Source organism: Sitophilus oryzae, unplaced genomic scaffold (assembly GCF_002938485.1).
Source record: "Sitophilus oryzae breed Bouriz unplaced genomic scaffold, Soryzae_2.0 scaffold_942_pilon_pilon, whole genome shotgun sequence".
NCBI classification, from domain to species: Eukaryota; Metazoa; Arthropoda; class Insecta; order Coleoptera; family Curculionidae; genus Sitophilus; species Sitophilus oryzae.
In genome coordinates, this window is record NW_022147575.1 from 2,481,402 (window position 1) to 2,757,659 (window position 276,258).

General features: G+C 31.2%; 1 protein-coding gene across 1 annotated transcript; it reads right to left on the reverse strand.

The window, feature by feature from the left end:
• Positions 1 to 4,975: 4,975 nt before the first annotated feature.
• LOC115891040 (neuropeptides capa receptor-like) lies at positions 4,976 to 178,342 on the reverse strand. Its single transcript, XM_030911434.1, has 7 exons — positions 178,285 to 178,342; positions 159,907 to 160,052; positions 150,813 to 150,956; positions 137,119 to 137,209; positions 55,443 to 55,662; positions 48,684 to 48,912; positions 4,976 to 5,846 (listed from the first exon to the last, which is right to left on the reverse strand). Exons 2-7 carry the CDS (start codon positions 160,037 to 160,039, stop codon positions 5,380 to 5,382), a joined length of 1,284 nt encoding a protein of 427 aa, XP_030767294.1. The 5' UTR covers positions 160,040 to 160,052; positions 178,285 to 178,342; the 3' UTR covers positions 4,976 to 5,379.
• Positions 178,343 to 276,258: the final 97,916 nt, after the last annotated feature.

The window sequence follows — 276,258 nt, forward strand, 5'->3', positions numbered from 1 at the left end:
AATGAAGCTTAAATTTTATTTTTACGTTAGGAATCTGCTCACAAGAGATGGCACATGTTTTTTGGAGCCTACTCCGTATATTAAACAACAAATTTAAATTTAGATTATTTTATTAAACGTTAACTTTTTTTTTCAAAATGTGTCCAATTTTTTGTGCATACTGTACTAGTGCTATCCCTGTGAAATTACTGAGATATATATACCGTTTATTACCGCATCTGTAGCTTTTTGTCGCAAAAAAACCTTGCCATTTTCAGTTGCTATAACTGTGAAAATTTAAACTAGGACCTCGTTAGGCATTGAAAAACTTTTTAATTTAGCATACCAGCCCGACAGCTTGCCATTATATGGACATAGCCGAATAGACTGGGTATTTTTTATTAAAACGGATCTAGAGATGTACAACTTTATCGATATATTAAAATATCGATATGTGCCGACATCTTAGTAGTATTGCATTATTAAATAAGTCAAACACAAATACAAATACGTCGAGGTTGTCATTTTGAACTTTTGTGAATTCGTCGGGAGTTTTTTTGATTGTATTATTTTTTAGACAGGGTGGCGCACATTCGCCTTGATTGATTACTATACGAAAACGGAAAGATCTAGAAACAAAATATTTTATTGGTATATGTAGAGAGGCAGTGTGCACAATTTAAAATTATTTTGAAGTATACAGGGTGTTTCAGAACTAAGATCCATACCAAAGTTATATTTTTCTCTTATAAAACACCCGGTATTTTATTTCATTTTTGGATTCTTGGGTCAAAAAATGTATTTATTTTAAGGTTTAAAATCTTTCGTTTTTGAGATATTTAAAGACATTTAAATATGCATGCTACAATAGAATAGATTATCAACACCCTGTACATTCCTTTTCAGAAATAATTTTTGTGCTGACTTTTAAGTCAGAGAAATCAACCTTACTGAAAAATTTGATTGCTTCTTCTAATGTATACAGGCGTATATCAAAAATTGCTGGTCTATTTTAAATATTATTTATTTTACACAAAAACTTCGATATTCCAAATGCAATACTCTGTATTTTTTAAAACAAGTCGGAGCAGGCGTTGATGTTGACAATTTTTTTATTATAGCAAGCGTATTTAAATATCTTTTAATATCTTAAAAACCACGGGTCCTTTGTGCCCACGGGTTCAAAAATGAAATAAAATACCAGGTGTTCCATAAATACAATATCGATATGTTTTCGAAATACTTGTTGCATTGACTACAGTGGTTGGCTAAATTCATGGCAAAAAAAGTTGATGTGGCGCACTCCTTTTTCCATTCAAAAAATTTAATTGAAATAAAAAAAAACATTCAAAATAGACAAAAAAAATATTGGTGGTTACAAGTTTCTGATATTGCCGTTTTAGCGAACCTCTCACAAACACAAATATATCGAAATTTTGAATATCGATACACGTTGTAAATATCAACATCCCTAAACTGATGTGCTTGAAACTTGACTGGCGCATTGGAAACTTGCTGTGCAGTTTTGTTTTAAATAAAACTGAATAAGCTTCAGTATCAAGTGCTTTCCTTTGTATTCGTCCCTGCTATTTTAGTTGTATATGACTAGTTAACTAACCCTATGTTAATTATAAATAACTAACTTTTATTGTACAGGGTGAGTCTTAAATAAGTGCAAATATTTTTAGGTGTGGTATATTTCGATCTCAGGTAATATCAGAAAATTTGGATTTTTTTGAAAAAAAAATAGACTTTTTTAATTTTAGTTAAAAAACATAATATCTTCATAATATGGTTACATAGATATTAGGTTAAATTTACAAAAACGAACACAAAGAAAAGATTATGCGGTTCTCAAAACGTAAGCAAAAAAATCACATTTTTTAACGGTTAAAGAGAAAATATTTTTCTTTTATCGAGATCTACCAGCTCTGAAAATATTTGCACTTATTTGAGACTCACCCTACACCCGTTCTATATTAACAATAAAGATTTAGGAGCATTTTTTATTTATTAAAAGATGTTAAAAGTTATCCATTGGATAATGTGAAATGGTACTTAATATAATTATAATAATCTTTTTGTACACAATGACTTATAAATACTCATTAATATTTACAGATATTTGTTAAATCTATGATTAAAAATGTGATAATATTTACAGTAGAAATAGTTATACCATCCTGCTCACTTCACCAGCGTGGTCTGTATTTTAATGCATGCGAGAGATACATATAAATAACCGGTTGGCAGGCAGAGAGACAAAATAAAAAGCGGCATACAGTGTTGCCGGTTTTTTCGTGTGTAGCAAAAAATAAACGATTTTAAAAACTTTCCTGTATACTACTGAAATAAAGATAATATATCCAAGCTAAATATAATCTATTACAGCTGTAGTAAAATGAGTAACTAATTGTCAAAAATGAAGTTCCATCCCGAGATGCAACATATTTCGTAAACGCCTACTTGTGCGGTTTGAAATTTTGATGCAAAATCCGGCAATACCGCATAGAAGAAATGTATCAACCCAACTTTTGTCTCTTTTTAATACATTTGATTTTCCATTATGATGTCTACATCACTGTCTTACACGTTAAAATCCAGACCAAGCAGTTTCGGTGGCCAGATCGGTATACGTTTAGTTATTTATTGTACCATGGCTATTTTTTTGGGTTTATTTACAAGGGAGATATTCGAAACCTCCCTTCAAATATATACAGTGTGTTTCAAAACAAAAAAGGGGTCATTCCTTGTTAAAAATAAAAGATTTTTTGTTATATAAACATTGGGACAAAAGTCAGCCATTAAAGATATTGCAGTTCAAAGATGGAGAAAAAATATTACTTTTACCTATATCTTAATAATGAAAACCGAATATTATAATAGAATAATGTAATTTTATGGGAATATTGAAATATTGGAATTTTGAAAACATACAATTGGACTATTTTTATTTTTTTTTAAATAACTGGAAGGGTTTGAAATATACTCCCCCAGTTATTACTGTCCAGTGTCGGGACAAAAAAAGTATTTGAGAAATTAATAAAATAGTTGATTTTTGACACGTTCACATAACAAAATATCCTATAAGTAATTACCCCTTAATTTTCCACAACTGTTTTAGTAGAACCCTGTAGAAAATTCAGTAAAACACTTAATAAAAGTCTCTTCTATGTAAGCATTACTCTTAGACCATATATAATTAGACATTAACTAAATTTTTTGTATATATATTCACACAAAACACATAACATTTATAAAAAAAAACATCTATTGTTGTTCCGCTTAACCATATTTGCAAAGCTTTAGAAATAACGAATATTAACATGAAGTCTACAACTGCCTCTACACTATTCGCGAAATAACCAGGTCAAGGCCGAATAAGAAATAAGCCTATTCAACATTCGATTTTGACCTACTTCGGCCTATTTCGCGAATAGTATACTGGCTGTTTATAATAAAAAAATAGATATACTTTTTCCAAAGCTTATAAAAACTTACTATTATAACATTATAGCGTATTCGAAGCTGGTGGTATCTGTTTTGCGATTTTATATGCCAAATTCTGAATGATGTTGATAACAACTAGATAATAATGGAAAAGGAAAGTGTCTACTTATGATATGGTTTATGGTTTTGTTTAAAAGTTTACTTTGAATGCATAATTTAAATGCTCAAAACAATATTATTGGAAAAGACAATATCGATTATATTTGGTTATTACGACATAAAAATCGATTTTTTTATATTTACAGTTCTTTCCATCTGAACATTGTGATATTTTGAGTGATAATCACACTATGCTTACTGAGCGAAATATCCTCTTCTGGTACATAATACTGATGATTAAAGTTGGATTAGGTGTTACCTAATCCAACTCTCTCTAGAATTGTTTCTTTTAGAGTTCTTCTTTGGTTTAATGCCACAAAATACACTGTTGGTTAATTTATTTGCATTGATACACGTAGAATGTTGTACAGTTTGGTTTTTTTACACAAAACACTTAAAACATGTCCAATTAATAATCAAACTGATTCAAGATATCATTATTTATACATTTGACGGTATGGTATATATCAATATTGTAGCTTTATAATGATGAAGATTCTCTTGAGGAACTTATATTATGGTTTTATTTTGTAAAATATCCCCTCAAATTCTTTTTTTCGTCTTTCAACAGTTAGAATATTATACAGAATGAACCTTTGATAAGTGCAAATATATTTAGGGCTGGTATATTTCGACCCCAGGAACATGTCTATGAGTTTTTTTTGCAAAAAAAGTTGGAAACTATGCATTATCTTTTAAGTTTTCCTGTATATTTGAGAAAACTTTTTAGAACTGCCTGTTCACCGCAAATCTTTCCACGGTGTAATTTCTTAATCTATGATATTGCCATGGTAACGGCACTAACAAATGCAAATACAGAAAAAAATTCGGTGGTTCCCAAAATTTTATAAAAATAAATCAATTTTTTTAAAAAAATTTCAAACTTGAATAACTCAGTTATTTTGGACTTACTTGAAAAACGGTAAAGAGAAAATTATGTTTCTTTTATCGAGACTTTCCAGCCCTGAAAATATTTGTACCCTGTATAGTTTCAATTTTGTATATCAAACGCTATTTTCTTAAACATCAGTCTTGTTTAGTTCCTTTTTTATACTTCCTCTTAGTATATAGATATTTTTTTCTGTATTTGAATGCCTGGTATTTCGGCAAATCGTCTCATTATTTTTACTGAACGTGATTGCCTCCTGGAAATGGAAAACTCTAATGGTGATGACTGGAATTGGATTGCATCATAATACAGATGTAACTGAATTCCAAAAGTAGATTTCCTGTGACCTAAATACTAGCTATTAGACAGCAGTCTTATTTAGGATCTTATTCTTTATACTTCCCGCGTTGTAGGTATATCGATATATTTCCGTTGTTTATATGCTTGATATTTTGACTGATCAATGTCGTCATTCTTAGGTATTAAGGTTCCCTTCTCTGGAAAACTATAATTATGGTGAATGGAGTTGGATTACATCGTCACCTAGGTGTTACTTTACTTTAGAAGTATTTCTGCTATGGTTTAATGCTTATCACTTGTTCTTTAATTTTAAACACTTAAAAAATGTTGTATAGTTTAAGTACTGCATACGATCGGTTTAAAAAACAGTCTCATTTAGGATTGCATTTTTCATTGGACTAGCTGATATTTTGACTGATTGTGTGCTCCCCTGGAAATTTACAATAATTATCATTTTGGTTGGATTGATTACATCCTAGCTGTTACTAGTCTCTTTAGAACTGTTTTACTTAGAGTTTTTTTTATTTAATCACCATCATTTCTTGTCTATCAAACACTTCGAATGTTATATAGTTCAGTTATCTGCACTAAACACTTTTGCATTAAACACCGGTCTCATCATCATTTAAGATTTTACTCTTTATACTTCCCGCCTTAAATATCAGCATTTTCCCACTGTTTGAGTGTCTGGAATTTTGACTGATCAGCATTGTCGCGCTGTCCTTACTGAGAAAAATATCCTCCTCCGGTAAACTGCTGCACTGATGGTGGTTGGAATTAGACTGCATAGTAACATACGTGTTACTGGTCTCTCTGAAAGTGCTTCTTTTGGTGTTCTTTTTTGCTTTAACGCCGCAAAAGATCTCTTTAAACGCGAAACGCATTTTTTCGGACATTACGTTGTACAGAATGGGGTTGAGGGTGGAGGAAAAATAGTAGCAGATCCCGGTGATAAAGTACATCCAGTAATTGACTTCCTCAATTAAGTCGCTGCCTTGGAAATAGATGGTCATGAGGCGTTGAGCGTGGAACGGAGCCCAGCAGACGAAAAATCCCAATACTACCAAAGCTGTAACAAAAGAAAACGAAATAAACTTCTTTTTATAAAAATTGATATACAGGATGTCTTAAATATGTGCAAATACTTGTAGGGGTAGTATATTTCGACCTTAGATTTCGACCCCAGAAATATGTCTGAGTTTTTCTTTTCGCAAAAAAAATTGAAAATTTGGATTTCTTGAAAAAAAAAATTGTTTTTTTTTAAATTTTTGGTTTAAAAACATAATATCTCCATAATATGGTACCATAGGCAGTAGATTAAGTTTACAAGAAAGCGAACTCAGAAAAGATCCAATGGTTTTCAAAATTTATAAGCACAAAATAATTTTCTTTTTGAAATTTTCAAAGTAAAATATCTCGATTTTGGACTTATTTGAAAAATGCTAAAGAGATGTTTAGCATTTAATAATGCTAATAATATGTTTCTTTTATTGAGATCTTACCAGCCCTGAAAATATTTACACTTATTTAAGATTCACCCTGTATATTTTACACACCAAATCAAAGGGTTTGTGTTTTTTTTTGGACAGTCACATTTTACAGTACGTCCCCGGATTGTGTTTACGTGAGAAACCCCTTTTTTCTTGTTAACTTTTTGAGAAAAATGCATTTTTCATAAAAAATTTGCTTGTCTAAAATGGTTTAATCCTGTTTATACTTTTCCAAATTTCCATACCTTCTTATGAAAAAATTGAAAAAGTATGAAAATACCAATGACTAAAGAATATAAGGACATGTAACGCCCATATACGGGCTGCAGCAGAATTTGTGACCTTAGACGCCATTCTTTTGATGGCAAACAATGAGTCATCATCTGGTCACCAGCGACAATTTTTGCGATTTTTAATAGTTTGTGTGTAGTGAACTTTGTATAAACTTTATTACAATGGTGATTAGTTGTTCAGCTTTCAAGTGTAGAAGCAGCAGCGATAAGAAAAAGCCAGGAGTTACGTTTCATAGGTAAATAAACAGTCCGCTCCACCTTTTTAGCGTTTTCTTAGTTTTCTTATTGAATTTGATAATTATTTTTCTGATATTATATGTACTTGATGTGTGTTATACGTCGATACTATAGTTTTGTACCATTTGTTAACATTTTAATATGTTTTTTTTCGGAATTAATTAGTATGATACCACCGTATACACCATAGGCGTAGTCGAAACATTTATCAACAAATATAAATATCTCTTCAAACAGCTAGGTTAAGAAAAATATGTGCCACGGCACTGTTTGGTGACAACAAGATACATAGAAAGTTTGGCGTAGAATTTTGAACATCCTATATGATTTACGATTTCCTTATTTATAGCAAAGTAAGTACAGACTATCTAAAGTAAATATCTAATATAGTTTTGATTTCAGGACAGTTCTTGTAGTATTAATAATTTTTTTAAGAAAGACTTAAAAATATACAATTTTTATTTATTTATTAATATCTCTGAAATTATCAAAATATATTTACTCATGTCTTAGGATTATGTAAAGTCATCTGAAAGGAAGCAAAAAATGCAATAATATACAGGGTGTTCCGTTTAAAAAAAATCATCCCGATCCACTCACACTTTTTTGAGCCACCCTATAGAAGTTAAAATATTTTCCTGAAATAGATCCTAGTACATACTTTAGGTGTGCACTTAATCAAAATTCCCAAGTATTTTATTCTAGGAGCTACAGATGCCCGACGCACTATTGCCGGGCCCTTTGAATAAGAAGACTAAGGAAGGAGCATAATGCTATCCATGTATTCATGCATGCTGGGCGGAAAAGCCACCATAAAAGCTCTCTAGGGTGGGGATCCTTGAGAGTTCTGTTTGACGATTCATTTGACACATTTGAATTTGATTTGAAATTTTGTGGATTTGTCAGTCTTTACGGAGCTTATTTTATGTTATTTATTATTTATTCTACTACTGATAGTTGTATAAAGGTAGTAAATCTAGATGGAAATTGTGGCAGAACTTAAATTAACAGTGACACTATCGCGATTTATCGAAAAAGACTCTAAAATAGTTGGTTGTGTGGCGTGCGGTAGATCTCGGCAAAAATTGAGTGAAATAATGGAACAACTTTTCGCTAGTAAGTGACTATATAATATACATACGTGTAGTAAACCGATCATTCATGAAATTCACTTAAATTAACTAAATTATATATTTTTCTTGCATTTTAGCTTTTATTTATTACTTGTCAAAGATTAGATGTCAAAGAATTTAGATACGTTAATTTGACTTACCTGCTTCAGTAGCGTATCGGATGTTTGTGTTAATAAATACTTATTATAACTTATCTATTTTTATTAGAATTATATATTTTTATAACAATTTCAATAACTACCAACATTTATTCACAACGTAAAATAAAACAACAAATTATTGAGTCTACCCCACGTCTACCCTACACCATAGTTTTACATTTTTTAAATAAAATTAAAACGATACTGATAAACCGGAATTTAAGTCGGCCATATTTGAGGCCCATCGCGGTGTACCTAAGATTTTTGATATGCCCCTTCCTTAGTCTTCTTATTCAAAGACCGGGCCCTATATATGATCTACTATATTTTGTATACGATTGCAGTCATTTCTGATCCAACCCTGGTAGTTTTGAACTACTTTTCCTAGTTTTAACAGAAGTGTCTAGTTCTAGCAGTCAACTATTAAGCTTGACCAATCAGGTTGGTTAGCGTGGTTATTTGGAGTGTGTTAATTCATTCGTGTTTGTCAAAAACTCTAACGTGATTGGTCGGGCTTAACAGTTGCCTGCTAGGGCTAGACACAAGTGTTTTAACTTTCTCTAGTTGGCTACATTGACACTATCGTCGTATTGTCGCGCGATTGTCATTTGGAGATTTGGAGGGCCATTTTTGTATTTCGACACATCCTTGGAATTGCAGCTCTAGGCTTTTAGAACTTCGAATTGTTTAATTCTTTTATGAAAATCTGAATCAATTAAAATTTTAACGCCAACAGATGTTATATTGTCTCTTGTAGATTCAGAATTCTCACTGTATATTTTTAGAATAAAGTCAGGCAACTTAACTAAGATATTTGGAACGCTGATGACGCACATTTTCTTGCGTTTTCCTTAATCCCAGAATGTTTGATAGAAGAAAAGGCGGATGTACTTATCACGTCTCTCGAAATGTCTCGAGGTGAGTTTAGAGTCTTTTTTTAATAAGGATGATGAATTTTATGTTTTAATATCCTACACCTAAGATAGAAATGGTATTTTTCATAGAAATTTAAGCCTACTGTGTTCCTCAGAGGCATATTTAGGATAAGGATTAGTTTGTAGTATTCTTTTACTTCTTATTAGTTTGTAGTATTCTTCTCTTAAGTCTTAGCTTTATCTACTTTAGTACTTAGTCTTCTTAATATTATGAAATTTATATTTACGAATTTTAATAGAAACAGTTCTAAAAAAGGACTAAAAACTCGTTTTACAATTGATTAAATATTAATAAAAGATTCTAAGAAGGAAAAAATGCGCTAATGGACTTATTTATCGGTTCATCTCGAGTGGAAATATAAAAGAAGAAAAAAATAACACTGAAGAGCATTCCCGACACCTAATTAGCGAACTTTAAGCTTGATCTGAATGGTTTCTAGAGATATCAATTAAGCTTAGTCAACTGCGATGAAGAAAACCAGAGCAAAAACCATCTAAAGCGATTTTTAATTATCAGTGCTATGCTAGCGCATAGTTTAAAAAATTTTAATTAGAATTTTTACCTGAGTAGGATATTTATGATGATTTAAATTGGCGTTTATTGACGTAATATTATAATGATTATGATATTTAATTATCAGAACGATGCCAGCGCCAGCGTAGAGTTTAGATAATTATAATTTGAATTTTTAGTAAAGTACCCAGTAGGGTGAGCCAAAAAAACTAACCTATGGAATTTATGGGTTAAAATGAACCTAAATAACACGTAAAAAAATCTTTCACATTAAAAGTACCACAATTGAAAAAAAAGTTTACGATAAAAATGTTTACATCGCAGAGTCTTGTAGAGCATAAAATTTCCTAAAAAATCTATCTCAAAATAATGTAGTTTCTTTTTACTAAATATGAAAATTTTTAACCAATAAACACTAAAACTGATTTATTTTTGATTGAAAATTGATTTTTTTCACTTTTCAAAGCCTTTAAATATTGAATTATTGAATTGAAAAAAAAATACTCTCTATGATCCGCGATGTAATTTTTCTTTATCGTAAACCGTTTCAAAGTTATGGTACTTTCAATGGAAAAATATTTTTTTACGTGTTATTTAAATGGAAAACTTTGAATGTTCACCGACACTTAAAAGTTATCTAAAAATCCTGCCTTCCGGGGATACTTTTTTCTCGGTTATTAGGTTCATTTTAACCCATAAAATTCCAGCTTAGGTTTTTTGGCTCACCCTAGTACCCAGTAGTGATGGGCAAAACTGTTATTTTTAGATAACAGTTGAAACTGTTATAGTTATTTATAAAAAACAGCTTAAAATAACAGCTTAAAAATAACAGGTTTCTTTATTTTATTGCTAAATATCTGAAGGAGTATGAGGCGGTCACCGCCAGGCGTATTAACGCAGTTGCAAGTTGCAACAATGACATGCTCGGTGGTAGTATTTCCAGGGTGTCAAAATATTTCTAAATATCGATTGTTATCTAAAATACCCCTCTAAAAATGGTCGTTGTTTACAAATAAGCGCTGTTTACAAATTGCGATATAAAAAAGCCAAAATTCCGCCACTCGTCTATAGGTATACATTCCGATCTACCTACGCCTTGCCCCTCGATCCGCGTAGATCGTGAATTGCGTAGCAGTGTACAGGGTGCATCTCTCTCGACGGGCGAGAAGCTCTTAGTTATAGTTTTACCATTTGCGGTCAAAAAATAGCAATATAAAAAAATGTGTAGTATATTCTTCATAAGTAAACCAACTACACACTAGAGTTCGAATTAATTTTACACTTAAACTAGCGTGTACCCGCGTCTTCGTTCGCGTCGAATTAATAATTTGTAATGGTGATGATAAAGCAAAACAAGAATTTCTATTAACATACAAACTGGATAAAATTTTCTCACATTTGCCAAAAATAAGCTTTAAACGTCGAGCAGTTTAAGCAAAATCGTGGTTAATCAATTACTCAACTTTTTGGAACACCCTGTATGATTTTTTAAAAAATTTCAAAATATGTAAAAAAACAAAATAAATTATGCGTGTCCAAGAAAGTGTTTTCCCGAAAGACTAACCGTTTTTTAAATAACAATTATTGTAATATTTGAGGCGCGTTTTCACCCTCTTGGAATTTGAGATTCGAGAAACCCCTACTTATCGAATCTCAACCCCACAGTAAATCACTTTGCCAAAAATCAGCTTTAAACGTCAAGCAGTTTAAGTAGTCAAGTATATATTTTTAAAAAATCTGAAAATATGTAAAACAACGAAATAAAATATACGTGTTTAAGAGTTTTTCCAAAAAACTCACCGGTTTTTAAATAAAAAATATTCGAATATTTGAGGGTGGTTTCACCCCCTTAGAATTCGAGTTTCGAAAAATCCCTTCTTATCGAACCTCTACACCCTAAAGTCAATCCGTTTTCCAAAAATCAGCTTTTTACGTCAAGTGCTTTAAGCAGGATCGTGATTAATCATTATTTCAATGGCCAGATTTTTCAAAACACCCTGTATACATTTTTAAAAAATCTTAAAATATTATTCTGAAAATTTTTCAGAATAAATAAATACCTAAATATTGAAACTTAATAACGTACTGAAACATACAGCGCCATAATATCTCGACCTCCGCCCGTTATGCTCGTAACAGGTTGAAAAACAATATATCTGAAACAACTGAAGCGTTATTCTCCAACCTGTTTCGAACTTCCATCGACAATCAACCGATGCAGCAGCGTTCCTTTCCCACTCCGATTATCTCGACCGCCACCCTGTTATGCTCGTAACAGGTTGAAAAACAACGTATCTAAAATGATTGCTTCTCCAACCCGTTGCGAGCCTCCATCGACAATCGACCGATGCAGCAGCGTTCCTTTCCCACTCCTGTTATCTCGACCGCCAGGCGTTATGGCTGTTTCAAAAAACCTGCTTCTTTTATATCCTATTATTTTTAAGCTGTTGTGGGAAGCCCAATACCACCGTCGACGGCATCGACCGAAGCAGCTACGTTCACCGTAGCGCATTCCCCACTCCGTTGTCCGTTGTCTCGCCGCCTGTATCGATGTTTGACGAAATAACATGTTTTCCATCCATACTAGTTGTTTTTTGGAATTGCTTCGAGCAGCAGGGCATTTCGTGGCGGTGCAGACCGCCGACTTTTTCTTCAGTTTCACGAGCGGCCGATCTCTATGTGTCGTTGTTTTATATCTGTTATTTTTTAGAAGTAGTAACGGTTGCGTTATGTTATTTCTAAATAATTGTTATAAAATAACAGATAGTTAAATAACAACCCATCACTAGTACCCAGGTATATTTATAATATTCTAAATTGACTTTTGTTGACCTAATATTAGGCTTTGCTTTAGAATGTGGCTACTCTGAGCAGTTCCTCAATAATATTATGTCAAATTGTAAAATTGTGATGCTTGGTCACTGCATATTGCTCGGTGACAATGTTTTAGCTATTCCTTTCTTAGTTGCTTTAGAATGGTTTGACCGAAAAAAGTTCAGTATTTTTTGGAACTAGATTAGTTCACACTTTATGACGGTCAGTGATATATCTGACAGAAACGGTGTCTTAAACGACATGTTGTTTCCTGGTTATTTATATTCGAATTGAGGATAATATATTTTCTATGTATTTTTATTACACATCGAAAACAAAAATAAATAACATTGAATAATACAAATTAAAGAAAAACTGTTCCAGTTAATTACAGGATGGCGGGGCTGCCATACGGCTAAAACTATTAAAAAAGGTTTAGGAACATGAACATCAACGTCTCCTCATGGCCTTCGCACAGTCCGGGCCTTATAGCTGGAGAGCTGGCGACATGTTTAGAGAACATATTTTAGGCAAGTTAGAATTACAAAAAAAATAAAGTTTAATAACTTGTGAACCCAGAATCTTAAGTCTGGCTGGGGGGTTGGGGGTATTTTGCTACTGCGTAACCCATAACATTTGCAAAAAAAGTAAATCCAAAAAACATTCTTTAGGCAACTTGAAATTTGTTTATTCTTAAATTTTAGCATCTATTTAACCTAGAAATAAGTATGCCAGACTTTTTTTTCGGGTTTAAAGTGTAACCCGACCATTCCAAATATGTCTAATTATTATATCTGGAAAACATAATTTAGGCATTCTAAAATTTTTACAGCGTGTTTATTAGATGATATTAAAAAATATGTGTTAATTGTCAGACGAATTCAATGAGATTTAATACTTGCCATAAATATTTTAAATGAGCGCGACAAAAAAGTCTTATGAGTATCTATAAGCGCGAGAAAGATAGTTTATTGAGACCCGTCGGCAGCCGATGCGGCTGACTCCAAAATGCTGTTACGTCAGCCGCATCGGCTGCCGACGGGTCTCAATAAACTATCTTTCTCGCGCTTATAGATCGATACTCATAAGACTTTCTTATCGCGCCCATTTAAAATCTTTATTCGCGTCTGGTAAGTATTAAATCCCATTGAATTCGTCTGGCAATTAATACATATTTTTTAATATCATCTAATAAACACGCTGTAAAAATTTTAGAATGCCTAAAGTATGTTTTCCAGGTATAATAATTAAACATATTTGGAATGGTCGGGTTACACTTTAAACCCGAAAAAAAAGTCTGGCATACTTATTTCTAGGTTAAATAACTAAAATTTAAGAATAAACAAATTTCAAGTTGCCTAAAGAATGCTTTTTGGATTTCTTTTTTTGCAAGTGTTTTGGGTTGCGCAGTAGCGAAATACCCCCAACCCCCCAGCCAGATTTAGGATTCTAGGTTCACCAGTTAATAAACTATATATTTTTAGTTATTCTAGCTTGCCTAAAATATGTTCTCTAAATATGTCGTCAGCTCTTAGGCTATTAATATTATCGAGACATAGACATACATGGCATAAAACAAAACAAAAATTGTGCTACGATCCCCAAGAAACCGTTGCCCATTTGACGATGATATTAAGTGAATTATGGCAAAATTTTTACTCTGGCGTATGTCAATCATTAATAAAAACAATGCCAAACAGGCTTGCAGTGGCTGCAAAAGTTCATGCCGATGTAACGCCATATTAGAACAGTTATTTTTTAAAGTGTCCGAACATTTAGTTGTCGCGATATTGTGCAATATGTTTGTTTATTTATTGGCCTACAGTTTATTTTAATGTTTATAGAAACTAAACGATTTAAATACTCATTAGAAATGTTGGATTTTAATATATTTTTAATGTATTTCTTAAATGTAAATAATTCAGTTAAATAAAATAAAGGTTTTTAATAATTTTTTGTTTGTCAGAACATTTAGTTGTTAGGGCTCGTATATAGAACTTAAAATTAAATTAGTCAATGTGTTCAAATATAACGCTTAATTAAAAATATATTGAAAATCGTTTCGACTCAAAATATATGAAATAAAACTAAATTACACAGAACTTAGCTTCAGTAATAAATTTTCAATTAACACATTTCTCGTTAAATTTGCTATTTGATTCAAATTATGTAGTTTTAATAAAAAAAAGTAATTGTATTGTATATAAATTATTTAGAAGATGGTGTAATATTACAGCTAAGTAAAATTACTCTATGTGCGGATAACAATCTAAATCCTTATTGTAAATCGTGAGCAATTTATATAGCCATTGAACTAACTGTAAAGCGGAGCTCAAACTCGAATCAATCTTATTTTAAAGAGAAGAAAACCGGATCATTTGGAAAAGCGAATTATTTTAAAGCTAGGCGTTGCCACGCCTAGATTCAAATCGGCCGATTTTATTTAGTTGCAAAAGTGTAAACAATATATTCTTACAAAGGCGCGCACATATGTAAACAAATAATCGCCGATCGGCTTCGGAAGTACAGGGTGGGTCAAATTGGACGCTTTTAAAGAGAAACAACATTTTCTATAGAAGATAGACGAAAACTAAAATCGGTGTCTGGAGCTCAATTTTTATCAAAAACAGGATGGTGAAAATCGCACATCGATATCTGTTACCGTTTCGGAGTTACGGGGTGTTTTTAAAAAATGTGCATTTTTAACAAATCGCTGTAACTTTTTTGCTATGGAAAATTTCAAAGCACCTAATTACGTAGAATTTAATGGTTTAAGTATAATTTTTTTTAGAATTAATAATTTAAGAGTTATCAACAGAAAAATTGATTTTTTATTTGGTACGCCCTGTATATTTTAAATTAAACGAAAAGAACTTAAAATTACGTTTCCAAAAATATAGCACACTTGATATTTTATCTCTGAAATATAGAATTTTTAAAAGTTCGCCACTTTTAACTAGTAGGTTTTGGCCTCTTATTTATGATCTGCCCCTAATGGAACTCGAAAACATATTTTTCCAGCAAGACGAGGCACCACTCAGAACGCTGAAGTTATCATCTAACTTTTGCAGCCAATTTCGAAAATAACTGATTAGCTAACCAAGATCCTAGCCGTTCGCCGTCGAGGACGCCGGAATTAGTGCCTATGGATTTTTATCTTTGCGAAAGAATAAAGGTTCTTATTTTTAAATTGCCGGTATAATCTAGACAAGAAATAGAACTACTTAGTTATGCAAGGGTATCTTTCACCCCCATTGAGTTAATGAGTTAATGAATTCTGCAAGAAATGTTCAAAAATGGTCCCGTCTGTCCATAACAGAAGACGGTCGACATGTCGAACACCTGTAGCAAAATCTCGTGTCTTGCTTTGCTGTTAAATTTTATTGTTATTATATAGATATAGTTTAAATGTGTTGATGTTGCTAAATATAGTTTAAATTGTTATAAAATTCTAAATATCTCATTGCAAATATTATTTTCGTTTTACACACAGCTATAATTTTTTTGCATTACAGCCGGCACGGTTCAAAGCCTACTTATTCAAAGTGGGCGAATTTTTAAAAACTCTATATCTCGAAGGATTCGAGGAGTCGAGCAAAATATCAAGTATGTTGTATTTTTGGAAAGCTTCTTTTAAATTCTTTTCAATGAATTAAAAATATACAGTGTATCCCATATACAAAATCAAATTTTCTGTTTATGCTTCTTAAATTATAAATTTTAAAAAAATTATACTTAAACCATTAAATTCTAAGTAAAAAGATGCTCTGGAAATGTTTTTATAAAAATACAAAATTTTCCATAGCAAAAAAGTGATTTTTTAAAAAAACACATTTTTGAAAAACACCCCGTAACTCATAAACGCTAACAGATATCGACGTGCGGTTTTCACCATCATGTTTTTGATAAAAATTGAGCTCCAGACACCGATATTAGTTTTCGTCTATCTCCTGTAGAAAAGGGTGTTTCCCTTTAAAAGCGTTCAATTTGACCCACCCTGTACATATTGTTGACTCCAATATTGCCATCGCACAGAAACTAATGGTAAACAACGTATTAGAAAGCACACACGTATTATTTACAGAGTTATTCGATTTGAATACAAAACTATTTTAATATAACATAATAAAGTAGAACTTTATTCGAATAAACAGAAATGTAAATATTTAAATTTCAAATCTCAAATATTCATGCCGATCATTGGCATAATAGATATTTACGATACAAGTGACTTAACAGCATCATTAAGAATACGCATGTAAAAGTTGCACAACGAGTGCGTAACGCGAGTTGTGTAACCACTCAAGTATCCTAATGAGTTAACTCCCGTGTATTGCACAATATTTTATCTACGTCTAACTACAAAAACACACAATGAATTTTAAAAATTATTGTATTTAACTATATACCTATCCTAAAAATCATTTACCTTAATACCTTTGTTCAAATAACACCATGCATGGCAATGTCAATATGACAGTAAATAATATTGATGAAACTAGTTTAAAAAATGAGCGATTCGGAAAGTATTCCCTCTGACATTGAAGAAGAGGCATTCAGGGCCATTTCTGGATTGCTTCCAGCAAGATCGAAACAGAAGTATGAATATACATACTATAAGTACACAACTATGGAAATGAAAAGGTACTGATAACATATTTTTCCAATTTATCCTCTACTTATAAGCCTTCGTCTCTTTGGGCTTTCTATTTAATGATACGTACTATGATATCAAAATGCATATATATGCTTCATCGGGCATTTACTTGAAATATTGTTCAAACTGTATCATTAACATTTACAATAAATAAGTTTTCATGTGTTTATAATTATTATCAATAGAACAGTTTATTTGTATTTAGTAGGTATTTAGTGCAAAATAAATGTTTTACAAAATATTTTTTTTCGCTGTGGTAGTCATCTAAACAAGGAGTGCGGTAATGAAAATGCGTGAGTTAAGAAGCTCTTAACTTCTTAACTCACTGACATAGATAAAGAAATAAATGTACCTCATAGATAGCAAAGTTATGAAAATTAAAGGCGACAATTTGAGTGTTCCTTTTTAGTACTATTCAAACTGTTCTTAGTAGCTAGTGTAAATTTCGTTAAAGACACTATCCAGTATTCTACAAAGAAACACAAACAATATGACTGGTTATATAGGGTGGCGCACCTCATTCGCCTCAGTTGATTATACGAAAACGGAAAGATGTAGAAACAAAATATTTTATGGGTACATGTGGGAAGGCAATGTGCATAATTTAAAATTATTTTGAAATGCACAGGGTGCATCAGAACTGAGATCCATACCAAAGTTATGTTTTCTCTTATGGAACACCCGGTATTTTATTTCATTTTTGGATTCTTGGACATAAAATAAGGCATTTATTATAAGGGTTTAATGTGTTTAAAATCTTTGGTTTTGGAGATATTTAAAGATATTTAATTATGCATGCTATAATAAAAAAGTTTGTCAGCACCTCGTACATTACTTTTCAGAGTTAATTCTAGTGCTAACTTTGAAGCCAGGGAAATAAACTTTACTAAAAAAAATTATTGCTTCCTTAAATGTATACAGAGGTATCAAAAATTGCTGGTCTATTTTAAATATTTATTTTAAATAAAAACTTCGTTATTTCAAATACAACACCCTGTATTTTTTTAAATAAATCGAAGCAGATTTAAGCCTGAAGAGTTTATGCTCAAAGATATCAAAATATGAATTTTCTTGACAAGCGTTCCTTTGAAAAACATCTTTTCCTATTTCGCAGAGCTGATAGTGTGGTATATGAAAAACCTATTAGGCAGAAACCTGTCGTTGAAAGTGAAGAAAATGAATTTGCCTTAATTGGTTCTTTTATAGAAAATCCAATATTTCTACAATTCATCGTAATATAAATCAAAAAGAACTACTTCTTTATTTTTCTTTATAAAATAATAAATACTTATTAAACAATTGTAGGTAAATTAAATAAAAGTAAACTGTTATAAATTAAACTAAAGTCAATAAACTAATGTCGATTTTGAAAACATCTACTAACTGTCACTAGCAAATTGCCACAGCGACACCAGAGCCATCTTGATTGCCATTTTATTGAAAAATCGTTTTTTTTATTCAAAATCTGAGCTAGATAGGTATAGGAAACCCTAATATAGTTGAAGAGCATTTAAATCTGCTTCGATTTATTTTAAAAAATACAGGGTGTTGTATTTGAAATAACGAAGTTTTTATATAAAATAAATATTTAAAATAGAGCAGCAATTTTTGATACTCCTGTATACATTTAAGGAAGCAATAATTTTTTTTAGTTTAAGTTTATTTCGCTGGCTTCAAAGGCGGCACTAGAATTAACTCTGAAAAGTAATGTACAGAGTGTTGACAAACTTTTTTATTATAGCATGCATATTTAAATATCTTTAAATACCTCAAAAACCAAAGCATTTAAACATATTAAACCCTTATAATAAATGCCTTATTTTATGCCGAAGAATCCAAAAATGAAATAAAATACCGGGTTTTCCATAAGAAAAAATATAACTTTGGTATGAATCTTAGTTCTGACTAACCCTGTACATTTGAAAATAATTTTAAATTATGCACATTGCCTCTCTATATATACCCATAAAAAAATTGCTTTTACATCTTTTCGTTTTCGCATAATCAATCGAGGCGAATGAGTTGCGCCACCCTGTATAGGGTGCTTAAAAAACATGTGCCATCTCTCGTGGGAAGATTCCTGGGGAAGTTGATATGAAAAATGAATCTTATTTTTACGTGAGGAATCTCCCCACGAGAGATGGTATATGTTTTTTAATACACCCTGTATACGTAACAAAGCGACTACCCTTCTAATACAATAATCTTAATTATATAATTCAGCCAATTAAAATTTAATTACTCCTTATAACACTATAATGAGGAACATCATAAATTTGTTAATTAAAGCTAAATTTCTCTTGCAAAATGTCTCGTATGTCGAAATTACTACTCTCAAATACGTTATTGGTATCTATTGCTAAACAACGAATTATAATGTATGGTTTGTTTATATTTACACAGTTATCTGATATGATTGGAAAACTATATTTTAAAAAATGTATATACCACTGTGGCAGATTCATCTATTCAAAAAAGTCCAATGGGTATTTCGCCCACTGTAAGAAAATCTACAGAATAAAATAGTTATTTTTTGTAAACACTGCTGGCGTTAATCCAACAGAGACCAGCTTGTCTGCAGTGACTTACTGATAAACAAATTTGCCTAAGGGACAAAAAATGCTTAATGTTTCGGGAAGTTGTCTCTTTCCATCGTCGGAAGCAAAAAAAAACAAAAAAACAAAGAAAAAAATATTTAAAATATCTAAATACAACTATTCAAGAACACTTTAGTTTTTTCAACAGATTCGTCTATAAAAACCGTTGATGTTCTGTTAAAATGGCATTCAAAATTAACAATTACTACTTGATAACAACTAGGGTATCCAGTCCCGGGACGGTCCCGGGACTTAGCATAAAAAAAGTGGTCCCGGGATTCAATGATGGTCCCGGGGCCTCAACTTGGTCCCGAAACCGCTAAATTATTATACCCGACAGGCCGACACGGAGACACACAAGGGCGACGCGGCACCGAGCGCCGCCTATTGGTAAGCTGTTTAAAGCTTCCCAATATTTTGGAATAAGGGGAATCTCCGACTCATTGCCGTTTCAGGGTTTCTCTATCTACTACTACTGAAGTTCAGTTAGTTACTTAGTACTACTAAAGTTTAAGAAATCCTTTAGATTTTAATCAGTCTAAGCCAGATACCAAAGAAATCTTAAAGTTCATTGACAAATTGGTGCAAAGATTATCACAATCCAAAGTGCAAGAGCAAGAAGCTGTTTCAGATGAAGACAAAGTTTTGCTGGCCGAGATAAGAAACAGAAATAGTAATCAGGTTGAGAAAGTTCCTTTGGCAAAAAGGTTAGACGGATTTATTGAAAGTGCAATATCTGCTACTACTTTGGACAAAAGTGATGTTTCTCGTTATATCTTATATTTTTTTAGTTTATATAGTTTTTTTATAGTTTTATATTTGCCATGTTCGCATGAGTTCATGTCAATTTGTTTCTGTTTGTTTTGATTTTTGTTGGTTAACCATTTAGCAATATAAATAAACCTGAGTTCTAAGTTAAATTAATTTAATTTCTTATATTTTCTTAAGACAGATCTATGCGATATTAGATAGGTACACTGTGTATTTTAGTTTGGGGACCAGTTTCGGGACTGCCGGGACTTGTCCCGGGACCTAATATTTGGTCCCGAAGTCCCGAAAGCATTTTTGGTCCCGGGACTTGGATTCCCTAATAACAACCACTTAATGCGGTAAAACCAAAAAGCCTCAAATTTTCTGTATGCTTACTTTTTAATTTGTTTTTAATTTTTCCTTATGTTTATTTATGTTATGTTCAATAGAATCAAAGAAGCTATTGTCATACATTACTAACCTTTACCGATGGTTTAGCAATATATTTATTTATATTAGACTGTACGAGTAAAAAAAAACCTGTTAATAAAGTTATCGCTTCTTTCGTAATAATTTTTGCATTGTTAAAATCTATTCTATGTCCCATAAATGCTGACAAATCTTAGATTTGTGAAAATTGCCCTATCTTAATAATCTCTATGTGTTTTAATTCGAACATTAAAGTATCTAGATGTTTCACCAATATAAAATTGATCACATTTACCTAACATTTTTTATATTACATTTTTTGTTTGTTGTCCGGTGTTCAGTGATATAGTGTGGGATAAAATGGATCTAACTGTATTTTGTGTTTTGAAAGATGTTCGTATGTTATATTGTTTTCCTGTCCTTATTTTTTTCCGAAACGTCTCGTACGTGTGGAATTATAAGTTACAATACACAATATATAATATAATTACAATTCCATGCATAGATAGGTACAAGAGAATTATATTTTAGTAGAACATAATATTTTATTTGAATATACAGGGTGTAGAAGTTTCATTTTTATTTCAATTTTTTCCAAATAATTTCTGAAGTAACGTCAATATTTGGATGAAAATTTGTGTCTGGGAGTTTTTTGATATGAGAAATTTGATTTTGATGTCAATATGACTCCTACTAGTAGAGGGCGCCACCTACATATTTTTTAACTGGTTTGAAGGGTAATAACTTTTCGTCCGTACCTGTAAAAAACTGCCGAGTAAAAAAATATACATTTACGACGTTTTTTACGTGAAGAAGGTCTCTTGGTAAAAATCGCTATGAGTTTTCGAGATATTTGGAATCGAAATTATCAATACCTGTCATCATTGACATAAATTAAACATGTTGACTAAATAGTTATTAGACTGAAATCATAAATTTGAAAAGTTTTTGTGCCAAAAGTTTAACAGAAACTGTTTTATCATCAATTTTTGCAGAATAATTTATGATTAATTTAAAAAAATCAAAATTTGCCAAATTTATTATTTCAGTGAAATAACTATCTACTCAACGTGTTTATTTTTCGTCAATAATGTATTGATATGTATTGTCTATTTTCATACTAAATATCTTGAGAACGGTGGCTCGTAGCGATTTTTACAAAGAGATATTTTTTACGTAAACAATCACGGAGATGTATATTTTTCGCTCGGTAGTGTTATACACGGACGAACAAAAAGTTATTACGCTTCAAAACAGTTAAAACACATGTACGTGGCGCCCTCTACTAGTAGGAGTCATTGACACCAAAATCAAATTTCTCATGTCAAAAAATTCCGTCAGACGGCAATTTTCATCCAAATATTGACGTTATTTCAGAAATTATTTAGAAAAAATCGAAATAAAAATGAAACTTCTACACCCTGTATCTCTGAAAGTAAGTATTTTAGGACATACATTTATACGAACTTTTTTACTTATTTTTATCTGCAGAATACGTTGCCGAAGTTTCCGGAATACAGTTCGGACCAATCTGTATATAAATTGTATTACTATATTATTATATTAATAGTTAAATACTCATGCGGATCACTGATATAAATAAGGTATTATACAAATAAATGCGTCCCATGTCTGGCATAGTTATGAAAATTAACTGGAACAATTTGATGAATACTAATATTTACAGGTTAAACATTTTTTAATAACAGGTCTTTTTTGAGTAGCAAAACCCAGCAATTCCTGTTCAGTTTTATATTAATTTGATGTTAACCAAACACCCACTGCTAAATTCTATGTAATGGATATAACCAGTCTAAATTCCGTTAAATACATGTAGCGTTCTACAAAGAGCCGTAAACAAAGTGACTGGATACAGTGGTTACATCTCCGAAATACAATAATCTAAATTATACACTTTGGCCAATTAAAATTTTAATTACTCCTAATAATAAACGTCAGAAACTTGTTAATTACAGCCAAATTCCTCTTACAAAATAATCCGTAGACCGCACTTCTCCCAAATCCAATATTGCCAACGTGCGGAAGAGGATATAATTCTAAACAATAGATTGGGAATGTCTAGTTTATTTATATTTACAGAAATTATTCTAGTAGAACACAATGCTTTATTTGAATATACATGGATGAACATATTTATGCCTATACTTATGCACCGTTTGTATAAACTTTGTTTAAAGGCTAAACAGTGATTAAATATTTTACTTGAACGATTACGTAAACGTTGTTTATACTTATTTATTATGTTTAAACTAAACGGTCATATTTGGGCGTTTAAGTTTTAAACGTAGATTATCTAACTTCAATAATAATTGACAGCAAAACACATTCTGTGTTGAAGATCGGATCGTTTACAATATGTTTTGAAAATTCTGTTTTTTTTTCATTCAAAAATTGTAAACAACCCATCAATATTTACATCAATTATCAATTTACATCAATTACAACCATCATTATCATCAATTTACTTTTAGTGCGTAATAATTTTCAGCAATCGTATAACATTTTATTTATAAAGATTTTTACATACTGTCTGAAAAGAAAACATAGCAGAAATGTTAAGAAAGTTTTTGAAAAAATTACAATCAATTATTTCTAATAGATTTCGAGATATCGATTTTTGAATTCTCGATTTGAGTTCTAATAGCGCAACCACTGTCGAACATCAACTGAATTCAACTTATTTCTACCAAAAATGCAAGTGTTTTTTTAACTTACACTTAAAAATGTTCAAGCTATAGGGAAAATTACAACGACTCGTTAATAAATAAACAAATAAAGTATTGCGGGACGAAATTAAATCGTGAAGCTGAACGCATTATGTACACCTCTTACTAGAACTTTAAGTACTGACAGAGGTACTTATTGGGTCGACCGGTCGAGTGCGACAAATCTGCTATAGTCTGTGAAGCGAATAACTTTGAATTTGACAGTTCCCGCGGGCTTTTCTAGTGTTAATTTTATTAAGTTAGCAACTTGCGGCCCTGCTGACGCAATGCCGTCTCTAATAAAACAGCCTCACTTGACTATGGCTGAAATCGCACTCCATAGTCAATGTAGATAGTTTTAGTGTTAAGAATAATAATTTTAAAAAATATGTGGTCATCTTTTGACAAGTTTATATTAGTTTATTAATTGTAGTAAACATTATATGGTGTGTGGTGTGAATATTTTATATGTAATTTTTTGCATTATATTCGACACTATTTTTTTCATATGACACTACACTGATGAATGCTATCGAAACGTTTTTTTAACCAAATAAAAATAATGAAAAACCAAATGAAAATTAATCAGCGTTTTTCCCGAATCTAAATCCCAAGATTTTTTTTTATGATATTGTATTATTTGCAAATATAATTTTTCGAACATTGATACTTGCAAAATATACATATAAATTTTGTGAATGCAAATAATAATACATCACTATTAGTAGATATTGAATGTTTTTTGTTAAATTAGATCGATTTTCAAACCCCAAAATTTAAAATATGTTTGACATTTTATCCATTATCTGATGTACCTATTCATTATTTCTGTATTGTGAAACATTTGCTGCATTTGTGTGGTTCATAGTTTATTTGCCAAAGTATTTATTACTATAAATAGGTATATGTATTGTATTTATTAACAAAGAGGAAGTCTTGACCGATCAATTATAACAAAAAAATTGTTTAATTTTTGCCTTCAGACCGCTATCCCCAAGAATTTTCTGCTAAGTATTTATTAACTGTATATTATATATATTTCATGTAAACTATATCATTTGTAAAATACAATGTTTATGAATGAACACGTATTAATAACAATGTATCATGAATACATGTCTTCCATGTATTCTGCAACGTATTTATTAATCCGTAGTATCTAACTAGCGCGACGTCAGCAATCTCGCTCCGAGGCTGTTCTATTAGAGACGGCATTGGTCTGATATTTAGAAATATCAAAAGCTGATGACATTTTACTTTTGGCAATTATGACATTCGTTTGATTATTTTCCTTTTCTATTTCACGAAAGTAAAAAGAGTTACCTATCTGATTCGTTCAGGCACTCAGTTTAAAGAATATCAGTAACTTTTTTGACAGAGGGATTTTATATTTGCCATGTTGGTAAAAAATAACTGTCAAAGTTCAAAGTTATTCATTTTATAGACTATATATCCCTTTCTACATCTCTTAGCAATGTGCACAGTTTCTCGGTTTATTTCATGCGTTTGGCAACGTGTTTACCGTTCTCCCTTTGTTCAGTACATTATAAACGCATTGCACTCCTTTTACATACGGAAATCTCGACCCAAGGCTAACCTTTACCAGCCCTTAGTATATGATTTTTTTGGTGAGATAAATCCGCCACATAGGTATAGACATTTTTTAGTGTTATGTTATATTGCGGTGGACCTCTGTATTTATTTTGCCGCTATAACAATAATTGTTCAATGATAACAGTATTAATAACAACAAACGCCAGGAACTTGTTAATTAATTCCGAATTTCTCTTACAAAACATCCCGCACAGCGATCTCAATTCGAATATTGACAGCAGGGGAACTAGGATCGATCTATTGCTAAACAACGAATCGGAATTTGTAGTTTGTTTATATTTACACAGTTATTTGATATGACTATTAAACTGTTTTAATAGAATTGATTATACACGAATGTATATTTTTAAATTTCAGGTCCTAAGTAATAGTATCGAACATTGACACACATTTAAGTAATACACAAATATGTGCGTATCGTCCAAATCCAGCAAAGTTATGAATATTAAATGCCATAATTTGATAGAACTTAATACATGTAACAATAATAATTCTAGTTTATTGAGTACTATTAATATTTATAATACCATATTAAACACAAAATTATAGAGTTGATTGAAAAAATTGAGAAGATAGGCAACCTAATGGGCAAATTCGTGACAAGGCTGATTTGATTTCCCCCTTACGTCTCAAGTGGTGTACGGTGGAGCCACTACTCTTTCTACGGCCAACGCATAAAATATTAATTTTCTCGAATTCGGCCAGCGAAGGCATATCGAAGACGGTGTGGAACTGAAAGCGACAGTGTTGCCATATTAAAATTTAAAATCCGCGTTTATGTATTGAAAATATGTTCGTGTTAAACATATAATAAACAACAAATTTATCTTATAAATAATTACATAATTCTAAAGAATTCATGAAATATTAGAGTACAGTGTGTCCCATTTTGGTTGAAATCATAGGGTATCTCCGTTATTAGTGAAGATAGAAGGGTGCGGTTTGCACAAACCTGTCCCACTTTTTCGTCAAACGGAAGATGCTGCAAACAAAATTTTCATAGCCCTCTTCATTTCTGAGCTAGAGGGTCTTTTCGAAAATTTTGCAATTTGGGACACCCCCTGTATCTCTGTTATTGTTAAAGGTATCAAGAAGGCGAAAACTGCTTATTGTAAACTTTTTACGTAGAATACAGCGGCGTAGTCTGTTTTTCTAACAAAAAAATATTTTTGAAAATATGAACTAAAGTTATGTTTTTTCAAATGGAACACCCTGTATATTTATAAATCATATGATCTGTCTTGCTAAGAGCTTCTCAAAAATATATATCACTCTATATTTATTTTCACTATTTACTGCAATATTTAAAATATATCATTTTCTGATTAGTAGGCCGTGATAAATAACAAAAAATCAAAATGGTATTTACTAAAATAGTCATACACATATTAAAATTTATTTGGGATTGATATATTTTTACTTTTGAAATAACTGTTACCACTGAAACTGTGAATATATATATTTTTTTTTATAACGGGATGGGTTTGCAAATATCTAAATCTTGAATTATTAAAGCATTTTTCAGGTGTTCGACATTGTTGTAGTGCCCACGATATATTTCGTGTTTCAAAAATCCCCAAAATCAGAAATCGAGAACAGCGAAATCCGGGAATCGAGGAGGCTATCAATATGCGTTCATTGGTTCCAATTCATTGATTTGAAAAATAATAATTTGACAGTATTCTAATATTTTCATAGTTATGAGGGGGAATGTTCCCCATCTTGCTGAAGTATATTTCACGTAAATTAGCTAAAGGAATATCTAAAATTTCCGATACGATAGATTATTCTTATGTATACACGTATTCCAAGATTTACAAATAGCGGTAGAGAGTTAAGTTTCCCTAATATATAAAGAATTTATTAGCGGCTCCCAAAATAAAACAAGAGACAGATAGCAGTATACTTTTAATAATTCTTTAGTTTCATTTATTATCAATCATGGCCTACTAATAAATATGATATTGTAATAAAAACTTTTAAATATTGCAGTAAATAGTGAAAATAAATATAGAGTGATATATATTTTTGAGAAGCTTCTGGCAAGACAGATCATATGATTTATAAATATACAGGGTGTTCCATTTAAAAAAACATAACTTTAGTTCATATTTTCGAAAATATTTTTTTGGTAGAAAAACAGACTACGCCACTGTATTCTACGTAAAAAGTTCTACAATAAACAATTTTCACCTTCTCGATAGCTTTAACAATAACAGAGATAGAGTAGGTGTCCCAAATTGCAAAACTTTCAAAAAGACCCTGTAGCTCGGAAACGAAGAGGTCTATGAAAATTTTGTTTACGGCGTCTTCCGTTTGACAAAAAAGTGAGACAGGTTTGTGCAAACCGCACCCTTCTATCTTCACTAATAACGGAGATACCGTATAATTTCAAGCAAAATGGGACACCCTGTACAGAAATTACTTACCAGATATTTTTATTCAAGTTTAAATTAAATCTACTTAGTGTTTCAACGACTGTCTTTCAGTTTAATGACCCTTAAACTGATGTTCGATTACTCTGCATCTGGGATCTATTAAAATTTATTTGAATTAAGTTCTTTTGAGAGACAGATCAAAAAAATTATCCTTTAAAAACACGGTTATGAGATTATCACGTCCAATCACGTAGAAGGAATATTTTGAAAGAGAAAAATGTTGGAATTTGTATTAAGTTTTATCGTTGTGCGAGAAGAGTATCCTTTTTATTGGGTAATAAATATCGTATAAATAAATGGTGTTTTCCAAGAGATTAAAGAAGATGGATTCTATTCGGGAAATGTATGGCGAAATGGAAGATTAGAATAATATGAACAGGCAAATTTTAGTGTAAATATTTTAGTATATAGTTCTTATCAAATAAAATTTTAGTCACATGATTAAGCTTGACCGGCACAGCATTGTCCACTTTTACATATTTTCATTTAATCAATATATTTCAGAAAACTAAAATAAATTAATTATAAATATATAAACAGTTATTATTTACATCAACAAACCTAACCTACTTAACAGCACTTAAAGGACATAAAGGGCCATTACTACCGCTTTCCAGTTCAAAATATTCTAATAAAGTTGCGATGAGTTTCTTACGGCTATTAAGCTAACTTGTACACTTCGCACTAAAAGAAGTTCTAAAAAGAACAATGTTCAACTGCAAGATATGCTAGTAAAAATGTTTAACCTTAGAGTATCAAAATGACAAGTGTCAAAGCGACAAAACGAATGAAAATGTCAATAAATAAATGAATGTGGTAAGTTGATATTTTTTACAGCGGAGCTACCACCTGCATTCTAGTTAATCAGCCTGGCGCCGAATATGTCCATGGTTGGCAACAATGAATTTAAAAATTGCGCCTTCGATAACGTAAATAAAAATTTAATTGGTATCAAATATAGAGAATTTTGTTTTTAATGTATAAACAACGAAAGGTTTGGTTTGGTTTGGTTTGGTTGATGAAGAACTATATCTGTAAATGGCATCTTCATATTTTAGTATTTTTTAGTTTTATATTTGCGACCTTAAAAGGAAAATAAAAATAAAAGTTTTTTACGATTACTCTGCGTATTTCATATCATTTTTTATTTTTCTCGTAATAACGAATAAATAAAAATATACAAAAATATATATTTATTTGATGTCGCATACATGCTTTTAACAGAACATCCTAGTTGCACCTGAATATGATGGATTAGTGTACATATTTCATGCTCTCCGCCCTGAAACCATATAGTTTTTCATCATACAGAGAGAAAAGGCGTATTTACTAAAGGACTATTGACATATCTAATAATATATTTTTCATTGCTCTACCATAAACCTCTACATACAGTGTGACAATTTGAAAACGAACAGTATTTAATGTTACCTCTACCGATGATAGTATGAAAATCTGGAGAGAAGTACGTCAATTTACTTCTCGTCTCAAGGGGGACAATTTTTGAGGCATTTGTTGTTCTGTTACTTTCAACCCTTTGACCCCTAGGGCACCTACGCCTAAAATTTTAAATGGCAACCCCTATTTCTTTTACCATTTTTGTGTTCCTTATAAAATTCTCAAACAAATAATGCAGTTTATGTAGAATTCTATAAGGGGTTGCTATTTAAAATTTTAGGGGTAGGTGCCATGGGCGTCAAGGGGTTGAAAGTAACACGACAACAAATGCCTCAAAAATTGTCCCTCTTGATAATATGTAAATTGACGTGTTTCGCCAAAAATTTTCATACTATCATCGGTAGAGGCAATATTAAATACTGTTCGTTTTCAAATTGTCACCCTGTATAAACGACAGACAAACCGTATTCATTGATTCCTTCTCAACATACAAAAATAAAAAGTAAACAATTCGAAACGAATTTCCGTATACTTGTTTGGTTTTTGTATACAGGGTGGTGCAACTCATTCGCCTCGATTGATTATGCGAAAACGAAAAGATGTAAAAACAATTTTTTTATGGGTATATGCAGAGAGGCAATGTGCATAATTTAAAATTATTTTCAAATGTACAGGGTTAGTCAGAACTAAGATTCATCAAAGTTATATTTTTTCTTATGGAACACCCGGTATTTTTTTTACTTCATTTTTGGATTCTTGGGCATAAAATAAAGCATTTATTATAAGGCTTTAATATGATTAAATGCTTTGGTTTTTGAGATATTTAAAGTTATTTAAATATGCATGCTATAATAAAAAAGTTTGTCAACACCCTGTATATTACTTTTCAGAGTTAATTCTTGTGTTGACTTTGAAGCCTGAAAACTAGACTTTACTAATAAATTTTAGTGCTTCCTTAAATATATACAGGGGTATCAAAAATTGCTGGTCTATTTTAAATATATATTTTACATAAACACTTCGTTGTTTCAAATACAACACTAAGTATTTTTTTAAATAAGTCGAAGCAGATTTAAATGCTCTTTTAAACTAGAGTTTCCTATGTCTATCTGGCTCAGATTTTGAACAAAAAGCGATTTTTTAGTAATATGACAGTCAAGATCGCTGGTATAAAGAAGTTTAGTTCTTTGATTTATATTACGATGATTTGTAGATATATTAGATTTTGTATAAAAGAACCAATTAAGTCAAATTCATTTTCTTCACTTTTCTACCTAATAAGTTTTTCATCTTCTTTTCATTTATGTCCAAGAATTAAAAAATGAAATAAAATACCGGGTGTTCCATAAAAAATATAACTTGGTATGGATCTTAGTTCTGACACACCCTGTAAATTTCAAAATAATTTTAAACTATGCACATTGTCTTCTCACATATACCCATAAAAAATTTTGTATTAAATATAAGTTTTCAGTAGTTTGAATGTCTCATTTTTACACCATTTGACCCTAATTTATATACAAGTTCTATTTTTCTTATGTTCTATAAAAATTCCACTAACTTTATTAAAATATTTCTTGGGTCCAGAAAACATGAAACTATTCGTTTATTATAAAGGGAACGAGGAAAGATATCGGTCAGTTAGTAAGAGATGTCCCTCAAGTATTTCCATAACTTATATATAAAACGAGTTTTATGAAGTCTGGGCTGTGGGCGAAAGTATAGCTATACGCAGCATGATATTGGATTATCCGTTAGGAATTACCAAATAAAAGATAACATTACATTTTTTTGAATTGAATTTCTGCTTATTTGGAAGTTCAATTCATTTCACATTATCAGCATAAAATTTATGTATTATTAATGATTAGCAAAATGGATATGTTGTTGTTTGTAAAACAGAATTCTACTTCTTTCAGTGAATCTACGCACTTTGAAAAATTAAATTTTGCTTTCCTAGTGTTAAATAATCCGGACAATTTTTCATCTTTATCAGAATGGGCAATAATTAAAAAACGGAAAGAAACTCATAAACATGTTTTGTAAAATTTTGGACATGAATTTGAATGAATGAACATATTTCCTCCTTACCATTTTTAAAATAAATTGATTAGAGAGTTATTTAACTTTGAATATGTGATGCGTGATGTTATCTCTCTTCCACACTCCGGACACTCAAGAATCTAATTACTTTGTTGCCTCTTTACTTTTTGGTTGTCGCTGTTAACTGAGTTTACAATTCTTCTCCATTGCGTTCTATTCTGTGCTGCTTCTTCCCAGTCATTCTGCGTGTTTATCTCCTTTAAGTTTCCGTGGAAAATATCCTTGTACCTTTTAAATTGTCCACCCGGTTTCCTCTTACCGTCTACAAGCTTACCGTAAAGCACATATTTTGGTAAGCGGTTTTCTTGCATTCTGCATACGTAACCAGCTCATCTTAAGTGGGATTTTGTAATCATGACTTCAACGCTCTTGCAGCTAGCTTTTTCAAGGACCGATACGTTTGAGGCATGGTGAAATCATTTGATTTAAAGGATGATTCACGGTACCCGAGCCGGGCACGTTCCGTAAAGTAGACACCGAGCCACGTCCGGGCCTTCAACATATGCAACACCGAGTGGACAACGGGGATCATGTCCGTGCCGATTATATTCTAGAAAACAGTGTTGCCGCAGTGGTACATTTGTACCAAATTTGATACTTTTAATTCTATTTGGTACAGTGGTACTACATTTTCAAATCCAGGATGATTCGGTACAATAATTATTTCCCACGCGCATCGAAAATGAATAGATATTTAATAATTATCGTCGTTGATATTGCATTAAACGCGCTTACCGATACCATTCGGAGACAATCCGCATTAATTAACGACGTATTATACACGTTGTAATGTCTATAGGGTTGCCTATAATAAATAACCCGAAGAAAAAACTTAAAAATTTGCTGTTTCTAACATGCTTCTATATTTGCGTTTTTTTTAATAAAATTTAAGTTTTCCAAGTATCGTGTGTACTATTAGAATTACTTACATTTCTTCAACCTATACATACTTATAATTGGGTTTTCTGAATTTCTATTTCATGTTTTTCGTCTCGATTTGTGTCTTTCTCCAGGAAGTTTTTTTATGTAGACGAACGAAGTATTTAGCCGCGGCGGCTCATTTATGTTTGCCGCAACGGGGCCGGAACGTAGCGGATCCGAGGAAAAATGTACACCGACATTTCTTGGACGGGGCACGGACGCGTTCCGGCGAAGCTCGGACCGTGCTCGGCTTAGCATGAATGTATAAGTATAAATAACATTTGACAATGTTTGGCCGTGACTTCACCGTCGCACGGCTCCGACCCGTCACGGTGTACCGTGAATCATCCTTAAAGAGTTGTCTAAGTTGTTGCAGCTTGTTTGCGTTTAGGTGTCAGCGTTACGGCACCCAGGTTTCGCTTCCATATATAATAATAATAATAAATAACGCTTTATTGTACAAAAAGCCAAAATAGCTTCATCGACAAAGCATTTACAAAACAAACAAAAGCACAAAAAATATACAAATAATAAAAAGTATCATACAATTAAAAAAAATACGTCATTAAAATTACTACATGAATACATGGATATTGCAGAACACAAAAAAGGCGTATCAATAAAATTTTACAATAGGAAAATTGTAAATGGATATAATCATTTAAGAGTCATAAAATATTAAATACTAGACTTTTAACCAGTGTGTGAGATGATCAAAATTTTAAAATTCAAAATTTTTCATGATTAAACATCAACAAAAAAGTCGTTTACCGCATATAGGGCTCTCTCCAGTAAGTATGATTTCAGAGCTTTGCGAAATGCGGGGAAGAACGAAAGCGACTTGATATTCAAAGGCAGATGATTGTACATTTTTTGGGCATTGTACAGTATTGAGCCTTTAACTAGTTCTGAGCTCGGGCAGATAAAGATCGTGCTCATTCCCAAGTGGATAGTTATGAGATAGCCTTTCGGGAATAGCAGATATGTGCTTGCGGACTAAGCAAACGGATTCAAAAATGAATAAAGAAGGAAGACTCATTATTTTGAAACTTTGAAAGAAATTCTGGCAGTGAGTTCTACTGTTCAGTCTCAATAAATATCGAACTGCTCTCTTTTGAAGTTTGAAAATACGATCAAATTTTGTCGCGCGGCAAGGGATATAACATGGTGGGGATTATTATTGCTGGGTACACAGCAAATTTCATTTTTGTACCCAATTGTAGAAAACCCTTTTTTAACTTCCAGAATGCTTTTGAGGCGCTGCTAATCCTGTGCTGAATTTCAGAGTCGATATTGGCCTTTTCCGAAATCGAACTGCCGAGGCAAATAAATTCCGCTACATATTCCAATAGTTATCGATGTTCAGCTTAAGGACCAAGGCCTCGTGTGTTCAACATTTCTTGTAATTGCTGTAACGTTTATGATTAGAGCGCACTAAAATCTTTTTAACTCGTTGTATTACAGACTTTATACGGCGTCTGTGTCTGTAAACTACTAATTATTTTAAGACTCTGTAATGACCTTCTTTTATACAAGTTCAGACACGAGTAACCTGAAGTAGTTTCTGTTAATGTTTAACTTTAATATAATCTAACTGCGTAAGATCCTTACAAAAATAAACATGTCAAGATAAATGCTATACGTATGAAGTTAATTGACAATTTTAATGCTTCAGTGAGCTTAATATTATTTTGGGGAGGTAAGAAATAAAGGTAATAATATCTACCATGTAAGTAAGGAATATTATAGTTAGTAAATTCCAGAAAGAAAAAAAAAATTCTAAACAGATAAAACATTTACAATACAGGGTTGCCCATTAGTGCGAGAAAATTTAATATCGTCGCTGTTGTCGAAGATATCAAAAACAGTTTTATACAGATGTTGCATGATTTAAGTAGGGGCATATTCTAAAAATATTTTGTTGTATATAGAGTGTCGTGTTGTATGTAGAGTGTAAATTTTGTATCCCCATTTTTCTGTACAGATTTGTATTCAGCATAAAATTCTATATACCGGGTGCGTCTCAAAAGTGGCTCACCCCTATAACTTTTTTATTTTTTTAGTTAAAAAACGATATTTGGTATGTTAGTATATGACATAAATTAGGATCGACTGACGTATTCAATTGTTTTCGATCACTTCCTGTTTCACCGGAAATGACTACAAGTTTTGATTTTTAAATGGCACTCTCGGTATTTTTTTAATTTATTCGATAGAAAATAAAACTCTGAATAGAATGACATCATATGTCAACTTTTGACATTTTCGCATATGGTTTATTTGAAATTATAACTTGCGGTTCGTAACGAAAATTTGACTCGAAATACCAAGTGTGTGGTATCAAATTATATTATTCGTAAAAAAATGCTTTGTCCAAATATGCTAATGAGCCACCCTCGTTCCATTTGAGAAAATTGAGATATGATTAAAAATACGATTTAAGCATTTTCTAACTGGCCAGGACAAGACACTAAAAACATTAGACGATTAAATCTATTTTTCCAAGGCTCCTTGATTAAGAATCAATTTTTTTAACATAGCCATGGCACTCTAGATTGAATTTAAAAATACAATTTTTTATTAAGCGAGAATGTCAAAAGTTGACATATGACATGTCAATCTATTCAGAATGTCCTTTTCTATCGAATAAAGTAAACTAATACCGAGGGTGCCATTTAAAAATCAAAAGTTGTAGTCATTTCCGGTGAAACAGGAAGTGACCAAAAACAATTGAATATGTCAATCAATCCTAATTTATGTCATATACTCACACCAAATCTCTTTTTATCTGGAAAAATAAAAAAGTTATAGGGATGAGCCACTTTTTAGACGCACCCGATATAGCACATTATTTTTGTTTCTAGCACTATGCGGTGTTGCCATTATATTTCATATTTACTGAAGATTTGGTTAAAAACACTATATCTGAAAAGCGGTTAAAAACTAGAGTAAATTTAACTTAAGCTACAACTTAAGCTTTAACTTAATACTTAGCTATATTTTCCTCAAATACCCAGGATAACAGAATAAACCCGTGAAGGAAAATTTACATTATCTTATACAGGGCAATTTTTAGAAGTTTTCTACGTCCCACTCGTCAACTCACATACCCAACAATGTTGCCGTTTGCTGTCGCCTTATTTTATGAACGGTTTTAAGAATGTTTTGATGGCGTTGTGAAAAGTCTCTAGGGCAAGTTTTCTTTTTGTTTAGATTGTACGCGAAATACCCGACCGATTATCGTTTATGCGCGTGCAGAACTTCAAAATTAAGGGACAACAAACGGCAACGTTAGGTATGCGAGTTGACTCGGACGTAGAAGCTAGTGGCAATTTTTATGGCGTCGTCAACATCGCAATATTTGAAATGTTACATCCCAATTTTTTAAATGCAACACACCGAAAAATAATAATATATTTTTCGTTTTGATGTAGCATTGAAAAATAAACATTTTTTGTACTTAAAATTCGTAAGCAGTCCCAAAATTTTAGTAGTTTTGCAGATATTCGCGGTATTATATTCCATATGGATATAACAGGAATTTAGGAACACTTTAAATAAATAATGGATTATTGTAAAAACTGAATACTAAAAAAGCGAGCTATACTTTTTTATTTAAAATATAATTCAATTATCTTGAAGAAAATGAAATAGATAAGATTTCTCAAAGGAAATTAAACGAAAAAATAAATGAACGTTGGCCTCTGGCATCCATTTTTTCTGCTGCCATTCTTTGCCTGTTTAATTTGGAGCCTACGAGATAAAATAAAAGAGTCAAAAATATAATCAAGGAAAAGACATGAAAACATTTACATATTTTGTTAAAGAACATTTTATTTCCTTATATTTTTGAAAAAGAGGCACCTTAAAATGTTGATGTTATTTTAAAGTTTATAAAAATTACGAAAAAATGATAGTGTCTTCTTCAAAAACGAATATCTCCAACAAAAATAACGCTATTGAGATGAACCAAAAAACAAACTATCGAGAAAGGATGTATTTAGGTGATAAAATAATTTTTAAGTCCATTGCTGTCTTAACATATTCCACAGGGTGTTTCAAACTTTCACCAAATTATCAAAATTTTGTTTTCCCTCGTATAATTGACATACGGAAACTTTCATTTTTAATTTAGAAAGACATATTAAAAATTCAAATAATTTAGCTACATATTGCTTAACAAAACATCAAAATCGGTCCACTAGAACAAAATATATTAAACTTTAAAATACATCAAAATTTTAAGGTGTCAAAAAGTGTATTAAAATAAAAAAAAACTGAGTGAAAAGAGTTGACGAATTTTTATGACGTAGCTTTGGGGTCTAAAAGAAATATTTTATTTCAAAAAAATACAATTTAAATTTGGAGTTTACGCAAATAAAACCAAAGCAAAGAATAAAAATGAAGAAAGTATTTACTTGAGTGACTTTACAAATATTTGCTAAGGATCCTGACAAGGCAAAGTTTGTTTAAACATAACCATTTCCGCAACAAGAAAAAAACGTCTAATAAAAGAGAAAAATATAAATATACTTTTAGAAAAAGAAAAATACATATTTGATTAGCTCTCGGATTAAAAAAGATACTTGTAAAATTGTGTTTTGAAAAATGTCGTTCTAAAACTTTGCTTTACATAAATAGTAAAATAGGTATTGTTTTAGACTAAGGTTTTTGTTGACAAGATTTGGAGATTGGAGAGAATTCTCCAACCAGCTATTTGCATAAGAATATAAAATAAAATTTCCAGCATCTCATAGGGTGATTCTTTAAAATTGTTTTTACTACAAAATTATTATATTATTGGTTGTATATTTATATTTTGTAATTTATTAATACTTCTATACATGTTTTTGTTTGATAATAAAAATGAATTATAAATTCAATCACTGGAATATTTTTTCTAAAAAAAGCATGTACGCCACTGACTTTTCTTTCTCTTGTTACCGAAATAGTGTAAGCAGTTTAATGCCGATTAAAAGTTGCCTCTTGATATTTGGTCGATTTCGCCCTCTTTGATGAGATAAACGCAATTTTATTAATTTGCCTTGATCCAAGTCTAATAGCAACCTTTAAAAAAATTAATATCATTAACTTGCGAAAGTTTTAAATAAGTACTCATTGATTCCTCATCAAAAAATATGAAAAAAAAGTTCCTATAAACATGGGTATGGAAATGCATTGTTTTAGAGTTACAAGATGTTAATAATAATAACTAATAACTAATAGTAATAATATTTAATAATAAATTAGGTAAAACATATAATTTTTTTAATTTTATTTTTATTTTAGTTTTATTAATTGTGATTAATAAAATTGCGTTTATCTCATCAAGGAGGCCGAATTCGACAAAATATCAAGAGATTACTTTTAATTGGCATTAAATGGTCTACATAATTTTATATATATCAAAAGAAAAAAAAATATGAAAAGAAAAAAGAAAAAAAGTCAGTGGCGCACATGCTTTTTTTTAAATATTCCCCATACGCACGTCCCTGATAAATTTACCAACACTTTTTTAGCATAAAAATATGTAGCACCTTTGGTAGCACTTATAGTAACTTTTATCCTCAAAATTTCATTCGAATCACTAAAAAATATTTGGAAGAAAATTATAATAAATCGAAAGATTATTAAGGCTTGTAACTACGAAACAAAGCAGAATCGGGACTATGTTGATATGAAAAATAAATTTTATATTTACGTGACGAATCTCCCCACGAGAGATGGCACATATTTTTTGAAACACCCTGTATGTGATATTAAAATTAAAAAAAAATTGGCTTGAACTTTCGAATTTGCCTTATATTTTAGGAACTAAGAAGGACTGTCCTAGGACAAGTTTGTATGTAGCATCTTTAGTTTCATAAAAAAAGCAACACAATGAACTGAAAACCGCACCTTTGTCTCTCTACTCAAAAACGAAAAACCCCATAAAACACCAAAATGGTAACATTTTACACAGGGATGTACACAGCCTGTACAAATAAGAATATCACGTATATAATTGCCATACGAATAGTTAATTCTTAAATCCACAAGCAGTTAAGTACTAATTAATTTTAATTAATAAACGCACTAGTAAACAAACCGCACGTTCTAAACACAACTTTAAAACGATTTTTGTTACGCTATAGTTCACAAAACTTTATTCATTTAAGTTATCAAAATTGGTTAAATTTAAACTTGAACTTGTTCGGTTAGTTCCTGAACCTTTATCCATTCTTGTCATTAAAACTTTCTAATTTTATTTTATTGATTAGAATATTTCTTTCTAGTATTTTTAAAAATAAGTATTTAAATAAATAAATATCGTCTGGGGATTTACTATTAAGTTATGATGGGTTCAAACAGCTAAATAATATAAAATAAGATAACATAAAAAAGTTGGTTATAATATACACGATCGGCAACACCTTGCTTTGGATGCTGATTTTCGGGTGTACACTCAAAGCTTTCAGTATAATAAGATGTACTGAAAAAAAGAGAGAAGAGCAAGTATTTACTGGTTATAGTTCGACCCCAAAAACACACCTATGAGGTTTTTTTGCGAAAAAAAAACATGTTGAAAATGTTCTATTTTTCTTGACATTTTCCGGAAAATGTCGAAAAACTTTTTAGTGCCACTGTTCATTCTCTGGAAATTTCTTTACGGTGCATGTAGAGACGGTGCAATGTTGCCACTTCCAATGTTACTCGCATTCTGCATACAGTGGCGGATACAGAGGGGGGGCCGATGGGGCCCGATCTTTTCTTTCTTGTAAATTTAATCTACTACCTATGTTGCCATATTATGACGATATTATGTTTTTTTTATTAAAAATTATCATAAAATTTCAATTTTTTTTGCGTCAAAAACCTAAAAGCGGACTGTGACAGTCGTGCACTTGGCAAGTATTTTTTATTGGTATACAGGGTCTGGCGGGAGTACGGCGTTGCTCCTATAATAAATAACTTAGAAATTCTGTATCGATTTAATTTGCTTTGCTATCAAGTTGAATTTTTCAAATTAAAACTTCTTTTAACCCCGTCTTTGACAGTTCTAGGTTATAATAAATAAAAAGAGAAATAAATAATTTACAATATTTTTTGGAAAAACCACAGATGTAGATTTAGCAGATAAATAAGTAAATATACCGTTGGAAGGAAATGTGAAAATAGAATTGGAAAATTCAATTAAAAGGAAGAAGACGCTGGCATAGCTCTAAAGTAAATTAACTATTAAACAAACTGATCTTTTTAAGGGATTCGAATTTAGAGGAAATCTATTTCAATTCATTGTTTTCTGCGTAAACAAATCCAATATGCGATGAATTAAATTCTTTTTATATGTTCTGTAATCGTATTTACTTCTTGCTAGACAAATAAAATTCGTAAAGAACTTTCTATATTGTACAATCGAAAGAAGAAACGACGGAAAATATACAAAATTATTGCCGGGTCGGATTTTTTTAATGTCATTATGTAACAAAAATGTATAAAGTATACACATACAAAAGTGGAGAAGTATATACATGCATTTTGGCTAAATTAAATGTGATATACCATCAGTTTGAAATAAGAATTTTAGAGTAAATGATAATTTAATGCTAAAAGCTTAGTTAGGTAGAGGGTTAATGGAAAAATTTAGTGTTGAATATGTTCTTTAATATATTTTATATGTTGACTCGGTTCAAGCGAAAAGCAACGCTAACATTAATAAAATAAATCCGTAGATAGTATAGACTTCGTGCATTCTCCGCCGGTGCTGCCACCATCGGAGAATACCGTAAACAATCGGTATATGCAAATACAAGGATTTAAAAAGCGTGTATACGAAAAAAAGTTTATATAATTATTCTAAAAGTGTTAAACAGCGTATACACTATGCCAGAAACAACCCGAAACATGTCAATCGCATTTCGTCGCCCAACTTTAACGCATTTCGATTTATTTCCAGCTGTCTTGACCCATTTTGGTTTGCCTCGACCTACTTTCGATTCTTCAAAGCGCCTGAAAACTACTCGTGAGGAGAGCGAGGGGGGATTTTTTTAGCGTTTTTTGCTGCCTCGTTCAATTTTGTTTTGTTTTGAGCTATTTCCAAAACGTGGCGGTATCTGTATCGGAGGCAAAGGATTTTTTTTCATAAATCTCAGCGAAATAAGTAAATCTAGACGTTTCTAAAATAGCTGTTGTTACGATGATATTTCGTTAATTACATCTCGTTTTATGTTATATTGATATACAGGGTGTTTCAAAACAAATGCGAAAAACTTCAGGGGGTGATTCCTAGTAAAATTTGCTCCGCAGGAAAATTTGACTCCTGGAGCGTTTTAGGCGATATACTTTTTATACAGTTTACATCTTTCTTTAAATTAGCCATATCTGTCATTTAAATAGAATATATGTGTACTTTGCCATTTTAAAATCAGTTTTATCTTGGTCACTATACAGGGTGTTTCAAAACAAATGCGAAAAACTTTAGGGGGTGATTCCTTGTTCAAAATAAAGGGTAGTTTGCTTCATAAACGTTGGGTCAAAAGTCAACCATTACGGAGATATTGAGGTACAAAGATGGCGGAAAAATAATGTTTTTATTTTTTATCTTGAAAACGAAAAGAGATAGACTAATAAAATTTTATGGAAGCATTACTTATATATATAATATATATAGTGTATAAAACACACTTTCTGGTAATTTTTTCACTTTTTTAAAATGAGTGGAAGGGGTTGAAATAAACTACCCCTATCATTCTTGTTAACGAAATTTAAAGAAAAATCTTATCAAACACATACAGAAAAATTAATTTGGATAGTTTAGTTTGTTTAGAAACTTTTTTATCTCTTGTATTTTTTTGATAAAACTCACCGATTTGAAATTAAAAAATAAAATGTAAAGCATTACATGTCAGGACAAAAAACATTTTCTGATAAAGAATCTAGTGGGCTGCTGTAATTTTTTAGGAAAAAATCTAGTCGGCCGCTGTTACTTTTTAGGATGTTCCTAATATTATTTTATTTGACATTACTCTACTGCAATACGTTATTATCTAGATGATTATTATTATCGTTATTATCACTAGATTCTTAATCTAAAAATGTTTTTGTCCTGACATGTAATGCTTTACATTTTATTTTTTAATTTCCAATCGGTGAGTTTTATCAAAAAAACACAAGAGGTAAAAAAGTTTCTAAACAAACTAAACTATCCAAATTAAAGCATTTGCATGTGTTTGATAAGATTTTTCTTTAAATTTCGTTAACAAGAATGATAGGGGTAGTTTATTTCAACCCCTTCCACTCATTTTAAAAAAGTAAAAAAATTACCTGAAAGTGTGTTTTCATAACAGTAACGCTTCCATAAAATTTCATTAGTCTATCTCTTTTCGTTTTCAAGATAAAAAATAAAAACATTATTTTTCCGCCATCTTTGCACCGCGATATCTCCCTAATGGTTGACTTTTCACCCAACGTTTATAAAGCAAACTACCCTTTATTTTGAACAAGGAATCACCCCCTAAAGTTTTTCGCATTTGTTTTGAAACACCCTGTATATTCCACAGAATTAATATTTCAACACGCGTTTATTATAGGCATGTATAGTAGATATTTAGGAACAAAGCTTTTCACTTAAACTGCAGAAATAGAATTACAATATTTTTATGATTTTATTATCATGAATTAGTATATAAAATTGTATATGATATGTTTGTTTACGGCCTTAATTGATTAATATAAGAGTAGTATTGCTTGATGAGTAATACTGGTACTCAATCATGTATTTACTCATCATGATGATGGGTATTGCTTGATGAGTAATACTGATAACATTATCAATATATCCGCTTGGGAAAATTATTATTTGACCCGATTTCAACAAAAGTATGGTCCACGGATATTATTTAAAAGCAATGTTCTTTTATTGTTCTTAAGAGAAATCTGTAAGCGATACTTTTACAAGGATTTAGACAATTAAAACTAGAAAAACAAAACCAAATTAGTAAACTAAACTTTGCCACAGACTACAGTTTAAATGTTACTTTACCATAACCAAAAATAATAAATAATTAGACAATTTTTTGGATAATTCTGTGTATATTTTGTTTTTGAGGCACAATACCGTGTTGATTAGATATTTTTTTTAGGAAATTTTATGATCTACAAGAATCCGCGATGTATTTTTTTTACCGTAAACCGTTTCAAAGTTATGGTACTTTTAATGAAAAAAAATTACGTGTGATTTAAATGGAAAACTTTGAATGGTTCACCGACACTTTTTTAAATTAAGCTAAAAATCCTGCCTTCCGGGGATATTTTTTCCTCGGTTATTAGGTTCATTTTAATCCATAATTCCATAGGGTAGTTTTTTTGGCTCACCCTACTAATCAGTGACTGTAAAGCTTCATTCAGAACCTCGCAATTAGTGGTTTCAATTACACTTTATACTTCTTAGTTTGCGATCATTCACAATGTCTAAAAAACACAAAATTAAAATGAATAGAATATCCTAGCAATTAGTGGAAAAGTCAAAAGTTTGTTAACTTTCTTTACTAATTGAAAATGACTACCACTAATTTAGACGTTCTGAATGTTTATATTGAAATTAAAGGAACAAACTTCTACGCTATTTGACACCACTAATTTATTCCACTAATTCCGAGATTCCGAATGAAGCTTAAATCACTCAAAATGAAACATTTATGATACTAGGTTAACATGAAATTTTCTGTTGAAAATTGGACCACTCTGTAAAGTGCCATTAAACGAAAAGAATTTGGGATTTAATTCTTTTTTAAACAAAGAATACACCTTTTCTGAACAGAATTTTGGGATTCTTAATGGCTACTGAATAATTCATTGGCATGGTAGAAAGGTCTCCAAGGAAAATTAATTAAACATAGATAAAGGAATTAGGTGTTCCAAGAAATGTAATTTAGTTAAATGTATATGGCCTGTATAAGTACATAAAAATAGCGTTATTTGGAGGTCGGCCAATGGAGTAGAAATGAAGCCACGAGAACAGACAGGTTTGGACGTGTTCAAAAACATTTAATTTTATAGCATATTTAAATATAATAGTTATTTATGGTACTATGTTACATATAAGTCACGCTGGGAAATGTGTAGCTAATTTTCTCAAGTGACTTATATGTTATAACCAGAGTTGTTAAACTACACGTAGTAATTAATAAACTACATTTACTACATGTCACAAGTAGTTTTTTAAATGTCGAGTAGTAAATGTGTAGTTTATGTAACTAATGTAGTTTTTTTAAATAACAGTGAAAACATAACCTAAAAACTTTGTTTGTTGATCAATTTAATGAAATAAAAAATCTATATTTTGTGAATTTGTTCCTTATTATGTGATATTTTTGATACTTAGTAGTTAAAAATGCTTGGAAGACGTCGATGTCTCCATACCTTCCTTAACCTTGAAAATCATATATTCTGGAGAATGTCTATGGAGAATTTCTCCATAAGAATTTATAGTTTATTTTGTGTTCAATGTTACTTTGTATTTCGTAGAAAATACACTTTTGTTGAAAAAAAATTGTCTTTTTTTCTGATGTTGTTTAACTTATACAAATGTAATATAACTTCATACTTCCATGATAAGAATTTGGCTTGATTTTTGTTTAAAGTCTAAATTGTTTATGTTTTACTATATTTTTGTTGGTAGATTTTAACGTAGTTTTTGTGTAGTTTTTGAAGGTAGTTTTTAAAATTTTAAAACGTAGTTAATACAAAAAACTACGCGTAGTTTTTGGCCTAGTTTTTTGCTTCATAAACTACTTATCAACCCTGCACGTAGTAATTAATAAACTACATTTACTACATGTCACAAGTAGTTTTTAAATGTCGAGTAGTAAATGTGTAGTTTATGTAACGAATGAAGTTTTTTAAAATAACAGTGAAAACATAACCTAAAAACTTTGTTTCTTGATCAATTTAAATAAAAAACCTATATTTTGTGAATGTGTCCTAATTATGTGCTATTTTTGATACTTAGTAGTTAAAAATTAGAATTTATAGTTTATTTTGTGTTTAATAGTTACTTTGTATTTCATAGAAAATACACTTTTATTGAAAAAAAATTGTATTTTTTTTTCTGATGTTGTTTAACTTATACATATATAATACCGTATGATTGAAAAAAAAAACGGCGTCCAGTTGGCTTGGTAATGACGATCTATGACATTTCCCATATAATTTTACATATAAAATGACAGCGATCTTCATTTCATAGCCATCGTTGACGCCGTTTTTATTCGATCATACGGGATAACTTCATACTTCCATGATAAGAATTTGGCTTGATTTTTGTTTAAAATCTAAATTGTTTATGTTTTACTATATTTTTGTAGGTAGTTTTTATGTAGTTTTTATGTAGTTTTTGAAGGTAGTTTTTAAAATTTTAAAACGTAGTTAATACAAAAAACTACGCGTAGTTTTTGGCGTAGTTTTTTGCTTCATAAACTACTTAACAACCCTTAAGTTATAACACGCGAGTGCCATACAAAATTTTATCCAACAGCAGAACTTTCATGTCCAATCTCTAAAGAATAATTGATTTACAAGGATCTACCAGTTCTACTTTCATTGTTGCGAATTAATAAATTATCAGGGCGCGTTTATGTTACAATGCAATATAGATGTGCGTTTTGTTTTTTTGTAAATAATAAATAGCACTGACCAGAGAGAACACTAATAATTAAAGTGAGAGGGCTTGTGGGATAGGGCATTTCGTAGACAAGTTTATTTTGTCACCGCGCATCCCAGACGCGCATAGCGTTTAGGCGGTCAAAAAAGGAAGTTTTCAACTTTGCAAGTTAAACATTTGACAGGATTAATTAGATTGTCAGTAACTTTTCTCTTAGCTCTAGAAGGAGATAACTAAAATCTGTTGATAATCGGATTAATAAATTGATTTTGACTGAATGTACCTGTTCTTTTACCTTGTGAGAAGAGAAGATTATTGTCATATATTGTCATTATTGTTTAGTTGAGATTCCACGATTATTCGGCATCTTTGTAATTTTTGTTGTGGTTGAGATTCAGACAAAACGTTTCCTTTAAAGGTAAGTTTTATCTCGGTTATTATTTAAAAATACCTAATAGTAATAGTGAGTGCACATGATATAGTCTAAGAGCTAGCAACGTTTACGAGAAAGTATTTTAAGATGTCTGGCTCGTTGATATATCTTTTACTATGCTCTCTGGAACAGTATGCCCGTCTGGCTGCCGATATCCGTTGCGTTCACTACTGCGCATCGGAAGAAGATCCTATATATTTTTTAATTTAGTCCTATAAATTCTAGTATTGAATATAAATCGAACATGTCTCCATAGCGCAGTGCGTAGAGTTTCCTACTACGAACCGACGATTCAGAGTTCGAATCTGGGTCAGGGCAAAGACTTTTTTATTTTATTTTCGTATATATTCTGATAGTAAAGTATTAAATAATTCTGGTGACTCAAAAAAAAAACAAATATTTAATACTTTACTATCAGAATATAAACGAAAATAAAATAAAAAAGTTTTTGTCCTGACCCGGATTCGAATTCTGACTCCTCGGTTCGTGGTCTGAAATTCTACGCATTGAGTTATGGAGACTTGGTCGGTTTATATTCAATACTAGAATTTAAATAACAAATAAAATATAGAACCTTCTTTCAATGCGCAGTAGGGAACACAACGTTTACCGGCGGCCAGACTGTTCTAGAGAGCATAGTAAAAGATATATCAAAGAGCCAGACGTCTTAAAATACTTGTTTTCCCGACGTTGCTAGCTCTCGTACTAATAGTCGTACATTGCTAATTTACATAGGTAAGCATAACGTATGGGATAAATCCGATTGTAAAAGTAAAACATAACATTCTTTTCTGATACCTGTGGAACGACTAGGTATTATACCTGGTATTATTACCAGTAATACAAATTATTTTCTTCAACTGATAGGTTCTTGTTATAGAATAAAGACTATCAAAAACATTGAATACCTAAGGGATACCTACTGATACTCTGTGCGAGCTCCCAACCGTGCTTCCCTGTTCACTCCCAACCAAGTTAGATAAAAAAGTTATTGAAGATTGCAGCCTTGAGTTGGAGTATGGCAAGGAGTATGAGCTCCACTACGACATGTACAGAAACGGATTACCTAAACTGGTAAGCATGTAAAATTAAACCTTAATGAAAAATTGAACTTATTTATTTTTAGTTCAAGAAAAAGCGTGACAATCCACAACCCACCAAAGACCTGGGTTGACAAACGGTTCACCCACAGGTCAAGAAAAGCCTGTGGCAAAACATTAGTATGTATCGTTTCGTTTATATTTATTATTAACATTTTTAAGAAATATTTTAATTTATTTTGTGTTATGGGAATATGTTTTTTCTTTTTATTGCTAGATATTTCTTGGAGTTAAATAAATTATTATGTTCCTACACAGTATTTTATTTATAGGTTTTAATGCTTTAAAGTAATAATAAATTTTCGTTGTTGACAAAATAATCTAAAAAAACTACGAAGATTTCTTATTATAAACTTGAAAGATTAAGATTCGGTTCAAATATACAAATTTTAAATTTTTGGCGCCAGTATATAGGTATGAATGCAACCTACTATATCGATAATGCGCTCATAGTTCGGGTTAGACGCCAAAGGCCGCGCCACTAACACAGTCTTCAAAAATTAACGTTGATCGGTCTCTCTCACTTAAGTTATTAGTGTTCTCTCTGGCACTGACATTAAGACGTCATTTAGATAAATCGCGATTTTTTAACGATAAAATAGTAAATAATCAACCAGCAAGTCAGATTTTAAAGAAAAATAATTCATTACTGGCAAATGCAGGAGTGAACATGACAACGTTAAAAAGACACGGAGGATGACGATCTGCAACGGTTGCGGAAGGATATATCGAAGAGTCCATCAACAATAAAATAGAGATTGCAAAAAAGATTCAAGGTGCTGTAAGTGTTCCAGAACGAGCCGTTGTAATGACAGAGCCTATTTCAAGCAGTGGAGGGACAGCATCTGAAGGCATAATGTTAAAGTTAAGTTAAATAAATAATTGAATTTGTAACTTATGAATAAAGCTTAATAATTTCTATAAAATGGTGTGGCTTCAAAAACTCACGCGTGTGTTATTTATTTTATATGCATGTCTACATGTGAGTAAAGTCGAGTAAAGTCTGTATAAGTAGAGGCTGTTGGATAAATTGTTTTTTACTTAACTTAATTAAGTTCTCTATCGTTCATAATTTTCAAGCGTACTAGACACCATTTTTTTTTCGATCATATGGTATTATCGGTTTTTAAATAGTTTTATTTTAATTTGCGTTTTAATATGTTACTTTTTACAAACACTTATAGTACTGTCTCTATCTAGGTCCGAACTGTATACCGGAAACTTCGGCAGCATAATCTGCAGATAAAAAAAATAAGTAAAAAAGTTCGTATAAATGTATGTCCTAAAATGCTTAGTTTTGGAGATACAGGGTGTAGAAATTTCATTTTTATTTCGATTTTTTCCAAATAATTGTAAAGTAACGTCAATATTGGGATAAAAATTGGTGTGTGGGAGTTTTTTGGCATGAGAAATTTGATTTTGATGTCAATATGACTCCTACTTGTAGAGGGCGCCACCTACATATTTTTTAACTGGTTTGAAGAGTAATAACTTTTCGTCTGTACCTGTATAAAACTACTGAGAAAAAAAGTATACATTTACGACTATTTTTACGTAAAAAAGGTCTCTTGGTAAAAATCGCTACGAGAAGTGGTTCTCGAGATATTGGGAATCGAAATGATCAATACTTGTCATCATTGACATAAATTAAACATGTTGACTAAATAGTTATTAGACTGAAATCATAAATATGAAATGTTTTTGTGCCAAAAGTTCAACAGAAACGGTTCTATCGTCATTTTTTCGCGTGATTAATTAAAAAAAAATAAACATTTCCAAAATTTATTATTTCAGTCACATAACTATCTACTCAAAGTGTATATTTTATGTCAATAGTGACATGTATTAACCATTTCCGTTCTAAATATCTTGATAACGGTTCCTCGTAGCGATTTTTACCAAGAGGCATTTTTTACGTAAAAAGTCACGGAAATGTGTATTTTTTTCCTCAGTAGTTTTATGCAGGTACGGACGAAAATATATTACTCTTCAAAACAGTTAAAGCACATGTACGTGGCGCCCCCTACAAATAAGAGTCAAATTGACTTCAAAATCAAAATTCCCACGTCAAAAAAATCCTAGACACCAATTTTCATCCAAGTATTGACATTACTTCAGAAATAATTTTAAAAAAATCGAAATAAATAAAAATAAACTTCTTCACTATGTCTCTCCGAAACAAAGCATTTTAAAACATACATTTATACGAACTTTTTTACTTATTTTTATCTGCAGAATATGCTGCCGAAGTTTCCGGAATACAGCCTGTTCAATGCTTACTGTACCAACAGCCTATTTATAAAGCCTGCTGCTAACTTGCGATCAATGGCATGGGCATCTGCGTATCAATAGAGGTATTTATTCGCTTATCTTATTATGGTACCTATGTAACAAGTGGAGGCAGTCGCGGCATGTGAAACAGGCAGATTATATATTATATATTGAGAATCAAAGGAAGATCCAGATCCGGTAGTGTATATGCAGTGGTGTGACATTGTTTTTGTCTGGTCACATACTAAACAACTAATTAAAGACAATACTTACACAACATTCGTATTATGCTTCTGTTGCTTTGGTTTTTCTTGTTTTTACGATGTATGGAGCCTTTAATCTTGCCGGCTAGTCTGTTCTCCGAAGCCCTGGAAATGGCAATGCCCATGTTGGTGTACAAAACTGCTATTATAACCATGGGCACGATGAAAAATATAATGCTACTCAACTCGGTCAATGGAAAGTTTTCCGGTTGGGATACCATAACACACATTGCAGATTCCTGTAAGAAGAAAATAATACTATGACGTTATTGAATTTTTCTTGATAATTTTTTGTTATTTTATGGCATATATTTAAGTAATATAATATTTATTATTCTTTTTAATATTTCAGGATATTGCTATATAAGTATTTAATGTTTATTGTAAAATACAGGGTGGCGCCTCTCCTGCGCCGTGGAAGCTCGGAGAGAACGGTAGTTTATATCGAAATTAAATTTTGGCAGCATATTATGTAGGTTAACTGAAAGCATTTTATAAAAATATATATATAATTATACAAGGTGTCCCCAAAAAAAGTTACACATCAAAGTTGTGTTTTTTCTAATGGAACCCCATATATATTAATTGATTTTCGTATTCTAGGAAAAAAATAAAGATGAGTTTTATTAAAGAAGCATATACCTAAAATCTAAGGATTTTGTCAAATCAGTGTTGTAAATACATGTCATTATTGACAAAAAATAAAAGTGTTGGGTAGATAAATTATTTGACTGAAATGATAAATTTGGGAACTTTTTGTTTTTATTTAATTTATCATAAATTTTTCTTCGAAAAAATAATGATAAAACAGTTCCTGTTGAACTTTTGACACAAAAACATTTCAGATTTATGATTTCAGTCTAATAATTATTTAGTCAACATATTTAATTTATGGCAATGATGGGAGGTATTGATAATTTCGATTCAAAATATCTCGAGAGCCATTACTCGTAGCGATTTTTACCAAGAGACTTTTTTTACGTAAAAAAACTCATAAATGTATATTTTTTTACTCGGTACTTTATACAGGTACGGACAAAAAGTTATTACTCTTCAAACCAGTTAAAAATAGATAGGTGGCGCCCTCTATAAGTAGGAGTCTTATTGACATCTAAATCAAATTTCTTATGTAGAAAAACTCCTAGACACCAATTTTGATCTAAATATTGACGTTACTTCAAAAAGTATTTGGAAAAAATCGAAATAAAAATGAAACTTCTACATCCTGTATCTCTGAAACTAAGCATTTTCGGACATACATTTATACGAACTTTTTTACTTATTTTTATGTGCAGAATATGCTGCTGAAGTTTCCGGAATACAGTTCGGACCACACTGTATAGTGGCGAGCCACTTTCGCGAAACAACCGGTATAGCGAGCTGTACTACTAATATGCTCTTGCCAGATTTCTTATGTTACACCGTAAAATGTTGCAATCTTGCTATCTTGTTTAGACGAGATTTTATAGCCAAGGTCAGTAGGTACGTTAGAACAATTCAAAATACCACACTCAGGCATTCCACTCTACGAAATGCCGACAGCGCTCTCGAGTCTAAACCTCACAACAAAATTTCTAGCGGTCTTGAACTTTACATGGCTCCAATTCGGACGCATTCCTTTATTACAAAGTCCCCGAATTTCTATCAACATTTAGAATTTAAAAACGTTCTGTTTGATCTAAACTTCTAGCCGAAAATACAATGTAAATGGAATTAAATCACTGGATTCAAATACATTAGGGTGATTTTGTAATAAGTGTTACGTTTTATGTCCTGTACTAATTTTGTAAATAAAAAGGGCATGAAAGAGCCAAGTTTTGAAGGAGCCGTTATTATTTTCACAGTACTTTTTAAATGAATCGTGTATGTCTTACCCAAGTAGCATTTTCACGACTTGCGACCACATGTTTACTAAACACAACGTTGGATTAGTTCCAAAAAATAGTTAGATCCGTAAATTGGATATTAAAATAAATGTAAACGTTGTTGTAACGTTGTGCCGACGTTGCACTAGTACTACAACAAAGTAAAAGCTTCTGCGACGTCGAATAAACGTTGTCTTGCAACCTATTTTGCTTAAGTGATCTTTAGGTGATTCGGACAACGTAGTTACAATGTTGGGCAATAAAGAGTTTTCCGACGTCACTTTCAGGACCTATTCCAACGTTATGCAAACGTCGTCTGTTTTACTAATTCCAACGTTGTTTAGTTTTCCTTATTCTTACGTTGGTAGAACGTCGAGCCACTGTCTTTTTACAACTGTATTGAACCATAACCTTAAATCTTAAATGTTCACTTCATTGTTCTGTATATAAAATTTTCAGTGCTGTTTTTGGTTTTATAAAAAAAAAACTTAATTAAAATGGGTAGTAAGAAAGACACATATAAAACTAAATTTAAATTATACATCGACATATTACCGATACTTTATCGACTCCCTCGGTTATTTAGAATATAGAGGGCGGCACAAGCTAGACTCTAGGATGACTAAATTAGGCAATCTTGCGACTAGTATACTACCTGTTAAGGCTGAACTGCGAATTTATTAGTCCAGTATGCGACTACTCGAACTACTCCATCTTAATCTCCAAAACAACAAAGTGAAAGCCGCCATGTTCTTGAATAAGAAAATGTGTCGTTCCTGAAATAGCAATTCCTGCTTTTTGAATACATTAACTTGAAATATTTGACCCTAAACAACACGCGGAAACTATTTTTTTCGACTGCGAATAAATTATTCTCATTTTACTAAAAAAAATTCAAGAAATTTTCTGAAACTTCTTTAATTTTAAGGCCCATTAGTATTTTTCAAAGTAGAAACAATACATTTATCAATAAAGTTGTTAGCGTTTAACTTTTTTGCCTTGGGTAACGAGTTACAGAGTTGGTTAAAGTGTTTCAATAATTATGATCTTCAAACATCCTCCACACTTAAATAATTTTGTTTTGTTTTCCTTTATTGCCATCTGGCATATGTCTCTAACTAAATCATAAAAATAATATTTTTACTATAATTATCCCAATTTAGGATAAAACGCGACTTAGACGCCATATTATTATAGTTTTGTATTTCTGTGAATTAGGATTTTAAACAACGTTGCAGTTTGTACTAAATTAAGCTGCTCGCCAACGTAGGTATCCAACGTCGTTTCGACCCAAAAATTATTCTCCGAACTAGTGCAGACTAGGGTTGGCACGAGGTTGTGCCGACGTTGCTCTCCGACGTTTGGTCGCGTGACACAACGTTGTCCCGACGTCCAAATGCTGCTTGGGTAATACTTTACGATAGTAACAGCCAGATGTTCACAAACATATACAACGTTTTGAAGATTTCGTGGTCAAAAAGTAAGTTTTTGAGTACATTTTATTTGTTTATTTGTACAAATCTAATAGTTATATGACTATACTATTACTTTATAAATACAGGGTGGCGCACCTCATTCGCCTCGGTTGATTATACGAAAACGAAAAGATGCAGAAACAAATTTTTTACGGGTATATGTAGAGGAGCAATGTGCATAATTTAAAATTATTTTGAAATGTACAGGGTGTGTCAGAACTAAGATCCATATCAAAGTTATATTGTTTCTTATAGAACACCCGGTATTTTATTTTATTTTTGGATTCTTGGCATAAAATAAGGCATTTATTATAAGGGTTTAATATGTTTAAATGCTTTGGTTTTTGAAATATTTAAATATGCATGCTATAATAAAAAAGTTTGTCAACACCCTTACAGGGTGGTCGAAATTGGTCTGTTTTAACAGAGAAAACCTATTTCCTGACTAGATAGAGCAAAACCGACATAAATGTCATGGGCTTGATTCCTGAGAAACGTTTAATGGCGTAATCCGCCTGTTGATATTTTCACTGCCAACTGATTTGAATTTTTTACCATTTTGAAAATTGCCCATAACTTTTTTATTTTGCGGAGTAATAAAACACTGTAAAAACGTTATTAAGGCACTTTTTTAGGCACAATCCAGTGGCGTAGTCAGCTTTTTTCTATGCTTGCTCTTTTTGCCAGAAATAATAAAAAATATAATTTTTTAAATGGAAATCATAGCTGGCTATGAACTTAAAAAAATGCTGGCGTTTTACCCTTTCCAATGATCTAAAGTTATGGTCATCTATTTCTAAGAATAAGAGAAATATTAGGTTTTTGACCTTTATATCGAGGCGGGCCTTGATTTTGTGTTGACCTATTTGCCTAATTATTTTTTTATCACAATTTAATATTCTATATTATTATTTATCTGCATAATTAAAGACTTTTGTAAAGGTAAATTAACATTGTATATTAGTATTAGTAATTACAATTGAAATCGATACAATAAACAAAGAATAAAAAAAGTATTTTTTGAGTGACGAATATAGTTTTCTAAAAAAATCATCAAAGATGTTCAAACTGAGCACCCCTTTGTTGAATACACAATAAACATCTTTTGCCCACAGAGTTACAACAATTTATTAGGCGAACTGGTGTAATAAGTCCAAAAGCTTGTCTAGTAGCCTTCTGTAATTCTTCTCTCGTTCCAATGGTTCTTCCCTTATATATAAGGCCTTTTAATTTCCTCCATAAAAAAAGTCAAAAGGAGTTACATCACAGGACTTAGCAGGCCAAGATATGGGATCCCTTGTTCCAATCCAATTCTCTCTAAATTCTCCATTTAATAGTGCAGTTGTAACCCTGGCTTTTTAATTGTAAATGGTAATACTAATATAGAATATTGATTTACCTTTTCAAAAGTATTTAGTTATGCAAATAAATAATGACATAGAATATTAAATTGTGATAAAAAATAATTAGGCAACTATAGGTCAACACAAAATCAAGGCCCAATACAAAGATAAAAAACGTAATATTTCTTTCATTCTGAGAAATAGATACCCATAACTTTATATCGTTGGAAAGGCTTAAATGCCAGCATTTTTTTAAGTTCATAGCCAACTACGATTTCCGTTTAAAAAATTATATTTTTTATTATTTCTGCCAGAAAGAGCAAGCATAGAAGAAAATTGACTACGCCACTGGATTGTGCTTAAAAAAGTGCCGTAAGAAAGTTTTTACAGAATTTTGTTATTCCACGAAATAAATAAGTTATCGGCAATTTTCAAAATGGTAAAAAATTTAAAAAGACCCCGTATCTCTGTTGGCAGTGAAAATATCAACAGGCGGTTTTGGCCATTAAACTTTTCTCAGAAATCGAGCCCATGACATCTATGTCGGTTTTGCTCTATCTAGTCAGGAAATAGGGTTTCTCTGTTAAAACAGACCAATTTCGACCACCCTGTACATTACTTTTCAGAGATAATTCTTGTGTTAACTTTAAAACCAGAGAAATAAACTTTACTGAAACATTTCTTGCTTCCTTAAATGTATATAAGGGTATCAAAAATTGCTGGTCTATTTTAATTATGTATTTTACACAAAAACTTCGTTAATTCAAATACAACACTATGTATTTTTTTAAATAGGTCGAAGCAGATTTAAATGCTTTTTCAAACTATATTGGGATTTCCTATACCTATGTGGCTCAGATTTTGAATAAAAAACGATTTTTCAATAAAATCAAGAGGGCTGGTGTCGCTCTGGCAATTTGCTATTGGCAGTTAGTAGCTATTTTCAAAATCGACATTAGTTTATGGTCTTTATTTAAATTTAAAACAGTTTACATTTATTTAATTTACCTACAATAGTTTAATAAGTTAGTATTTATTATTTTATCAAGATTTTCAATAAAAGAACCAATTAAAGCAAATTCATTTTCTTCACTTCCAACGACAGGTTTCTGCCTTTTTCAAAGAAACGCTTGTCAAGAAAATTCCTATTTGGATATCTTTGAGCATAAACCATCCAGGCCACACAAAATGTGTGTCCTCACAAAATGTTTGTATGTCCTCACAAAATAAAATTACTAGTAACATATCCATTCCTTCCGCCAGCAAATACTGCTTCATTTTTCTTCATAAATAATAAATACTTACTTATTAATCTTATTGTATGTAAATTAAATAAAAATAAACTGTTATAAATTTAAATAAAGTCCATAAACTAATGTCGATTCGACAACAGCCATCTTGATTACAATTTTATTGAAAAATCGCTTTTTATTCAAAATCTGAGCCAGATAGCTATAGGAAGCTCTAATATAGCTTGACAGAGCATTTAAATCTGCTTCGACTTATTAAAAAAATGCATAGTGTTTCATTTGGAATATGGAAGTTTTTATATAAACTAAATATTTAAAACAGATCAGCAAATTTTGGTGTACACCCCTATAAATTAAAGGAAGCAATAACATTTTTCAGCAAAATTTATTTCTCTATCTTTAAACTCAGCACAAGAATTAATTCTGAAAAGTAATACACAGGGTTGATAGTCTATTTTATTGTAGCATGCATATTTAAATATCTTTAAATGTCAAAAACCAGAGATTTTAAACATATTTAACTCTTATAATAAATTCCTTTTTTGGACCCAACAGTTCAAAAATGAAATAAAACACCGGGTATTTCATAAGAAAAAATATAACTTTGGTATGGATCTTTGTTCTGAAATATCCTGTATATTTTAAAATAAATTTAAATTGTGCACATTGCCTCCCCACATATACCCACAAAATATTTTGTTTCTACATCTTTCCCTTTTCGTATAATCAACAGAGACGAATGAGGTGCGCCATCCTGTATATTTTCAGTATTATTTATCCCTTTCTTTTTAAAACTGTCTCTTTCATGCCACTCTTCCTCTAAATCTAAAACTTACCGGTACTATATCTGTAGAATTAGGCGGATACGTCAGATGAGTAATATTCGTGTTTCCGGCAAAAGGCAGGGCAGAAATGAAAGACACTGCCCAGAGCGCGGCTATAATCCACACTGCCCTTTGAAGACCTGATATCGCTCTCAGATACAAGGGATAGCAAATAGCAATATATCTCTCGGTGGAGAAGGCCACTACCGTCAATACCGAAACGTAGGAGGCCCTGCAAGTAATAAAAGAAACATTTTAGCTGACATTTCTCCTTCATTTCGCTTCTGTAAACAAAGCTACATTTTATTAAAAGAAAAACAACTTTTTCCCTAAAAGTTTTTCAACGAAATTTCATTTCAAAAACATCTTCGAAGTACTAATATTCGAAAACGTTTTCCGTCTTAATTCTGTTAATTTTTTAATAGCTTTTCAAGGTACTAAAGACGCAAAGTAATTGATATTTGAAACGCCTGCTTTTTTAACGAATTAATTAAATTTGTACATATTCATAACTTCGGATTTTACGATTCCCCTTTTGTTATAATTAAATGATAATTTTGAAAAATATTAAGCGAGTTTAATATTTAAAAGTTATTATTATTTTAATTGTTGTATATAGGGTGTCCCAGGCTGAGCGAGCATTAGAAATTTTTCGAGAACCACAATATCTAGACAGGAGATTTTTTACACATCATTGTTTTATAACGAGATCTATCGATTAAAAATATTTCCAATATGGCGGCACTTCCGGAAATACCGGGAGTTGACAGAAACTTTCTTATTTTAAATGGGTGTCCCCATTTTTTATTACATACTTAAATTCTTTGTAAAATTTTATGAATATTGATGTTAAATACTCTATATCTAACATTAACCGTTTTTGAGAAGAAAAAATCATATTTTTGAACGAAAAAAACTATCTGCCAAAAACATTTGTATAGCCTAATTGTCAAATTTAGTGATTACCACAGCCAACGTGACATAAAGAGGAGATATGTAGCTATCTATTTCAAAAATTAAATTGTTAAAATGTCATATAATCATGGCGGTAGCTATCATGAAATTGAGCGATTAAAAAATTATCATAAATAATTTTTTTCAAATGGAAACCCACTTTTTTTATTTCACTAATGAAAAAGCTTTTCAATTAGTTGCTTTTTGACTATACATGTTCCTATACCTAATAAGCGTTCGCTATTTAACGTTTTATGTAAAACTGGCTAGGTATTTTTACATAAATGAAGACGGAAATTAAAGATAAAGGATTATACTATATCCGTATTGTAGCATATGTTTAGTCAACTTCTTTATTTTTAAGATTTTGATGATCAAAAATCAACAAAATATTCCTTATGTTTGGACTAAATTTTCTCAAAAATAAAGCCATAATTTAAAATTTCGTTACAATACGGAAATAGATTGAAGTTTTGTGATTACAGTGATATATAATTTATATGGTTTTGTAACAAACTGCTCGCTATTTTACGGTTGCTGAATGAATGCTGAAGCTCTGCAAACCTTAACCAAAGCACGAGTGTTTGGAATTTTGGGTTTGGCTTAACATGACAGGATCGGGGTAAGCCTTAGGCAGATTTCTGAAATATAATATATATATATATATATATATATATATATATATATATATATATATATATATATATATATATATATATATATATATATATATATCTCCTTCGGCACACGCGCTTTACCCGACCCCTGATAGCGACCCGAATGTACAGCGTAATAGACTAAGTTATTTAAGATTTAATTTGAAAATGTATATTTTTCTTGATTTTATCTAGCTTCCTTTGACATTAAGTGTCAAAGGTGAGTTTTTAACAGTCAGACAATTTATTTCCATCTGTCAGAAAACGAATTATTTGAATTTCCTATATTATAAATACTGCTGCCCCCTTGATAGTTTAAAAAGTGTATTTATAAAAACATATATCTAGTATTTTCGCTCTTTAGTGATATCTAATAGTTGATATTATTAATAATATACCGTATGATCGAAAAAAACAGCGCAAAGTTGGCTTCAAAATGATGATCTATAACATACTGCTTTTTGTACAAAGTGTCACAATATGACATGGCCAGATCTATTGTTTTACATCACTTGACGTTTAAAGTTATAGGCTACTGGTTAAAATCAAGAAAAATATATGCTTTAAAACTAAATCTTAAATAACTTTTATTTTAGGTATAGGAACATGTATAGTCAGAAATATCTAATTGCTTATGCCTTTTATGTGCCTCCCCAGCACCTGTCAAACGTTACTTTTAGAAATAGAACGTCACTTTTAGTGTCACTTTTAAAAGTAGAACGACCAATTTTTCCGATCCCATCTTTGCAAAAAAGTACTTTAAATAAAAACACTCTGCCTCGTGTTCTTCATAATTAATATGCGATTCAGGCCAATTTTGTTCTAATATCATATCATCAACGAATTAATTAATATTTTAAGCTGATCATTTTTCAACCTTTCACTTTTTAGAGCAAACCCTTTTAGGTGCCTACAGCCGAAGCTTTTAATGTATGGAGGGCCGTAGCAAGCTCTTTTTATAATTCAAATATAAAGGTTGATTTGGGTATCTTTCCTTGTAATCGAAAGATTTTTAATTAAATTGTTCTTTTTAGAGATAATTTATTGAGGAATTAATTCGTTATACTTTTTTTTAATATCGATTTCTGAGGAATAATTAAAAATGAATTTATAATATATTTTTTAAATAATAGTTATAGATTAATTCACGATTAATTCATTCGCGAATTTAATAAAGCTGTCTCTTTAGTTGTCAGTTTTGAGTCAATATTTTTTAATTCTCTTTGATGTCGATTGCTGATTGAATTGGAGCCAGAAATGGCTCAAAACGAAATAAGTAAATTACTAACAGATATTTAGGCTGACGCGACAAACGCTATATCCAAACTACTTCCATTTAAATCCTGAATAACTTTTATGAAAAGGAATAAAAAAATGTTCAAAAATGAAAGCAATTAAAAAACGTGCGAGAAGAAATAAAGTTTTTAACCTATCCTCGCTGTTAAAGTATCATTTAATATATCCTAGCAGTTAAGGCAATTTTAACAGTTGCTATGAAAAAAATTAATTTTAATGCATCAAACATGCTTTTATGTACATGATGTTTATACCCGGCTACTAATATGAAAACTCGTGTCTTTGAGGTAAATTCAGCCGTAGAAGCCACCATTCTGAAAGGGTTAAAAAAGTACTTTTTATAAATATTTTTATAAAAATATATTTTATGAAAATATTGCTCAATTTAAATACTTACTTTGATGTTCTTATTTCTTTATTTTTAGTCGTCTTGGAACAATATCACAGACTAAAAATAGAAGTTTGGCTTTATTAAAAAATTATTTTTATATAAGCTGAAACGTAATTAGTAGGAGGTAGGTATAATGCTATAGTCTATAATTAGGTCAAACTGCAAACTTTATTTAGTTTCCAGCATAGTTTGCCTTATCTAATTTTTACTACCTTATGTTCGTCAAAGCATCATACTTTCTTTGACGTATCAAATGTAATTATTTTTATGGTTGTAAGAAAATGTTAGTAAACATTTTTAAAATGTTTATTATAACAGTGTTGTGACATTTTATTAAAATTTTCTAAGCATCATAAATTTACCTTTATTACCGAATAAAGGGACAATGAAGAAAAGTAGGATTTATTTTCAAATATCTTTTCACAAATAACGCCCTGAAAAATTTAAACGATTTTTTATTAAAACGTTATTTTAATGGACATAACTTTCCCCTAGTTCGTATTTTTAATCCTTAATGGCCTTCAATTTTTACTCCCATAAAAGCGCGTAAAGCGTAAAGAAGTTTCATGCCAATAACGCAATGTCCTTAATAGAGAGATATGGCAATACTGCCGCAATTCAGCTATTAGCTCTGACGTTATTTTGACATTGCGTTTGCCGAACTTCGAGTTATGACAACACAAAATAGCGTTGATTGATTTTGACGATTATGCCAACATTTTTAAAAATTTAGCCTCAACCTAGTTTTCTGATTTTGTCAATCAAAAGGGCATCTATATTCATAATTTTTCTTTGTTTTTATAAAAACATAGCTATTAAATATATCAGGAGTTTTAATTAGTGTCTAAAAGAAAGTGTGTCTAAAAAATTGTTCAAGTGCGAGTGGGACTCACGAAGGGTTCCATACCATTCATTATCTATACAACATTAGACACTATATTATTATAAACTTTTTTTCCGATTTAGCTGAAATTTTGAATGCGCGTATAAGTAATTAAAAAAAAATGAAGAAACAAATTATTAAAAATTGTATTAATCAATAATAAATATGTAAAAATATGTAAAAATTAAAAAAAAAACAAGATTAAAACAAAGGATTCGAACCTGCCTTACAACGGCTCCAACGTCAAGGTGCGTATTCATTATCCGAACGAACGAACGAACGAACGAACGAACGAATGAAAGTGCGGTATATTTAGACGGGGACCGAACGCATGCGGCCGTTCGTTCGTTCGTTCGCTCGACCATCCGTTTCGAGTCGGTACATTAAAGGCGTTCGCCAACAAATGCCTCCGGTCTTCTCGTGCGGTCCTATCGTGCGGTCCCCGTCCATACCACTAGCGAACATTCGTTCGTTCGTTCGTGCGGATAATGAATACGCACCTTCATATAGTAAACGCCACGAATGTTTGGGAGTGATTCATCGGTCGCTACCATGTGAACTAATCTGTTCAAGGTCACATAAAACTTAATTCCAGTGCCGTGGTGTTTCAAGTCATATAATAATCAATATATAATCTGTTGTAATTTGTTGTTTTAACTGTCAAAGTCTTGTCAAAACATATATTTGGTTATAAATATAAACTGGAATGCCCCATTGGTCGCACTGCAAGCACACCAATGGACTGACGCACAAAAACGAATCAATCAAAGAAACGCGATATAGTATCGTCTTTGTCATTCACGCTAACATTTTAGAATAAGTAGGAGGAGCGCAGGCAGATGATTAGACCGGGCCTTTAAAAACTTACGTCTGCGGTAAAAATTTACGTTTTTAATGTAAAAATGATAGCGCGCGTGTCGATTCTAACTTCATCAAGCGATGAATCACTCCCAAACATTCGTGGCGTTTACTATAGTAGCGTAAAGTCCTAACGCTTTAACCACGCGGCCACCGAGGACTTGAAAGATTCTATGTAAGATTCTTACTTAAAAGATAATGTTTAGTGAAAGTACTTTTTTATTTATAAACATTTATTTAATTCTGTTTTTAGTATTTGTTCGTATAGCGGCAACATAGATACATTATCTGTAAAAAAATCAACTGTGTAGCTATAACAGTTCATAAGATAGAGCTTTGTGACAGACGGACGGACGGACAGCGAAGTCTTAGTAATAGGGTTCTCGTTTTTACCCTTTGGGTACGGAACCCTAAAAAGAGTACAATTTAACTCAATAAAGAGTTATCTCAATTTTTATAAAAAAATACAGTATTTCAACTGATAAGACAACGTTCCAAAACTGTCAAATTACCGCACGGCGTCTTCTCCACCTAAATACCGGCATGCGGTAACGTTAATAACGCACAAATGCTTATTATGACACTTTAACTGTCATAGTTACCAAAATAACGCCTCCGTTAATATCGCATATCGTTGCCATATATCTCTATGAAATATCTATTTTTCGTATAGGAAGTGCTTAATAAAATGAAAAGATTAAACAAAACTCTTTCATGAAAAGATTAAACAAACTGTTGGATTATGATGCATAATACAGGCTGTTCCATTTAAAATAGTGGAGAAAAATACAATATTAAGTTTTGACTCATTCAGTACATATCAAACAAGATTGCAAGTTTTGGTAGACTGAATTTTATAGTTTATATATTTAAAAAAATATATTTTTCCATAGCAACTGTTAAAATTGCCTTATATCTATCAAAAATAGTAGATAAAATAGTACTTTAACCGCAAAGGTAGACTAAATGATACTTTAACAGCGAGGATAGGTTAAAAACTTTATTTCTTCTCGGACGTTTATTAATTGCTTCCATTTTTGAAAATTTTTGTATTCCTTTTCATAAGTTTTTAGGGATCTAAATGGAAGTAGTTTGGATATGGCGTTTGTCGCCTCACCTCGAATATCTGTTGGTAATTTACTTATTTCGTTTTGTGCCATTTCTGGCTCCAATTCAATCAGCAATCGACACAAAAGAGAAAAAATATTGACTCAAAACTGACAACTAAAGAGACAGCTTTATTTATTTGTCAAATTACATAGAAACTAACGCCAACCCAGCACAATATTTTTTCTACTCGTAATAAATTCCTCGAAATAATAATTTCTGAATATTTTTTAAAACGTAATTCACTATGGAAAAAATTTTAAAAGTGAAACGAATAGAAATATAGATATCTAGCTGTCAGTGTCAGTGATACACTCCGAGACGATAACATACTCGTAGATCGTTACTAGCCAAAAATATAATGATGCGTATAGCACGTTGCGGTTTCTTAGCGATCAATAGGTAATACGATCAATGCTACATTATATACCATACGATAAAAAAACGACGTCACGGAGGGCTTTTAAATGACAATTTAAAATTTAGTATGTCTTTAAAAATATATCAAAAAATACTTGTAACATATACAGGGTGGCGCACCTCATTCGCCTCGGTTGATTATACGAAAACGGAAAGATGTAGAAACACAATATTTTATGGGTATATGTGGGGAGACAATGTGCACAATTTAAAATTATTTTGAAATATACAGGGTGTTTCAGAACTAAGATCCACAACAAAGTTATATTTCTTCTTATGGAACACCCGGTATTTTATTTCATTTTTGGATTCATGGGCCCAAAAAAAGGCATTTATTATAAGGGTTAAATATGTTTGAAATCTTTGGTTTTTGAGATATTTAAAGATATTTAAATTTGTATGATACTATAGAATAGATTATTAACACCCTGTACATTACTTTTCAGAATTAATTCTTGTGCTGAGTGATACCCAAAAAATATTTTGTCTCTACATCTTTCCGTGTTCGTATAATCAACCGAGGCGAATGAGGTGCGCCACCCTGTAATTAGTCTTAAACCATTTGACTAAATTTAGCGTAACAGTATAATAGTAGATAATATATGAGAGATCCTCCTCCTCAAAATACTCCTCCTCCTCCTCATAATACTCCTCCTCCTCCTCATACTAATAATATACATTTAATTCCTACTACTTTCATCCCCCCTTTATTTACCTAGTCATATATAGCTAGTCATATATAGCTAGTCATATATAGCTAGTAAGGTAGGTCTTTAGAAGAAAGTAAAGCGAATCACTCATTCATCGAGAGTGATGCAATACAATAAGAAAAAAAAATAACTAATGTTGTTAGAAAGCTGATACAAAAATATACTGATTTCCGGTCAAACTGTTTCTCATCGAATAGTTTTAATTAATCAAAAAGATTTATTTTTCCACTGAAACAAGATTGTCATAGGATAACTTGAGTTTTGTGCTGATTTTCTATTACAAAGGATTAATCTTTTACGAGTTTGTGCGTGCATTGGGACATACATATTTTGCAAGTGAACTAACACACATTGTTCCATACGTGAGAGTAACGAAGAATTCAAAAGTTATAATAGAAATTTTAAAAGGTGTTCGAGAGATTCCATTTGGATGACGCTAGAGATCAGTTACTGCGAAGATTTGAAGGCAAGTTACAACAACCCGAAGAAGTTAGAAGCACAATATCAAGAAAACAGAGACCTCTTCGTCAATATCGTGCTCGGAAATATTTAAAAATTATATTTTGTTTTAAGGTGAAAATGTCAAGTGAGAATATTGAACTTATTAGCGCAGTAATATGTATTCATCAAGAACTTTATGAATCATTTCATGAAACTTATCAAAAAACTTAGACAGATGGAGAAACTGTATTAAGTGATATGATTCGTAAATATGAAAAAAGGAATGAGTGCGTGTGCACAATATTACGAAAATTATGATACATTAGAATTATTCTCTGTAATGATAGACTTAGGTTTTATAAATCAAATAACATATTTAAATCAATTTGTTAAAAATGGGAAAATAGCCTACGAACAAGTAACAGATGATGTAAACACTAACATAAATAGACACTTAGTTAACCAGGATAATTCATCATCCAATAACTTAGTTGATGTAGAAATACTAATTTAGTTAAAATTATATTTTAATAATAAAAGATGTAATAAATATTATATAGATTTTTATTCATTCATAAAAAAATTATCATACAAATACAATACATTTGATAATGCACACATACAAGTTGACTTAGAATGATGGAAGCATTTTGTGGTGTTCCGATAAATAAAGCTGGTTGTTCATCTATTTCAATCACAGGTTTTTTGGAATATTTCTTACAAACGCAGCTTTTCCAACTCCTTTAACATAAACAAATTCCACTTCTACTTCTTTTCAGTGAGTTTTTCAATTATATTTGAAAAATAATGGTGAGGTGTAAATCCTTCATTCCAGTTGATACAATGATGGTTTTTCATTAACCATACCGCCTGTCTGTGACATTCTGGTGACAGAAAGTCTAATGGATAGGGTTTTTTAAACATATAATGTGAGATTCTATGTCCATCAAAGGCTGCAAGTTCTTTAGGTAAAAAGGTGTTTTTCTCATCTTTAAATCCTTGTATATCCAATAATCAACCTCATATTTTTAGTTCACTAAACTTTTTTTAATTAAACTTTTTGTCTTGAGTAGTTTGCAATTTGTTCTTTCAATTTTTGTATTTTAAAAATAAAATTTTGTATTTCTAGTTGTAGTGTTGAAGACATATCTACTACTACAGACACTATGTTTACTTATTTTATATCAAAACTAAACATTAAGAGAGTGGGGGTAAAAGTTTATAATTGTTTGACAATCTTTGTTAAAGGATTGTAACTAAATAATTTATCATGTAAAATAAGACAATAAGCAGATGTGTCTTTTTTGATCGCACTGTTTGTTTCAAACTCAATTCTCATTACAACAGAACCCGTTTGAAGCGTTTCCTTTTGGTGAGAACAATCAATATATGCAATTGGTGAAATCTCCTTGAATTTCTCAGGATTAAAAATAGGTTCATTAGAAGTACCATAATAAGAATAGCGAAAATTTGCAAACATTTCATATAAAGATGAATATTTGTTCTCTTTGAAATTTAAATATAAGTCGTGATAAGGATATCTTTCGGAATTTAAAAATATTCTAATATTTGTTAAATCTACATTGTCAAATTGACTCATATCTTTTTTAACATCTCCTTTTCGATTTTCTTGAAAGGCAATTATTACATGACGGGGAGCTTCAAGTTTGCTAGTTGTTTTTACAGGCCATGTGTGTCGTGTTGTTTCAGTTAGAGAAGAGTATTCAACAAGTTCCCAACTTCTAAATCCAATTAGTACATCTTTATTTGACTCCAATATTCTAGTGAGAGCTAGTTGTTGTGGTATATCAACTGAAATATGTGGTACTTTCCAATAGACTTTATCGAAAGTAACTTTTGGGGTTTCTAAAGTTGTAGATGGTGGTGTCACATCATCCTTAAAGAAAACTCCATCTAAGTCATTATTAGATCTTATAAGAACCAACTCTTGTTTCATATTTATTATAATTTTTCTATAATCTTCAAAGAATCCCATTAACAGTTTTAATGGTATAGATACGGAGAATTTTCCATTATCATCAACTAAGATTCTATCCTCTTCTTTTCTGTGTGGAAACCAACCTGCATTTTGCAGTTTTAAACTTTCATTTGTGTTACTGGATAGATAACTTTTTAATGTTGATGCTAGTCCTACATTTCTTAAGGCATCAATAGTAATACCATTTAACTCATAACGAATTTCTCTAAATAAGAAAAAGCTATACCATTGTTTGTAAATCGCAATCTCTTTGTATAATTTCCCTCTGTGTTTGTTAACTTTCCTTCGATATAAAGTAGGCTTTCTGATGGTAGAGTGTAAGCATCAAGTTCTTGGATTGGTATACGTATTTCATCATTATAATCAAATTTTGAAGAAATGTAAGGTTGATAGGTATGTAATTCAGAACTAACAATAGAGTTATCAATATATAACTTTTCGTTTACATTTAATATGCTCATTATATTAAGACTTTAAAACCTAGCGATTTTAGAAAATTATGATTTTTTCGTGTTAATCGATTGGTGTTGGATTTGACACTGAATAATTTTTGTGTCAGTTTCTTTTTATAAGTTTTTATTTTTTTAGGAATAATAACAGGAGAATAATTTATATTACCTCTATTATATCTAACAACCATTTTATAAACCGTTTGTTTTTAAATGTAATCTTACTGTAATAGTCTCACCTCTGAAACTGATAAGATCTCCGTCTTGATCAACAATTTTTACTGTAATGTTGTTAATTGCTTTAACGCTGACTGGAAAATATAATATGGGTAAAGGAGATTCAACTATTTTATACCCTGGAGCTACAGCAGGATAAAATTGGTGAATAATATGAACAGGTTTTCCGTTACTAAATGAACCAACACAGATATTACAATCAATGCAAATAGCATTGACTTTACTTATATTAGCAACATTATCTGAATGATCTACTTTGTCTGCTTCTATGACTCTACTTTTAAAACCTAATATTTTTCCTATTGAATCATCTTTTGTAAAATCAATTTGTTTGCTACACATTAAAGTACATTTCAGGGTATTAGTATTAGGTTTTAATAAAAAAGCAACGTTTTCATTTTCAAACACAGTTTTAACTTTATCTTTTATATATGTTTCTATATCAATTATATCATAAGTTCCATCTGGAATAACAATCACTTTATCACCTATATAAAGTTTATTGTGACCCTTTTCTATATTGGGTATAGTCATAAAAGTTTCAAAATCTGCTAAACCTAAGTAATATTGTTTTTCATCATCCAAATATAGGTGGTGGATTGAAATCAGCTGATAAAACTGAACTGTTTCCTGATATTGCTATTGTTGTAGACATTGTGTAAATGCTATTTTATTACATGTTGTTAGCTTATATATTATTTTTTAAGAATTTTAGAGAAAGTTGTCCGCAGTTGTATGAATTATTTTTTTGTTTATTTTCATATGTATAAAATACTTTCACTTTACCTTTTGAATTAAAATACTTTGAAAGTTCAAGAGGTGGTTTTAAATCTCCATAACTATCAAAGTATACAACATGATTATCATTTTTAATGTATGAAGTCCAATGTGTTCCTTTATTTTGCTTCCTATCTAAATTAACAACACCACACTCTTTTAAAGATATTGTATTTGGAAGTTCATCAAGCATAAACACACCCCTGAAATTAGGAATTTTCATTACCTTTACATATTTAATAATGTCAATATTTGTAAGCGGTCTACGTGGAAAACTTATGTTAATCTTTTGATCTTTTTTTTTATACCAAGTTTACCACCTTTATACGGTTTTATAAAAAGTCCTTTTCCCTTATACGGTTTAATAAATAATCCTTTTCCTTTAGAAACATCCTCCATTGCTATATTATGTCTATGCATTTCTTCTAACTGCTGTTTAGATGCTTTAGCATCATTGACTGCTTTAGCAATTCCTGCAGCACCTCCACCTAGTGCACCTAACGCTCCCAATATTGGGAGCAAAAGTGGTAAAAGTCCCCCAATTTTTTCAGGTGTTCGAATTATCCGTTTTTTCTTCATCTTAAGTTTTCCACCTTTTTTTTCCTTTTTCTTCTTTATACCCATTCCAAGCTTTCGTTTTCCCTTCATTATGGCAGCAACAGTTAATGCAGCTACTTTTTCACCGAGAGAAGAATCCTTAGCTTTTACTCTATTCCAAGCCCTGATCTCCTAACAATTTATCTGATGCGTGTCTTTTTTTAATAAATCTTCAGATTGAGAGTATGCTATATCATGCTGTTTACAAGCAGCATCCAATGGATTTATACCAATATCCCCTCTGGCTATTCTCTTTCTCCAATTTTGTACCCGGTCCACAGTAGTTATATCCTGGTATGTGAAATTGAAGGAAGTTTGGTAATTAATTTGTTTACTAACCCAAAACCTTTTTTTTCTATTTATATTTATAGTGTTCACACTGGAGTGATGTACAATCATTAAAAACGAATTTAAATACTAAAAATAAACTATTGCTGCTAGGGTATAAATACTTTTTACACAATGGAATATATCAGTAATTTTAAAATGAAGATCGAAAACAAAAATCTTTCTTTGACCTATTAAGAACCACGATGAAAAAAGTTTCACACAAACAATTTAGGAAACATGGGGCTTTGTTTGGTGGTGGTTCGAAAAGAGGATTAATTGTTGGTTGTAGTGGAAGTGGTAAAACTAATGTTATGTTAACATTGCTTGAACATCCTAATGGTATTAGGTTCGAAAATGTTTATATATATTCAAAATCATTAGATCAACCTGAAATATAAATATTTAAGACAACTTTTTAGAACCTATGAAAGAAATTGATATTTTGAATATGATAATGATGAAAATGTTATTTCACCTCATAAAATAAAAACCAAATTCTGTTATTATCTTCGATGATATTCCTTGTCACAATCAATCAATTATTCGAGATTATTTTACACATGGTAGACATACAAACACAGATTGTTTTTTTCATATTTCAGGGCTACTCTTCTATTCTTAAAACAACTAATTCGTGAAAATTCAAATTTATTGATTTTGTTTAAACAAGATTCTTCAAGTTTAAAACATATATATATATATAATGATCATTGTATGATAGATATGACATTTGATCAGTTTAAAAATATTTGTGCTAAATGTTGGAAGGAACCCTATGGATTTCTTGTAATTGATAAAGATTGTTAATTAAATAATTGTAGATATAGAAATAAATTTGATTCCTATATTTAATATATAAGACGAGTTTTGTGGTTTTTCCTCATTTAAAAATTATCTAACATGGATAAACGTTTAGCTAAAGAGTTGATAAAGTCAAGACAAGCAGTAAAATAAAAGTATCATATGCTAAAATCAGCAGCATCTACAACACAAGCAGAGTTAGAACAGACTTATAAACCCAATAACAAAACCTATACAAGAACTAGTCTCAGCTATTGGAAAATCGGAACATTTACACATAATAAAAGAAGAACCTGTTTACTTAGAAGAATATTTTAAAACTTCAACACCTACAAAAGTTAAAATAACTCCGAAAACTGGCAAAACTCCTATATTACCACCTGAAACTCCATCATTTTTAACAGATCAACAGAATCTATAAGTCAGATTCCCCAATATACAAGAAACAAGTGTTATTGCAGAAACATTTCCTTCACAATTTTAACCATTCAGAAAGTAGAAATTTATCAGATATATTAGAAGAGACAAGACAAACTATTCAAACATATGTTGGGAGTTCGGGATATGATGATTGGTTGGTTGAATGCTTTCCATGAATTACCAAGAACATATATAGATGAAGGTGTGAGAGATACAAAGTCTAAGTTTGATCATAATTATGGAATAGTGCATGATCTCGAAAGAGATAAATTTTTTTTGGGTTTACACACAAAACCTGTGGAAATAATTGGTAAAAATATTCATGTGGAAGGTATAAAATATCCCGGAACGGTTGGTTTATATGAATTACTTTTTAAAAAAGAACCTGTTGGATACAAAAAATGATGATTTAGAAAATTATATGGACATATTAAAAAGAACTAATGCATATCGTAGAAATTTTGATCCCAACGAGCAAGTGCAAAGGAAATAGTTCACACAAATATGTAACAATAATTGGACCTTACTTGCAACGAAAGGGTATTACAAAAACTAAAAACAATAACACCATTGGAAAGGTTGACTGAAGCTTTTGCTAAACCGAAAGCACCATTTAGAACTAGTAGAACGACGGCTGTCCAGAAAGGGAAAAGGTTTAACTTTAAAAATAAATAAATCAAATACAGATTATGTGTATTGGGATAATATAAATGAACTTGTAGATCGACTTCGTCTTTACTACCATCTACAGATGCTGGCAATACAGCCCACAACAATGAAATATTATCTATAATTGAGGAATTAAGAGAGGCTAAAGTTATACTATAAGAATTGATAGTTATAAACAAATCACCTGTTGACCAATATCAAACCATGTCTGTTGATAAATTTGGTTGTCATATTTCTAAACGTAACATTGTAAATACAACAACCTTGGAAAACACAATCTTATCAAATGTTGAAAATAAAATTTTATATAGGTTTAAGACAGATGTAAACTATATTGAAAAATAAAGTAATTGAACATTTTCAAGGTAATATAGACAACACAAACAAGAGATTATGAAATGAATCAAACAATAATAATTTTGCAAAGAAAATTAAGTTTTTTGATGAAAAATTACAAAAACATGAAGATAAAATTATACAATTTAATGATAATATAAAAACACAATTAATAATTTAAAAACAGAAATAGAACAAATTAAAGATTCCATTAACGATACATCACAAATTGAATCAATCAAAAGAAATCTTCAAAATGACATTAAACAAAATTTGAAGATTTCACAAACAACGTTTACGAAAGAGTTAATCAAGAAGTAGCTTATTTTAAGAATGTTCATGATAAAATTGACAGAACTGAAAAAATTACAGCGACAGCATTAAATATGCACTTAGTTAACCATAAAAAAGACATAGAAGAACTACAAGATCTAAGACAGCAATTTAATAATACATTAGCTGAAATTACAAAATTAAAATCAGAAAAAAATTTGGAAAGTGAAGATAGAAATAAAAGTAAAGATGAAATTTCTACAATAAAATCCAGTTTAGAAAAGTTCGATTTAAAATTGGATGAACTTTACGTAAGTCTAGAATCATTGAAAGAGTATGTAAAAGAAGAAAATAAAAAAATTAATGCTCATATTGATGAAATTGATAAGACCATGAACACTCAAATTAGAGAAGTGATAATTAAAAATCAGAAAGAAAGAATTAAACATCTAAAAGATGATATTGATAATATTCATCAAACTAAAAGTAAACTTATAAACGATACTCTTAATGGTAAAAAATTAGTTGATGTACCTTTAGACAGTAGACAATATATAGAAAATCTTTCACAAATTATATATACTATCTCTAAAATATTGCATGAAGAGCTAACAAAAATAGAAACGGAAGTAGAAAATTCTGCAAATAAAAGAAAAGATTTTCTATTAACAACAGTTAAAGAATATCTGGATAACCTAGTCAAAGAAATAATTAAAATTAATGAAATTTTGATTGAAACTAATAAGGATGAACAAATACAAAAATTAAAAGAATGGAGAGAGATGTATAAAAGCTTTGTGGACAACTACTCTCAAAACTAAATATCTTTTGGTAAAATTTCAAAAGTATGACAACCATTAAGGAACAAGTAGTTAATGAGTTGCATAAACAGGTCAGAAAAAAATTTATGCGAAGAAGGGTAATTGTTAAAGGACTAAATGATCTTTTACACAGGCAGATCTAGTAGAAATGCAACCATATTCCAAATTTAACAGGGGTTATAGATATATTTTAGTTGTTATAAATGTGTTTTCAAAATATGTTTGGGCAGAACCTGTAAAAACAAAATCTGGTAAGGATGTTGCCACAGCAATGAACACCATATTACTTACTTTAAAACCAACCCACAAAATTTGGTAAACGAATAGGGTACAGAATTTTTCAACCAACATTTCCAAAGACTGATGGATCGATTTAAAATTAATCATTATAGTACGTTTTCCAATTTAAAAGCAAGTGTAGTTGAAAGAGTAAACCGAACATTAAAAACCAGAATGTGGAAAATGTTTAGTTTGCAAGGAAATTATAGATGGCTTAATATTTTACAAGATATCGTTAAGGATTACAATAACACCAAACATTCAACAATTGGAATGAAACCAAACCAAGTAAATAAACAAAATGAAAAAGAAGATTTTAAGATCAATCTTACTCATGCTAAAACAGTAGATTCAAAACATGCTAAATTTAAAGTTGGAGATCATGTGCGTATATAAGCAAGTATCGCGAGGCATTTTCCAAAGGTTACACTCCAAATTGGTCAAATGAAATATTTCGAATTAAAAAGTTAAGATGACAAATCCCAGAACATATATAATTGAAGATGAAAGAAATGAGGAAATTCAGGGTGGATTTTATGAACAGGAGTTACAGAAAGCAAAAACACTCTGATGTATACCTTTGTTGAAAAATTCTAAGAAGAAAAGGAAACAAAGTTTATGTAAAATGGTTAGATTAGATAAAAAGTTTAATACATGGATTAATAAAATGATGTTGTATAGTTGTTTTATGTAACTTAAAATAAAATAAAGCACTAATTAATATAATATAGTTTTATTTAATATTTGGTTAAATACAAGTATTAGCAAATCGTGTTAAATACATTTTAGTTCTGTGTTCTTTGCTTAGTATTGGATCAAGAATAATCTTTGGTAATTATTAATTGTTTTTCAAAACGAAGTCTATCTAAATAATAAGTTCTAAATTCACATTTTCGTGCTTGTTATAAGCAAAATTACACTGCACTAACACATAAAGTTTATTTTTCTCTTCCTGAAAAATGGACCGATTTCTTCATAATATTTTCTTTTGAGTTCATTCCTCTTCAACCTTTTTTCCAATTCCTCCGGGTACAGTATCAGGAACTCTAACATGGTTGAAACATTTTCACTGTTGGGATTTTGATTGGGTTGTAAATGCGATAAATATTATCAATAGGATCACCTTCCTGAATTGAAATGCTGGTTTGGAATACTTTAAAGTAAAGTGAAAATTCTTGTTTCTTTATAATAGAAATTCTGTAATCCACAACTTCCTTTAATCGCCATAATGTTTCTATAGACTCATATCCTAAATATATATATCTTGAATATTCTTTCTTTAATTTTTATAACAGGAAGACTGTTGACTTTCTCAAAATATAATTTAAAGTTGTCTATATTCAACATGGGTTCGTTAATTTGCTGGGGAGAAAGCAGAAGTAATTTTCAATAACTCCTCGATGATTGCAAAAAACTATTCCAACTTTCTTCACTTAGAGTTATAGAAAACCATTTTTTCCACCGATTATAATTTTCGGTGAAAAGTCTTGATTACTTATACCAACAATAACAAATTTTTGATGAAGATTTATTCAAAAGAAAATTTTTGAATTTAAAAAAGATTTTCAAAAAAACTTTAGAAGACATGGTGAATGAACTAAATAATATTAAGTTCTCCTCTTACTTTAATATTCCTGAACCCCTACCAATTCATAATACCCCACCTATTCATATCGTCAACTCATGCGCATTGCTTACTCGAAACAATATTTTAAATGAAATTGATTATTGAAAGTGTAAATTTCCTGTTTGAAATTTATAATAAAAAAGATAATTAAAATTGTAATATACAAAAATATAGTAAAAGTTAAAAGAGATTAACGATCATTAAAAAATGTTATATCCATTATTTTTTTCATTAATAAATTTAGTATAGTTGAATGATTCATTTTGAAAAATGTGTATATTTTAATTCGGTTCTTTCAATCCAATTAGTATCAAAAATGGTTTGGTTTGAATAATGATATAAAATTTTAAAAACCTACTAACATTTTCTCCTTTGTTGATGGGATATATAAAACTAAGTGTATTATTATTGATTAAACCAACTTTCATAAATTGACAATTTTTATCAAGTGTAATGTTTGTTTCATTCGAAAACATATTTCACATCGGGTTACAGTGGGGGATAATGAACATAAATAACATTTTGAAATATGAAATAAAGGAGAATAAAATGTGTTGAGGAGCCATTGAAACAAAGTAAATATTTTATTAAAAATTTTATTTATCTACAATTTACTTCCATTCAAGATGGTTACCAAATGATATTTGACAATATCTTTTTATAGATGAATATAAATACTTATTAGCATAAGAAATATATGTTGAAAAAAGATGTAAATTAATGAATAATAATATCATCAAAATTATGCATTCCAAAGAATTATTATTAGATTTTTTGAATTTTTGTTTCTTATTTTTTTTTGTTTTGACTTAACCATAGACATTCATTTAAATTATAATGGAGAAATTTTGTGATGTTCTTCGATAGGACAGTCATCATAGGTCCACTCATAAATTTCAGTTCCACAATAGTAACATTTGCATACGTCACTATATTTGAAATATAATAAAAGCCTGCTCCTGCTAATACCTCAGGTTCCAATTTTCCATTCCAGTTTTTTAAAAGTAGAAAGTCGATTTTCAAAGGTTTTATAAGTAACATCATCAATATCTTTATCAAAACTTTCCAAACACATCTTAAGAAGGATTAATAAGAAATGAAATATTGTCAAACATGTATTCTATAAGTAGGTATATTTTTCATTGAAAATGCATTAACTCATATAAAAAGTATATTATTAATATTAGTAATACAATGTAAATAGTATAGTAATACAATGTAAATAGTATAGTAATACAATGTAAATAGTATATAACCTAAAGTACATTATGTAAAAAATATATTTTACTTATTTAACAAAATTATATGAGTCACTTCAAATAAGTTTTATGGTTTCAGTTTTTCGTTACTGTTTTTATTTTGTGTTGTGTCTTGTGCATAGGTAAATATTTGTTTCTGTATGAATCTATGTGAACTATTTTGTGTAAAGTTTGATGTTTCACACCATTAAAGAGTTTTATGACAAATGTTAAAACTAAATAAAAAAATATATTGTATTATTTAAAAAATATTGTAAAACTGAAATACATAAAAATATATTTGTTTCTGTATAAATCTACAACTAATATCTATAAATTATAACAAGTTTAAAACACTCTCATAAGTGGAATTATGAATTAAATTTAAATCATTCCAGAGTAGAATGCTATTTAATACATTATACTTTTTTAATAAGTACAACTTTTCATAATTGTGTAAAGTTTTATGGTAAATGTTAAAACTAAAATACATAAAAATATATTTGTTCCTGTATAAATCTATATATATCTATAAAATATATTGTATTATTTAAAAAATATATCGAGGTTTGGATTATCTGCATTCCACTGGTAAAATGAAATATCATGATGACCCCCAAGTGTTTTAAAATCATGTGGAATTTGATACCTTTTATTATCTTCAGAATTCAATGCAATTTTATGTATTAATTCAGTAAAAATTGAATGTAGTCTAGAACGAAAAACATACATGGAGCAAAAAATTTTAGAATTATTTTCTACTACATCTTTATAATGAATAAAATCTAATTGGTTTTTAATAGCATGTTTTTTTATACCTTTGGCTTTCTTTAATAAACCATTTTCTGTTTTCACGCAATATGCTTTTGCCCCCGTACCATAAAAAGATTCAATGGGTTCTCCAGCATACTCATCCTTAAATTTACCAACAACTGATTGTGTTATAGGCATCTCATGTATATTATTTGGCAAATAATTGGAGGTATCAAATTTATGAATATTTTTATGCATATCATGATAAACATTATTTGTTGTAATTTCAAGTATAAATGAATCAGTGTCTGTATACAGAAGAGCTACATTATCTTTATACAAAGGTTTTAAAAAATTATAAAAAAAATCATACATAACCGTTTTTGAAATATCTAATATGGAAAAAGCCAACATATATTGGTTTGTTGTATGTAATCGATATTTTTTGCATTTGTATGGCTACTAAATTTTCTGAGAAAACAGTTAAATCTTTAAAATACGGTTTTGCAATGAGATTTTCAGCCCCATCTTTCCTTTTTGTTTTTTTTCCCATTCGGTAACAAGTCTTATCATCAATCTCCTATCCACATTTTCCATTGTTTTTCCATATATACTATTGTTTGCTAATTTAAAGGTGTGACGATCAAATTCATTTTTAGACCTCATTACGTAACTTTGTAAGTTTAAATCTATAAATTTTTCAACCAAGCAGATTGAGAAATTGTATCACTCTATGGATTTTAGTTAACTTAAGACCGTTTTGCAAACATTGTTTTAGAAATTGGTAATGAATAACATATTTTGATTTATTGTACAAATTTGGAATTAATTTTGTAGATTTTGAATTAGGTGGTTTATAATTTTCTGGACAAAAAGGGAAATCGTTGTGGTAGTCATGAAGGTGTTCAGGATATTCTAAATCAACTTCTAAACATAACCTTTTAAGCTAGATGTATTAGAAAATGAAAAATATCTAGATCTTTTATTTCTTTTTCTGACAACCATACATCACCTGTTGGCAGATATTGGGACATTGCAAAACCATACAAGTTTGTTGCATCATAGTACATTATATACTTATTAGGTTTTGTTGCATCAAATTTTGAAAGAAAAGGATTATTTGCTTCAGATTTCCGTGTTATGCATGAACTTACTTCCACCACGAACGCTATTTTAAAAAAATGTATCATATCTGGATCTATCAGTAATTCCAGTTCTATGCCTGTAAATCGTAAACAAGCTTCCCAACTTAACCCCTGAAAAGTATAGAAGTGTGCAGGGTCTAGTTTATAAGTAGACAAACATGTTTTTCGAAAATTTTCGAAAATATCAGCCAGCATTGTGTCAGTTAGCAAATATATATCTGAATAATGTCCTATACATTCGCATTCAAATAATTTCCAAACTTTAAGAGCTCTTTCGCATATTCCTCGTCAGAAATATGTTCATCTGTTAAACTATTAAAAAAACTATCTTTTTCAGGGAGAAATTTTTCCTCTAATTTTTCAAAACTATCGATGTAATTATAAGGAAACACACCTTTTTGACGAATAAGTTTAAAATGTTCCTCATCATTAAAAAATTTTCTTATTTCTATACATTGTTCATCTTTGAGGGTATCTGAAAGTTTAGATAAAGAAAATGATAAGAATTGAAATGAGTCGATAAATCTAAGTGATAGATTCTTTTTTTTTAAATTTCTTGTATGTTTATCAAAATAATTGTCTACATGAATATGTTTTTCAAAGGAAATATATTTTTCTTTATTTTGTGGAATTACTGATATTTGTTCTTTATTTGAACACATATTCTTTAAAAATAGGTGGCTGTCGTAATTACGTAAGTTGTGCATTATAACTGGAATAAAATTAGGAATTTTATAATTTATATTACACAAAGAATGAGCTGGTCCTCTATAGTTGCCTGTAATGTGACAATAATCGGCAACTTTATCCCCTAAAAGTGGTTTATCACAAATATGACATTTTGTGGCATTGTTATGTGTAGTTTGTTCTAATTCAGTTAGAGTATTCATTTTCTTAGGAGTCTTTAAAAATGTTTGATATAAATTTAACGCATCTTGTTCTAGAGAATTTATAAAAACTTTTTCACTATCCAAACCTCTATATTTTTCAAACTTAGAATATGTATCATCAAATGAACATTTGACATAATACGCAAAAGAGTATGGAATATGTTCAAAATTTTTTACAGTATATGAACTATTTGGATCTTCTACATTTTCATTATTATTTAATGGTTTTAAAATACATTCAAAGTCTGCATAAATCACAAAAGGAACTTCCATTTGTTTTTGATAATTTGTATATTTTAATATATTTTCATATGCCACATTTCCATATTTATCTTTAACTAGTTCTTTAGAAGGTAAATTAATTTTAACATGATCACAATCATAACTATTATGGTATTGTAATTTTTGTTCTGTATCAAAATATTGCAAACATCCTTCACATAAATATTTTCTACCATTGTGTTTGCTAAGTTGTTTAGAAATTAATTTAGAAAGATCGGAAATGTAGCAATAATGAAGATTTCCATCATCATCGTTTATCAATAATAAATTAACATGAATATTTTTTTTAGCATTTGTGAAATGTAGAGGACCAATTATTTCATATTCTTCATTTTTAGAAATTTTATTATAATATTTTTCTAAACCGTATACATTAATAGAAATATTGTTTTGATTTTCAAATTTTTTAATGTTTTTTAATGTTATTGGAAAATCAATACCTGCAGTGTTCAAAACCGTTGAATAATGAGGGTATGATGATGTAACAAAGTCAACACCTGTTGGAGGATGAAGAGCTGCAACTATGGACCATGCGAAGCAGTAGTCATCGTTATTTCTTATGTTAACTACAGCTTGACGTCGTACTATTTCAGGAGGTAGTTCAATAAATGATGATGCTCTCAAAGGATTGAATTTATTAATGTTAATTTCCAAATGAATAAAATTAAGTAAGATCCATCCTGAAACCAGAAATAAAAATTAATTACATATATATTTTAGATTAAAGTTAAACACTTACCCGAATCTTTTTCTGCAAACTCATCTGCCTTATTGTCAATAACTGTTACAAATTCTTCTATCAAATCCTTTGTTTCGGCACTATTGCAAATGACTTTAAATGGAGTGTTGAATGATTTTACATCATGATTATCAGTACTTGGATTATAATAATAGCCAAAAAGCTCCATATTAATTTTAAGGCATGTGTGTTTTCTTAATTGATCCTCAAATATACGAAGAATCTTTTTTTCCAATTTTATAAAGTAATTTTTAACATTTAAGATCATCTCCTCCATAGATAATCTATATGTTATTATTCGTTCTTTGAATGCAGATTTAATAATTTGTACTCCAGGTTGTTCAATTATTTTAGAATTATTTTTGTGTGTGTTTGATCGCAGATGACCAAACCATAAATTTTGTGATATTGACTCTTTGCATTCTTCACAATATTTCTCTATAAATACAATTATTTTGTTAATTTCAAAAGGTTATAACATAAAAAATCTTACTTTTTTCTTCAGGTGTAGACGTTGTCAACCATCTGTTTAGAAAGGATGATTTGTTGCAGGCACTTTTTAAATGGCGAGATAGGTTGTCTTTACGAGTAAAGTTTTTTTTACAGGATGGGCAAATAAACATCTTTCAATTTTATTCTGTAAATAAATTTATGGTTTTATTATTAAATTTTATTCTGTTATATGAAAGGTTAAATTTGGAAAAAGAATGTATAAATATAATTTAATTAAAAAAATAAATGAAAAAATGTAAATATTTAATTAAATGAATCCACTAACGTATCAAAACATTGTTTTAAAAGTTCTAGTTCTTCAGCATTTCCTTTATCAATTTGAGTTTTTTTAAACTAGCAATAAATTAATTTTTTGATTCATTTAAAAAAATATTTACCTGTAAAAAAATATTTACCTGATTCTGCCGAAAATCGATCTTTTGTCATGTGATTCCCGATTTTCACAAAATCTCTCTGTAAAAGAAAATATTTATAAGACTAAAATTGTAAAACAGTGAGAAAAAGTCTTACCCTTTTTTCAGCAGACTTTCCAAGCCATCAGTTGAAAAACTTGACTAGTTACAAGCTACTCTCATATGATGTTTAAGACTAAAAGATTTAACACAAGATGTATAATTGAACATGTTGGTACTTTAGTTCTATAAAAAATTCTATGTTACAACTCATTATTATGTTAATTTGATGAACTTTAATTTTACTCTAGTTACTGTTGGTTGTGATTTTCTACTGTTCATGTATCCATGGTGAATTAAATTTAGACAGTCAGTTTTGTTAGTGTGTTTGTTGTCTGTTTTGCGGTTTATCTGTTTGTTTATTTTTATTGTTGGTTATAATTTACTATTTATGTGAATTAAATTATTTAGACAGACAGTTTCGTTAGTGTGTTTGTTGTTTGTTTTGCGGTTTATCTGTTTATTTATTTTTATTGTTGGTTGTATTTTTTTACTATATATGTGAATTAAATTTAGACAGACAGTTTTGTTAGTGTGTTTGTTGTCTGTTTTGCGGTTTACCTGTCTGTTAGTGTTGTTTGTTTGTTTTTATTGTTGGTTGTATTTTTTTACTATATGTATGAATTAAATTTAGACAATTAGTTTTGTTAGCGTCTTTGTTATCTGTTTGTTTGTTTGTTTTATTGTGGTTGAGTGTTTGTTGGTTATATTTTTTCTACTGTTTATGAATATTGAATTAAATTTAGACATGCTGTCTGTTTTGTAGTTTATCTGTTTATTAGTATAGTTTGTCTATTTTAATTTTACTGTGGTTAATGTTTAGTTGTGTTTACTATTATTTATTTGATTTGTCCATAGTGGGATTACTGACTGTTTTTTTATCTTTTTTGTTAATCTATTTATCTGAGTGTTTTTATATTATTTTTATTTTTTTATATTATTCTATTAATTATAATAGAATATATGTTATACTATTATATATTATATACTATTTTAATGTTTACTACGAGTTAAATTTGAAGAATGTTATTTTTATTTTAAATTAAATGTAAAATACAATTAAAACTGGACAAGTTTTTGAATAGAAGTCTTAATTTTATTAGATGAATATGTAAAACTATAACTTACCAAAACTATAGATATTAACTTTAACTAACACAAATAATGTTTATCAAAATACCCTTAATTTTATTGCAATGGGTGCGAAATTTACAACCAAACCATCTGACTGCCTTTGTCTTTTATAAGCAACTGGTCGACAGAGGCGAGGTCGATCTGAGATTATATCTGCAGGTATCTTGTTCTCGGTTCTCTCTGAGATCGTTGAACCTGTGATACTGGTTTTATTTTTTAAATTTTATATTTATATTAGAGATGAGCAATGTTTTGAAATATCAATCGGTTTAATCGGTTTTGTGTTAAATCAATAGAATTTTTACATGATGTGAAATAAAACTGCAAATATTTATAGTCACATTTATTTTAATCCCCTTTTTATACTCTGGACAAAGTAATATCTAATTATATCTTTTCGAAACTGCACTAAATATTTATAATGTAAACCACATAGTGGACACTTAGTTGTCATTTTTGAATCGTAACGTACATCATTCCATGTTAATATACAGTTTAAGCAAAAAAAGTGTGAACATGTATTTGGCACACATGTTTCGTAGCAATCAACCATGTCTTGACAAATAGCACAAAACAGTCGCTTAATTTCTTCTATATTTTCTTTTGTATATTGTTCGCAGGTTATAGTTTCTTCTTCTTCCCTAGGAGGAGATTGTAATATACTAAGTATAGATTGATGTTGAATAGTAAAACTGGTCTGTTGAGAGAGGGTTTGTAAATTATTTTCTTCGGCCATTCTGAACTAATACTTTTAGTGGCTTTTACTATATATGACTAGACATTGATATAGTGGGAGTAAAAATAAGTGGGGATAAGAATATCTCTGTTTCTTTATATCACCCTATCTTCCTCGTTGAAGAAAAAGTAGGAATGAATCGACATATTTTTTTAATATCGATTGATATCGATAGTTATTATCTAAATAGAAAGACTTTTTTAATATAACGAAATATCGAAAAGTAGAATATCGAAAAGTAGAATATCGATATTTCTGTACGTCCCTATAAGCGAACAGTTCAATGCCGGCTAGGACCGCTGTATCGGAGTAGGGGGAGGAGGAGGAGTTGAAAATAATTTTAAAATTGAAATCAGTATTTAAAATACATTGTTACTATAAATAGCATACTAATAAATCAAATTACAGGAATCTATATTTGAATTAACGGTTTTTCCCACCAAAAGTTGCAATGTTTCGCCACGTTGATAAGAGACGGTGCTACCGTCTACATCTTACCGCTATATGGAGACAGCGCCGAAAGACTATTGCGATATGATCCGGATGGTTTGGGCGGCTCGATGAAAGATCTCGCCGTGTAGCCTCACCAATCCTTTTGATTAATTAAAACTATTCGATGAAAAACAGTTTGATGGAAATCAGTATATTTTTGTATCAGCTTTCTAACTAGTTATTTTTTCTTATTGTATTGCATCACTCTTGATGAATTAGAGATTCGCTTTACCCTCTTCTAAAGACCCACCTTACTAGCCATATATACCTATGTCTAGCCCCAGCATGGCAACCATTTTGCTCGACCATCAGTGGAAATGTAGTAATATATAGGATGCATTATTTTATTTATTTTTGATATGTATTATGTTTTGTTTTATTATATTATATTTTTAAATTATATATTTTAATTTTTGTAATTAGTTATTAAGTTACTATTTTATAATTTTATTTGTATTGTTTAAATTATATATTTTAGTTTAGTAATTAGTTATTAAGTTACTATTTCTAAAATTTTATAATTTTATATATTAGTATAGTATTTAGTTAAACATTTGTAATAAGTATTTTTTATTTATTAATATGTGGTAATTATATTTTATTAATAATTTAAAATATTATGCTAGATATATAGATTATACTAGATATTATTCTTACTGATGTTGAAACTAGGTATATAAACGAAAATCTTAAGAATAAATATCAAAATATACTGGAAATAAAAAGGAGTAGGGGAAAGGGTAGAATTAGTGGTGGGAGGAGGAGGAGGAGGAGGACGAGGAGGAGTATTTTGAGGAGGAGGATCTCTCATATATTATCTACTTATAATATACCGTATGATCGAAAAAAAATGGTGTCCAGTTGGCTTGGAAATGACGATCGATGACATTTCCCATATAATTTTATATATAAAATGATAACGATCTTCATTTCATAGCCATCGCTGACGCCGTTTTTATTCGATCATACGGTACTAATATATATGTAGATTATGTTGTTTCGGGTTTCTTCTTCCATTCTGCTTTTATACGTCCTTGGCTTTTGAAATCAAACTGGGCCAAATAATAATCAAACTTTTTAAATACTATTCTCTCTGATTATTCTCTTTCTGCATCCGTTTGTAAATACATTTTTTTCAAACTTGTAATAAAGTTTTGACATGTCGCGTTTTTGCTTCAATCAACCAAAGTTGGTGGTCGTTGCAGTCGAAATTTGTCCAAAATTTTGAAATACATACATACATTTTTTATTTCTTTGAGACGCACTGATGTTATTTTGGTTTGATAGTTTGGTTATTGTGACAAAGAATGTTATTAAAGGTAAAGTAACACTAGCGTGCATAGTAAAGCATACAGCTTGGTCTAAATAAAGCATACAGCTTGTGTTAACTAAAGCATATAGATCCTCTTGTAATAGTCTGTGCTAAAGATTTTCATTATTTATTTCATGATAGATATTATATTATATAGCATGTGTATGTATTTGATGGAATAGATTATGCTGTGAATAATTTTAGTTTAAAAGTAATCTATATACAATCGTTTATTGTCCATTCGTGCTGATGTTTTTGGTTCAATGTGACAATGAGCCTTATTGAGTTAAAAAGTGAGCAATTAAAACACTAAAGAATAGAGTGACTCATAGTCTAAAGATATTTGCACCAAACTTTACTTCAACTTCGGGACTCGCAACAAGAGACCTTAGTAGCTGCGAGTGGGGACCTACTAAACTAACAAAAACTTCTTCAAACTTCTTTTGAATGTAATAAATGTGGCCATATTTTGAATACATTAAATTACAAACCTTGGTACGAGCACAGATTATACAGATTATAAACTTTGTTTTTTCTTTATTGTTTTTCGTGGTTCCAATTTTCGGAATCGGGCACTAGTTAGGTTACTAGTTTGCACACATAGCACGCCCACTTATGTCCTCTAAAATTGTGCACAGCGCCTGACCGGTACAGTTATTAGAGAGATATCGGAAAACCGAGTAGCGTCATGCAGTATTGACGCGTACCTTATCATGGTTACGATATGCGCGAGTCAATTTTTAACGCAACACCCGCTAATAACGTTACCGCCTGACGTAATTTGCGGATCAATTACACCAAGTGCTATTTCTAAATAACGTTTAAAAATTGCTTAAATGGGCACGTGCGGGTATTTGATAACCGGGGTCGGCCGGCAAGCTCTTTTATTTTAGGTTATATTTGAATTGTTTTGAACTATTACTTTATTACTTTAGTTTTATTAGGTTATTTGATATTTAAGTAGCTGGGATTAGTTCTAATTAAATAAATATGGCCCAAAATATGGATTCCACCTCTTCCAATATTAAAGAACGTATAAAGAGGCTTAGGTTTACAGCAGATGACGACTTAGCCCTTCTAAGAGAATTTGTTGCTTGTTGCCCTAAACTCACTGGCAGACGTTGAACAATAAAGCACTGGAAATTAGCACTTTAGCCCTTTAGTTTTAAAATACCTAGTAAACAAAACAATTTCAAAGTGTTAAATTCAACGTTAGGTTAAGTTTAAATAGCGGACGCGACGCGAACAGAATTCTTTCCGATCCGATAACTATAAATGAAGAGAGTTAATACCACCTCACGTAAAGGAAATAACACCTGGCCTTATTAACGTCCATGCACGCTATTGGGTTTAGCGATATCTCTCTATTACGCTGTTTATTGTTATTTTACGCCAGTTATTTTTGCGCACAGGAAATTTTACTCGTTTGCACATCGTCATAAAAAACAATTTTCGTACCACGAATTAGGGACAAGATTTTTATCTGTATACTTATAGGATACCTAATCTGTGGTACGAGGACAGATGTATAATTATTATTTCTTTTTTATTAAAGTTCAGAACAGCTTAGTTGGATTTTTTGGAATAGCGATCAAGGTTTTCTCTACCGTTCTGTTTTAATTGTGAATTCCGGGCAGAGTACGGCACTCTTTTGATTTCATTTAATATAATAAGTAGGGCTATTTACAAATTTAGCGTTTGAGGTTCCTATTGACACGCATCCGAGATAAGTCACAGTAAAAAATATTTTAATACACGTAGTTTTCTTTATTTCATTTAAATTGTTTGTTATGCAGTTGGTCGAATTAATAAATCTTCAACTTCGTTGAACGACCCTGGGTTGCTATGCTAAATAATAAAAAAAATATAAGGCTATTATTGAAAAAGCATGCGATAGTTACAATTACCCTTGTATATGACAATTACTTAAATATTGAAAGGTGTATCCGACAAAGTTTCTCAAGTTGCGTTGTTAAAATAATAAACTTTAGCTTAGATGGTAGGTGTTCTGTTTATTAATGCAACCCCCATACTGGGATAGTAATTTATTCGCCATAATATTATTATAGTTTAACCTAAAAAGCTATCCGCGTAAAGTTTATAATTCCGGTCAATTTTCGAAGTTCTCATTAACGTGCTCGTTAGGTTGAATAATTTGTAATAGGTAGTTTCCATCAAAATATCAAACTAAGTAGTGAGTAATATGAAATACAGTAGGATCCCGATTATTGGCTAGTGCTGGGACCATCGGTACCGCCAATCAGTGAGATTCGGCAAATTACCCGGCGGGTATGCGATTTTAAATGATATATTAGAGCGAAACCAATTAAACTTTTAGTTATGTAATCGAGAGAGTAATTTTTAAATTAATTGTTGCCAACAATAGACATATTCGGCGCCGGGCTGACTAACTGGAATTTAAATTTTGCGTTTGGGATTCAGGTTGTAGATCTGCTTTAAAAAGTCAAGTTGCCACCCTAGATCATATATACTTACATGGATAAGTAAATCACTATAGAAACTGTCGCAAACATATCAACGACTTCCATTTATCTTCTCTTTTTGTTGCACACGCGGCGCTTCTAATCTATCTATCCTTGTCGAGGACCTATCGTCTGCGCGCCAAATTTGAACATAAATTTTAAAAATTTGTAAAATGCTTATATTTGAACAATAAATTGAATGTTTACTGTCACAAACATTAAATTATTTAAAAAATTCATTTAGCCACTCCTTACGAATATCAATATTCTTAGGAAATCTAACCACAAAGTATGCAAGTGGCTTAAGATAAACAAAACAACAACTGAATACTTTACTTGCCTATGAAAAAAAAATCGGGGACCTTTATATTAGAACTTTCACACACTAAACACTTTCTAGTTATTTTTACAAGTATTTAGAAAGTTCAACGAAAAAAAAAATAGAAATATAATTGCACAAACTTAAAATTAACTTCTCACTGAATACACTTGCATCCTTGGCTATATAAAAGCGGTCGATAAAAGAGTAATATTTTTAAATTAAAAAACGCAAAAAACAAGCGTCCTTACACAATGGAAATAAGATTATGACATATGATTATAACAATATGATGACATTGAAAAGTTGGTTTCTATAACAATGTATAAATGTATAATTTGTACTTTCTAAATCGTATAAAATTGTGATTATTTTGAAAATACGTGCAACTTTTAATGCGCATGCGCAAACTAAGATCCTCGAGAAAGACAAACCTATTGAACGTTTCATTAGTGCAAAAAAGAAGGTTTGAAAATGGCATGTCGTGATGTTGGAGACATATTTTTTAATGCTAATCTTATGGCGTTGATTTATCCACGTAAGTATAATGATCTAGGGTTGCCACATTTATTAATTTATTTTCTGGCATTGTCACTCGTTTTGACACTTTAGTTTTGTATTACGGGTTTTTGGTTTAAATGAATTGTGTTGTGATACTTTAAGCTTAAAATTTTTTACTAGCAGACCTTGCAGTCGAACATTGTTCTTTTTAGAACCTCTTTTAGTGCGAAGTTCGAAGTGGTACAAGATAGGTCAGAATCGGACCTAAGTTAATATAAAAATAAAGCTTATTTCACAAAACATCCCCCTTTAGAACTTCGTCTGTCATGTTAAGAAATGAAAGTAAATAATAAAGCGCCCCTCTCGTGTTTGTTCGCACTCAAAAAAATTCAATAAATGCCTGTATATATTTTTAATATATTTTTTAAATTTACATTTTTTTTAATTGAAAAGTAATATATATTACATTTAAATGGAATATATTACATAAAGATTATGTCAATTACAGGATTACAAGCTTGTTTTCTAACATTTTTTAAGTAAAACGAATTATAAAATTTCAATATATGTATATTTGTCATAGGTATGAAAGAAGTAAAATATTAAATGGGCAAACGCTTACTTACATTGCAATAAAACTTCCACTTTTAGTTTTGCAATCCAAACGCAATATTTCTATTTCACAAATAAAAATATCCGACAACACTAAAATCACTGAAACTTCCGCGGCTGACGACGAAATCTGAAAAATATAACGGCATTTTTTGTTTTGGACCTGCATATTAACATTACGCTGTACTATTATGTGTTTGTTTTGAAATAATATAAAATATCTAATTATAACTTGTAAATTTTAATATTTTAACATGATTTTAACTACTTTTGACAATTGACAAAAAATTGACAAAATTTGACAACTAACTTTTTACCAAGATGACATTTTAGACGGCAACTAAGATATATGTCATAATATTTGAATCTTAAATATTTATGTAATATAATTTAAATTACTATAATGCAACTTTATACTAAGAAAACATTTATACATTCACAAAATACAACAAAGTCTAATAATATAGTTTGAAAACAATAAATACTGAATTAAAATTGAAAAAGTTAAGCGCGACCACTTGTGTCAAAATTAGATGATTAAATTTTCGCAATTTTTTCACCATTTGATGACCGGTGGCGCCTCTAGTGTTTGTTCGGGCGGTTTGTCTTTTACTCCCGCTTATGGCCATTAAAGAAAAAGTTCTAAAGGGGGATGTTTTGTGGCTTATTTGTACGCGAGGAATCGCCCCACGAGAGATAGCACATGTTTTTTTTTAAATACCCGGTATATTGTAGACACTTTTAACAATTAAACTAGCTACTAACCGTTTCTGAGAGGAAACATCTTATTTTTATTTACAACTTAATTTATTTTTCTGCTGGTATAATTTAATGTAGCGACCAAACGCCAAAATTTTCGAAGTGACTTCCACGCTTATTTTCAACGTTAGCACCATAAAAATTATTTAGAATAATAAAAAAGGCTCCCTAAAAAAATCACGAGATTTAATCGACCGGATTAGATATGGCGGACAGAATAGTCCCATCCGACATCATTATACGTCTTGGAGCAATTCCCTGGCCACGGCACTACAGCCAGGGATCACTGATGCTTCTTAGACCCAGCCAAACTCCTAGAGAGAATTTCCCCTAGCACCTGACTAGGAGCTGCCACACACTAACGAAAAGGTAACGGCAGAGTCAATACAATGGGCTCTTTTATTTTCAGTATATTTATCGAAAAAAAATAGTTCCATAACATTGAATAATTTTTTATAGGCCCTCAAAATTGCTTTAATTTGAAATAATTTTAAAGTGCCAATTGATGACGTATGAAAAATACGCCCAATCACATTGCAGAACCGTGCTCGTGCGCCAGTCAACAACTGGCAACATTGCGATTTGATTTGACCAGCACCACCTCAACTCAAGGCTAGTCAACATGATATGGGCAAGGCAAATATGGCGGCGAAGGCGGCGCATTATTAAATTGTTTACCTTTAACCTGAAAAGCCGGTAGTGGTTTCTCGTTCGTTTAGAAATAATTATTTATCTCTAGTTTGTTGTGCTTCTGCAACACGTTTGTGATAAAATAACAGTGTAATAAAAATCCAAACCAGACATTCCACATAGGGAACTTCAAACTTTTGTGCTTGTCGTACTCCTCTATTATTAATTATTTTAAGGTAAGAACTAGAAGTATTTATCAAGATATTACACCTAAATGAGTAAAAAAAGCCTTCGCCGCCAGTCTGGATAGTACTTTATAATGGTTACTTACAATAATCAAAAGATAGGTATTAAAGGGTTAACATTTTATTGTAGCATGCCTTTTACATGCTCTGTTCCAAATTGTCACGGGAATTATAGAGGGGGTCCCAAGGTTTCTGCTTTTATATTCCCCAAAAATGACGAGCTTCTTAAAAAATGATTGACAGCTGTTAAAAGAGATAATTTCACTCCTACTAGTAGTTCTCGGGTAAGAAGTGCATTAAATATGCCTCAAAAAGGCCAAATGCCAAAGCCTCTGTTACCCTAGTGAGGATGTAGTTATGGCTACTGCTTACACTTACCTCACTATAAGTAAAATATTGGAAGCAGAATCAAGCTTTTTACATCAAAAAGCTCACAGAAAGATATTGACAATATTGACATTTGAAAATATAAATGGCCTGGATGTAAGTCTTTTTTTAGGTCACAATTGCCCCTTACATACGTCAGAATTTGTTATTAAATCCATCTTGTTCAGAATATCCAATATTTTATTGAAGAACTATGCAAAAAAAAGGAATGACGTCTTTACCACAAAGACAATGCCCTATGTAAAGAGAAAGAGTAAAGAAAACTAAGCTAAGCGTAAGTTTTACTTACGAACCCCCAAAAAGGTATTTAGTTTTTTTTCTATATGAAATCTTGAAACACATATTATATTTTTTATTTATCCTCACCTATTATAGTTTAAATTTATTCCCATTTGTGTAATGCTGAAAAACATTATATATGAAAAAATTAAAAATATTATTTTTAATTTTGATGTTTTGAAACTGATGTTTTCATAAAAGTAATAATTCAAAAAATTCCATACTTATGTGGAGAACTTTAGACTCCCTGTATATTAAAAAATTAGTGAAATATTATGTAATCTAACCCGACATTTGTGTGAAAAATGTCTATTTGGAAATAAAACAGGTTTTAAAATACGGGCCAAATAAAGCACTTCTATCTCCGCCATATTGGAAAAGGTTGAATGGTTTTGTGTGGAGGTGGTGGTGGGTCAGCATGATGGCCCGGCCGCGGCCGTGTTGCCGTTTTTCAACATGCCAGGTGTGACGTATTAAAAATAAAGTGCGGATATTTATTCTAGGCTTTTTTGTTTTTATTTATTTTTCTTAAGAACGACTTTAAATTTTTCGAAAGTGAGACACAAGAAAATTCGAGAATTAATTGCTTTATTCAGTTATTCTAATTCCAAAATATAGTGAAAGAGCCCATTATCTAGATATTATCCAGTGTACCCTTTTACTATCTGACAACTCAATTTAGACATTCATTAAACTCATATGCGTAAGTCCCAAATGTCTAAAGTTCATAAAAATATTCTTTAATTAACTTAATTAAGTAAATTATCATTAAAAAAGGTTTATTATTCCTTTGTGTAATATTTACAGGATATATTGAAGTAATTTTGGGTTTCATAACATTAAATATTAAAGAACATTACCGTTTTATATGATAGCTAAACCTACTTTAAGTTTACTCTTTTCTACAGGGTTCGTCAATAGTGCGTCGGGCATCTGTAGCTTTTATAATTAAAAACTTAGGAATTTTGTATAAGTGCAAACCTAAAGTATGTATCAGGATGTATTTTTATTTTTATAGGGTGGCTCAAAAAAGTGTGAGTATATTACGATGATTTTTATTAAATAGAACACCCTTTCTAATAACTTTACAGAATCCTAATATATTATTATACAGGGTGAGTCTTAAATAAGTGCAAATTTTTTTAGGGGTAGTATATTTCGACCCCACAAACACGATTAAGAGTTTCTTTTCGCGAAAAAAAATGAAAATTTGGAATTTTTTGAAAAATTTTTTGGAAACTTATATGACAACATAGGTAGTAGATTAAATTTACATGAAAGAAAATTCAGAAAAGATGCAGTGGTTCTCAAAATTTAAGCAAAAAAGCATTTTTTGTTTAAACTTTCAAAGTAAAATAACTCGGTTATTTTGGACTTATTTGAAAAATGGTAAAGAGAAAAAATGTTTCATTTGACCAGATATCTCGCTCCTTAAAATACTTGCACTTATTTCTGGGACACCCTGTATATCAAAATAGCTTCGATTCGGCTTTGTTTTGTATTTACAGAGGGATAGGTTAGGGTTAGTTAGCTTAATTTTTTTTCGATTATAATTTTCTTCCAAGTGCTCTTAGAGATTTTGAGTGTAAAAGTTGCTATATAAAGTAAGACATATTTTAATACTAAAAAAGTGTCGACAGATTCACCAGGGACGTGCATATGGGTTTTCACTAGAATATTTTTCTTAAAAAATATATGGGCGCCACTGCCTTTTTTCTCTTGAAAATGAAGACTTTAACCCCCAATAGATACAAAACAAATCAGAATCGGACCTAAGTTGATACAAAAAATAACCTTATTTGTACGCGCGGAATCTCCACACGAGAGATGGCACATGTTATTTAAAATACACGGTATATTGTAGACATTTTTAACAGTTAAACCAGACACTTACGCCATATACACTAACAATATAAATAAAATACAAATATTGCATAACAGCGAGTCAGAAATATTAAGTACGGTGTTTACCCGTTCAATATTACAGATTTGCTGCATTTCAGTTGATTTTAAAAATTCCAACCGCAGCGCACTCTATGACAGAAATCAGAAGTTTTCCCAGTTTCGATGTTGATCGCATTAAAATCGTGGCTTTGTCATAGTTTAGTTTTGAATAGGACAATTATTGAAACTATAAAACACTCAAGTACGAACTGTGTGTGATGTAACGCTGTTTCGGGTAGTAAAAATTAAGTGAAAAAAAACAACGGCGTCGCTTTCTGTTGTGACAATTTCAAATGTTTGCAAAAATGTTAACACGTAAAGGAGGGCGTAATTACGTGGTTGTTATGTGCAATAACATTCAATAACTCATCTTTCCCGGATATTCAACTCTCCCTAAACAACATTTTATGCTTCACAACTTCTCACACCGATTTGATCAAAAGCAAAAATGGCTTCAAGCAGCTCGACGAAACAAGTGAGTAAACAAAGTGCTCGTTACATAATCAAAAAATTAAATAGACATATACTAGAGAGGATATGTCAGACGTATTGGTTTTATTATTAATAATGTTAATAAGGAACATCATATTTGTTAACGACTACAAGGAAATAGTTGCCACTATCACTGAATACTATAGAATAGGGAAACAGTTAGCCACTACTGAAAATAGTTGCCGGACTCTCAGTTGTCTTAGAAATAACTTTAAGATATTTGAGATATATTCACTAGTGCAACGCAAGTTCTCAAAAGCATTTCCATATTATATTAACTCTCTCTATGTAGAGAAATTCGTACTGATTTCATTATGAGTTGCAACATCTCAAGAGAATTTTATCTTAATTAATAGCACAATGCAATTTTAGTAATTGAATGAAGAGAACAAAGTTTGGCAAAATTTAAGGTAGTAAATTATACTGGGTGTTTCTCAAAACGGGCTCACTCCTTTTTAGTTTTTTTCAGATTAAAACAAAACGAGATTTGGTATGTTTTGTTTGGTTTGGTTATATGACATAAATTAAAATTGATTGGCGCATTCAATAATTGTTTTCGGTCAGTTGCTGTTTCACCGGAAATCACTACAACTTTAAATGACACCCTCGGTATTATTTTACTTTATTCGATAGAAAATTACGTGAGGAATTAAGGCAGCGGTGTTTACAAAAAATAACAAGGGGTGAAATACCTAGAAGACCTTTTTTTAAGAAATAATCTTTATACAACACATTAGTAATATATAAAAAATAAAACAAATACAATAAAATAAAAGTAAAGATTTCAGTTAACGTCTACTTTTTGCTGCCAGGGCTAATCTGGACGGGCCCTACTTTGTTTACGCGGAATCCGAACCGCGGTCCTCGGCCATATCATGGTCAATGGCCTACCGACTTAGGAAGTGTCTAAATCAACTCTTATTCACGAGATATCCGATCTCATCCGGCCTCGAACTGGCGGGAATGAACAGTGTGTATCAATAGATTTTACACTTTTTCCTTGGACAACAGCACGATAGAGAGTTTCGAACCGGTCACCCGTCCATCTACCAGTATCGCCTTACGTTGCTTAACTTCGGTGTTCTAATGAGAACCGGTGTTTCAACGTAGCTAGGCCGTTGCTACAAATACAATATTAAATTAAAATTAAATTATTGTATTTATTAGGACTAATTAAAATTAACATAAAGTCCTATAGAAAATATTGACAACATTAGATGTAAAAATTAAATTAACTTAATTGAGCGTTTAAGGGTTTTAGTTAAATTAAGATTCAATTTCAATTTCAATTAATGGATTAAATTAATTAATTAAATCGCCTGGTAAAGCCCTCTCTCATGTGGTTTACCTAAATTAATTTGAACTAGAGACTTAAAGTTTATTATGCTGTATTATCGGGAAAACTACAACATAGACACCAGTATAGTTTTAAATTACATTCAATGAATGAATTACTAGTCAATGTCAACAGCAATAACATCAGAATTGTCTTAATAATAAAAATAAAATATACTTTATTGGCAACGTAAAATAAAACAACAAATTATTGAGTCTATCCTACATCATATTTTTACACGTTTTGAATAAAATTAGAACGGCACTGATAAACCGGAATTGATGTCGGCCATTTTAGAAGCCGTCTTCGATCTAAGGTGTTATAACGCCACCTTGGGTGAATAAGTTTATAAAGGGAACTCAGGTTCACAGGTTCCGTTACAAATAGGTTCCAGCTAGCTCAGTAAATAATTAAGTAAAATATATATGCACAGAACAAGAGATATCAAAAGGGAGGTGTATGGAAAAAGTGTACTGATTGAAAAGTCTAAAATGTACTGGATTCGTTTAATAAATATTAAATTTAAAGTTAAAACAAATTACGGTGAAATTACCAAGATCTATCATAAAATGTAGCAAATATTTAAATACGAAATAATGAAATATATATATATATATATATATATAGAGGTAAAAAATCCCCTGTTATACCAAGTTCACATACGATCATATATTTAATGTAATAAATTTTAATCAATCATAAACGCAATAAAATAAGAGATGATTAAAGTCTTATCTGTCATCCAGTGGTCGTTCCAGTCAGTCCATGAGAAAATCCAGGTGTTTGGTCTTCAGTATCCCAGTGGCATTCCTCGTCACAGTGACATTCACGTCATAATGGCATTAGTTGCAGTACCAAATCCAGTACAAAAAAATTGATAAAAATCTTAAGCTAAACCGTAATCATCACTAAGGAGTAATAGCCAAGGAACAAGAACCCTAAAATGTGACCTATTTTAGTGACACGTTCTAGTTTGGACATAGTAAAACACCTTTCCACCATGCGGACCTTCCAAGACAAGATGGCGTCTCAGCGCATGTTACTCCATGGAAAAGGGTTCCTTAACTGTCCTCGTACTCATCCCAGTACGTCCACGCACCCATCTTCAGCACCTGTCCTCTAAAATAAATAGTTATAGAAGAGAACCTTACACCTAAGAATGTCTCTTACCCAACCAACAAAGATATCCCTTTTCAAGGTTTTCCCCGGAATTCCAACTACACAGGCCAAGCTCAATTTCTTGCCAATCGGTCTTCTCGACCCTCAATGAATTCCAAGACCGTAATTCTACTGAACAATCCCAATATGAAACGGCGACCAGCCAAAATTTCACTAGAATTTCTTTCTTTTATTTTCGGCGGAGATCAGAAGGCTTCCCCTGCTTTCACCAAGATGGTTCAAAGTCAAAAAAGGACGCGTGTTTGCAAAATCCGCAAAAGACGCTGGACTCCAAGATACCAACCCAAAATCCAACACTGGCAACCAGTAAAACAAAAGACCCAAAATAAAATTCGATGTAAAATTTTATTTAATGCATACGGATTGAGTGAAACATTTTATTACATCATAATAAAATTATAATAATCCCTATATGAACATAATATCTTCGGAAAATTATTAATACATTTTCCGATCATATATAAAACTGTTTGAAAAGATCGAAAACCTAATTTACAAAGATCAATCTACTTTTATTCCTAAAAATAAGCAAAATAAGTAAAATAAGTTACGGTGAAATTTTGAACCGTAACAGTGTTTATATGCTCCTTCATTTTTATATTTTTATTAAAAGCTTTATACTTAAGAGTCTATTACGCTGTACTTTCGGGTCGCTCTTAGGGGTCGGGTAAAGCGGGTGTGTGGCCGAAGGAAATATATGATATTTCAGAAATCTGCCTAAGGCTAAGTCCGATCCTGTCGTGTCAAACCACACTCAAAATTCCAAACACACGTGCTTTGATTAAGACATGATTAAGGTTTGCAGAGCACATATTTTTTATGGCAAATGCTGAAGAGCATTTGCCATAAAATAGCGAGCAATTTGTTACAAAACCATATAAATTATATATCACTGTAATCATGACACTTCAATCTATTTCCGTATTGTAACGGAATTTTAAATTATATCTTTATTTTCGAGAAAATTTAGTCCAAACATAAGGAATCTTTTGTTGATGTTTGACCATCAAAATCTTAAAAATGAAGAAGTTGCCTAAAAATGTGCTACAATACGGATATAGTATAATCCTTTATCTTTAATTTCCTTCTTCATTTGTGTAAAAATACCTAGCCATTTTTACATAAAACGTTAAATGCCGAACGATTATTTTGCTACTTTTTCCGACTAGTGAAATGGACTCTTAAGAATTTATGATCATTCGCAATATCTAAAAAATGCAATTGAAATTAAGATAATATTAACATTATTACAATTGTGTTCATAGATAAAGCCTAAAACGTGTACTACCCTAAGCGCTGTACATAATTTAGTTAAAAACAATCTTCAGATTGTCACGGGTTTTTAACAAGGCACTGTCTCCTCAACGAATACATCAGCAGATTGAAGCTAAGGAACAACGAATGCAGATTCTGTGGGGAAAATAGGGAAACACCAGAACGCCTCACCACTGAGTGCGCCAACACGACAACTATTCTCTACTAACCTCTGTAAAACCGTCTCAGTTACTAGCTTTAGTCAAAGATCTGAGGCTGTATGATGAGTTATAACTTGTTACGACTGAAAAAAAGGGGGACACAGTAAATCTGTAAGGTTACGGTGATTAATCCTTCTCTCACACATTCTACATTCTCTACATTCTATCTAATATCAGTGACAGTCTGTGTCAGTGTCCTCTTAGGATATTAAACATCAAGAAACAAGTCCCATTACAAAAGACCTATAACTTTTTTAAAGTGTAGACATAATAATTTTATTATAACAAAACTTTCAAGAGGTATAAAAAAGGATAAAATTAAAAAAGTTCTGCTAAAAGAACCTCTTTTAGTGTTTTTTAAACCTTAATCCCGTATCGTTATAATTCTAGTGGATATGAGACACGTTTAGTTTTTTTTTCCATTTAAACATATATTCAGACAATGTCCTTTATTGCTATTTACTTATATTGTCCTTATTGCTATTTCAAATAAATTATTACGTAACTTTTTTTCTAAATGACTATTTGAATTTGATCTAAAACAAAGATTAAATAATGATGATTAAAAAAAAATAAAAAATAAAAAGAAACATATTCCAAATGACCTTTTCAAACTTATACCGAGTTTTTGCTATTTCTTTTTATTTTACTTCAAAGTAAACTCCATTGGAAGTAACTTGTTGCTCGGATTTCCTTTGTTCTTATGGAATATTCTAAATGCTAAATTTGGTTACTTCCTGGACGGAAGTTCTTTTATAAAAACAGAAAAAAATATTTTTTTTTTCAATATGAACTGATTTTTATTATATAGGGTGGTCCGAACTGTATTCCGGAAACTTTGGCAGCATATTCTGCAGATAAAAATAAGTAAAAAAGTTCTTATATATGTATGTTCTAAAATTTTTAGTTTCGGAGATACAGATTGTTGTTTTCTTTTTATTTCGATTTTTTCCAAATAATTCCTGAAGTAACCTCAATATTTGGATGAAAATTGGTGTCTGAGAGTTCTTTGACATGAGAAATTTGTTTTTGATGTCAATATGACTCCTGTTTGTAGGGGGCGCCACCTACATGTGTTTTAACTGTTTTGAAGAGTAATAACTTTTCGTCCGTACCTGTATAAAACTACTGGGTAAAAAATATGGTGGCCTCTCATACGCCGCGAAAGCTCCAAGGAAAACGGTAGTTTATATCGAAATGAAATTTTGGCAGCATATGTAAGTTAACTGAAAGCATTTTATAAAAATATATAGAATTATACAGGGTGTCCCTAAAAAAAGTTACACATCAAAGTTGTGTTTTTTCTAATGGAACGCCCTATATATTAATTGATTTTAGGATTCTAGGAAAAAAATAAAGGTGAGTTTTATTAAAGAAGCATATACCTAAAATCTAAGGATTTTGACATATTTCACATTTTGTGAAAATGAAGAGCAAATTTTAAATTTCGATAACAGCTATCTAAATTTTAGTTGACCTTGTATAGCCTGATATTTAATTACAGTAACCATTGTATGTTAAACCAAATTGAAATTTGACCCGAAAAGTTATACAGAATGAGACAAAATTAATATGTAACATTAGTCACTTTTAAAAGCAAGTTACTCCTTTATTTTAAATGGAACACCCAGTATATTTTTCCGTTGTTCAATGGGGAATTTATATATCTTCAAAATATTATTAAGGTTGTCTACCGCTCAGACAAAGATTTTCCCAGATATTTTAATTTTTATGATTTTGCGTCAGCAAATCTTTATTATTTTAAACCATCTAGGTGGCTGTGCGATATACCTTTTGTTAATTTAACAAAAATTAAAGATTGAAGAGTAAACTACTCAAGGATAATCAAAACGTACACGTTTAAAACATATTTTAATTATTACCGAATTAAAACTATAATTATGCGACAAAAATTAGCTAGATAAAATCAAATGCTCAAAATGCTTCCTTTCCTGTTAACTACATAAAATGGTTGTCTTTTCAATAGGATCTTTTCATTTTAAAAGGCATATGTGGAGTTCTACCTCGAAAAGCAGCTACAATAATCTCTCTCATGTCGACACTAGTTGGTCGAGTTTTGTAAACACTGTCTTTAACATATCCTCATAAAAAAAAACCAGACTAGATAAAATCAGGAGCATTTAAGTATTCTATTAATTGGTGAATGCACACTGCATTCACCAACTAATAGAATCTTAAAAACAATTCTCTCTGATGTAGGATAAGTTTGCATTTTCCGCAAATGTCTGAGAATTTCTTTTGTTTTAACTGACACAAAATGATTGTTGAAGTAACATCAGACATATCACAGCCACCTAGATTTTATCAAATAATAAAGATCTACTCAGATCAAATCATGTAAATGAAAATATCAAGGAAAATCTTTGTTTGGAGGGTAGGCAACCTTAAAAGTATTTTGAAGAGACGTGAATTCTCCATTGAATATCGGAATAATATACTGGGTGTTCCATTTAAAATAAGAGAGTAACTTGCTTTTAAAGGTAATAAATGTTCAATATTCATTTTGTCTCATCCTGTATAACTTTTTGGGTCAAGTTTTAATTTGATTTAAAGTACAATAGTTAATTTAACTACATATTAGGCTATACTGGGTAAATTCCAATTTAGGTAATTTTTATTGTAATTTAAAAATTGTTCTTTATTTCTAGAAAGTGTTAAATATGTCAAAAACTTTACATTTTAGTCATATACTTCTCTTATAAAACTCACCTTTATTTTTCTCCCAGAATCCGAAAATCAATTAATATATAGGGTGTTCCATTACAAAAAACACAACTTTGATATGTAACTTTTTTGGGGGACACCCTGTAGAACTCTCTATATTTTTAAAAAGTGCTCTGTATTAACCTACATATGCTCACGAAATTTCATTTCAATACAAACTGTCGTTCTCCTTAGATCCTCCGCGGCGTATGAGAGGCGCTACCCTGTACATTTCCGTGATTTTTTACGTAAAATATGTTTCTTGGTAAAAATCGCTACGAGCAACCGTTCTCAATATATTTAGAATAGAAATAGTCAATTCATGTCATTATTGACAAAAAATAAACATGTTGAGTAGATGATAAATTTGGGAACTTTTTAGTTCTTTAAATTAATCATTTTTTTTCCAAAAAATTATGGTAAATCAGTTTCTGTTGAACTTTTGGCACAGAAATATTTCAAATTTATGATTTCATTTTAATAACACTTCCACATGTTTAATTTATGTCAATGATGACAGGTATTGATAATTTCGATTCCAAATATCTCGAGAATCATAACTCGTAGCGATTTTTACCAAGAGATCTTTTTTAAAAAAATCTGAGGTCAAAAAACTTCCAGACACTAATTTTCATTCTACACCCTGTATCTCCGAAACTAAGCATTTTAGGGCATACATTTATACGAACTTTTTTACTTATTTTTATCTGCAAAACATGCTACCAAAGTTTCCGGAATACAGTTCGGACCACCCTGTACTTAATCAAACATCTTATGTTTTCATTTTTTTTCACCAGTTTTTCATACTTAATTTAATATTAAATACTATAGGAAATTGTACTATTAATTGATGTCGTTTTTCTGCTGTATTTTTGAAAAATAAATAATATCAATGCAGCTCAAAACACAGCAGACAGTGCGAAACATATGCCAAGAGACAGAACTAATTACATTTAAGGTTATACCTACATGGAATGTGTCAGAGGTGGATGATAGATATAGGATGAATTCTAACAGATGCAGGGACTAATTGACATGCACCAAGGTAGTCCAATTATAACTTTATAAACTTTACCAGGTGTTAACAAAAGTTATTTTTAATTAAGGTAGGTATGAACCTACCTTGATTATGAATACATGTGAATAGGGAATAAACAAAATAAAACCGTCTTTTATTTATGTAATTCATATAATAGCAAAATTGGCAATGAAATCTAGGGATATTTGTGTTTTTAAACTCATCTAGAAAAGGTCACTTGAATGAAGAATTTTAATTTTGGTGCCGTGATATACATAGATTTATTTTTATAAGTATACAGGGTCCGGCAGTAGTGCGTTGGGCATCTGTAGCTCCTAGAATAAAAAACTTGAGAATTTTGTTTAAGTGCAAACCTAAAGTATGCGCCAGGATGTATATCAGGAAAATATTTTACAGTGTGACCCACTCAAGACCGGGCACCCTCCATAAAATCTGTGTTTATAGTCCGATTTTGATGATTTTTTTTTCAAATATAAAGTTTCAAAAAATGTACTTTAGGGCTCAATGTCATGTTATTTCACAAAAAACAAGGCCTACTTAATAAAGTTTTTGTGGTGAAAAATTTGCAAAATCATATTAGCGATTTTTTTTCAAAAAATTTGAGTACACCCCTACATTCGGCATTCCCCAAAACAGTTCTGTACCAAATTTCGTTTAAAAATATTAATTATTAATAATTCTGCAGTTAAATTAAATAATTCCCTATTTTTGCCAATTTAACGATGAGTTATCAAGTAACCCTTGAAAAAAACAATCCACGACAACGAGTTTTATTACAAACAATGATAAAAATACTACAAGCAACACAATAACAGTTCAATACATTTGTCGCATCTTTTTCTTAGATTAACAGTTACATTCCTAAGCTGCTGTGGTGTAATATTTGCAGAAGCCTCTGTAATTCTAATACGTAATTCATCTACAGAGTGAGGTCTAGACTTGTAAACTTATTGCTTTAAGAAACCCCAAAGAAAGAAATCAAGGGGTGTTAGGTCCGGGGATCTCGGTGGCCACTCAATTAGCGGGCTATTACGACCTATCCACTTATTTTCAAAATTTTCATTTAACCATTCCCTGACAACTGCCGCTTTATGCACAGGTGATCCGTCCAATTGAAATTTTAAATTCAAACGGGTTTGGCATGGTAAATTATGTATTGCATCCCAAAAGTCATTAATCAGAAAATTCAAAAACGTTGGACTATTCAAATTTCTCTCAAAAAAATATGGACCAATGATTCTATCATCAAGTATGCCACACCACACATTTAATTTCTGAGAATACTGTCTTCTTGTATTGATCACCCATTCAGGGTTTTCGACTGCCCAGAATCGCGAATTTTGAGAGGATACTACTCCGTTTGTACTAAATGTTGCCTCATCACTAAATAAAATTTCTTTTAAGAAATTTCTATTATTTAAATACTCTGCTTGAGCCCATAAGCAGAATTCTAATCGTCTAACATCATCTCCGTTTTCCAAAGTGTGTAAAATCTTTGGTTTAAAGGGTTTAACTTTATTAGTTCGCAAACATCTCCTAATATTTTCCCTTGGTATATCCAAATCAACACTGGCGCCTCTAATGCTTGCACGAGGATTGTTACGAAAATATTCTAATATTTCCTCATTCCGCCTATTTATTCAATGTTCCGGCCTTCTGTTTTTTAGTAAGTATTTTGACACACAACCAGTTTCATTAAAAACTCTATTTATTCGTTGAACCGTGCTTCTACTTACTGCAGGTCTGTCGGGATGTCTGTTGTTAAATTCTCTGGCAGCTTCTCCTGCTTGAAGATAGTTATCACCCACTAAACGAATCATTTCAATTTTATCCCTAATATTTAATTGTTCCATAATGCAAATAATATTTCTTGATACAACACTTTTCTGCGTGCTATTAAATTAATATTCAATTCTACGCTGCAAGAATTGACAGCTAATAAAACCCATTGTTGTGGATTATTTTTTTCAAGGGTTACGTGATAACTCATCGTTAAATTGGCAAAAATAGGGAATTATTTAATTTAACTGCAGAATTATTAATAATTAATATTTTTAAACGAAATTTGGTACAGAACTGTTTTGGGGAATGCCGAATGTAGGGGTGTACTCAAATTTTTTGAAAAAAAATCGCTAATATGATTTTGCAAATTTTTCACCACAAAAACTTTATTAAGTAGGCCTTATTTTTTGTGAAATAACATGACATTGAGCCCTAAAGTACATTTTTTGAAACTTTATATTTGAAAAAAAATCATCAAAATCGGACTATAAACACAGATTTTATGGAGGGTGCCCGGTCTTGAGTGGGTCACACTGTAACTTCTATAGGGTGGCTCAAAAAAGTGTGAGTGGACCTGGATGATTTTTTTAAATGGAACACCCTGTATATTATTGCATTTTTGGCTTCCTTTTAGATCACTTTACATAACCCTAAGATATGAATAAATATATTTTAATAGTTTCAGAGATATTAAAAAATAAATCAAAAATATATATTTGTCAGCCCTTCTTAAAAAAATTTAAAAAATACAAGAACTGCTCTGAAATCAAAACTATTTTAGGTATTTACTTTAGATGGTCTGTACTTCCTTTGCTATAAATATGAAAATCGTAAATCATACAGGATGTTCAAAATTCTACTCCAAACTTTCTAAAATATAAAATAATTTTTCTTCGTTTTGTTAAATGGAACACCCTGTATATTATTTTTTCAATAGACGAAGAATTAAAAAATGAACATTTTTTGTATTTAGAGTATTTCAAAATTTTTAACGGTTTCGCAGATATTTGCGGTTTTATATTTCATATGGCATTTTCCACAGTAAATTTTTATCAAAGCCACCCAATGATTTTTCTCTAGTATTTTAACATTGAAAGCGCCATATGAAATAACACTGCGTGTATCTGCGAAACCGTTAAAAATTTTGATATACTCTAAATACAAAAAATGTTCATTTTTTAACTCTCCATCTAATAAAAAAATAATATACAGGGTGTTCCATTTAAAAAAAACAAAGAAAAAATATTTTATATTTTAGAAAGTTTGGCGTAGAATATTGAACATCCTGTATGATTTACGATTACCATATTTATAGCAAAATAAGAACAGATCATTTAAAGTAAATACCTAATATAGTTTTGATTTCAGAACAATTCCTGTGTTTTTAATAGTTTTTTTAAGAAGGGCTGAAAAATATATATTTTTGATTTATTTTTGTTATATCTCTGAAACTATCGAAATATGTTTATTCATATCTTAGGGTTATGTAAAGTGATCTAAAAGGAAGCCAAAAATGCATTAATATACAGGGTGTTCCATTTAAAAAAAAATCATCCAGATCCACTCACTTTTTTGAGCCACCCTATAGAAGTTAAAATATTTTCCTGAAATACATCCTGGTACATACTTTAGGTTTGCACTTAAACGAAATTCTCAAGTTTTTTTATTTTAGGAGCTACAGATGCCCGACGCACTATTGCCGGACCCTGTATTTTTGTGTAACGCATGAAGCTACTTATTTATGGCGAACTTTTGGATACTAATTTATTAAGACGATTTATTGCTGTATATTTATTAATAAAAAAAATGAAATACATAGAACAATTAAGAATTCTAATTAACAAATTAGAATTAACGATGAAAAAAAAAATAGAAACTACAATAGAATATCTATAAAGGATTTTTATTCTCAATTGTTCTGAAAATTTTCCAACAACATTAACAGTTTGTAGTCAGAACATTGAACTTGATAAATCCTTTAAAATTTGTTATTAAAAGATGTATGAATTGTTCAACCATATAAGATTATCTTATATTTACTTTAATTGCTAATAAGTTTGTTATTTTTATATTTTTGGTAAAACTTAATTATAACTTATAAGAAACTATAATATATTGTCTTAAACTTTTAGAAAACATTAATGCAATATTAATAAAGGCTTCTGTGAATATTTGTGAGAATCTTAACTATATAAAAAAAATGGTCAAGTGCGAGCCGGACTCGCGCACGAAGGGTTCCGTATCATTCATTATCTACACAACATTAGACACTATATTATTATAAACTTTTTTTCCGATTTAGCTGAAATTTTGAATGCGCGTATAAGTAATTTAAAAAGAAATGAAGAAACACATTACTAAAAATTGTATTAATCAATAATAAATATGTAAAAAGTAAAAATAAATATTTAAAAATATGTAAAAATTAAAAAAAAACGGTTAAAAAATAGTCGCCTTGACTAGGATTCGAACCTGCCTTACTACGGCTCCAACGTCATAGCAGCGTAAAGTTCTAACGCTTTAAACCATGCGGCCACCGAGGATTTAGACTTGAAAGATTCTATGTAAAATTCTTACTTAAAAGATACTTAATGTTTAGTGAAAGTACTTTTTTATTTATAAACATTTATTTAATTCTGTTTTTAGTATTTGTTCTTATAGCGGCAACATAAATACCTTATCTGTAAAAATCTCAACTGTCCAGCTCTAACGGTTCATAAGATAACCTAACCTTTGTGACAGACGGACGGACAGCGAAGTCTTAGCAATAAAGCTCCCGTTTTTACCCTTGGGATACGGAACCCTAAAAATGACTCTAGCTACACAAATTGACTCTATATTTTCATACATTTTACATAAATGCTCTATAATGTTTTAATTATAATAGGTATAATATACAGGGTGAATCTTAAATAAATGCAAATATTATCAAAGCTAGTAGATTTCGAGATAAGAAACATATTTTCCTTTTATTGTCTTTTCTAATAAGTCCAAAATAACCGAGTTATTTTACTTTGAAAATTAGAAAATAAAACGATTTTTTGCTTAAAATTTCAGAACCGCTGGATCTTTTCTGGGGTTACTTGCTTGTAAATTTAATTCACTACCTATCTTGTCATATTACCAAGAAATTATGATTTTTAACTAAAAACTGAAAAAATTTCCAAAAATTTTAATTTTTTTTTCGGGGAAAAACCTCGCCGACTTGTTCCTGGGGTTGAAATATACTATCCCTAAAAATATTTGCACATATTCAAGACTCACCCTGTAGACCTGATAATTGGAGTGATATTTTTATAATCAAAAATTAAATTCAGGAAATGTAAAGTTTTTTTGTGTTTACCTTGTTCCTTATATTTATCTTTATCCTTAATAAGTTGGCATATATTTTGAACTTGTAGTTCTTGTTGTTCTTTATCCAAACAAACATCTAGATTACACATTAAATTACAACTTAGAAACAAACTGTAATATATTATTGAATACTTTTAGAGAACACTAATTCAATATTTATAAGGGTTCGCGTTTTGTTTCTTGAGTGTGTTAAATATTTAAAAGCAACGACTTTTTGCACTCAAAATTTATTCTATTTATTATAGTTTCATATATGTATTTTTACAGATCTATACTAGAGAATCATTGTAATAATAGCATTTATACAGGGTAAATCAAAAATAAGCATATTTCGACCCTAGAAACACGATCATGAGTTTTTTTGCAAAAAAAATGGAATTTTTTGATTTTTTTTTAAACTTTTTGGATTTTTTTAGTTAAAAAACATAATTTCTTGATAATATGATAATATAGTGAGTAGATTTTCAAAGTAAAATAACTCGATTATTTTGGACTTATTTGAAAAACGGTAAAGAGAAAATATGTTTCTCTTACTAAGATCTATCAGCCCTAAAAATATTTGCACTTATTCAAGACTCACCCTGTATAGTTTAATTATAATAGATTTTAATATTATTGGGAGTGATCTTGTTATTATCATAATTCTTTTGTATATGATTCGCCTTTTGTTATTTTGGCAAAATTAATATAGAAATTTATAACTAAATTATGGCTCATTTTCAAATTTCAATTTCTAAAACTTTGGAAAGTCACTGACATAATATTAATGAAGGTTGTTAATAAATATTCAGTAAAATTATTTTAAGTTCAGTAAGAGACAAAAGTCATAAAAAAATGTTCGTAACCAAAACAAAAAATGTTTAACGTTTTCAGAAGGTATAGTCCCTTCCATCAAAATTAGCAAAAAATATTTAAAATCTCTAAATATAACTACTCAGAGAATACTTCAGATTTTTTAGCAGAAAATGCATCTATAGAGAATTTCTAAGGTATTTATTATAGGGACTACGCTGCACTATCACCGGACCCGGAAGACAGCTCCCATAAATTTAAGTCCTAAAATTCTTCGTTTCGGTGATACAGGGTGTAGAAATTTCATTTTAATTTCATTTTTTTCAAAATAATTTCCAAAATAATGTCGATATTTGAATAAAAATTGGTGTCTGTATGTTTTTCGATATGAGAAATTTGATTTTGATGTCAATATGACTCCTATTTGTAGGGGGCGCCGCCTACATATGTTTTAACTGTTTCGAAGAGTAATAACTTTTGGTCTGTACCTGTATAAAACTGCTGAATAAAAAAAATATACATTTTCGTGACTTTTTACGTAAAAAATGTCTCTTGGTAAAAATCGTTACGAGAAACTGTTCTCAAGATATTTAGAATGGAAATAGTCAATACATGTCATTATTGACAAAAAATAAACACGCGTTGATTAGATGTCCAATCAGTAGGAGGGCCATTAAGGTCTCTGCCATACAAAAGGTGGTGTAGTAGTAATTTTTTAATATGTTGTTAAGGTTTAGGTCTTGATGAAAAATCCAAGTTTTCGACCTTGGGGTGCGACCGCTCGAGCCACCATCTTGAATTAAACATACAACAAACCGTATTTTTCAAAATATATCCGCAGCGGTTAATCTTACGATCAAAATGTTGGAATAAAAGTTAGATATCAATATTTTTTCGATGTATCAAGTATAACGGGACATCGTAAAAAGGGCAGAAAAATTTGGGTGGAGTAATAATTTGGGCGGAGGCAAAAAGGGCGCGAAGAATATTTTTTTAACTAATGTTTAAAACATGAAAAAGTAGCTAAGAACATTCTGTTTCTCCATGCTCTTAGTGGCTGTGACACGATATCGTCAATCTTCAACCAACGAAAAATGAAGTTTTGTTCGCTTCTTCAGAAAACAGCAGGACTCAGTGACACCATTGGCATTTTTAAACATCAAGATGCAACACCAGAGGACATCGCAGATGCTGGAGCACGGTTTCTCGTTGCTTTGTATGGTGGCAACTTGGAAGAAGACACCTTAGAAGAAATCCGCCACTAACGTTTTGCTAGATCAACCACAAAAAGTAAATCCAATCTTGCTTCATTGCCACCAACGAAGGATGCTGCGCGGTATCATTTTTTCAGGACATATCATCAAGTCCAGAAATTGTATGGAATCGAGAAAAAACCTGAAGACTGGGGCTGGAAACTGGGCAGTTCCACTCACCATGACAAAACAAGCAGCACCCGACAACTTATTGAAATTCATTTCATGCACTTAGTAGAAAAGTATGCGGCGCAGCATGTGGTTGCAGGAAAGCTGGGTTGAAGAGTTGTATGTGGCTTCTGCAGTGGTCAGTCATGCGAAAATGTCCTGGAGATTTACATCGACATTGAGGACGAAGATGACCAAGACTTAACAATGGAAGAGCAATATATTCCCAGAAGCACCGATTACGATGACACCGAAAACAATACTCAAAACGTTATTAATAACCGACCCGGACCATCAAAGAAAAGAAAACGCTAATAAATCGCCATGGCACTACCTTATTTTTCAGTTTTTTTTATGTTGTGCGTTATATTTTAATGAGACATATGAAGGTTATAATATATTTTTTTCGCTCCGTGGCACCGTGGCACTACCTCACCAGCCGCTGCTGTTTATACCTATGTAAAAATAGCGAGAATTTCGGAAAAATTACAAAATTGGGGAGTTTTTCTATTTTTTTTTGGAAAATATGTTCAACTTTTCATCACTGTACCTTCTATCCAAGATGGCGGCTCGAGCGGTCCCACTCCAAGGTCGAAAACTTGTTTTTTTTGTCAAGACCCAAACCCTAACAACATATAAAAAATTACTACTACACCACCTTTTGTATGGCAAAACACCCCACTGACTGGACTAATAGTTATTTAACTGAAATAATAAATTTGGGAAATTTTTATTTTTTTTAAATTATTCATAAATTTTCTGTGAAAAAATTATATTCACACAGTTTCTATTGAACTTTTGACACAAAAACATTTCAAATTTCTGTATATTTTTTGACTGTTTTGAAGAATAATATATTTTTGTCCGTACCTGTATTAAACTAATGAGTAAAAAATGTTCATGTTATTTATATAGATTAAAAACATTTTCACGTTATTTTACGTAAAAAAGGTCTCTTGGTAAAAATCGTTAGGAGTAATGATACTCAAGTTATATGGAATCGAAATAGCCAATACAAGTAATCATTGACGAAAATTAAACATGTTAACTAGATAGTTAGTTATTAGACTGAAATAATAAATTTGAAATGTTTCCAATGTGCCAAATGTACAACAGAAACTGACTAATTAAAAAAAGTGACCAAACTTTCCATTTCAGTCAAATAACTATCTAGTCAACATGTTCATTTTTTGTCAATTATGACATGATTGTCTATTTCCATTCCAAATATTTTGAAAACGGTTGATCGGAGCAATTTTTACCAAGAGCCTTTTTTTACGTAGAAAATGGCGAAAAAATATATTTTTTTACTAAGTAGTTTTATACAGGTAGAAACGAAAAGTTATTACTCTTCAAAATAGTTGAAGAACATACAGGTATTGCCCTTATAATTAGGAGTCTACTGATCATTCGAAATCAATTTTCTCATGTTAAAAAACGCCTACACACGAATTTTCATCCCAATATCGACTATAGTTCAAAAAATATATGGAAAACATCAAAATAAAAATGAAACTTCTTCATCCTGTATCAATTTATATTTTTATTCAACCAAGGGCTGCTGTAACAAAGGTTTAAAAACTTATTTTGTTAAAGTTTAGTTACGCATGTACTTGATAACGCTGAATAAAATTCCTGTTTTTTTTTCTTAGCACTTTTAGCTTGCAGACAGTAAGCAGTATTTATACTACAGTAAACACCATGGCAGCCATTTTATCTTCATTACACCGACGTGTTGCAGTACGTAGTGGATAGAAATAGAATTAAATGTTTTATTCTTTAAAAGTAATGCTTGCAATGTCTATTTTTTTGTAATACTAATGATAATTAATTGCACTTTACAGTATAAACTATTACAACCTAATCTTATTGCTCATAATTTTTATACAAGGTGTTTCAAAAAACATGTGCATGGGGAGATTCCTCGCGTAAAAATAAGATTCATTTTTTTTTCAATTTATTATAATTTTCTTAAAAGTGCTTCCTGTATTAACATAACTGTATCAACCCTGTATTATTACACAATATTAAAAACGGATTTTATTTTATATTATATGCAACAAAACGAATCTGATAATGATAAATCCATTTTCTCGAACAAATGTTAACAGTAAATTGATGTAAACATTCCTGAATTAAAACGCTGGATTTGCAAATATTTGTGCCAAAAAAAGTAAAGCTAAAAAAATAGAGACTATAATACAGTATTATTTCACCTGTACTCTTAATTACATACCTATGTACATTACATGTGTATTTAACGGGTAACATTGAATTTTTTCGTTTTTTTTTATTGTAAAATACCATTTTGGTAACATTTTTTTTATTCAGCTATAACTGTAATTCAAGATAGAAAAGCATGGTGAAAATAAATAGGAAATATAACATATTATGATACATAAATAGCCAGGGTTAATAGGTCTGTTCTCAGAAGAATCCCTGACTAGTCAGCACGTTTCTCATTGGTTAAGATGCGTAGAAACCTGATTGTTAGTCTGGTTTCTACACATGTCAACCAATAAGAAACGCGCTGACTAGTCAGGGATTCTTCTGAGAACAGACCTAATATTATCCTCTATCAACTACCTTAAATAACCTAACCAACTACATACAGGGTAGTATAAATTGTTGTATTGGAGTTTTAATAATTGATGAAAAAGTCCAATCGTTGTCGGAGATATAATAAAGAATACAAGAAATCCGGAGTTTAACCATAGTTTTTTATTGCAAATAATTAATCTTCATACAATTTTATGACAACCGTATTTTTTATTTTACTTCAATTTCATCCCATTTTATAAAAAAAATTAATCAATATTAAGAATTTCAAATTTACATTTTTGCAATCTCTGACGTCACCTATCAAAAATGGCACGGTTTGCTACCAGGTACAAAGGTAAATAAAAACCATTTTTCTAAATGTATTTTAAAGTAGATATAAAATTAATTGTAAAATACAACTTGAGGAACTTGCGTTAGGACCGTTTGACACGGGACTTAAATTTAAGAACTGAAAAATAGTTTGGGTTATATTTTATAAAATATTGTATGCCAGAAATATGTATGTATGTCACAATACATGATTACAGGTAGTAAATTTAGTACAAGTGCATGCGCAGAAAATATCCGGATTTTTTGACGTTATTATTAATTTCTTGCTGTTGATTGTTGAATACAAAATAAAAATAAACTATACTATAACTATTGAAAAAGAAAAATTGATATTAGTAGCCGGTGCAGTTGGTGTAATTTCGTATAGAGCTCTACCGGGTGCGTCTCAAAAGTGGATCACCCCTATAACTTTTTTATTTTCTTATACAAAAAAACGAGATTTGGTATGTTAGTATATGACATAAATTAGAATTGATTGACGTATTCAATTGTTTTTTTATCACTTCCTGTTTTACCGGAAATGACTACAACTTTTGATTTTTAAATGACACCCCCGGTATATTTTTACTTTATTCGATAGAAAATGACACTCTGAATAGAATATCATATCATATGTCAACTTTTGATATTTTAGCTTTAAAAAAAATTGTGTTTTACGAGGGGTGTCTGTCTCACTGTTGGAATTACATGTACATTTTCTTGGCAGTCGCTGGCAGTCATTGGCAGTCTTATGGCAGTCGCCTATAATAATTACATGGTATTATTATAGGCGACTATTATTATATATAGGCAGTCTTCTACGCAGTCATTGGCAGTCGCTTAGAAATATAATGATATTTTGGCAGTACATGTACATTTTTTGCCGAAGTGAGACACCCCTCGGTATTTTAAATTTCAATCTAGAGTGCCATGGATGTGTTAAAAACACTAATTTTTAAGCAAGGAGCCTCGGAAAAATAGATTTGAGCGTCTAATAACTTTCGTGTTTTGTCCGGGCAGGTTATAAGATGCCTAAATCGTATTTTTAATCATATCTCAATTTTTTCAAATGAAACGAGGGTGGCTCATTAGCATATTTGTTTTTATAAAAGGCATTTTTTACGAATAATTTAATACCACACACTTGGTATTTCGAGTCAAATTATCTTTATGAACCGCATGTTATTTAAAATAAACCATATGCGAAAATGTCAAAAGTTGACATATGATATGTCATTCTAATCAGAGTGTCATTTTCAATCCTAATTTATCAGATATACTAATGTACCAAATCTCGTTTTTTATCTGAAAAAATAAAAAAGTTATACGGGGTGAGCCACTTTTGAGACGCACCCGGTATAAGCATTTTTACCTGCTGCTGAGACCACGACATGTTTTAATTTGAAGCACAAATTACAGTCAGTAAAAGCCTCACAATCGAACATAGACCAAACATAAATAATTAACTTAACAAAAAAATGTAACATAAAACCTTACAAAATCAGAGAAATGAAATTTTGTATTGCGCATGTTCAGCTAATTGCATGCAAGAATTTAGAACATGTTCTGTTTTATTGCATACAATTATGACTAAAATTGCGCGCGCAACAAATTGTATACAATTTAGGCTGGAATATTGTACCGTGTCAAACGGTCCTTAAAATTATCTTCACAGCAAAATATTGTACTTTTGCTGACATATTGTTGTCTTGCCGCTTCAAACCAGGCTCTTCGACGGCTTTCATCTAAAGGAACAGTTATAAAAACTTTTTCTGGAGAGCCTTCAGAATTATTTAGACAGCCTTTCCCAAAACAAACTTTAACACCCTTCATTACAACAATAATAAAGAAGGTACAATAAAACAAAATTGAAAACTCAAAGTATTTAACGCCAAACACAAAATCCACAAAATACATCTAACCTCGAACCCTCGAATGCCTCGAACTACTCGAACATCCGAACAACTTTGGTAGTGTATAGTGCTTCGATAAAAATGGCAGTAACATGTTAATTATAAAGATTTAATTTTTAATTTCTAGTAGTAAAAAATCTAAACGTAAATTTAATATTGGGGTAATAAAGAATAATCCCACATAAAAACGTATTTTTTAACGATCTTAATAAAATTAGAAAATCTTACGTGCTTTTAAGATATATGGTGTAAATACGGTAGCAGAGAACTAGACACGCCATAATATTATTCTTCAGAGGTTCGCGCCCTCTGTCAACTATTCAGTCAAATGCTGAGAGGTGACGTCACAATTTTCTACGCCTCATTTCAAACCAGTGAAATTTGTATTGAATTTGATTTATTATTTAATCCTTAATTGTAACTTCGTTGCGTTTCTTTTTGTATTGAGGGAGTATCTTTAATCACTTCAATTGAATTTTATATTAAAAACTAGTTGAAGCCTGGCGCATACGCCACGACATCAGGAAAAAAAACCTTTTTATTTTTCGTTTAATTAAATGAAAAACAAAAGATCCGGCATCGACAGTTTTTAGAAGAGCCAATTAACTATCTTTTAGTAAAAAAAAGCAACTTTCTAGAGCAAGTCTTTACTTCAGTAGATACGACACAGATTATAAACATTAGCATTTTATATATGTAGATAACAACAATTTACTATGGCTAAACACCGGATTATACAGATTTTGCATAGTTTATAATGGTGCATCTCCTAAAAAAATTGTTGTATACAGGATGTCTAATTTTGTCGGATTATTCTAATTTTTCTGTACGCTATTTTTATTTGAAGCACCCCCATACGGTGTTGCCATTCTATTTCGTATTTATTGGATTTTTCCATTAAAAGTACCATAACTTTGAAACGGTTTACGATAAAAAATTTTACATCACGGATTATTGTAGAGTATAAAAGTCTAGTTTCTTTTTACTAAATATGAAAATTTTAATCAACAAACACTAAAACTGATTGATTTTTGATTGAAAATTCAATTTTCAATTTTTCACTTTTTAAAGCTTTGAAATACACTAATTATTGAATTGAAAAAAAATACTCTCAGATAGATTTTTTAGCAAATTTTATGCTCTACAAGAATCGGCGATGTAAAAATGTTTATCGTAAACCGTTTTAAAGTTATGGCACATTTAATGGAAAAAGATTTGTTATTTAAATGAAAAACTTTGAATGTTCACCGACACCTTTTTAAGTTGAGCTAAAAATCCTGCCTTCCGGGGATATTTTTTTCTCGGTTATTAGGTTCATTTTAACACAAAAATTCCATAGGTTAGTTTTTTTGGCTCACCCTACTAAGTATAAAAGCATAGATGCAAAAGGAAAATTTACATTAACTATTACAGGGAATTTTTTTATGGCAATCAAAGCGAGAATATTTAAAATGCTATATCTCTATTGTTTTAAAGGTAACACCCTGTATATTATTTTTTGTTTAGATCTCGAATTAAAAAATGAGCATTTTTTGTATTTAAACCGCTAATTTTTTTAATAATTTCATTACCCGATTTTTTAATTATAAAATAAAATAAATACAAGAATAATTTTTATATGGATTGTTCAGAGGGTTTCTTGTGACCTCTTATATATTGGACTATAAAAACCGATTGTATGATGATTGTATGTAACAGCTGTCATTATAAAATGTGACATGGGTAAAAGTATATTTCAGAAACATATGACACCGTTATAAGGGTTTACGAAAAGGTTTTAGACTTTTGATAATATATGTATTAAACTTTACATTATAAATCTCTGAACTGTTTTAAACACTAAACGTTTTAATAAACTTTAAGAATGAGTATAATACTTTTGAATACATACATCAGGAAAATAATTAATGTAAGACTTAATTAACTAATGATTTAATTTCATACAAAAAATAATTGAGATAAAAAATTAATAATAGTTACTTATTGTACAGGGTGTCCAACTAAGAATAGCTCACAGCTGTATCTCGGAAAGTATTAGTCGTAGAGCTTGCGGAAAAAAATATGTATAACTAAAGAGAGCATGAGAAATTGCTGGAAATTATTTTCAAGTTTGTAGAGCGGCCGCTAGAGGGCGCAACTGCTATTAAAAATAAGAAAAAAGAGTTTTTACACAATTTTGCCTAGATAACGGATACTATAAATAATAGATTCATAATCTTCAGTATTTTTGCATATTTTTTGTTAGAACCATTTTTCCCTATCTGCTAAAATAAAGTGTTGGGGGAAGGTTAGATCTGTTTTTATTTAAATGTTAATAACTCCGGACTGGTTGATAGGAATCCAACAAGTGAGTGCTCGTTTAAAAGAGCGATTCTTACTCTATAGTATACCATATAAACAATAAAAATACGCTTTTGAACGTAGATGCTGGGGGCGCTGTCTTATAATTTAACAAACATTACGCGTTTTTTCGAAAAAGTTAAATGCGATAGTAGGGGAGAGTCGGCTAAGATGACGCAGTTGGAAAGATGACGCATGTTAACATTTCGGCAACATGACTATATCACCTTAAGCTTTTAGAACTAGTGATAAATTATATGAAAAGTAGATTCGTCCATTTTTTTTCGTCCGTTGCAAATTGGCTAAGATGACGCTTAGCGAAGTGGCAAAGATGACGCGCGTCATCTTTACCTCACTTGCGTCATCTTTGCCTACAAATGCTTTTTGTTCATAACTAATGATTTGTTATTAGTGGTATTTCTTTCAGATGGGTACATACAAATGAAAAACTGAAAGACGGTCATTTATTGAAGAAGCTCTTACTTCTTCACTTAATGCTATAGAACAAGGCCGTAAAATTCGTGAGGTAGCTAAAAGTTTCGATATCCACGAAGCAACTCTAAGACGTCGTGCTAAAATTAGGAAGAATTTTCTAGAAAGCAAGTCTGACTCACTTGGGCGAGCCCCAGTATTTTTAAGAACACGAGAACGAGAAATCGCTCATCATATTAAACATCTTGCTAAATTATTTTTTGGAATAACTGCTATAAAACTCCGACAAGCTGCTTATAAATATGCTGAGATGAAAAATATTAAACACAACTTTAACCGTGAACAAGCCATGGCTGGACAAGATTGGTTTAGAAATTTTCTAAAGAGAAATCCAGATATTTCGCTGAGGAAGTCAGAGGCTACAAGTGTAAACAGAGTATCAGCTTTTAATAAAAGAGAAGTTAGTAATTTTTTCGCCAACTTGGAACAAATTCAAAATAAATATCATTTTGGTCCTGATCGAATGTATAACGTCGACGAAACAGGATGATCTACAACCCCAAAGGAAGTAAGCAAAAGACTAGCACCTAAAGGTATTAAAAAATTTGGTTCTATTTGTTCTTGGGAACGCGGAAAAAAATATTACGGTTATTTGTGCCGTGAGTGCTACAGGTAGTTTTGTGCCGCCATTATTTATTTTCCCGAGGTTAAGAATGAGCCCTCAGTTGGAAAGGAATGGACCATGTGGAGCAATTTATACCTGCACAAAAAATGGATGGAGCAATGAACAAGTTTTCATGATTTGGCTTAAATACTTTCGGGTGAAAGTATCATCTTCTGTTGATAATCCAGTTCTATTGGTATTAGACAACCATACGAGCCATATATCCTTATCTTTATGTGAATTTTGCAAAAGTCACGGGATAGTTATAGTCAGCATTCCACCTCATACTTCGCACAAGTTGCAGCCGCTCGATCTGACTTTTTTTGCGCCTCTGAAGAACGCTTACAGTAGGCAGTGCAACTTATTTTTGAAAAGTGAAATTAGCGATGAGCAAAAAGAAAATAAATTGACGCCTTACGATGTTGCCGAAATTTTCAGGCTAGCATATGAACAGGTTGCAAACGTGGAAAAGGGAGTTTCCGGTTTTTCTGCCGCTGGAATATTTCTACTAGATCCAGAAAAATTCACCGAAGACGACTTCACTCCAGCTGAGAGCTTCAATTCTGGCTCTCAGGAAGAAAATATGTATGGTTCACCACCACGTAATGGGACAAAAAAGTAGGAAAACAAACAAGAAGCTCAAAAGAAAAAGAACAAAGCTACCGGACAGTGACAGTGAGACGAGCAGTTTTGATGAAAAAGAAATTTGCGACGATGACGATCTAGATAACATGAGCGATGTTTCGGAGCACGAAAAATGTGTCATTTGTGGAGATATCGGAAAGAACAGAGAAATGTGGTTTAGATGCACGATTTGCGGTTACTGGGCACACATGGCGTGCACTGACTGCGATTCAGCCGAAGGCTTTGTTTGCGATAGCTGCAGACCCTGAGTTATTTAATAATTTCTCGGATTTTATGTTATTTTGTGTTGTTTATTTCGATTATATCATTTGCATTATAGATGCCATTTATGATAAAAAGTTTTTTATGTTGGTTTTGACGTTAATTTTGTTTCTAATGTCATCTTACTTTTTTAAATCAACTGATGTTATGTTAATTACCTTATATTATATTTGTTTTGAAATTTAAATGAAATACATATACCATTAAGCAATATTTGAGGGTGTTATTAATAATAAATATATTTCATTAATTAAATTATGATATATTATTTGATTTTGTTTCTTGTTATTAAATGCGTCATCTTACCCTTACCTACTGCATAAGATGACGCAGTGTTACTTTTTATGGAATTAGAAATTACACCTTTTTAATAAAGTATTAAATTGATTTTAATAAGTACAATGGTAAATATCGCTCCGAACTTTCTACTGCTCACTAATTCGCTTTTCTATCTTTAATAGCTACTAATATACAAGTCTTTGCCCTTAAGTGCTTCATCTTCGCCAACTCTCTCCTGTATGTAATTTTAGCTGATACTAAAGAGTAATAAAAGTTTAAAAATTCAGCAAAAACCGCATCCTGATATCTTTTTTCAAACCAAAGTTATTGTAGCATTTTTTATTTCCTTTAATAAAATTGAATTTAAAAATCTATTTTTATTTAAATTTCTTAGTATTGGCGCCATCTATTTGCTAGATGCCAAAGATATCAAACTTCATTTATTACAGTTCACTTGTCTTGTTTATTAGCGCCATCTATTCGCTATATGCCAAACTTCCTTAATTGCATTTCACTTGTCCCGATATTTAATTTTTTTATTAGCGCATCTATTCGCTAGATGTCAAACTTCATTTATGACAGTTGGGTTCTGAAACTGAGAACTGAGAAGAAGGTCTTTTTTCTGGGAATTTGGATCTGAAAAAGACGCGTGTTTCGGCGTCCGACAAATTTTCCAGTGAAAAGCACTCTGAATCCACTTTTCGATTTCGATTGCATGGGTATCCGATTTGGAGATTTGAAAACCTTGTAAAGTATGCAATCCAGAGTATAGATCGTATTTGTTTGCTTTCTTTATGGAATGATCACCGTAAGTTTATCCGCCATTTTATATAGTCCTATCTAACTAAATTCTATTTCAGTTATTTCCGTTTGTTATTTCGTTTATTTGAGTATTTAATTACTGGTTTGGATCGGCATATGGTTTGAATATATTTATGTAAAGCGGATTTTCAGACCGTAAGTTGTTTCTTTTATTGAGTATCTGTCCTGAGAACTATTTTTTTATTTATAGAGTAACTACCACATGGTACTCAGTAACTACCACATGGTACTCAGTAACTACCACATGGTACTCAGTAACTACCACATGGTACTCAGTAATTACCACATGGTACTCAGTAATTACCACATGGTATGCAGTAATAATGCGGTAATTATTGTATGTTTCACCCACTTTCATTTTGTATGGACCTATGCAGACCTTAAGACAGTGTTCCTGACATTACAATCGTTCTTTTGGCTGATATCGAAGACTTCTCCTGCCATAGTCATCTGCATCCACTACTTCTGTTAGTCTGGAGAATACCTAACTACCTGTTTACATCATAAGAAACTATATACAGATAAGTCTTAAGTTTGATACACAAGGTACGCTTTTATTTTATAATTTTTGAGACAACAGATTTTATAACCTGGTAAATTATCACTATTTATCCCACATATTGTAGTCAAAATTATTTTTTATTTAACGTTATAAGTTATAATTTGATTCGTACAGTACACTCTTACTTAGCTATGATATTTTATATGAAAATTATTAACACGTATTCATTTTAAAGGTTTTGTACACGACATGTTTCTGAAACATCATCGTATTGAGACATACATAAATTTCACCTGTTTTTATTAAGTAGCTTACTTAGTTCAAAGAATACAGTTACTAAATTCAAATCTATTTAATATAACTTGCGGTTTTATTGGGATCACTGTGACTAATTGATGATACTTGTGTTCGTTTTCAATAAATGTTTAATGTAGGATAGTTATTTCTGACTTTTATTCCTGATAAACATAATAGACCCTTAATGCTGTTGATTACTTTATTTTAGCTATGTTGTGATATAGTATTTTTCTTTTTGGTTTCTTACTTTACCACTCTCATAAACAAAGTACGTGGCGCCCTTTTTCACTGTCTTTGACCATACCTATTTGAATTCTTAACATCATTATTAAAATCTCTGCAGCCTACATATTATCATTTTTTTATTTTTTAACAACATTAGAAAGTCACTGTGAGTCAGAAGCCTTACCTACGAACTCAGCTTTCCTCTAACCTTGAGCAACGGATTCTTTTTTCATTCTATTTGGGTAACGACAGAAAAGTCGAAAGTCGAAAGTCGCAAAATTATAATACATACGAAAAAATAAGCCCTTATGAGGATAATCAAGATGCGGTTTCTGCTGACTTTTTAAACTTTTATTATTCTTTACTATCAGCTAAAATTATATATACTATTGCATTTATTTATTTTTTTTAAACGTGCAATGTTTGTTAAATTGTAAGACAGCGCCCCCTAGCGTCTACATTTAACAGTTATTATTGTTTATACGCTATAATATAGAGTAAGAAACGCTCTTTTAAACGAGCCCCCGTTTGTTAGATTCCGTTCATCCGGTCCGGAGATATTAAGGTTTAAATAAAAACAGATCTAACCTTCTCCCACCACTTTACTTTGACAGATAGAGGAAAATGGTTCTAACAAAAAATATGCAAAATTTACTGAAGATTATGAATCTGTTATTTATAGTATCCGTTATCTAGGCAAAATTGTGTAAAACGCCTTTTTCTTATTTTAAATAGCAGTTGCGCCCTCTAGCGGCCGTCATACAAACTTGAAAATAATTTCCAGCAATTTCTCATACAGCCGAGAACTATTCTTAGTGGGACACCCCGTACAGTATACTTTTGGGAAACTTATCTTGATGCTTATTCACATATTTTTATATTTTATCCTAAAATCCCTAATATATATTTTAATGAAGCTGGTATGTGTTTCCGTTATATAACTTTGCATATTAAATTTCCTTAAAGTAAGAACTTAGCTCAAGTTTTTGCAATTTTCTTAAACACGCATATGCAAAGAATTTCTATGCAAAATTTATAAAGTAATATATACAGGGTCCGGCAATAGTGCGTCGGCCATCTGTAGCTCCTAGAATAATGAACTTGGAAATGTTGTTTAAGTGCAAACCTAAATTATATACTAGGATGTATTTCAGGAAAATATTTTAACTTCTATAGGGTGGCTCAAAAAAGTGTGAGTGGATCTGAATAATTTTTTTTAAATAGAACACCCTGTATATTATTGCATTTTTGGCTTCCTTTCAGATCAATTTACATAATCCTAAGATATGAGAAATAAAAATTATGTATTTTTCAGCCTTTCTTAAAAAAATTATTAATTATACAAGAACTGTTCTGAAATCAAAACTATATTAGATATTTACTTTAGATGGTCTGTTCTTACTTTGCTATAAATATGGAAATCGCAAATCATACAGTATGTTCAAAATTCTACGCCAAACTTTCTAAAATATAAAATAATTTTTCTTCGTTTTTTTAAATGGAACACCCTGTATATTATTTTTTCAATAGAAGGAGAATTAAAAAATGAACATTTTTTGTATTTAGAGTATTTCAAAATTTTTAACGGTTTCGCAGATATTCCCGGTTGTGTATTTCATATGGCATTTTCCACAGTAAATTTTCATCAAAGCCACCTAATGATTTTTCTCTCGTATTTTACCATTGGAAGCGCCATATGTAATAATACCGCTTGTATCCGGACCTCTATTAAAATTTTTGAAATACTTTAAATACAAAAAATGTTAATTTTTTAATTCTCCATCTAATAAAAAAATAATATACAGGGTGTTCCATTTAAAAAAAACGAAGAAAAATTATTTTATATTTTTGAAAGTTTGGCGTAAAATATTGAACATCCTGTAAGATTTACGATTACCATATTTATAGCAAACTTAGAACAGACCATCTAAAGTAAATATCTAATATAGTTTTGATTTCAGAATAGTTCTTATATTTTTAATATTTTTTTTATGAAGGGTTGAAAAATATATATTTTTGATTTATTTTTTAATATCTCTGAAACTATCGAAATAGATTTACTCTTATCTTAGGATTATGTAAATTGATCTGAAAGGAAGCCAAAAATGCAATAATATACAGGGTGTTCTATTTAAAAAAAAATATTCAGATCCACTCACACTTTTTTGTGCCACCCTATAGAAGTTAAAATATTTTCCGGAAATACATCCTGGTATATACTTTAGGTTTGCACTTAAACAAAATTCTCAATTTGTTTATTCTAGGAGCTACAGATGCTCGACGCACTATTGCCGGACCCTGTATTATGTTGATCAGGATCTCACGATATAAAATATTGTGTAGTATTTAAGAATATATTAATACCGTATGAAAAAAAAAACGACGTCCATTTGGCTTGGAAATGACGACTTTGGAAATTACATTCCCTATAAACGTTTTTTTAATCAGATGGGATTCTGGATAGAGTAAAGCTACTTAAGATATAATACAGGGTTATTCTTTACGAAAATCAGATGTGCAATTTAATTGTCTATCAAATTGTATTATACTATTTTTATCTATCTCTTCATGTTTTCGTAGAAAATACATTTTATTATAATTTAGACTTGATCTATCAATATCAGCATTCTCAGCTTATTCAACCATTTCCAATTATGATGTCTTCCTCACATATTTAGATATTGTCTTTGTAGTTGTCTACTGTCTATTGCAGGCTAAGTTCCTAATATCATAGTCCTCTCTCAGGTTTGGTCTTCTTCTAGGTCTCTTAATTCCTCGTGGGTACCATGCTGTAATTTTTGTGGTCCACCCGTTGTCCATCCTTCTTGCCAGCCTATTGTACTGCCCATTGCTACTTAAGGGATTTGATTCTATGGGTGACATCGATTACCTGGGTCTTTTGTCGTATCCACTTTATTATTTTGCGGCCTTTCATAGTTATTTCCAGCATATTTCGTTCCATTGAGCGTTGTGCGACCTGCAGTTTCTTTATAATGTCCGTTTTAAGGTTGATTCTCACTATACCTTCCGTTTCCATAACATATCCGTTCCGTATTTTTATTGTATAGACGCTATACGTAAGTTTCCGTTCCATATCACTTCCATACTTTTTATTGTACGATTTATATTATTACGAAAGTTTTATTTTAAAAATTTGTATCTTTTGAAAAAGGTAATAGATTTCATTAAGAGGTGAAAGAATAAATAAATATCAGCAAAATTTTAACAGAGCTGGTGCAAATGTAAGAACTTGACAACGCTGTTTTCGATACGCTTCAGTCCGTCCGGTCCGTCAAAAAATGTATTGAAGGAAAGGATATGGAACGGAAGGGAAACGGAACGGATACATCCTATTCATTTACATGATATAATATTTTATGTAAACGGAAGGGAAACGGAAGCGAGCTGATATGGAAGGTATAGTGAGAATCAACCTTTAAGTGTCCAACTGGTAGTCTGTGACTGGTAGTACACCCTGGTCGAAGGTTTTCTTCTTTTTATAACTTCTTATCAGTATACCCATGAAATATTGTCATACTAATTAATAAGTATATTTATTCGAAATTATTATAAAAGGAATTAAGAGTGAAATGAAATGGGACGAATAAGTATTCAGACTCAAAATTTTAGTTAATTAAGTTTGATTAACAGCATCAACAACCTGTGCAGAAAATATTTGAAAATGAATTTTAAATTTTCTCAAACAATTTTCATTTGATACGAGTTTCTTGAAATCCGTTTTCAGGCTTTCAAAGAATCTCCTTTGTCATATATAACGGTGGGAATGTTTAAAATTGTAATTTAAAAGGTACTCAAGGATAAAATATTATGTTTTGTTTAACTCTCAAATTTAATACTCTGATTCTAAAAATAGTAAAGTATTTTATCTAAAGGTGGGTTCATACAGCCAAATAAAATAAAATAAGAAATAAGGAATTCTTATTTGTGTGCGTTCATACAGTCAAATAAAATAAAATAAGAAATATATATTTGCTCATGCGCAGTACGATGAGGCTGGATAAAAGTTAACTTTTACGATTGTTTATAGTAATTTTACTATTTATAGTATATTTATTTATTCGTTGCCTACTATATTATACATTTTACTTATGTGAAATTATAAAATAAATTAAATCCAAACTGAAAATATTTGTAGGTTAGAATTAAGCGTGCGCAAAGCCGTTTTCACATAAAATAAAACAAGAAGTTAGAAGATAAAGACTTCTTATTTTATTTGTTATTTTATTTGGCTGTATGAACGCATGTACGGTATCCCATATAACCAACTTTCTTATTTTATTTTATTTTATTCTTATTTTATTTTATTTGGCTGTATGAACCCACCATAAACTTAACTATTTTTTAGTTTATTTTTAGATTCTATGGTAATTTTTTACATACCGGGTGTTTTTCAAAAGTGTACCCTATATAGGGTGAGCCAAAAAAACTAACCTATGGAATTTATGGGTTAAAATGAACCTAATAACCAAGAAAAATTTATCCCCGGAAGGCAGGATTTTTAGCCCAATTTAAAAAGGCGTCGGTGAACATTCAAAGTTTTCCATTTAAATAACACGTAAAAAAATTTATTTCCATTAAAAGTGCCATAACTTTGAACCGGTTTAAGATAAAAAAATTACATCGCGGATTCTTGTAGAGCATAAAATTTCCTAAAAAATACATCTAAAGCCGCGTCCAAGCTACTCGAACAAAATGTTCGCGAACATATATAATTAAACAGATACTAAGTGAAAATTGTGAGATAGGTAGATTTATAAATAATAAAGCCAACAAGTACAGCTAGCCTTGGCCTTTTAAGGGGCGCGGAGCGCGGAGCGCCGAACGGCTAGCTTGTACGCCAGAGCGTGCGTCTGCCTATGCTAGAGCGCGCGCGTTCTTTTTCCGACGGGTGTCGGTAAATCAAAAGGAGCGAACGGCGTCCATTTCGGCAGACATTGTACCGGACACTTGGAAGGGTCTCATTTAATTTCGGGCGTCCATCTGTGATTTTTATTTTTTACCGAGTATTCGACAAGTTATGGGAGACGCAGTTATTGACTGGGGTCGTGAAAAACAATTACAACTAATTTGTTTACACAAAGGAAAGATTTTATCATTTTAATTTTATTGTGGGTTGAGTGTGAATAGCTATGTAGCTAGATTTCGTCTATATAATTTCATTTTTGTTAATAAAGACCATTATGATTATTTTTATTAAAAACCGGAATTATTATGGGATTCTGAAATTAAAAATTACTACTTAATAGGAAGTTTGACACCGGAAATGAAATTTTACCATTACATTTTTAGAAATAAATATACCGGGTGTTTCTGAAAAGTGGTTCACTTCTATAACTTTCTTAATTTTTTAGATAAAAAACGAGATCTGGTATGTTAGTATAGGACATAAATCGGGATTGATCGACGTTTTGATTTATTTTCGGACACTACCTTTTTCGCCGGAAATGACAACAACTTTTGATTTAAATGGTACCCTCGGTATTTTTTTACCGTATATAATAGAAAATGACATTCTCAATAGAATGATATTATTATATGTCAACTTTTGACATTTTCAATTTAAAAATGGCCATAAATAAACGTAACGACAATTTTACTCCAAATACCAAGTATGTGGTACCAAATTATTCGTAAAAAATACTTTTTCCAAATATGCTGATCCAGCGTCGTACCATTTGAAAAATTTGAGTTATCATTAAAAATACGATTTGGGCATCTTTTAAGCGGCCATGAAAGGATACGAAAAAAAATTACACGATCAAATATATGTTTCCAAAGTTCTTTGATTACAAATTAATAGTTTTAACTCAGTCTTGGCACTCTAGATTGAAATTTAAATTGCTATTTTTATTTAATTGAAATTGTCTAAAATTAACGTATGGTATGTCATTCTATTCAGAGTGTCATTTTCTATCAAATAAAGTAAAAAAGTACTTAGAATACAATCTAAAAATACAAAGTTGTAGTCATTTTCGGTGAAACAGGAAGCGACCGAAGGTAATTGAATACGTCGATCAATCCCGATTTATATCGTATACTAACAAACCAAATTTCGTTGTATTATCTGAAAAAAATAAAAAAGTAAAAAAGTGAGCCCCTTTTGAGAAACACCTGGTAGAATCGGCTGAAAATGAATACAGGTCTTAAAAATACACTATAACGAATAATCTACCAAAAGACCCCTGTAACCCTCCGCCTGCTAAATATTGATTCTTCAACGACAAAAGTTCTTAAACTGTTTACCGGTTAATTTATTTAATAAAATGCTTGCACTCGAAATCCGGGCACTCCAAAAAACAGCGACTACCTAAACGCATCCTAGATCTATAGGGCAAACTGGTTGTCGCATTCTTCCCCGCACCACAGTCCTCGGGACCGATGCGATGGGCTGTGCCGTCGTTTACGACCTGCTGCTACGAGTATATAGTGTGAATTATATATGTTCGCGAACGTTTTGTTCGAGTAGCTTGGACGCGGCTTAAGAGTAATCTAGTTTCTTTTACTAAATATGAAAATTTTTAATCAATATACACTAAAACTGATTGAATTTTGATTGAAAATTGATTTTTTTCACTTTTCAAAGCTTTCAAATATACGAATTATTGTACTGAAAAAAATTACTTTCTGATAGATTTTTTAGTTAATTTAATGCTCTACAAGAATCCGCGATGTAAAACATTCTATCGTAAACCGTTTCAAAGTTATGGTACTTTTAATGGAAAAAGATTTTTTTACGTGTTATTTAAATGAAAAACTTTGAATGTTCACCGACATCTTTTAAAAGTTAGCTAAAAATCCTGCCTTCCGGGGATATTTTTTTTATAATTCCATAGGTGCAGTCAACCTTGAGGTTGCCCACTGAGAATGCCTGCATTTGTGCCTTTTATCCGTAGTTGCCACATCGTAGATATTTCCGTACTAGGATTTCTAAGGATATTATTATCGTTTGGCATAAAAACGGTTTCTTTAAATTTACGCTTTTTCCAACGAGGTTCCCTGTGGACAACCCGAGCTTTAAACGTCAAGCAGTTTAAGCAGAATCGTGATTACTCAATGGTCATATTTTTTGAAACACCCTGTATAAATTTTTAAAGAATCTTAAAATATGTAAAACAACCAAATAAAATATACGTGTTTAAGAGTTTTTCCAAAAAACTCCTCGGTTTTTAAATAAAAAATATTCTAATATTTGAGGGGTGGTTTTACCCCCTTAGAATTTGAGTTTCGAAAAATCTCTTCTTATCGAACCTCTACACCCTAAAGTCAATCCATTTTCCAAAAATCAGCTTTTTACGTCAAGCGCTTTAAGCAGGATCGTGATTAATCAATGACCAGATTTTTCGAAACACCCTGTATACATTTTTAAAAAATCTTATAATATGTAAAAAACCAAAATAAAATATACGTGTTTAAGCGTTTTTCGGAAACTTGACCGTTTTTTAAATAAAAAATATTGTAATAATTGAGGGGTGGTTTCACCCCCTTGGAACTGGAATTTCGAAAAATCCCTTCTTATCGAACCTCTACACCCCAGAATCAATCTGTATGCCAAAATTGAGCTTCTTACGTTGAGTGGTTTGAGCAGGATCGTGATTAATCAGTCACTTAAGGATTTTATATAATAGTATAGATTGAAGGAGGACCTCCAAAGCATCTTTTGATTATTAATACTAAATTAAAATCATGTATTCGTCATTTTAGTGAAAATTTTTATAAAAGTTACACTACTCAAAACAATTATCGCATATTTGAATAAAAGTAATTACTACATATTTCTAAATGAAGCGGACATTTTTCTGCCTTTCTCTTGTGAGTATTTTAGGAAAATTAGAGTATGCACTGACATGTAATTTTTAGTCGGCCGACTATTTAGTTACATATTTGTAACCAATATAACCTTATGGCGCCGCGCTCACATGCAATCAAATAGTCGGTCGATCGGCTTCATAAGTATGTATTGTTTTTACTTTTGCAACTAAATAGTCAGCCGACAAAAAATTACAAGTCAGCGCGTAGGCTTATTGTATGGAATTTCCCTTCGCAGTATCCATACTACATATTTAAAATCGTAAGTCAGGGAGTTCAAAGTGTCTTGTTTTTCATATTATTTTTTTTTAGAAAATATGCGATACTTGTTTTGAGTAGTATATTTTCCAAGGAGAAAAATGTATGGAATATTACCGGCTACGATGATTTTTAAATGCTTAACTAAATTTAGTTCAATTTTAACCTGTTAAATTTTTGTATATTTTATTTTTGTAACTTCAAAATTAAACCCTTTAATAAAAAATAACTTTATTGTGTTGGTAATTATTACATCCCCTTGAATTGACGCCACGTTACGCCACTGATGTATGTCATTTATGGTAATACCTATTAAAAACTTGACTATAATTTACATTTTAATTAAATTTGTAGCTCAAAAATTGCAAAAAGGGTTAAAGCATCTTAAAGTAGAAAATAGTTATTTTTTATACAAGACGATAAAATGGTATTTTATCATCGACCGTAAAGATTAATTCACGAGCGATTAAATGGCGAGTGAATTAATTTCTGGAGACGATAATGCAATTTTATCGTCCGCTATAAAACAATATTTTTTCCTTACCAAGTTACGTTTTAAAAAATATTCAGAAATTATTATTTCAAGGAATTTATTACGAGTAGAAAAAATATTGTGCTGGGTTGGCGTTTGTTTCTATGTAATTTGACAGTAATAAATAAAGCTGTATCTTTAGTTGTCAGTTTTGAGTCAATATTTTTTAATTCCCTTTCGTGTCGATTGCTGATTGAATTGGAGCCAGAAATGGCTCAAAACGAAATATGTAAATTACCAACAGATATTCAGGCTGAGACGACAAACGCCATATCCAAACTACTTCCATTTAAATCCCGAAAAACTTATGAAACGGAATACAAAAATTTTCAGAAATGGAAGCAATTAAAAAAACGTGCAAGAAGAAATACATTTTTTAACCTATCCTCGCTGTTAAAGTATCATTTAATGTACCCTTGCGGTTAAAGTACTATTTTATCTACTATTTTTGATAAATATAAGGCAATTTTAACAGTTGCTATGGAGAAAAAAATAAAATTCACTCAAAATAAAAACTCTTAAATACATAAATATTTTTATAAGAAGTTAATAATTTTGATGTTTCAACTGCTGTTCATCGAAACAAGAAAATAATTTAATTTTATTTTAAAAAACTTCACAAAGTCGCAATCTGCTGCTCTAACAAAGTGGCAAATTACTCGTAGCAAGATAATAAATTATTGTTGCTGTAATTTAGCTACAAATGCAACTCTAAACTGATTTTTCTTTGGCAAAATAACAATAGCTTGCAGCTTTTACAGAATTCCTAACTTTTATTATTCCTTTTGGACTGGCCCGTAGTTTGTGGACCTGGTTGGGAACAAATTACTTTGTTGAAGAGAATTGTTTTGTCCGTTTTTGGCATGACTAACAATAAATAGAAAAATAAACAATAGTTCTTAACTTGGAATGCCATGTGTTTGTAACATAAGTTTTTGTAGTAAAAGACAAACTTTCGGACGGACACAACATTTCATATAAAAATTAACCAATTTTATTATTTAACTAGCTGACCTAAGTGCATGTCCATATAGCTGCTTCCTGTTTCTCGCTTTATCGCTGCAGAATAGCGGTAAAAAATAGAGAAATAAAGGTACGCGCACACTGACCAGAGCTGCACTCGCCGCACGTGCCGCACGAGCCGCACTTTTTTTTGTCGCGTACACTGACCCGTACCGAACGCGCCGCACTTACCGCATTAAGGTAAGCGCGCATTTATTCGCATCGGACGGACGTATCGGACACACGGAACGGGCGAAAAATATTATTTGCCTTATTTTAAATGAGATAACGCACAAACATATGTATCGGACGCATCGTAGACACGGAAATCCATTCAGAATAATTAGAAAAGAATTAAATCCGTACATACGATGCGTGCGGATGGCGTCATTCGTAAATTCGATCAAATACGCGATGTAAACAGGAATCGACTTGCAGAATTTGATTGTCGTTTCTAAATTTTTCCTAGGTCATCCAAAAATATTGGAAAAATTTTGCTTCATCTCTTATCAAGTCATCAAACAAGGTATGAAATTCTCCAATTTCCTCTTCATGTTTACATTATGGACCCAAATTCGTTTTTTTTCGTGTTCCTTTGCTCTTCCTCTTCAAATGCACATGCAATTGCAAATAATTCTTCATCAGAACTACTACTCATTTTAAATTTGGGAAGCGAACGTGAAAAACAGATTTTTAGTACTAGCCCGCTTCGAGGATTGCACTAAAATGAAAATGCGGGAAGAAGATCCGAATATAATATGCAATGATAACAAATATATTGCGATTCGTTCGATGCGTCCGGTCCGTTGCGTCCGGTGCGAACAAATGTGCGCTTACCTTTACCTTTTTTATTTTGTTTCTTTTTGTCCCTACTACACCCGTATTTGCCAATCGAATTTCTCATCAGTCGCTTCCGGAGTCCCGTCTGCAGTGATAAGCGTGTTTTTTTTTTAATATTTCTCGACAATGAATGACAACGAACAAGAAATAATTTGAGCTCCTCGCTAATAGAAGAAGAAGAAATCACGAGAAAGAATCGAAAGTTATGGGTTCACAATATTTGCAAAAATTTTACCTCTAGGAGGAGAATTCCACACATTATTACCATATTTAACTTAGGACGAACTAAAATTTTTTCAATATTTCAAAATGAGACATGAAAAATTTGCGAAGTTTCTTAGCATATTGAATTTCTAATCTCCTCTTCGGTTAGTTCGATTCGGAACCCGCGTAGAGTGGAAGGAACTGCGTGTGACGTCAGCAGCACTAGTCGCTTTGATCGAAAATCATTCTGGCCCAACAATGCTAGCCGCATTTTCGTCGATGCGATTCGTGCGGCTCTGGCTAGTGTGCGCACCTTCATTGAAAGCATGATACAAGAACGGTGTGGTTTGTAGTTTGGTTTGGTATGGAGAACGGTTAGATAAGATATTACGCATGTAATTGGCGGAGCTTAACAGAAAATTACTACCCGAGTGACGTCATGCGCGCGGAGAATAGATTTGCGACCGCCAAGGATCTTATGCATTGAAAGTAACACAAACAATATTTTTCTTCGGTCGATGCGGCGCGTGCGGCTCTGGTCAGTGTGCGCGTACCTTAACTGTATGCGCATGGCCATCCAGACATCTCCAGTATGCGCATGGCCATCCAGCCCCCCCCTCTGTATCCGCCACTTCTACTTACATTAACTTATATATTTTTAATTTTAGAACCATGATATAAAAATAAAAAATCTTTATTTCAAACCAAAATATTTTGTAGCAAAAAATAATGATATACAGGTTGGTCCGAACTCTATTCCGGAAACTTCGGCAGCATATTCTTCAGATAAAAATAAGTAAAAAAGTTCGCATAAATGTATGTTCCAAAATGCTTCGTTTCGGAGATACAGGGTGTAGAAGTTTCATTTTTATTTCGATTTTTTCCAAATAATTTCTGAAGTAAAGCCAATTTTTGGGTGAAAATTGATGTCTAGGAGTTTTTTGACATGAGAAATTTGATTTTGATATCAATATGACTCCTATTCGTAGGAGGCGCCACCTACATGTGATTTAACTGTTTTGAAGAGTAATCACTTTTCGTCCGTACCTGTATAAATGTAGAATGTAGAATGTGTAGGAGGGGAGTTAATCACCGCGACCTTAGAGATCTATTGTGTGTTCCCCTTTCTTGAGTTATAACGAGTTATAACTCATCATACAGTTGCAAAGCTTTAACAAAATCCAGTATCCGAGACGGCTCCACAGAGGCCAGCTCTCCATCCTCGACATCAGACGTACCAAGGTTCATGGCACGAATGGTCGTCTTCTTGGCGCACTCAGTGATAAGGTGTTCTGGTGTTTCCCCATTTTCCCCACAAAATCTGCATTCGCCGTTGTTTCTCAGTTTGAGCCTACTGAGGTGTTCGTTGAGGAGACAGTGTCCTGTTAGAAACTCCGTGACAATCCGAAGATTGTTTTTATTTAAATCAAGGAAAATCTTTGATTTTTCTCGGTCATAAGTTCTGAGGAACTTTTTCGAGTGTCTTAGACCGTTGGAGGACACCCATTCCAAGTTACGGATGGAGTCTTCCAGATTCTTCAGTTCCGCTTTTAGTTGGGTCCTGTTTGGAAAACAGAACGGTTCTGGTTCAGTTAGTGGAGTGTTCGCTCCTTTTCTAGCTAGATCATTTGCTTTTTCATTGCCTTCTATTCCTTGGTGAGCAGGCACCCAGGGTAGGAGGACTTTATTTTCTTTGCCTAATTTGTTGAGCTTCTCAAGGCATTCTTTGACCAACTTCGAATTGATGGTTACTGAGTTGATCGAGTGCTGCTTGACTATCGGATAGGATGGCAATTTCCTGTTTTCGATAGTTCCTATCTAAGATAAATTGTACGCATCTTTCGATAGCGCAAATTTCTGCCTGAAGGATACTGGGGTAGGTGCCCATTGGTTCGGAGTATTCAGTTTTCGGCCCAAATACTCCTATCCCTGTCCCTGCTTTGGTTTTGGAAGCATCAGTATACCACGTGATGGTATGGTCTTTTATATGCTGGGTAAGCGTTTCTTTCTTCCAATCCTTTTTATTACTCAATACTACAGTGAGGTGTTTCTCAAAGTTGTAAATTCTTGGTATGTCATCCACTGGGAGTTGGAGAAGGGGAATTTTCTTTTTGAGGGTATTCCAAGCCCCTGACCTGAAAATTCTCCCAGTACTGTTTCCGTCAGTGACCATTCTAATCATTGTCGCATTGGCATAACTACCGACGACAATATGCAGTGGTGTTAGGTCTAGAATGACCTCCATTGCTGCTGTTGGACAAGTTCTCATAGCACCTGTGATGCAGATACATGCCAGTCTCTGTACTTTGCACAGTTTTTGCCTTGCTGTACGTTGCTCTAGTTTTGTATACCAAGCAACTTCTCCATAAGTAATCATGGGTCTTACTATCATGGTATATATCCAGTGCAAAATGTTTACCTATTTCCCGCCAGTCTTCTGCATATCATGAGAGCCTTTGTGGCTTTGCTGGTGTACCTGTATAAAACTACTGAGTGAAAATATATACATTTCCGTGACTTTTACGTGAAACATATCTCTTGGAAAAAATCGCTACGAACAACCGTTCTCAAGATATTTAGAATGGAAATAGTCAATACATGTCATTAAAGACAAAAAATAAACAGGCTGCAGTAATTTTCTGTAAAAAGTTAAGGTAAACTAGGCACTCGCAAGAATGTAATAGTGCTTGTTTTTCATTTTTGCAATAGATGAAGTCATAGTAAAAGTTAAGCGTGCAAGGGAAAAAGATATTAAGGAACCTAGTGACTATGAACTTATTAAACGTTTTGATATGCTTGAAGTAGCGGGTTTGAAAAAACGAATAACTCCCGTTGAAGAAAATTCGGGCATACTTTATTTTGTCCACGATGAAGAACTTTATTAAAAAAACCTTGTATAAATAAGTAATTTTATGTTTATGAATTATTTTTTTAAATTGTGTTTTGTTCCCTTTAAAATGTTTACTATGTTTTCCCTTTTATTTTCTATAATTTTTAATAAATTTACTAAAGAAGTAAATTGTAATTTTAAGATACGTGGATTAGCTTGAATATTGAGGTGATCCAATATTCTTAAAAGTTTGTTTAATTTGTTCTAACTTCCACCAACAATCTTCCTCACCACACTCGCCCTGTACAATCGAATAACTTTTACTGGCAACCTTTAGTAAATGTTACTTTAACTAGTGAATGTTAGAAATTACTAGGAAAAGTCTACAAATCTCTTTAAAATACCACATTCACTGGTCCAATGCGTAATTGCTAGCTTTTCCTAGTGAATGTTAACGATCACTCAATTTCCGTCTTTCACAGTAACATACATAAATATTTTTAGAATATGCATTTTTATAAAACATGCAGCACTTATAGAAAACATGTTTTCGTACAATAACGACAATAACGATGATATTGGACTTCCTCGCAGTAATGGACCACCCTGTATGTACTCAAAAACAAACGTATTCTTCGTAAGCCTTTTTGATTCCCTGAAACACAGTTCACTTCCGCCCACTTTTTAAACGAGACGTGCCCGAATTCGTAAAAAACTTTCATTTGGCTTCCGACAAAAGGAAAAATTTTATGACCTTTTTCGAATCTTCTTCGCGTTAGATTTCAAAAAAGAAGTCCCTTCCCCTTACGAATACAAATCGTGGGAATATCTCATTGCGTTGTTAAAGAAAAAAAAATCTCTTTATGATTTGAGAACAGATGAGCTTTTAATTATTTTTTATACAAGAGGATGAAATGGTATTTTATCGTCGACCGAAAAGATTAATTTCGGAGCGATAAAATTGCGAGAGAATTAATTTCGGAAGACGATAATGCAATTTTATCGTCGTGTATAAAACAATATTTTTTCCATAGCGAGTTAAGTTTTAAAAAATATTCAGAAATTATTATTTCAAGGAATTTATTATCAGTAGAAAAATATTGTGCTGGGTTGGCGTTGGTTTCTATGTAATTTGACAAATAAATAAAGCTGTCTCTTTAATTGTCAGTTTTGAGTCAACTTTTTTACCTTACTTTTTATAAGAGTGTAATAAAGATCTATGAAAATTTGGTTTTGAGGTGTAGGCAACTTTAACAGTATTTTGATAGAGATGAATTCTCCATTTAATATTGGAATAATATACTGGGTGTTTCATTTGAAATAAAAGGGTAACTTGCTTTTAAATGTAACCAGTGTTCAATATTAATTTTGTAAAAAATGCATATGCCTCTGTGGCGGATTCATCTCTCCAAAAAAGTCCTATGGGTATTTCGCCACAGCTTCAAACTTTCTGTAGGATTATTTTTAATTCGTTTTTAATTTTTATCTATCTATTTCTGCGATTACCATACATTTACTAACATCTACAGTATTAAAAAAGCCTCTTTTATTTTTCTTTTAGAGGCTATCGCTTCTCTCGTTATAATTTTTGCATTATTAAAATTTATTCTGTGCCCTGTGTCCCATGAATGCTGACAAATCTTAGATTTGTAAAAATCGCCCTTTTTTAAATAAAATTTATATTCTTTAATTCGATCATTTAAGGGTCTAGATGTTTCACCAATATAAAATTATTTATTTTAGTCCTTTAGTTTTACATTATTTATGATAATTCTAAACCACTAACTACATCATTAAAATCGGCCACATCATTTATCATATTCCGTTCATTTGACACCTCGGAACTATTATTTATTTTTCGGCTTGGCAAGGCTTTAAAAAGACAAAGCTTTGCGTCATGGCAGATGATCGATGCTTAAAAATCTGGATTGCAAAGTAGCGGAGTGTACAGCCTTGAGTAATAGTGTTAAGAATTGTTATTTGTATTCCTTGATATAGAAGAGAAATTAAAATCATTTATCAACACGGAAAAATACAGTGTCATTTACATAAATTGTGTTGTAAATTGAAAAATGGCATTCTTCGTTAAAACTGTTGACTGTTATAAAACTTATTTAACCTGATTTTGTTGCTATTTTAAACTATTAAATCTCGGACAGGTTGACTAGCGGCGACGGTATTGCCACATTGCCACCTACATCTCGGACAGATTTTGAGAATCAAGAAATCGCCCATAAGGTTGTGCATCTTCTTATTTCTCCATCGCTTTTAGGCTATTTTTAGGCTACATTTTTTAACAGGCAGTTTTTTTCTTCCAAAAATTTTAAATATTTTTTCCCAAAAACGGTTAATGTTAGATATACAGGGTGAGTTTCCTACGATGTTCTCTTTGGGTATCTCGGAAACTACTGAAGATAAAAAGCCGGTGAAATGGGGAATGGGGAAAGAATTGCAGTTTTTAGGGGTCATAAATATGCTTTAAGATTTTTGACAAAGTTCATTGCTTACTAGATATTTCGAAAAAAACAAATGTTGACTATTTTAAAAATTATCCCTAATTCCATTATAATCTATTTTAGACAAAAAATTTTAAGATAAAAGTTGTAGATAATCACATCCCTAATGAGTTTGTGTTCTCCGATTTTTTCTAAAGCCTGTCATTTTTGACATACGACACAAACATATATTCTTTTAAATGGAAACCATAGTTGGCCATGACTTCATAAAAAACGCCATTTTTCAAGCTTCTCAGCGATATAAGCTATATGCTTTTTTTCAAAAAAATACTGAGTATAGCCAATTATTGTCATTTTTAAACAATTTTAAATATGAATTTTTCAAACCAAGAAAAGCGTGTAAAAGTAAATGGACGCGTTAGGGGTTCAAGGGCTTCCCCTAGGAGATGCAAGACCTTGTCGTTGGTGGGGAAGCTCCTGGTCAGGTGCTGGGGGGAATCCCCTCTAGCACTTGGCTTGGTCTAAGAAGCATCTCACTCATCGTCTTGTCCCTGACTGTAGTGTCGTGGCCAGGGAATTGCACCAAGACATATAACGATACCGGGCGGGACTACGGACAGCCTCAACCTTGGGGCACCGGGGGTCACCCCATTGTATTTTACCCCTTACTTCTACATGCGGGGCTCTGTAGAAGTGGACCGACTGTCCCTAGCGACTCATAGGAACACTATTTGATCTGATAATAATAGTAATAAAAACATCACCGGTGAAGCTGTGGGGAAACCCCCTAGCGACACTGGGCACAGTAACAATGAAAGTTCCAAGGGGCCAAACCCAAAGAGAACTACAGGAGAGGTGGCTGACACTTGCGTGAAACCATCCTCCGCAAGTGGCATACAAGCTACCACCTCCTCCAAGGGTCGGGAGCCTACCTCCTACCTCTAAACCCAACAGGCGACACAAGCTACCGTTTCGTCTACCCGGCCTGGGTCGTAGCTCCTCGACTGTGAGGGACACGGGTCTCCGTAGGAAGTCCTGGGACTGTATGATGAGTTATAACTCAAGAAAGGGGGACACAATAGATCTCTAAGGTCGCAGAGATTAACCTCCCTCCCACTTATTCTAATTCTAGGGGTTCAAACTTTTCTTGGCCATACGTTTTCGAGGATACGTTGGCAGCTGAACGATACTTACCTACGTTTTTTAGAGAAAGGTTTTGAAGACATGTTAGAAAAATTAAATTTAGATACTCGCGCATCAATAAAATGTATGGCTAAGAAAAGTTGAACCAATAATCCTACACGTTTTTCTTCATTTGAAAAATTCATATTTACAATTTTGTTAATTTTAATTTACAAAGTTTGGATGTGACAGTTTCACATTTCTAAGAGTAACGACGATTGAACTCGTTTCCATGGCTAATTATAACTAGAACTAAGAATTGGCTATAACTAAGTAATTTTTCGAAAAAAACATATTATAGCTTATATCGCTGAAAAGCTTAAAAAATGGCGCTTTTTATAAAGTTATGGCTAAGGTTTCCATTTAAAAAAACATATGTTTGTGTCATACGTGAAAAATGATAGGCCTTAGATAAAATTGGAGACAAACTCATTAGGGATGTGATTATCTACAACTTTCATCTGAAAATGTTTTGTCTAAAATAGATTATAATGGAATTAGGATAGCCAAAATTTGTTTTTTTTTCGAAATATCTAGTAAGCCATGAACTTTTTCAAAAATCTGAAAAGCGTATATTTATGACCCCACAAAACTGCAATCCTTTCCCCATTTAACCGACTCTCTATATCCAGTAGTTTCCGAGATACCCATAGAGAACATCGTAGGAAACTCACCCTGTATAGTGTTTGATATATAAAATCATAAAATTATATAGAGAATTTAAAGATGTAATAAAAATTGGGAGTACCCATTTAAAATAAGAAAGTTGCTGTCACCTTCCGGTGTTTTCGGAAGTGTCGCCATATTGAAAATATGTTTAATCGATAGATCTCGTTATTATATACAAACAATATCCGATCTTGATATTGTAATTCTCTAGAAACTTCTAATGCACGCTCAGCCTGGGCCACCCCTGTATATTAACACTGTTTTCTTAGTCTCTTATTAAACAAATCTATTTACTATTAAAATATAAATAGTTTTTATATAATGTATGATTATTTTTCTTATTAATAATTGTAGTCGCGTTATGTAGGTATTATTAATTTGTAGGCTTAAGTTAATCCTATTTTAATAATGTTCCCTGATTAATAAGCTTTGTAACAAGGTTTTGTTATAGTTATGGATCAAATAAATAATATCTATCTATCTATTGTGTTTAACAAATAATCTCTGTGACAATAATAATATAATATCTAGAGTAATCCCTTCCTCGGTATTTTCAAATAATTGAAACTCATATATACAATGTCACAGAAAACGTCCGCATCTTATGGAACATTTTTTTTATTTATTGGCTTAGGTAAAATTTGACTCTAGCGATAGATCCTCAGATTAAAAATTATATAAGCAAATTAACACTCTGCTGCACTCGGGTATCTGTCATATTTGACATTTAAAGTAGTTCTGGCGAATTGTTGCTCGTAGTGTGGCTTTAATTGAAGATGGCCGAAGTCAACGTCATGTGTCCGATACCCTGGGTATACCTCGAACAACAGACCAGGATGCCTGGAATCTGGTATATGGAAACGGAAAATTTTACCAGGGGAGTGGGTTCCGGAAGAAAACGGAAGACAAATGCAATTGACGACCGCTTTATTGTCCTGAATACTTTATGAAATTGTAGAATTGCAGCGTTTCAGAATCAATATCTCCTACCAGCCGTGCGTAGAACTCAAGTCAGTGAGAGAACAATCCAACGAAGACTAAAAGAAAACAGCTGGTCTGCAAGGAGGCCTGCCACATGACACCAGCTACTTCCAAGATATCGTCGAGCACGTCTTCAGTTTGCGCGTTGACATGTGAATTGGTTCGGTCGCGGTTTCGCCTACAACGCATTTTTCCGAGACGTTCGTTTTAAAGCAGCGTATCTCCAATACAAACAGAGATAATATCGTGATTAAAACAACAAAATGCTCACAAAAGATGAGGCTACAATGTGATTTGATCTAGCAATAGCTACTATAGCTGCTGCACCCTACAGGGTGTCACAAAGTTCGAGCAAAAAACTTCGTCTTATTGTTGTGCCCTGTATATGCTTAAAATAAATTCGGAATAAAAATTTCTGACGTAGCATCCGTTAAGAAGGAATTAATTTACAATTAAAAAAAATCATCAAGATCTAATATATTGTATATTAATATCTATCTAATATAATATATATTATATAATATATATTATATAATATATAAATATCTAATGAGTGGTTCGCAAGAAATCCAACTCTGAAATTGGGACTAGTTTTTAGTGGCCGGTTTTTTTTGCCGGTAGGTGTATTTATTATTAATTCATTTTTATTTTTTAAACTATTTTGATAAAAAGAAAATACGTAATAGACGACAACGCTGTGCCGGTTAAGCTTAATCACGTGCTTAAAAGTTTATTTAGTATGATCTATATATTATAAACTATTTTAAACAGAATATATGCTTTTATATTTTATGTTAAGTTCTTAAAACCAGTGTTAAATACAACTTTTAGAGAAAAACTTAAAAAAACAGCAACAACACTTCGTCTATGCAATTAAGATACTTACGCTTCGGATATTAATGCTCTGAATCTGCAAAAAATCTGCCCCAATGGCCAAGGATACTGGTGCCAATACATTGCCACGTCATTGGGCAGACCTGAAAACCAGATAACAACAAAATTAGATCAAAATATCTGAAGTCACTATCTTGAAAGCAAGAAAAAAAGGCAAACGATATGCCTTTTTTTCTTTTCTGCAGAGCAAAGGATACCTTATTAAATATTTTTCAGCGTCACTGAATTTTTTTCACAGGTTTATGTTACTTGCCTTGTAGAAAATAACTTACTCTACTTACATTTTTACAACAATTTATGAAATATTATACAGACTGCTAATAAATATGTTACAAATATGACTTAAAATAACTAAAAAATGTAAATTTTTATAATTTGGCACTTAGCAATCACGAATTTTGTTCATTTTGGCTTATACGTAGATATGTTGTCAAAAATAATAGTTATTTTTTATACAAGACGATAAAATGGTATTTTATCGTTGTCCGAAGATATTAATTCACGAGCGATGAAATCGCGAGTGAATTAATTTCGGGAGACGATAGTGCAATTTATCGTCGTGTATAAAACAATATTTTTTTCCATAGCGAGTTACGTTTTAAAAAATATTCAGGAATTATTATTTCAAGGAATTTATTACGAGTACAAAAAATATTGAGCTGGGTTGGCGTTGGTTTATATGCAATTTAACAAATAAATAAAACTGTCTCTTTAGTTTTCAGTTTTGAGTCAATATTTTTCAATTCTCTTTCGTGCCGATTGCTGATTGAATTGGAGCCAGAAATGGCTCAAAACGAAATAAGTAAATTACCAACAGATATTCAGGCTGGGGCGACAAACGCCATATCCAAACTACTTCCATTTAAATCCCGAATGACTTATGAAAAGGAATACAAAAATTTTCAAAAATAGAAGCAATTATAAAACTTGCGAGAAGAAATAAAGTTTTTAACTTATCCTCGCTGTTAAAGTATCATTTAATCTACCCTTGCGGTTAAAGTACTATTCTATCTAATTGATTTTTGATAGATATAAGGCAATTTTAATAGTTGCTATGGAAAAAATGTATCTAACTATGGATATAGTATTGTCAACGCGAGGATACACGACAGTAACAGTAACTCTCATATTAATTGACAGATAAATTGTATTTTTTGTCATTTTTTTGGACGCCGTTTATTGAAATCTTTTTTTGTTACTTTGGACAGACTTTAATGTTGTTTACACAGTAATATTATACAGGGCGAGTCAAATAAATGGAAATATCTTTAGGGGTGGTATATTTCGATCCCAGGAAAACGTCTGAGGTATTTTCGCAAAAAAAATTTGAAATTGTGCATTTTCTTTTAAATTTTCCTATATATTTTTTGAAAGCTTTTTAGAACTGCCACAAATTTTCCCACGCTGTAATTTCTGAATCTCTGACATTACCAGGGTTACTGTTTTACTGTATGGTTACGGCACTAAGAGGGATGCAAATACAGAAAAAAACGGTGGCTTTCAATTTCTTTTTAAATAAAATATTTTTTTTTAATTTTCAAACTTGAAAAACTCGGTTATTTTGGACTTAGTGAAAAACGGTAAAGAGAAAATATGTTTCTTTTATGGAGATCTACCAGCCCTGAAAATATTTGCACTTATTTAAGACAATATTATAGGCAATTTATTCAGTAAAATTATTTTTTACTGAATAGATTAATTGATATTTATATTGATTTTTTTTTTAATTTTATTTTTTTACCCATCCCATTATTATTTAAAAGGCCACTGTAATGCAATTTATTTCGGTCAAAGAGCGTTCTCATTATGTATTTTATTTTTTTAAAGAAATATAAATATCCTTTTTATTTTTGGATTTCTACTCGAGTAGGTATTTTTAATTTATTTGAGAAATACAAGTTTCCTTTTGGTTGTTTACATTTCTTCTTACAAGATTATAACAAAACCTTGATATATTGCATATTAAAAATGCAAATGAAACTAATTAAGTAGGTACCTACATAATATGTATAATAATTTCCATAATATAATAACAAAATAAATTATATTGCTACGTATAAGTATATTTTGCAAAATTATTTTTTGTTAGAAATATTTTGAATATGAATATGTAATTTTATAAATTCATACAAATATAGAGATATTAAATAACGTATGGAATTTATGGTATGCTTTAATTTAGATATATATTTTTTAACATTACCTATTAATAAAAGAAATAGTTAATATATCCAGAATAATTAAATGTTTAATACAAATTTCACACTTTCCTTCAATAAAATATAACTGTAATTAATAAATACATTTTGTGGCTGTATTTTGAAAATATTGTCTTACTTTAGTATTTGAAAAAATCAACATTAGATGATATTTCAGACTATTATACAGGGTGTCCCAGAAATAAGTGCAAATATTTTAACTGGTAGAATAGTTCAACCCCAGAAACACGCCTATGAGGTTATTTTTGCGAAAAAAAAATGTTAAAAATTTAAAATTTTTCTTGATATTTTCCGGGAAATTTGAAAAAACTTTTTAGTGCCACTTGTTTATTCACCTGAGATTTCTCTACGGTGTATCTAAACCTTGCAGTGTTGCAACCTCCTATGTTATCCACATTCTACTATAGATTAGATATTATAGTAGAACTATACATTTATAGACAAATTTCTACTCAAAAATTAGGAATGTTAAATTTAATCTTTTATCAGTGCTCATTATTAATAATTATTATAGAAAAAAAACATTAATTATTTTTAGTACTTACCCTTTCAATGAAAACTTAACAAAAACCACCGAAAATTAACTAAAAGGCTGAAACATTACGTTTATGACGTTTACGAAAATGATTCATCATATTATTCACAACCAGGTCACAAAAAAGAAATTCCTAAAATGTTTATCGTAATTTAGAATTCAATATATCAAAAACAGCCCAACGAATACTCGATTAATTTCTGTTTTGTTTGTTTTCTTTCATGTTTCTCTGTTTTATTTCAACCACTGATTTACAAAACACCTTGAAAAGCGCACATTACTTTGAATACCGTCTCTTATCGCCACTTTACGAACTACTTTCAATCTAAGAAAATACATGTTTCACTCAACAATTTTAAATACGTATTTTGTTTTTTCGCAATTTTTTCGATGTATTTCGACAGGCCAACCGTCGCGCGTCGGCCAAGAGTGCCACGTGTGAACTGGTCCTTTGAGCCGCGCCGTCGTGGCGGGCTTGCGTCAGACGATGATGTTAAGAACGTTGCCGTAGTTACAATTTCAAATTCAAGACATTCGAAGCTATCAAATTCGTATTAAATTTTAATAATAAAACAGAGAAACATGAAAGGAAACAAACAAAACAAAAATGAATTGATTATTCGTCTGGCTGTTTTCGATATATTGAATTCTGAATTACGATAAACATTTTAGAAATTGCTTTTTTGTGACCTTATCAATAATCAATTCATTTGTATTTGGTTTGTTTCCTTTCATGTTTGTCTGTTTTATTTTTAGAATTTAATAAGAATTTGATTGCTTCGAGTGTCTTGAATTTGAAATTGTTGAAACTACGGCAACCTCGCATGACGCAAGCTCGACACGCCGGCGTGACAAAGGAGCAGTGAGCAGTTACCAACCAGTGATGCGCGACTGTCTTGGCCGACGGTTGGGCTGTCGACGGAATTGTCGAAATACATCGAAAAAAATAGCGAAAAAACAAAATACGTATTTAAAATTGTTGAGTGAAACATGTATTTTCTTAGATTGAAAGTAGTTCGTAAAGTGGCGGTAACAGACAATAATTCTCAACATTTATTCATTCAGAAAGGTAGTATTCAAAGTAATGTGTAATGTGTGCTTTTCAAAGTGTTTTGTAAATCAGTGGTTCAAATTGTGATGAAGCCTATATGAAAATAATGTGTTAAGTTAAAAATGGGGACTGTTATTTTAGCAGTTTTTATAATAGCATGTACAAGTAAAGCAGCACAATGAAGTGTATACACAGGGTGAGTCTTAAATAAGTGCAAATATTTTCATGGCTGATAGATCTCGATGAAAAAAAAACATATTATTTCCTATCTCTTCCGTTTTTCAAAAAAAAGTCCAAAATAACCGAGATATTTTACTTTGAAAATTTCTCTTAAATTGTGAATAGCACTGGATCTTTTCTGAGTTTTCTTTCTTGTAAATTTAATCTACTACCTATGTTGCCATATCATGAAAATATTATGTCTTTTAACTAAAAATTAAAAAAAAATCCATTTTTTTTTTCAAAGATTCCAAGTTTTCCAAAAAAAATTTTGGCGAGAAAAACCTCATTGCATTATTTAAGACTCACCTTGTATATCTAGACCCGTAATATTTATTTTTAGTTTTTTAATTAAGTTTTATCTGTAGTGTTAGCATTTTATTCCATCCCACTTTTTTAACTGCCTGTAACTTTTTTATTACTGGAGAACTTTTTTTTATTACAAAAAACATTAAGCGTTGTTAAATTTCACAGTAACATAAACTCTATGTTTTATTAAATGGAATACCTTCTTAATTAAACTTAGTGTTTTAAAGAGAACATTTCTTTTAACTTCAAAATATACCGAGTGCGCCTCAAAAGTGGCTCACCCCTATAACTTTTTATTTCTTAATATAAATTAGGATTAATTGGCGTATACAATTGATTTTAGCCACTTCTTGTAACTGTACCACTACTGGTGTCTTGATTTTTAAATGGCACCCTCTGTATATTTCTATTTTATCCTATATAAAATAACACTCTGAATAGAATGACATATCATATGTCAACTTTTGATAGTTTCGCATAAATATGGTTTATTTGCAATTGTAACATGCGGTTCATAACGACAATTTTACTCAAAGTATTAAGTGTATGGTACTAAATTATTCGTAAAAAAATTCTTTTTCCGAATATGCTAATGAGTCACCCTTTTTCTATTTGAAAAACTGAGATATGACTAAAAATACGATTTAGGCATATTTTAATTAAAATACTAGACGATCAAAACTATTTTTCTAAGGCTCCTTGATTAATAATAAAATTAGTGTTTTTAGCACAGCCATTTAAAATATGATTTTTTAAACAAAAATGTCAAAAGTTAACATATGATATGTCATTCTATTCAGAATCTCATTTTCCATCGAATAAAGTAGAAATATACCTAGGAAGCCATATAAAAATCAAAAGTTGTAGTCATTTCCGGTGAATCAGGAAGTGACTGAAAACAATTGAATGAGTCAATCAATCCTAATTTATGTCATATACTAACATACCAAATCTCGTTTTTTATTTGAAAAAATAAAAATATTATAGGGGTGAGCCACTTTTGAGACGCACCCGGTATAGTTATTCTACCATATAAAAGATCGAGTGTTATTTATATGGTTCCCAAAACAAACATGAGTTATGTCGTGATCAAGTGTCGGATCATCATATTTCGCCTATATAATCCGCAGCACGCGTAGCCGCTGCAGCTCAGACAATTTATTAGCTTAGACATTTTTAGTAGCTGAGACAATTTGTATTTCTCATTAGTTATTGTTCAGGCAGATGCCATTTTAAAAAATTGTATTTTTTAATCAATAAATATTTTAAGAACGAATTTGGCTGTTCTAGTTATTTAACTGGCGCAGTCGGTAGGATGTTATGTCGTAATGCTACCCCAGAAGTGCTCGATCATCATATTTACCCTATATAACCCGCAGCACGCGTGGCCGCTGCAGCTCAGACAATTTATTAGCTTAGACATTTTTAGTAGCTTAAACAATTTGTATTTTTCATTAGTTATTGTTTAGGCAGATGCCATTTTAAAAACTTGTAATTTTTAATAAAAAAAAATATTTTAAAAACGAATTTGGCTGTTCTAGTTATTTAACTCATGTAATTCGTATGGTGGCAGTTGCACTGAGGAATTAATTAAAAAAACAGATATTTTTTTTTTCTAATTAGGTAAAACCTTACAATCCTTACATTTAAAGTTTTTTACATCCTTCAATACGCAAGGCTACAAGTATCGCTCCTTAAATCTCTCTGAAAACCTTATACATAAAACATTTTCATTATTTGAAAATTAGGAAAAAATACCAGCTATATTAATCCAAAAATATAAAACAAAGAAATGCGTATCCTATCCTCCACTATAATGAGAAAAAATATATATTTAATTTCTTTTTTGTTATGTTCTTTTATTCTGTACTAATGTTCGGTTTATGCAGACATTTAATACGGTTTCGGAACTAACTACTCTCTCATTTGTTACAGCCTGCCCACGCCAAAAAGAGAGTTTTTCTCCTTTAATCACTCGTTTCCCTTTTTCTACTGATATTTGGAACAAGAAATACGGGTCCTGTCAGTACGATACGTTTATCAGAACCATACAAAATCTTTTGTTCTATTCGTTTTGACTTAATCGTTTAAAAAACTGTGTATTTCAACAACAGATCAAAGGAAAATGCGGTAAAAGATAGATTAAGGAAAATACGGTACAAAAAATGCAAAAACAGTAATTGAGAAGAATGGGAAAAAAGTTCTTTTAAAGCTGCGTTGTCGCCAAACAATAAGATATTAAACTTTATAAATAAAATTGCTTATAATAAGTGTGTTTCAAGACAAAACAGATAATACTGAGATTTAATAATAACTTTGTACGTCTAAAGATCTAATTCTTGTTTTATTTTTAAAAGTTTGGAAAACTTTTTATTAATGCTTCTAGCTACGGTTTTAATTAAAATACATTGATTAAGGATTTTAAAAATAGAAATATAGAAAACAATCCAAGTTATTTAAATATAATAATTAGTATATCGGGTGATTCACGGTAATGGTACATTAGACGTTTATGGAGAATAGGTAATACGATTTTTTTGAAAATTTGGATTTGCTTCATCTATCTAAAATGTTTTCAGCGTTACAATGTTGACTCATAATTGTAAAAGTAGCATCTTTATTACTTTAAACGGAACACCCGGTGTATTTTAACATTTTTGGAAACTACTTTCATATCTCATTATTTTTCTGTTGTACTCATCTATACCCATATAATATACTAACATTCCAAATCTCGTTTTGTTTGTCTGAAAAAATTTAAAAGATATAGGGATGAGCCATTTCTGAGATGCACCCGGTATAGTTTCTCTACCACACAAAATATCGAGTGTTATTTATGTGGTTCCCAAAACACACATCCAATTTGTATGGTGTCAGTTGCATTGAGGAATTAATTAAAAAAACTAATATATTTTTTTCTAATTAAGTAAAACCTTACAACCCTTAAATTTAAAGTTTTTTTTACATCCTTCAATACGCAAATTTGCAAGTATCGCTCCTTAAATCTCTCTGAAAACCTTATACATAAAAACATTTTCGTTATTTGAAAATTAGGAAAATATACCAGCTATACCTATTAAGCAAAAAATAGAAAACAAAGAAATGCGTATCATATCCTCCACTATAATGAAAAAAAATATTTAATTTCTTTTTTGTTATTTTCTTTTAAACTGTACTAATGTTCGGTTTATGCAGACATTTAATAGTTTCGGAACGAACTAACTACTCTCTCATTTGTTACAGCCTGCCCACGCCAAAAAGAGAGTTTTTCTCCTTTAATCGCTCGTTTCCCTTTTTCTACTGGTATTTGGAACAAGAAATACGGGTCCTGTCAGTACGGTACGTTCATCAGAACCATACAAAATCTTTTGTTCTATTCATTTTGACTTAATCGTTTAAAAAAACGTGTATTTCAACAACAGATCAAAGGAAAATGCGGTAAGGGATAGATTAAGGAAAATACGGTACAAGAAATTCAAAAACAGTAATTGAGAAGAATGGGAAAAAAGTTCTTTTAAAGCTGCGTTGTCGCCAAACAATAAGATTTTAAACTTTATAAATAAAATTGCTTATAATAAGTGTATTTCGAGACAAAACATATAAAACTGAGATCTAATAATAACTTTGTACAAGTGTCTAAAGATTTAATTCTTGTTCTATTTTTAAAAGTTTGGCAAACTTTTTATTAATTCTTCTAGCTACGGTTTTAATTAAAATACATAAGGATTTTAAAATAAAAACAAACCAAACCAAACCAAACCATATCAGTTCCATACTTTTTATTGTACGATTTATATCATTACGAAAGTTTTATTTTAAAAATTTGTATCTTTTGAAAAAGGTAATAGATTTAGTTAAGAGGTGAAAGAATAAATAAAAATCCGCAAAATTTTAACAGAGCTGGTACAAATGTACGAACTTGACAACGCTGTTTCCGATACTCTTCAGTCCGTCCGCCAAAAAATGTATGGAAGGAAAGGATATGGAACGGAAGGGAAACGGAACGGATAGTGTTTGTTGTCCTATTGATTTAAATGATATAATATTTCATGTAAACGGAAGGGAGCTGATATGGAAGGTTTAGTCAGAATCAACCCTTTACGCTATATTGTAGATAAAATAAAAAATTATATAGAAAAAAAGTTACATTAAAACATATATGGATTAAAAACTGTAATAAAAAGTCGAAAAGCAAGCGAAATATTAAAGAAAGAAGAAATTTTTGAGCAAATCTGTTATGCCACCATATTGTTCGCTGAAATCGGATTGCATAGATATGTCGAATATTAAAGTCACGTATTTTACCGTGCCGCTGCAACCAGCTATTGAAGCAAACACATATTTTCTAGAATTGGGTAAAAAGAATAGCAAAAACTTTTCCGCGTGCATAAAATAAATCAACATAAATTTGAAAAGAGGCACAAATTTAGGGGCGCCGGCTATTATAAAACCTCGTGGGTGCTCATCAGATATGGCTAAATGTTCAACAAATTTCCAGATTGTTGATTGTTATATTTGTTGTGTTACAGTTTTTACAAATCTAGTATACAGGGTGGTCAGAACTGTATTCCGGAAACTTTGGCAGCATATTGTGCAGATAAAAATAAGTAAAAAAGTTCATATAAATGTATGTCCTAAAATGCTTAGTTTCGGAGATACAGGGTGTAGAAGTTTCATTTTTATTTCGATTTTTTCCAAATAATTTCTGAAGTAACGTCAATATTTGAATGAAAATTGGTGGCTGGGAGTTTTTTGACATGAGAAATTTGATTTTGATGTCAAAATAACCTCTACTAGTAGAGGGCGCCACCTACATGTTTTTTAACTGGTTTGAAGCGTAATAAATTTTGTCCGTACCTGTATAAAACTACCGAGCAAAAAAAACACATCTGTGTTTTTTACGTAAAAAATATCTCTTTGTAAAAATCGCTACGAGAAACCGTTCTTAAGATATTTAGGATGGAAATAGTCAATATATGTCATTATTGACGAAAAATAAACACGTTGAGTAGATAGTTATTTTACTGAAATGATAAATTTGGGAACTCTTTATTTTTTTAAATTATTCATAAATTTTTTCAATAGTTCAACAGTTTCTGTTGAACTTTTGGCACAAAAACATTTAAAATTTATGATTTCAATAACTATTTAGTCAACAAGTTTAATTTATGCCAACGATGACAGGTATTGATAATTTCGATTCCAAATATCTCGAAATCTCTCTAAAAAAAGAGATTTTTTTACGTAAAAAACGTCGTAAATGTATATTTTTTTATTCAATAGTTTTATACAGCTACTGACGAAAATTTATTAGTCTTCAAACCAGTTAAAAAATATGTAGGTGGCGCCCTCTGCTAGTAGGAATCATATTGACCTCAAAATTAAATTTCTTATGTCAAAAAACTCCCAAACACCAATTTTCATCCAAATATTGACGTTACTTCAGAAATTATTTGGAAAAAATTGAAGTAAAAATGAAACTTCTACTCCCTGTATCTCCAAAACTAAGCATTTTTGGACATACGTTTATACGAACTTTTTTACTAATTTTTATCTGCAGAATATGCTGCCGAAGTTTCCGGAATACAGTTCGGACCACCCTGTATATGTTATAGTAAAAGTTGTAAATCGGTGATTGTTAACAATTACTAGTAAAAGCTCACATTCACTGATTTGCTAAGACTACGCCAATAAAAGTTCAACAGCTATTTTTGAAACCAACTTTTACTAGTGAATGCTAGCATTTCCTGGACGATAGCAGTGAGTTTGAAAGATTCAGTTAACATTAAATTGGGCTAAACGTTAGCAACGTTGACAGACATCTGGCGTAAATTCGCTTTTGTGATTATGTATAATTGTTTTGTTATCGTTGTAAAAAGTGCTGTGCGGTATTTTTCCTACGGATGCAATTTTCTGTGAAAAATTAAGGTAAACTAGGCACTCGCAAGAATGTAATAGTGCTTGTTTTGGTCATAGTTAAGCGTGCAAGAGAAAAATATATTAAAAAACCTAGTGATTATGAACTTATTAATATTTTAATTAGGTTTGGATATACGAATAACTCCCTTTAAAGAAAATTCGGGCATACCTTTATTTTGTCCACGATGAAGAACTTTATTAAAAAACCTTGCACCAATAAATAATCTTATCTTTATGAATGTTTTTTTTTAATCGTTTTTTTAAGCCTTAAAATGTTTACTATGTTTTCCCTTTTAATATTTAGAAGGTTATGTCATTATGTTCTATAATTTTTAATAAATATACCGAAGAAGTAAATTCCAATTTTAAAATATTATGTGGATCAGCTTGAATATTGAAGTGATCCAATATTTTTAAAAGTTTTATTTGTTCTAACTCCCACCAACATTCTTCCTCACCACACTCACCCTGTACAATAGAATAACTTTTACTGACAACCTTTTATAAATGGCTACAATTCGACAATAATTGTGCGTCGGGCATATGTAGCTCCTATAGTTATCCACCCTAACTTCTACAGGTTGGCTCAAAAAAATATGAGTGGATCGGGATAATTTTTCTAAATAGAACGCCCTGTATATTATTGCATTTTTGGCTTCCTTTTTGATCGCTGTACATAATCTTAACATATTATTAAATATATTTTGATAGTTTAAGATATATTAATAAATAAACAAAAAAGATCAGTCTAAAAAAAATATTAAAAATACAAGAAATATCCTAAAATCAAAACCATGCTAGGTATTTACCACAGTTGGTCTGTACTTAGTTTCCTATAAATATTCTAATCATAAACGATATAAAAATATCCTTGGAAAAAAAATAAAAAAAAAATAAAAAAAAATATTGGAAAATACAGCTTGGGAGAGAGGAATGAAAGAGGAGACCGTTTAATCGAATTTGCCATCATTAACAGCTATTCCATAATGAACACTAGATTTAACACACAGCCCAACAGCATTTTACAACAGCCCAAGAAATATGGGAAGCTTTCAAAAAATACAAAACAACTGCAACAGGATCAGAAAAAGAAGATCAACCGATAAAACGAAAACATTGGTTATCGAACGAGACATTCCAGATCATCGAAGACAGAAGACTTCTCCACCGGAAAGGCATACATACAGAAGAAGAGAAAGAAGAACTAAAATACCTGAATAAGGCAATAAAGCAAGGAGCAATAAGAGACAAACAACAATTTTACTCTGATATATGCAAAGAAATCGAGGGACACAGTCTAAATAACCAACCAAGAGACGTCTTCAAAAAAATAAAATATATTACCAGGGACTTTAAAGCTAGAAATTGGGCAACCGAAGATCAAAATGGAACTTTAAGAACCAAAAAAGAAGACATTATTGAGGTGTGGTGATCATATTGCAAAGATTTATACAAAGACAGTGAAGAATATAACTACGTCGACCACCACGAAAATTCAGAGAAAGAACCGGACATCCTTAAAAGTGAAGTTGAATTGGCCATAAACAAATTAAAATACCATAAAGCATCAGGTTCAGACCTAATGACAGCAGAAATAAAAAAGCCGTTAAAGAACCTGGATTAAAAATGCTTCATCTGATCAGTAATAAAATATGGCACACAGGAGAATGGCCCGACGACTGGACACATTTCACCATTGTCACTCTCCACAAGAAAGGGAGCATACATATGTAAGTGCAGCAACTATCGTACAATTTCCCTCATCTCACATGCCAGTAAAGTAATGTTGCAAATTATAAATGAAAGACTGAAAGCTTTTCTAGAAAGAGAAATTCCAGCAGAACAAGCAGGTTTTACCAAGGGCAGAGGCACTCGGGAACATCTTCTGAATATGCGCCAAATCATAGAGAAAGCAAGGGAATTCAACATCCCTCTTTATATTTGTTTCGTAGACTATAAAAAAGCTTTCGATAAAGTCAGATGGCATCACCTGTGGAAAATCTTACAGGAAGTGGGGGTACCGCAACACCTTATTTCGCTTATCATCCAGTTGTATCAGCACACTACAGGATCGGTTAGAATACTGGATTCAGCTTCAAAGGAATTTTCCCTCGAACAAGGAGTCAGACAGGGGTGTATATTGTCTCCTCAACTATTTAACATATACGGAGAATACATAATGAGAAGGTCGCTAGAAACATGGGAAGGAGGCATTTCAATAAATGGCCAAAAAATAAATAATCTACGCTTTGCAGATGATACAGCACTACTCACTAGCAGTCAAGAAGAGTTAATCAATTTAGTAAATAGGGTAGAAAATGAAAGCAATCGGCTCGGTCTGGAACTAAATACGCAAAAAACCAAAATCATGATAGTTGATAGGCACCATAACAACCATCCAAATATAAGTCATATCGACCGCTTTGAAGTCGTTAAGTCATACGTATACCTGGGATCACTATTGACAAATACAGGTACATCGGAAGAAGAGGTGAAGCGTAGGTGCAACATGGCAAAGGTAGCTGTTGGGAGACTGACCAAGATCTGGAAAGACCGCCAGATTTCAAGAGCCACCAAAAACCGGCTAGTCAACTGTTTGGTACTCCCAATATTGACGTATGGCTGTGAATCGTGGACTCTCAGGCTGGCGGAACGTAATGCCGCAACCGCACATGCGGCATTTGGCGATCTCCGATCGGAGCTTCGCCGATTTCCTATGTGTGTGGATGGGGAGTCGAAGTTCGGCGACGAGAACGAGTGCTCATCTCTATGTTGTTGCTATCAGAGCCCGCATGTGTGGATGGAAAGGCGAAGTCCGATCACGAGCGCTCGGTAATTGACGAGCGCTCGGAGTTCGCTAAACGCCGCATGTGCGGTTCCGGCATAAGAAGATCGATGGCTACCGAGATGTATTGTTATAGACGTATGCTCCGTATCCCATGGACTGAACGCCGTACAAACGTTTCCATTATAAATGAACTTAATATTACTAACAGGCTTTCCTGTAAAATCCGACTAAAATAACTAAAATATTTTGGACATATAATGAGGAAAAGTCCGGACAATATGGAAAGACTCATAATTCAAGGCAAGGTGGAGGGACGTAGACCACGTGGCCGCTCTCCAACTCGATGGATAGACCAGATCACGACTAGCTGTAGCAAGCCAATGCACGATGTCATCGAGATGACAAAAGACAGAGGCGCATGGAGAAAAATCATCCATGATGTTACGCTGACCACTACACTCCCTAATGGGGGTCAGGACTGAAGAGAGGGAAACGATACATGATGCTCGAAATTCTATGCCAAACTTTCTAAAATATAAAATAATTTTCTTTCGTTTTTTTTAAGCAATACCCTCGTTATTATTCCTTTGTTAGATAGAGAATTAAAAAATGAACATTTTTAAGACACATTTTTATTTTTACTTACCAAAAACGAGAAGCGTTACATCTGATACTGCCAAGTTGAAAAGATAGTAATTTGTTGCTGTATGCAGTGTTGGCTGTTTGATTATCACTATACATACAGCTATGTTTCCTAGCAACCCAGTCACAAATATGATTCCATTTATAACTGAAACAAAAATTATATAATCAACAAAAATTATATACAGGCTGAGTCTTAATTGTAACCATAATAAGTGCAAATATTTTTAAGGGTGGTATACAGGGTGTCCCAGGCTGAGCGTGCATTAGAAGTTTCTAGAAAACTACAATGTTTAGATCTACATTTAGTTTGAAAACGTATATTTTTCTTGATTTTGTCTAGCTTCCTTTGACATTAAGTGTCAAACAGTCAGACAATTTATTTCCATCTATCACAAAACGAATTATTTGAATTTCCTATATTATAAATACTGCCGGCTTAAGAGTTTAAAAGTGTATTTATAAAAATATATCGTATATCATATTTTCGCTCTTTAATGATATCTAATAGTTGATATTATTAATAACATGCCATATGATCAAAAAAAAGCGCTAAGTTGGCTTGGAAGTGTCACAATCCAATGGCCAGATCTATTATTTTACATCGCATGACGTTTAAAGTCATAGGCTACTGGTTAAATTAAAGAAAAATATATGCTTTAAAACTAAATCTTAAATAACTTAAAAACAATTTATTTTAGGTATAGGAACACGTATAGTCAAAAAGTGACGAATTGAGAAGCCTTTTCATTAGTGAAATAAAAAAAGTGGATTTCCATTCGAAAAAAAAATGATTTATGATAATTTTTTAATCGCTCAATTCCATGATAGCTACGGCCATTTTTATATGACATTTGAACAATTTAATTTTTAAATAGATAGCCACATGTCTTCTCTTTATGGCACAGTGGCTGTGATAATTGATAATCACTAAATTTGACGTTTAGGTTATACACATTTTTTTGACAGGTAGTTTTTTTTGTCCAAAAATTAAAAAAAAATGTTTTTTCTCAAAAACGGTTATTGTTAGATATACAGGGTTGTTCACCACATACGACACGGAGTATTGTAGCTAAACGATTAGATTTTTACAAATTGTAAGTTTTGGTTTTTTGAAGGTCTATTAGAGCTATAATTTAAATATATTTTTACAATATACAGAGCGTCCCAAATAAGTAAAAAATATTATAGTTGTATTTTTTTAAATGGAATACACTGTATATTATTCTATTTTTGGATTCTACGATTGAAATAAAGGTAAATTTGATTAAGGTTTATCACACTTAAACCTTACCGTTTTTGAAATATTTTCAATTTTATGAAATTGCAGTAAACAATTTAAGGCTTTATTTTTCCAAGGGTATCAAAGTTTTTAATACTAAATATTTACTGAAGGTTATTTATTGATCAGATATTGTGTTCCAATAATAAAAATGTTACAACCTTATACAGAGTGTCCAAAAATTTATATTAAATAATTGCTAGCTTTAAACCGCAATAACTTGTTTAATTTAAATGGAACGCCCTATATATTTTACGCGAATAAGATGCACAATGTAATTGTCTATCAAATTGAATTATACCATTTTTTACGCATCTCTTCAAGTTTTCGTAGAAAATGCATTTTCTTACAATTTAGACCTCATTTATCACTATATCCATGAAATATTGACATTTCCGATTTTTTTATAGCACCATAATATGTACAAAACGTACAGGTGGTAAATATTGCAAGCCTATTGGCATACAAAAAAACTATTTAAATCTTTGTAAAAGAGTATACCAATTAAGTATACCACCATTATTTCCTACCAAAAACACCAAAAATTAGTTAATTACATACCTTTAAATTGTTTTAATTAATAAATTATTCTAAATAAATGTGGATTTGGCTCAGAAATCAATATAATAATAAGTTATGAAAATGAATGTCTTTGTTTTTATAAATAAGCATTCGTTAATAAATGAAATAAAATTTATAAGATGTTACTTTTTACCACACTGTCTAATACACACACAAAATTCAGTTTTTTAGGATTTGGAGCAATTATTACTACAACGTAAACAGTCAATTAATGTAGTTTGAATACTGGGATCATATTAATTGGTCCTCTTTAACAAAACATATTTAAACAGTTGTTTTTTATTTTTTAATTAAATAAGCGAACTATATCGACAATATTAGTATATGTACCCTTTGAAAATTTATTACATCTTTAAAAATAAGCTAACATGTCAATATTCCATGGGTATAGTGATAAATGAGGTCTAAATTATAAGAAAATGCATTTTCTATGAAAACTTGAAGAGATGAGTAAAAAATGAAACAATACAATTTGATAGACAATTACATTGTGCATCTGATTCACGTAAAATATATAGGATGTTCCATTTAAATTAAACAAGTTATTGCTGTTTAAAGCTAGTAATTATTTAATATAAATTTTTGGACACTCTGTATAAGGTAATAGGTTTTTTTATTGCAACACAATATCTGATCAATAAATAACCTTCAGTAAATATTTAGTATTAAAAACTTTGATACCCTTGGAGAAATAAAGCCTTAAATTTTTTACTGCAATTTCATAAAATTGAAAATATTTCAAAAACGGTAAGGTTTAAGTGTAATAAACCTTAATCAAATTTACCTTTATTTCAATCGTAGAATCCAAAAATAGAATAATATACAGGGTTTTATATTTAAAAAAATACAACTATAATATTTTTTACTTATTTGGGACACTCTGTATCTTGTAAAATTATTTTTAAATTGTAGCTCTAATAGTCCTTCAACGAACCCAAAACTTACAATTTGTAAAAATCTAATCGTTTAGCTACAATACTCCGTGTCGTATGTGGTGAACAACCCTGTAGAGTATTTAATATCAAAGTTCATAAAATTTTACAGAGAAGTTAAGTATGTAATAAAAAATTGGGGCACCCCACTTAAAATAAGAAAATTGCTGTCCACTTCCGGTATTTCCGGAAGTGCCGCCATAATAAAAATATTTTGAATCGATAGATCTAATTGTAAAACGATGATGTGCAAAAAATCTCCAATATATGTAGATATTGTGGTTCTAGAAGCTTTTAATGCACGCTCAGCCTGGCACACCCTGTATTTCGACCCCAAAAACACGCCTATGAGGGTTTTTTTCACGAAAAACTTTTTTTGAAAATTTGAAATTTTTGAAATAGTCAGGTCATCTCACACTGAAGGAAACCAAATTACACTAGGCTGTATTCCGTTGCAAACCAGGCGAACCAGACCGGAAAATTACAGTAAAAAGCGGTTCCTGAAAAACATCGGTTTGATACGGAACGGTTTGGTAAAATACTGGAAACGTCAAATGTTGACGTTTTCTAAATTTCAATACCTCCATTATAAAATTTATCTTTTAAGCATTTTTAATGTACCTATTCTCTGTTTTTACTTTTGCTTCTTCTTTTCAATGGAGTTTAATATTAAAAGTACTTTATTAATAAACTGTTAAACTCGTTAGACAGCTCAAGTGAAGATTTGCAGGTCTTGTATTAAAACAGATCAATAATAAACTTTATAATAAATAAACAAATATGATCAATATTTATATTTTTATAGCTTACAAAACATTCACGATTACTTGGTGTCTTGTTTTTCATGTTTTCATTAAATGTTCCTGACTTTAAGAAACAATGGCTGCATGATAAGTTTAAATGGTCCTAAAAAATCATTCTATTTAGTTAATAAAATTTATTTACCTTTACTGCCTACTTCCATTGCTTTTGGATGTAAATACAAAATATTATTACATATTTTAGAAATTAAATGAGAATTTCAAAAAGAGATTGACAAACAAAACCAGAAAACCCAGTCTGCTCGCACTGGTTAGTTGGGTGACAGTTATAACCGAATTTTTCAGGAACCGTGTTCCGTAATAAGAAAACTTTCAGAAAACCGATAAAAACGGAACATAAAACCATAACCAAGGTAAGCAACGGAATACACCCTAAAACTAAAAGTATTGGGCGACAGGCAAGATACAAAAAAAACACAGTCGTAGTTAAAAATAAAAAAAAAGTTTTACCAAAGAACACTTGATAAACTTTACGAAAAATAGGATGTTTTATGTTTTTGAGAGGGAGAATAGGATTTTTATGTTTTTGGGAGAAAAAAAAGTTTCCCCGTGTTATTTAAGTGGAAAATAGAAAAAAAAATCTCTTAATATTAATATTGTCGAACATAACTTAAAATATCACATTTTATATTAAAATTTAAACATATTCTCAGCAATAAATTATAATAACTGTTCTGTAGACGCAAATAAAAGCGAGTTTCTCGTATTCAGATAGATTAAAGTTTCTACAATTATTCATTGCAGAACTCGGGAAAGAATAATAAAATGGTTTCTTACGTATATTAGTTTCTGTGTGAAGTTAATTTGAATTATTCATTGTTTTCGTAATTATCAAAATGCAAATGCGTGGGTTTATCAATAGAAACGATCCGACATAAAGTATATATAGGTTTAATTACATCGAACAGCGAATATAAACCATGTCAAATTTCTCCTATTATTTTAAATTTTAACTTTATTTGTCCTCACTCAGATCAATCAATTGTAGAAATAATTTGTAATATTAAAATGCAAAAATATACGTCAATTTTAAAATATTATATTTGTTTTATTTATAGTCTTACCCAAGTAGCATCTATCTGACTTCGAACTAAATCTGACCTAAAGCGACGTCAGACTTTGTGCAAATCTAGGTCGGGTGCTGGTGATACGACCTGTGACGTCGCTTTCCTATTAAAAGCGACGTCGTTGGATCTGAGTCGGTAAATCCAACGATCTGTCGACTTACAAAATAACAACGTACCATTTTTATTAATTTCCCAACGTCGTTCCCACGTTGGATTGCACGACGTACATATACTTGAACTAGCCCGACGTCTACCCGTTGTCCGAATAGGATACGTCTCACTGATAATCCCTAAAGTAACGTCCAATTATATTTTGTTGTATTTTATGTTCATATTTATAACCTAATTTACGTATCTCTATTTACGTCCGTAAATACAACCCATTAAGTAGCATTTGCGACCTAATGAACATCATGAACATAACCTAATAAAAAGTTTTTGTAAACAAACTTATGCCTAAAAAACACTAAAAAGGCATTTAGACATTCATCTACATTTTACAAAAAGAGGTCGAGGCTTTTGCAAAATAATAATAGTAGTAGTGATGTCTTGCCTCCACCCATAAATGATTTTTATCCGAAAGAGATGCTGCATGCCGAAAGAGACTGGTGCATCCTAATTTCATTTTTTAGCTTAGGAAACCAGCAGACCCCATCCTCCTCCCACATGTGAAGTTAGGCTTAAAAAAGTGGCTGCCCATTTTTTTAAGGAGGAAACAAAAACTAAAATATAGTTGCACAAATTCACAAATCACTGATACGCAAAGTGAGGTTACATGGCGTACGTTGGAATTATATACGTCATAATACGATTGCCGGTCGTCCGGTTTGATGACGTCGGTCGTGTGAGACGACTAATGTTGGAGACCCGGTCGGAATTGGTATATTGGTAATTCATATTAAGTCGGACACAGAAATCCGCCATGAGTTTGGGGGGGGGGGGAACCACAGTACAGTTTTATGATTAAACCAGCTAGAAAATTAAAAAAATATTTTGCGAGTAACTTTTTGATAGATATTTTTATTTCATAAATCTACCAAATTTTGAAGGCGCTCGTTGTTTTCCGGAGTATTTTAATCAGATATATCAAAAAAGTGACTTCCGTTGACAAAACTGATGTCTGGATTAATGATTCAGAATTATTATAATATGAAATTAGATAGGCACTTATAGTTATATTCGAGAAGTGATTATGAATCCATTTGTAATTAGGTAGTTTGGTTAGATTTTTATGTATTCTTGGTAGCGAATATGAAACCAAACGTAACGTAAGTGTTTAGCGACGAATTATAAGTGATTAAAATCCAACGTAATATGACGTTGGTAATTGGTAGAATTACATTCCCTATTAGGTCAGATACCGACGTCGAGGCGACCCGAATCTGTATTCCCCATTTAGGTGCAAATAAGGGTCGTCAGGCGGTCGAACCGACGTTGGTCCCGACGTCGGGTTTATTGAACGCGACGTATACCCGACGTTAGATAACGTCCAAATGCTACTTGGGTATTTTTATGAACTTTTTAGTAAACTGTATATAAATACCGGGTGCGTCTTGAAAGTGGCTCACTTCTATAACTTTTTTATATTTTCAGACAAAAAAACGAGAGTTGGTATGTTAGTATATGACATAAATTAGGATTGATTGATGTATTCAGTTGTTTGTGGTCACTTCCTGTTTTACCGGAAATGACTACAACTTTTGATTTTTAAATGGCACCTACGGTATATTTCTACTTTATTCGATAAAAAGTGACACTCTGAATAGAATGACATCATAAGTCAACTTTTGACATTTTAATTTTTTTTGTTGAAATAATCGTATTTTAAATTTCAATCTAGAGTGCCATGGCTGGGTTAAAAACAGAAATTTTTAATCAAGTAGCCTTGGAAAAATAGTTTTGATCGTCTAATGTTTTTTCGTGTCTTGTCCTACTCGGTTAAAAGATGCCCAAATCGTATTTTTAACAATATCTCAATTTTTTCAAATGGAACAAGGGTGGCTCATTAGCATATTTGGTAAAAGCATGTTTTTACAAATTATTTGATACCACACACTTGGTATTTCGAGTCAAATTGTCGTTATGAACCACATGTTACAATAAACCATTCGAGAAAATGTCAAAAGTTGACATATGACATGTCATTCTATTCAGAGTGTCATTTTCTATCGAATAAAGTAGAAATTTACCGAGGGTGTCGTTTACAAATTAAAAGTTGTAGTAATTTCCAGTGAAACAGGAAGTTACGGTGAAAACGGAAAACAATATTGAATACTTCAATAAATCCTAATTTAAGTCATATACTAACATACCAAATTTGGTTTCTTATCTGAAAAAATTATAAAGTTATAGGCGTGAGCCGCTTTTGACACGCACCCGGTATAAATATACTGGTAAACTCAGTTTTTAGTTATATTTAAAAGATTGTCAATATGGCATTATGAGAATAGTTACCAAGTCCACCTTGTAATATTAAAAAATATAATTAATCATGTTATGGTAACTGAAAAAATTGCAAATTGCTGGTGGTAAGTTCACTTCGCTCTTAACAATTAACCAAGGCATGTATTGATACGAGCCAAAAAACAAAATCGTCAGGGGTCATGGTTCTGGCCGAAAAATAATGTTTCAGAATTTGCTAACGAAATTATTGCACAGGGTGTTTTGTTGTTAAAGTTTAGGGAAAAAACAATAGAAGAATCAACCCTTCGAGTAACCCTGTATAAAAAGCCAAGTACAAAAGTTTTTAGAAAACTATATACAGTTATCTATACAGGGTGTCCAGAAATAAGTGCTAGTATTTTAAGGGGTAGTAGATCTCGATAAAATGTTTAGGAGGGGAGTTAATCACCGCGACCTTAAAGATCTATTGTGTGTTCATTGTGTATTATAACGAGTTATAACTCATCATATAGTCTCAGGGCTTTAACAAAAGCCAGTATCTGAGACGGCTCCACAGAGGCCAGCTCCCCATCCTCGACATCAGACGTACCAAGGTTCATGGCACGAATGGTCGTCGTCTCGGCGCACTCAGTGATAAGGTGTTCTGGTGTTTCCCCATTTTCCCCACAAAATCTGCATTCGCCGTTGTTTCTCAGTTTCAGCCTACTGAGGTGTTCGTTGAGGAGACAGTGTCCTGTTAGAAACCCCGTGACAATCCGAAGATTGTTTTTACTTAAATCAAGGAAAACATTTGATTTTTCTCGGTCATAAGTTCTGAGGAATTTTTTCGAGTGTCTTAGACCGTTGGAGGACACCCATTCCAAGTTACGGATGGAGTCTTCCAGATTCTTCAGTTCCGCTTTCAGTTGGTTCCCGTTTGGAAAACAGAACGGTTCTGGTCCAGTTAGTGGAGTGTTCGTTCCTTTTCTAGCTAGATAATTTGCTTTTTCATTGCCTTCTATCCCTTGGTGAGCAGGCACCCAGAGTAGGAGGACTTTATTTTCTTTGCCTAATTTGTTGAGCTTCTTTAGGCATTCTTTGACCAACTTCGAATTGATGGTTACTGAGTTCATCGCGTTAAGTGCTGCTTGACTATTGGATAGGATGGCAATTTCCTGTTTTCGATAGTTCCTATCTTAGATAAATTGTACGCATCTTTCGATAGCGCAAATTTCTGCCTGAAGGATACTGGGGTAGGTGCCCATTGGTTCGGAGTATTTAGTTTTCGGCCCAAATACTCCTATCCCTGTCCCTGCTTTGGTTCTGGAAGCATCAGTATACCACGTGATGGTATTGTCTTTTATATGCTGAGTAAGCGTTTCTTTCTTCCAATCCTTTTTATTACTCAATACTACAGTGAGGTGTTTCTCAAAGTTGTAACTTCTTGGTATGTCATCCACTGGGAGTTGGAGAAGTGGAATTTCCTTTTTGAGGGTGTTCCAAGCCCCTGACCTGAAAATTCTCCCAGTACTGTTTCCGTCAATTACCATTCTAGATCTAGATCTATTCTAGATCTCGATAAAAGAAACATATTTTCTCTTTATCGTTTTTCAAATAAGTCCAAAATAACGGAGTTATTTTACTTTGAAAATTTCCAAAAAAAATGATTTTTTGCTAAAATTTTGAGAACTACTGGATCTTTTCTGGATTTTATTTCTTGTAAAGTTAATCTAATACCTACATTGCCATAAAATTATCAAGAAATTATGTTTTTAACTAAAAACTATAAAAATTTCCAAAAAAAAATTCAAAAAATTTGGAATTTTCAATTTTTTTTTCGAGAAAAAAACCTCATAGGCGTGTTCTGAGGTTGAACTATACCAACAGTTAAAATACTTGCACTTATTTCTGGGACACCCTGTATACAGTTTGTTAGAAAATTTATAAAAATAGGGCTAAAAATAAAAAAATGTGGCACTTTAAACTTTAAAAACTTCCTGTCGTGTTTTTTTTGCATCTGAGTGTATATTACCTGTGATTAAAATAGTCATGGGCAATTCCTGGGTCTGCGGTCCATAAAAGCACTCTATATATGGCCATGGATTTTCTGTTACATTGGTTTGATTCATGACTTGATCCGCGCATTCATTGCTATACGACGCCATTTTTCCAGCTTATCTGAAAAGAAATATATATATGTATATTAATTAAAACTATTTTAATAAGCCTGCTTTAATATAAAATATACATTGTACACTCTCCTAAAGAAGCACTATAAATTATTGTAATAATTCTTTATAAGGAGCTTACGAATAGAGTTAAAATAATTCCGGTTTGCTTATTTTGTGAAAATAACTCTTCATTAGTTCTACTATTTTGTTAAAATATTATAAAAGATATCACAAAATCCTGCAATTTAAAATTCAGGTGGATTAATTTGTCCTAAGCACGATTTGCATTTAAAATCAATTTAAATTTGTCTTGTTTAAGATGGTTATAATAAACTCTTCAAAACAATTATCGCATATTTAAAAAAAAACTAATTTGAAAAACAAGACACTTTGAATTCCCTGACTTACGATTTTAAATAGTATGGATACTGTAAAGGAAAATTCGATGCAATAAGCCTACGCGCTGACCTGTAATTTTTAATCGGCCCAGTATTTAGTTGCAAAAGTGAAAACAATACGTACTTGTGACGTCGACTATTTGATCAGCCGACTATTTGATTGCATGTGAGCGCGGCTCCATAAGGATATATTGGCTACAAATATGGCCTAAGGCTACGGAATGTAATCAAATATTGGGCCGATCGACTCCATAGAAATGTATGGTTTATATTTTTGCAACTAAATAGGCGGCCGACTAAAAATTACATGTCAGTGCGTACTTTAATTATCATAAAAAAACTCACAAGAGAAAGGCAGAAAAATGGATGCTTCGTTTCAAAATATGTAATAATTATTTTTATTCAAACATGCGATAATTGTTTTGAGTAGTGTATTATAATTTTTCAATAAATCAGACATAACTAATATTATAAAGAACAAAGTTAAGTTTTAAATATATACTCTGTTTTTTTTCTCAGGTAAGATTTCGACAGACGATGACAGAAGAAAAGCAGATGACGTCCCATACCAATCTATTTATTTTACTAAAAAAAGTTTCTAATCATTTTTAAGTTATCTATGGATGGGTTTAAATATAAATCCGTCATGCGTCGTGTCTTGTTGTTTTTAACCATTTTTATTGGTTTATTTAAAAAATGACAGATCGTATTTCAATTTTATTGGTTTGACGGAACGATGAACGACAAACGGACGCCGATGCGTATGAACTCGCCTTTAGATTTTTGTCATTTTTGACGCTTGTCAAAGTCTTGCCAAATTATAGGTTATAATTTTGTGTCAACTTTTGTTAAATACCCTGCGTTTTGGAAGATGATGCATTTTGATTCGTATTATTACGTGTGTTTTGTGTCTTTTGAAGTCAAGTGGAGGAAAAATCGAGTGAAAATTAACTGTAGACCCAGAGCACAGTTTATGGTTAATATTCGCTGCCCAGGCAGAAAGTCTTATACACCAATGAAGTCGCCATCGATAAAGTTTGTATACCATTTCGTCGTAGATAAGTGCATCTCGTATATGGTAGAAGGATCAAACAAAACATATACTAAAAACTGGAGTAGCTGTAAAATATCGACATCACACGATAGGTAAATAATGGATTTTAGTACTGCAGAAAAATAATGTCAAAAGGTACTGGTTTAAAAAAATTAAGATTAAAGTTAATTAATCAACCTTTAAGGTATAAAATTTGGTAGGTGTTATTATTAATAAAATAGTTTGTTTTATTTACCTATGTTGTTTTATTTATTCCTGTGGAATATTACAAATTTGTATTTGTACATAAGTTATATTGATAAATATAATCATAAATGCGGGTAGTTTCATAAGGCTTGAAAGTACATAATAGTTCTTTTTTATATTTTTTTGGTATGTAGTGTCTTGTTCTTGTTTGTTTTGTATTAACACATACCGTTTTTATTAAATAAAATAACTCGATTACATTTTTTCAGTTTTATACACTTTTTTTCACAATATTTTGAAGTAATCACTTGTCATCTTGTCAATCAAATTTTAAATATATCGCTATGCGTTCCAGTTGTACCAACTTATTTCTTTGTAAAATAAAATAAACTACTTTGAAATTAAAATGACAGACACATCTATCACTGTCAAGGATCTTCTCGTTGGACAGACTATAGCAGCAGTTAGGAGTAAAGTAGTCGTTTATTATTAGTTTATTAGCAGTAAAATATTTATCCTAAGTTCTCCTATACTGGGTGTTGCATCGTCGAGCGGGACATAGGAAATCCCATGTAAATTTTAATGGGGTCAATTATTGGCTTCCCTAATTATTTTAGAGAATAATTCTATTTAGGTTTATCGAAGGGCACTAAAACCCACATTCAAAAGAATAACTTTAGATAATTTTGATTAGCCCGTTTACGAGTTATCGCCCGATTTCTTTTTAAATATTTCTCCTTCTACTTATGAGCACCAGTCAAGGTAAAAGATAACTGTCAAATGAAGTTGTCATTTCAGAAATTTATCTATTTAGTGCTTTATTATTATTATTATTAAAAACTCATACCTACATCGAAAATATTAGCCATGAATTACACTACCGAAGAAAGAGTATTGATGATTAAATGGTATTATCAAGGAAATTTGTCGTTATCAAAAGGTGTCGGACATGTTTGCTGCTCTGTATCCGAATAGACCGATACCTGGAAAATCTACAATCGCAAGGAATATCCAGATATTTGAGACCAAAGGTACCCTAATAAATATCTGCAGATGTGAAGCAAGGCAGGAACAAAGAGAAGATGCAAGAAATGATACCGACTTGGAAGTTTTATTGTGCGTGGAAGAGAACGATGGAAAGATCAGCACAAGGAAACTTGAGGATGAAATAGGAATAGATCACACTACAGCGTTTCGAATTTTGAAACGATATAAACACTATTCCTTCAAATATGAAAAGCACCAAGAGCCACGAGATGGGGAAGAAATACGCCGGCAAGCGTTTTGTTTTGATATGATGGAAAGAGCAAACACGGATAGGGAATTTTTAAAAAACATATGTTTCACTGACGAATGCACGTTTACCTTAAATAATGAACCCAATGTTCAAAATTATCGATACTGGAACAAAGAAAACCAACACAGGTTTGTCGTAACAAAGACGCAATATCCACAGAAAGTAAATGTTTGGGCAGGGATATTCGGACACAATATTATCGGGCCATTATTTCTTACGCGAAATTTAAATGCAGAATATTATTTGGAACTACTTGAAAATCATATTTTGCCTGCTTTATATGATGCCGCTAGGGAAAATTAGGAAGTTTGGTACCAAATGGATGGCTGCCTGCCCTGGCTGTTCGGGAATATTTAGACAATAGTTTTAACAGAAACGTTATTGGCCAAAATCATACAGTAAATTGGTCAGCAAGGTCTTCTGACATTTCGCCAAATGATTTCTTTCTCTGGGGCCATTTAAAAATCAGGATATACAAGGATAAAAAATACCCAAATCTAGACGAGTTAAAAAATGCTATTTCTGCCGAATGCAATAGAATTTCAGTTTACCAACTAGCGAATGTAAGAAGAGAATTTTATGATCGCCTGGGTTGTGTCTAGCAGTCGATGGAGGAATATTTGAACATCTTAAATCCTAAAGTTCTAACAATTTAATAGTACCTAAATTAATAAGTTATTGAATGTTGTAATAATACTATAATTAACCTTGTAATTGATTACTTTATTTTACTTTAATTCATATTAATTTGTATTTATAAATACATCTTTAAGATTTCCGATGTAGGAATGAGTTTTCAATAATAATAAAGCACTAAATAGGTAAATTTCTGAAATGACAACTTCATTTGACAGTTATCTTTTACCTTGACTGGTGCTCATAAGCAAATACAGGGCCATAAGAAAAAAGAAATATTTGAAAAGAAATCGGCGATAACTCGTAAACGAGCTAATCAAAAATATCTAAAGTTATTCTTTTGAATGTGGGTTTTAGTGCTCTTCAATAAACCTAAATAGAATTATTCTCTAAAATAATTAGGGAAGCCAATAATTGACCCCTTTAAAATTTACATGGGATTTCCTATGTCTCGTCCGACGATGCAACACCCGGTATTTAGAACTTAACTCTTTATTCCTTATAAATTTTTAAGTCAACTAGATTAGTTAATTAAGTTGAGAGGTATATTAGCATAGAAACGATGGGTAAAAGGTGGGTATAAAAAGTTATAAATAAAAATGAGCACTATATGATCTAAAAATAGTTTATTACTATTTATAGATATAAAATATGTTTGCAGTGTATGTATTACAGAAAAACATTGGGTGGCTTTGATAAAAATTTACTGTGGAAAATGCTTCCTTAACTGTTCAGTTTCAGGATTTTCTAGGTCTACCTCCCTTTCTTCTAGCCTAGGCAGCAATACGGCCAAATTGAGCCACCATAATGCAGAGGTACTGTTAAGAGCCCAAACGCACTGACGGCCAAGTCTATGCTGCCTGTGATACCATTAAATCAAATTATACAGCGCGCATTAACGACCTGGCCGTTGACTGGTCGCTGCGACCAGTAGACTGCACTAAAATATCATTATTTTCTGTCTCTTGTTGCCGCTTTTCTTCCAAATTAATAATTTTTCAGATGAAATCCCTCAAATTCAACGCAAATTATTTTATTTTCTATAAGATATAGAAAGTCTATAAGTGTTTTAGTGTAGTTTTTGCACACGTGCAGAAAAACCAAAAAAGTACTATACAGACTGGATCAAAGGGAAACTTAATCTAATCCCTTTTTTAACAAGGGTCGATTCTAGTAAAAATTCAAAACATTTTTATATGACATACTCTATTTATGGTTGGTATTATACCTGTATATTATATCTTCGAGTTTCGATGTTAAAAAATAAAAAAATAATATTTAAAATTTCTTTTTGATCTGCCTTGTATAATTTTTTTTATTCCTCTACAGTGTGTGAAAACTACACTAATTACCTTACTGTTATTACCATTAATATTTTAAATGCATTATCTAATATTAGAACATTTAATAAGCTCATAAATAGGAACTTCGCTTTTTAGTTAACTCGGATATTTTAACATTTCTGAAAACAATATTTTCTAATTGGTAAAACGTAAAAAATCGTTAAATCTGACAGCCCCGCTGAAACAGGTCGTTCATCTGGACGCACCTATGCACGCAATTTATGCGACCAGCCGATGGCCAGGTCGCTGCGACCCATATTATAGCTTATATCGCTGAAAAGTCATGGCCAACTATGTTTTCCATTAAAAAAAACATAAGTTTGTGTCGTATGTCAAAAATTACAGGCTTTAGAAAAAAAGCGGTGAATACAGTTTCATTAAGAACGTGACTATCTACAATTTTTATCTGAAAACGTTTTGTCTATAACGTATTATAATGGAATTAGGGACCGCTTTTAAAATAGCCAAAATTTGTTTTTTTCGAAATATCTAATAAGCCATGAATTTTTTCAAAAATCTGAAAGGCGAATGTTTATGACCCCACAAAACTGCAATTCTTTCCCCATTTAATCGACTCTCTATCTCCAGTAGTTTCCGAGATACCCATAGAGAACATCGTAGAAAACTCACCCTGTATACTACCAGTTTAAATACTTGCCCTTAATTCTGGGACACCCTGTATATAAGGCATTATTTAATGTTAGACAAGCAAACACACGGTTCTGATATTAAAAAATTGTGCCTTTCGGCACAAATTTTTTTACGGACACATTTTATGTTATTTTTACGCTTTATACATATTTATATTTTAATATCTGTCGAACGTCATCCCGTAGAAGACTATTTGGTGTTCCGATCTGCGAAATTTCGAGTTCCTTCAATATTTCCGTGACATTGTTTCCGGCTATATTAGTTTAGGTGCTCTGAATTTATTAAACTTTTCAAGGGCGGGCGGCAACCCGGCTTCAGGGGTTGCAAAGGGCGACGAACGCTTTCAAATTTACGATTTGGCAACTTCGACCTAAAGATAATCTGCTTATTCGAGAAAAGCAAATTCATCAAGCCTGATTATATCAGAAAATTGCTTATTTTGGTTTGTTTGCACTCAATTTCTTTACACCCCGTTAAAATTTAATATTAATATTTATAATAATATTTACTATGTTATTTATTGTTTCTTGTTATTTCGTCCACACAAGACATCGTTTTCAGCTTACTCAACCATTTTCAATTATGATGTAGCCTCCCTCGCATATTTAGATACTCTTTTTGTAGTTGAGCCCATTGTTGTCTATTGTTGGCTATGCGGGCCCAAGTTATCCTTGCTAATTTCCTAATATCATGGTACAAGCTCAGGCTCGATCTTCTTCTAGGTCTAATTTCTCATGGTATTCTGTAATTTTAGTTATGTCCTTCTTGCCAGGTGTCCTGCCCATTGCCACTTGAGGGCAATCTGATTCTGTGGATGACATCTATTACCTGGGTCTTTTACTGTATCCTCTCTATTCTTATACGGTCTCTCTTGGTTATTCCCAGCATATTTAGTTCCATTAAGCGTTGTGTGACCTGCAGTCTCCTTATAATGTCCGTTTTAAGTATCCAGGTTTCTCATACATAGGTCATGACTGGTAGTACCCATTGGTCGAAAGTTTTCTTCTTTATATAGAGTAAAATTCTAGATTTGAATATGATTGAGTTTCTTCCATAAGTACTTCATGCTAACTTAATTCTTCTGTTGATTTCTAGAAGTAGAGATCCCGAGCTGTGTATTAGTTGTCCCAAATATACCGGGTGTTGCATTGTCACACGGGACATAGGAAATCCCATGTAAATTTTAATGGAGTCAATTATTGACCTCCCTAATTATTTTAGAGAATAATTCTATTTAGGTTTATTGAAGAGCACTAAAACCCACATTCAAAAGAATAACTCTAGACATTTTTGATTAGCTCGTGTACGAGTTATCGCCGATTTCTTTTTAAATATTTATCCTTCCTTATGGCCCTGTATTTACTTATGAGCACCAGTCAAGGTAAAAGATAACTGTCAAATAAAGTTGTCATTTTAGAAATTTACCTATTTAGTGCTTTATTATTATTGAAAACTCATTCCTACATCGGAAATCTTAAAGATGTATTTATAAATACAAATTAATATGAATTAAAGTAAGATAAAGTAATCAATTACAAGGTTAATTATAGTATTATTACAATATTCAATAACTTATTAATTTAGGTACTATTAAATTGTTAGAACTTTAGGATTTAAGATGTTCAAATATTCCCCCATCGACTGCTAGACAATAACCCAGGCGATCATAAAATTCTCGCATACATTCGCTAGTTGGTAAACTGAAATTCTATTGCATTCGGCAGAAATAGCATTTTTCAACTCGTCTAGATTTGGGTATTTTTTATCCTTGTATATTCTGTTTTTTAAATGGCCCCAGAGAAAAAAATAATTTGGCGAAATATCAGGATACCTTGCTGGCCAATTTACTTTATGATTCAGGCCAATAACGTTTCCGTTAAAACTATTGTCTAAATATTCCCGAACAGCCAGGGTACTATGTGCCGGGCAGCCATCGATTTCCAAACTTTCTGATTTTCCCTAGCGGCATCATGTAAAGCAGGTAAAAAATGATTTTCGAGTAGTTCCAAATAATATTCTGCATCTAAATTTCGCGTAAGAAATAACGGCCCGATAATATTGTGTCCGAATATCCCTGCCCAAACATTTACTTTCTGTGGATATTGCGTCCTTATTTCGACAAACCTGTGTTGGTTTTCTTTGTTCCAATATCGGTAATTTTGAACATTGGGTTCATTATTTAAGGTAAACATGCATTCGTCAGTGAAACATATGTTTTTTAAAAATTCCCTATCCGTGTTTGCTCTTTCCATCATATCAAAACAAAACGCCTGCCTCCGTGTTTCGTCCCCATCTCGTAGCTCTTGGTCCTTCTTATATTTGGAGGAATAGTATTTATGTCGTTTCAAAGTTCGAAACGCTGTAGTGTGATCTATTTCTATTTCATCCTCAAGTTTCCTTGTGCTGATTTTTCCATCATTCTCTTCCACGCACAATAAAACTTCCAAGTCGGTATCATTTCTTGCATCTTCTCTTTGTTCCTGCCTTGCTTCACATCTGCAGTTATTTATTAGGGTACCTTTGGTCTCAAATCTCTGGATATTCCTTGCGATTGTAGATTTTCCAGGTATCGGTCTATTCGGATACAGAGCAGCAAACATGTCTTTGACACCTTTTGATAAATATTTCCTTGATAATACCATTTAATCATAAATACTTTTTCTTCGGTACCGCTTTTCCTTTCAAAATATTCTAATAAAGTTGCGATGAGTTTTTTACAGCTATTAAGCTTGTACCACTTCGCACTAAAAGGGGTTCTAAAAAGAACACTTTTCAACTGCAACATCTGCTAGTAAACATTTTTAAGCCTACTACGGAAGCAAAACAAACATAAAGAACAAATCAAAAAACTATTTAAAATCTATACTAATATATAAAATCCTTAAGTGACTGACATACTGATTAATCACGATCCTGCTCAAACCACTCGACGTAAGAAGCTCAATTTTGGCATACAGGTTGATTCTAGGGTGTAGAGGTTCGATAAGAAGGGATTTTTCGAAATTCCAATTCCAAAGGGGTGAAACCACCCCTCAAATATTACAATATTTTTTATTTAAAGAACGGTCAAGTTTCCGAAAAAACGCTTAAACACATATTTTATGTTGTTTTTTTACATATTTTAAGATTTTTTAAAAATGTATACAGGGTGTTTCGAAAAATCTGGTCGTTGATTAATCACCATCCTGCTTAAAGCGCTTGACGTAAAAAGCTCGTTTTTGGAAAACGGATTGAATTTAAGGTGTAGAGGTTCGATAAGAAGAGATTTTTCGAAACTCGAATTCTAAGAGGGTGAAACCACCCCTCAAATATTAGAATATTTTTTATTTAAAAACCGGTGAGTTTTTCGGAAAAACTCATATATTTAATTTTGTTGTTTTACATATTTTAAGATTTTTTAAAAATTTATACAGGGTGTTTCATAAAATATGACCACTGAGTAATCACGATTTTGCCTAATCTGCTTGACGTTTAAAGCTGATTTTTGGCAAACGGATTGACTGTGGGGTGTAGAGGTTCGATAAGGAGGGGTTTCTCAAATCTCAAATTCCAAGAGGGTGAAAACGCCACTCAAATATTACAATATTTGTTATTTAAAAACGGTTAGTCTTTCGGGAAAACGCTTGGACACGCATAATTTATTTTGTTTTTTACATATTATGAAATTTTTTAAAAAATCATACAGTGTGTTCCAAAAAGTAGGGTAATTGATTAACCACGATTCTGCTTAAACTGCTTGACGTAAAAAGCGTATTTTTCGAAAGTCAAATTGCAACGAGATGAAACTACCCCTCAAATATTACCAAATTATATAATAATATCGCCATATTGTTTTTCTCATGCTGCATAAATGTGAGAAAATTTTATCCAGTTTGTATGTTAATGGAAATTCTTGCTTTGCTTTATTATCACCATTACAAATGATTAATTCGAGCGAACGAAGTCGCGGGTATACGCTAGTATCTAAATTCAACTATTCAAGAACACTTTAGTTTTTCCAAATATCTCTTCAAACCAGATAAAAAATTTCCCGAATACAATTCGGACAACCCTGTATAATAACAAGCAGTAAGAACAGAACATGTATTTTTGAATAAAATTGATATTAACCGAGACTCTTTAATCTCATTTTTTACGCAAGTAAAATGAATTTATAAGTGGTTTCTCTCTTAACGCTAGGAGAAGAAAAATCTAAATTAACTTAATCTGATGCCTGGAACGAGCCGAGAGGAGATTATGAAAAATTTCCGACCATTTTCTATCGTATTTCTCAGTTCGATGAGAATGATCCTATTACATTATTCGCTACTTTTTTTGTTTCTTTTTTTATAGGCTTTAAATAGATAATGCTCGAGCGAGGCAGTCCGTTTATTTTTGAAATGTTTGATTTTAATTCCTTTGCCATACAAGGTGGATTAATTCTGTGGGTAAAAAAAACGGGGAAAAATCGGCTTAAGGTATGTAATTATAATTTTTAGGGTATTGAAATTATGAAAAAAATAAAGTATTTATTTTTTAATTCTTTTCACACATTTTTAAAAATAAAAACGCTTAAGCTTATTTTAATCTGGTTAAGAGATTTTAAGAGGTATTTTTTACTGTTCTACTGGACCTTCTATATACAGGGCGAGTCTTAAATAAGTGCAAATATTTTTAGGGGTGGTATATTTCGACCCTAGAAACACGTCTTTGAGTTTTTTTTTCGCTAAAAAAAATTTTTAAAAAAAAATAAGAATTTTTTTAATTTTTAACTAAAAACATATCTTCATAATATGGCAACATAGGAAGTAGATTAAATTTACAAGAAAGAAATACAGAAAAATCCAGCGGTTCTCAAAATGTAAGCGAAACATAATATTTTCTGAAAATTTCAAACTAAAATATATAGGTTATTTTGGACTTATATGAAAAACGGTAAAGAGAAAAAATGCTTTTTTATCGAAATCTACCAGCCCTGAAAATATTTGCACTTATTGGTGGTATACCGGATGCGTCTCAAAAGTGGCTCACCCCCTATAACTTTTTTATTTTTTCAGATAAAAAAACGAGATTTGGTATGTTAGTATATGACATAAATTAGGATTGATTGACGTATTCAATTGTTTTTCGTCACTTCCTGTTTCACCGGGAATAACTACAACTTTTGATTTTTAAATGGCACCTTCGGTATTTTTTTACTTTATTTGATAGAATATGACATTCTGAATAGAATGACATATCATATGTCCACTTTTGACATTGTTGCTTAATAAAAAATCGTATTTTAAAATTCAATCTAGCGTGCCATGGCTATGTTAAAAACACTAATTCCTAATCAAGGAGCCTTGGAAAAATAGATTTGATCGTCTAATGTTTTTAATGTCTTGTCCTGGCCAGTTAGAAAATTCTCAAATCGTATTTTTAATCATATCTCAATTTTTTTGCAAATGGAACGAGGGTGGCTCATTAGCTTATTTGGAAAAAGCACTTTTTTACGAATAATTTGATACCCCACACTTGGTACTTCGAGTCAAATTTTCGTTACGAACCGCAAGTTATAATTTCAAATAAACCATATGCGAAAATGTGAAAAGTTGAGATATGATATGTCATTCTATTCAGAGTGTTATTTTCTATGGAATAAAGTAAAAAAATACCGAGAGTGTCATTTAAAAATCAAAAGTTGTCATCATTTCCGGTGAAACGGGAAATGACCGAAAACAATTGAATACATCAATTAATCCTAATTTATGTCATATACTAACATACCAAATCTCGTTTTTTTAACTGAAAAAATAAAAAAGTTATAGGGGTGAGCCCAGGGACACGTCTGTGAGTTTTTTTTCGCAAAAAAAGGATATTGAAAATCGTGCGTTTTCTTTTAAATTTCCCTGTACATTTTTCGAAAACTTTGTAGAACTGCCTCTCCCCCGCAAATTTTCCCACGGTATAATTTCTTAATCTCTGATATTACCATAGTTACAGCTTTACTCTATGGTTACGGCACTAACAGGGATGCAAATAGAGAAAAAATCGGGTGGCTCGCAAAATTTTTCCAAAAAATAGTTATTTATGATATAAGTGCTAAAAGTGGTATTTTATTTAATAAAATCACTTTTAGCACACATATCATACACTATTTTTTCTACAAACAAGTTTATGCTCGTATATATCAAGGCATTATTACTTTTTACGTTAATGAATAATTCATAATATGTCATTCTGAAATCAAATTAATTATGAAGTTTATGGTTGCTATGGTAATATTATCACTTCAGTGTTAAAAGTAAATCACGTGACTTACATTTAGCACTAGTGCTAAAAGTAAAAGACTTTTACAATCAGTGACATAATGTTACATTTTAGGCACTGACAGCATGCGTTAAAAATTACACTTTTAGTGACGTTTGTAGAAAAAAAAACAATTTTTTTCAAATTTTCAAACTTAAATAACTCCGTTATTTTGGACCTATTTGAAAAATGGTAAAGAGAAAATATGTTTCTTTTATCGAGATCTACTAGCCCTGAAAATATTTGCACTTATTTAAGACTCACTCTGTATAAGCATCTTTTCATGCGTTGAAAAATTTATTCGCGGTAGTTTAGCAAATCACATAAATTCGATGTGTCGCTGATAGAAGCTGGAAAATATCGGATCACACGATCCATTTGAACTACAACTTATCAAACTGCTATAGACACGCGCTCCTCGCAATTAAAATTACTTCGCATAGCGTATACCAACTCACAGTTAATTTGCTCAACATAATACTAATTTCCATTAAAAGACCGTTAAAGTACAGTATCTATTGGTTTCAGTTTCCACAGGATCGGATAAAATCTATGGAATATAGATAGATACATAAAGACTGTTCACCCATCGTTCAACATTACGTCATCATTATATATCAAATATGAGTTTTAGCGTGTGTCTGAGATCAATTGATATTTTTTACAAAATTTTAAGTACGTTCCTATAAAAAATGTCTATACGTATGTGGCGGATTCATCTCTCCAAAAACTCCTATATGGGTATTTCGCCACTGCAAGAAAATCTACAAAATAAAATAGTTATTTTTTGTAACCACTTCTGGCGTCAATCCAAACGGAAACTACTTGTCAGAAGTTAGGTTTACAATTATACAAATATACGTTTCGGAAAGTTTATCTCTTTCCGTCGTTGGAAGCAAAAAAAATACAAAGAATAAAGAAAAACACTATTTAAATTCAACTATTCGAGAACACTTTAGCTTTTTAAAACAGTTACGTCTACAAAAACCGTTGACGTTCTGTTAAAATGACATTATATCAAGTTAAACTTCAAAATTAACAATTACTACCTGATGACAATTACGTAATAAGGTAAAACCAGGAAGCCCCAAACTTTCTGTATGATTATTTTTAATTTTTACGTATGTTATGTTTACTTATGTTGCGTTCTTTAAAATCAATGAAGCGATTGCCATACATTACTAACATCTATAGATACATGAGCAATAAAAAAAATAATTTTGTTTGACAGCGAGAATCGATTTTTAATTTTGACGTTGACCGATGTCCGTCCATAAAATTATAACCCCAAATCAACTGATAATGAAAATTACTTAAAAGAATATGGAATAATTTAAGAAATGCCGTAATGGCGTCATCAACCTCTTTCATCTGGTTGGCAAGCGATTGAGAGAGTTTGACAATACATGACATGACGTTGGATGATGGTTGAACATTCTATACCGATATACAGGGTGTCCCAGAAATGAGTGCAAGTATTTTAACTGGTAGTATATTTCGGCCTTAAAAACACATCTATGAGGGTTTTTAGTGAAAAAAAAATATTGCAAATTTGGAATCTTTCGAAAAAAAAATTTGAAATTTCTTTTAGTTTTAAGTTAAAAAACATAATTTCTTGATAATATGGCAACATAGGTAGTAGATTAAATTCTTTAGGTAGTAGATAAACCTTTTTTGTTTAAATTTTCAAATGTAATTTAACTCGGTTATTTTGGACTTAATTGAAATTTGGTAAAGAGAAAAAATGTTTCTTTTGACCAGATCTACCACTTGCTTAAAATACTTGCACTTATTTCCGGGACACCCGGTATATTATTTAAAGAAGGCATCCATTTTTCTCCTGGTGACCTGGAGAGACCTGGTTCAAATTAAAAAAGTAGAAAAAAGACTCAAAGTCTCGGTCTCAACGTTTATACAATGTTAAACTGTTACACGTGTTTCGCTCATATACGAGCTTCATCAGACCTAACAAGAAAATATATATATATATATATATATATATATATATATATATATATATATATATATATATATATATATATATATATATATATATATATATATATATATATATATATATATATATATATATATATATATATATATATATATATATATATATATATATATATATATATATATATATATATATATATATATATATATATATATATATAGCTGTATATTATTCACAGCTATAAATCAAATCCATTAAATACATAATACACATGTTATAAAATATAAAAATATAATTCTCAGATCAAATAAATAAGGAAAGGCACGGAATATTAGAACAGAAAAATAAAATATATGCTTTAGTTAACATTAGTTAAATAATTAGGAAATATTATTTGGCTTTACATTGAGTAACATTCTTTGTAGCAATGGCCAAAACTTACGAAGTCTCGAACGGTAGTCTAAAAGCCTATTACCTAACACCTATCATCTCTATTCATTCTGATCTCCCCCTCTCTAGCTTGCGCATAAATATTTTAAAAATCAGTATTTATGTATACAGAGTGTCTCAAAACTTTTTGTTTTGGATTTAAAGAAATATTTTTTTTTTATTAGGAAGGTCATCTCAATATTTTCGAAATTAACGATGTTATAAATAAACAACTGTTGTGACAATTGAATCTTGAAAAACCACTATAATTATTACATAACAATCATACACGATCTTCGGTTCTTTTTAAAGATATATGGCAACCTAATTTTTTTTGTATATTGGTGGATATCTCCGTGTTTTCCAATTAGGTTTTCTTCCGAATATTTTTTGCCTGAGTGGTATATGATTTTTCTTATTCAAAACGGAACATTTTCGGGAGAAAAAGCTTAATTTTGTGTACGTCGTAATTTGTCAATCAAAACCAGCAATATATCATTCGCATACATGAATTGTGCCTTTCGCTAAATAATTGATATATGCTTTTGCCTCTAGTTCAAACATGCTCATAGATTGGACAAAAAGCAAGATAATGGATTTTCCAACGCGGTCGTCGTTCCCTTTCAATGAGGAAATTGAACTGAAAATAATTTTTATTCGTACGTGGAGATGTAAGCTCAGTTCTATCAAATACTGTTCGATTGTCATTATAACGTTCCCTACTTAACGTAAAATCAAAAAAAAATACTAACGAATCAAATAAAATCAAACATATTTTGGCCTCATTAATGGTCATAATTGACTTAATAAGACATCTGTTGATTTTATGCATATACTCAAACATATAATACATTCATGATCATTGTCATTATTAGTGGTATATCAGATTTAAAATAAAAATGCTGCCTATATTTGATTTAAAGAAGTATACAGGGTGGCGCACCTCATTCGCCTCGGTTGATTATACGAAAACGGAAAGATGTAGAAACAACATTTTTATGAGTATATGTTGGGAGGCAATATGCACAATTTAAAATTATTTTGATATGTACAGGGTGTGTCAGAACTAAGATCCATACCAAAGTTATATTTTTTTCTTATGGAACACCCGGTATTTTATTTCATTTTTGGATTCTTGGGCCCAAAAAAAGGCATTTATTATAAGGGTTAAATATGTTTAAAATCTTTGGTTTTTGAGATATTTAAAGATATTTAAATTTGCAAGCTACAATAGAATATATTATTAACTGCCTGTACATTACTTTTCAGAATTAATTCTTGTGCTGAGTTTAAAGGTAGAGAAATAAACTTTACTGAAAAATGGTATTCCTTCCTTAAATTTAGACAGGGGTATCAAAAATTGCTGATCTATTGTAAAAATGTATTTTATATAAAAACTTCGTTATTTTAAATGCAACATTCTGTATTTTTTTAAATAAATCGAAGCAGATTCAAATGCTCTTTAAAACTATATTAGGGTTTCCTATACCTATCTAGCTCAGATTTTGAATAAAAAGCGATTTTTAAATAGAATTGCAATCAAGATGGCTGGTGTTGCCATGACAATTTTCTAGTGACAGTTAGTACCTATTTTCAAAGTCAACATTAACTTATAGACATTATTATTTATAATTTATAACAGTTTACTAAGATTTGCCTATAATAATTTAATAAGTAAGTATTCATTATTTTATAAAGAAAAATAAAGCAGTAGGTATCTGCTGCCGGAACGAATGGATATGTTACTAGTGATTTTATTTTGTGAGGAAAATTGCTTCTTGGCCTCGAGGGCTTATGCTCAAAAATATCCAAATAGGAATCTTCCTGATAAGCGTTCCTTTGAAAAACTACTTGTTCTATTTCGCAGAGCTGGTAGTGTGGTTTATAAAAAACCTATTAGGCAGCCTATCATTGGAAGTGAAGAAAATGAATTTGCCGTAATTGGCTCTTTTATAGAAAATCCATATATCTACAAGGCATCGAAAAATAAATCAAAGAACTACTTCTTCGTTTTTCTTAATAGAATAATAAATACATATTTAATAAATATTATTTATTAAGCTATTGTAGGTAAATTAAATATAAATAAACTGGTATAAATTTAAGTAATTTCGATTTTGAACATACTAACTGTCACTAGAAACTTGTCATGACGACACTAGCCCTCTTAGTTGCAATTTTATTGAAAAATTGCTCTTTATTCAAAATCTGAGCTAGATAGGTATAGGAAACCCTAATATAGTTTGAAGGAGCATTTGAATCTGCTTCGATTGATTTAAAAAAATGCAGGGTGTTGTATTTGAAATAACGAAGTTTTTATGTAAAATAAATCTATAAAATAGGTCAGCAATTTTTGATACCCCTGTATAAATTTAAGGAAACAATAACATATTTCAGTAAAGTTTATTTCTCTACCTTTAAACTCAGCACAAGAATCAATTCTGATAAGTAATGTACAGGGTGTTAATAATCTATTTTATTGTAGCTTGCAAATTTAAATATCCTTAAATATCTCAAAAACCAAAGATATTAAACATATTTAACCCTTACAATAAATACCTTTTTTTGGGCCCAAGAATCCAAAAATTAAATAAAATACCGGGTGTTCCATAAGAAAAAATATAACTTTGGTATGGATCTTAGTTCTGACACACCCTGTACATATGAAAATAATTTTAATTGTGCGCATTGCCTCCCACCATATACCCATCAAATACTTTGTTTCTACATCTTTCCGTTTTCGTATAATCAACCGAGGCGAATGAGGTGCGTCACCTTGTAGATTTGTTTATTAGTGTTTTCCTTTTGTTTTTCAAATACATTCTTTTTATTTCAAGTCTTTCCTTTATATTTTGAAGTGCAATTCTTAATTATTTATTAATATGTCACTTTGTTTAAAGCTTGAGTCGATTTTAATCGAATAGGATCAGTACTAACAATTTAAATGAAATAAATATCAAATTTATTATTAAAATAACTTTATTTCGGAATTAATCTTTTGGTGATAAGTAGGTAAATACAATTGTATTGAATATCTTCCAAAATAAAAAATAATAGATACAAGGGTATCCCGGTGAATTTTGTCTAGTGACCAACAGGGTTCGGAAAACTACATGTTACTTTTAAAAACTACATAAACTACATTACATGTAGTTAATGTAGTTTATGTAGAGGGTGTAGTTTATGTAACATATGTATGTAACTTTCAAATATCAAAGGTTTGAGGTGAGGTTATAATAAGTTGAAGCTTTAGAAAACATAATGTATTTAAGAAAATCGAAGAAATATGGCTTTATATTATAACCATTCACATCATATTATGTAGATTCTTCATACAAAGCTAAATTATGCATAATATTAATAGGTAGTTTATTAACGTAGTTTTCAAGTAGTTAATGAACTGGAAAAGACGTAGTTTTCGAAGAAAAACTATACGTAGTTAATCAGATAAATTACGTCTTAATTAACTACTTCCGAACCCTGGTGACCAATGGTTTTTGTAATGTTCTGGAGTTGATCTCCCTGTACTAGATTCCTTCAAAGGTCACAGAGATTCTAAAAAAAGGAAAAGCAACGTTTAGTTAAATATATGACATACTTTTCTCCATCTTAAAACTGGAGTTAACCTGAAACAGACAAATTTTTCTATACGGAGTATAAAGGATTTGCAGGTTTTCTAAATCGTATAATTGCAAAAAACAGTATCTTTTAGGTTCCTAACTCCACTATAGATGATAAGACCGCGTTATGTTGAATTTAAAAAGTGGGGTTCTTAAATAACTCGAAAGACTCGAAAGTCAATCACTCCTTTAGCGAAAAAATATTGTAGTTGCGTAACACATTAAATTTTCCATCCTGTACAAATTTCTGTTCTGTACAGGGTGAGTCAACTATAGAGTAAAGTCCATTATCTCACTTGTTGCTTAAATGTTAAATACAAAAGTTATAGGGAGGTTAAGATACACATTTTAAAATTATTGTAGAATTTACTGTAATGTTCAACAATATATATTTTTACCTTTTATATTGGTACGAGCTCTAGTAAGTTCCACACTTTTAACGGCATCATTTCCATCACGGCCTGGCATCGTTTTCATTCCTTTTAAAGAAAAACTTTAGTTCTGCCATATTGCTACTAAATTAATATTAACATTTGATTATACAGGGTCCGGCAATAGTGCGTCGGGCATCTGTAGTTCCTAGAATAAAAAACTTGAGAATTTTGTTTAAGTGCAGACCTAAAGTATGTACCAGGATGTATTTCAGGAAAATGTTTTAACTTCTATATGGTGGCTCAAAAAAGTGTGAGTGGACCTAGTTGATTTTTTTTAAATTGAAGACCCTGTATATTATTGCATTTTTGGCTTCCTTTCAGATCACTTTACACAACCCTAAGATATGAATAAATATATTTCGATAGTTTCAGAGATATTCAAAAATAAATCAAAAATATATATTTTTCAGCCCTTCTTAAAAACATTATTAAAAATGCAGGAACTGTTCTGAAATCAAAACTATTTTAGGTATTTACTTTAGATGGTCTGTACTTACTTTGCTATAAATATGAAAATCGTAAATCATACAGGATGTTCCATATTCTAAGCCAAACTTTGTAATATGTAAAATAATTTTTCTTTGTTTTTTTAAATGGAACACCCTGTATATTATTTTTTTATTAGATGGAGAATTAAAAAATGAACATTTTTTGTATTTAAAGTATTTCAAAATTTTTAATATTTTTCCGGATACACGCAGTATTATTTCATATGGCGCTTTCAATGGTAAAATACGAGAGAAAAATCATTTGGTGGCTTTGTTAAAAATTTACTGTGGAAAATGCCAAATGAAATATAAAACCGCAAATATCTGCGAAACCGTTAAAAATTTTCAAATACTCTAAATACAAAAAATGTTCATTTTTTAATTCTCCGTCTACTGAAAAAATTATATACAGGGCGTTCCATTTAAAAAAACGAAGAAAAATTATTTTATATTTTAGAAAGTTTGGCGTAGAATTTTCAACATCCTGTATGATTTACGATTTTCATATTTATATCATAGTAAGTACAGACCATCTAAAGTAAATACCTAATATAGTTTTGATTTCAGAACAGTTCCTGTATTTTTAATAACTTTTTTAAAAAGGGCTGAAAAATATATATTTTTGATTTATTTTTGAATATCTCTGAAACTATCGAAATATATTTATTTATATCTTGGGGTTATGTAAAGTGATCTGAAAAGAAGCTAAAAATGCAATAATATACAGGATGTTCCATTTAAAAAAAATCATCCAGATCCACTCACACTTTTTTGAGCCACCCTATAGAAGTTAAAATATTTTCCGGAAATACATCCTGGTACATACTTTAGGTCTGCACTTAAACAAAATTCTCAAATTTGTTATTCTAGGAACTACAGATGTGCGACGCACTATTGCCGGACCCTGTATTGTAAACAACTACTAAAACAACACATTACCTATAAAATACAATTCTCCTTTTTGTCACAAACAACTGTCATTCACAATAAATACCATTCATAGATAAATGCAACAAGTTTAGATAGGAAAGCCCGTAAAAATTTTAGGTCGCGAAATTATTTTGGGTCGCGACCGTTATACGCGATCTGGTGCTGCTATAGCGGTCGCTAAGAACAACGGCAAACAAAAACAGAAATAATTTTCTCTTGTCAAAGTCAGAATCTTCAAAAATTATAATAATCTTTCAAAATCTAAACCGCTCTCATTAAAGAAATTCCGAAAAGTGTTTATAGCGTCCATTTTCAAAGTAATTATTGCTATCTTGTGAGTTTAATTCAAGTTTTATTTACTTCAACCGGTAATAATTGTGAAAAAGTGGCATTAAAAACTTAAAAAGCTGTGCTGTGAACTGTGAACTGCAAAAACCATCGTGGATCGTGGCATAACGTCGCGTCGGTTTCCAATGTTTCATAGGTATTTCATACATGCGTCCTTATATAAAATAAAGTTTCATGTATGCAACACACTGTCTTTTATTTATAAAATTAAACGAAAATAATAATAAATTTGAATAAACAATATTTGGCGATATAATTCCGAAAAAAGCCGAACCGCTCCGAAATTTTCAAAAGTTTTGGGTCGCGACCGTTGCAAGAATAGCGCCAAATAGTGTTTACATTGTCTTTATGGGCACTTTCCAATCTAAACTTGTTTCATTTATCTATGATACCATTATACTATTAGCCCAGAGCCTATACAGGCCGAGGTTCAACAAATTAGAGACAAGCTGAAATTTGGCATGGAGCTTAATTTTGTAGATCTTTAAACATCCTGAAATCCCAGCGATGAACCGTTGAGCCCGTCACCCTAAAACCACCCCTACAAGGGGTAAAAATGGCCCATTTTTTACTTTTTCTTCAATAACTCTAAAACTACGAATTCTAGGAAAAAAAGTCACGAGTAAAAAATTGAAGAGAAGAAAATTTCCTACCACATAGGCAAAGAAGCAATTTTAGAATTTCAGTGGCGCAGGTTAGAATTCTTTAATTTAGGAGGATTGTTTTAATAACCCACCATTCTGTGTTTAACTTCAAATGAAAGCATTTTTGAGATAAATCTCGAGACCAAAAAATTTATTAGGATACAAGTTCCTATAAAAACGATCTTTTTAATAAAGGTAAGTTACCAGTGGCGGAGATAATTTTTTTAAATGTGCGTTTTTTACATTTTAAAAACATTGAATAAGGAAAATTGCAGTTTTACAATAATTTCCCATGAAATAGGTATATTGAAAAATCTACATGTTTAATAACAAAATAAGAAAAACCTTAGCTCGAAAATAGAATAACTTATCTTAAGGATATTCATCATTCACTTCCACATTTGTTGGGTTCATACATGTAATGCCATTGCATTGACCACATGCCATAGTGCAGGTGAGTCCCATTCGCTTGCATGTACATGTTTTTTACAGCCTCCCGAAGAGCAATTGCAAAAATTTTCTCTAAAACCCATGTAAGAGCAATGGGCTGGTTTGAATGTACCTATTGGATTCGCATCTCTCGATTTTTCAGATTCCAACCCCAATCTTGGTAAATTGTTATTTAACCAAGCCTGTACCTGTAAGTTAAAAATGAGAATTTAGTTTAACATTTGAATGCAACATAAATTTAACTTACCTGATGAAAAAAACTCTAAGTCCATGATATTTCACACTATTGGAGGTAGGTGGTAATGATGCCAAGTTGGTATTAAGACTTCGTTTAGCTACGTACTGTTGATAAAGCATGTATCTGGCACTATCCAAATCTACTTTTTTGTCGAGTTTTTAACATATGCTGCTATAAAAAACTGAGATGTAACTTCTTCTAACTTCTCCTTTGTAGCCTCGGGATTATAAAATTCTTTTAATAGCTCAGATAACTTTTTCTTCTGGATGGTGTTCACTAAATTAATCTTTCCTTTATTGAAGACAGCAGATGTTGTGTCACAACCAGATATAGCGTGGACACTAAGAATCACATTCTTCAGATCCCCCAACTTTTGTTATAAGGCCGATATGTCGATTATTTTATTTGGTTTTGACACCTTTCCCGGACGAATCATAAACAGTCTCTTGTGGCAATAATAAATCAGTAACACTATAATGTCCGTATCTTCGCTAACTACTGCTACGGTCCCTTCTGGTAAATTGTCACTTATTGCGACCGCTGTAGTTACAATAAGAGTATCGGCATCACCATCAGCGAATTTAACATTGATTCCATTTTCCAACAATACTTTTCCGAGCGCACGAATGAAGTTGCTTTTCTTGGTGTTGTTTGACAAAAAATTTGCCTTTGGTACTTCACTGCAGATAAATTCGAGAAAGATACAATTTGTACCATTTTTTTACCTGCAGATCTGCGATTCTGCTCCACAATTTTGGTCTGTATCTCTTCATTCATATACATATTCAAAACAATGGAACGCGACAAAAATCATATAAAAATGTATGGCTGCTCGGGCTTATGCAGTCAATCCCGCCAAACACCATCTTTCGATGTCCATCTCGAATGACTTTCTATTGGAGAGTATTAATCACGTGGCAAAAGCATACCAGAAATGTAAACTGCCCGTCAAATTAAATACCACAGCGATTTTTTTACTCATTTTCAACGAGTTGTACCTTTGAAAAAAACGGACCGATTTTGTTGATTTTTTAGCATATTAAAGATCGTTTTTCGCAGATTGATCCGATTTTCCTAAATTTTGTATGAGATTGAGTTTTCTATGATATACAGGGTATGAAAAAAAGGAATGTAATTTTTGTAATTTTTGTGTTGCTGTCATTTTGGCAAAAACAAAATTTAACTAGAATTATAAGTTCTGGGTATAGCTAAGACTAATATCTCGGGACGTATTTGGAATTTTTACGATAACTCATCTGGAATAAAAGATAATACATTTTTACTCTAACTTGCATTTTTTCTACCTTTCTTAAGAGATATGCTAACAAAACTGAAATTAATTTTATAATGTTGTTTTTTAATTGTTTTTAAGTACTTTAAGTTGCAGCTAAACTAGGTACAGATTTTTAGACACCAAAAAGTTTTTACAAAAATATCAAATACGTGTCGAGCTTTTATTTTAACCTTATGGGCTGTTAAGTTCAGAATATTAAAAAAATTAAACTGCGTTAGTTAAATCATTTTTTTTTAATTTCACATTGTAAAAGTAAGGAATATCCTACAATTTTAAAGTTAATTTCAGTTTTGTTAGCATATCTCTTAAGAAAGGTAGAAAAAATACAAGTTAGAGTCAAAATTGATTATCTTTTATTCCAGATGAGTTATCGTACAAATTCCAAATACGTTCCGAGATATTGGTCTTAGCTATACCAAGAACTTATAATTCTAGTTATTTTTTTTTTGCCAAAATGGCAGCAACAAAAATTTACGAAAATTACATTCCTTTTTTTCATACCCTGTATATCATAGAAAACTAAATCTCATACAAAATTTAGAAAAATCAGATCAATCTACGAAAAACGATCTTTAATATGCTAAAAAATCAACAAAATCGTTCCATTTTTTCAAAGTTACAACCAGCGTTATTAATCCATGTTTACGATTTTACCCCAGATGGCGCTTTAAAACGCTCACATTTATGTGACACACTCGCGGGAATTCAAAAATCCTCACTTAATCCTCACATACATGTTCTTTTAACTGGTATTAAAAATACGTTAGAAAAAAAACGTGAACACAATGAAAACATCATAATATAATAAAAAAGTGTTTTAATGTAATAAAACAAACAACAAATACTGAATAAATCGAAGAGAAATCAGAAAAAATATGAAAACATTTTAAACAAAAAGTAATACCTATTACAAAAACAAAAAATAGAACTCTTTTTAAACTAAACCTAGTATTTATTACCTATATTTTTTTATATAATATTAAACAAATATTTATTTGGTTAATAAAAACAGGAACAAGAAATAGGAACATTACGTTTATATTATTTGTCTTAATAACCAATAAAAGCAAGACACTGACATACTAAAATATCAATTACTTACTTTTGTTTTGTCAAGTTTAATTAACCATTTATCCATAGTTTTAGTTCACTGTGTTGCTTATTTTATTGTTTATTTCAGTTCTATCCTTGTTCTATCGGATGTTCGTTATTTGTTTTTTTTGTATATTTGTTTATGTCCTAATCCTAATGTCAAATGGCAATATCAAAACTATGACATTGTGAAACTGTCAATACTATCATATGTCACGTTATATAAAAGAAGAAGGAGTAATGCCGAGGACCGCGGTTCGAATTCCGCATAAACAAAGTAGGCCCCGTCCAGATAGCATAAACAAAGTAGGCCCCGTCCTTTTTGCTGCCAAGGATCAGCAAAAAGGAGACGTTAACTGAAATCTTTTCTTTTTTTAAAAAGCAGATTGACAATTTGCACAACGTGTCTAAAGTCATTATCATAATAATAATAATACTCACAAAATCCTCACATTTCTTCTAAGGCTCACATTTTACCCTCAAGTTCTTTAAACCCTCACAAATGTGAGCATTTACCCGCAAATTAATAACGCTGGTACAACTCGTTGAAAATGAGTAAAAAAATCGCTGTGGTATTTAATTTGACTGGCAGTTTATTTAAACGGTTAGAAATTCTTATAGAAATAAAATACTCTCGTGTTTAAAATAAATTTATTATAAAGACGTGTCTTATTGGAATAAATAGACAAGCAACACTTTTCAAAAATAATAAGGCAATGCCAGTTTATTTTGAACGTGGTTCTTTTATATGTGAACATTCTGCATATCTTAAAATTTTTAAATGTCAGTTACAAACAGAAGCATCGGAAAATAATTGAAGCAAAAATTAACGAAACAAACATTTTTTTTGTTATTTACACGCCCTTTTGCCGTAGGGCCTAAACAAATCATTTAATATAATATAAAGGCGTCAAATAATGTTTTCACTTTCCATTAAATAAACGTCTAATACAGCCTGCACCTGAAGCTTTTGTAAAGGGCTCATATATTCAAAACTCCAACAGAGACAGCTTTTCTGTGTATATTCTTCTATACTTCGTATGCATAAACAATGAATAAATTTGAAATAATTTTGTATTTTTATTAGACGCACACACATATTTCCTTTCGCTTCATTTTTTTCCCTTTTTGAATATTTACGCAAACAAAATTTTCTTTTTTAAAAGATTGGTTTAGTCTTTTGAGTAATTTTTATATTAAATGGATAACTATGGAAAAAAATTGGGACATAGGAAATCCCATGTAAATTTTAATGGGGTCAATTATTGGCTTCCCTAATTATTTTAGAGAATAATTCTATTTAGGTTTATTGAAGAGCACTAAAACCCACATTCAAACGAATCACTTTAGATATTTTTGATTAGCTCGTTGACGAGTTATCGCCGATTTCTTTTTAAATATTTCTCCTTTCTTATGGCCCTGTATTTACTTATGAGCACCAGTCAAGGTAAAAGATAACTGTCAAATGAAGTTGTCATTTCAGAAATTTACCTATTTAGTGCTTTATTATTATTGAAAACTCATTCCTACATCGGAAATCTTAAAGCAATATTCAATAACTTATTAATTTAAGTACTATTAAATTGTTAGAATTTTAGGATTTAAGAAGATGTTCAAATATTCCTCCATCGACTGCTAGACAATAACCCAGGCGATCATAAAATTCTCTTCTTACATTCGCTAGTTGGTAAACTGAAATTCTATTGCATTCGGCAGAAATAGAATTTCTTAACGCGTTTACATTTGGGTATTTTTTATCCTTGTATATCCTGTTTTTTAAATGGCCCCAGAGAAAGAAATCATTTGGCGAAATATCAGGAAACCTTGCTGGCCAATTTACTGTATGATTTAGGCCAATAACGTTTCCGTTAAAACTATTGTCTAAATATTCCCGAACAGCCAGGGTACTATGTGCCGGGCAGCCATCTTTTTGGTACCAAACTTTCTGATTTTCCCTAGCGGCAGCAAGTAAAATATGATTTTCGAGTAGTTCCAAATAATATTCTGCATTTAAATTTCGCGTAAGAAATAATGGCCCGATAATATTGTGTCCGAATATCCCTGCCTAAACATTTACTTTCTGTGGATATTGCGTCCTTGTTTCGACAAACCTGTGTCGGTTTTCTTTGTTCCAATATTGATAATTTTGAACATTGGATTCATTATTTAAGGTAAACGTGCATTCGTCAGTGAAACATATGTTTTTTAAAAATTCCCTATCCGTGTTTGCTCTTTCGGCTGTAAGTGTGATCTATACCATTTAATCATCAATACTTTTTCTTCGGTAGTATAATTCATGGCTAATATTTTCGATGTAGATATGAGTTTTTAATAATAATAATAAAGCACTAAATATATAAATTTCTGAAATGACAACTTCATTTGACAGTTATCTTTTACCTTGACTGGTGCTCATAAGTAGGCCATACAGGGCCATAAGAAAGGAGAAATATTTAAAAAGAAATCGGCGATAACTCGTAAAAGGGCTAATCAAAAATATCTAAAGAATGAATGTGGGTTTTAGTGCTCTTCAATAAACCTAAATAGAATTATTCTCGAAAATAATTAGGGAAGCCAATAATTGACCCCATTAAAATTTACATGGTATTTCCTATGTCCCGCTCGGCGATGCAACACCCAGTATATGTCCGTCTGAGCACTCCATTCTGGTGCCTCTATCCACGTGCCGAGTTTGGTTCCAATCGACCCATAATTAAGAAAAATCCTGATACGATTACTGATTGATTACTGATTGAAATGGAGCCAGAAATGGCTCAAAACGAAATAAGTAAATTACCAACAGATATTCAGGCTGAGGCGACAAACGCCATATCCAAACTACTTCCATTTAAATCCCGAATAACTTATGAAAAGGAATACATACATTTTCAAAAATGGAAGCAATTTAAAAACGTGTGAGAAGAAAGAACGGAACAGACGAAAAACGTAACAATATTTCAAGGTAAGGATAAGCTATACCGTTTAAATTTCTGTAGTAATATACTAACATCTAAACTTTGTAGATATAGCAAGCTCATAGCTTTCTTGAAGCAGTCATGTAGCGGTTAGAAACCGAAAAAGTAAAAAATTTTAAACCCAGAAGATGTCGTGAAATTTCTTTGCACTGTTTTTTTTGCATTTAGCCTACCCTTACGGTTAAAGTGCTATTTTATCTACTAGATCTACTATTTTTGATAGATATAAGGCAATTTTAACAGTTGCTATGGAAAAAATGTCTATTATAAATAGTGGTCCTTGTGTAAAAATGACATTGCATGAAGTTAAACTTCAAATTAAAAAATTAGTTTATCACAATTAATAATAAATTATAATAACACCAAAAACTATATAAGATTTGTATAGGTATAATATAAAGAAAAATACATTGGGCGCAAATATCAAAATAAAAATCAAATAAATACACGTTAAAAGAATATTTCAATTGTTTAGTGCTAACAATCGAATTGTTTTATTTGATCCTTTTAGTATAAACATGGCTAGAGTCTAGTAATAAACATGTCAAGCAATTTGATTGTGATTCTACAAACTGTAGCTGTTGTTTTCACTGTCTGTATAAGCGACAGAAATGAAATTTTATACTTACAATGATTCGTCCCACTGAACAACACATGACAAATGTATCTATTTCAAACTGTTTAGATTTTATTTTATGGAATTTTGGAAAGAAGTTTTGGAAGAATTAATAGGTTTTCGACGCCGCTTCATACAAAGTATTTAATTTTTTACAGTGATTTTTTAAGTGACACACGGCCTTGAATGACGGCCGTGACGCACGAGCTGACGTGAGGAAAAGTGATAGCGGCAGTGTTGCCACAGCTACCCTATTCGGGGTAGAGTTACCCCTTTGTAAAACAATTTTACCCCGCTATCTCGTAATAATCTACCCCGATGAAAAATAAGATTGTAGCAACACTGGGTATCGATCTGTGCCATACGCTGCTAAGAAAATCTCTATAATAAAACTTGATACTATACCTTTTTTTATGAGAGGGATAAAAAATCTTCTAAAGACCTCACCGACCTGGTGTTCTGGTGGTCGGCATATGTCGGATTCGAATTTCCTGGAGTTCGCCTACCGACTAAAAACTTCCCCTCCACCGTTTCCTACACCTCTTATTACGGAACTGCGCTCGCATTACTTCATAATAAGGGTTGTCTAGTAATAACTCGTCCCTAATCTTCTCTTCCAAGATATTTTTAACCACACCATATGCTCGGCTCCAGCCCTCAGGTGACTCGATTAACTCATCCATCATGTTTCGGGCGTTGAAAGTTTTGGCGGTTTTATTCATAAAAGCTAATCGATAGTCTTCCCATCTCGGACACTCAAACATTGTATGGTCTCGATCGTCAGGCTGATTACAGTACTTGCACTTATCAGATTCTCTCCTGCGAAACTTGAATAAGTAGGCATTGAAACATCCGTGACCGGTGAGTGCCTGCGTAAGAAAGTAGTCCGGTTCTCCATGGGTCCTCTCTGTCAATTTTCTGAGGTCCGGGATTAGTTTCGTCAACTGCTCTCCTTTTATTCCATTCTCCCATCTGATTTGCCACTGCCTCATAACCTAACTCTCTAACTCTAGACTTCCTTGTCCTACGTATCTCTTGGCTCTCTCTTTGATTTTTAGGTCAATCGGCGGGATGCCCGCCAATACTCCGGCCGCTAGTTCCGATACTGTCCTGTAAGCACTACAAATGCGCATATTTACTTGCCTTTGCATTGAGGCGAACTTTTGCGTAAGCTTTCTGTTTTCGGTGACTGTGTGCCAGATTGGCGCACCGTAGAGCATCTGCGAATGTATGACCGATCCCAGAGGCTCTGGGACCCCCGATATTCGGCATTATGCCTTTTAACGCGCTTAAAGTTTTTCCAGCCTTTTCCAAAGTTCTACTAGTATGCTCTGCAAAAGTGAGCTTTGTGTCTAGCCAAATACCGAGGTACTTGATGGAATTTTTGGGTCGTACAATAACTCCCTGAATTTTGAATTCGACCGGCGTCATCTTCCTTTTCCTGGTGAGGAGTATTGCTTCTGTCTTCTCAGGAGCCAATGTTAAGCCATTTGTCTGCATCCAGTTAGACACCCTTATTAGAGCGGTGTTGATACTATACCTGTGTACCGTACTGTCTACCAGTATCTTCTGGTTGTGTGTTAGTAGGTAAATTTTCCTGCATATTTTCATCGATAGGTTTGTAGCATGTTTGTAGCTTCTGAATAACGGTCCAGGTAAAGCATTTAGCCAGAGATAACTAATTTAGCTCATTTTCCACCTCAGAATTAGAATTATTAGAGTTAGTAACTCGCATTTTCATTGGAGGACAATGGAGGACACTGTCATATTTATTTCAAACCAATAATCAATAACATTTCTGGCTTTCCTGACAGGAGTGTGCACACAAATTTAATGAAGGTATAATGTGGATAATGTTCTGATTATTACAGTTTGCATGGATGACTATTTTTGTATGTTGTTATTTTTAATACAGTATATTTAATGAGTTTTTGAGTATTTTTTTTGCCTTAGAGGATTGTGTGTTCTAATCTTTATATATCGATTTTCATAAATTATATCTACAAAATGTATTACCTTATAACTTTTTGCTAATGACTTTGTAGTTGATACAGTTTAACAGTATATAAAATAACTATTTAAATAAGACTTTTAAAAATATATAGCTAGCTGTTTTTGCACACATTTCAATTCAATTTGTGATTAACTGTACTGAAATAAAAACATAAATTAAGAGAAATGGGGTGATCTATCAACTATAACATGAAACTCATCATATTATCTCCAAGTCCTCTATTAATTTCACTTATTAAACAAACTATAATTATTCAATAATTGATAATTCTAGGAACTCTCGAATATCGTCAAAACATGAAAACAAAAATTCACTTCATATAGTTCTTACGTCCCTTTAACTGAGATATAAGAAACACGAGAGTTAATATTCTCACTGAGAAAATTTTGTAAAATACCTCTTCCGATCTGCGGTAAAATACCTTTATTCTTATTTAAATAATTTCAATAATCTATGTGTTTATTTATGACAACCACCTAATAACCTAACTTTAACGTCAACTTGACAATCCTAATAAAAAAATTCAAGCAAATAAAGTTATGAATTCGCTAACGCCAACTTATTTTTCATTAAAAAAATACCAATTTTCGTAACTAGGTCGGCCATATTGAGGAACTTTTAAAAGATTTGTACTATAGTAAACATCGATAGTTTATTTCGATTACTAAGTAAATCTAGCCGTGCACTTAAAAATGAAGTTTTATAATTAGTATCTTTACATTACATAGAACGTCATCTCCTGAATCTCGCCAAGTGCTTTGAAAATGTAATTTCGTTTAACATAGAGCCATCGACAATAAAGAATTTATCGAAAATATTTCTCGTTATCTAGCAATTCAGAATCTGATTTAGAAAAACGATTTTATTTGCTTCGCGGAGGATTCATTTCCTAAATTGAACGACCCGCAAATTGACAGGAAATGTATTACAATTTTACAGCTATTTTGCTAATTCTACGATAAAGCTCGACGAGAAGCTTTATATTTTCTGTTTTATTTTTACCTTGGCATTGTTCTACATTATGTCCCGGATAGTCTTTGACTTTGTTCGGTTTTGATTTGTCAAAATTTTTGCTTGTTCTAAAATGATTAATCCCATCTTTACTTTTCCAAATTTCCATACCGTTTTAGACAAAATTAAGAAAAACATAAAAGTCCTAAAAATCTAAATGTGTTTCAATGGTAATAGTGTTTTTATGGTAATATAATTTTGTTTTCATTTTTTGAAAGTTTATTTTCAGAAAGTTTTTTTTCAGAAATATGTATTCCATACCAATTAAACTTTTAGTTACGTAATTGAGGGCGGGATTTTTAAATTCATTGGTGCCAACCATGGCAACATATTTGGAATTTAAATTTCCCGCTGGGGATTTAGGTGGTAGCTCTGCTGTAAAAATGTGAAGTTGCTACATTCATTTATTTCCTGACATTGTATTTCTTTTTTACAGTTTAGTTTTGTGTTACGAGTTTTTGGGTTTAAATGAATTGTGTTGTGATAATTTAAGCTTAACAAATTTTACTAGCAAACCTTGGAGTCGAACATTGTACTTTTTGGAATCTCTTTTAGTGTGAAGTGGTACAAGAGAGCTTAATGGCTGTCAAAAACTCATCGCAACTTTATTAGAATATTACTTTGAACAGGAAAGCGGTAGTAATGATCCTTTATGGCCTCTAAGTGTTGTTAAAGAGGTGAGTTCTCTTGATGTAAATTATAACTGTTTATATATTTATAATTAATTTATTTTTGTTTACTAAAATATTCTGATTAAAAGAAAATATGTAAAAGTTGGCAACGCTGTGTCGGTCATGCTTAATCACGTGACTAAAAGTTTATTTGATATGAGCTATATGTATGTATTTTTCTCGGAGATTTAAATTGAACACAATTTTTAACTGTTTTTAGTCACTTTATATTATTTTAGTGTCTCACCATGTATACTCCGCTTATCTGAAATCACGTTTCGACAATATAACTTTATTTTCATTGCTGTATAATAATTAGTTCAGGCTAACAAAAGTTTTTCCCGACGTATGAAGAAAAACAAATATAAGAAAAAATGTCGAAATCTGCGTTAACAGTAATCTTAATAATTATATGGCAGCTTAGATTTGCCTAAATAGTCCACATTATCTACGTAACTGACTCATAAAATAAAAATACTAATAAAGTACGGTACGACATTTATACAGTATGTTCCGGAACGTCTTTACAAGAGAAAAAAACTTTTTTATTATTGTCATTTTCAGAAAAAAACATTATTCATGAAAAAAATTTGCTTGTTCTAAATGGTAAATCCCCGTATATACTTTCACAAATTTACATATGGTTTTAGAGAAAATAAAAAAAAAACATGAAAATACAGGGTTACCACAGCAACTCTACCATAAAGAGAAAACATGTAGCTATCTATTTCAAAAGTTAAATTGTCATATAATAATGGCCGCAGCTGTCATAGAATTGAGCGATTAAAAAATTATCATAAATCATTTTTTTTCAAATGGAAACCCACTTTGTTTATTTCACTAGTGAGAAGGCCTTTCAATTCGTTACTTTTTGACTATACATGTTCCTATATCTAAAATAAATCGCTTTTAAGTTATTTAAGATTTGGTTTTAAAGCGTATATTTTTCTTGATTTTAACCAGTAGCCTATGACTTTAAACGTCAAGTTATGTAAAACAATAGATCTGTAATAGTGACCAAACCAACAGACCATGTCATATTGTGACGCTTTGTTCAAAAAGCAGCATCATTTCCGAGCCAACTTTGCGCTATTATCAACTTTAGATATCATTAAAAAGCGAAAATACGAGATATATTTTTATAAATCCACTTTTTAAACTCTTAAGGCAGACAGTATTTATAATATAGAAAAATCAAATAATTCGTTTTCAGGCAGATGGAAATAAATTGTCTGACCGTTTGACACTTAATGTCAAAGGAAGCTAGATAAAATTAAGAAAAATATACGTTTTCAAATTAAATCTTAAATAACTTAAAAACGATTTATTTTAGGTATAGGAACATGCATAGTTAAAAATTAAAGAATTGGAAAACTTTGTTATCAGTGAAATAAAAAAAAGGGTTTCCATTTAAAAAAAAAGATTTATGATAATTTTTTAATCGCTCAATTCCACGACAGCTACCGCCATTATTTTATGACATTTGAACAATTTAATTTTTGAAATAGATAGCCACATGTCTTCTCTTTATGTCACAGTGGCTGTGGTAATCACTAAATTTGACTTTTAGGCTATACAATTTTTTTTTGAGAGGTATATAATTTTTTTGGTCCAAAAATTTTAAATATTTTTTTTCTCAAAAACGGTTAATGTTAGGTATAGAGTGTTTAACATCAATATTCATAGAATTTTCCAGATAATTTAAGTATGTAATAAAAAATGGGACCAAGGGCACCAAGTGCCGCCATATTGAAAATATTTCTAATCGATAGATCTCATTGTGAAACAATAATGTGCAAAAAATCTCCGATCTAGATATTGTCGTTCTTTAGAAACTGAGAGAAACTAGAAAACTAGAAACACACAATTTTTTTATCTTAGAGTAATTTTTTGAAGAGATGATTCCGCCTCAGAGGTAAAGACATTCTTTAATAAATAATATTTTTTTAAAAGACATGGATGTGCTTGAAAATAATTCTACTGGCAATCATCTAAAAAGAGGTATCATTTATTTCAAATTCGCTGTACGCTATCTGTTTATTAAAGTCGACAAACAAAAGCATTAATTATGCGAAACATCGCTTAATCTTAACAAGCCTTGTTGGCTGTATCAAATAAAATTTAATAACTTTCGGTATGTCAGATATTTTGATAAAAGTTTATTCGGGAACTGTCAGTTCAGAAAAAGTGCCCGAAAAAATGCGAGACGTCCAACAGACAGCAAAAATATTTTATTATGAACAAAAAAAGGACGTTTACCACTGTGAGATAATGCATGAGTTTTGTGCTGTATTCGATATAGCCTTAAAGAGATAAAAATATCAAAAAATATATGTATCTACTAGCGATGGGAACTATCGAATGAATTAGACTATCGAATGGTTACCGAATGAATTATTTCAACTATCGAATGGTTTTATTCCTCGCCGTGCGACTAAATGGTTATCGTTGAGCCACCGAATGCTTTTGATAAATGATATTTAGTATTCGTTTGATTTTTGTGTGCGTGAGTGCATTATTAGTTCTTCCAAATTTTTATAACTTCGCCTTATAAATACTGTGCTATTTTTGCGTTTATTAAAATATTTAAAATACTAAAATAGAAGTTTTTTTTAATTGACGATTGTGTGCGTGTGCAGGTGGTCAAAATGTTTCCGAAAATTTGTGTGATTTTCCGTAGCCCGATCTTTCAATTATTTTATTTTATATGGTATATGGGCTATTTTTTAATGGGAAATTTTGAGAAGAAGCAATTTTTAAGAGAGATGAGATGAACTTAGAATTAATTTTAAAAATACATATTTGTATTTTAGATGTTTTAATAATATGAATTAGTTGAACTTAATAATCATATTTAAGTAATGTGGTTAAGTAAATGTTATTGAACTCAAACTATGGGATGAGAAAATTAAATTGAAAGTTTTACACGTGCCAATTTAAAAAAAAAGTTAACGATGTTGGTATTTTGTTTATGCTAATTCTCTTACATGTAGTTTTTTGCGAAGAAATATTTCATTTATTTTTTAAAGGAAATGCCAGTAAAAGTAAATATTATTTTTAAATAGTAATATAAAGTACCTAATGTAAATAATTTTGATTTCTAATTTTTTATTTATATTTTCCTTCCATTACACTGCATGCTTAGAAAATTAATAAATGTTTATATTTCATGATTTTAAAGTTTGTTGTTAATATAACAAATTAGTTCTGTAATTATTATTATTTAATAAACCAACGTTGCCAAAAAATTTAAAGACTATATTATTTTTAAATAGAATCTAATATAAATAATTTTGACATCTAATTTGTTGTTTATATTTTGCTACTACGTAAAAAAAATATATTAAATTATTTTAAATTTTGTTGTTAATAGGTATAACAAATCATTACTGTTAGTATTATTTTTTATTAAACCAGTCTTTGCTTAAAAACATTAAAAATAATTTTCCTACATCCAAAATAACAAGTATTATTGCAATGTAACAACATAATATTAATAAAAAAAATGCAAAATATATAGACATACTATCCCTAACTAACTAAAGCCAAACAGTAATATTCTTTGCTAATATCAACTAATATCAATATATGGCAACAGCGCCCTTCATAATGTATTTTCTGTGTAAATACTAGCACCTCAATAAAAAAAATAATGTGTCCTTATCTTTATATGACTCCGCAAAAAATCAAAGATGCTGGCTTCTTTCATAGCATTGCCACCGACCGCTGTCGGGTTTCTCGGAAAGAAACCTACGTCTAACTAACTAAACTAAAATCCAGTTAATATTTTATTATAATCGATCCTGACGAATAAATGAATTTCATAAATGAAAGAATTTTATAAATGGATGGTTTATGGTGCCGAATTACTAGAATACAATATTTCAAGGCAGATGACGCATCTATTCGATAATTTTTATTCGAATAGTTTTCAACGAATGTTTTCTTACTAGCTATCGAATTATTCGAATGAATTGCAACTATCGAATGTTTCGATAGTATTCATTCGATAGTTCCCACTACTAGTATCTACCATTAAAGAGAATAACTTTTGAAAAAAAAATCTGTTTTATTCTTAGAAATATATTTTCTTTGGATAAAATCAAATTAATGGATTTGTTTAACATTAAATTAGTTAGTTAAGCAAAATATATATAAATTCATTAGAAGAATGCAAATATTTTTTTTATTGTTACCGCAGCGCTCGATACGGCAGAAATTAGAACTTTTTGCTTTGTATTTCACGCAGTTCCGATGTTGATCGCATTGAAACATTATTAAAATCGAAGCTTTGTCATAATACACACATGGTCAAAATTATTGCATATATCGTTTAAAAATATACGGAAAGGAATTCAAAGAATATTTTTTATACATAGCTTTGATAATCTGTAATAAACATTTTTTTGTTAAAATGGATATGGTAAACAATGTTTATCGTTCAGACCCAATATTATTACAAATTCTTGCCCATTTCGATTTGTGGTCTCTTGGGTTTCAGAAGAAATTTGACCATTGTTTTGGCTTTAAAATGCCTAGAAACATTATCACAGTTTAATAGAGTCAGAATAGTAACACTGTCTCAACAGGGCTACCGGCAAGTTGCAATAGCTGAAATTGTAGGAGTTAACTAAAGCGATGTTTCGCGAATATTAAAAAAAAACCAGGGAGACAAACGAGGTTACAGACCAGCCTGGAAGAGGTAGAAAGAGAGTTACTACTACTGTGCAAGACCGTCAAATATCCCTTATTGCACGACGCAATCCCCTGCTTTCTAATACTGCTATTAAAAATGAGTTAGCTCGCCTTGAAGGAGTAAATGTTTCAAGAAAGACCATAGCAAGAAGACTCCATGACAGAGGATTACATTTAAAATGGTCTCTACTTGTTCCGAAGCTTAATTTACAGCACAAAATTACGCGATTACAATGGGCTGAGGAGGTGAGAGCAAATGGACCGAGAAATGGACCTAATTGGAATTTCGTCATGTTTAGTGATGAAACAAGAATAGGCCTATGTCAGACTCGCGACGAACTTTGGTCTGGAGAGCATCTGGATGAAGAGCACGCTTGAATGCAGCTCAACCCCGTGTCCCGTTTCAAGGGGGAAGCATTATGGTATGAGCAGGTATAATGCACGGAGCTCGAACTCCTCTTGTTTTTATTGATGGCACAATGACAGGTGCCTTATATCTTAGAGACGTTTTAGAGCCTATTTTGCGTTTATTTTGAGGAGCAGTGGGGGATGAATTGGGCCACATGGACGATAATGCTCCTCCCCATAAGAAAACTGTGGTGGCCACCGATGTTTCCAGATATGAATGTGATCGAGCATGCTTGGGACATGCTAAAACGCCATATTGCCAAAAGGAATGATCCCCCCGTACCTTAAATGAATTGAAAATTGCTGCGCGCGAGACATGGGAAGTCATTCCTCAACATCTTCTGGACAACTTAATTGAGAGCATGCCACGTCGTCTCACAGCTTGCATTGAGGCTCGAGGAGGCAATGCAGACTAGTGATGTGTCGGTATTTGAGTAACGCAATTTTGGAGCGGTATTTTTTTGTAACGCCGTGTCGCGCTTCACAATGAATGGGGAACCTGTTACTGAAGAACGAGGATCATAGCGACGACAAAATTATAAATTATTTATAATTTTGTCGGTCGCCTATAATAGTCACTGGAACTGTACGTAGTGTCGGGCGATCTCGATGGCGACGTGTTCGCTCCAGCCGTCGCGCTCCTAGAGTTGTAGTCCCCTGTCGCGTAACTGCTGTAACGCATCGACCTCGGCGGCGCGGCGGCCTACTTCGCTCCAGCCATCGCGCTCCTAGAGTTTTAGTTCCCTGTCGCGAACAGAAGTAACTGCTGTAACTGACTATCGATGCTCCACCTCAGAGGCGGCTTACTTCGTTCCAGCAGTCGCTGGGGCGCTTCTAGGGTTTCGTTTTCGCCTGTAGCGATTGGGTTGGTTACTATTGGTGTTGGTACTCCCGTCGCTACGTTACTTTTGAAATAGCGATTTTTGGTATATACTAAGCATGGTATAAAATAGCGTTGTTTGAAAAATGAAACGTAAAAGGAAATAAAATGAAAATGTTATTTGCTTTTATACATTTATATAAGTTTTATTGTTTATATCTATTTTTAAGGTCTGATGATGGCTATAATTGCCGAAACCGGTCACCAATAAAGATTTTTTTTTGACAGTGGTTTGTGGGACTAGGTAGGTAGTATAAAATAAAAGTAGGTACAAATGCCAGAAATACTACATAAGCGAGGACCGCGACACAGGAAGTTGGAACCTCGATTACAAAATCGAGGTATTTTGTCGCGGTATTTTTCTGGAACGGTCGCTATTGTAACGCGACTCATGTGGAACCGGTATTCCCATCACTAATGCAGACTATTAGTTGTGAGAAATAATTAAAATTGTTTTCAATATTTTCTGTTTAAAATGAAATTTGTTTTTGTTGATTTTCACTCATTATGAAATAAAATTATAATAACAGCCTAGTTGCACTTAGATTTTTAATTTTATATTAGTTAGTCGTGTAGTAAGCCAATATGTCCAAAAATATAAAAAGAATCATATTAGATCCCAAATAAAATAAAAATATCGTTATATGCAATAATTTTGGCCATGTGTATACTAAGGGCTGGCAAACGTTAGTCTTTTTTGAGGAGGAGGGGAAAAATCTTGCATAAGACACCGTTGGGTAGTGTCGGATTCCTACCGACTAAAAAAACCCTCCTCGCATTCCATCGCTCTATCCAGCTGGAAACCGCTTGCGCATTACTTCAGCTGGAAGGCTGTCTATGCGGTTAGGCCCCGCATTCTATTTCCTTTGGTTTCTATTATTTCTCGAATGCATCTATATGTAATTTTCCATGATGTTTCACCACTTAGCAGCCCTTGCATCATATTTTTGGCATTAAAGACTTGTCCACCACTGTCCCGTTGGAATGACTCTCTAAACTGCTTCAATTCATTGCAGAGGATAGTCTTGGGTCGAGATTTCCGTATGTAAGAAGAGTACAATGCGTTTATAATGTACTGAACAAAGAGAGGACAGTAAACACGTTGCCAAACGTATGAAATAAACCGAGAAACTGTGCACATCGCTAAGAGACGTGGAAGGAGATATAGCAGATTTGTCGCAGTTGACCGGTCGACCCAATCAATACCTCTGTCAGTACTTAAAGTTCTAGGGAAAGGTGTACGTCATGCGTTCAGCTTCACGATTTAATTACGTCTCGTGATACTTAATTTGTTTATTTATTAACGAGTCGTTCTAGAAACACTTGCATTTTTGGTAAAAATAAGTGGAATTGAGTGGGTGTTATTAGAACTCTGAATTCAAAAATCGATATCTCGAAATCTATTAGAAATAATAGATTGTAGTTTTTTCAAGAACTTTGTTAATATTTCTGCTGTATTTTCTTTGTAGATAGTATGTGAAAATCTTTATCAATAAAAAAATTACACGATTGCTGATAATTGCTATGCTCTAAAAGTAAATGGATGGATTGTTTACAATTTTTGAATAGAAAAAACAACCTTATCGAATTTTTCTTATGTAAACATATTGTAAAATATCCCATTTTGAAAATAAAAAAAAGTTTCAATATCTAAAGTGGTTCTTGAGTTATGGCCTGTTATGTGTTAAAAAGTTGAGTTTTTAAATTATCGTGATTACTGACGTTTACGTTATGAAAAAATGACACCTTCCTTATAATTCCATTTCAGATGCTCAGAAACATGCCTAATGATTTTATCTAGTTATCTCTTGAAAAAAAAGTCTTTTAAAAATAAGCGGTTTGCGATCGTGATTTTACTTTACTTGATAGGGAAAGGCGTATCGGCAACGCTGCAACAGCACACCGTAGCGTGTCGCGTCGGTCGGTCGCATTTCTCTCACTCCGACTTAATAAGATCCCTATGCGATTTACTTCCACACATGTAAATGCCGACCCAAAAGTAACAGTTGCCAGCACGGTATTTAGGTATTTTCGTATTTAATAATGCAGTTATTGAAACTATAAAACACTCAGGTACGAGGTGTGTTATGTAAAGCTGTTTGGGTGTTAAAAATTAAGTGAAAAAGAACTCGAACTTGGCGTCGTTTGGTGTTGTGACAATTTCAAATGTTAATAAAACTGCTGAAAAAATGTTAACACGTAAAGAAGGGCGTAATTACCTGTTTGTTGGGTGCAATAACATTCAATAACTCAACTTTCCCGGATATTCCACTCTCCCGTAACAACATTTTATGCTTCACAAGTTCTCACACCGATTTGATCAAAAGCAAAAATGGATTCAAGCAGCTCGACGAAATAAGTGAATAAACAAAGTGCCCATTACATAACCAAAAAATTAAATAGGCATATACTATGGGAGGATAAATTATAATTTGCAATATTAATGGTATACTTAGATACTAGATTAAATTTATAATAAAGAAAATCCAGAAAAATCCAAGGGTTCACAAAATTTAAGTGAAAAATTAATTTTCAAAGTAAAATATCTCGGTAATTTTCGACTTTTTGAAAAACGGTAAAAAGAAAATATGTTTCTTTTATCAAGATCTATCAGACCTGAAAATATTTGCACTTATTTAAGATTCACTCTGTATAGCGATCAACGCACAACCCAAAGTACTTAGCCTAGAGGCATAAAATTTCACAGAAAGGCTATTTAAGTGTCATAATTATTGCAAAATAAAAACACTAAATCACCACAATACACCAAAACACTTTTACTTTTACACTGGACGCGCGTTTCGCTAACCATGTTAGCATCATCAGCAGATGATTATAAACTAAAGTACAATCTACAAGTTGAGCGTTTATATACTCGCTCAGTGGGCACCGAGTGGACGTGACAAAATCTAGCCAACCGAGTCAGAGCCCACTGAGCGTAACAGTTAGATTTCCGCCACTAGAGTAATAAGAACTTGAAGGAATTGGACAGTTGTCTCTGTTCATACTATCTTTACATTTATTAATTCTGATGCTTTCATGTGCATCTAATTGCCTGTAATTTGAGACTTGTTTAATAAATTTTAAATTATTAAGATCTATACAATGTTCTTTATCAACAATATGTTCGGCAACGCAAGATTTATCAGGTCTACCATATCTTATCTGAGCTAAATGTTCTTTAAATCTAGTTAATATTGATCTTCTAGTTTTGACTATTAACTATTAACTAGATTTAAAGAACATTTAGCTCAGATAAGATATGGTAGACCGGATAAATCTTGCGTTGCCGAACATATTGTTGCGGACCTGTGTGGACTCGACCTAACCTAACTATATGTCCCGCCCTCAGATGACCTTAACATCGCATTAAAGAATAGACACCGTAATGATTCATTCGTTCGAGAAGAATCGAGTCCCACTGGAATGGACTAGTACATACGAGAACATTCGAAAACCTTCTCTACGCACCTAACAATCTATGGACTATTCTAGAGTTCTTTACCTGTCGGTATAAAAGCCGGCGGCTGTGGCCTACAGGGGGCAGTTATAAATATACCAGTGCAGTTGACGCGCTAAAGTTCAAAATAAATTCTTAGTTATAAATCGTTTGTAAATAGTTCTATAAGTCTTTTATCGTTATTGTTTTTGTTAATTAGTGTTAAATAAATAGTGTTTAAATAAATTGTGACTTTCTATCCACACGGAACCGACGAAAAACGTAACAATATTGTTGATAAAGAACATTGTATAGATCTTAATAATTTAAAATTAATTAAACAAGTCTCAAATTACAGGCAATTAGATGCATAGGAAAGCATCAGAATTAATAAATGTAAAGATAGTATGAACAGAGACAACGGTCCAATTCCTTCAAGATCTTTGATCCTACTACTCTAGTGGCGGAAATCTAACTGTTACGCTCAGTGGGCTCTGACTCGGTTGGCTAGATTTTGTCACGCCCACTTGGTGCCCACTGAGCGAGTATATAAACGCTCAACTTGTAGATTGTACTTTAGTTTATAATCATCTGCTGATGATGCTAACATGGTTAGCGAAACGCGTGTCCAGTGTAAAAGTAAAAGTGTTTTGGTGTATTGTGGTGATTTAGTGTTTTTATTTTGCTGTGTAACACCAAAGTTTCCAACCCTCAACTGTAGTCATAATTATTGACCATTAAAAATTTATTTTTGGAAATGTGTTTCCTAGGGATTCGAAATTAAAGATATAAGTTCGTAGCCGCTGCCGCTGGCTAATGAAGTAGCATAAAATTTTGCAAAAAGGTTCATTTAAATGACATTAGTTGGCGATTTTAGGGAATCTATTTCCAGAGGACGTAAAATGGTAAGTGAAACTTCCTATGAAAATTCGTTACTATAATATGGTCTAGAAATAATATAATAAGTAACTTTAAACAAGGGTTACTTTACTCACATCAGTAAGTTGAGACGGGGGTAGGGGTTTAAAATTATATTAAAATATCTCCAAACATTTGCAATTCTTTACAACTAAATTTAACTTTTCTATAAAATAAACTATTTACTCAATGAGATAACACCAAAAAGCCTCAAACTTTCTGTATATATGATTATTTTCTGTTTGTTTTTAATTTTTACATAATATGTTATAATTATCAAAATCAAAGAAGCGATAGCCATACATAACCTCTACGTATACCTGGGCAATACATTTATTCATATTAGGTTTAAAAAGGCCTCTCTTATTTTTCGTTTATATCTATAAAGTTCGTTTTATGTCGGTTTATTTTTTGTTTATTTATCGTTATTTATCTGACAAATTGGATCAACGCAGCGGTGTTTACAAAAAATAACTATTTTATTTTGTAGATTTTCTCCTAGTGGGCGAAATACCCAAAGGTCTTTTTTGAAGAGCTGGTAAATTAATTAGAGAATTTTTTAAAATACTTTTTTTTCGTTTGATTAGAAACTGTACAAGGGCAATGTATATAAAAAACAATTATTTTATTAGTAGGCTATAAAAAATACATATCAGTCGAATTCAGACATTTTTTATATAATTCAGTTTACATATTTTTCATATCTATTGGCATTAAAGGCACCTGCTCCATCTGTCTAAATTATTTTCAGCATTACAGTGTTGCCGCTTCATGCTAAAAGTGGTAGCATCTTTGTTATTTTAAATGGAACACCCGGTATGCTATTCTATTTTAGTTTCATGTCCCAACTTTTTCTATTATACTAACCTATACCAATCCCTAATAGTTTTCGGGATAAAATTAAAACATGCATAAAACTGATAAAAACTTGATCGAGAATAAGCATTGGTTAAATCATAAATTCGGCATGTTGAATGCTGAAATTTGGGATAAACACTCTCAAATTTTTGTTATTTTAAATTCAAGACTATATACGGAGTCTTAAATAAGTGCAAATATTTTCAGGACTGGTATATCTCGATAAAAGAAACATATTTTCCCTTTGCCGTTTTTCAAATAAGTCCAAAATAACGGAGTTATTTTACTTTGAAAATTTCCACAAAAAAAATATTTTTTCCTTAAATTTTGAGAACCACTGAATCTTATCTGGGTTTTCTTTTTTGTAAATTTAATCTACTAGCTATGTTGCCATATTATTAAGAGATTATGTTTTCTAACTACAAACTAAAATAATATCCTAAAAAATTCCTCATAGTCCTGTTTCTGGGATCAAAATATTCTACCCCTAAAAATATTTGCACTTATTTAAGACTCACCCTGTATATTATTTAGAAAATCGAAAGACAAATAAAAATGCTTTTCAACAATATATCATGTTCCTATACCTAAAACTTCTGGTTTCTTCAGAGTAAAGCCATTTAAAAGTTAATATTTCTATTATAATTATTTCATTTCTAGAATTTCGTCACCATGACAATTTTCGAAATTTAGCAAGTAAAATCCTCGGTAAAATCTAATTGATACTTGTAAAATTTTATCTTTGTCATTCTAACAATTTTCTTTAAACAAGTAATTACAATAGAATAATTATTATCCAACAACCCTGTCAGTTTATAATAATCTGCTGATGATGCTAACATGGTTAGCGAAACGCGCGTCCAGTGTAGAAGTAAAAGTATTTTGGTGTATTGTGGTGATTTAGTGTTTTTATTTTGCAATAATTATGACACTTAAATAGCCTATTTTGTTGTGTAACACCAAAGGTTCCAACCCTCAACTGTAACCCTGTATATTATTTCTGTGTGTGAACAACCTTGTATATTATTTTTCAAAAAAGTCCTATGGGTATTTCGCCACTGGAAGAAAATCTACAAAATAAAATAGTTATTTTTTGTAAACACTGCTGGCGTTAATCCAACAGAGACTAACTGTCAGCAGTGGCTTACTAATGAACAAATTTGTCTAACGGACAAAAAATGCTTAACGTTTCGGAGAGTATATCTCTTTCCGTCGTCGTAAGCAAAAAAAAATACAAAGAACGAAGATAGATACTATTTAAAATATTTAAATTCATCTATTCGAGAACACTTCAGTTTTTTTTAGACAGATACTCACGTCTACAAAAAACTGTCCATAAAAAAGAAAAAATTCCTACGATGCGGACCATATCTGTGAAATTGAAATTTTTCAAAACAACATTTATATAAAACCACAAACATCCATTTTTGTTGTCCAATATAACTGGCAAGTTTCGGTTTTTGCTCGACCATTTCTGACCATATTCGGCCGTCAACTAGTCAATCAATCAAATAAAAAAAATGGAAATCTTTTAAAACCAGAAAAGCAGCTCGGATTTCAATATCGACATGTCTCTCTTTCATGCAAAATTCCGAACACTCTTTTTGTTATACTGCGCTTTGATACGATTAATCAAAGTCTGGGGGTGGGATGGGACGTGCCCTTGTTCCCTAGTTCATCCCTAATCCAAAAAAAAAGGCCTGTGAATGGATGAGCGTAGGAAGGACCACGTAGGAATAAAAAAGTAGAGATGTCATTTGTGTAGTTATTGTGTGGATTGAAAACGCGTCAAATCAATATTTACACAGTTCCGCTTGGTCAGCAACAGATATTTCACGGATGGAAATAAAATGGAAGAGATTAGACACCAAAGACATTATAAAGATAGACCGAACATCTCATTCATAAGTACTCGTTGGTAGTGTATCAAACATTCCAATGTGTCAAACAAGGATAGAAGAGACAGAAAAGTCTAAAATTTCCGACCCCGGCAACTAGGCGCATTTGGATTGTTCTAATGGCCAGTGGCGTATCGTTTTTTGGAACGAATTTAATTAGTAAAGTAAAAGTAAACTAATTAGTAAAATTTTTACTCCATATTAATATACTACATTAACACTTTTTCGTCAGATGAGTTTTGTTATAAGGTCTAATATAATAATACAATTAATATCCCACATATACTTATGTTGAAACGTTAGTAAGTAGTTTTCGAAAATCGCTCCAACGTCGATTTTCGATTTACACTTTCAGTTACTTTTGAATATTTACAGGGTGACTCAGGCTTCCGAAACAGTTCTATATTAGGTTTGTGGTTGGTGACTTTTCTTTCAATTTTTTTTCAGAATATGGAGGCATTTAGGCACATTTTAGACATTTTTGTAAACATAGGTGGCCGGAATATATTTTCAAACCAAAGTTGTAGATTTGCCATTATATTTCCATTCCAGAAATATCTAGGGTTGCCACTTGTCTTTTTTTGAAAAGGACAGTCCTTTTTTGGAATAACTTGTCTTTTTGACTTTTATTGACTTAAAAATTCATTTTTATTTACGTATTTTCCCTGAGAAAATTACCTACAGCAAACAGAAATATTCTCTTTTCGCCCAAATTTAGTTAGGAATGTTATAAAACTTAACTTATAAATAATTTTTTCTTGTTTAGAATAGGCAACATTATTTAGAACTTCCCGTTTAATCTCAAATGATCGTTTAGGTTTTAGTTTTACCTTTTTTTTATCTTAAAAAGAACTTTTCAAAATTAGTACCTAATTAGTAACGATTTAGTTAGTTCGCAATCGATAGCTTCCTGTGAAGTACTGTGTAATAGCTGTTTAATCTTGTATTATTAATAACTTCCTATAATATTTAATGAGAAAATTGTGTTTTTTTTGAAAATATAAGACAAGATTTGACTCTTTCGGTCTTCTTCTTGTATTATGATGGCTCTGATACGAGGCAATTGCCTTTTAGTCTCGCAATAAAAGGCATTTATCATTAAAAGTATAAAATCTGTGTGCTACAATATGGGATTTCTGTCGCGGAATAATGAATACCTATTACGTTTATTTATAAATCCATTACTTTTAAAGGTAGCTTCATCAGATAATCAAATTTTAGTTAAATGTCCTAATCTTCATGAACTGTATTAAGCATATGTATTGCGGTTTGAATCACCCTGTATGTTGACAAAACTATTTTGAAAATGTGCGTTACAATGACCCCCATCTTATGTAAAAAATTGAAATAAAAATCACAAACCAAAAACGTAATAGGTAAAAAGCTTTTTTGGAGGCCTGGGTCACTCTCAATATAGGTATGTATAAAACTAGTAGCCTAAGAATTATTTACAGTTCGTCCCATTCTAAAAAAAGTTAAACACACCGTACAAATTATTCTAGGAAGATGTATTTGTACGGTGGTAAAAAATTGTCTAAACAAGGCCGAAGGGGCAGATATAATGTAAAAAAGGTCGGGTAAACACCTTTGTTTATTTGTTGCACAAAATTCCTGTAGAATATCGTATATAATGACCAAAATAGGACGCAATTTTAAGAAAAAAATGTCACTTTCTGGCTTATAATAAAATTTCAAATGTAACGTTTATATTCAAATTTGTTATGATCTACAACAGTTAGGTAGTGATTGAGACGAATTATAATTCAATTACCGGCTACTACGTTCTTTTTAGAAATTTAGAAATTATTTTAATTGTGAGAGGCTCCCTTGTGGGACGCCTATGTACGATTACGGCGCGGCGGAAACAATACCTACCTGTGAAAAGACAAATTCGGGTAATTTGAGCTTATTTGTCCACAGATTTGACACTGTCGTACCATACTGAAAATTCGCAGATTCAAAAGTACATTAAACAAAAACAAAAACTACTGAAAAAACACTGAAAAGTTCACTTCGGACTTGATTCCGACTTCAAACACACCGTAAGCTAAACGTAATACGCTATAAGGGTGCAGCCACACTATGCTATAAACGGCGTATCGGCGTAACGGCGTAACGACATTGAATCGATTTCCAATAATTCTATTGGCTGAAATATTTGACAGATGAATTTGACAGATAAAATTCCTGACAGATGAATTTTTCAGCCAATAGAATTACGGGAAATCCATTCAAGGTCATTACGCCGTTACGCCGATACGCCGTTTTTAAGATAGTATGGATGCACCCTAACGGACCATGGGCCGTCGCGAGGGGTGGTGTGACGGACGGCTCATTTTCATTCTGGAAGGCTAGCAGCGACGTTGCCAATAGTTCTAGACGTTTCAGCACATTAAACAGTAAACATGTCCTTTAATAGTAACGCATATATCCTCTGGTTAATAACATATTATTACGCATGCTTCTTTAAAAATAAACTATTCATTTAATTAAGAAATTGAGATTTCTTGATATCCGGTGAAGGTTTTAAAGTCACCTTTTCTGCAAATCAAACTAAGTAGATATGCGCAAATTTGATATGTGGCAATGTCGCCTTCTCTATCTCAGTTAGTTTTTATAGTACGTAGTCAACCTCCGAATGTTTGATCGGGTTAAAATGCATAATGTGATATCTGTTCTTCCTAAATCTATGTTAGACACTATCGTATCTACAAAGATAATATCATTAAGATACACTACTTTCCCGATTCATCGACTATAGCAGTATTTGAATCAAAATGTTTCATGTTATTGCTTATGGAATATCACACACTATCACTGTCTCAACTATGAAAATTTATTGCTTTCCAGTATTTGCAAATTGATAAAATATTGAATTAATTTAACCTTGTTTTAAGCAATTTGACTATGTCTTGAAATTAAGCTTTTATTGTTCTTGAATGGATTTTACTTTTATGCTTCAATTCAATGTAATATATTACTATATTTCATTTCCATACATGGAGTGTTACATTTGATATAATAACTAACCTTATATTTTCTTCTTCATTCTTATTAAACTAAAGTTTGCCTAAGGCTACCTAGGCACTAAATAACCATAAAAAATATCACAGTTTCGACTACTATAAACTATAATAATTGGTAGTTCAAATTTTTTCTTTTCTCAGTGTCTTTTTCCTACTCTTGTTCGACATCTGAGTGGTACAAGTCTTAGTAAAACAGCAATTTGCAATGCTAATTTACTGTCTAAAATAGCGAGAGAAAAAATATACTGATTTAATAAAATACTACAAATAATTATCTAAATATATGTAGGTATTCCTGTGTATATTATTATTTAAATTAATTTACCTTCAGGCAAATTTTCCGAGCTCTCCAATGTAGTAAGAATATTCTCGTATAGTGTTTCTAGTAGGTACTCGATAAATCTAATAAAGTGTCCATTGATTCTTCCGTCCAAAAGATTAAGTCATTTTCCATTTCAATTATCAAAACAACACAACAAAACCACCAAAAAGAATAAGTATTTTTTTGGAAGGTGTCCTGGCCACTACACAATACCAGCAAACATGTGATTCTCCCACTCCATTTACAAAGCACCACGTATGGTATGGTATAATAGTATAAACAATACAAGAGCTGGGTGCAAGATACCATCTCAAAACAAAATTTGCTGCTTTCGGTACAAACCTGCATTATAATTTTTTATAACGCAGACTTTATAAAATGTGCTAATATGTCTAATGTTGTAATGTAAGAAACCCTTTGATAAAAGTAAAAAGATAATCTCGACTTGCAACAATGATGTTAAAGTCCCTGCAAAATATGTAATATTAGTGTTAACTATTAGTTACATTACATTTAATTAGAGGGATCAGTTTATTATATATAGTTAATATATATGAATTAATTAACATTAATTATAATTAACAATATGTCTATGTTTAAACTAAAATAATTATAATAGTTCTGCTAACTGCACTGTTTGTATGAATGGGTTTCCTCCCAATAACAAGACTATTATTGAAAATCCCTTATTGTTTTTTTTTGTTGTCTCCACACCCTAAGACTTCTAAGAAAAATGAAAATAATAAAGTAATGATAATTTTTTATTAAACTAATGAAAAAAAAAAGAAATTCTTTATTTCTTGTTGTGTTATATATTATTTTGACGGAGTAAATTTAATATCAAAAAAATTAATAAAGAAGAAAGAAATATTAAAATTCTAAGTAGGTAATAACTTTTTAATTTTGTTTGATAAACAGGAAGAATAAAATCTTTTATTGTTTAATATCGTAATATTGTTTCATTTATGTACTGTCAATATAAATAATTTGAGAAATTTAAGCTTCATTCCGAACATAGCAATTACTGAAATAAACAAGTGGTATCAATTACACTTTATACTTTTTAGTTTACGATCATTCACAATGTTTAAAAAACAAAATTAAAATTAATAGAAAATCCTAGGAACAGCTTGCATTAGTCAGTTGTGTCCATAGGCAAAGTCTAATAGTCCAAGATCCCAGAGCGATCAGAAATAACTTATTTTCACAAGCATGAAACTTTTAAAGGCTCTCAGTAGTGCTCTCATGTGCTTTGAATACAGGCGTGTTTGTGGGGTTTGCCCTGTGACACCTTTGCAGATACCAAGTGAGAAAGGTAACTAAAAGAAATAAATGAACTGTACTTATTTTTACATGTCTGATTTTTACATATGTTATTAAGATAGCTATAATATAGTTATATTTAATCAGTCAGATAGATTGTAATGACCAAACATCCTCTAAACACAAAAATTATTCAGCCGTGACTATGAGCGCGGGAGAACTATGCGCTTCCGAGTAAAGTATTTAGATATTTTAAAAATACTTACTGCTTTCGATTTAATATTTTTGCATCTCTATTTAAATAAGACGAGATTTTTTATTAAAATAATAATTAATAATTATTAAGTAAATTAATTTATTGCATATAAACTACTCAAAACAATTATCGCATATTTTCTAGAAAAATATTAATTTAAAAAACAAGACATCTTGAATTCTCTGACTTACGTTTTTTAATAGTTTGGATACTGTAAAAGAAAATATTGGATAATAAGCCTGGGGGTGACGTGCAATTCTTAGTCGGCCGACTATTTAGTTGCAGATTTGTAACCAATATAATTCTTATGGAGCCGCGCTGACATGCAATAAAATAGTCGGCCGATCGGTTCCATAAGTATCTATTGTTTTCACTTTGACAACTAATCTTATTTACATAGAGATGCAAAAATATTAAATCGAAAGCAGTAAGTATTTTTTAAATATTTAAATACATTACTCTCTCTCTCTCTCTCTCTGTCACGGCTGAATACTTTTTGTGTTTAGAGTATGTTTGGTCATTACAATCTGTCTGACTGCTTAAATATAACTTTATAATAGTTGTCTTAATAACATATTATGTAAAAATCAGAAATGTAATAATAAGTAAAATTCATTTATTTCTTTTAGTTACCGTTCTCACCTGGTATCTGTCAAGGTGTCACAGGGCGAACCCCACAAACACGCCGGTATTCAAAGCACATGAGAGCACTATCAATTACTGAGAGCCTAATGTTTCATCCTTGTGAAAATACGTTATGTCTTATCGCTCTGGGATCTTATTTTATCATATTTAGCTTATAAAACAATCAACTTTTGATTTTCAACCACAATTTCTCTTGGCGGAAGATCAAAATCAAAGGCCAAAATGACATTCCTCGCGAATTTTGAAGTATAATTAGTGGAAAAGTTAAAAGTTTGATAACTATTTCTATTAACTGAAAATGTCTACAACTAATTTTGACAATCTGAATGCTTGAGCCGAGGCTTAAGCTTCATTCAGAACCTCGAAATCAGTGGAATAAATTAGTAGTTTCAATTAGCTGTAGAAGTTTGTTCACCTAATTTTAATGTAAGCATTCAGAACGTCATAATTAGTGGTAGTAATTTTCAATTATTGGAAAAAGTTAACAAACTTTTGACTTTTCCACTAATTATACTTCAAAATTTGCGAGGAATGTCATTTTGGCCTTTGATTATCACCCGTCAAGAAATATTTTGGTTAGAAATCAAAAGTTTATTGTTTTATAAGCTAAATATTATGCTTTCTCTATGGATACAACAGACTACCGCAAGCTGTTGCTAGCAGTGGCCCATAGATATACACAGAGAGATACTATATACAGAGGGGGGGCCCATAGGGCCCGGGCCCTCCCTAAAATCGGTAAATTATGTTAAATATTAGGCTTTTTTTGTTAAAAATGGGGTCCTAAAAGCATATTCTATATTACTTTTTATTTTTGGCCCCCCCTAAAATAAATTCCTGTATCCGCCCCTGGTTGCTAGGATATTTTATTAATTTTAATTGTGTTTTTTAAACATTGTGAATGATAGTAAACTAAAAAGTATAAAGTGTAATTAAAACCACTAATTTATTCCACTAACTGGGAGATTCAGAATGAAGCTTTACATTGAAATTAAAGGAACAAACTTCTACGCTAATTGAAACCACTAATTTACTCCAACTAATTGCGAGGTTCTGAATGAAGCTTAAAAATAACTAATGAAATTATCAGGGTTGGAAAAAATCATGATTTTTAAAAAAAAATCAAAAAAATCAGATTTTTTTTATTTAAATCAGATTTTTTTTTTGATTTTAATAGAAAACATTATTTAAATCGGATTTCCAAATAATTAGGACTTAATTCCATTAAATTCTTATCCTAAATGGTTAAATCATCATAACTCTGCCCAATATTAACAACATTAACAATTCTACGGCGCGTGTCATTTTCCCAGACATCGCACACTGTTGCGCTCAATGGACATAATTCAAAAATGCATGTATTTATTTTTGGGTTTGTAAATACACCTATCTTTAGAGGAATGTCTGCTGATACTAAAAATAGAATGTTCTTTTTTTATTGTTTACGAATTCCAAAGAAACAGAGATAAAGAAAACGAAAAATAATTTTGTGCGTTAATTGAAAGATTGGTGTAAAATTTATTCTATAAGAGGCACTTTGTCATTTTAAGTTTTTTATTATTTTTTAACATTAAGGAGACTATGGATATTAATTTAGAAGGTAAGCAGTCAGTTACGTTATTTGCCTTTAGTATTTATTTAATTAAAAAAAAAATTCAACTTTGACTTAGAATTACAAAAAAATATATCAATATAGTCCGAAGAAATTTTGAAAATAAAATCTTTAAACAATTTAGTTTAAAATGATAACAATCATTTTTTGCGGAGATTTGCGGAATTTGCTATTTTTCTATTTTTAGAACAATCCTCTGCTATTCCCAACAGCATGTTATACGAAAAATGGGTAACTTGTAAAAAAAATAACTTGTAATAAAAAATATAATATAATATATATATATATATATATATATATATATATATATATATATATATATATATATATATATATATATATATATATATATATATATATATATATATACAGGGTGTCCCAGAAATGAGTGCAGATATTTTAAGAGGTGGTAGATCTGGTCAAAATAAACATATTTTCTCTTTACCATTTTTAAAATAAATTGAAAATAACTGAGTTATTTAACTTTGAAAATTTAAAAAAATAATCGCAACATTTTGAGAACCGCCGGCAGATATTGCCAACTACATCCAATTACCCGGATCAAGGTTGGATTTCAGTTAATTCGACGCACTGTGTTGCCATATGGACAAGAAAGTCTATGTTTACAAGTAAGTCATAAAATCACAACACCTGAGGAGTTTGCAGAGATGCATTACATTTTTAAGATTGTGATATTATTACATAAAATAAATTAAAAGTTAAATGTTTAAAAGTTAAATTATAAAAACTTACCCAACATTAAAAAAGATACTTATGACAGATCGATGTAACTGCGACAGTTCTCTTTTTCGATACACACTTAACTAAATACACTTCATTGTGCTGCTTTACTTGTACGTGCTATTATAAAAACTGCTAAAATAACAGTCCCCATTTTTAACTTAACACATTATTTTCGTATAGGCTTCATCACAATTTGAACCACTGATTTACAAAACACCTTGAAAAGCACACATTACACATTACTTTGAATATCTTTCTGAATGAATAAATGTTGAGAATTATTGTCTTTTACCGCCACTTTACGAACTACTTTCAATCTAAGAAAATACATGTTTCACTCAACAATTTTAAATACGTATTTTGCTTTTTCCCTATTTTTTCGATGTATTTCGACAATTCCGTCAACAGCTCAACCAACCGTCGGCCAAGACAGCCACGCATCACTGGTTGGTAACTGTAACTGCTCACTGCTTCTTTGTCGCGCCGGCGTGTCGAGCTTGCGTCATGCGAGGTTGCCGTAGTTTCACCAATTTCAAATTCAAGACACTCGAAGCAATCAAATTCTTATTAAATTTTAAAAATAAAACAGAAAAACATGAAAGGAAACAAACAAACCACAAATGAATTGATTATTGATAAGGTCACAAAAAAGAAATTTCTAAATTGTTAATTCAGAATTCAATATATCGAAAACAGCCCGACGAATAATCAATTCATTTTCGTTTTGTTTGTTTCCTTTCATGTTTCTCTCTCTGTTTTATTTTAAAATTTAATACAAATTTTGATTGCTTCGAATCTCTTGAATTTGAAATTGTTGTAACTACGGCAACGTTATAGCTTAACATCGTCGTCTTCGACGCAAGCCTGCCACGACGGCGCGGCTCAAAGGACCAGTTCACACGTGGCACTCTTGGTCGACGCGCGACGGTCGGTCTGTCAAAATACATCGAAAAACAGCGAAAAAAACGTATAAAATAGGTATTTAAAAATGTTGAGTGAAACATGTCTTAAATTGAAAGTAGTTCGTAAAGTGGCGATAAGAGACGGTATTCAAAGTAATGTGTGCGCTTTCAAGGTGTTTTGTAAATCAGTGGTTCAAATAAAACAGAGAAACATGAAGGAAAACAAATATTGAATTCTAAATTACGATAAACATTTTAGGAATTTCTTTTTAACCTGGTTGTGAATAATAAATGAATCATTTTCGTAAACGTCATAAACGTAATGTTTTAGTTAATTTTTGGTGGTTTTTGTTAAGTTTTCATTGAAAGGGTAAGTACTAAAAATAATTAATGTGTTTTTTTTCTATAATAATTATTAATAATGAGCACTGATGAAAATTTAACATTCTTAATTTTTGAGTAGAAATTTTTCTATGAATTTATAAATGTACAACTATGTAGAATGTGGATAACATAGGAGGTTACAACACTGCATGGTTTAGATACACCGTAGAGAAATCTCAGGTGAATAAACAAGTGACACTAAAAAGTTTTTTTCAAATTTCCGGAAAATTTTAATTTTCAACATTTTTTTCGCAAAAAAAAACCCTCATAGGCGTGTTTCTGGGGTTGAACTATACTACCAGTTAAAATATTCTGCACTTATTTCTGGGACACCCTGTGTAGTCACTTACTAGCGAAAAGTTATTCCATTATTTCACTCGATTTTTTTAGCCGAGTTATGAATCATCAGCAGATATATATATATGATATATATATTATTACAAGTTATATTTTATATTACTATATCTATATATATATATATATATATATATATATATATATATATATATATATATATATATATATATATATATATATATATATATATATATATATATATATATATATATATATATATATATATATATAGATATAGTAATATAAAATATAACTTGTAAAATAATAACTCAGTTTATAATCATCTGCTGATGATGCTAACATGGTTAGCGAAACGCGCGTCCAGTGTAAAAGTAAAAGTGTTTTGGTGTATTGTGGTGATTTAGTGTTTTTTATTTTGCTGTGTAACACCAAAGGTTCCAACCCTCAACTGTAATATTGTAGAATTAAAATAATATACATCATGTTTTGCGCATTTTTGCGATTTTTGTTAATTTTCTATTTTTAAAGAAATCCTCTGCTATTTTCAATTTAGGATTTTATACCAAAATGCCAAATATTTATTTTTAAATTTATAATATATTTTTAAGTTTCTAGCACATTTTCAAAAATACGTCAAATGTATTAAAACCATAGCAAATTCTTTTAACCCTCTAAGTGGGGGTATCATCCCCAATTTATTTCCAATGGAAATAGGGGTCAAGTAATATTTTATTAAGAGGACTTTAATTTATCTATATAATGCTGGTTATTTTTTGAAAATTAATCAACCCCTTAGGAAAATAGTGGGGTTTGAAATTGGGGGATGATACCCCTACTTGAATGTTGAAGATTTCTCTATGGATTTTACCCTAAAATATCGTATTTTTAAAATTTGTTTAAAAAACCTTCCAAATTTCTTGATATAATTTATTTTGCATGTTTTCCTTATTATTGATATTTCAAACCTCCATATTTTCAATAGGGGCTTATTGATTTTGGAGAATTATACACCAATATTTAGGTAAATAAAAGACCTTTTCAATAAGGTATAAATTGGCCCCTCTTTCCATGTGAAAAATTTTGGGGGATGACACCCTCGCATAGGGGATGACAATTTTGCAATCATTTTTGGAGCAAAAGTTGGCTCTCTTATAAACAAAATAAATAAAAATAGTCGCAATAATTAATATTAGTTTGTTTTCAAAATATGAATTTTGACCAATTCCCCTATAAGGTGCAACACTGTGCATCGGTCACCAATATATTCTGCAAAAAAAGTCGCTCACTTCAGATCAAAAGGATTTTTTTGAAATGCCACAAGAGTATTAATTTTTGTCATTTCAACGCCTAGGCATAAAAGTAAATCACTTTTACGCCTAAGCACAAAAGTACCAAAATATATTATTAAACTGATATTAAGCGTCAATTTCAACGAGTGTACAAATTGTTACTCGATTACTTACAAGGCATTACTTTTTATATTATTTGCAACGTTTGAAATTGATTAAAAAATTATTTGTAATGTTTAATTTGTAAAAATATAGTTTATTCTACTCGGAGTAAAAATGTACTTTTGTGCGTCCCTGTTTACGCTATATAGTCCGTCAAACGTACAACCTCGTCAAAAAAAGTATAATTTTTACTCCTTACACAATACATTATTGTTCGCAAATAGTCTTAAGTCGAGAATGAAATTAGTATTATCTATTGTCAAAGCGTAAAATAAAAAGATATAAAACAGCATATTTTCTGACAACGATTTGAAGATATAGTCTAACATCAAAAGAACCTTTTTCTGTACTAGAGGTTGCGAATGGAATCTATTCCAACAGCATTTTTTTGTCACTTGTACATAAAATTCAAAATAATTCCCTACCCTTTAGAAGTCTAATGGGTTCATACGAAATTACTTTAAAAATCGGTCCAACATTTTAATTGATGAATAGATATGAAGGATACAGGCTAAAAAGGGGGAATGTCAAAAAACGTTATTTTTTAAAAAATCAATTTTAAGGTTTGAAATCTTATTACTTTAATACTTCATTACTTTAAATTGATTGTCTTGATGTATTTTATTTGTTATACGTATTTAAGATTGGAATACAGGAATTATTAATGAAATTTCATCTTATAATTTTTTTACGCCAAAAAAAATGAAGACACTACAGATTGTAACGAACAAGAAGCGGGAGTGTCATGGATTTTCACTGAGTTTTTTTTTGGTTTGGATGGCTCTACACAATGTGTATACAGCCACTACATTAACAGAACAGATTATGACTCATTCTAAGCAAAAAATTAACAATGAGGTTTTGTAGTACTTTTTTTAATCTATACACAAATTATTATTTCAAAAGAAAAACAGGTTATGAAATTAGACTTAGACTTAACAAAGAAAGATAGAGAATATACTCAGACACTTTTTTGGGTTCCTTGTACGTCGAGGTTTTGGAAATGTAGCCTTTTCTTTGACATTTTTGGTATGTGGTAATGTAGAAAAATATCTTCTAGCGGTTGGGTTGAGGCAGAATTTCATTAAGCACTGTAGGTCAGTGAATTTGGCCAGCGTTATAGGCGGCTGTTCTGCAAATAGATAAACCATTCTTAACATGGAATCGCTAATTACCTAACAAGAGCGGAAAATTGATTTTTCCGTACGGCTGTAGAAAAAAATAATATTATGCGCATAGTTACCTTTGTATAATTGGCCTGGTAATTTGAACTCATTGCTTGGCAAATTATTGATACGTCTTTTCTTCGGCTCAATTAAAACAGCGGATTCCCACATGCCATTCCAAGTTGAGCGATGGTAGACAAGTCTTTGATGATCTTAAAGTATCACGTATGGGCCGGACCTTCATTGGACACAGCTTTTTGTAAAGTGTAGAAAAATGCGTAGTCCAGCATTTAAAAAAATCAAAGGTGATCTCAATAACATCAAAAGGATTTGGTTTAACTCTTGCAGCTTTAAAAACTTCAGCCCATTCATTTGGAAGTTCCACACGCGACTTTTGCTGCACAAGTCCAAAATCCTTGTCGCATTCCATAAACGAATGTCCTCTGATAGGAAAGCTGATTTTGATTTCATCAAATCTTTTCTGCACATGCACTAAGGGATGAAGGTAACGGATAACCGTATAGTTCTTATTTTGACCCCCACATGAGTCGCAAAATATATCAAGGACTCGAACACTGGTGGGTAGAAAGTTGTAGACAAAATGATGCAACATCGAGCAAACCTCGTCAGAGCCTTTTCGTCCGTTTGTTTCAGGATAAGTATAAAAATACTTCGGCTAGTCGATAAAATATGAATATTAAAAGAGAATATAGACAACTGAGTAGAGGGAGAAGGGGGTTTCACCATCAGTGGAGCAGTGGAGCAGGTGGAGCAGAGCGCACGGCGCAGGCGCGAGGAGGAGGGGTACAGCGCAGGCGCGAGGAGGAGGGGCATCTGTCAAACGTCAAACGTCAAACGTCACCTGTCAAACGTCATCTGTCAAATGTCAAACGTCAAACGTCACCTGTCAAACGTCATCTGTCAAATGTCAAACGTCAAACGTCACCTGTCAAACGTCAAATGTCAAACGTCAAACCTGTCATCTGTCTTACGTCAAACGTCAAATGTCAAATGTCAAACCTGTCTTACGTCATCTGTCAAATGTCATCTGTCAAACGTCAAACCTGTCTTACGTCATCTATCAAACGTCAAACGTCAAACCTGTCTTACGTCAATCTGTCTTACGTCATGCTTATTATATACAGGGTGTTAAAACAAACGCAAATTTTTAATATTTATTTAAAGTATGCAATACATTTACTTTCTGATATTTTAGAGCAGGTACTAAATACTATTATAGCAGACGATACATACGTCATAATTATATACAAAAATAGGACTATATATGAAATCACTGTAGGTTCTTCTTTATCCTTTTTACACGTCTGATTTTTCATAGTTGAACTATCGTTAAAATTGATGGGTAGTACTCTTATAATAAACATCGCTTGTGCTGATGTTGGGCACTGACAGATTTTTAGCAAAGTCCATGCATATTGCTTCTTTGTTCTCACTTGACCGACTAGATAGTTTTGCAGCCCTTTTTCTTGAATAAAACTGTTCAGCTTTATGCTTATGCAGCAGATTTTCCTGTCGGAGGGTATTGATTTTGTCATTTAGTTGATTTTTCTCTATGTCATTTCCTGAGACGTTCTTAATTTTGGCTTCTAGGGACCTAGTATTTGCCAAGTATTCGTCACAGATACTACACGTATCTGACCTTGGGTATCCAAATGATATGTTGAAGTCTTGTGAGAAGATGGATCTATAAGTTTCATAAGACACACAATATTTCTGATCCTCGATGGTGTTTTTGTATATATCGTACATTTTTTTGACATTCAAATCCTCAGGTATGTAGGTTTTTGACGAATCCATTAGGCTGTAGTGACTTTGACGTCCTTTAAAAGACCTAATATGATTGACTACTAGTCAATCATTTGATTGATGTAAATCATTTGATTTAAATCGTGCCAACCCTGGAAATTATTAATAACAGTAGAGACATATTTGTTGATATAGTCTTAACGCTAAAAAATAAAAATATTCATTGGATCAATACTGTTTCTTCTTTAATGTATTTGTTTTAAATTATTTGAAATAATTTTTAAAAATTTTGTAGAAATTGCCTCTAGTAAAAATCTATCAAAGAAGTGCAAAACTTGCAGGAACATCAAAATTAAACTTGGTACCTCGGAAACAAAATATCATATTTAAAATTTAATTACACCATCTTATAAAGAGAAAAAAGTGACATTAATGAAACTGCATTTTTAAATATCTTTTCAAATAAACCCAGCAAAGATTAAACATATTTTTAACGATTCGGGTAGTCTTAATTTACAAACCGGCATTTTACCTACGCTTTTAACTTCGCAGTAAATAAATTTACACAGTCGAACGCCTTTCAATAATTTGACCTGCTTCGTAACTCCACCGTTTCCCAATGGTCATTCTCGAATTTAGGGCACACTATACACTATTTTTGGATAATTTTAGGCGCAACATCAATTCAGTTTGTCTCGTAATAAATTCCCTAATAATTTCATTAGCGCTCGAGGGTGTCACATCCCGACATTAAGAGCCATTTTTCGAGGTAAAATAATTGCTGATAGAAATTGGTGACATCTGTTTAATATGGAGGTCGAGAATCCGTTTAAGCAACTTCTTCGCTCCGCAGGCTGGCTTTATTGAAATCCTTCAACCCTATTGATCTATTCCAGTGCTGAGCATAATCTGATTTGCCCTTAGTATTCCATTAAGACGCTTTTCACGTTTAAAATTTCGAATATTTTGAATATTTTTTTTCAGTTTTCATAAAACAAGACAAGGTATTGCAGTGTAAAACAGTGCGTCGGACATCTGTACCTCCTACCATAAAACATTAAGAAATTTTGTTTAAGTGCCAACATAAAGTATGTATTAGGATGTATTTCAGGAAAATATTTTAACTTCTACAGGGTTGCTCAAAAAAGTGTGAGTGGATCGGGATGATTATCTTAAATAGATCCCCATAATCATCATCATCATCATTCTCAGCTTATTCAACCATTTCTAATTATGGTGTAGCCTCCCTCACATATACCCTCTTTCTAGTTGGGCCATTGTTGGCTATGCGGGCCCAAGTTATCCCTGCTAATTTCCTGATATAATGGTCCCATCTCAGGGTTTGGTCTTCCTCTAAGTCTCTTAATTTCTCGTGAGTACCATGCTGTAATTCTTGTGGTCCATCTGTTGTCGGTCCTTTTAAGTGTCCAGGTTTCACTTGCATAGGTCATGACTGGTATAGTAGGAACACCCTATATATTATTGCATCTTGGGCTTCCTTTCTGATCACTGCATATAATTCTAAATAATTTCAAATCTAACACTAAAATTCGTAACGTATTGTAGCGTTTTTTAAAAAACATTACCACTGCGAACGGCAGCTTTTCATCGGAGAGCAGTCGTGGATAAGGTATTTCACTAGAGAGAAAACTAATCAATAACAATAAACAAAAAATACAGATATTGGGCGCCAGGCATGCACAGAGAAAGAAAACACAGTTGTATATTATTTAAAACTAATGACTATATTTATTCATGATAGACTGTGACGGTAAATAGCCATTGTACAATTTTAATAATTATTATAGTGGTTATATGTCAACGAAAGTGGTGTTAAGAACAAGGGCGTAGATAAGGGGGGGTACTGGGGGACAGTACCCCCCCCCCTGACGCTTGGCGAGATACGAGAATTGAAATAGTCATTGACTATGAAAGGATTTTTTAAAATTAATATCCGACATATAAGAACACTTTGTATGCTTTCAATTATGTTGATTTATCGTTTATAATATGTTCGACCTAATTAAAAGCACACAAAGTGTTCTTATTGGCCAGGACAGATTAGTGGGGTTAACTCTAATCAATATCCATAAAGATATTGAAAAAAATGTTGATGCTGTTATTGATAGGTTTTCCAAATAGCGTACTAGAAAACTTGATTTTGTTTTGTAGTTTTATTTATAGTTTATAGTTTTTATAGTTTTTTTTGATAGTTTAGGGTTTTTTATTTATAGTTTATAGAAAATTAACTAATAAACGTCGTTGTTTCATTTTTGTTTATGTTATTTACAAATCTATATTTAAATTTTTGTGTTATGTTTTTATATCTTTTTGAAGACAAAAAAATCGCCGTCGTTTTAATTCGACAAAAAAATTCCAACGGTGATTTTTTTTGCGACTTAATCATAGTACCACCCCCATAGCATACACCTATCTACGCCCCTGGTTAAGAATTGTACTCAATATCTATGAAAACAACTATGATAAAATACAAGACACGTAAAGTTTAAGAGAATATATGAAATGTAGCATTACTTTAATTAATTTGATATATTTTATATGATGTTACTGCAATAATAATATCTATAAAAAAGTAATACTATTACAAGGCGTAATATAGTGAAACCTAAAATCTAAATCACATTGTAACTATTAAATCGACATAAATGTTCTTAATAATCTAACCACTAAATATAGTCGTGTACGATATTATTTAAAATGTACGTTACTGTTTAAGACTGAAAATATAGAAAATCTAAAACATAAAAACTAGAACGTAAATCTACACTTAGCTGTTCTTTATGTAATCTTGCTTCAAACAGTAGCAGCGTGAGGTGGTCTCGCATCTCTGTACTCGGCCATCTAATACAACAAAAGGGGGCCAGAGTGAGGACACCATGAATTGATACAGCCGTAACTACTGACTAGACTGAGAAATGGGAACGAAGCAGCATGGAGCTTACGCTGTATCCATATTATAGCAATATGGGGACACTACCCGTACCTTGGAACACTACTAGGACCTTGGATATTGTCCGTAACTTGAACCATAACCTTGAACACAGCCCGCCCATAAGACAACGGTACAGGGGAACACTACCCGTACCTTGGATACTACTAGGACCTTGGATAATGCCCGTACCTTGTAAATAGTCCGTACCTTGGACCCTCGAATTACTTCCGAGGGCTCAATAATAAACAAAGAAACTGTCCTTTCTTCCATGTAACATTCTGGAGGACAAAAGAAAAGGGACGCCAACGTGCCAGCAAAATACAAATACAAGTTAAGTTGGGACATCCAAAACTCTACCCTGTTGCTTTGAAATAGCAGCTGATTCAAATTATACAGCAAGATTTAAATAATCACCATTTCTAAAAGCCGGGAGACAACCGAGCGGCAAAACAAAGTGAGGTTAAGCACGGAGAGAGCATAGATAAATGAAACAACTTTAGATTGGAAAGTGCCCGTAAGGACAATGTAAACACTATTTGGCGCTATTCTTGCAACGGTCGCGACCCAAAACTTTTGAAAATTTCGGAGCGGTTCGGCTTTTTCCGGAATTATATCGCCAAATATTGTTTATTCAAATTTATTATTATTTTCGTTTAATTTTATAAATAAAATACAGTGTGTTGCATAAAAGAAACTTAATTTTATATAAGGACGTATGTATGAAATACCTATGAAACATTGGAAACCGACGTTATGCCACGATCCACGATGGTTGTTCACAGTTCACAGCACAGCTTTTTAAGTTTTAATGCCACTTTTTCACAACTATCACCGGTTGGAGTAAATAAAACTTGAATTGAACTCACAAGATAGCAATAATTACTTTGAAAATGGACGCTATAAACACTTTTCGGAATTAATTTAATGAGAGCGGTTTAGATTTTGAAAGATTATTATGATTTTTGAAGATTCTGACTTTGACAAGAGAACATTATTTCTGTATTTGTTTGCCGTTGTTCTTAGCGACCGCTATGGCAGCGCCAGATCGCGTATAACGGTCGCGACCCAAAATAATTTCGCGACCCAAAATTTTTACGGGCTTTCCAATCTAAACTTGTTGCATTTATCTATGGGAGAAAGTTGACAGAAGCGATGTTGACAGCGCCTCCTCAGAGCGATAACAGGGTTGTGTCAAACGATAACAGGGTTGGCGACTAGGGAACGTAAAAATTACGCCAAACGTGCCAAATAAATCATCAGGCCTGAACGATACGGAATCCGATGACGATATGCCATACATCATATATATCATATATAAAAAAGACATGTAACGAACTAAAAACGTTACAGTATTGTCAAAAAAAACGGCGTCCAGTTGGCTTGGAAATGAACATCGATGAAATTCCCCATATAATTTTACATATAAAATGCAATAAATTTACATAGCCATCACTGAAGCCGTTTTTATCATATTATTGTATATACAGGGTGTGTACGAAATAGATATGGTATTTTCATTCGTCATTTTAAACGAAAATCTGCAGTCTATAACATAACTAAAGTTCTTCAAAAAATCCTCTATGGGTATTTCGCCACTGCAAGAAAATCTAGAAAATAAAATAGTTATTTTTTGTAAACACTTTAATGTATGGCAATCGCTTCTTTGATTTTAAAGAACATAACATAAATAAACATAACATACCTACGTAAAAATTAAAAATAATCATACAGAAACTTTGGGGCTCTTTGGTTTTACCTTATTAAGTAATTGTTATCAGGTAGTAATTGTTAAATTTGAAGTTTAACTTGATATAATGTCATTTCAACAGAACGTCAACGGTTTTTGTAGACGTATCTGTTTTACAAAAACTAAAAGTGTTGTCGAATAGTCGAATTTAAATATTTTAAATAATTTTTTTCTTTATTCTTTGTATTTTTTTTGCTTCCGACAAGGGAAAGAGATAAACTTTCCGAAACGTTAAGCATTTTTTGTTCGTTAGGCAAATTTGTATAACTGTAAACATAACTTCTGACAAGTAGTTTCCGTTTGGGATTAACGCAGAAGTGTTTACAAAAAATGACTATTTTATTTTGAAGATTTTCTTGCAGTGGCGAAATACCCCAAGAGGATTTTTTGGAGAGATGAATCTGCCACATAGGTATAGACATTTTTTATAACTAAAGCTTTTATTCCAATTTATGTTTTAATAAATAAATTTCAGATCCAGAGTTGATGTTTATACGTTATTTTCTGTTTTATAATCATCATTTTCACAGCTGCTTCAAACTAATAAATCACATTTATTAGTTCCAATAAGGCCAAGTAAAAAGTTTTTGTACAGATTTAAAAAAAATGTACGCTAACATTGCTTAATAAAGATTATAGAACCAATATTTTTTTCATTATTTTAATGAAAGCATTTTGTTTTTGACTCCTATATTTTCTGAATTTAAAACTGTATTGGAAATACCTTGATTAAAAATAAACTTTGAAGAACAAAGTTACAAATGTGGTACAGCACTAAACTTTTTATATTTTATTTTAATAAATTTGTGTAGGCAAAGTCAGAATTTAAATTTAAAAAACTTTTTAAAAATGTTTGAATACTATGAGAAAACAAAATTACACCGTATGGAGAATCTTTTCAAAAATATACCACTGTTTAATATATAAACTAAATATTTTAATTAAATTAGCAAAAAAATTTTTTTTTAATTTTCAAAGTAAAATAACTCGGTTATTTTGAACTTGTTTGAAGAACGGTAAAGAGAAAACATATTTCTTTTATCGAGATCTACCAGCTCTAAAAATATTTGCACTTATTTAAGACTCACCCTGTATACTTTTAAGAAACGAAATCGTATGGAAAACGCAATATATTAAACATACCTTTGGACTTAAAAAGTTTTAACAACGTAGTTAGAGAATTTTCAAGTATACATAACTATCTGAAGTTTATTTGGAAAAAGGAAGATCGGCATAGGATTGGTAATTGAAAAAGTTTTAATATTAAAATGTTAAAATTTTTCTTTAGCTAATTTTAATATTAATAAAAGCGATGATTTTCGTAATAGGGGAAATTTATTGCTATATATCTTTATATTACGTTACACGTTTATAACTACCAAAACAATTTATGTAGCATATTGAAAATTTTCAAGAATCTGTTGCTGACAATGTTTTCAAAATTGAACAGCAGGTTGCCACAACGATTTCTTTATCATCTTTTCCGCTTAAAATAAAATCTCAAAGTTATAATCACGAAAATAATCTATGAAGTTTATTAGACATTTGATGTAACTGTTGGAGACGTTGTTTTTAAAATTAAAGACCAGGTTGCATCGTGGATTTGAGAAACTGCAGCGCAAAAGACTTTAACAAAAAGTGTCCGACAAGGAGATTGATATTTATGCTGGGGCGGAAATTAGTGGCTCTTGTTCCACCACGATAGAACAAAGAAGCGATGGCAATGATGGAACAGTTTGGTTTGGAGAGTTTTTCAATGTTCTACGCTGTTTTTACCATAATAGATTATGTCAGTATTATTTTTATTTTGTATTGCTTAAGTTTAAGCTAAACCATAAGAAATTTAGTGGGATTTTGCAAATATCATTTAATTCAAATATGTTTTGGTTGAGGTTAAATCTGTTTTATATTTTTCTAATTTTTTTTTAGTTTAGTTTGATTTTCCTATAGAGATTTTAGATTTTTAGCTATTGAATCATATTGTTTCTGGAGTTGAATTGCAGTGATATTGATGTGATTGTTGGGGCTAGTTTACATTCCATTTCTTTTTATTGATCATTTTGATCCAGGTAATTGATGCCACCCACAGAGCCAAATCCCTCAAGTGGCAATGGGCAGGACACCTGGCAAGAAGGACAAACAACAAATGGACCGCATTTTTATCGATCCTATCCACATTCAGCGCAGCACCAGCGCAGCGCAGCGGTCCGATTTGCCGAAGACGCCCGATCGTACAATTTACCAATCGTATGCAGATTCAGCGATCCCAATTCAGCGCGCAGTGATAAACGTTTATAGTATCGGTAGAAGTATTTGTCTTGTTTTTAAGGTGAAATATATCCTATATTACTTGCATTACTGAGATTCAAAATAATTGAAATTAATACGTTTTTTTTTTAATTTGATCAAGTTGCAAAATAAAAATGACTGAATTTAAAAGCCGTGAATGATTTATAATCGATGTTCCTACAAAATTTGAGTTAAATGACTATTCAAAGCATCTAAAGAAATGGATATGGAATTTTTCCGAGGCCACTAAGGCGAACTGGATTGTATTTAGAACATTTTCCGATAGCAAGACACCTTTTTAGAAAAAATATTAATGTCAACGTAATGCAAAAATAAGGGTAAAAAAGTTCAAAAACCCGACAACGAAATCTAAATTGTTAAGCATTTATTGTTAACGTATTAATAAAGATATTTATACAGCGTGAGTCTTAAATAAGTGCAAATATTTTCAGGGCTAGTAGATCTCGATAAAACAAAATATTTACTGTTTACCGCTTTTCAAATAAATCCAAAATAACCGAGTTATTTTACCTTGAAATTTTCCAAAAAAAATGATTTTTTGCTAAAATTTAAAAAACCACTGGATATTTTCAGGGTTTTCTTTCTTTTAAATTAACCTAGTATCTATGTTGCCATATCATCAAGAAATTATGTTTTTTCGCTAAAAAAAATCCAATTTTTTTCGCGAAAAAAAACTCGTAGTTGAAATAATCGAAAAATATTTTCCCCCTATTATCGAGATGCAGGATTCTGTCTATTTTTTACAAATTAGTGTTTTTTTGAGAATTGAAGTTTGGTGAGTACTCGTACATCAGCAGAAAAGGAATAATTATTTGAACTAAAACTTGTTTAAAAACATTTTTCTACAATTTTTATTACAACATTTTTTCGTGTAAATCCCATAATAAAAACCCATAAAAAATTTGATGTCATTCACCCACTAGCATATACTACCCTCTGTATAAATTTAATAATTCCTCAATGCGGCATAATCAGTATTTGATTAAAAAATATGCCGGAGGTCTTGTTTCTAACCCTACATATATCCAGCCCAAAATGCTGAAATCAGTAGGATTAGTAAAAATATGCGTCGTATATTTTTAGCAAATCGGAGCGCTGAACGTGTGTAGGGTCAGTAAAAATGCCAAATGGACCACAAAAATTACAGCATGGTGCCCACGAGGAATTAAGAGACCTAGAGGAAGACCAAATCTGAGATGGGACCATGATATCAGGAAATTAGGAGGGATAACTTGGGCCCACATAGCCTAACTCTATTTGAAAAGATGTGCAAATACAAGTTTATATTAGTAGATTTCCAAATATAGTTTTTACTTACAATAAACTAAAGTTACGAATTGAAGGGTCCAGAGGAAAACGTGATAAGCGCCTGTTTCTTAATTTTAGGGCTTTAAGCTTCATTAAGAACCTCGCAATGAATGGAATAAATTAGTGGTTTCAATTAGCAAAATAAAAACACTAAATCACCACAATACACCCAAAACACTTTTACTTTTACACTGGACGCGCGTTTCGCTAACCATGTTAGCATCATCAGCAGATGATTATAACTGTGCAACACCCTCGCTGTGTAACACCAAAGGTTCCAACCCTCAACTGTAATCTTCGATGGCTTCACGGTCAACGGAACTGAATCTTTATCGTAAGTTTAGTACTAAGATTAGGATATTAGGAGCAGATATTTGGTTTCTTAAATCATGCAAAGCCAATTTAGTTTATCCTAGTTTTATTAAAGTTGATATTCCGAAAAGTAACGTTAGTGATAAGGTAGAGAAAATTGCAAAACAAAAATGGCTTGATTTAGAAATCAAATTTCTGTATAGTAAACGAAGTATGCTTGAAATTGAAGCCTACGGACTTTACAAAAAACTTACTTATAAGCTAACTAATGTAGAGTATGAATGTTGGTGTCTTTTTCAGAGAAATATATTTGTGGTTATCAATTCAAAATTTGTTAAGAAAATGTCCATTTTGAATAATAAGTTTAAAAAATTAAAAAGCTCTAAAAATAAACATGTTTTCCAAAGAGATATAAACATAGTAGAGAATCTTTCTTCGCAGACTTTTGATAAACAAGAGCTCAGTTTATTAAACAAAGGTTTAAATTTTGCATTGCCCAACTCTGGTAGCGCTTTGGAGGAAATCGTCGTTGGTGTTGAAACTGCTATTCAGCACTTGCCCGAGGCTTCTAAAGTATTTACAAGAGAGGCTTGTAGAAATCAGTTATCAAAAAATATCGTTTCAAGTAAATCATTAAAATCTAATAAGGAGCACAATATTGTCAAGAGTTTGCGTAACAAAGATTGTTTCTACCTAAAATCTGATAAGGGAAATAAGGTTGTTATATTAGATAAAAAAAGACTATTACGATAAGGTTAACAACTTAATCGATAATGGTCCCTAAATAAATTTGAAAAAGAATCCTTTGTCTAGGATGGTAGCAGACGTTAAAAAAACTCTAAAAGAATGTAACACCCTTATTGACCTTTTTTTAAAGAGAAAATTGCCAAAGTATCCAATCCCTCATTACCAAAATTGTATGCGTTACCAAAAATTCACAAGCCGGATAAGTCTATGCGCCCAATTGTTTCGGCTGTAGGTTCTCCGACTTATAATTTGGCAATCAAGGGATTTCGAAAATTTACCTGTTCATGAACCCTCTTTCTCAGTTAAAAATAATATTGAATTCATTAACAAAATTAAAGATATAACATTGCATAAAGGTGAAATTTTGGTCTCCTTTGATGTATCTTCGTTGTTCCCAAGTGTTCCAATTCCACATACTTTAGGCTACTTGTGATTGAATATATTGAGCTTACATCGTTATGTATGAAACAAAATTGTTTTCAATTTAATAACAACTTTTTTGAACAGCGGGAAGGTACAGCAATGGGTAATCCATTGTCTCCATTTTTGGCTAATTTTTTCATGAGCAGGTTTGAAGTGGAGGCTAAGAATCAGTTTGAGTATTTTCCAAGAGTATGGTTTAGGTATGTGGATGATATTTTTGCTGTTTTTGACACACATTCAGACACCATAGATAATTTTATTTCTAAGTTAAATAATCGTTTTCCTTCCATTAAATTTACACATGAAATTGAGAACAACGACAGATTACCATTTCTAGATCTTCTAGATAGAAGTTAGTTATTAGAAATAATAATTGCCTGGAATTTGATATCTATAGGAAAAATACCACTACACGCAGATATATTCCTAATGAATCATATCTTAGTGTTGAACATAAAATGGCTAGTTTAAATTTCTTAGTTCACAGATTACTCAGTTTTCCACTTTCCAGCGAAAGATATGAAATAGAAAGAGATTACATTAGGAGTGTAGCTGAGTGTAATAAATATTCAACTTCACTAGTTGATAAAATAATTAGAAAACGTAGGTATAGGTTAATGATTTCTGAAAATTCGACTTTTCAAGTGGAGAAAGATACGTCAAAATATTTATCAATACCGTTTGATAGAGAGTTATCCCGTGGTCTAAAAGGAATTTTTAAGAATGTCAATTATAAACTTGTGTATAGTGCTAATAATAAATTACAACAATTATTAGGTAATCTAAAGGATAAAACACCTCCACTGGAAAGGTCGGGTATTTATGAAATTTCTTGTAAAGATTGTAATCAGAAATATGTTGGGCAAACTAGAAGATCAATATTAACTAGATTTAAAGAACATTTAGCTCAGATAAGATATGGTAGACCGGATAAATCTTGCGTTGCCGAACATATTGTTGATAAAGAACATTGTATAGATCTTAATAATTTAAAATTAATTACACAAGTCTCAAATTACAGGCAATTAGATGCATATGAAAGCATCAGAATTAATAAATGTAAAGATAGTATGAACAGAGACAACGGTCCAATTCCTTCAAGTTCTTTGTTCCTACTACTCTAGTGGCGGAAATTCAACTGTTACGCTCGGTAGGCTCTGACTCGGTTGGCTAACTTTAGTATTTGGCATATTATACAGGGTTAATCGGGGGATTGTTTTTTACCTTAACTTTAAAACACCCTGTGCTATAATTTCGTGTGTAAATTTTCCTAAAATATAATTTTACGGCCAAAACCATGACTCCTGAGCATTTTGTTTTTTATTTATGTCAATACATGCTTTGGTTAATTTTTAAGAGCAAAATGAACTGATCACGATCAATTTGCATTTTTTTCAATTATTATTACTTTCTGATGTAATTTTTTAATATGACGAGATGGTTTTGGTGACTATTGTCGTAACGACGTATTACGCTGCATTGGATACTCTATACTAAATTAAAAAAAAACTAACGATACTGTCCTGGTTTTAATAAACATTAATATCAATAACAGAACTAACGATATTAAAGAAAACATCTGTAATACTCAAGAATACAAACAGAAAAAAAAATGTAAAAAATACTCTAATACGTTGTATTGCCTCCCTTGGCTGATAAATTGCCTGTGTACCTCCGATCATATTGTCATTGAGGCTGCATATACCATATTGCGTTATGCTTTTTCGTTCTTCTCTAAGAACCTAACGAAGTTCATTTAATAAAGCTGGCTTCGCGACCTCTAATCCTCCTGCCAAGCATTTTCCAAACGTCGAACATGATGATTAGTTCATAGTAGCATATGTATAGTTTACAATAATCACCAAAGCCGCCCTGTCATATTGAAAAATAACTTCAAAAAGAAATGTTCATTGAGAAAATTGCAAATTGTTGGTGGCAAGTTCATTTCGCTCTTAAAAATTAACTAAGGCATGTATTGACATGATCCAAAAAACAAAATGCTCAGGAGACAGAGTTCTGACCGTAAAATTATATTTTAGGAAAATTTATATACGAAATTATTGCACAGGGTGTTTTAAAGTTAAGGTAAAAAGCAACTCCTCGATTAACCCTGTATAATATGCCAAGTACTAACGTTTATAAAAAACTTAATTCACGAATTAAAGTTGATATAATTATATCCTAGTTTGCTAAAAAATTCATGAAAATAGGGCTAAGAATAAGAAAAATATAACACTTTAAATTTGACCAAAGATTTCTCAGTTGCGTTTTTTTTGCATCTGAGTGTATAAACTCTGCAGGGCAATAATTTGTTAAATCTTATGGACATTACAGGGAAAGAACCTGATAACCACCAGCCGTCCAGGATTCCAGGAATTAAAAAAAATAAGGAAAATGGCGCTTATCCTGTTTTCCCCTAGACACTTTAATTATTAAAAGCAAATAAAAAATAAAAAAACTAATTAAACTAAGGATTAACACTTTTAAAAAATCAAATAAAACATTTTTATTTTAGGCATAACTTAATTAAGAATTGCAGATTTATCCTGTTTATAGACTTGTCGAAAATATATATTTAAAAATAACATTTTCGAAAACATTTTGAAAGAGGTCTTTTATCATCGAATCAACAAGTTATTTATTCAGCTTAAACTTTTTTAATATTCTTTTTATAAAATCGTTTATAATCCGGCAAGATTAGGATTATATTTCAAAGAAAATTATGTCTCGCCTGGATAAAATAACAGTCTAACAACTTAAAAGCACAGGATTTTCGCAAAAAAACACGTAAGACGAAATTTAAAAAATGTAAACAAAGCAAAAACTCCAAGGAACTTGTAAATGAACAAGTTTGATGTTTTGCTTGCACAGTTTGTAAGTTGTAATACAACACGGAAAAAGAAAATGCTTGATTTAATGTTATTAATTTTAATTTGGGCATAATGTTAGATTTGTATACAGGGTGGCCTGACTTGCATTCTGAAAACTGCAGATAAAAATAATTAAAAAAGTTCGTATAATTGTATGTCCTAAAATGCTTAGTTTCGGAGATACAGGATGTAGAAGTTTCATTTTTATTTCAATTTTTTCCAAATAATTTATGAAGTAACATAAATATTTGGATGAAAATTGGTGTCTCGGAGTTTTTTAGCATGAGAAATTTGATTTTGATGTCAATATGACTCTTACTTGTAGAGGGCGCCACCTACATATTTTTAACTAGTTTGAAGAGTAATATCTTTTCGTCCGTACCTGCATAAACCTACTGAGCAAGCAAATATACATTTACAACATTTTTTACGTAAAAAAGATCTCTTGGTAAAAATCGCTAGGAGTTATGGTTATCGAAGTATTTGGAATCGAAATTATCAATACCTGTCATCATTGACATAAATAAACATGTTGACTAAATAGTTATTAGACTGAAATCATAAATTTGAAATGTTTTTGTGCCGAAAGTTCAACATAAACTTTTTTCATCATTTTTTTGGAGAAAAATTTATGATTAATTGAAAAAAAAAATAAAAAGTATCTATACTCAACATGTTTATTTTTTGTCAATGATAACATGTATTGACTATTTTCATTCAAAATATCTTGAGATACGTTTTACCTTACGTTATACGATTTATCTTAAGAAACATTTTTTACGTAAAAAGTAACGGAAATGTATATTTATTCACTCTGTAGTTTTATACAGGTACGGACGAAAAGTTATTACCCTTAAATCAGTTAAAACACATGTAGGTGGCGCCCCCTACAAATAGGAGTCATATTGACATCAAAATCATATTTCTCATGCCAAACAAACCCCAAACACAAATTTTCATCCAAGTATTGACGTTACTTCAGAAATTATTTGGAAAAAATAAAAATAAAAATGTAACTTCTACACCCTGTATCTCCGAAACTAAGCATTTTAGGACATACATTTATATAAACTTTTTTACTTATTTATATCTGCAGAATATGCTGGCGAAGTTTCCGGAATACAGTTCGGACCACTCTGTATATTTTTAACTGTAGAATATGGAATTCTTGATCAGAATTTCTTAAATTGATCAAATAGATATTTGTTTTGAACATATTGCGCTAAATAATTTCGGGAAATGGAATCGCTTGCTACAAAATGATTTATTGAAACCAATGAAAGATTAGATATTCTCAAAGCAAGAATACGTTTGAGGTTAGAATTTTTTTCTCATTTATTTTAGCAAAAATACTAATCTTTGTGCTCATTATTCTTAACCTTTACATCCCTCACCAGAAATTTAAATAAAACAACGTGCTTATAGCCGTTTGTTTTAGTAGAAAAACGTACAATTTGGTATTTTTTTTGCATATCATATTACCTATATATCTAAAATAATAGATTTTGTAATAATTCAATTTGTTTAAAGAAATGTTTGATTTCGGTACGGTAAAAAGTGTCAGTGATGCAAAATTAAAAAAATGATAATACATACGGTATTCCATTTAAAAAATTTGAGATTATTTAATTTTAAATAGTCGAAATTCATAAATATATGTTGAACACACTGTAGCATGTAACTCAAATATCTTTACCTATATATTTTTCTTCGTCCCTATAAAACTATCCTTAACAAATTTTAGAACTCCAATTTCAGAAACAATAGCATGACTGAATTTTTTACGACACTGAAATCTAACATTTTTTGTTTAATCAAATTGAAATATTACAAAAGCTATTAGTTTTAGGGGTAACCGTTTTAGGTATAAACATTATACCTGGCATTATACATGAAAAAAGTTATAAAATTTTACGCAGAATCTAAAAATAAAATAAAAAATAGGGTATTACATTTAAAAAACCATGTTATATCCGTAACACTATTTTGAACCACCCTATATAGTCTATAATAATTTTAAAATGTGTATCTTAACTTTCTCTACAGTTTTTCTATTTTTTTAATAATTCTTAAACACTTTTTAATAATTCTCTTTTATATTCTTCCCAAGATTTTATTCATCGATTGTGAAATATCTACCCACGCATCGTGTTTATTGTTTTTTTTTCTAATATTCTTTATCTTTTGGATTCTATAATATTGGTTTTGCTTTATATAAATCGATGAATTTCAAGTCTCCATTTCAATATGCACTAATATCAGAGCTAATATCTCGGAGTAGAGCGAGCCTACGAAAACACGTCCAGACTTGGCCGCGAGCTTTCTTTGATCGGCCGTCGAAAAACCGACAGGGGACGGATAGCAACGGGGCTCCGTGGGTTGTCTCGCGAGACAGTCGCGAGGCTCTTGCGAGACCCCTCCATCCTTTGAAAAACACCGCAAATTTGAAATATCTCGCGCTCGTCTCGCACTCGACTCCTCAGGTCCGGACGTACCATAAGCTCTATTTTTGTATTAATAAACATTATATAAGACTTTATTTCATAAAGTATTTCTTAATTTCGAGTCAGCCAATAGGAAATAGACCCATAGATATATAATGAAAACAAACTTACCTTAAATGTTTCAATAATATTTTGAGGACAACCCGATTCTTTGAGGGTATTTTCTATTTCATCACTCATTTATTTTAGAAGGATAACAGCCACAATGTACCCCGAACTACCTTCTGTAACCCTATCTCTGCCTTCACTCTCACTAATACCACAGCTAATACCAAAAACTAAAGATTTTTGCACGTGTTTTGCATGTCTTTCAAATTCCAATACGTAGGTAAATAAATTATATAAGTTTGATCGACGTGTTAAACACATCGCTGAAAAATTTTACATTCTTTGTGTTTTACTGAAAGGATGAAAATGATTACATAAGTTAAAGTTGCTAAACTTACAAAACTCATCGGTATAAAACTCTTGGCATCATTGGTAATTCTTTTATCAATTTTATTCTCCGTATAACTTACATATTTGGAATATAATTAACATAATAATGAAGACACTGTTTTAAAATTCACAACTTTTAAATTTGTAACATTTTTACTTAAAAATGTTCTTTAACAAAAACGTAAAAGTACTTAATGACAACTTTCAATTGAAAAAATAACGACTACATTTTCTAGGATTTAAATTCCATCCAATTAAAATACATAAAAATACGTAGGCGAATATTAAATAGAATTATAAAAATCTAAGACTTCAAAAATAATTCTGAAATGAAACTAGTTGTAAGAAGCGACCCCTTTGTTTTCTTGTCTCCGTTTAAATAATTATCAAGCAAAAATTAAAGCTGTTGCTCGACGATGTTCTAGTTCGAGAAACAGTTATTATGTTTGTTATGAATTTTAGCGAGACTACTTGCGATTTTTTAAATTCGATGTTTTTATTGTAGGCCAATCAAATTAGAGGGTTCACTTGGAAAAAAGTGTTGGAAATCTTTAACCATCAGAGATTCTTTAATTATTTGCACAATACTAAAGATCAAAATGTGTTTTTCATAGACTCCTTATAGTATTGTTTTGTTTAAACAGTTTAGAGATTAGTGGAGTGCTCGGAGACTTTTCCTCGGAATTGTGTCTCTCGAAACCTTGTGTATTGTGTTTTATAGATAAAATACTAAAATGTTTACCCATTTTTTTTTCGTTGCTTTTAATTTTTTATTTTAGTAATTTTAGTAAATTCTTAGTTATTTCCTTGTTAATTTATTTTTTTTCTTTTTTTTCTAAGCATATTTATTGAAATAAATGAATTTAATGCATAAGCCTATTCTGCCTATTCTGCTGATATTATAATCATTGAAATTTTGATTGAAATCGAATTATACAGAGTGACGCCTCATACACATATGACGCGGTTTCTGCAAGGAGAACAACAGTTTATATTGAAGTGAAATTTTGTAAACTTATGTAAGTATCATTTTCTAAAACTATGTAGAGTTCTACAGGGTGTCCCCAAAAAAAGTTACGTATCAAAGTTGTGTTTTTTGTAACGGGTGTTCCATTTAAAATAATATATATTAATTGATTTTCAGATTCTAGGAGAAAAATAAAGTTGAATTTCATTAGAAAAGTATGGTTAAAATGTAAAGTTCTTTTAAATATTTAGCATTTTCTAAAAATGAAGAATAAATGTAAAATTTTAATTCTTTATCCTTAAAAAAATTGCTATTTCATCATTTAGAGGGTTTATAAAGTGTGTTGAAAATGTAGTATGTATAAATGTGATGTCATAATTCAAAAAACACTCAGTATACTCTATGGTATTAAAGTATTTTTTTGGTGACTGCAGTCTTAATTTTTATATTTTAACTGACACAAAATGATAACTAGTTGTTAAAGTTGGACTAATTAAACAGCTATGTTGAAGTAACGTCAGACATATCACAGCCACCTAGATTTTATCAAACAATAAAGATCAATTCAGATCAAATCATGTAAATGAAAATATCTAGGAAAATATTTGTTTGAGGGGTAGGCAACCTTAATAGTATTTTGAAGAGACATGAAGTCTTCAATGAATATCGGAATAATATACTGGGTGTTCCATTTAAAATAAGAGAGTAACATGCTTTTAAAGGTGACCAATGTTCAATATTAATTTTGTCTCACCCTGTATAATTTTTGTATTAAGTTTTAATTTGATTTAAAGTACAATAGTTAATTTAACTACATATTAGGCTATACCGGGTAAATTCCAATTTAGATAGCTTTTATTGTAATTTAAAAATTGTTCTTTATTCCTAGAAAATGTCAAATATGTCAAAAACCTTCCATTTTAGTCATATACTTTCCTTATAAAACTCACCTTTATTTTTCTCCCAGAATTCGAAAATCAATTAATATATAGGGTGTTCCATTACAAAAAACCCAACTTTGATATGTAACTTTTTTTAGGGACACCCTGTAGAACTCCCTATATTTTAAAAAAAAAGCTCGGAATTAACCTACATATGCTCACAAAATTTAATTTCAATAAAAACTGTCGTTCTCCTTGGAGCCTCCGGGGCGTATGAGAGGCGTCACCCCGTATAAAGAGATCCTTATGTTAATCCTCGACAGAAAATTTTTCATAAAACGTACATTACGCAAGTTACGATATTTCTTTAAAAATGGAATTACATTTTTGATCAAATATTTCAAATCGAGCAGCGCTTGCAGGAATATTGCAAACAATTTTATCGTAGAGCAGTTTGACTGCTTTCCTACCCCCTATTTCTTTACTTCTATCTTGTAATGTCAACAAAAAGGAATGAGATGACACGGGTTTCCTCGGCCATGGGAAAGAAGCAAGACATGGGATTCGATTCAAGGCCCTAAAATTTCAGAACGCGTACGATAGTTTAATATATCGTCGAGATTTTGGTCTTTATCGAGATTGTTGTTTGCTGTATCCTGAAATATTATCCAAACAAAGCAATACAAAGAAAGTCATAGATTTTGGAACATTTTATACCAGAGGGAAATATGTTTTATTAATACTGCGATTTAACCAAGGATTACCAATTTTCAAAATGAAAAATACAGGGTGTCCCAGAAATAAGTGTAAATATTTTAAGATGGTAGATTTAGCCAAAAGAAACATATATTATATTTGCCATTTTTAAAATAAATTGATCATAATGCTCTTAACTCACTTGTATCGTAAATATCTATTATTACACGTAAAAAAATATCGCGTAATAATATTTTTTTAATTTATTACTTTTTCAACATTTCAAACTACACTTTTTCAAACACGTCCTTTTTTATATCCTTAATAGCTGTTAGTAAGAAATTTCACTTCAAATATGCGTATCTACATAGTGCACACACAATTTAAGTAACAACACCAACTTAACGTTCACACCAAGTAAAGTAAAGTAGAGATTTCAGTTAACGTCTCCTTTTTGCTGCCAGGGCTAAGCTGGACGGGGCCTACTTTGTTTACGCGGAATCCGAACCGCGGTCCTCGGCCATATCATAATCAATGGCCGACCGACTTGGCAAGTGTCTAAATTAATTCTTACTCACGAGATATCCGATCTCATCCGGCCTCGAACCGGCGTGAATGAGCAGTGTGTGTCAATAGATTTTACACTTTTGCCTTTATTGGACAACAGCACGATACAGAGTTTCGAACCGGTCACCCGTCCATCCACTAGGATCGCCTTACCTCGCTTAACTTCGGTGTTCTAATGGGAACCGGTGTGTTTCGACGTAGCTGAGCCGTTGTCCCATTTTTTTTAAATGTAAGTGCAAATGTTCAAAGTGGTAAAATATGTTTATCACAGAACATGCTTATCTTTTTTGTCTTCTATTTTTTCTCGCGAAAAGAAAATTTAAAAAAATTATAGGTTTTAGAAAACTTTTCAGAATGGCAGGTTGATCTAAAAATTTCTCATATTATTCCTTAGGTGTTGCAATGTTGCCAACTCGATATTATTGACTGCCATGTTCATTTATCAATTAGACAGGACCATTGCATACAGCTCCGGAGAACATGACCGTATGATCGAAAAAAAACGGCGTCCAGTTGACTTGGAAATAATGATGATCGTTTTACATATAAGATGACAGCGATCTACATTTCATAGCCATTGCTGACGCCGGTTTTTTTTTCGATCATACGATACAATTCTCTTAATAAAGAATTTGGGAATATCAGTAAAGTACGTTTACCTGTACAGGTTATCTCTTAAAAAAAAGCTTAAGATGCAAAAAAAAACATTTAAAAAAATGGACCCTCGCCTAGAGACATTTTTTGAAACACCCTGTACATGTGGATATAATTTCCTGAAATAAGTTCTCTTTAAGTTATTTATTATAGCAGTATGGGACACTGTTGTAGAGCCCTGTATACAAAACGGAAGATATACAAAATAAAAATTAAATTAGTGGCCAATTCAAACACATGTTTGAATTATATACCTACTAACATAATTATCCTGCCAGGAATATTTAGAAGTAATTTAAATTTATCGATATATGTTAATTCAAATTAAACAAAAGCGACATCTCATTAAACACCCACTATTAAATGTGAAGAACAATTTATATAACAGACTATTTTGCAAACGATAGCATGTTTATTTAATTAAGCAGTTTTTTGTAATTAATTATATTAAAATAATTTTAAAATACAATATATACTTCATACCAAATAAATTTTTAGTCACGTGATTAACCTTGACCGGCACAGCGTTGCCCACATTTACATATTTTCTTTTAATCAAAATATTTTAGGAAACAAAAACAAAATAGTTAAAAATATATAACCAATTATTTTTTACACCAACAAAACTCACCTTGTTAACAGCATTTAAGGGACATAAAGGTAATGTTCCTTTATGTCCCTTAAATGCTGTTTGCTGTTACCGCTTTTCCGTAAAAAATATTCTAATAAAATTGCGATGAGTTTTTTACGGTTATTAAACTATCTTGTACACTTCGCACTAAAAGAGGTTCTAAAAAGAACAATGTTTGACTACAAGGTCTGCTAGTAAACATTTTTAAGCTTAAAGTATCACAACACTATTTATTTAAACCAAAAACTCGTGATACAAAACTAAAGTGTCAAAACGAATGACGATGTCAGGAAATAAATAAATAAATGTGACAACTTTTTTTGACATTTTTGCGGCAGGTCTATCCAGGGGGGTGACAGTAAACCGGAAAATTGGAAACAGTTCTGGCGCGGTCTTACCCAGGCAGAAAGCATGGCCTTCTAGACTGTCCTAGACAAAAATCTGAATATTTCTATATGATTTCTGTCAATTTCAGTTACGGAACATTTTTATGCACGTCGGCGTCCTCTTCTTTTGTCTGTGTGTCAGCCATGTGTCAACTCCCGAGGCGTCTGGCAAGGTCGGGCGCCATTTTAATTTTTGCCGTTTTAGATTTGATTGGAAGTTTGTTTATGATATTTCGGCTGAAATTTATAAGTACAAAGATGTTTTTTGATATAAAGTTCCTTGTTAACACTTTAATAAAGTATATATGGTATTAATTACATGAAGAAAATGATGAAATCGACGTTTCTGCGTGTAGTAGGTATGGACCATATTATATGTAAAAATAGGTAATATATTAACTGTTTTTATATTTTTTAGCTTTAGATCCAAGGATCTTGGGATATTCTTTACCAAGGATTTTTCCGTATCTCTACTTTAAAGACTGATCGGTGATTTTGAGCAATTGAAAGCAAGTTGCACAAGGTAAATTATGATTATTGAACTATTATTAGCTTACATTAATTATCTACAAGATGAACAGAAATGCGTAATTACATATCACATAGGTACCTATTATGTATTTTCATAGCAATAATGCTATGTATGTAGATTATTTTTAAAATACAAATGAGGTATTAGATGTATATGTATCATATTTTTTATTCATTTTATTTTCATTCAAGTCCTGTTTGATTTAATTCACAACAGTCTTATGTACCTATATTTATGTTTTTTTTACATATTTTTTTTGATTCCAGGTTTTGCGTGGGTTCCTGTTGTCTTTTTCATGCTTCCAGTTAGTTTTACGCCCGTGAAGCTGTGAAAACATTTATCTTCAAGTTTCTGTAAGTCAGTGCATTGTTACTTTACTATTTCACTTTAACACAGCATCTCTGATGTTATTTAAATATTTTGATATTGATACAGTAGTTTATGGGTTTATAGCTCTTTAATTGTGTTGATTTGCATATTTACATTGTTCTAAATTCCAAATAAATATTTTTGAGTAATTTTGTTGTATTATTTACTACTCGAAAAAAATAAAAAAGTATATTAACCCTCATTTAAACCTCCTGAACAGCCCGCCATTAAAAAACCGGAAACGGAAATAAATTTCATAAAATTGAAATTGTCATGTCAATGAAGTGTCTATGTCATGTCAAATCATGTCAAATGTCCCAGCCGCCATATCTGAAAATTAGTTACCCAGGCAGCCACGCTGTTTCCATAATTTAACATTGACTTGACACTTCTTCTTGTATTTATTATTTTATGGGTCTATCACCTGAATCCCCAGCAAGAAATTTAAATTCCAGTTAGTCAGCCCGGCACTAAATATGTCCATGGTATAGTCTGTCCAACAACAAGATCCTTGACAGTGATAGATGTGTCTGTTATTTTAATTTCAAAGTAGTTTATTTTATTTTGCAAAGAAATAAGTTGGTACAATTGGAACGCATAGCAGGAAATTAATATATTTAAAATTTGACTGGCAAGTGATTACTTCAAAATATTGTGAAAGAAAACTGTATCAAACTGAAAAAATGTAATCGAGTTATTCCCAACTAGCACCGTTATTTTATAATTTTTAACTTTCTGTACTATTCTGTTTTATAATTACTTTATTACTTCTCTTCATAAACCATTTTGTTGTACTTTGCAAGTGAAATATTTTAGTTTTTAAAATTATTTTGCTTTATAAGTTAGTCGTAAGAACGTTCTTAAAGCAAAAATACGGGAACAGTCTTAAGACAAATTTTAATTCTGTTTTATAAACGTTTATACAATGTATTTTATACGACATTTTACCTTACCGAACAAATTTGTTTTATAATAAATTTGTACCGCTGTTACTCGATACTAGGTCATTCGTTTGCGAACATATATAAAATTGAATTTCTTACCTAAGATTGGTTATTTATGGTCAGAGCTAAATGCAATATGGCTGGTGTACATTCAGACATAACTATATATTATGTTTTTAAAATTGTGACAGAAGACGGGATATTTAGCTTTTTTGTTCTCAGAACGATGATTAAAAAATAAATTATGCTCTGTGGGAACAACAAAAGCATCCTTTCATAGTGTTCGTCAAAGGAAAACCGGAACCGCTGCGTATAACAAAACAACTTTTATAAAAGTGTTTTATTCTATCTCGATAATTGTTATTGTCTCCATAATTTTGGTAAACTATTTAACTCTGTAACTGTTTTCAATAAAAGTGTTTTGTAATTGTTCTAAATAATATTTTATAATAATTTTGTAAATGTTTATGTAATTGTCCGGTAAAAGATATGGAAACTATAATAAAACAAATTAAAGAACTAAATTGCTGCAAAAAAGTGCGCCCTTTTTGGGTTTATAAGCATTGTATAAACGTTGTTGAAATGTTTATCGCAATACTGTTATTTTAAAAAATAGTTCTGTAAACGTTCTTACGACATTTTTAAAACAGAAATTGTTAGTTGGGTTTTATTTAAAAAAAGCGGTACGTGTTAATACAAAACAAACATGAACAAAACACCACGTACCAAAAAAATATAACTTATGTACAAATACAAATTTGTAATAGGTATTCCACAGGAATAAATTAAACAACATAAATAAAACAAACTATTTTATTAAAAATAACACTTACCAAGTTTTATACCTTAAAGGTTGATTAATTAACTTTAATCTTAATTTTTTTTAAACCAGTACCTTTTGACATAATTTTTCTGTAGTACTAAAATCCATTATTTACCTATCGTGTGATGTCGATATTTTACAGCTACTCAATATGTTTAGTACGATCCTCGTACCATATACGAGATGCACTTATCTACGACGAGATGGTATACAAACTTTATTGATGGTAACTTTATTGGTGGTATAAGACTTTCTGCCTGGGCAGCGGGTATTAACTATAAACTATGCTCTGGGTCAGTTAATTTTCCCTCGATTTTTCCTCCACTTGACTTCAAAAGACACAAAACACACTTAATAACACGAATCAAAATGCGACATATTCCAAAACGCAGGGTATTTGACATAAGTTGACACAAAATTATAACCTATAATTTGACAAGACTTTGACAAGCCTCAAAAATCTAAAGGCGAGTTTATACGCATCGGCGTCCGTTTGTCGTTTATCGTTCCGTCAAACCAATAAAATTGAAATATGATCTGTCATTTTTGAAATAACCCAATAAAACTGGTTGAAAACAACACATGACGGATTTATATTTAAACCCTTCCATAGTTAACTTAAAAATATTAGAAACTTTTTTTAGTAAAATAAATAGATTCGTATGAGACGTCATCTGCTTTTCTTCTGTCATCGTCTGTCGAAATCTTACCTGAGAAAAAAAACAGAGTATAGGCAACAATGAATTTAAAAATCGCGCCCTCGATTACGTAACTATAAGTTTAATTGGTATTGAATATATATTTCTGACTTAAGTGACATTCAGTTGGAAAACTTTGTTCACAAAAACTAAAGTATCATAAATAAAAAATTTAAAAATTATGTCTTCGCGGACATATATTTCATTATTTTTTAATAAAATCAAATAATAATCACACCTCAAACGCTTATGTGGAAAATACATTTGGAAAACACTCGTAAAAGGCAAATATAAAAATATATATTTTGATCTACACAGGGCAAAAAAATCGTACATTTGAAACGACCTTTTGCGAATCCAAAATCATTTCAGTATTTGAATAACAGTATCGTGTTTCTGTAAAGTTTGAAAATGGAAACGCATTTATTAGGTGAAAACAAAGAATAAATACGCTTTAAAAAATAGGTTCGATAAAAGTTAGGTTTCGGAAAACCTTTTGTTATAGGAAACCTTTTTTTGGTTTCTTTATATCATATATAAATCATGTATGCATAGGTTTAAATGGAAACTATACAGGGTTGTTCACCACATACGACACGGAGTATTGTAGCTAAACGATTAGATTTTAACGATTGAAATAAAGATAAATTTGATTAAGGTTTATCACACTTAAACCTTACAGTTTTTGAAATATTTTCAATTTTATGAAATTGTAGTAAAAATTTTAAGGCTTCATTTCTCCAAGGGTATCAAAGTTTTTAATACTAAATATTTACTGAAGATTATTTATTGATCAGATATTGTGTTGCAATAATAAACATTTTACTACCTTATACAGAGTGTCCAAAAACTAATATTAAATAATTACTAGCTTTAAACAGCAATAACTTGTTTAATTTAAATGGAATACACTGTATATTTTACGAGAATCAAATGCACAATTTAATTGTCTATCAAATTTATTATACCATTTTTTCCCTATCTCTTCAAGTTTTTGTAGAAAATGCATTTTTTTATAATTTAGACCTCATTTATCACCATACCCATGGAATATTGACATTGCAGATTTTTTTAAAGCAACATATATGTACAAAATGTACAGGTGGTAAATATTGCAAGCCCATTTCATACACAAAAAAAATATTTAAATCTTTGTAAAAGAGTATACCAATTAAATACACCACCATTATTTCCGACCAAAAATTAATTAATTACATACTTTTAAATTGTTTTAATTAATAAAGTATTCTAAATAAATGTGGATTTGGCTCAGAAATTAATATAATGAAGTTATGAAAATGAACATCTCTGTTTTTATAAATAAGCATTCGTCAAAAAATGAAATAAAATTTTTTTTTGAAAGTTTTTTAGTATTTGGAGTAATTATTATTAATCAACGTAAACAATCAATTAATGTAGTTTGAATACTGGGATCATATTAATTGGTCCTCTTTACCAAAAAATATGTAAACAGTTTTTTTTTATTTTTTAATGAAATAAGCGAACTATATCGACAATATTAGTATCTGTACTCTTTGAAAATTTGTTACATCTTTAAAAATAATCTAAAATGTCAATATTCCATGGGTATAGTGATAAATGAGGTCTAAATTATAAGAAAATGCATTTTCTACGAAAACTTGAAGAGATAGGGTAAAACATGGTATACTACAATTTGATAGACAATTATATTGTGCATCTGATTCACGTAAAATATACAGGGTGTTCCGTTTAAATTAAACAAGTTATAGCCGTTTAAAGCTAGTACTTATTTAATATCAATTTTTGGGCATTCTGTATAAGGTAGTAAAATTTTTATTATTGCAACACAATATATGATTCATAAATAATCTTCAGTAAATATGTAGTATTAAAAACTTTGATACCCTTGGAGAAATGAAGCCTTAAAATTTTTACTGCAATTTCATAAAATTGAAAATATTTCAAAAACGGTAAGGTTTAAGTGTGATAAACCTTAATCAAATTTATCTTTATTTCAATCGTAGAATCCAAAAATAGAATAATATACAGGGTGTTCCATTTAAAAATATACAACTATAATATTTTTTACTTATTTGGGACACTCTGTATCTTGTAAAAATATTTTTAAATTGTAGCTCTAATAGTCCTTCAACGAAACCAAAACTTAAAATTTGTAAAAATCTAATCGTTTAGCTACAATACTCCGTGTCGTATGTGGTGAACAACCCTGTATATTTGTTTTGAGGCTTTCGAGAAAGCATTTTCGTATTCTATTTTGATATACAGGCTTTTCTCAATTAAATATAAATAAATGTATTTCTCATGCAGTGGCGGCTCGAGGTTAATAATTTTGTTTAAATACGAATACATTTTCTCACCTATGAAGTACCGTATGATCGAAAAAAAACGGAGTTCAGTTGGCTTGGAAATGAACATCAATGACATTCCCCATTTAATTTTACATACAAAATGACAGCGATTTTCATTTCATAGCCATCGCTGACGCCGTTTTTAATCGATCATACGGTAGTTATTCAGTGACGTGCTATTCTTTTTTTAATGGTACCAAACCTATTAGGTTTGGTTCGCAACGCAAAAATATTTGAAAAGTTTTTAAATACCTATTATCCACCTTGCCTCTTATCGTTAAATATTGCGGAAATTTTTGACTCCTTAATATTTATTTGTCTTTTTTCAGTTTCATTTTGTCTTAGAAAAGGAGTTTCTAGTATAGAAAGAATAATGTTATAAATAGGATTCATTTTAAAAAAGACACTAAAATGTGTGTCAACTCCTCTTCGGTATTTTAAAATAATTTTTAACAACTTTTCAACAATATTTGTTGCGTTGAATTTTAAAAATTCATAAAATCCATCTTATCTGTGTGTAATCGAGTTAAAAATATTGTATCTAATAGCCATCAAATAATTTAAATTTATAAACACAAACAATCTAAATAATTCTCGCCCTAAATAAAAAATAATAACAAAAAATAAAAATATACTTACAGTTGAGGGTTGGAACCTTTGGTGTTACACAGCAAAATAAAAACACTAAATCACCACAATACACCAAAACACTTTTACTTTTACACTGGACGCGCGTTTCGCTAACCATGTTAGCATCATCAGCAGATGATTATAAACTAAAGTACAATTTACAAGTTGAGCGTTTATATACTCGCTCAGTGGGCCCCGAGTGGGCGTGGCAAAATCTAGCCAACCGAGTCAGAGCTAACTGAGCGTAACAGTTAGATTTCCGCCACTAGAGTAGTAGGAACAAAGAACTTGAAGGAATTGGACCGTTGACTCTGTTCATACTATCTTTACATTTATTAATTCTGATGCTTTCATATGCATCTAATTGCCTGTAATTTGAGACTTGTTTAATTAATTTTAAATTATTAAGATCTATACAATGTTCGTTATCAACAATATGTTCGGCAACGCAAGATTTATAAGGTCTACCATATCTTATCTGAGCTAAATGTTCTTTAAATCTAGTTAATATTGATCTTCTAGTTTGCCCAACATATTTCTGATTACAATCTTTACAAGAAATTTCATAAATACCCGACCTTTCCAGTGGAGGTGTTTTATCTTTTGGATTACCTAATAATTGTTGTAATTTATTATTAGCACTATACACAAGTTTATAATTGACATTCTTAAAAATTCCTTTTAGACCACGGGACAACTCTCTATCAAACTGTATCGAAAAATATTTAGACGTATCTTTCTCCACTTGAAAAGTCGAATTTTCAGAAATCATTAACCTATACCTACGTTTTCTAATTAATTTATCAACTAGTGAAGGAGAATATCCATTACACTCAGCTACATTCCTAATGTAATCTCTTTCTATTTCATATCTTTCGTTGGAAAGTGGGAAACTAAGTAATCTATGAACTAAGAAATTTAAACTAGCCATTTTATGTTCAACACTATGATGTGATTCATTAGGAATATATCTGCGTGTGGTCGTATTTTTCCTATAGATATCAAATTCCAGGCAATTATTAGTATTTCTAATAACTAATACATCTAGAAATGGTAATCTGTCGTTGTTCTCAATTTCATGCGTAAATTTAATGGAAGGAAAACGATTATTTAACTTAGAAATAAAATTATCTATGGTGTCTGAATGTGTATCAAAAACAGCAAAAATATCATCCACATACCTAAACCATACTCTTGGAAAATACTCAAACTGATTCTTAGCCTCCACTTCAAACCTGCTCATGAATAAATTAGCCAAAAATGGAGACAATGGATTACCCATTGCTGTACCTTCCCGCTGTTCAAAAGTTGTTATTAAATTGAAAACAATTTTGTTTCATACATAACGATGTAAGCTCAATATATTCACTCACAGTTTTGTTGTCGAGACCATTTGCGTTCAGTAATTCCTTTAAGTAGCCTAAAGTATGTGGAATTGGAACACTTGGGAACAACGAAGATACATCAAAGGAGACCAAAATTTCACCTTCATGCAATGTTATATCTTTAATTTTGTTAATGAATTCAATATTATTTTTAACTGAGAAAGAAGGTTCATGATCAGGTAAATTTTCGAACTCCCTTGATAACCATTTTGCCAAATTATAAGTCGGAGAACCTACAGCCGAAACAATTGGGCGCATAGACTTGTCCGGTTTATGAATTATGAAAAATATACGCTAATTAATTCACCCACGCTGTTTTTACCACAACCGGCCAGCCACCGGCACTTTAACTTTTAACTTCCTGAGTCATGCATACGACCTCTATACGAGATCGAGATTTTGTCGCATTTTTCAATAGTCAGATGATTTAAACTACCAATGAAAACACACCCAAGCGCCAAATATCGCGCCTCAACCAGGCCTCAACCCTGCAATTGAGTATCGTCGCTGCTAATAGGTAGTCAATTCGAACTTTCCAAGCTAAAATTATTTGGCCAGGTAGTTTTAATATGTTGAATGTGTTTTAGAATTGTAATAAGTTATACTGGGATTAAATAAAAAACTAGATACAAAAAAATAAATCGTTCCTTCATTTTAAAGGTGAGGCGCGGCCTCAGAGGCCTACACTGACGAGCCGCCACTGTTCTCATGCATCTGTGGATGTCGTTTACTGAAGTTTATTTCGTATAAAAAATTCGAAGTAAAATGTTATAAATACACTAAGTATTTTATGTCAAGTTTCCATTGATGCGGATAATGCCTCGCATCCCTTCAAAATATTGTAATACGTTTTTATTTAAAAAAGTCACTGAGATCTCTTATAATCAATTAAAATTCTCAGTAAATTTATTGAAATAATTAAATTCAATTTCAATTATTTAATGTGTGTATTCAAATATATTCAAATTAATAAAATATATTTAAATTAATAAAACGACTACATAAAATTTATATCTTCTTTAAAAAACTCTCTTCAGTTTGCACGAAGTAAGGTTGCATTGATAAAGGACGATTAATACAATTATTACACTATATACTAACTAGTATCCTTGTATATGGAGTTTTAAAGTAGCTCAACCTAAGACGTTTATGGATGTAAAGCAGCAGATGGCGGGGCGTATTTCACGGTCTTTTACTACAGAAAAATATTTTTTGTTACTCTGAATTTTGAAGCGACCAATAAAAACTGAGAAAATAAAAATCGATAATTTTCGGACTGTGCCAATTGGTTACTGATCGGCCAGATACTTTTTACCTATTAGATATGCTATAAAAGCTGGTAATTATACAATTCGACCATTGTAAATACCCGACAAATTCCGCAAGGCCGACGAGGCCGATGCTTTTCACTGATAAGAAAAAAAAATGTTTGTTTAGATAATTTTCGAGCTATTTTTTCTTTCTGAATGCACATTTTTAAAGTATTTTATATTCTTTGTCCGCTTGATCTATTACACTGGTCGCACGTATCGAAGTTCGGTTTCTTCTAGTTTTAAAAAATGTTCTTATTTCTTTGTAGTGGTTGTAGTGTAAAAATAGATTAATTTTATTAAGTTTAATTATAATGTTTAATGTAGAATACCACAAATAGTTTAGTAGTGTTTTTATAGTTTATTATTTTGTCGTTACGTAGTAGGTGAAAGGATAATTTGGTTATTTTTTCTTTTTGTTTGATTAATTAGTAAGTTTGATAATTTTTTCAGTGTAGAATACAAGAAGTAGTTGTGTAGTGTTTTTATAAGAGATTATATTAGTTTATTTTGTAGATGAGTAGTAGGTGAAGGTATTTGGGTATTTTATCTTTTTGTTTTTCTTCTAATTGTAGTAATTCTATTAAGTATTGTGATAGATACACTATATCTTCCTTCAAATTAGTTGAAAAGTGCATTATCATATAATTTTGGTTTTCTGGTAGTAGAATATACGAAAAAAAATCTGATCAAATTTATTTTAAATTAAATTAATCGCGTCTTATTAATCAAATTAATCTAGTCAAATAATAATAATAGTTAGTTTCTAAATACTACACAGGGTGAGTTTCCTACGATGTTTGTGGGGTCATAAATATGCGCCTTTCGGATTTTTCGGAGAAGTTCAAGGCTTACTAGATATTTCGAAAAAAAAACAAATTATGGCTATTTTAAAACTTTTGTCTCTAATTCCATTATAATCTACCGTATGATCGAATAAAAACGGCGTCAACGATGTCTATGAAATGAAGATCGCTGTCATTTTATATGTAAAATTATATGGGAAATATCATCGATCGTCATTTCATAGCCATTGCTTACGCCGTTTTTATTGGATCATACGGTATTTTAGACAAAAAGTTTTCACATAAAAGTTGTAGATAATCACATACCTAATGAGTTTGTGTTTTCTGTTTTTTTTTCTAAAGCCTGTCATTTTTGACATATATGACACAAACGTTATGTTTTTTTAAATGGAAACCATAGTTGGCCATGACTTCATAAAAATCGCCATTTTTAAGGTTTTCAGCGATATAGGTAGGTATAGTATGTTTTTTTCGAAAAATTACAAGCTATAGCCAATTCTTTTCTTTCTTGGCTAATTTCCATACCAATAATACCATGCCAATTAGTTGGCATCAAGAATGTAAAAAGTTTTATGTTTTCAAAAAAAAAATATCGTAAAATTCGTAAAGCACTCAATTTAGAATAAAATAATCTAAGAATGAAATGATTCTTTTATAAACCTGCGTTAAATCAAATTAAAATAGGTATGTAACTTTTTTTAAATAATAATTAATAGCAATTAGCATTATCATAAATTATTATAAATAATGTAGGTACCAACATATCGAAATAATAATTTCTTTGTTAATACGGTTTAGAATTCTTAAAATAACAGGCAAAAATAATCCACAATTTACAATAAAATAAAAGTTTTGTTTAAATTTCTTAATCAGCTGATCACTATTAAAGTTCGCAGAAACCCGGGGCTATATTATTACATTACTCTGAGGAAAATAACGAAAATAATCGATATTTTTGACTCCGCCCCGAAAGGTTCACGATTTGTCCTCCAGTTGGCAGCACATTTTGTCTAGTCGGTTGAACAACTTTAAGAATATATAAACAAGGCTAGTATTTACAAAATAAGAAAAAAATATATAGTCAAAACGATGGATTATTTTCGAAAAAAAATGTTAATTTTCCATTAAGTCTAACCGATTTAAAAACCTTCTAAGATCATCAGGTAATTAGATTACGAGGGATGGCTTAAAAATATTACTTGAAATACATATCGGGGAGACTTAATAAATACCGACACAATTTTGATTTCGTTTTGAATGACAGTAAAGAAAATTACGATTAAATCTACAAATTAAAGTCTTTAAAAATTATATTTTCCAACAAAATATTAGAAACGAGATATTAAATAAGTGAATTAATTAGCGTATATTTTTGTTTTATTTAGACATTTAGGGTGAGAATTGTTTAGATTGTTTGTGTTTATACATTTAAATTATTTGATGGCTATTAGAAACAGTATGTTTAACTCGAAGGTGCAATATTAGCAGTTTTGAAAATTCAACGCAACAAATATTGTTGAAATTTGAAGATTAGGATTCGCCGCGGTAAGATTTATTTTATTTATTTTAAAGTAGTAAAATGAATCCTATTTATACCGTTATTCTTTCTATACTTGAAACTCCCTTTCTAAGACAAAAAAAAGACAAATAAATCTTAAGGAGTAAGGAAAAATTTTCACAATATTTAACGATAGGAGGCAAGGTAGACAATAGGTATTTAAAAACTTCAAATATTTTTGCGTACCAAATCTAATAGGTTTGGTATCATTAAAAAAATTAAAAAGGTTAAAGGTTGATTCTCACTATACCTTCCGTTTCTATTCTATAACCATTCCATATTCGTTCCGTATTTTTATTGTATTGACGCTATACGTAAGCTTCCGTTCCGTATCAGTTCCATATTTTTTATTGTATAATTTATATCATTACGAAAGTTTTATTTTAGAAATTTGTATCTTATGACAAAGGTAATAGATTTAATTAAGAGGTGAAAGAATAAATAAATATCAGCAAAATGTTAACAGAGTTGGTACAAATGTAAGAACTTGAAAACGCTGTTTCCGATACGTTTCAGTCCGTCCGCCAAGAAATGTATGGAAGGAAAGGATATAGAACGGCAGGGAAAACGGAACGGATAGTGTGCATTGTCGTATTCATTTACATGATATAATATTTTATGTAAACGGAAGGGAGCTGATACGGAAGGTATAGTGAGAATCAACCTTAACGCGTCGCAGAATAATACTTCAAAGGTGAGAAAAATTATTCATATTCAAACAAAATTATTAACCTCATGTACGTAGTACTCTAGTACCTCACCTTCCTATATACTCATGAGCCGCCACTGATTGACGCCCTTTTATGAAACAGTTTTATTTTTTAGACAAAACTCTCTATACTATGACGGCAAGAGACTATCATGGATCGGTATTTAAGTGTGACGTTTGACGATTGACTAAATCAGTGTGAAGTGTGACGATTGACTAAATCATTGCTTATCTGATGAATTTACTCTGATGAAATTACTTAGATAAAAAAATAAAAATAAAATTGGTTTAGTTTTCTCTAAAGTTTGAAATTTCGAAATATAGGCCAAAATACTTCTGTGTGGGCGTTGGTTGTTATGATTTCTCGCAATCATTTTGGAATTCACTAACAAACACTCCAAATGGAAAATGTAAATTATTGAGCTGCATTTTTATGTCGAAAACTTGTATCCTACTTTAAAACGATTAAACGCTAAACTTAAAAAAAAACATTTGCTAAAAATAACTTCGAAAATGGACGTTTTAAAGGTAATTTTGCAAATTTAATCAGGGATCCATCGATATGTATGGTATTTCAAATATTTTCATCCCAGTTGAAATTCTGCTCTCATGCAGCTATTGAATTTCACAATTAGCATAAGTGGTGGAATATGAAACTCCTTAATTTATCTAGGATTATTTCGATTTCTGGATTATACTTTATACAGGGTTGTTTTGTTTAGTTTATAGTTTCTTTTTGTTCCTTTATTTCAAGTTTTCTTTTAAATTCTATTTATATAAATATTTGAATGAATTTGAATTTTATAAAAGAAAGATTGAAGTGGAAATATAATTTTCTGTTACATAATATATTAATTTAGAGTATAAAATTTTCTCAAAAACAAATTGAAGATAGAGGCACCTAAAAATGGAATAGGTACCTACCCAAATATCGACCAATTAACAATCAAACTAATCAAAATCTGACTTTTTTAATTTAATACATTCAGACAAGAAAAGACCCTTAAAATAATCAAACAAACATGTAACCAATGCATTGTCATGTATACAATAGGTTTGTTCCAACCAGCATTTCGGGATCGTTTCGAAATCGTACTCGAATCGGTTTTCTTACACTTTGTTAGCATGCGCGGACTTCAAATAGTTTCGTGACAGTGCAGAAAGTATCAACGTTGGAAGGCTTTGTGGATTGTTTTCGGGACTAGCAAAAGTGTCAAGCGTGCGTGTATCGATCTGTTTTTGTTTTTGTTTAGAATTTCATAACATACCCCTATTATTTTTGTTTACAATTTGCAATAATATAATTATTATTCCTGAAATGGAGAATCAGAATCCAGTAGTTGTTGGTTAGTGTTGTTTCAACTGTATACTCACTAACTCACTTACCTATCCCCTCTTTTATGATCCTGTTAATCGTATATCAAGAAATACTTACTTTCCGAGTACCTTAAGAGTCTATTACGCTGTACTTTCGGGTCGATCTCAGGGGTCGGGAAAAGCGGGTGTGTGGCCGAAGGAAATATATATATTATTATATTTCAGAAATCTGGCTAAAGTTTATCTCGATCCTGTAGTGTAAAGCCACACCCAAAATTCCAAACACATACGTGCTTTGATTAAGGCTTGATTAAGGATTGCAGAGCTTCAGCATTTGCCATAAAATAGCGAGCAATTTGTTAGAAAACGATTTATAAATTATATATCACTGTAATCACAAAACTTCAATCTATTTCCGTATTGTAAAGAAATGTTAAATTATGTCTTTATTTTCGGGAAAATTTAGTCCAAAGCTAAGGAATATTTTCTTGATGTTTGACCATCAAAATTTTAAAAATAAAGAAATAAAGTTGTCTAAAAATTGTGCTACTATACGGATATAGTATAATTAATCCTTTATCTTTAATTTTCTTCTTCATTTTTGTAAAAATACCTAGCCAATTTTACATAAAACGTTAAATGCCGAACGCTTATTTTGCTACTTTTTCGGACCAGTGAAATGGACTCTTAAAAACTTTTCTACTGCTGAAAGGAAACACTTTCACCGTGGCCACAAAGCCCGTTTGAATGACAAAATGGGCAAAACCTGTACTTGTGTATAATAATGGAAAGAGATTAAAAATCACTCTCTTTTGTGATTAGGAGTATTTGTTTTGGAGAAATAGCTTTAATTCATATTAGGGATACTATTACATATTTGGTTATTTTCCTATAACATTTTGAGGAAAATGCATTCTTTTAAACATTTTTGCTTGTTCTAAAATGGTTAATCTAGTTTTTACATATCCAATTCTTCATACGGTTTTAGAGAAAAATAAAAAAATACAAGTCCTAAAAATCAAAACGCCCGTTGTAGAATGTAGAATTATTTAGTATTATTATTTTATATTATTATTATATTTGATTTTTCTCGGTCGTAAGCTCTGATGAACTTTTTCGAGTGTCTTAGACCGTTGTTAGGACACCTATTCCAAGTTACGGATGGAGTCTTCCAGATTCTTCAGTTCCGCTTTCAGTTGGTTCTCGTTTGGAAATCAAAACCATTCTGGTCCAGTTAGTGGAATGTTCGCTCCTTTTCTATCTAGATAATTTGCTTTCTTATTGCCTTCTATCCCTTGGTCAGCAGGCACCCAGAGTAGGAGGACTTTATTTCATCAAAACGCGTTCCTATAGTAATATTGTTTCGTTTCAATGTGATTAACATCAGCCGTTACAGGGACGGTTACCTAACCTAACCTAACCTAACATCACAGTCGGAAAGTTTTTATTTGGCCTATACACAAAATGTGTTTAGAATTTCATGTCAATAAAAAATAAAAATAAAATATAGAGGGTGTTTATACTGTTTCAAATCAGCAATTTGTCAAATTCTTTTTCCAAATATGCTAATGAGCCACCCTCGTTCCATTTGAAAACATTGAGATATGATTAAAAATACGATTTGGGCATCTTTTAACCGGCCAGAACAAGACACGAAAAACATTAGACCATCAAATCTATTTTCCAATGCTCCTTGATTAAAAATTAATATTTTTATCACTTTAGATAGAAATTTAAAATACGATTTTTTTAAGCGAGAATGTCAAAAGTTGACATATGATAAATCATTCTATTCAGAGTGTCATTTTCTATCGAATAAAGTAAAAAAATACGAAGGGTGCCATTTAAAAAACAAAAGTTATAGTCATTTCCGGTGAAACAAGAAGTGAACGAAAAGAATTGAATACGTCAATCAATCCTAATTTATGTAATATACTAACATACCAAATCCCGTTTTTTTTATTTGAAAAAATAAAAGAGTTATAAGGGTGAGCCACTTTTGAAACGCACCCGGTATACATATCGTCGGCTTTATGACGAAAAGGCGTATCTCGATTTTTGGCGCTTTTGAGATATCAACGTCGTGACATGCCCAATGGGTCATATTTTAATATCGCGAATTTGCGCATCTCAATATTGTACCTTTTTCATTTTATATTCGTTTAAAAATTTGCCCCATCTCAAATACTACAATTCTTCGTTATGACGAAGAGACGTATGTTGAGATAGGGCTCTTTGTTATATCAATTGTTATACCAATTGTTATACTACAAGAAAGATGGAATTTGAGATATGTCCTTTTGTTTTAAGTTATGAAAATGCATGCGAGAAAAAATCACACCATTCTACCTATTTATTTTCTGATGGTTGCTTGGGACAAAATAAAACTTCTATCATGGCAGCAGCTCTCTTTTACAGTGTGATTTTAAGTCTGTTTTTTGCCAAAAACCATTGTTAGAATGAGCTAGACTCTGCACATAGCTATATCGGGTATGCAAAATATTGTCCAAGAAAAAATGGCCAAAGAAAAATTGATCGAAAGCAAAACAACAAAACGAAAATTGCCCTAATGAAAAAATTTCCGAAATTATAATTTCGCTATGAACATTTTAGCGAACCAAAACTTGCCCGAAAAATACAATAATTTTTATCTCATTATCATTGTCAGGCCATTGGCATTGTCATCCCTGTCAATTTTTGGAAAATTTTATTTATTGTACCTATCATCATCCTGCATAAACACGTAGAATGGAAGTCGAATTTGTTATCATTGAATAGGGAAAACAGAAACTGTAGTCCACAGTTATTTATATCAAAAAGGCACGAATGAAGAAACATGTTTTGTTTTTGTATAGTTTGGTTTTTATTAAATAAATAAATAAAATATAAATAAATGTATTTTTGTATAAAAACAATATTATTAAAATAAGCTAGAAAAGTGTATTTTAATTGATTATTGTCTTTGCTTCTGGAATGAAAATTGTCTTTGTTTTCAGTTGATCTAATCCAACGCGAATAAAAGTATTTAAAAATATTTGTTTCTGATTTGTTGGTGATTTTCATATTTTTCTGTATTTATGCATTGTATTTTCTTGTATGTATTCCATAATGTGAATATTGTATTTTTTTTTTCCTTATTAAGAACACTTTACCATCATTTTTAAATTTATTTTACATGGGTGTATGTATACTATTCGTTCGGAAATAAATTTATTATTATTATAACAAAAAGGCCTATCTCTATTAAACAACTAAAAAGAAATTATTTATTAAAATTTACGCACAATTTATCTTCAGAACGTTTCCACAATGTCTCCGTTTAAGAGTTAATACAAAAACACTATTAAAAAATTAAAGACTTAACATTTATTGGCCAAATTAAGTAAGAGATTTTCTTTAAATTGCTCTCCTGAAAAGTAGCAAAAATCGGGATACGCCTTTTCGTCATAAAGCCGACGATATAACCTTTTCGGAATTCGGGGCCACTGTGTAGTCGTGTTTAAACTTAATTATTTTTGAATTTTGGCAATGATCTTCACTTGCAACGAAAAAGTTAAAACAGTTTTAAGTCAGTTTGCGCTAACTGTAGATAACGTTTTTTATAGCTCTATCAAATTTTAAATTATCATTTAGTAATATAATATTTAAGGTTTTATTAAAGATTATGATCTCTGTGCGCGGTCTGTAAATCTAAATTACCATGAAACGTATACAAATAACGTTTTATTATATTTACGTGATAAAAGTCCAAATTAACGGTGATTTCCATAATTAAATACACTGAAATAGAAATATAGTAAATTATAGAATATTTTAATTACTATTGGATATTAAATCAAAATTGTCAGCATTTATTCTAACGACTTTACTTAAAAATGCTTCATATCAGATTTGCTATCTCAACTATATTGACTGAATATCTCTTTATAAAAACATTCTTATTAATATACAGAGAGCTTCAATAGTATATTAAACAACGTAAAAGAGTTTCGAAAACGACGTTTTGCACACGAGTTCGACAGTTTGTTGTACAAGTCGAACGAGTGTACAAAGAAGTTTTCGAACGAGTTTTTTATGCTATTTTTTCTACGACTACAAATTAACAGCAGACTCACTCAGTTTTTGCCAGTTTTGTGAAATAATTTGCGATGTAATGATGACACTTTTCTGATATCTGCGTTGCGTTTGGCGTTTCAACTAAACATTGGAGGTTAAAAATGTTAAAATTTAGCTAAATCCTTAGCACACAACAGTTTGCAAAACGCCAATTTCAGATCGAGTTTTCCGTGTGTCAAACTGCATTTTCTAGGCTAGTCGTTGAAAAAGTTAATTTCACACTCAAGTTTTCATTTTGTATTAACTTAATTTATTTAAATGTTTATTCCAATTATGTCTTCTAAAACCACAAACCAACTACCAACACTTTTGTAATTCTAACCTAAATAATACAGTCTAAAGCGAAACTATACTCTGTTTTTTTTTCTTAGGTAAGATGACAAAAGAAAAGCAGATGGCGTCCTATACCAATCTATTTATTTTACTAAAAAAGTTTCTAATATTTTTTAAATTAACTATGGATGGGTTTAAATATAAATCCGTCATACGTCGTCTCTTGTTGTTTTTAACCAGTTTTATTGGTTTATTTCGAAAATGACACATCATATTTCAATTTTATTGGTTTGACGGAACGATGAACGACAAACGGACGCCGCGGCCGATGCGTATGAACTCGCCTTTAGAATTTTGAGGCTTGTCAAAGACTTGCCAAATTATATGCTATAATTTTGTGTCAACTTATGTCAAATATCTGGGTTTTAGAAGATGATGCAAATGGATTCGTGTTATTACGTGTGTTTTGTGTCTTTTGAAATAAAGTGGAGGAAAAATCGAGGGAAAATTAACTGTAGATTCAGAGCACAGTTTATAACTCGCTGCCCAGGCAGAAAGTCTTAAGGTGCGTATTCATTATCCGCACGAACGAACGAATGTTCGCTAGTGGTATGGACGGGGACCGTACGATAGAACCGCACGAGAAGACCGGAGGCATTTGTTGGCGAACGCCTTTGATGTACCGACTCGAAACGGATGGTCGAGCCAACGAACGAACGAACGGCCGCATGCGTTCGGTCCCCGTCTAAATATACCGCACTTGCATTCGTTCGTTCGTTCGTTCGGATAATGAATACGCACCTTTATACACCAATAAAGTTACCATCTATAAAGTTTGTATACCATCTCGTACTAGATAAGTGCATCTCGTATATGCTACAAGGATAGGACTAGACATATACTATTCGGGTAGCTGCAAATTATCGACATCACACGATAGGTAAATAATGGATTTTAGCAGATTTTAGTACTGCTGAAACATAATGTCAAAAGGTACTGGTTTAAAAACAAATAAGATTAAAGTTAATTAAACAACCTTTGAGATATAAAATTTGGTAAGTGTTATTATTAATAAAATAGTTTGTTTTATTTACGTTGTTTTATTTATTCCTGTGGAATATTACAAATTTGTATTTGTACATAAGTTATGGATAAATATAATAATAAATGCCGGAAGTTTCTTGAAGCTTGAAAGTAAGAAATAGTTCTTTTTTATATTTTTTGGTATGTGGTGTTTTGTTCTTATTTGTTTTGTTTTTGTTAACCCATACCGTTTTTTTTAAATAATAAAATAACTCAATTACATTTTTTCAGTTTTATACAGTTTTTTTTCACAATATTTTGAAGTAATCACTTAATCAGTCAAATTTTAAATATATTCGTTTCTCTCTTTCCTTGTCGAGTTTCCTGCAGGTTTCCTGCTATGCGCTCCAGTTGTACCAATTTATTTCTTTGTAAAATAAAATAAACTACTTTAAAATTAAAATGACATACACATCCATCACTGTCAAGGATCTTGTCGTTGGACAGACTATATGTATTTAACATGCTATCGTTGTTAATTTCAATAAAACATTACATAACCATCACAATTGTTTTCTTTCCTATTAAATGTCATCAGCTTATTGCACGTCATCAGCTCAACATTCTCAACAAACGGTCCGTGTTATACAGGGTGGCCCATCGAAAATGTTCCGCAAGGCATAACGGCCAAGGTATTTTTTTTTCAAAAAATCCAAAAACACGTCAATTTTGCTCTATACATTCCCGCTTCGTTTTTGAAAATCGGTCAAGTCATTGAGAAAATATAAAGGATTGAAATTTGATAAGTTTATTTAAACATTTATCAGAGTAAATGATAAGGATAAATTCCTTCGACCAATTTGCTGTTTTTTCTTATTATTTCTAGATGTTTAAGCATTTTTTCACTTGCCACAAGGTTGAACGATCAGGTGCGGTAGTTGCTAGATAGCTGTTCTGTGACTGGTGCGTTGAAGTTTTTCTCAATATCGTTAAACTTTTTAACAATTATGGTGTACTCACTTGCAGAAAAAGTGGAAATAATCGAACTTTATTTTAAAAATAAACTTTACTTTACTTTATTTTAAAACGTCTTCGCTGAGTTCTTGTACCAACTGAATTTTGTAATATCCTTTGGACGCTTGTACGATTCACGCCGGTCTCATTGGCTAATTTTCTTGTACTCAGCGTACTATCCCATGGCAACTTGGCCCAATACGAATACCTCCATAGCTTCATTTACTACAAGATTTTCCCTCTGCCTCTTTTTATTCATAAGAGAACCAGTTTCGCGAAATTTTGCTACTAACTCGCGAACAATTTTGCCATAAAGGTGTTTGTCAGGATGGCGTTCATTGAATATCTGCGCAAACCGATTGCCACATTCATTATTTTTAAAATAAGCTTTAAAGTTAGATTATTTCCACTTTTTCTGCAAGCGAGTACACCATAATTGATAAAAAGTGTTAACGATATTGAGAAGAACTTCAACGCACAAGTCAAAGAACAGCTATCTCGCAATTACCGCACCTGATCGTTCAACCTTGTGGCAAGTGAAAAAATGCGTAAACATCTAGAAATAATAAGAAAAAAGAGAAAATTGGTCGAAGGAATTTATTCTTATCATTTACTCTGATAAATGTTTAAATAAACTTTTCAAATTGAAATCCTTCATATTTTCTCAATGACTCGACCGATTTTCAAAAACGAAACGGGAAAGTATAGAGAATAGAAGTCTTTTTCATTGCGGTACCACTTGACCCCCCTTCCCATTTGAAAAAAATTGGGGGATGTAACAAATCCTCGCTTAGAGGGTTGAAGATTTTGCAATCATTTTTGGGGCAAAAGTTATCCCCCTCACAAACAAAATTGACGTGTTTTTGAATTTTCTGAAAAAAAATTACCCTAGCCGTTATGCCTTGCGGAACGTTTTCGATGGGACCCTAGTATAATATCTAGGGTAAAACTCATTTATGCATTCATGCATTTTTAAATAGCTTAAGCTCAAACATGTATATAATTCTACGTATGGAGAAACAAAAATAGAATATCCAACAGATAAAACTTGATTCTTTGACATAATAAATCAATGTTAACACAGCAATAAAAGTTTTACTACGTTACGAATTAACTTGAAAAGCGCACAACTTTGTTCGTTTTGTGTTCAAAGCGGGCCTTAATCCCTCGAGCTTTGTCAGATTTTTTTTCTCACAAATACCTAACTTGTCATATTTTGGTTCTGTGAATAAAAATAGGAAATTTAGTTGCAAAGACCTCTGTAAAAGCGCCTCTACATTTCCTCTTATGCATGGGGAGATTTTTGTTTTAATTTAATATCGCAGCAACTAAATAAATTTAGTATTTGAATTATTTAATTTTTTACCAACAGGTATGGTAGGCTATTAAGATCGGAAAAAAAGGTTATTTAATTTCACTCAAAATGAGTTATTTGGTCATAAACGAGGTCATAAATGACCTAAATACAAAATATTCTCATGGTGTCTGTCTGTCCATCTGTAACACGATAACTCAAAAACCGCTAAACCGATTTTAACCAAATTTGGCACAAAAATACTGTGGTACCCGAAAATCTGGCCATTAGTTTTTGGTGGGGGTGGGGGGTTCGTAAGGGAGTATAGGATGGGGTTAAAATTTTAATAAATCTTACCTCCAAAATTAGAGTATCTAGCGAAACGCGGTTTTCAATTTAAGATTACTTTTATCTTTGTTATTAAAAGCAAAAAAGAATTCATATTTTCAAAAAAAATGTTTTCGCGAAAAAACTAATAATGGTGTTTCTGGGGTCGAAATATACTACCCCTAAGAATATTAATTTGCACTTATTTAAGTCTCACTCTGAATATTAACATTTAAACTTCATTCAGAACCTCCCAATTAGTGGAATAAATTAGTGGTTTCAATTACACTTTATACTTTTTAGTTTACGATCATTCACAATGTCTAAAAAACACAATTAAAATTAATAAATATCCTAGCAACAGCTTGCGGTAGTCTGTTGTATCCATAGAGAAAGCCTAATATTTACCTTTGAATAAGAAGACTAAGGAAGGAGCATAATACTATCCATGTATTTATGCATGGTGGGCGAAAAAAGGACTCTAGGGTGGGGATCCTTGATAGTTCTGTTTGAATAGATTCATTTGACACATTTGAATTTGAGTTGAAATTTTGTGGATTTGTCAGTCTTTACGGAGCTTATTTTATGTTATTTATTATTTATTCTACTACTGATAGTTGTATAAAGGTAGTAAATCTAGATGGAAATTGTCGCAGAATTTAAATTAACAGTGACACTATCGCGATTTATTGAAAAAGACTCTAGTTTGTTGTGCAGCGTACGGTAGATCTCGGCAAAAATCGAGTGAAATAATGGAATAACTTTTCGCTAGTAAGTGACTATACAGGGTGTCCCAGAAATAAGTGCAAGTATTTTGACTGATAGTATAGTTCAACCCCAGAAACACGCCTATGAGGTTTTTTTCGCGAAAAAAAAATTTTGAAAATTCGAAATTTTTCGACATTTTTTTTTGGATTTTTTTTAGTTTTTAGTTAAAAAAACATAATTTTTTGATAATATGGCAACATAAGTATTAGATTAAATTTACAAGAAATACAAGAAATTAACTAATTATATATTTTTTCTTGCATTTTTGCTTTTATTTACTACTTGTAAAAGATTAGATGTCAAAGAATTTAGATACGTCAATTTGACTTACCTGTTTCAGTAGCGTATCGGATGTTTATGGTTATAAATAATTATTATGACTTATCTATTTTTATTAGAATTTTATATTTTTATAACAATTTTAATAACTACCAACATTTTTTCACAACGTAAAATAAAAAAAAAATTATTGAGTCTACCCCACGTCTACCCTACATCATAGTTTTACATTTTTTAAATAAAATTAGAACGGCACTGATAAACCGGAATTTAAGTCGGCCATATTTGAGGCCCATCGCGGTGGACCTAAGATTTTTGATATGCTCCTTCCTTAGTCTTCTTATTCAAAGATATTTACCTTATAAAACAATACATTTTTGATTTCTAACCACAATTTTTTTTGACGGGTGATAATCAAAGGCCAAAATGACATTCCTCGCAAATTTTGAAGTATAATTAGTGGAAAAGTCAAAAGTTTATTAACTTTTTCCACTAATTGAAAATTACTACCACTAATTATGACGTTCTGAATGCTTACATTAAAATTAGGTGAGCAAACTTCTACGGCTAATTGAAACTACTAATTTATTCCACTGATTTCGAGGTTCTGAATGAAGCTTTGTTTTTTTTAATATTTTTTAGATACGTAAAAACATTAGGGAAAACATTTTAATTTTTCCAGTAAGGAAAGAAAGGAAGATATTTTTTTGCCTACTGATATACAGGGTGTCCCAGAAATAAGTACAGCTATTTTAAATGACGATTGATATCGATAAAAAAAACATATTTTCTCTTTACCGTTTTTCAAATAAGTCCAAAATAACTGAGTTATTTTACTTTGAAAATTACCAAAAAAAAAATATTTTTTTGGTTAAATTTTGAGAACCACTGGAGTTTTTCTGGGTTTTCTTTCTTGTAAATTTAATCTTCTACCTACGTTGCCATATTATCAACAAATTATGTTTTTAACTAAAAACTAAAAAATCCAAATTTTCAATTTTTTTTTCGCGAAAAAAACTCATAATCGTGTTTTGGGGGTCGAAATATACTACGCCTAAAAATATTTGCACTTATTTAAGACTCATCCTGTATAGAAGTGATATGCTTGAATTTTTCATTAAAAAGAACTGGAATTGGTATTTTTTGGCGCATTTAAATCTTTAAAACAAATTTGCTTTTCAAAACTTTATTAACTCACCTTATACTGGATGTCTATTCGAATTCAACTACCATCACTTTTTTAAACTAAAAGTCTTAAGTTTGTTTTAATACTTCACATCAGCACGAATTGTCTTAAGTTTTTAAACATTTCCTCACCGAGAAAATTGGACTACTTCTTAAAAGTATTTATGTGGACTTATAAATTAACATTTAATTATATCTACGATTTTACAGACACTTATTAAATCCAATAACATCGTTGTTTCATGTTTTCAGCAAGGAAAAAATCAGCCTTTTTCGGCATACTGAAAATACGAGACGATTTTCGTTGCTCTGAGTGGCAGTTTCCGTAATTTCGAATGGAGGAGCGCGCCGCGCGTCAACCACTGAATAAACTTCCAAAGTTTTCCCGATGTTCGGATGCGACTGGTTCGCGTTTGCGTCGGTGCCGGTGCTTCGCAGTCGACTCTCTCGCTTATCTCCCTTGTCAGAAATTTGTTGTCGTTGTTGTTTAGGTCCCTGATAGGGTTTAATCTTGCAGAAGTTTAGTCAGGCCTTCGTGTTACAAGTTGATTGCGAGATATTGAGGTCGGCGAACAGGACAGCCTATTGTGTACCAGCCTCAGACAAATATAGACACACCTGACTGTACAAGACGATAGTGCCTTGATATGGAGACCAGATGATGTTAGGTTGCAACTAATTTATAGTTCTTATATCAAATAAACTTTTAGTCACGTGTTTAAGCTTGATCGGCATAGTGTTGCCTACTTTTACATATTCAAAATATTTCAGGAAACAAAAATAAATTAATTATAAATATACAGGGTGAGTCTTAAATAATTGCACATCTTTTCAGGGCTGGTAGATCTCGAAAAAAGAAACATATTTTCTCTTTACCCTTTTTTAAATAAGTCCATATGGATCCAATTTTGTGTCCACCATATAGTTGGAAATTTGTATATAATGTTTATAATATTTAATTTAAATTTAATTATATTTTCACTGGAATGCAAAATAATGTGTTTATCGAAAACTGGCTGTATCTCTTTTTACTTAATGCATTTTAGCCCAACCTAAAACGAAAATATTATAGGTATTAGTGTATAAATAATAACAAAAAAATGTTGACAAAATGGTGAATGCAGCAAAAAAAATTCAAATAATATTTTAAAAAATGTTGAAAAATGGTGAATGCGCCAAAAAACTTTTCGCCCAATGGGCTCTTTCACAAAAAATAAAGTACCCAATTCAAGGACAAAATCTGAAATAGAAGACTATCTTCAGTATATTTATCAAAAAAAAATATTTCCATGACATTGAATAATTTTTTTATAGGCCCTCAAAATTGCTTTAATTTTAAATAATTTTAAAGTGTCAATTGATGACGTATGAAAAATAAGCCCAATCACATTGCAGAACCAGTGCCCCAGTCAACAACTGGCAACATTGCGATTTGATTTGACCAGCACTACCTCAACTCAAGGCCAATAAACATGATATGGGCAAGGCAAATATGGCGGCGAAGGCAACGTATTATTAAATTGTTTACCTTTAACTTGAAAAGCCGGTAGTGGTTTCTCGTTCCGATTGCATACCAGAAATAATTAGTTATCTCTAGTTTGTTGTGCTTCTGCAACACGTTTGTTTAGTTCTTAATGTTCAGTGCATGGTGTGATCAGAAAATTGTGATAAAATAACAGTGTAATAAAAATCCAAACCAGACATTCCACATAAGGAACTTCAAACTTTTGTGTTTGTCGTACTCCACTATTATTAATTATTTTAAGGTAAGAACTAGAAGTATTTATCAAGATATTACACCTAAATGAGTAAAAAGCCTTCGCCGCCAGTCTGCATAGTACTTTATAATGGTTACTTACAATAATCAAAAGATAGGTATTAAGGGGTAGGTATTAACATTTTATTGTAGCATGCCTTTTACATGCTCTGTTTCAAATTGTCACGGGAATTATAGAGGGGCTCCCAAGGTTTCTGCTTTTATATTCCCCAAAAATGACGAGCTTCGTAAAAATGGTTGACAGCTATTAAAAGAGATAATTTCACTCCTATTAGTAGTTTTCGGGTAAGAAGTGCATTAAATATGCCTGAAAAAGGCCAAACGCCAAAGCCTCTGTTACCCTAGTGAGGATGTAGTTATGGCTACTGCTTACACTTACCTCACTATAAGTAAAATATTGGAAGACGAATCAAGCTTTTTACATCAAAAAGATCACAGAAAGATATTGACAACATTAAATGGCCTGGATGTAAGTTTTTTTTTAGGTCACAATTGCCCCTCACATACGTCAGAATTTATTATTAAATCCATCTTGTTTAGAATATCCAATATTTTATTGAAGAACTATGCAAAAAAAAAGGAATTACGTCTTTACCACAAAGACAATGCCCTATGTAAAGAGAAAGAGTAAAGAAAACTAAGCTAAGCGTAAACCTAACTGATGTTTTCATAAAAGTAATAATACAAAAAATTCCATACTTATGTGAAGAACTTCAGACTCCCTGTATATTAAAAAATTAGTAAAATATTACGTAATCTAACCCGACATTTGTGTGAAAAATGTCTAAAAGGTTGAATGGCCTTGTATGGAGGTGGTGGTGGGTCAGCATGGTGGCCCGGCCGCGGCCGTGTTGCCGCTTTCCAACATGCCAGGTGTGACGTATTAAAAATAAAGTGCGGATTTTATTCTGGGTTTTTTTGTTTTTATTTATTTTCTTAAGAACGACTTCAAATTTTTCAAAAGTGAGATAGCAGAAAATTCTAGAATTAATTGCTTTATTCAATTATGCTAATTCCAAAATATAGTGAAAGAGCAAATTAAAAAAATTAACTCTTCACCTGATTTTATACCCACGAGCCGCCACTGGTTAAGTTCATACCTGCACAAGAAAATTGTTTAGAATGTAAAGCAGGAATATGTTTTCATGTAACTAATTATAAGTATTAATTCTCCATTGAATATCGGAATAATATACTGAGTGTTGCATTTAAAATAAAGAAGTAATTTTCTTCTAAATTTAACGGTTCAGTATTAATTTCGTCTTACTCTGTACAACTTTCTGTGTCAAATTTTTATTTGGTTTACCATACAATGGTTATTTAAACTAAATATCAGGCTATATAGGGTAAATAAAAATTTAGGTAGTTTTTTTTAATTTAAAATTTATTCTTCATTTTCACAAAATGTGAAATATGTCAAAAACCTTAAGCTTCATTCAGAACCTCCCAATTAGTGCAATAAATTAGTGGTAATTACACTTTATACTTTTTAGTTTATGATCATTCACAATGTCTAAAAAACACAATTAAGATTAATAAAATATCCTAGCAACAGCTTGCGGTAGTCTGTTGTATCCATAAAGAAAGCATAATATTTAGCTTATAAAACAACAAACTTTTGATTTCTAACCAAAATTTTTCTTGACGGGTGACAATCCAAGGCCAAAATGACATTCCTCGCAAATTTTGAAATAGAAATAATTAGTAGAAAAGTCAAAAGTTTGTTAACTTTTTCCACTAATTGAAAATTACTACCACTAATTATGACGTTCTGAAAGCTTACATTAAAATTAGGTGAACAAACTTCTACGGCTAATTGATACTACTAATTTATTCCACTGATATTTTAGGCATATGAAGCATATGGATTTGATGAACCACACCTTTATTTTAAAATCATGAAACCAATTAATATGCAGAATATTCCATTACAAAAAAAACAACTTTGATCCAAAATTTCATTTCAATATATAAACTACCTGCATAATTAATAATAGATAATATAAATAATATTGTTAATATTTAATGCAATTGTGCTTGTATCCATTAAATAATTTTATTATACGGTCTTGCTAATATTTTGAATTTAAATATGAAGCGCTAAAATTTAAAACACATTTTCGACAAAGCATTTCGAATAGTTGCCAGAAGTTCTAACCGAAGTCGTAAATAATGAACGTGCAAACAATTATAGCTGAACGACCCACTACAATTAATTGGTATTTTATATCTCTATTGATTTAAATTTTGCCACAAAATTCGAAATAAGCTTCAAACTCTAGTAAAACGTGTGTATATATACTGAGTGTTTCTTAGAATTGAATGTTAAAAAACAGTGTGATTCCTCATATGTTTTTAAGAAAACAAATTTTTAGGAATATGAGGTCTAAAATACCATATGATAAAAAAACGGCGTCAAAGATGGCTGAGAAATGGTAATCGATGATAATTTTGGAGAGGTCAGTCTCTAGACACCATTTAGGAAAAAGCTCAAAAAATAATATAACGTTCCCAGACACAAAAAGAAGAAAGTTCGTATAAATGTGTGTCCTGAAATGATTAGTTTCGGAGATACAGGGTGTAGAAGTTTCATTTTTATTTCGATTTTTTTTCAAATAATTTCTGAAGTAACGTCAATTTTTGGATGAAATTTGGCGTCTGGATGTTTTTTGACATGAGAAATTTGAATTTGACTCCTAATTGTAGAGGGCGCCACGTACATATTTTTTTTACTGGTTTGAAAAGTAATAACTTTTCGTCCGTACCTGTATAAAACTACTGAGTAAAAAAATATACATTTACGACATTTTTTACGTAGAAAATGTCTCTCAGTAAAAATCACTACGAGCAACCGTTCTTAAGATATTTGGAATGAAAATAGTTAATACATGTCATTATTGACAAAAAATAAACATACCGTGCTTTTATTTTAAGGGTTTAATATAGTGCAATACTATTGTGCTGGATAAAAAGGTGCCCATGAACCTAAAGAAAAAGGCTTACGACAGCTGCATTCTACCTGTGCTTACGTATGGCTTAGAGAATATGGCAATTACCCGAACAGTAGAACAACTACGAGTAGCACAAAGAGCCATGCAAAGAATCATGTTGGGAGTCACCATTAGGAAAAAAATACGGAATACCTACATACGTCAAAAAACAAAATTAATAGATGTCGTTAAAAGAGTGGCAAGTCTGAAGTGGCAATGGATAGGACATGTGGCAAGACAGGATCCAGACCGATGGCCCCAAAAAGCAATCCTATGGAGACCTAGGGGAACAACAAGAAGTGTGGGCCGACCAAAAAAGAGATGGGTCGATGACGTCAGGGCAGTGGCGGGAAGACAATGGATAAGATTGGCTAGAGATCGCGAAGCATGGAAAAACCTAGAAGAGGCCTATATCCAACATATATGGATGGAACCAGGCTGAGAAAGAAGAGAAGGAAGACTATTGTGCTATACTATCTGCTATGTTCGTTTTCTCTCCGTTACGATTAAAAAATACCTATTTGTTTTAAAATAATTTACTTTGTTTAACTAAAAATAGTTCCTAGTCAAAAATTATCCAAAAATACTAATTTTGAATGAAAAATATATCATGAATTTATTTAATATCTATTAATTTTTTGGTGAAAAAAACTATATTGCCTGTCAATATTTAATCAATGCATGATAAAAAGTTGGTTATGGCACTGACAAAGGAATTATTTACAAATTACGATGATTAATGTCTATGTTCACAGTTAAAATAAAAGCACTGTAGTATGTTGAGTAAATACTTTCTTGACTGAAATGATAAATTTGGGAACTTTTTATTTTTTTAAATTATTCATAAATTTTTCTTCGAAAAAATTATGATGAAACAGTTTCTGTTGAACTTTTGGTACAAAAACATTTCATATTTATGGTTTGAGTCTAATAACTATTTTAGTTAACATGTTTAATTTATGTCAATGATGACAGGTATTGATAATTAGATCAGAGGCCGGAAAGTGAAATAGCAAAAGCGGTTCCACCCAAAGTTCCACCGTTTCCACGGAAATTTCAAATAAAATAGTTTCAGCCTCGGGCGCTAGGTGGTAGTGCAATTAATTTTTAGGTTAAAAAGTTGCTACTAGTTATTGCCAGATGGCGTTCAATCAAATTTTTTTTGTAGTTTCCATAGTTTCCAACGGCCATTGTCATATTATTTTCAAATTCTCAAAAAATATTGTCGTTGTCATAGCGCCAATCATAATATTATCAAAAATAATTATCAAAACCCAGAGAGAACACTAATAACTAAAGTGAGAGAGACCGATCAACGTTAATTTTTGAAGACTGTGTTAGTGGCGCGGCCTTTGGCGTCTAACCCGAACTATGAGCGCATTATCGATATAGTAGGTTGCATTCATACCTATATACTGACGCCAAAAATTTTAAATTTGTATATTTGAACCGAATCTTAATCTCTCAAGTTTATAATAAGAAATCTTCGTAGTTTTTTTAGATTATTTTGTTGACAACGAAAGTTTATTATTAGACTTTAAAGCATTAAAACCTATAAATAAAATACTGTGTAGGAACATAATAATTTATTTAACTCCATACTCCTTGCCATACTCCAACTCAAGGCTGCAATCTTCAGTATCTTTTTTATCTAACTTGGTTGGGAGTGAACACGGAAGCACGGTTGGGAGCTCGCACAGAGTATCAGTAGGTATCCCGGAGGTATTCAATGTTTTTAATAGTCTTTATTCTATAACAAGAACCTAGCAGTTGAAGAAAACAATTTGTATTACTGGAAATAATACCAGGTATAATATCTAGTTGTTCCATAGGTATCAGAAAAGAATGTGATGTTTTAAATTAAAAAAATTAAATTAGCAATGTACGTATATTATGTGCACTCACTATTACTATTAGGTATGTTAAAATAATTACCGAGATAAAACTTACCTTTAAAGGAAACGTTTTGTCTGGGTCTCAAAAATTCCGAATAATCGTGGAATCTGAAATAATCAATAATGACAATAATCTTCTCTTCTCACAAGAACAGGCACATTCAGTCAAAAACAATTTATTACTGCCATTTGCTCCGATTATCAACAGATTTTAGTTATCTCCTTCTAGAACGAAGAAATAGAAAAAGCTACTGACAATCTAATTAATCCTGTCAAATATTTAACTTGCAAAGTTGAAAACTTCCTTTTTTGACCGCCTAAACTCTATGCGCATCTGGGATGCGCGGTGACAAAATAAACTTGTCTACGAAATGCCCTATTCCACAAGCCCTCTCACTTTAGTTATTAGTTTCTCTCTGTCAAAACCATCAAAACGTTTTTCAAACTAATTTGTTATATGTGTTTTTATTAGACAATTCATTTTGTTTGTGGCCCTAAAAATATAATGTAAGTCATTTATTTTTGCTATCATTTAAGTACCTATTTATATTTACTCCATTTACAAAATTTTGGACGTTGGTCTTGTTTTATTATAATAAACGATGTTTAAATATTTGACTTATAATTAAAATCTTTAAATAATATATAATATTTACACATGTTTGGCTTTAATTTTATTTAATAATTGTATAAATTAAACTTTTAAATCTTATTTTTTACACATCACAACGATACTTGTTATTAGTATTGTTGAATTTGTGTAAAAAATAAGATTTAATAATCAAATTTAATTATATATTTTAGAGTAGAATTCAATAAATACGATCATTTGAAAAACCCGCGCTTCGATCCATTTAAAACAAGCCCTACTCATAAATGGCGCCACTTCTGTAGGACCATTTTTCAGTATGGCAGAGTCCATTCTTTTTCTAGCTAGGTATATTCTTTGATTCAGATTCCAAATATCTCGAAAACCATTGTTCGTATCGATTTTTGCCAAGAGATCGTTTTTAAATTAAAAAACGTCGTAAATGTATATTTTTTACTCAGTAGTTTTATACAGGTACGGACGAAAATTTGTTAGTCTTCAAACCAGTTAAAAATATGTAGGTGGAGCCCTCTACAAGTACAAATCATATTGACATCAAAATCAAATTTCTCATGTCAAAAAAACTCGAAATAAAAATGATACTTCTACACCCTGTATCTCCAAAACTAAGCATTTCAGGACATACATTTTTACTTAATTTTATCTGCAGAATATGCTGCCGAAGCTTTGAATAAGAAGACTAAGGAAGGAGCATAATGCTATCCATGTATGGTGGGCGGAAAAAGCACCATAAAAGCAGTCTAGGGTGGGAATCCTTGACAGTTCTATTTGACGATTCATTTGACACATTTGAATTTGATTTGAAATTTTGTGGATTTGTCAGTCTTTACGGAGCTTATTTTATGTTATTTATTATTTATTCTACTACTGATAGTTGTATAAAGGTAGTAAATCTAGATGGAAATTGTAGCAGAACTAAAATTAACAGTGACACTATCGCGATTTATCGAAAAAGTCTCTAAAATAGTTGGTTGTGTAGCATGCGGTAGACCTCGGCAAAAATTGAGTGAAATAATGGAACAACTTTTCAAGTGACTATATAATATACATACGTGTAGTAAACCGATCATTTATGAAATTCACTTAAATTAACTAAAATATATATATTTCTTGCATTTTAGCTTTTATTTATTACTTGTCAAAGATTAGATGTCAAAGAATTTAGATACGTTAATTTGACTTACCTATTTCAGTAGCATATCGGATGTTTGTGTTAATAAATACTTATTATAACGTCTATTTTTATTAGAATTATATATTTTTATAACAATTTTAATTTAAATAACTACCAACATTTATTCACACCGTAAAATAAAACAACAAATTATTGAGTCTACCCCACGTCTACCCTACATCATAGTTTTACATTTTTTAAATAAAATTAGAACGACACTGATAAACCGGAATTTAAGTCGGCCATATTTGAGGCCCATCGAGGTGTACCTAAGATTTTTGATATGCTCCTTCCTTAGTCTTCTTATTCAAAGTGCCGAAGTTTCCTCAATTCAGTTGGGACCACCCTGTATAGAAATTGTTGTTGAGTCATTTTCATTCTTTTTATTCAATGCTACAATATACTCTAACGACACACATTTAGAAAGATTTTTACATATTAGGTAAAAAAATATTTTGTTCCAAGAAAACATTTGAACCTACACGTTTTCCTTCTTTTGTGCTTCTTTCGAAATAAAACGTCATTCTCGGTACATTAGGTGGAAAAACACATACCATTTGCTATTTACCTTAAGCTGTATTATCCCGAGACATGTTACATTCCACCATGTTCCTAATTTATATTTATACGATAACCATTTCTTTGTAACATTAAGAGAAGTAGTGGGAGAACAGCTATTTGAAACAAACAAAGGTTATAAATGAAATGGTGCAACCAAATGCAACATGTTTTAACAATATTTTAAATTGTTAACGATAAAAGTAGGAGTATTATTTTTATTGGCGTAGAACTTTGGCGTAGAAAGTAGTAGGTAGTATTTTTTTAGGCGACATTGAGATGATGACATTTTACAGATGATATAGATGTAGATAATGAATATTTAAGGGTTTACTCTAACATTTATATTTAGTCCAAGTCTAAAACCAAGTGTACTTATTAACTGCAAAACCTTGTATATTATTTTAAGAATTGAAACCCAAATAAAATTGATTTTCATCGGTATATGTATATTATATTCGTATATATATTCATGTTCCTTTACCTAAACCTTCTAGTTTCTTCAGTAAAGACATTTAAAAGATAATAGTTCTATTTTAATAAAATTATTCTTTCGTTTAAAGAAAATCGTTACCATGACAAAGATTCAAACTTTATTAGTATCAATTAGAGTTTACATGCTGAATTTCTAAAATTGTCATGGTAACGAAATTCTTGAAATGAAACAATAATAGAATTACTATTTTTTCCATAGCAACTGTTAAAATTGCCTTATATCTATCAAAAATAGTAGATAAAATAGTACTTTAACCGCAAGGGTAGATTAAATCATACTTTAACAGCGAGGATAGGTTAAAAACTTTATTTCTTCTCACACGTTTTTTAATGGTTTCCATTTTTGAAAAGTTTTTGTATTCCTTTCCATAAGTTATTCGGGATTTAAATGGAAGTAGTTTGGATATGGCGTTTGTCGCCTCAGCCTGAATATCTGTTGGTAATTTACTTATTTCGTTTTGAGCATAGATTTAGGAAGAACAGATATCACATTGTGCATTTTAACCCGATCAAACAATTGGAGGTTGACTACGTACTGTAAAAGCCAACTGAGATAGAGAAGGCGACATTGCCACATCTCAAATTTACGTCTATCTACTTAGTTTGATTTGCAGAAAAGGTGACTTTAAAACCTTCACCGGATATCAATAAATCTCAATTTCTTAATTAAATTAATAGTTTATTTTTAAAGAAGCATGCGTAATAATATGTTATTAACCAGAGGATATATGCCTTACTATTAAAGGACATGTTTACTGTTTAATGTGCTGAAACGTCTAGAACTATTGGCAACGTCGCTGCTAGTCTTCCAGAATGAAAAGGAGCCGTCCGTCCCACCACCCCTCGCGGCCATTGTTCCGTTATAGCGTACTACGTTTAGCTTACGGTGTGTTTGAAGTCGGAATCAAGTCCGAAGTGAACTTTTCAGTGTTTTTCAGTAGTTTTTGTTTTTGTTTAACGTATTTTTGAATCTGCGAATTTTCAATATGGTACGACAGTGTCAAGTGTGTGGAAAAATAAGCTCAAATTACCCGAATTTGTCTTTTCACAGGTAGGTACAAATTTCCGTCGTAATTGTACATAGGCGTCCCACAAGGGATATCCTTACAATTAAAATAATTTCTAATTATATTTGTTGAATTTTGATTTACTAAAACAAGAACGTAGTAGCCGGTAATTGAATTATAATTCGTCTCAATTACTACCTAACTGTTGTAGATCATAACAAATTTGAATATAAACGTTGCATTTAAAACTTTATTATAAGCCAGAAAGTGACATTTTTTTTCTTAAAATTGCGTCATATTTTGGTCATTATATACGATATTCTAAATATCGTAAATAAAGGAATTTTGCTCAACAAATAAACAAAGGTGTTTACCCGACCTTTTTTACATTTTACTGCTTTATTATATCTGCCCCTTCGGCCTTGTTTAGACAATTTTTTACCACCGTACAAATACCTCTTCCTAGAGTTATTTGTACGGTGTGTTTACCTTTTTTTTAGAATGGGACGAACTGTAAATAATTTTTAGGCTACTAGTTTTATACATACCTATATACAGAGTGACCCAGGCCTCCAAAAAAGCTTTTTACCTATTACGTTTTTGGTTTGTGATTTTTATTTCAATTTTTTACATAAGATGGGGGCCATTGTAACGCACATTTTCAAAATATTTTTGTCAACATACAGGGTGATTCAAACCGCAATACATAAGCTTAATACAGTTCATGATGATTGAGACATTTAACTAAAATTTGATTGTCTGATGAAGCTACCTTTAACAGTAATGGGTTTGTAAATAAACGTAATATTCATTATTATGCGACAGAAATTCCATACTGTAGAACACAGATTTGATACTTTTAATGATAAATGCCTTCTATTGAGAGACTAATAGGTAATTGCCTCGTATCAGAGCCATCATACTACAAGAAGAAAACCGAAAGTCAAATCTTGTCTTATATTTTCAAAAAAACACAACTTTCTCATTAAATATTGATTTTAGTTATAGAAAGTTATTAATAATACAAGATTAAACAACTATTACACAGTACTTCACAGGAAGCTATCGATTGCGAACTAACTAAATCGTTACTAATTACTAATTTTGAAAAGTTCTTTTTAAGATCAAAAAAGGTAAAACTAAAACCTAAACTATCATTTGAGATTAAATGGGAAGTTCTAAATAATGTTGCCTATTCTAAACAAGAAAAATGTATTTATAAGTTTTATAACATCTCTAATTAAATTTGGACGAAAAGAATATTTCTGTTTGCTGTAGGTAATTTTCTTAGGGAAAATACGTAAATAACAATGGCTTTTTTAAGTCAAAAAAAGTCAAAAGGACAAGTTATTCCAAAAAAGGACTGTCCTTTTTAAAAAAGGACAGGTGGCAACCCTATTTATTTCTGCAATGGAAATTTAATGGCAAATCTACAACTTTAGTTTGAAAATATGTTCCGGCCACCTATGTTTACAAAAATGTCTAAAATGTGCTTTACCATTGCCCCCATATTCTGAAAAATAAATGAAAGAAAAGTCACCAACCACAAACCTAATATAGAACTGTTTCAGAAACTTCAGTCACCCTGTAAATATTCAAAAGTAACTGAAAGTTTATATAGAAGTAACTGAAAGTTTAAATTGAAAATCGACGTTGGAGCAATTTTCGAAAACTACCTACTAACGTTTCAACATAAGTATATATGAGATATTAATTATATTATTATATTAGACCTTATAACAAAACTCATCTGACGAAAAAGTGTCAATGTAGTATATTAATATGGAGTAAAAATTTTACTAATTACTTTACTTCTACTTTACTAATTAAATTCCTTCCAAAAAACGATACGCCACTGGCCATTAGAACAATCCAAATGCACCTAGTTGCCGGGGTCGGAAATTTTAGACTTCTCTGTCTCTTCTGTCCTTGTTTGACACATTGGAATGTTTGATACACTTCCAACGAGTATTTATGAATGAGATGTTCGGTCTATCTTTATAATGTCTTTGGTTTTGAGCCGTTTCTGGTTCCAATTCAATCAGCAATCGACACGAAAGAGAATTAAAAAATATTGAGTCAAAACTGACAACTAAAGAGACAGCTTTATTTATTTGTCAAATTACATAGAAACCAACGTCAGCCCAGCGCAATATTTTTTCTACTCGTAATAAATTCCTTGAAATAATAATTTCTGAATATTTTTTAAAACGTAAGTCGTTATGGAAAAAAATTGTTTTATAAACGACGATAAAATTGCATTATCGTCTCCCGAAATTAATTCACTCGCGATTTCATCGCTCATGAATTAATCTTTTCGGTCGACGATAAAATGGTATTTTATCGTCTTGTATATAAAATAACTATTACCAGTGCTTATTAACGACCATGTTTTTGTCAATTTTATACATGTTTTATTTTTTTTTATCTCAAAAGCAATTAGAGATAGGTATAGGTTATAGTTTAATAGAATAATTATGAGATATGAAAATAGAGTTTCCAAAAATGTAATAATGTACTGGGTGTTCCATTTAAAATAAGAAAGATGCTATCACTTCTCAAGTGATGCGGTGACACTGTAAAGGTGAAACTATTTTAGAAAGATTATGTAAAAATTTTCAAAAAAAAATCTATCTTGCCATCGCCGTGAACCACCCTATAATATAGGGTGTGTATAAGGTGATATATTATATCACCTTGTAAATATATTGCTCAGCTAAATAATAGAATTAAATGATAAATGAAAAAGAGGTATGAAGCAATAAAAATGTTTTATTAAATAAAAAGATGTTAATATACATACCCTTATTTTATTAAGTAAACATCTTTTGAAAAACGTTTGTACCTAAGGACAGATATAAAAAAACTTTTTCTAACGTTGCTTGTAAATAAAATACAAAGAAAAGGATCATGAACCGATGTATTTATTAGTCCTTATTGTTGAAAAAAACACGACTTATATCTTGAGCAACTCGTTATTTTTGGAATAGCGAAAGTAACAAGAAAATAAAAATATAAATTCTTCGTGCCAGTATTATTAAAAATTACGATTTCTTACCGATATATATCATAATGATGATAATTAATTGGATCCTCTTGAGTAATTTTGAAATTTTTCTAAGAAAAATTCTCAAAGAAAAGCAATTTTACCTTTATATAGAGTCATGGTCTCTTTATTAATTATTTTTGAAGTTTGATATTAGAAAACCGTTAATAAATACAGCTCGGCTAACTTTAATTAATGTTACTTAGCAACCATAATTAGTGTTATCTCATCATTTAGATCATGTTTTAAGTAGGTATAGTAAATATTGTACACTTTATTAGCTTAATGACTTTTGTTGACGTTCCTTATATCTAAACTCACCGGCAAAAAAAAAGGCCACTAAAAACTAGTCCCAATTTCAAAATTGGATTTCTCGCGAACCACTCATTAGATTTTGATGATTTTTTTTAATTGTAAATTAATTCCTTCTTAACGGACGCTACGACAGAAATTTTTATTCCGAATTTACTTTGAGCATATACAGGGCACAACAAGAAGACAAAGTTTTTTGTCCGAACTTTGTAACACCCTGTAGGGTGCAGCAGCTGTAGTAGCTAT

Excerpts from the sequence above, each read along its gene's own strand:
- LOC115891040 (XM_030911434.1), bottom strand. The coding sequence starts at position 160,039 with ATGGCGTCGTATAGCAATGAATGCGCGGATCAAGTCATGAATCAAACC. Across the intron at positions 48,913-55,442 it reads ATTCTACAGATATAGTACCG|GAATCTGCAATGTGTGTTAT; the intron begins GTAAGTTTTAGA and ends TTCTTCTTACAG. Across the intron at positions 5,847-48,683 it reads AAGCATAATACGAATGTTGT|CTTTGGTAGTATTGGGATTT; the intron begins GTAAGTATTGTC and ends CTTTTGTTACAG.